General features: G+C 37.2%; 1 protein-coding gene across 1 annotated transcript; it reads right to left on the reverse strand.

Annotated features, from left to right (window-relative positions):
* Positions 1-8114: 8114 nt before the first annotated feature.
* LOC131063952 (DCC family protein At1g52590, chloroplastic) lies at positions 8115-154247 on the reverse strand. The gene is made up of 6 exons (XM_059214098.1): positions 153846-154247; positions 135833-135890; positions 101247-101334; positions 96334-96353; positions 8532-8624; positions 8115-8441 (listed from the first exon to the last, which is right to left on the reverse strand). Exons 1-6 carry the CDS (start codon positions 154120-154122, stop codon positions 8345-8347), a joined length of 633 nt encoding a protein of 210 aa, XP_059070081.1. The 5' UTR covers positions 154123-154247; the 3' UTR covers positions 8115-8344.
* Positions 154248-288358: the final 134111 nt, after the last annotated feature.

Raw genomic sequence — 288358 nt, forward strand, 5'->3', positions numbered from 1 at the left:
CATCTAGGTTTACATATAGTCGAGGATCATCCCTTGGAGGATTAATCCAGCCTTCCTAGGATTCGCATGATACGTGGGCTATGGGGTTCTTTCGCTTTGCCAGACAGCCACATTGGTCATAACTCCCCTCGTCATCAATTACAACCAGACCCAACTACACCAATTTTGAAGTAAGCACCCCTTCTGCATGGAGTCTCTTTTCTAGGATGTTAGGTCCTATGATCTTATGGTTATGAGTGATAGAGACATCATGCTTACCCAAGCCTATAGATGTTTCAATTACCACCAATTGCCTGATCATTTCTAAAGCTAGCATGCGATCAATCACACAAATGGGGAGCTAGAAGGGGTCCTCCAAAAAACCATGCATTTTGATGAAAGAGAAATCTTCGCCCAAAAACCAGTCACAACAGGGACTAAATGTGGACATCCAGCCAATCTGTTGCTTTGTGAAGCGAGTAAAAGGTTCTAGGGATTTATCTATCATATCTTGCATAGTCAGGGCTAAGAAGCAATTGGAAAAAGCATACGCATCATGCGTAGAAGATAGTATAGGAGTCCAAGTGGTGATAGGCTTTCTTCTATTATACTCGTCCACAACTGATAATTCCACATAAGGGCTGGAGAACTCCCTATTTTGGTGCAAGAATATGTGAACTAGAAAATATGTGTACTTGAACTTGAAATGCGTTTGGAAATCAGTTAGTTGCTCCACTATACCTCTAGAAATGACTTCCACAAAGTCATATAAGAAATCCTCCTTCTGCTTCCAAAGCTTAAAAAGCATATCCATTTGGAAGGTATTTACATTTAGATCATTATCAAGACCACAAACATAAGCCAACATTGAGATGACCTCCTTCAAATCATCCCGCTTCACATCACTAAGGGATAATGGGAATCTTGGCAACTGGGTGAGTTGATTTTCCATTACACCACAACAGTAACTTAGATCATCCTTCCTATATTGCCAGTATCCTTCTAACACCTCCATGTGGAAAATCTCTGTTTGACTGGTGAGCAAAGGAATGCACAACATGTCTCGAATTGCATCTATGCTTATATCTACCCTCACCGAAGCGCTCTGAATGGTAGGGGAATCAGGATTGAAAAAACATGAGCATGCCTTAATGAATTTAGGGCAATGAGGAACCATGGGAACGATATATTGCAGGAGACCACAATTCCAAAGCTTGACTATAGTATGCTTCAAATTACCTTTATGGTTGAGCATCCTAGTGTAGGTAGTTTCTCGAAGGCCCGTTGGTTGCTTCCGTAATTCGGAGTCGATGACCTCTTCGTATCTATCTGTGACCAAGGTAGGATTTTTAGTCATGGTCTTCGCCTTTGGTTTGGTTCTCGAGTACTCAAGCCTAAGCGACATAAGATGAGAAGCATAAGAAAAATCCTCAAAAACATCAACCCAAGATTCAATCTTTAATGAATCAGACGTCTTAGCCAAAACATCCATCTTTGCAAGATAATTCCTTCTGCTTTCTTCTTTTCAAACTTTCTCTGCCACTGAGATATAAATATTTTGGAGAACAAAACACTGCATGCTACTTTAAAAGCTTTTCTTCTTGAACTCACTCTATGCCTCAATTTTTGCACTCAACAATAGTTAATTATGTACTTTGCTTCGTGCATGTGCCACCTGTGCCTTTTGTGTAGAATTAATTTTGTAGGACATTGTATTAATTGCCACCTTGATTGTACTCAGAAGCCATTCTATGAAGGAACACAATGGACCACTGAGAGGGGGGTGAATCAGTGGTAATAAAAAATGTTAACTTATCAAAATGATTTAAACTCTAATATCATAAATCAATGAGCTATGAGCAGAGATATTAAACTAATCAACACACACACCTGAGAGGCAAACCCATAACACAAGATATATGAGGAAAACCCACGGTGGGGAAAAACCTTGGTGAGAAATGTTGCTGGAGTCTACTGCTCCAATCCAACCTCACAAATAAAAACTGATTACAAATTTTAGGGCACCAAATCAAGGAGCACCAACCCCTGAAGTTTATGGGAACCAACCCAAAGGAGTACGAACCCCTAGCTTTATGGGCACCAACCCAAAGGAAAACCAACCCCTAGCTTTATGGGCACCAACCCCTAGCTTTGAGCACCCACTTAGAGATTTACGATGAACAAATATTAAATACAGTTTGAGTACCTTGTTGCAAATGAGGGTTTGCAACTCACAAATATCCTACTCTTGAGATCGACCTGACTATTTTCTGCTCTCAGACTTTAGGCTTCAATCTCAACTCTCTACTCTCTATCTTCTGCCTTTTGTGCTCTTCTCTTTTTTGCAACCATCTCTCTGCTTTTTTATTGGCTCAATCCTCTTTCTTTGCCTCTCACAGTGTGTATAACCCACTGTTTTATCTACCTCAACTCTTCACACTTCTAGTCACTGGTCTCTGCTTCTCTCCTCTATTCTTCAAGCTCTTCACTGCCTGCTCTCTGCTCTGACTCTTAGCTGCTTTTTGTCTCCTCCACACATCTGAACATTCTACATGCAGTTTCTTTTGTAGTGTTATTCATGCACTGACATCATGTTATTGACACCTGCGTGAGATGCTTCTCTACAATCCTCTTCTCTCTATTTTCTATAATCTCTATTTTGTAGAGCTTCTACTCTCACCTTCAACAACCACAAACTTACTGAATGCACTACTCTCTTTTGATCGACATCCCCTAGCTTGCATCTGCCAACTCAACAATCACATCCGCAGCTGCCAAATCTCATCACCTGTACAGTGTTCTTGGTCATCTTTGTACCTACAGGATTTCCCTCCAAAAATGGATTCTCAATCTGATCTTGACGCAGTCAAGATAGGGAGATCCAATGAAGGACAACCCAACCTTGCAGCTTAACACATAAACCATGCAAGATATACCGATAACCAGTAACAAGATGCCAGAAACAATAGAAAGAACAACCGATAACATAACATAACACATAATCGGTAAACAGTTTGAACAAATCTTAGAAGAGTTTGAAGAATTACACATGCCACATGTTGGATCGCAGTCCAGGATACAAATAATGTTTACAACACAATTACAAGATCCGCAGATCTTCCTCATATCAAATTGGCTTTCGAGAACAGTCTGTTCATTCTACCCTATTCCGGACCTCAACCTTCTGACCTCAGTCTAACCGGATCAGAATCTCGCCGAATCTACATCTTCGCTTGATCTCAAAACTCTGTCTTCTATCTTCTAACTTCTCTATCTTCTCAAATGATTCACCAACTTCCATATATACAATCCGCAAATAATTACAACTCAATCAAGTCGGCCCAAAGACCAATCGGTTCATGAAATGTGCAATGGTAACATGTCGGCTCAAATCACTAAGAACAAATAAAAAACATAAAATGATGCGCGAACCTCCAGGAATACCAGCCAAGGCCCAAAGAAACATCCCTAACGATCCGCAAGTCACTGAGGTCAACCGCAACCCGATTTCATTTTGCTCAACATACTGTCAAACTAATCAGTAAGAACATATCAACTGGGCCAAAACCGAAATCCACATCTCACTGGAAACAAAACCAAATGCTATGAAACTCGAACACAACAAAGACCACGAATACAAGGGAATAAACCCAAAACCACAATGCTAAACACTCAAACAAGAAGAAATGCCACGATCTCAAGCGATTCCATTGAAAACTGCCCAACTGGTAAGAATAGACCCGTGCTCTTGCATCAGACTCTCGGGGTTAATTGAAAAGTGAGTCCCATCACTTGATGTGGTTCGACGATCGGTTAGTAGGTACTTGCAACTCCCTCATGGGGTTCGACAATCTGACTACAACTTGGGGTTGCCTCTACACAACAATCTACCGGTCCAAACTGCGACCTCTCTCAATCAACGATATGTTCAAGTCTCTACCCTCTAATTGCCTCAAGCTCAAGCTCTAGGATTGGCGATCTACCTACAAACCTTGCCCTGCCTCATGCTCGGCAATCTGAACAAGTCCACAAGTTGCCTCAATTCTCTCTCCAACCAACCGGTGCACAAACAACACTTTGTCCAACAACAGGTTCACAAACCAACTCCGATACCACTTGATGCATTCAAGGCAGGGAGATCCAATGAAGAACAACCCAACCTTGCAACTTAACACATAAACCATGCAAGATATACTGGTAACTGGTAACAAGATGCCAAAAACAATAGAAAGAACAACCGGTAACATAACAAAACACATAATCGGTAAACAATTTGAATAAATCTTATAACAATTTGAAGAATTACACATGCCACATGTTGGATTGCAATCCAAGATACAAATAACGTTTACAACACAATTACAAGATCCACAGATCTTCCTCATATCAAATCGGCTTCCAAGAACAGTCTATCGGTTCTACCCTAGTCTGGACCTCAGCGTTCCGGCCTTAGTCCAATCGGATCCGAATATCACCGGATCTACATCTTCGCTCGATCTCAAAACTTTGTCTTTTATCTTCTAACTTCTTTATCTTCTCAAATGATTCACCAACTTCCATATATAGCGTTTGCAAATAATTACAACTCAATCAATTCGGCCCAAAGACCAACCGGTTCATGAAACGTGCAATGGTAACAAGTCGGCTCAAATCACTAAGAACAAATACAAAACATAAAACGATGCGAGGACCTCCAGGAATACTGACCAAGGCCCAAAGCAACATCTCCAACGATCCACAAGTCACGGAGGTCAACTGCAACCCGATTCCATTTTGCTCAACACATTGTCAGACTAACTGGTAAGAACATATCAACCGGGCCAAAACCAAAATCCACATTTCACCGAAAATAAAGCCAAATGCTATGAAAATAACACAACAAAGACCACAAATACAAGGGAATAAACCCAAAACCACAACACTAAACACTCAAACAAGAAGAAATGCCACGATCTCAAGCAATTCCACTGAAGACTGCCCAACCGGTAAGAACTAGACTGATGCTTCTGCATCAAATCTCCTCGACCTCTGAGAGATCATGTCTACATATCAATCAGATTCTCTGTACACATCGTTCATATAGATAACTGCTCATAATAAATGCCTTCTCTTTGGAAAACATTTGCATTCAAATCATGCTTCCGATATTGGATTACTATACTTGGTAATCTTTAGCCTGGCAGATTTCCTTGAGCCTCAAAAAGCTCAACAACTCTCTCTACAAATGGATCATCATTAAATGTTGCTTCATTCTTCTCAGTGAACTGATTACTATCTTTAGTAATCTTCATATGTCCAATGAGATCGAATATCCTTCTATGTTGATCATCTCGAGTCGCACACCAGTCTGCTAGCCTGGTCGCCATTAATGCATTCTTTATCAACCTATCAACCTGCTCTAATTGGATCGACAACCACCTCATTTATGTGTACCAATTCTGCATTCACTGAATTCTTTAAATATAATTCCCTTTCAACCACTTGGGAGCCACATGTCTTCATTTTCAGCATCCGAAACATCTAGTCAAGCTCGGTCAATCACCATGAAGATCATTTTGCCTATCGACATGCAGTCATGTGGCTAAAATCATCTCTTTCAGTGTCCAAGTCACTTGGTCAATCCTGGTCAACGTCTTTTGGACCATCAAGTCTATTGGCAGACATCTGTGGCATCAAAAGTCTTCTTAATCGTCATCTAGGTCATCTGGTCAACCAGGCTCAATCGCCACGTGGACTATTAATCTAGCTAGGCTATCTCTTTCTTTCCTTTCATTGTCCCGTATCATCATTTTGCAAGCACTCTTTACCCATGCGGGCTGGTGGGATGTACAAATATTTAGTTTATCTTGCACCATAAGAGTTCTAACTTATGGTCTTTGACATCGCGAGATAGTAGGGAACTTGTCTCCCTTTACTTTTTTTTAGCCCGCACGGCTCTCATCATGAACTCTTAACCCATGTGGGATAAGAGACTTCGTCGTTCTCTTTGTCTTCATTTACCCCGCAGGGTCCTCTGTTCATCCCTCAGCGTGCTGCGGGATAGCGGGGACCATCTCTCGCTTCACTATCTTATCCCACATGACCATTGCTTGCTCATCTTGAATGATGCAAGATAGAGGGATACATATCTCGCTCCTCCTTGTTTTGCCCCGCATGACCATCGCTTCTCACGTTTTGATGACACGGGATAGCAGGAAGCCCAATTGTTGTCTTTGTTCTTTTAACCCCTCATTGTCACCTTTCACACATCCATCATGCCACGGGATAGTGGGGGGTTGCTATGTCCTGCGTGTTATTGACTTCCTAATAGACCAACTCCATCATTGCCAAGACTTGAAGACAATCACACCAAAACAAAAATATTTCGGTATAGTCCAAAGGGGTAGCCAAAGGGAGAAAGGGTCTTGCCGAAAGGCAAGCTTACATCAAAATCAAGACATGTCAGCCAAACATCCACTCCGTCTCACCAAAAAAAAAGACTCTGTTGATATAGCTTATAAATGATTGCATATCTTGAAATGGATCACAACAATAGACCAAGTCACATCGAAATAGATGATGTCAACGAGACAGAAACACAGTCATGCCGAAAAAATGCCAAATAAAGGATCTTTAACATTTCTTGGCTTGTAACTTCATAGCAATAACCTACGTGTTATTGACAACTGTGACTGATACTCCTTGTAACTGCATGAGACTAACACAGCATTTTATACACAACTGCAGATAAATTTGTCTGAGTCAGACCAGATTTCACAATACATTTCCAACACAATTCCTCCTATATATCCTTGTGCGTATAACACAGTGTGTTATATGATGCTGCAACAACACTTATGCTCTTGGTCAATCATGTTTGCCCCATGACATCACAACTTTATGGCCTTGGTCCACTAATCACCTGTAGGACCAATACTAGACTCCATTGTACTCTCAATCTTATTTGAGGCCATTAACTCCATGCAACCTCGAGTTGAGTCGCAAACCCTAGTGTGTATCGATCCCTATGGACTGCATGCAAACTCTAAAATGTAGGTGACATTGTCTTGTCAATAAATTAAATGGAAATTGTAAAAGCATCTATTTAGGAATAACTAGAGTAGTTTTGAACCACAAAAATACATAAGCCAAAGGGGATGAAAAAGGATAATGTTTCCCAATTGTCCAAGTCCAAAAGCAGAAAATCTTTGTATTTTTATTTTATATACCTAAACATTATGGCAGATTATTATCTATTCATGGGTGAAATAAATATCTATGTAAAGAGTGATGGTCAAACATTTTTTAGCTATAGCTATGTGGTGATAGGCGGAATAACATGATGAACTATCTCCTAACAATAAATGTCATGACCCTTCAATCCTAACCATCATGACTGGCCACCTCGGCAGTTCTAGTTGTCCATATAATTTTTCTTAAAAATGTGGATCAGATTATGTAACATTCTTTGCATAATCATCACATCCCTTTATATACTATGCATGTTTTCTGCCTATCCTAAGCAAATAACTCAACTTTTCTGTCTATATATTTGATAAAGAGCAGGGAGTGACATGTTCGCACTGCACTTTGCTTGTCTCCTTCTGGAAAGAAATGGCTTAAAATTTCTTGGTCTCAGATTTAGGGTTGTCTTGACTCTTACCTTTTGAAATATACCTCTTTTTGACTATACCCATGTAAGCTAGCCTTGGATTTCTGTTGTACATGAAAGTGGTATTTTTCAAAATGATAGCTCCCTAGCCAACTTGTATTCTATGCAAGTGCAAAATATTTATTGTTTCAGCTTAAGTTTTTATTATATAGAACATAAAAACCATGTGATTTGAGTTCACACTTACCCTAGTACTGATGCGAATGACCATAAGATTCAGGGAACCACAAGCTGTTCCAAGTAGCTGGCTTCTTGACCACATTTGTTTTGAACGCATATGTACACATGCAAGATCTATCCTTTGATTCTAACAATGAAGTCTAAGTTTGACATTATTTACTAAATTTGGCTTTTTAAATCAAAGTCAAAACTTGCACTTCATATAAGATTTTTGTACAAAATTAGCTTTTACTCAAACCAGCACGATCAAAGGATTTATATTCCAAAGCAATCCATCTCATCAGTAAAATTAGCAATTCTTGAATAGAAATGAATAGCACATACTTCCAAGCTGAGATGATATTTTCAAATTGAAGTCGATGAAGTGTTATGAAATGTATCAAGAAAAAGTATATTACAGTTAAGTATTTGTACCAATAGAATAATTCCTAAGAAAACTAACCCATAAAAAATATGGAAGGAATACATATCATGGATAATTTTCCATATCCTAACCGGCATAAAGCTAACCTAAATGTTTTAATCAGATTGTGGTTAAGAGGGTAAATCACTTATTTCACATTCAGTAGCTTTTCCAAAAAGGTCATAACGATTGTTGGCAACACTATCATATACTACATCTCTCAGTAGCCTGCCACACCCCACTTTGTGTTAAGATATGTAAGAAAATAATAGTTTGTATGTCTGCAACTTGTAAATAATAAAGACGGACAAAACTTACAATGGAAAAAGATACAAAAACGTTGCTAGCTGAGGATAAGGTAAATCCAGGTAAGCAAAAATTCGCAGTACTGCTTCTGACTTGATAAATGATCTGCATGCAAGAAAACAATCAACTTTCTTTTATTCCAAATTTATGCAAATTTGCATTATATATACTCCTGAACATACTGACAAAAAATAAGGACATGATGGAAGTTGGTTCTCATGAAAAATATCTTATGAAAGAAATATTTGAAGCAAATGGCTCAAAAAGTGATAAGCATGGCTAACTACAATGCTGATATCTCTAAAGTGATAAGCAAAACTGTTTTTGTTCCATACATAGTGATGAATGGTGATGTGCTAATGGCCCTCTTCAGAGTAATCATATCTTCCCAAAAGGCAACATATAGATTCTTATGCCAAGTATGTTGATTGGCAGTTATCAATTTTCAAATGATTGTGACAAGGATCTTATTGGAAGACTTATTCAATACAAAATTCTAGGATCTCTTTGAAAGAGAAACTCAAAGAATTATCTATCAAAATCTTATGAGGCACTCCAAAATGTGAAAGAATATTCTCTTTCAAGAAATCTCACACAACCTCTAAAGTAACGTCTATGTAGGTATGGCCTTGACCCACTATGTGAAATAATTTGTATCGATAAGAACATACATATGCCCATTGCTAGACTTCAGGTTGAAAGGCCCAATGAAATCCAACCCCCGTTTCTGAAAGGGGGCTTTAATGATAATTGGTTTGAATGGAATAGCTGACAGCGCTTTCCAAAAAATTGTTGACAAACCTGACATTTTTATACCCACTTGTATACATCACGAAACATGGTTGGTCAATAATATTGTGCCCTCAATATCTTGAAAGCTATAACCCGTGATGGAAAGTGGCCTCCAAAGGCTTTGTCATGAAAGCTTTCCATCAACTTTTATTGTTGCTCTTTACTCGTGCACCTCAAGAAAGTACCATCAAGACTTCATTTGTACAACACCTTTCCATAGAAAATGTTTGAATGCTCTTAACTTCAAAGTTCTTTGTTGCTTATCCATGTGGCTTGGAAAGTCTCCATATGTTAAGAAATATGTTACATATACATACCATTCATCTATAGAAGTGACAAAAAACATTAAAGAGGGTTCATCATCTATGGAAATAATAGTCTCTTTATTTTTCTTACCTCCATCCTCAGCTATTAGTTGACACAATCCTTCCAGTGTATCAACTTTGTAGGCTTGATTTCAAGATCATATCCCCGAACCTTTGCAATCCACTTTCCTCATTTGGAGCCCATCTCTTGTTGAGTAAGAATGTTCTTCATTAATGAATTTGGCATGAAAACTTTGGTCTAATAATTCAAGACAGAATTTAAAGTACTTGATTTCTCTAACTACAACATAGGCATGTTTTTCTATTTGTAAATATCGCATCGCATGATCTTCACCAATGAATTTGGCATGAAAACTTTGGTCTAAGAATTCAATATAAAGAACTCAAAGTTCTAGATTGCTCTGATCACAATATAGGCATGTTTTTCTATTTATAAATATCGTATCTCATGGCGCTTCAAATTGCTACTCATGAAAGTGATGAGGGATTTTGTATCTTCTTGTAACTTTTGCATGGGAATGGCCAACATGATATGTTTCGAAGCATAACAACAGAGTATAATTTATTTATCAAAATTTGGATGTACTAACATTGGAACTTTGCTAATAGCTTCTTTGATCTTTACAAAAGGCGGTTTCCCCCTTCTTCTATCGACTTGAAAACCATGGTTCTCTTCATCATTGCTGATATGGCCTTTGTAAGTGTTGAAAAATCTGATACAAACTTTTGCTAGAAATTGACTTTAATGAAATAGGAATTCACACTAGTTTTGCTAGTTGCCCGAGAGAGATTATGACTAACATCTATGTTACCGGGTCCTTCCCTTGCACCCCTCGGATCTTGGTCTGGTTCTTATTGGATTTTGCTCCTGGTCCGGTCCTCTGTGGGTTTGGCTAAGGTCCTGCCTACAGCCTATGGGTTCTACCGTGAACCCAAGCCAAATTTTACCTCCAGATGTGTCCAGTCAGTGAATTTGAATGTTCTTTAGATTGTTTTTGTTTTTTTTCTCTCTTTGTATTGTAAGGTATCCATCTACAGCAATGATAAAAATATTGTTAAAACCATGGCATCAAGGAATAATCACTGGGTTTCTATGCTTGAAACAAAATGGAAGCTCTAATATAAATCATAAACCCTTGCATATTCAATTCTCAATCTGTAATGTTATCAAATTTATAACTATGCATAAATCATGTTTATCATTGTTAATAACAATGGATTGTGTTTGCAAGAGTATCAAATAACTGCCTTCAATACTCTATCAAGTGTGTAGGGGCAGTGATCTATAGATAATAGTGAGAAAGGATTAGAACCATGTTAAAATCTTAGGGCCAGTTCATTACTTTAAGAATACCTTAAGTCTTATTCAAATTCTTGACACTTCAAGGTCCTATAAACTCAAAAAGAAGCAATATTAATATGTGTAAATACCTTGTGATCAGCACCAAACAAAGACAATGTACAGATAAGCCATCAAGAGAGTCATAGTAAACTTCAAATGATAGTGGTATCAAAAGAGAGATCATAGTGTTCTATGAAGAGTATCCTATGTATCACAGTGTTAGAAGAGCCATGGATATGACAGTCATCAAGTTGTTATCTATGAAATGTCATTCATAGTCTATTGAGACTACAGTCTGTAGAGCTTATAATCACAAATGATTGTCATGTCAAATGACCTACAAGAAGATAAGTCATCTAATATGGATGATGATGATATTTGATCAAATGATAAACGATGGCTGACTGTTGACACCTGACATTATTATTTTTGAACTTTAAAGTTTAATATCATGACATTAGAGTTTGACTAATACTTGACTATTAATATGGTGGTATATTTTGTTATGTTATTTGACTATAAATATGGTGGTGTATTTTGAACATAATTACTGCTGCATATATGTATGTATTTCTGATTTTATATTCTTTTGTATGGATGAACCCAAAACAAACCCAAACCCCCAAAACATTTTGCCCAAACCCGCAAACCAAACCCTCAACCCCAAACCCGAGCCTAAACTGGATCCGGCATCTTAGATTAACATCAATCTTACTAGGATTGACCTTATTACCTTAGATACTTTCCTTCAGTAATTGCAGAAATAGATTTCTTTGGATTCAAGGAAATACCATGAAAACTACATCTCTCAAATATGCTTGCTAGGTGTTAGAAATGATCGTTATGTCTCTTTGAGAAAACTATAAGATCTTCCAAATAAACTACAATTATCTTACATTTGAAGTCATCAAATGCCAAATTCATTGCTTGTTAAAAGATAGCACGTGTTGATGAGACTCAACAAAAGCCGCTTGTAAGCAAACCTATCCCATGGAGTAGTGAATGCTATCTAGTATTGATTTTCAGTTGCAACTGCAATCTGATTGTATCTTGAATATATATCCAATAATGACATCTTTAAACTTATCACTGTTTGAAGAGTATGATCCATGAATGGAAAAGGATAATTATCCTTAGGGAAGCTTGAGTCAAATTTTGGAAATCAACAGAAATATTATTTTTAAGTTGGGCCCAATAATGTTTTTCAAAAGGGCAACTTTATTATTATTGAGCTTATGTAATATTTTATTTTAGAAGTATTTTTTAAACATTTGATGTAATATTTCATTTAAAAAACATTTTTAAATATTTGGAAGGAAAAGTGAATTCAATATGTTATTAAAAAAGTGTTTTTTAACAATTGGAAGGAAAGTAAATTCAAATGGAGGGACCAAAAAGGTAATTGTAAAAGAAAGTAATTTTCTCAAATCAAATCATCCATTTTGTCATTTTGTCATTTTGTTATTTTGTCATTCCTTCCATTTTAGAAATTGAAGTATTCAAAAGACACAAAATCCATTATGTAGGAGATCCGACGGACAAAAACCCTCTTGGCTTCCAAATTTGTATTTGAGGGAAAAAATTGTCCCTGAGGGATCACATTTGTGTTGATTTGTCAAAGATTGAGGATTTAACTCTCAAGGATTGGATCAATTAAGTATTTTCAAGAAAATCTAGAAGATATCATCCTAGTTGAAAAACTCGAACTCGGCAATGACTAGGCCAGCCCCAAATTTTTAAAAACTAGGGACTCCCAAAAAACTTGGAAAAAATTGGCAACAACTCGGCAAATATATCGAACATTTGAAAATATATAATTTCTTAAAATATTCTTGAAAAACACAATGTATGCCAAATTGTTATATTATTGTTATATTAAAATTATATAACGTCTCAATATTAATACATACTCTTGTTATATTAATTTCTATAACAATTTAACATTATAATAATTGATGCGTGCCCTTAATATTAATTGTAATCGATTAACTCGTTGTTACATATATATAACACATTAATATTAAGGGTTAAGGCGATTGTTAAGTCTAAATGTTGTACTAATCGCCTTATATTAATACGCGATTAATACAACAGTGTGCCTTACATGGTATTATAAAACCCTTGATCGCTCGACCTGTGCTCTTACTCAATCGCTTGTCATGTGCCAAACAAAGGCCGGAATGAATCTGAATCAATGTTATTTTTAAACTACAACACTAAAATCGTCGATTTACCGGAAATGTAGAAAATTTGGTGTTTGCTCACGAGCCCTTTTACTGTGCGTCGAGCCCTTTTTTTCATTTTCACGTCAACACATAATGTCTCTGTTGTGGCTTGAAACGCCCAAAAATGGGTAAAAAAAATTAGGCTTTTTGGATAGGTAATAGCTTTTCCTTTTAGGTGGCGATTTTACGCTGTTTTTCTGCGATTTTCCACGATTTTAACCTCAAAGGATCGCCGTAAGTTTTAGAATAACTCTGCCGCGAGTTATTTGGCAAGTGACTCGCGCTCAAAAATAACGCGCGAATACTCGCGAGTTATTTGGCAAGTGACTCGCGCTCAAAAATGACGCGCGAATACTCGCGAGTCTACAAAAGAATCGCAGAGTTTTTCAAAATTGTTGTTGATCATGAGTCATATCATCATATTATCAATATTTTCCAAGCTTTGGAGGTATCTAATGCTGCACACAAATTTAAGACTGTTGTCATCATCATTTCCAACCACTACATTTCACCATTTGCAGTTGTACAAATGGTTTAAGTCATAGGGTTGATGAATTTTAAGTGTTTCAGGAATCATGTGCTATTGGTTGCTACTACTTAAGCATTTTTTGTCATTGTATTGTTGCTTCCAGCCACCATACTAATCCTCCTTGCTCTTGTACAAGTCATTTAAGTCATATAAATTGCTTATTTTTGGGAGTTTCAGGTGTTAATCTGTTGTACAAACATTTGTTGATTATTGGAGGGTTTCAAGCTTTCAAGCATTACTCATTGTTTCAAGGGTTGTAGTACCACTTGCATTATAGCCACCAGCTATCACCACAAGTGCTTGCACCATTTCAATCATTTTTTTATTACATGTTTTCCAACCTTATTTGAGCTAAACAACATTTTTTGCATTGTGAATCAATCACAATCAAAAGTTGTAAGGTGAATATTTCATGATTTTCACTGGAAATAAATAAATAAACTGGGGTGCAAAGTCATAGATCTGATTTGGATGATTTTAGGAGGTTTTGGGGTCACTGTAATTTGTATATTTGCTTAAAAAATTATTAAATTAGGTGCCATAATTGCTGAACCAGTTATCGCTACTGTTTGTGATTTAAATGATGTTTATATTGGCTGAAGCCTAAAACCATTGGCCATTGGCATTAATTTATTGTATCTGTCCATGACCAATTGTGAAGCATGTATGAGCATTTCATAATTTTCCTCAGTTGCTATATGTCAAATCTGCTATAATATTTGTCATATTTTCATCATGTAAGGTTTCTAGGTTCGTACCAGCCATAAATAATTCAGAACTGCTGTATAATTGATTATTTTGGGATTTGGAGAGTTTCTAAATTCAAATCAGCATTAAAGATTGTTGATCAACATTTCTTCATTTGGGTTTGGCATCTATATTTTGCATTCTTCAGCATTTCAGCTTGCACACAAATAGGAAAATTGCATATTTCCTAAGGTTGTCTAACTAGGGACATTATCACAAATCTTAATACCTCCATTCTTCTTGCAAATAGGAATAGTATTAGATAACCATGTGGAATGGTGTATTGGATATATGATCTTCACTGCCAACATCTTAGGAATCTATACACAAATAGTTCCTTATACACACAATTGTAGTGTTGTCACTTCTGCTCGAAAGGGTTGACTTTTGTTTTAAGAGGAATTATTTTAGACAACTAATTTGGAATGAAAATTTTTAAATCTTCATAGGACCATGCAAACACATCTTTTTATTGTTGAAAAAGAGTTCTGAACTTTTTTCTTTTTAAAAGATACAACACTTGCCCAAATTGACCAGTCAGGGCTCCTCATCAGCAATGACTTGATCCTATTTGATGTCTTTGATTGAGAACTAATTTGGTCTTCAATATAGGTCGTTTCTATAAAAAGTGTTCTTAAATGACATTTGGAATTTTATTGCATTTCAACTAAATAATTCCAAATTCAGCATTTAACCTAATCTTCCTAAACTGATTCTCGGTAAGGAGAGGAACGAACTTCAAAGAATAAGCTGGTCAAGTGATTGTTAGCTTCTACGGAATTAACAACATGAAAATCATCATTGAAAACTTCCTGATTCTCTAAATTTTATGGTACTATTGGCCAATAGATCAACTCAATTGTGAATGTGTTCTAGGAAAAAATATGAATGTGGCATGAGAGAAGAAGCTATAATAGCAAGAGCATCAACTTTTTGTTCCCTGTACATTGAATGTATTCAATAGAAAAGGCATCAAACCATTCTATTGCATCCCAAACTTGACATTTTAAATGCTAAAGGCGATCCATCTTCACTTGACATTGCTCCTTTATTTGCTTGATAATCAATTCTGCATCTCTGTTGACTTTCAACAAATGGATTTTCATGTCGTGAGTGTTCTTAAGTCCTAACAGAAACACCTCATAGTCTGAAGTTTTATTGGTACAATCAAATTGTAAACAGTAAGCAAAAGGCCATAACTTACCTTTCTGTGATATCAGAACAACTCTAACTCCATGACTTGTTATAGACAACTCTGTCAAACTACATACTCCATAACCTTTATTCTTCTTCTTGATTTTCTTCAAAACAAACAATAGTTTTTTAACTAACTACTTCTTCAGCTACTATCATATAAGTGCTAGGACCCATTTTTCAACAATAATTTCAGCTTTAGGATCCTTTGACTTCATGATTATGAAGTGACTTTTGTTCTATCTCCAACTTGATTTTTTCTGTCTTTGACCAAAATGGTTATCGATGACCAATCCAACTGGATTCTTAACCTAAATCTTTGCAAAATTTGGGGCTTGGCAGCATTTCATAACAAGGTGGTATATCTGCTACTAATACAGTCATCATGTTGTACTTATCTATAGTAACTTAGTAACGAATCAACTGAACTCTTGACAAGAGGCATGATAGAATCTTTTCGCATTTTCTTAGAATTGGTCATGTTATAACTCAATAGCATGCTATCGGGCCTCTTCTAATTCAATGCCACATTCACCTTTTTTCATTTTCCCAAAAGTGATCATGTTATCCTCTAACTTAATAGCATGCTGCTAGGCCTCTTCTAATTCAGTGCCATGTCTTAATTTGAGAAAGAAAACAATTCGGGATGGAAATGCATTTATAAAGCTGCTCAAAAGGATTTTAGGAAATGGATTTAGAGAGACAAGTATTTCTGTTACAAGACAATTAAATATAGAAAAATATTCTCTCATAGGTTCATTATCCTCCATCTTCGAATTTGAGAGTTGGGAAAACAAAATATAGCTACCTTCTGCTGGCTTGAATCTTGCAACAAACTTTTTTCTCATAGCCACCCAACTAGGAATAAATGAGATTCAAGATGTAGGAACCAATCTGTTGCATTTCCTACTAATTATGATGGATGGACATTGTTCCTTTTGGAGGAGGTTGATACTATTGTGTGGGTTGAGCTTGTTGTGGCATCTAATTTTTCATGATTATAACATCATTCACCACCGTAGTTGAACTCTTGACAAAAGCCCTAATGGAATATTTTTTTCATTTTCCCAAAAGTGATCATGTTATCCTCTAACTTAATAGCATGCTGCTAGGCCTCTTCTAATTCAGTGCCATGTCTTAATTTGAGAAAGAAAACAATTCGGGTTGGAAATGCATTTATAAAGCTGCTCAAAAGGATTTTAGGAAATGGATTTAGAGAGACAAGTATTTCTGTTACAAGACGATTAAATATAGAAAAAAATTCTCTCATAGGTTCATTATCCTCTATCTTCGAATTTGAGAGTTGAGCAAACAAAATATAGCTACCTTCTGCTGGCTTGAATCTTGCAATGAACTTTTTTCTCATAGCCACCCAACTAGGAATAAATGAGATTCAAGATGTAGGAACCAATCTGTTGCATTTCCTACTAATTATTCCAAAACAAATGCATTGCAACATCTCCATGTGCTACACCCAATAACACACACCATTGTGAAAGTTGATATACGCTCATCTAGGTGTTGATTTCCATTACCATGTAACTTCAGAAAATGTTTCTTTGATCTTGTAGGAAGAGCTTCATTTCCTTCAACAAGCATAAGAAGGCCAATATTGTTTCCCCATGGGAGTGGAGGAGCATGCCTATCGTTCCAATTTCCACCATTTCTACCATTGTTGTTGCCATCATTATCATCATTATCATTATTATCATCCATTGTTTGAAGTGGTTCTTTTCTAGCTTTGAGAAAATCTAAACTAGATCAGGACTTCTTGTACAAGTAGACCCTTCACCATCAAAAGAAGGATGGAGCATCTAGAAAACAAGATCTATGAGACCCGCTGTTTGTCTTAATCTTGTGTAGACGTAAAAGATAGAGTTCTTAAAAACAAGCCAAAGGAGGTAACATTGATCTTCTCACAACAAGGTTTGTTTTTCTTCCTTCTTCATCAAGGATAGTAGCTATGACTCTCTAGAATATTAGGATTTTTTCTTTGATAGAAAGTGAAGAACCTTACACTATCCAAAATATCTTCTTGGTCTTGTTGAATCCAATTCAAATTAAGCTGCAAAACAAGTGCAACATGATGCCAAATTGTTATTCATCATGAAATAAAAGCTTTGTTGAATTTTTTTGCCTTGTGCCCCATGACCACAAGGTTAAGAGCAATGGGCCGAAGTTGTGTAGGCAAGAGAATTAACGTGCTCATACAAAGAAGGCGCATGCATAGGAGCTATTAGGAACACCTGTACAAGTCAAATGGAAGCAAATGCATGTAAAGGAGATGCACACCACAATAAAACAACAAATTTCAAAGTTTATCTAGGCAAATCAGAAGTTCACACCTTAGGGAAAGCACATGCCTCAAACAAGGTAATAGAATTTTGAAATGTCTAAATTTAATGTTTGAGCACACACCTAAGAATATCAATATGCCTGAGAATGGATGCAGAAGTGCATGCCAAACAAGTAAAATGTGTACCAAATATTTAGGGGCATGCCTATGATGAAGGAAATTGCCTACGCAAGATAATAGATGCCTTTTAGAGGCTAGCCATGGACCAGCATAAAGTGAACCAACATTTTTCAATCTTGAAACCCCAAACGATGTGTTGTAGAATAATTATAAGAAAACGTGACATAGTGTTCAGGTGTGCACCAAGACTCGAGTGCATATCAATAAAAAGGAATGGAAGTTCATTTTTTAAGATTAAAATCTTCCTCTAATGGTTTGATGTGCACCTTAGAGGATGGATTTGCCACCTCAAAGGATCCCAACTGCAGAATGACATACCTCTCCAAAAGGTTAATATTTCTCCATGTATGAAAGCGCATGGAAAAATAGTTCACGTGCATCTATAGACAAAAGCGTGTGCCAATATAAAGTGCTTCACAATTGAACATTTCAAGCCCCTATCTCAGGTATGTGTAAAGGTAGAAAGAGGCCCCATGAACAAACATTTTATAGTATAAAAGCTTAGATGCATGACTTGTTTTGGAGGGAAAATGTTTTTATAAAAGTGTGTTTTGAAATGTTAGACATAAGCCAATATAAAGGTGCACAAGTTGGTTTAAAAATTAAAATTGTCCTGCTGTTAAGGCACATATCTAATGGGACATGCCTATAAAAAGAGGTGCATGTTTTTAGCTAGTCACTAAAAATATAATGACTGCTATTTTAGGCTGACTATTCTTAATGAAAGTTGGTGTAGCTATTAAAAATGTCCTATTTGAGGATTCAAACACTTATTTATATCCCCAAGAAAAAGTGTTTAGAAAAGAAAAGTCAATTCTAAATTGAGAGAAGCCATAAATAAAAATAATCCACAACATAAATTGGAAGATGTTTTCCCTTAAAAAGAGTTTTTTAATTCATATTTTCCAAATAGGAGCAGCATGGATTTTTGTAGCAGGGCTTTTTGGAGCAGCAACAACATTTGAAGGCGAGGACTTTTGTAGAATCCTATTCATGTTCAAGGTTTAATATTAGAAAATTGTGTTTTTGTAGGCCTATATAAGCACATTTAACAGCTATAAAAGATCTTTTTGAGCAGAAATTTTCATAACAGCAGCAGCAGCAGAGGCATTTATACTTCTAATTCTTCCAATTCCACTCAAAATTTGTAAAATTCAAGTGGAGAAAGGCAGAGAAAGTATTTTAAATCAGAGGCATCAAGCATCCAAAGAGGAGACTAAATTGATTAATTTTCATTCACAAGATGCAATACTTGGCACTTTCTTTGAAGGTTCCCTCAGTCCTTGCTCATGTAGACTTTAAATTGTCAAAACTGATTTATGTCATGTTTGTCCAGAGAGATCCAACATTGAAGAGAAAATAAAAAAAAGTAGTAAAGTGGCAAAGAAATTAATGGTTTGTGGCCTTGTAGAAGTGGGTTCCTTTCCAATTGCCACACAAAGCTTAGACTTTGTTCTAACTTGTGTAAAGTATTATGATCTTGAAAAGGGGGAGATAACATCCACAGATGGACATGTTTGGTTCAATCTCAAATCAGATGACATCAAGCTAAGCTTCTCCATATCCCCGTATATGGAATCACTTGAAGTGGATTTAGACGATTGCAAAAAGTCTTGGCAGAATCGGTTGATAGAATGTCAAAAGCAAGTCGGCAAGCATTGGTTAAAGGAGAAGAAACCAGTTTTTCCCAAGAATTTGGGGCAAGGCAAGTTCAAAGACAATTTTGCAATTGTGATCACACTTTCAATTGAATCACAAGCCTAGAAGAAGCTTGTACTTTCAAGTGATGGATCTTCTATCTTATAAATATTAGATGCAAAGGAAACTAATATTTTGATTTGGAAACAGTTGGCCAAATTTCAATAGGATCGTGTGTTTCAAGTGACATCTTACCTTGTGTATTTGATGGCTCATTATTACATGTTCACATGATTGAACATCATAGGGTCACACCAACACACTCACATATATAGACACTTCTCTCAATTGGAATATTTCAAGTCTTTTAAACAATATAAAAGGGTGAATGATGCTTTCCTTATACACATGGTATGAGAGATGGAGAACCAAAGGCCCATAAAGATTTTTGACAAAGCAAGAGTTGTCATATCTGAATGTGTGGATTGGTTTATTCAATTCTTGACATTCACCTACATTTATATATTTGGATTCACACCCTACCTTTACATGTTGCCAAGGTACCCAAGTGAGTTTTCATGGAGTATCTTCATCAAATTTATGAGATACACTTTCTCTTTAAAGAGAGGCATAGGCCTAGAGTTGGTTTTATGATTTAATTGGGAATATATAAGGGCAAAGCAGTAGCACATTCTAAGTTTATCATAGAAAATGGCTAGGTTCAAATTCAAGTTCCTCTATGAAAAACACACTTCAATAGTAAGGGGATCATGCAATCAAGGTTGGGGAACAAGTATATGCATATTCCTATGATTGAAGACTATTGGGCCAATTGTGTAGATGATGTCAAGGTTCCAAGAAGGGATTTCAAACATTCGGCAATTTTCTAGTTTGTTGATATTTTGGTGGAGGATGTGGAGGACATTTCAGATGATGTCTTATCACCACAATTTGCAAAAATAAGATACAGCAGCAACCTTTGCCCTTGGTCGATTGGTTGAACAAATAAAATTCTTCCAATCAAGAACAAGCCAATATTGTTCTTAAACACAATATGTTCTTCATGAGTTCAAAGATGACGAGAAAAACAGCAGATCCAAAGGAGAAGACCCCCATCGCAAATTCACCACAAAAAAAAAACACTTCTTGTTATTCAAAACTAGTGATTTAAAAGAAGAGAATCAGTATAGCCATGCCAATTCAACATGAGCAACCTATATTGACTCTTACATAGAACATTCTCCCAAAGAGGTTGTATTCACATCAATGCAATCATAACTTCAAACGCTTTTGGTTGTGACTGTTTGCCCTCTCGGGTAAACGATTAAATGCAGAAAGTAAATGCACAGAACATAATGGAAATATATTAAATAACCAGCCTATATATTAATTCCACAGTCCATGTACAATAAGTTCTTATAACATTACATCTGACACTACTAACATGATTCTACTTCGAAGAAAAGGTACACAATATATAATACCCGAAGGGGTACGACACAACCGTTGCGACTCCAACTACCTACCCGTCGGCTAACTAACTGACCGCCGTAACTCATTATTACCGACGACAACATAAACATAATATGACAACATAACATAATGATTATTCCCGTCAACATCATCCCCCCCAAGAAAAGAAGTCGACTCCGACGACTTAATACAAAATAGAGATGAACGGCAAAAACTACTGACACCAGTCGGGCCCGGATCTTATACACTTGCTATGTCCTCGCCTGAAAACCCTTTTCTGCTACCATCCGATGCTCAAGTGCAGATTTCACCAATATTGCTTCCTTTGCCATCACAGTCCGCCTGTGCCTAACCCAAACTTGTCTACAAAACACGTTTTTCAGTCTCAGCTTCCACCAACTGCTACTCAATTGATACTATCTCCCTAGCCACTTTGTCCTCAATAGCCACCCGTGCTGCTCTCCCGGCATCCAACTCCTGGGTACGCTGAACTAAGTCTCACGCGACTATTGCCTCCAACCTGGTGGTCAGCTCCTCCCGAGCCCTCTGTGCATCCACCAAGGCAACCTCACGTTCAGCCGAGACATACTCCGAGTTCCTCAAAGCGTACCAGTCATGCCTGGAGGTGGGCACAATCCGCTGGCACAAATGCTAGGAGACACCTCAAATCCTCCATCACACTCCCCAAAGGCTAAAAACTGAACTGAATAACTCCCTGATGTCATACAACTGCGCAGACCTGCAATGCCTTCCCTCAAACTCTGTTTGTTCCCAACCTCCAAATCCGTCTCCTTCTATGGCTTATGGCTTCCCCGCCAATGCTTAGCTGCAGGCTTCTGTCTCACAATACGGACAACCACAACACTTCCCGTGGTCTTCTGTAGCTCAAAATAAACTGGGGGTCTGGGGGCAGCGCCCCTCACGGGGTTTGGGGCAGCGCCCCTCGCGAGGTCCAGGGGCAGCGCCCCCACCGCCAACACCAATTTACAACCTTCAGAACCATACGAAAGTCCATGGCGCACTGCATTTCTGTGATATTTTAAGATGCCAAAAACCCTTCTTTTCCACTCTAAATTTCCAGTGTCCTGGCTTCAAACTCCAACAAATCATTTGAAATCTGGCCATCGTTTTTTTTTTGTTTTTTTTTAGCACTGTAATGTCCCCGATGGCACCCCGGCCATACAACCTCCCTATACGGTCAACAAAAACACTGGCATCTCCAATCGTGCGGGCTTGGTCTCTTTTTTTCTTTTTCCTTTTGCGGCTGCTGTGCGTTGGTGTGCGTAACCCTTGCTGTGCATGTTGATCGAGCCGTGCGGTGCGTCTTCCTCCTCCTTTATCCCTTGCTGTGCGGCGGTGTTCGGTGTTGTGCGGTGGTCGAGCTGTGCGGTGTGTGGTGGTGGGTTCATGTCTCGGCAACAACCTTTGGTGGCTCCCACCGCACGGTGGTGTCACCGTCGGTGGTTCCACTGCACGGTGGTGCCACCGTCGGTGGTTCCACCGCACGATGGTGTCACCTTGGTCCCACCATACGGTGGCCATTTTCCCTTTCTTTTCTTTCTTTTCTTTTTTTTTTTTTCTTTTTTTTGACCGTACGGTCGCTGTCATACGACCATGCGATTTTTTTTTTAAAATTGTCTAGAGAGTCTTCGGCTCGGGTCCCCTGTCTCTGGGATCGCCCTTCATCCTTCTCGGTTTTTCTCGCCCAAAAGTCTCCTGCTTTTGTCCCGTGCCTCTCGAGTTGCTTGCCCGGCCTCTTAGGTCCCCTTCCATCCTCTCGGGTCCCCCTCCGGGCTCTCGAGTGTCTGTCTGGCCTCTCGGGTCCCCTGCGCACTTCGCGTGGTAAGGTTTTAATTTGTACCCGTTGGTGGCCAATCTATTTTCAATGGCCATCGAAAGACCTGGAACCACAAATTCTACAGGGACCACGACCTCCTTCCCGTACATAAGAAGAAGGATAATAAAGATTTTGAAGGCTGCGGCCTTCCACACAGGGTTCCAATCGTTGCCGACACTCTTCGGATTATTTACGTCGCCAGGGTTTGGGGCGTCTCACTTCCAATATTCTCTGTATTCTGACAGGTACACCTCTGTTGGTTGCTCTGGTTCCTCTACTTCGAGCCTGTAGCTTTGGAACATTTCGTAATCCTCCATTTGCCAGTTGAAGAGCCCGTTAAGTGAGCATACCTCATCTTCAGAACATCCCTCCAATTCGAGCACCCCTTCACTGTTCGGCTCCATCGCGTTCTTGCCCTTGCTTTCATTGGGACCCCCTTCCCCTTTATTAGAATCCTCTGAGTCCGAGTCTGAAGAGGCGAGCTCTTCGTTGACATCTTGGGTGTGTAGGTCAATGGTATATTTCCGCCCTCCCTTCTCCATGGAAAGGGTATTTTTCTTCCAGTTGTGGTTTACCCTCGCGTTGATCAACCACGCTCTCCCCAGGATGGCATTATAGCCTTTCTTCTTCGAGGGAATAACCACGAAATCTAACAAGAATGGTTGCGTACCAATCGTCACTTGCTGGGCCATCAACAGGCCGAGTGGCTTAATGCCGTGTTGGTCCGCTCCCACCAGGTTGAATGTGGGTGGCCACAAGGTGGGCTTCCCCAGCCGCTTCCATGTTTCTTCTGGTAGTACATTCACCCCAGATCCATCGTCCACAATGGTGTCCTTCAGAATGGTCCCACGGATACCCATTTCTACCACAGCTGGGTGTCTACCACTGCTCAAGGCTAGTAACATCGGGTCAGTCGAAGGGCTGACGGAAACCTCCACCTGTGGTGTACTCTTCGTAGCGGTGGCGGGAACCCCTACATGTGGTGCACTCGACGATGCGGTGGCGGGAACCCCTACCTGTGGTGCACTCGACGATGCGGTGGCGGGAACCTCTACCTGTGGTGTACTCGATAATGCGATGCTTTGCACATTGGTGAGGATGGCAGTCCTCAATTGTGGCATAGAGTCTAGAAGGTCTTTTACCTTTATCGGCACCTCCATCTGCAATATTTGCCCAATGATGTTATTTTCCGCTTCCGTACGGAATGATGTACTCGCCACCTCGTTGTCCCGTCGTTCGGTCGTCATCTCACGTTCAATATTGGCCTTTGCCTCCCGTAATCTCTCCTTCTCCGTACGGGGGTCGGGATAAGTGGCTTTTTTCGTCTGGGTGTGGGTGATCGCCAGTACTTCTTTCTCACCAGTCTTCTCAGCCTTCTCAATGTTGAGGAGATTAACCCCTACCTGCGGGCAATTTGCGTCCTCATGGTCGCCTGGCCCACACCAACGGCAGAGGTGCTGAGGGGTGGCTTCCTTCGTGCAATCACGAGCGAAGTGCCCCCACTGATTACAGGCCCTACATTGGATAATTGGCCGGCCCTTGGCGTCATACTGGATATGGCTTCCGTTATTGGTATTGTTGCTATTCCTTCCGCCGTCTGTTGTCTCGGTATCCTCCAGATGATGCCGTTGTGTTGGTATGTTGGCCGGTACCCGCTAGTGCGGATGTTGTGGCCTGCTCCGTGAATAGCACCTGGTTCATTTGCGTACCTCGGGTTTTCATGTTGTATGGGCACTCCTTGGTGGAGTGTCCCATCACTTGGCAAATCTCGCAGAATGCCTTCTTTTGGCAAGTACCCTTTGTGTGCCCTTCCTCTTTGCACTCAGTGCACCATATGTCCCCTTCATTCCGACCAGTGCTTTTCATTATTTTGAATTCCTTTCTCATTCGCTCCATGTCTTTCTGGAGCGCTTGTACCCGTTTGCCAGCCTCGTCATCGCTGCTGCTTTCCTGTGAAGAGTCATTGTCCTCGGATGAGGATTTATTACTTTTCTTCTTCTTTGATGTTTTGTGTTCGCTCTCCAGGTCCATCGCCCTATTATAAGCATCGTCATATGACGTCGGGGGTACAATTTTCATCTTCCTCCGTAGGGAGGATTTCAACCCTTCAACGAACCATCGTTTCTTCAATCCATCTGCGGGTTGGCTTTCCATTTTACCCAAGAGTTCTTTCAGCCTCCGACTGTATGCCCGTACTGTCTCCCTAGTACCTTGTTTGGTACTGTATATCTCCGTTACAATTTCATTGTCATCACGGAGCAACCGAAACTCCCCCGTGAATTCCTTCTGTAGATTGGCCCACGTGGCCACTTTTTGCTTGTCCACATCGGAGTACCAATCTATGGCAACTCCTCGTAACGTGGCTGGGAACTGCTGTACCCAGTCATCCTGGTCTGTTACTCCGTTGGCGGACCAAATGGTTTCACATGTACGGCAGTGCCGTAAGGGGTCTTCCTTGCCCTCCCCTGTGAACTTTGGCAATTTTTGTTTACTTGCCATCCCACCGCTAGGTCTTGCTCCTCTAGTTCCTTGTGTGCTTGTACCTGGTGATCCTCCGCCTCCTGCAACTGAACCTCCACTCGTGGGTCCTTCGGAAAAAGTTGCTAACACCGAACCAAACAAATTGCCTCCCGTACGGTACCCTTGTGCTCCCTCGGCACCTTCGGCCGTACCGTCACCTTCCGGTGTCTCCCTCCGGTTGGTTGTCTCCCTCCGGTTGTCCTCTGAAATGGACAAATTCTTTAGCAAGTCTCTGGTAGCGTCGATCAGGTTTAGACTTCGCCTTGTTTGTTCCACCAACTCTTCGCGGCTTCTTACCCTACGGTGGTATTCTGGCGAACTGTAGAGTTCTCCTTCAGCACCCTCCGTGACTCCTTCTGGCAACCCTACAACAGTGTAGACAGTGTAGTTCTCTCCGTCTATCTCTGCCTCCGCAACCTCCGTGACACCTCCTGGGTTCCCTTCGGGCAACCCCTCGGCCGATCGTCCCTCGGCAAGCTGCTTTAGCCTACGCCTTCGTTCTATCTGCTGTCTGAGATTCAATGCGGTTTGTGCCACTTCCCATTCGTCACTCTGTATCTTTTTATTTTTGTCCTTATTTAGTCTATTGGGCATAAGTCAAAGGTTCAATTTCCTCCTGGCCTGGCGCCATCTCGTTCTGTTTCCCGTCGGCTGTTCTCTTCGTAGCGTTGCAGGATTTGTTGTCGTCGCTCTTCCTGGGCAATCTCCTCCAGGTGGGCCTGTTGTGCCAGCGATGCCTGTGCAAGCAACCGGGGGAGGTGGTTCATCAACCGGTTTACTGTCGGGCTAACCTCCAGCGCTGTCCACACGACACTTGGTGGGATTTCTACCTCCGCCGCTCCTCGTCGAACGTATGTCTGAATGGCTACCTAGAGCAAAATTGAAAATTCTCGCGTTGCCGTGTCTTCTCCTATGTAAAGTTCGGTCCGCGTGTCGTCGGCCTCCGGGTTTACTTCACCAATGGGTGGGCCCATTGTGTCTGTGCACCATCCGTGTCTTCCGTTCCTGAGTTCGTCTAGGCAACGGCGCCAAATGTTTGCCCTCTCGGGTAAACGGTTAAATGCAGAAAGTAAATGCACAGAACATAATGGAAATATATTAAATAACCAGCCTATATATTAATTCCACAGTCCATGTACAATAAGTGCTTATAACATTACATCTGACACTACTAACATGATTCTACTTCGAAGAAAAGGTACACAATATATAATACCTGAAGGGGTACGACACAACCGTTGCACCTACCCGTCGGCTAACTAACTGACCACCGTAACTCATTATTACCGACGACAACATAAACATAATATGACAACATAACATAATGATTATTCCCGTCAACAGTGACGGTATCACACATCACCCCATTGCAAATGGGGACCCCCACTTTTTTCTTTCTGTCTTGGGTGTTTTAAGTCTAGTTTGGAGGCAATTTTAACCTCTTGCTTATGAGGAGGATAGATCTTCTCAACCCAATATGATGTAGTCCTAAGTCAAATGGGTAAGATCAAGTCAGGAATTCATTGTTTCAAGTCTGGATTCCTTGATTGGGTGATGAAATTAGGATTGAAAGATCAAGATCAAGTGATGAAATTGTCAAAGTTGTTAGAAAGTTGTCAATATTGCAAAAAGTTGTCAAAATTGTCAAGTACAACAAATGTTGTCCAGAATGTTGACAAGAATGTTGTTAGGAGATTGATGATTGAAATGACGAGTGTGAACATTTGGAAAATGATGTTGGGTGTGGAAAATAATGGGAATTCAATATCTAGGAAAGGAAGATTCCTCGTCAAGGTAGGATTTTCCAACCTTGACTATTTTGTCTAATTTCCTTGACAATAGTGCAAACACACCTCACAATTTCCTCTCTTTAGGGAAAATCCAATCCATTTTTCTTGAGTGGCATTCAATAGCCTTCAAAATTTCCTATGCAAGGTGAATTAGTGCCCTCAATTGTTCCTTCATAAAGAGCAAGGTACCAAAATTTCTTGCCTTAGGAGCAAATGCACTCCACCTCATTCCTCCTCCCCTACATTTTTTCGCCCAAGGTTTGCAATATTGATTTAAGTTAATGATTGGAGGAGGGCAGAATTCTCTCATTTCCTTGCGAAAGCACTCAAATTCAAGTATGATTTCCTCTTCACATCTCACATGCCCCTAGGTTAGTCCTTGAGGGTATAGGATTTGCCCCCAACACTTGATGATTGTCCTCGAGACACAAGGATTTGCACCCTATGCTAGTTCCTTGTCCTTTTAGGGTCCCTAAGTGCACTCAACCTGATTTGTCCCTGCCACGTAGGATTTCCACCTTGGAATCAATCCTTCCATGCTTCAAAATCCAATTCAATGCATGTGTTCTTGTCCCTTGCACCCTTTCATTCGCGCCCTTGCACTTCAACCTTGTCCTTGAGCATGTGGAAATAGTGCCCAACATTTAGATGCATTCCTTTTCCTTGGATGCCTTGTATTTGCGCCCTTTGTTAATTGTCCTTGACCACATAGGAATCCTGCCCTTTCTTTGTTGCTTTGTCCATGGACCACCTTAAAATGCGCTCTTATCAATCCTCAGGTGAGGTGAAATTTCGCTTAGGTCGAGTCCTTCACCATCTTGCAAATAGTCCTTGTCCATGGATTCATCTCCACAATCCCGCCCTTGGTGTAGTCCTTGGAGTCATCCTTAATGCATCCAGTGAAAATCAGATCAAAAAACATGAGATTAAACCTGCAAAATCAGATGAAAATCAAACCAATAAGGATGAAAGTCAAGTGCAGACCTATAATCAAACCAGATCTAGAAGAAAATCAGTCCTATAGGCATCTCAAAAGACTTGTTCAGACCTTGGAAATCAAACCTGAAAAAGAGAAGACCTAATTTGCAAAGTAGGGCTAAAACTTGCTCATATTAGTTCCCTTAACACCTTGATTTTGCGCCTTTCATTCATCCTTCATACCTTCAAAATCCCACCTAAGCAGGCATAAGTGCAGAGCAGAGTAGATATTGTTGCAAGTTCGAATTGTGTGGTGTTGAGGATCACTGCAGGAGCTCTTATTTATACCAACTAAAAGGTGCATCAATATGCCAACCAACTAGAAGAAATGAAAAAATATCCTTTCTTAAAATACAATCATGTAAGGGAATGCGTTAGGACAACTTGTATTAGTCCTTGTAAGGTTTGAAATCCCGCCATTACATTGTGTTGTGACCATTTCACACATCGCCCCATTAGAATGGGGACCCCCTTTTTTTTGCTTTAGGTTTTGCTTTCCTTTTGCTTGTTTTTCTCTCTGCTTTCTAGGTTTTTTTGAGTGAGTGAGTGGTTTGCCTGGGCTGGCTAGATTAGGGTTAATCTTGGAAGCTCGTTTTAGGGTTTCTTTCAAGCTGAGTCTAGCCTAATTTTGGGGAGTTGTTAGCCGTTTGCCTGAAACCTCAAGTTTACCAGAATGAAGCATGCCTTTTCAGGAGAGTCAAGTTGGTTAGATCAAGGGACAGGGTGAATAGATCTCATGTCAGGTTAGGTCTAGTTTGAGGGTTTTCTTGTCGGAGTCATGTTTGTTTCCCGGTCTGAGTCAGTTGAGTAGAGTCAGTAATCAAAGGAAGGTCGAAATGGTGAATGATAAACGAATGCACCTGATGATGACTGGAGGCGTTTTAGAAGGGTATGACCAAAATTGTTGACTTTTGAGACATGATGGAGAAAGTTGTCATCTTTTGCATTAAATGAGAGTTTGAAGCTTTGATGTGATGAAAGCCAGTCAAGGACAAGATTTTCGCTCCTGACCCTTCCAAAGGGTCCAAAGCGAAATCTCTCCTTCTTGGCTTCTCTTGGCCTTGAAAACCTAGTAAAACCCTGCCTGGACCCAGTTGAGTGATAGATTTGTCCTGATTATGAAGCAAGGGAGTTAGTTCGATCAAGTTTGATGGAAAATGAAGTGAACCAAGGTAAGATCTGGCCTGAGATGCCAATTTCGCTCCTGACCCTTCCAAAGGGTCTAGAGAGAAATTTTGAAAAGCTCTCATTTTTGCCTAGTGAAAAGCAGGATTTTGATGGGGATGCGTGAAGGAAGGTCTTTGATTACCTCTCAAGGAGATTTGGAGTTCAAAGTGTCCAGAATCAAGCCTAAAATAGGATAATCGCTCCTGACCCTTCCAAAGGGTCTAGAGTGAATTTCATCCTAAACCCTATTTCCTGCCTTGGATAGACTTGCAACCTTGTTCCCAGCTTGGAAAATGATCTAACTTTGCCTTGTGAGGTGGTCTGAAACTTCAAGACTGAGCAATTTGGCCTGGAATGGAGATTTTCGCTCCTGACCCTTCCAAAGGGTCCAGAGCGAAAATCTTATCAGAGCTTATTTCTTTCTAACTTTGGCCAACTTTTGATGTGCAGGGTATCTTGGAGGAAGGATTGGACATTATTGTTACCTTTGAAGATTTGGAAGCATCAAAAATGAAGGACTTTGGACAAAATGGTGAATTTCACTCCTGACCCTTCCAAAGGGTCCAGAGCGAAATTCCCAAAAGCTCTCATTATGCAGTGAAGAAGGTCAAGTTTTTGGCATGAATGAAACAAGAACAACTTGCTTTTGCCTCTTGAAGATGTTTTAACTTGGAAAAATGAAGGATTTTGCCCAAAAGGAGAATTTTCGCTCTTGACCCTTCCAGAGGGTCTAGGGCGAAAATTCCTCAATCACCTATTTTTCTTGCAAAATCAAGTCAAGTTTTGGTTTTTATGGCTTGGATGAGAGAGGAGTAGTGTTTTCTCCCTTTGAGAGGTGAATTCAACTTGAAATGATGATGAAATATGCCTAAAATGAGAAATTCGCTCCTGACCCTTCCAAAGGGTCCAGAGCGAAAATTTCTATAGGAGGCATTTCTTGTCTTGTTTGGTCAAATTGAAGTGTCAAAGGCATGAAAAAGGGAAGAAAGAGCATGTTTAGAAGTCATGAAAATGAAGGATTCTAGCCAGGAAAGGAAATTTCGCTCCTGACCCTTCCAAAGGGTCCAGAGCGAAATTCCTTATAAACCTATTTTTTAGCCTTTCTTGGACATGAAATCCTATTCCTAGCATGATAAAACATGAAATACCACTTAGCAAAGAAGTTTCAAGGTAAAAAATGAAGATTTTTGGTCAAGATTGAGAATTTCGCTCCTGACCCTTCCAAAGGGTCAAGAGCGAATTTTCTCAAAATCACTCTTTGCTATCAAGTTTTGCTAAGTCAAGTGTGGAATAAGGTGAAATATAGAAGGAATTGCCCCTGGGAATGACTTGAAGTGCTAAGAAATCATTAAAAGGTGAAGGAATTGAGCCAAATAGTGAATTTCGCTCCTGACCCTTCCAAAGGGTCCAGAGCGAAATTCCTAAAAACACCTATTTTCCTTGCAAGGTCAAGACAACTTTTTGGTTTTTATGGCTTGAATGGGTGTGAGGAGGTGTGTTTTTGCCTTTTGAAGATGATTGAGGTTGAAAAGGTGAAAGAATTGAGCCTAAGAGAGATTTTCGCTCCTAACCCTTCCAAAGGGTCCAGAGCAAAATTTCCAAATTCTCCCTTTTTCTTGCAAATTTAAGACAAGATTTTGCTTTTTATGACTTGGAGAGGAGTGAGGCAAGATGTTTTATGCCTTGGAAGTGATTTGAAGATGAAACGATTTGAAAATTGCCCTAAAGCCTAATTTTCGCTCCTAACCCTTCCAAAGGGTCCGGGGCGAAAATCCTAAAACCAACATGTTCCTTTCAAGTTTGTAATAAGACAAGACTAGACCAAGGTAGAAAAAGCCCTTGAGACCACCTTTGAGTGGATGTTTGTTTCAAAAAATGATGATTCTAAGTCAGAGAAGGATTTTTGCTCTTGACCCTTCCAAAGGGTCTAGGGCGAAATCATCAAAAATCCTATCATTCAACCTTGCTAGAGTGAGTCAAGGGTAAATTGCAAGATTGTGAAGACAAGAGCATGAGAATTTACAAATCTAAGTTGTGAAAATTTCAATTTATGAAATGAACAAGCCTCGAAGTGGTTTAGACCTTCATCATCTTGAATATTTCAATGCCCAAGGGAGGAAGGAAATTTCATTAAGCCTCAATCAAACCTCAATATCCCTCAATTTTCTCTAAATTTGCCAAAATTAAGACATTTGGGGAAGCTAGATCAAATTCGCATGAATTAAGGCCTTTACCATTTAATTAATTAATTTTTAAGCCTTAATATAAATATAAAATCCACCTTGGAAGCCTTGAAATTAATTTTAAAATTTTAAAAATGAAGGGGAGCGCTCAAAATCCATTTCTTTGCTTTTATAAGCAAGTCGGCCTCCTTCTAAAGGGGATTTTATTTGTTTTATTGCTAAAAACTTAGGTCGGCTTCATGGTTAATTAGGGTGAGCGCCCTATATAAGAGAGGAGTGTTGTAGCATTTCCAAATCATTCATTCATTATTCTTCTCATGCAAATTTCAAGAGCAGATTGAAGGAGCGAATTATACTAGATTGGAGGCGAATTTCTTGCTAAATTGGAGGCTAATTTCCAGAATTTGCTAAGTGGTTGGAGGCTAGTGGAAGGCGAACTTCTTTTGAAGGTTAATTGAGACATAATTCATCCAAAGGGAGATCAAAATTCAATCCTTATCCAACAAAATCTGATCTTCTTTCTTCCATTTTCCAAGGTTCATAGTTAAGCTTTCAAAGAAGGAGGTATGAAGAATCATTTTTTTGAAGTTCTTATTCAAGACTTATTTTGATTTCATAGTAATCTTTTTAAATTTAAGTCTTGTAAAATCTAATTTTCATTCATAATTAATTTGAGAATTTATAATTCTTGATTTATCATGTCATTTTCAAATTAATGTTTTTGAAAGGTCTTAGATCCTATATTTTAAGATATTATACTCAAAGACTAATTTTAAGTTTTGTTGTAGGCATCAAGTGACGACCCCCAAAGCCAGAGGATCAACTACTTGGCAGACTCTCATCAAACAGGATCAAGCCAGGACAAGGACGATCTCCTCCAATCCAGCATCATTGAGGACGACCTCCTTCAATCCAGTTTCATTAAGGACGACCTTCTCCATCTATCTTCTAGTCCAGCATTTGAAGGAAAGCATCACCAAATTGAGCATCAACCAAGTGTTAGACAAGGTGGCATCCCAGTCATCACTCCTCCAGTCGGGTTGGTCCACCTCAGCATGTTCAGATTCAATGTACCGGACTCATTAAAGAGGGCACAACCTTCGATGTACCTACCCCGGCTATCCATTGGTTGAATATTCCAGAGAAGACATGTGTCCAAATAATGCAATTATTTCATTGGTCAAAATTAAGTTTGTTGTAACAAACCCTAATTAGGGCTTCATTGTAAAATCTTGGCCATTGATCTCGAATTGATCCAAGCCATTCATTTTATTTGAGGATGCTATATATGCCCTCACTCATTTCATTTTAAGGGGTTAGAAAAGAGAGAGAGAGCTTAGAAAAAAAAAAGTTAGAAAGTTAGAGAGAAATTAGTCATTGTTTGTAGCAAGATTGAGTAGTGAAGAAAGAATTTTGAACAATTGTTGTCCATTTGGCTATGAGATCAATAAAATATTGAAGTTATGGTGTTTTATTGCAATACTTGTGGCTATCTTCATGATTGTTTATCTTCTTGAATCACTCTCAGTTGAAATAGCATTTAAATTTTAAGTTTGAAGCACGAAGTGTTGTGCCTGATCTTTGATAAGATTCACATTCCAAACCACTAGCTTCTTACTGATTGTGAGGACGCCTTGTGTGGTCAACTGGAAACATTGAGATTGATTAAGAATTCAATCATTATTGGAAGTATTGATATGTATCTCTATGATAGTATCTATATCCTCGATGATTTGAAAGTTATTGAATCCCCTTAGAAGATCACATCAATTCCAATAGAGTTGTAATCTCTTGGCGATACTAAAATTGGTAGAATCTTATCAAGTCTAGTCTTCATTGAGTCATTCTTAGGATTAGTTCAAGTATTCCTTCCTTGAAACCCTTATCTTTTGACATTTTTTGAAATCTGTTAGTGTTAAGAAAATCCTGTTCCTTCATTTGGAAAGAGAGTAACACGAACAAGCTTTCTCTGAAAGTGTGTAAGGCCCCTTGAAGAAACAACCAACACAACAGCCACTGGTGCTTATCCACACGTAGAGATCCTACAAAAAGAACCTTGAAGTCATCCCGATTGATCTTTTCGCGACATCTTCAGCATTCGGAGACTTTATTCAAGAGAGGATAAGATACCTCTCGGTAATTTATTCTGTGTTTGGTTGTGTACAAAATACACATCAACAGAATTGGCGCTAGAAGGAGGGCACTTTCTTATACAAAAGTTTGATTATCAAAAGGAACAGTACTATCCAGAAAATTCAAATTTTTTTTTTTTTTTTTCAACATGAACATGTATCACGATGGTGTTGCCACATGAAGGATTGAATGAGGTAGCGCAACCTAATTTGGAAATAGGCAACATTCAAGAGGACATTATTTCAGGATTGAATGACCTAGCATGGAACTTAAGGAGAAGTGAAGCTGAATATACCAGAGTTAGAATTATCTTGGAACAAGAAGCAGACAGAGCTGAAGAACGCCAAAGAGCCGCCGCCAGAGAGCTCCGTAACCAAAGGAACCTGCAGTAATCTCCATAAAACAGATCTTCACGCTGGATCGTATTGGTTCTTTCTCGCCCGAAAAACACCAAAGAATATTGAGGTCTACACCAGGCACCAAAAATCTGACTGAACTTCAGTTCACTTCAAGGTCGAAGCGGGCCAAAAGAGAAGATACTCTAAGGGAATCTAAATCAAGATTAGAAGGCACTTCTAAGTCGTTACAAGCTCCATCTCTTCAAGAACAAGTACAAGCAGCAATTCACACAAGTATCCAGGCAATTTCTCAACCAGCAAGCCAGGTCGGATCATCAAGTTTTCAATCAAGTTTCCAACCTTCGGGAAGCACGATGGCTCACAATGCTCCTCCTCCTCCTCCTGCTCATGTACTCAACGGCACTACATGGATGATCAATAATCCATCACCATTAGAATTTGCAATCTATCATGACATGCCAAAGAACCTGAGAATTTCTGTCCCAAATTCAATGCCAGTGATTTCAATCGCACAGCGGAGGATCATATCAAAATGTTCGAAGATCTTCTTCGTAACAAGCGAGTTGAATATGGAGATGTAGCATGTAGGCTCTTTCCCTACTCATTAGGAGAAGAAGCATACTTCTGGTTCATTCACTTACCAACAGGGTCAATCAAGACTTGGGATGCAATGAAGGATACATTTATTGCAAAGTTTGGTATCCCAACCACACCAGCTGAGCTGTATAGACAGTTTGTTGAGATTCGAAGAAGAGAACATGAGCCGATTACTTCTTTCAATAACAGGTTCCATTATGGAGCCTTAGATCATCTCACTGCCATGTTCGTAAGAACTTATCCTATCCCGAATGATCTAAACGCAGCATATGCAAAAGCTATTGAGGTTAGTAAGCACATGGGGTAGAATATTACTGGGCTGCTACTTCATATGGGACCTACTGCAGCACCGAACCAAATCCAAGCAGTTAGTCTAGCCTTGGCCAATCAGATCCCAGTCATGAATCCTATTCCGCAAGCAACATATCCTAATATGCAGCCGTCAAACTAGTTGGTGCTTCATCCTGGAGTTGCACTTTCACAAGCCCCACCAGCACAACCTGTGTACCTGCAAAATGCAACAAACTCTTCAAGAACACAGGAAGAAAAGGACGAAATGAAAGAATTGATTGAACAAGTCAAGAAGTTGTCAACTGAGGTAACTCATTTGAGGAATCAAAATAACCAACTTCAAAGCATGCAAAGGATCAACCAAGGCCAACAAGCTAATAATCATAACTTCCAAGGAAATAATAATCAAGGTTTCAGAAACAACTATCAAGGAAACAACAATCAAGGCCTTCAAAGGAGAACATGGAATACAGCTCCTAATAATAGAAACGTGGTAACGCCATTAGACAACCCATCAAGTTCACAGAATCAAGAAAATCATCCTACCAATAAAGTATTTCTAGCAGAGGCGGCCTTATCCAGCTGGTGTAGACTCCACAATACAAACCAACATTCTGAGTTGCAGTGTCCTGAATTCAAAATTGCAGCTGACATATTCCAGCAGGAGATGCGTAGCAATGATCCACCTGAAAATCCTCCTACAACAGGATATGAAATGGTCCCGACTACCCGGTATGATCAAGCCATGATTGTGGAAAGCTACAAACATTTACCAAAAGGAGAAAATAACCAAGCTCAAAATGGAAGATTTCCGCCAAAATTGGCTAATGGACCAATGGTACCTCCTAGTTCCCAGTTTCCACTTGCATCAGCAAATGAACCTGTTGAAGACTCAGAGTATTATTTCCCGCCTTTGAATAATAGCGTCCTAGTTGAAGGGATAAAAGAAGTATTCCACCAGTCCTCAGGAGGCGTAGGTCCAAGAGTATACCAAAGAAATCAGAGAAATCAGGAACCTCTGACAACATCAATCCCTCCAAACAATTTCTCTACTCCTCCAGATCCAAAGGCTAGCAATAATCCGGATTATCCACAAGATGCCTGAGAATATAGGCAAAGGAATGTTCCTCCTCCCCCAAGAGATGAAATGAGAAGGCTGGCTATGTTGGTGTTGGAAGAACTCAAGAAGGTTAAAATTAGCCTGCCGCTTTATGAGTTATTGAAGGTGTCGGATTAAAGATGCTGTGATTAATAGCCTGAATGATTCAAACACAATAAGGCCAAGTGTTCAGAATACGTCCAAAGAAGTCGCCAACAATGTTCAAGCCACCATCAATGTAATTCAAGATGAAGCTGATAGCAAGCAACAATCTGAACAGGACGAATGTATGGTCCATATCGTAGCCTTCCCAACCAAAAAGGAAGATATGTTAGAAGGAAAGGTGTTACTCAAAAGAGGCGAGGTTAAGAAAACTCAACCCACCATCAAAGAAAGTCTCACTACAAGTCAGATTCTTCTAGAAAAAGGGGTTGCGGCTAAGAAAGATCTGATCAAGAAAGGAAAGCCTCTAAAGAAGATGGATAATTCAAAAGAGGAAACATCAGAAAAGAGTGACAATCCAAAGATCAATGAAGTGAAGAATCAAGAACACGATGAGGATTCCTCAATCCTTTGCCAAGGAAAAGATGAGCCAGCCCCTTTCTTGCTGTCAGTCAGAATCTTTGGAAAATTATTGCACAACTGTCTGTATGATTCAGGAGCTTCTAGTAATGTGATGCCCCTGGCCGTCTGTCAGAAACTAGGTATAACTCCTGCACCCACCAGAAGGAAAGTCACTCAATTAGACAAGACAGAAGTTCCAGTCATGGGGGAATTGAACAATATCCACATGCAATTAGCGGCAGACCCGAGGGTCCAAAATTTCATAGACATATCAGTCGTGGATATACCTGACACATATGGTATGCTTCTGAGTAGAGATTGGTCACGAAAGTTGAATGGGTATGTGTCAACAGACTTTGCACATATGTGGCTACCCTGGAGAGGAGTTCCAAACCAAATCAAAATCGACAGTACTCCAAGATTGAGACTTATGATCACCGAATATGGAGAAGATAATGAAGTCCTGTTCTTAGAAACTGATTTAGGGACATACAAACCTAAAGTAGAAGAAGTCTTGATGATACAGAACCTGCAAGACAATGATAGTCAACAAGAGGTGATGGAATCTACAGAAATTGTCGTGGAAAGTGACCAAGGATCCGACCAGGATGATGATGGAATGTTTGAAAATTTTAGAAAATTTGTCCACAAGAATGTGCAACAAAGTATGCAACTTGGCAACTTGGCGTCTGTCCGAGATCTACTCCTCCCCAACTGGTGTAGGATACATAATGCCGCCCATTCAGAATTATCCTGTGCTATGTGCCAGACTGCATTAGAACAAGTATACAATAGGGTCCCACAGACATTGATTGTAGAAGAAATTGAAGACCCAGAAGTTGAAAGTTCTTCAGAAGATGAAACTCTATCCGACACATCAGTGGAAAGCCAAGAGGTCCAAGAGTCAGAAGACCAAGGGAATTCAATATGGACATTAAGGTTCGATGGATCTAAATCCAAGCAAGGATCTGGAGCTGGCTTCGAATTTATTAGTTCATCAGGAGAAACTTACCTTGCCGCCCATAGGCTACAGTTCCCTTGCACCAACAATGTGGCTGAATATGAATCCTTGATTCATGGGTTATTGCTAGCTATCAGAAAGAAAGCTAAAATACTGCAGGTATATGGAGATTCAGAAATAGTGATAAGACAAATCAGAAGGCAGTATGTGTGCCATGACAAAAGGCTGACTAGATACCGGAATCAAGTTTGGGATCTCATTGAAAGTTTTGAGGCCTTTAATATCAAGTCCATATACAGACATCAAAATCAAGTGGCAAATTCTCTTGCACAAGTCGCTAGCTCTTTGATACCATTAGCTATGGAAGGATTGAAGAAGTTCACAATAGAGCTGACCTCGGTACCTTCAGTCCCAGACAACATCACCAACTTTCAAGTCTTTGAAGATGACAAGCATATATTGGATTTCTTGACCAACACAGATGTCTTCCTAGCCCAAATCATTGATGAAGAAGAAATTGAGGGAGCAGAATTGGATGCAGAAGGAGTTTTGAATTTGAAAACAAACACTATTCCAAAAGGAATGGTGGAGTTAGAAAGAATCTTTGATCCCGACAAATTGAGGGAGATGAAAAGCCATAGCATGGAAGGAAATGCATGTGACACAATCAATGTTGGTGATGACGGGCAGGTTAAGAATGTGTTCATTGGGAAGGCTTGCACTTCGCAAGAAAGAAATGGTATCTTAAAAAATGTAAGAGATTTCCCAGATGTCATCGCTTGGAGCTATGAAGATCTCAAGACTTACGATACTGCAATCATCACTCACACAATCCCTTTGAAGCCAGGAAGCAAACCTTTTAGACAAAGACAAAGGCCGGTCAATCCTTTACTGGAACCTTTAATATATCAAGAGGTTAAGAAGTTGCTCTCAGCCAAAATCATCTTTCCAGTAAGACATTTGACGTGGGTCGCCAACCTGGTTCCTGTCAGGAAAAAGAATGGAGAGATCAGATTGTGTGTCGATTTCAGAAATCTCAACCGAGCTTCAGAAAAGGACAATTATCCACTGCCATCGTTGGATGAAGTATTGCAAATTGTCAACAGGTCACAAATGATGTCTTTTTTGGATGGATATTCAGGTTATAATCAAGTATTGGTTGAACCTGAAGATCGACTAAAGACCGCTTTCACTACCAAGTGGGGAACATTTGCATACAAAAGGATGCCTTTTGGACTTATCAATGCCGGGGCCACCTTTCAGAGAGCCATGGATATCGCTTTCAGAGACTTGATTGGGAAATGCATCATCATATACATGGACGATGTCATAGTTTTCTCCAGGAAAAGGGAAGACCATGTGGATGATCTAAGAAAAGTCTTCCAAAGGTGCAAAAGATATGGTGTTTCTCTCAATCCTAAGAAATGCATATTTAGGGTGAGCGCCAATTCTGTTGATGTGTATTTTGTACACGACCAAACACAGGATAAGATACCTCTGGGTATTTTATTCTGTGTTTGGTCGTGTACAAAATACACATCAACACATTGTCCTTGGCTTTACCAAAAATGTGCTCATCAATGTGTCCTAAATACACTTTTAAACCTGCCAATGTGGATCCATGTTCAAGTCCACCCTTTTACTGAGAGATAAAACCTTTTTAAGAAAAATAAATTGATTGCTTAGGTCGGTTTGATCAGAAGATTGTAAACTTGAGTTAAGGGGCTTGAGTTAAGGGGTGATATAAAATAAAGATCAAATGTTCATTTCCAACAACAAACAAGTCTAAATCAAAGTGAAATTGCAACCAGCAGGCCTAAGTGAACTTAAGAAGCAGTTCTATGAGCAGATCTTAGGCGAATTCCAGAATCCCTAGGTGCGAGTTGGGCAGACCAAGTTCTGATCAGACCTGATCGAAGGCAATAGGCATCACTTTCCTAGTCAAAATCATCATTTCCAGCATTAGAAATTTCATTTCCACATTTGAGAGGGGTGTAGGAAGCATAATTTTGTGGAATTTTGTTTTCATTTCTGGTGTTTTTATTTGAATCATGTTCTCTTTCAGGTTTAGGGCAAGAGATGAAGTGAATGGAGCACAGAGATGGAGGAGAGGCAACAAGGGCATGTTCCACACATTCAGCTGTGACAAATTTCCAATGCTGAGATCAAGGAGGTAGAACATCCTAGTTTCAAGGTGCAGCTTGGAAAGAGAACTTCACAATAATGTACAAAGTGGTGAAGGATGAAGGAATTCAACTTCAAAAGTGCAACATCAAGCATCGGCGGAATTCCTTGTCTCTTTTGCAATCCCGCCCATCAACTTGTAGATTTCCTCCTCACCTAAGGATGTGCTCAATAATATGCAAAGTGAAGAACAAAATCAAGGCAACATAAGGACTTAAATGGAATCAAGGTCAAGAAGTCAAGTATTGACAAGCAAAGGAAGGAACAAATCAGAGCAACATCAAGATTTCAAGGAAAGCAACACCTACACCCCACATTTTCAACATTGCAATACAAAGAACAACATCAAAAATTCAAGAAATGAAGGAGATCAACGTATATATTTCACAACTTTAACATTGCAAAAGGTGATCTTGCAATTATCTTGAATTTCCTTCGGAAATCCAAGATCCTAAGCTAGTACAACAAGGAAATACTCTCACGTTAGGAAGAATTTCAACATGTCGAGAAAGTGTTACAAGTCCAAGAATTAATGCAAGAATGTAATGTCCCCTTCTCACTGATGTTCTTTCAGAGGTCCATTAGCCTATTCCTGAGACCCGTAGGCTAGGTGGAATGAGTAATCAGGGTCTAGCATCGATGAAACGAAGACTTACTATTTTTAGTAAGTCAGGGGATGACCGTTCTGGTGCCATTGTCCGACCGAACACTCCTTGCTTTGCCTCTGGACGCGATGATCATATTTTTCTGAGCATTAATTCTTGACTTACTATTTTTAGTAAGTGGCTGGGTGGCACATTTCTAATTTTGGCAGTAGTCAGGGGTTTGAATTCTGCAGCAGTTTGTGGTCGTCCGGGTTCAGTTTCATCTTGGAGGTGATAATAATCAGTGCGGGAGATATTTGCAACATAATTAAATATTATTTCCTTTCCTAAGGTTAATATTTAATTAATCTATTTATTGGATGCTGGTTTATTAAATTTGGGATTAATGCCTGTTTAATCCTAAGTTGGGCGAAATTCAATTATTTTATGGGATGTGAAATGTTTTTTTTTAAAAGGGATATTATTTCACTTTACATCGCCATTTTTGTGCCTAAGTGTCCAACGTGGGTCCTCCCCTCTCTTGGGCGTGACTTTTGACTTTGGGAGTTGGGCGCTACTCTTGGGTCCACATGAAAGTGGAATGAAATTCAAATGCAAGCGTGGAATTTGGAGGGATGTCATTTGGATTTGAAGAATGAAGTTATAAATATGAGGCTTGGGTTCCCATTTGGACCATCTTGAAAATCTGTAATGTTATGCTGCCGGATTGGCGACAGAACTTGAGGCTTCGGAGTGCGTCTCCCTAGTGCTACCCGGTTTCGTACTTGAAATACAGTACCTAGCTGTGCCTTGTATTCTCCTATCGCTTTCAGAGCTTTGCCATAGACATCTTGGTGTTGCAACGATTCTGGACTTGCTGGTTTTGCCTGTGGCTGAAACACATTTTTGCTCACATCTCTCTGTTGGAGCGTCTGATAGTTATGGGTATTATTCCTATCTTCCTTCCCAGCACTGGCGAATAAGTTTGTAAGTTTTTAGCCCATTTGTTTGAGTATTGATTTAATTATGCAAAATCGAAATTCCTAGTCTAGGCGTGGTTTTTTTGGGGTTGCATTGGGATGCGTGCAAAATAAAAAGAGGGTTGTTTGGGGTGTGGCTGTGATTGGTTGTCATTGTATTGGATGTATGGTGGGATTGGGCTTGATTTGAGTCAATTCGGGTAAGAATTGAGTGAGTTATGAGTATTTTCATGTTTTCATGGGCTGCTGGAACTGTACTTTCAGCCTGCAGAGCAGTGTAACAGAAAATTACAGTATTGTGTAGAAATCTGCAGTTAATCTTCTCATCTCATCTCCTTATTGTAAGGATTGTTTCAGTAGTACTGAGCATCCCATTCTATCTGCTTATTTTTGTACTTCCCACTGCATAAGTGGAAGAGGCTGGCTTGCCGCCTTCTCAGTTTTGTAATTCAGTTTTCTTTGATAAATAGTCCTCCCGCTGAAATATGCGGTAGAGTGATGTTTTAATGTAATGTCCTCCCACTGAATAAGTGGTCGAGTGATAAAGTTCAATGTTTTGGTCCTCCTGCTGAAATATGCGGTAGAGTGATTGTTAATGTAATGTCCTCCCGCTGAAATACGCGGTAGAGTGATTGAACTTCTATTTCTTGTAATAGTTCCCTTGGTCGGTTTACCGCCAAGAAGTTTAGTTTCTATCCTGCTGGATAAGCAGAAGGGGATGGCTTGCCGCCCATGCAGTTGTAATGTTCAGTTTGTTTATTGATGCTGACGATCCTCGAAACACCGTATGCTCTCACCCTCCCAGTCTGGGCTCTCGGTGAACAAAAGGTGTAAGGGTTCCCTTTAGTTGTTTTGCTTATTACTCTAACCTTAACGGGTAATTGTTGTGGATGAATTGCTATTGGCCTGAAAAAACAAAAAAAAAATTTAGTGGGATATTACAGTGGTATCAGAGCTGGTTTTCCTGCCAGCCTGTGAGAGTCAGTGGGTTCAGAAGTCTCCATGAGTGACAGAGACGTCAGACACTACAACAGAGAACAGAAGAGACAACAGTTTCAGGTTCCTATAGTGCTCGAAGAGGACACATTTTCAGAAGTACTGAGGAACAGAGGGAAGAATTTAGATACCTCAGATTCAGTGGATTCAATGGCAGATAAGACTGCAGAAACAAATGAGGCACCCGACAAGAAGGCAGAGAGGCAATTCAATGCCATGATGGACATGATGTCATTACTGCTGTCAAAGCTCAACCAGAACGTTGTTGGGACCCCTAATCAGCCCAACAATGGACCGGAAGCCAGCACTTCTAACATTCCTGTAAGCAATGGGAATGGGAGCAATAACGGGAGTAACAATGGAGGTTCAGCCCCAAGGCCTTTACAACCTGTCTTTTTGCCCAAAGAAGTACAACAAGCTGAAACAGAGATACCCACAGCTGATGAGATAAGAAATAGCTACATGGAGTATGCTTCCCTTCCTGGTGAGATCCGAGATATCCTAACTCTGGATCAATTCATGAATCAGAAAATGAAAAGAGGACGGAGGAATGACTACAAGTCTGCTGCCCCAAGAGATTTCCAGCAAGCTCTTGGAAGAGTGACCTTAGCACACTTTGATGGGAGCGCTAAGGGTACTGCTAGAGCATGGGTACAGAAGTTGGACAATTACTTGTCCTTGAGACCGATGCCGGAGGAGGATGCCATCAAGTTTGCTACCTTGCACTTGGATGGAGTGGCCCACGAATGGTGGTACCATGGGTTGGTCACCCTTGGTCACAACTTAGTCACCACCTACGCTGATTTCACCAACAAGCTAATTGAGAGATTTGACACCAGGGATCCAGAGGTGAAGTTTAGAGAACTTGCACAACTGAGGCAGCAAGGTTCCTTGGACACTTACGTGACTGAATTCCAAAACCTGTCAGTCATGGTGAGTAGCATCTCAGAGAAGCGACTGGTTGTCCTTTTCACTGAAGGACTTGAAGAACCATTGAGAGGATGGGTCAAAGCTTTTGATCCGCCCACACTGGCAGAAGCTATAAAAAAATCCAGAAGTATGGAGTTGGCTGCCCCTAAGAGTAAAATTCAGTCCAAGCCTTTCCCTTTCAGAAAGGATAAAAAGAAGTTCACTAATCAGACCAAGAGGTTCCCTCCGCGAATAGATGATGGGCTCCGTCAAGAGCTCCGGAGAAAGAATCTATGCTATTCTTGCAGAGAACCGTGGGTTCCCGGGCATAGGTGCCATGGAAAGGGGAATTTACATCAAATGGAAGGCTATTCTGGAGATGGATCAGATTCTGAAATTTCAGAACAGCAGACTGAAGTTGAGGACAGCGAGTATGAAGAGGCTCTTGAAGGGCCCGAATTTGGGTCAGAAGATAGAGGAGTAGTTGCTCAACTCTCGAGCATTCACAAGAATGAGTCTTTCAGAGTTCGGGGTGTGATTGGAGAGCATCGTGTCATAGCTCTCATTGACACGGGTGCAACACACAACTTCATTGATGAAAGAATTGTTGCAAAAAAGGGACTAGTGGCAGAGGAAGTTGAGGGCTTCAAAGTCATGGTAGCAGATGGCTCCACTATATCCTGTAATAGAATGATTTCCAACATGTCTCTGAAGTTGGGAAATCATGAAATCAGAGATGATTTCTTTGTGGTAAGCATTGGAGGGACTGATGATGCAGTCCTCAGGATTCAATGGTTGAGATCTCTTGGTGAGATCACACTAAACCTACAAACCATGGAGCTAAAATTCATGTCCGAAGGGAAAAAGGTGGTTTTGAGAGGAATGTCGCATGGGGGACTTAAGGTTGTATCCTTGAAAAGAATGGAGAGGCTGATCCGCCATAATCAGGTGGAGTGGGCAGCGGAGTGTTTGATAATGCCTTCCAATCCATTGGTGGATAAGGGCAATTATTCCTCAGACATTTCAGCAATGGTCAAAAATAAGAGCAATATTGTGGTAATACCTTCAGAACCACAACAAGAGCACAGAAAGTATCCTGAAGACATTCAAGCTTTGATAACTAAGAGAAGCAAGGTGTTCGAAAAGCCACCTCCTGGTAGACCTCCTGAAAGAGGTGCTGAACACATTATTGAGCTTGAGGAAGGAGCTAAGCCAGTCATGACTACTCCTTACCGATACCCCAAAAAGCAGAAAGATGAGGTCGAGAAAGCAATTCAGGAATTGCTTGACATGGGTTACATTCGGCCTAGCAAAAGTCCCTTTGCTTCGGCTGTTGTTCTGGTGAGAAAGAAGGATGGGACCATGCGCATGTGTGTGGATTATAGATCGCTGAATCAGAAGACCATCAAGAATCGGTATCCTATTCCGAGGATTGATGAGCTCATTGATGAGCTACATGGGGCAGTGTTCTTTTCCAAAATTGACCTCAGATCGGGGTACCATCAGATTAGGATGAGAGCTTCAGATGTGGAGAAGACTGCTTTCAGGTGCCACTTTGGGCACTTTGAGTTCTTAGTCATGCCCTTTGGGTTGACGAATGCTCCTGCTACATTCCAGTCATGCATGAACAGGATCTTCCACGAACAGTTGAGGAAGTTTGTGTTGATATTTTTTGATGACATCCTGATTTTCAGCAGATCATGGAAAGAGCATCTTCAGCAGTTGGATGAAGTGTTGGGCATACTAGAATCTGAATCCCTGTTCGCCAAGGAATCCAAGTGTGAATTTGGGATGGAAGAGTTGCTCTACCTGGGTCACATCATCAGTGCAGGTGGTGTGAAGGTAGACCCTGAAAAGATTAGGGCTATCATCGATTGGCCTACTCCCGAAAACATAACACATCTGAGAGGATTTTTGGGATTGTGTGGATTCTATCGGAGATTTGTAAAGGGATATTCTCAGTTGGCTGCCCCCCTTACAGATCTTACCAAGAAAGGGGCCTTTGAGTGGTCTGAGAAGGCACAGACAACATTTGAGCAGTTTAAGAGGATCATGAGCTCCTGCCCGGTTTTAGCATTACCCGATTTTACCAGGCCATTTGAACTACAATGTGATGCGTCTGGAGAAGGTGTTGGTGCGGTCCTCATGCAGGATAAGCACCCTATAGTTTTTGAGAGCAGAAAGTTGAGAGGTCCTGAGAGACTATACTCCATTTATGACAAGGAAATGCTTGCCATAATGCATGCACTTGCAAAATTCAGACAATATTTGGTGGGAAGTAAGTTCATTGTCAAGACTGACCACAACAGTCTTAAGCACTTCATGCACCAGAAGGATCTGAATGAGAGACAGCAGAAATGGGTGAGTAAGCTACAAGCTTACGACTTCGATATTGAGTATGTAAAGGGGAAAAACAATGTGGTAGCAGATGCCTTATCACGGAGGCCCCATTTGAGCTCACTCTGCGAGCTTACTGCTGGTTGGAAAGAGTTGTTGCTTGCTGATTATGCCAAAAATCAGTTTGCAATCAGTCTTGTAGAGGGTACTTTTCATGATGAAAGGTACAAATTGGTTGAAGGATTGATACTGTACAAGGGAAGAATCTTCATAGTACCTGAATCTAAGTTAAAAGAGAAGATTTTGCAGACCTTCCATGACATTCCCCTTGCTGGTCACCAAGGTTATTTCAAGACATACAGGCAGATCCGGGAGAGATTCTCTTGGAAGGGGCTTAAAAATGATGTTTTGAAGTACATTAAAGAGTGTCATACATGTCAGAAGAACAAGGATGAGCACACTCTACCTGCTGGTTTGTTACAACCCTTGCCTATTCCCGGTCAAAAATGGGAAAGTATTTCCATGGATTTCATCACGGGGTTGCCTCGGGCTCAAGGAAAAGATAGTATTTATGTAGTGGTGGACAGACTTACAAAGTTTGCTCATTTTTTCGCCATTACCAGCTCTTTTACAGCAGCACAAGTTGCTGAAGTGTTCTTCCGAGAGGTATTCAAACTGCATGGTTTACCGAAGAACATTGTGAGTGATAGGGACAGCAAGTTCCTAAGTGCCTTTTGGCAGGAAATTTTCAGATTGTGCGGGACTGTGCTCACTCCAAGCACCAGTTATCACCCCCAAACTGATGGACAGACCGAGATAGTAAATAAGTGGGTGGAAGGTTATCTCAGAAACTATGTCTCGGAACGGCAGAATACTTGGGTGAGGTGGCTTCACCTAGGGGAGTATTGTTACAATTCTTCCTATCACATGTCCATCCGGATGTCACCATTCATGGCACTATATGGTTATGAAGCTCCTAGCTTCGCAGACTTGGTATTTGGTGATAGCAGAACCCCTCAGGCGAAAGATATGATACAGCAAAGTCAGGATATTCTGAGAATCTTGAGGGACAATCTACAACATGCACAGAATCAGCAGAAGTTGTATGCTGATCAACAGCGTATTGAGCGCACCTTTGAGGTGGGCGACATGGTTTATTTGAGGCTCCAGCCTTACAGGCAGTCTACTCTCAAGAAGAGTGGGGTTGAGAAATTGAAACCTCGATTCTATGGGCCTTTCAGAGTCAGTAGAAGGGTTGGAGAAGTGGCTTATGAGTTGGAATTATCGGCAAGCAGCAGGATCCATAATGTGTTTCATGTGTCTCGCCTTAAGAAGGCTTTGGGACATAATGTAGTTGCTTCAGCTGACCTACCTCCACTTGATGAGGAGGGAGAGTTGGTTTTGGTTCCAGAAGCTGTCCTTGAATTCAGGGAGCGAACTTTGAGGAGAAGAGTGATCAGGGAATACTTGATCAAATGGAAGAATCTACCAGCAGAGGATGCTACGTGGGAGAATGAGGAGATTCTATTGCATCCAGCCTTACAGTTGCTTGAGGACAAGCAATTTTGGGGAGGGCGGACTGTAATGTCCCCTTCTCACTGATGTTCTTTCAGAGGTCCATTAGCCTATTCCTGAGACCCGTAGGCTAGGTGGAATGAGTAATCAGGGTCTAGCATCGATGAAACGAAGACTTACTATTTTTAGTAAGTCAGGGGATGACCGTTCTGGTGCCATTGTCCGACCGAACACTCCTTGCTTTGCCTCTGGACGCGATGATCATATTTTTCTGAGCATTAATTCTTGACTTACTATTTTTAGTAAGTGGCTGGGTGGCACATTTCTAATTTTGGCAGTAGTCAGGGGTTTGAATTCTGCAGCAGTTTGTGGTCGTCCGGGTTCAGTTTCATCTTGGAGGTGATAATAATCAGTGCGGGAGATATTTGCAACATAATTAAATATTATTTCCTTTCCTAAGGTTAATATTTAATTAATCTATTTATTGGATGCTGGTTTATTAAATTTGGGATTAATGCCTGTTTAATCCTAAGTTGGGCGAAATTCAATTATTTTATGGGATGTGAAATGTTTTTTTTTAAAAGGGATATTATTTCACTTTACATCGCCATTTTTGTGCCTAAGTGTCCAACGTGGGTCCTCCCCTCTCTTGGGCGTGACTTTTGACTTTGGGAGTTGGGCGCTACTCTTGGGTCCACATGAAAGTGGAATGAAATTCAAATGCAAGCGTGGAATTTGGAGGGATGTCATTTGGATTTGAAGAATGAAGTTATAAATATGAGGCTTGGGTTCCCATTTGGACCATCTTGAAAATCTGTAATGTTATGCTGTCGGATTGGCGACAGAACTTGAGGCTTCGGAGTGCGTCTCCCTAGTGCTACCCGGTTTCGTACTTGAAATACAGTACCTAGCTGTGCCTTGTATTCTCCTATCGCTTTCAGAGCTTTGCCATAGACATCTTGGTGTTGCAACGATTCTGGACTTGCTGGTTTTGCCTGTGGCTGAAACACATTTTTGCTCACATCTCTCTGTTGGAGCGTCTGATAGTTATGGGTATTATTCCTATCTTCCTTCCCAGCACTGGCGAATAAGTTTGTAAGTTTTTAGCCCATTTGTTTGAGTATTGATTTAATTATGCAAAATCGAAATTCCTAGTCTAGGCGTGGTTTTTTTGGGGTTGCATTGGGATGCGTGCAAAATAAAAAGAGGTTTGTTTGGGGTGTGGCTGTGATTGGTTGTCATTGTATTGGATGTATGGTGGGATTGGGCTTGATTTGAGTCAATTCGGGTAAGAATTGAGTGAGTTATGAGTATTTTCATGTTTTCATGGGCTGCTGGAACTGTACTTTCAGCCTGCAGAGCAGTGTAACAGAAAATTACAGTATTGTGTAGAAATCTGCAGTTAATCTTCTCATCTCATCTCCTTATTGTAAGGATTGTTTCAGTAGTACTGAGCATCCCATTCTATCTGCTTATTTTTGTACTTCCCACTGCATAAGTGGAAGAGGCTGGCTTGCCGCCTTCTCAGTTTTGTAATTCAGTTTTCTTTGATAAATAGTCCTCCCGCTGAAATATGCGGTAGAGTGATGTTTTAATGTAATGTCCTCCCGCTGAATAAGTGGTCGAGTGATAAAGTTCAATGTTTTGGTCCTCCCGCTGAAATATGCGGTAGAGTGATTGTTAATGTAATGTCCTCCCGCTGAAATACGCGGTAGAGTGATTGAACTTCTATTTCTTGTAATAGTTCCCTTGGTCGGTTTACCGCCAAGAAGTTTAGTTTCTATCCTGCTGGATAAGCAGAAGGGGATGGCTTGCCGCCCATGCAGTTGTAATGTTCAGTTTGTTTATTGATGCTGACGATCCTCGAAACACCGTATGCTCTCACCCTCCCAGTCTGGGCTCTCGGTGAACAAAAGGTGTAAGGGTTCCCTTTAGTTGTTTTGCTTATTACTCTAACCTTAACGGGTAATTGTTGTGGATGAATTGCTATTGGCCTGAAAAAACAAAAAAAAAATTTAGTGGGATATTACAAAGAATCAAGGTCAATACAATGAGTTCAATCATATCAAGGACGTGTTCCACATTTAAAGACAAAGGATTGTCAGAAGGAGGTTGGAAGAGGAATTTTAATGATGAATTGGACATTGCAACAAGAAGTCGAGAACTCCACCAAGGAATTCAAGTCCAAGGTAAGGAATTCCAAGATCAAAGAGCGCCAAGGAAGGAAGTATTTCAAGATTCCAAGGTTGACATTGGGAATGCATCACAACAAGGACGAAATTACCGAACAAGAAGGAAAGGTGAAATGTGATCAAGGAAGCAAATAGTTTCAAAAGAGTCAATCAAAGTTAGAAAATTTAGGAATTTGTCCCACCATCTTCATCGCATTGAGCAACTAGATAATGTTGAGCATCAAGAGATATTTCTCAATCAAAAACACTTCTTCATGGTGATCCATAAGGTGTAAGATGAGGTGGCATCCTAGTCATCATTCAACCACTCAAGTTGTGCCACATCAGTGCATCAAGATACATTGAACTTGACTCATCCAAAGTTGGAGCAAGTGACACATGGCATTGAATCAAAGTTTGTCCATTGTACCTAACCTCATTTCATATTGATGCCAATTAAAAGATGGAAATGTGTCTTGTTAGCACCCTCAAATTCAGTATAAATTTTTGGTGCATATGTGAAAATCGGGATTAGGCACATTGATATGCCCCTACAAAAGCTTTTGCAAAATGCCTTAGGGTTTGGTTTTAAAATTTGCCTTGGTTTTAAGGTGCTTTCGAATATTCCTTTGGTGGGTTTTTATGTTTGCTCAGTGACCTCCTTTTCCGGTCACCCTTGTCTTAAGTTGTTCTTTCATGGGTTTTTAATCGTTCACCACTGGCCCCATGTCCTAGTGCTTGCACTTCAGTCGGTAATTATAGCATATGATTTATCCTAGATCTTTTGCAACTCTCATAATGTTTAAATATCATGTTCCTAGTATTTGGCCCCTTTCCACAATGTCCTAGGTACATGACTTATCTACACGTGCTTCAAGTTGTTTTCAAGTCGACCTCAGTTTTAATGAGCCCCGACACGCGTCAAGACATTTTACATGCCTTGCCAAGTTTTTGAGTTCTATCTAATGTGGCAGCGGGGCAATATTCCAAGGGGTAGCTCAGGACTCGATAAGATAAAGGAAAGTGTCTCATTGAGCTCTGAGCAATGTTTTCTTTCACAGAAGCAGTGTCAACTCGGATACTCGGTGAGGTGTTTCAAATCTCTCACCGAGTCCCAAGTCCTACTAATGAGCACAGGAGTCAAAACACTCAGAGCGCGGTAAGGTTGTTCTTGTGCTCAAGCAATCATCCAAGGTGATCGCAGGATGACACATGGAAGGCTCGACACTCATTAAGAGGTCCTCCCTCTCTTGAGCGAGTTCCTGAGTATATGACCAAAGGCTGTTCTATCTGTAGATGAAAGGTCCAGCGTCTCAACTCGGGACTCGTTGAGACTTCTCATGGGATTTCAACAAGTGTTTGAGAGAGGAAGAAGGCGTTGTTGAAATTGAAACAGAGAGTCATTAGATATACTTGGTAAAGCTCTAGATGACTCTCATCAAGCTCAAATGATAAAGTCAAGAAGATTCAAATCCTGTCAATGGTCGTCAGTGCTTTTTGATCAACGGATAAAATTTAGAAGAGTAGCATGCAGAAGCGTCGACAAAGTGATAGGATGGGAACGTGATTTTTTATGGCCGCAAAACAAGAAGATCCCAACAAATTGCCAGCATAAGATCATCACCAGTCTGGATAATCAAAAGACCTTATATGTGATAAGCCCGAGAAAGAGTTTCAGTGGCATGAAAAGTTGCAAGGGTATGGATGATGGCTTGTTCTTGAAGGAAGAGTAGAATTGGCGGTTAAGTAATCATAGCAAATAAGTTTTAATCCTTTGAAAGGACAAAAAGTAGAAAAGATGTTTTACATGCATGGTGCAGTATGCTTGGCTATATTTAGAGCTTATTTAGAGCTTCTAAATTTAGAAGTGTCAATCTTTTTCTTAAGTTGGCGACCGATGAGTTGGTCAAGCAACATTATAAATATTTTCCCCTGCACTTGTTCAAGAATAGTTTCAGAAATGGAGTATTCATGTGTAGAAATAGATTATGTATTCATAAGGTAGAGGTTCAATGACACCGAGTGGAGAATACTACAGTAAACTGCCTTGTAGCTAAAGGGATATTGAAAATACAGAAGGTAGCTAAAAGGGATATTGAAAGGTAGCTTCAGTTGCAAAAGACCTTTCAAAAGCTACCTACCTTCATCCCTTCATTGTCTGATGAGTAGGAGGCAAAGGAAACAAAGAAGAGAACAATGAGGATAAGCGAGAGTCGGCTCTAGCAAAGAGCCTATTTAGTTAAAATTGATAGCTAAAGTTGGACCCCCTGTTTTGATTAGAACATTGCTTTTCTAGCTTCTCTTCTAGCTCTATGAGCTCTAGTTCGTATACTGAGAATCTTGTATCCCCAAAGTCATCAACAATGCGATGGTGGTGCGACTAAAGCAGTTGGATTTCAACAAGTATTCTATTCTTCACTGCAACGGTTTCTTAACGGTTTTGGTGTACGCAAACTGTTTTATTTGTCCTTTTTTGTTTTAGGTTTCGTATTGGGAATATTTCTTTATCATGCATGTAAAACAAATATATTGTTGAATAAAAAGATGCTAGTTGTAAGCATCTTGAAGCTTGTTGCATTCCTTACTCTTGTAAAAGGAATTCCAGGGCTATAAAAAAGGATTCTAGTCGATGGATAATTTGGGGGATTCTACTGAAAAGGGTAGTAACAGTACCTAGATTAGGGGAATGAGCCTAAAACAATGAAGGATGTAAATATTTTTATCAGCAATGTAAATTAGTTCATCATCTGTAATGAAAATTTTCCAAAAACTGTCTCCACATTTTATTTCTCCATTTTACATGAATAATAATATCAAGGATTTTGTTATTCATCTTTGCAAAAATCTTGTGAATGTGTAATTTTGTTTGTGGGTTATTTTCAAGGAAGAGATTAAATTCCTGCACGTGAGTTACAGTAGGTTTAGGAATATGGTATGGATTTGTAATAATGATTTTTATAATAACCATAGGGGCTGCATTAGTGTTAGGCATTAATGCCATAGAAGCTCACTAATTAAGATAAATTGCTATTTGATGTTTGCATCCAAATATGAGTTTGACTCTGCACCCTGAGTTAGGCACTAGTCTATGAAACCTCCAATATTCGACTAAGAAACATTCAAGAAATTCAAAATCACATTTCCTTTATGTTCTTTATTTTCTTGCTTAAGTTATTTCAGTTCTATGTCTCCAAGGTGTTCAAAGGATAAAGGAACAGAGTATGAGGGTGTCATCATTTGTCCTCTTATATGATAGAAATGGAGATGCTAATTTAATTATTCTCAATGATTGTCTAAAAGAAATGAGATTAATACTGGATAATGGTGAATTAAGACCACCCACTATTTGAGAACTGAGAATTATCCACCCATTACAACCTGCAGTTGCTGTTTAAGGACAAGTCAATGATATTGTATGAACTTGTGAATTGGGAATACCCTCCCAAGTTTGGTGGAGCTCAAAGTGAAGAAGGCTTCTATAGCCTTGTTGTGTTGTGTTTTCTTGTCCTCAATCTATGGATAAGTTTGATAAATTACCCTAAGTTTTCAATCCCATGGTTTTGGTTTTATGATTTCTCTTAGGATTGAGGGTGGCAAGAAAAATCATCAACATGTCCCATATATTGTAATGATCTCATTGGTCAAACAGAGTTAGTTGTAACTAACCCTAATTAGGGTTTTATTGTTAAATCTCAGCCAGTGATCTAGAATCAATTTGAGCCATTGAAATTTAATGAGACCTTTATATAAGGCTCGTGATTCTCATTTGTAAAGGTTAATAGTTCAGTAATAGACAGTTAGTAGTTAGAAGTAGAAGTAGAGTAGGAGGAAGCTTGAAATTGTTGCCAAGTTATGTTGAAATCAATTTAATACTTTCATTGAAGTTATGGTGGCTATATGTGTTGTGTTTCTACATTTTGCATGTTTCTTATTGCTTCTCAAAATTAATTAGAGTTCATTGGTTATGGTGGATGCTTCTGAAGATATTGTGATGAATTGCTTGGTTTGTAGTTTTTGTTGTTTGTTGATTGTAAGCTACAATGTAAAGTTACTCTGAGCCTTATCATTGTGTTAAGTTTGATTTTGGATACTTGTTCAAGTTTCTCCAACATTGGGTATTTGGATGATGTGTTCGCAATGTGAAAATCTTCCATAGAAGATTGCATTAGTCTTGTGTAGTTATTGTCATTGTGACGAAGCAATGCTTGATTTGAGGGAATTTGTCTATCTAAGTATCATCCATTGTCATCATTGTTCTTAGGATTAGATAAAATCTCTAAACCCTTATCTCTTTATCTTTATTTTTCCAAGCAATTAGTTTAGTTTCCACGTTCCAATTGTGTTCATAAATGTAAGTCCCCTTGTGATTCAAGAAAAATCACATCATACATCACTGAGTCTATCCCAAGCATTAAGTCGATTGTTCATATTGTAAACCTTGGAGTATTTCATTTGATCACATCATATAGCATATGAGATTTCTTTGTTCAAGAGAGGATAGAATACCTGGTATTTTATTTTCTGTTCGAAGTGTCCTAAAAAAACACATCGACACTATCTCCAATACAAGCTTCTTCATCCCAAGGTCCTAAAATTGGTGATGCAGAGGTTTAAGTGGAGGTTCTTACATGGGTACAAGAGGCTATCATGAGAAAGAGAAAAGCACCTTCATATCAAATTGATTTTGACACTCTTGATAACATGGTTGGAGAACCAATTGTGAAGAAACCCAAGTACCATTCTAGGATGATCAATACCACAAAGGGAAGTTTGATTGTTGAAATCATAGTTTGTTATTAAAATCATAGTTCATAGCTTGAACTTAAGAAACTCAGCAAGCCCAAAATTTCTAACTTGGTGAAAATCTGAAACTTTAAAGTACTTAAATTTCTAAAAAAACACATTTTTTTGCATATTTCAATTACCAAATGTATCAAACGAGTCTAAAAAACCATGATGAAGTGTTTTATATTATATTTGATTTTTGAATACTTATAGATTACAAAATTTCATCATCATGCAAACCCAAATACAAAAGCTAGCTACTAACTACTAACTAATATGAATTTATGACAAGTGTCCTTGAAAAGCACCATCATACATTGCATATCTAGGAAAGTAACATATTACAAGTTTTTACAATTTCCTCTTCCCCATTCTAGTGAAAATTTGGGTAGTAGAGGGTATGGTCCTCACGCTCAATTGTGACTCCCTTCTTGGACTAGAAGACTACGCACGTGCCTTCACCCTACTACTAGATGGCAATCACTCCTCGTTTGCTATATGTATGAACTATGACTCTAAGCTAACTCAAGAAAAAATTCAAAAGTTTAATTGAGGTAACTCGTGGTGGGGAAAAACTCATGAGTACTTGGTGACTCGCTAAGTGCTTGCTAAGTTTGTGAACTACGATTGAAATGCCATTAAGCCAAGATGGAGAAAAATTGCATCTATATGACACATGTTTTGGCATGTTTGTACAATACAGCATGCTTGCTTACTATTGTGTGTGGTGTGGAAGAGGGAATGAAGGTTTTATAGAGAAAAAACTACATTTTATCTATGTCAAAATTGCATCTAACTTGTGTCTCACTCATGGCCTTACCTTGCACTAAGTTTTTCGCATGGACTTGCGAAGTCTCAACAAGTACTTGCAAAAAAAATTAGCAAGATTTTTCCAAAAAACAGGATAAACTTCAATGAGTTTCCTCTAAGATAACTCATGGCAAGGAAAAACTTGCAAGTACTCGACAACTCACTAATTTTGTGAATTAAGATTGAAATGCCATTAATCAAGTCAAAGAAAAAATTGTGACTATCAACATGTGTTTTGGCAAGTTCATAGCGTGCTTTCTTTCCATTGTGTGTGGTGTGGAAGGAAAAATGTAGGTTTTATAGAGAAAAAACCACATTTTTTAAATTTTAAACTCACATCTAACCCATGTTTAACCCCCAAACTTAGGTTGTTGAAAGTTTTTTGTGCAGATTTGGTGAGTTTGGCAAGCATTGAACAAAAAAAAAATTGTGATCTTTTGTATAAAATTTGACAAATTGTTTGGAAAGTTTCCTTTGAGATAACTTGTGAGTATTTGGTAACTTGTCAAGTTTGCGAAATATGATTGAAATGCCATTAGTTTGAGTGAAAGAAAAATTGCATCCATATGACTCGGTAGGTCCATACAGTACAACATGCTTGCTATTGTGTGTTGTGTGGAAGGGCGAATGGAGGTTTTATAGGACATAAGCCACATTTTCTTCATGTCAAAATTGCGTTTAACCTATCTTTCAACCATAACCTTATCTTGCACCAATTTTTTCATGTAGACTTGCAAAGTTTCAACAGATTTTCTTCAAAAAATGGAGAATTTTTGTCATGAGTTTACTTTTAGATAGCTTAAAGCACAAAAATACTTGCAAGTACTTAGTGACTTGCCAAGTCTATAAACTACGGTCATTAGGTTAAGTCAAAGAAAAATTGCATTCATACAACACTTGTTTTGGTGCATCTATAATGGCATGCTTGCTTGCTATTTTATGTTGTGTGGAAGGGAAAATGGAGGTTTTATAGACCACAAATGACATTTTTTTCATGTCAAAATCACATCTAATAGATGTTTGTCCTGTGGCCATACCCTATGCCAAGTTTTTCACATGGACTCACCAAGTTTCAACAAGTTAGCAAATTTTCATCAAAAAATTGGGAAAAACTTCAACATGTTTACTTTGAGATAATTTGCAGTAGGGAAGAACTCACCAAGTCTATTTGCTATAAACTATGATTGAAATGTCCATGCCTCCTAAAGATAAGTCCATTCAACTTGCATTGCCTACTAATTTTTCGATCACTGAATCTATGAACAATCATTGAAATGACCATTCCTCCTAAAGATAAGTCCATTCAAGTTGTACAACCTACTTATTTATAGATTGTTAGGGATTGATTTGGGGCAAGTCCTTAGCATGGTGATGTTAACATGTTGAAAATATACTCCCCAAGTGCTTGTCTTATCAATCCACTTCATCACAATCCAAGTATTACTTGTGCAAATATTATCAATATTGGTGAGTAAAATCATCACAAGTACTTGAAAATATTGAAAGGCAATATTAAAGGCTTTAAGCAACTTGGGGGAGTATATTTCTCATCTTCTACAATCCACTTCAGATCTCACAACGTTTATGCCTTAGGTTTTGGACTCTAGAAAGGAGAAAAAAAGGCTGGATTAGCTGGTCATATACGGGAAAAATTTGGAGAATTGGCTTGAGAACATTTGTGATTGAGGTACCAAAGTGATTGAGGTACAATTTATAGGCTACATACTAAAGGAGCTACAACCCCTACACTAAGCACCTACTTAGTGAAAACAATATCAAGATTCAAATACAAAAATAAATTCCCTGTTGCAAATTGTTGTGACGTTTTCACACATCGCCCCATTGCAAATGGGGACCCTTGCTTTTTTGCTTTTTAGGGTTTTTTTTTTTGGTCTTTTAGGGTTTTGTTAGTTAGCCTTTGCATTTTGAGTGCCGCCCAGGTGATCACATGGATAAGCAAGTCCGGCTTGAGTGATGTCCTAATCCTGAAATTTGGCTAAGTCTGGAATATCCTGAAATTTGGCTAAGTCTGGAATGTCCTGATCCTGAATTTGACTAAGTCTGGAAACTGAAAAACCTCCAAAAACTAGATTTTGCAATATAACTCCTGGAGGTCTGAAACCATTCTCAAACATCCTGAAAGTATATATGGAATATAACTTAAAGTATTTCACTTATACTTAAATGTTATATTCCATAAAAGTTATCCTGATAGAGAGTTCGAAAAGTCAAATTTCGCTCCTGTCCTTCACTGAGGATCCAGAGCGAATTTCGCTCCTGTCCCTCTCAGGAGGACCAAGGCGAAGCGCTCCTGTCCCTCACCAAGGGACCAGGGCGATAATACTTATTTGAGCCATTCCTGACCGTGTTTGGACGAATTGAGACATCAAAGGCATGGTGAAGGACGAAATGAGCATGATAGAGCATCCAGACTTGATCAAAAACAATGAAATGATGAAGTTTTTGCCTAGAAGGTCAAATTCGCTCCTGCCCCTCACTGAAGGACCAGAGCGATTTTCTTTATATGCACAATTTTAGACCTTTTTTGGACATTAACTTTTATTCATAGCATGAGGCAGGATGATATCTTCCCTAGCAAAGACATTTCATGGTGAAAAGTGAAGCATTTGGGCCTGGAGGGCAAAAATCGCTCCTGTCCCTCACTGAAGGACCGGAGCTTGAAATCCAAAATTTCCTTGTCCTTGAAAGATTTGAACGATTTGACGACTTGAGGAGAACCAAGGAAGTGCTTTTTACCAGTTGAATATAATTTGAAGGCACAAACATGAGGAAAAATAGACCAAAATGCAAAATCGCTCCTGTCCCTTAGTCAGGGACCAGGGCGAAATCCATTATAGCTCCCGTCCCTCTCCCAGGGACCAGAGCGAAATTCCTTATAAGGCATGTTTTAGGCAAAGATCAAGCAAGTTTAGGGTTTGAGGCAAGCAAAGATGGTGTTACGGATTCGTTGAAGACAAAATTGAAGATTGCAAGACACCAAATGGGACCTATATTAGCCTGGGCGCTCCTGTCCCTCAGTCAGGGACTAGAGCGATTTTTACCTTAGACAAATTTCTTGCCAAGTTACAATGAATTCCAAACCATGGATGAATGAAAAGATACATTACGAATCCGTTGAAGATAAATTTTGAAGTTGGCAAAATGTGATGGAGCCTACAAGTACAAATTCGCTCCTGTCCCTCAGCCAGGGACCAGGGCGAAATGTTAGTTAATTTGCCTTTCTTCAAAGTTTAAGATCACTCCAAGTCAAGAAGTAAGGTGGCAAGGACGTTTGGAGGTGTCTCGACGAAGAACAAAGTTACAAAGACCGCCAAAGTTGAACAATTTGCACCAAATGCCCAAATTCGCTCCTGTCCCTCAGTCAGGGACCAGAGCGAAATTTCTATGAAGGCTTGGGTTTTGAAGGTTTATCAAGTTTCAAGTGTCCAAGAGGGATCAAAGGACCTCATTCTACATGGTGAAAGCGATTGCAAGTTGATACAAACAAGGTTGAGCCCAAGATGCCCAAATTCGCTCCTGTCCCTTAGTCAGGGACCAGGGCGATATTTACCATATTGGCCAGTTCATCCAAAAATCATGACAAAGTCAAGGTTCGCAAGATCAAGGATATCATTTGCAAGGTGATGAACAAGGAGTAAAGCTTGAGAGATAGCAAATGTTGGCCAGAGCATGAAGTTCGCTCCTGTCCCTCACCAAGGGACCAGGGCGATATCCACCTTAGAGGGCATTCATCCACCAAATCAAGACGATCAAGCTCGAGTTTTTTGGCAAACATGCCAGTCTCAACGTGAGGATGGAGATTTTGAACATAAAAGGCAAGAGAATCAAGACTAAACATCAAATTCGCTCCTGTCCCTTAGTCAGGGACCAGAGCGATAGGTTTGTGTCCTTACCTCTTCCAAATTTGGCGCTAAAACATTCTTTAGATTTTATTAAATGCTAGGAAAAAATCGATAAATTTGAAATCCAATTAAAGTTAGCATTTGACATTAGCGCATGGGTCTTTATTAATTAATTTTTGCCTTTTAAAAATAGAGTTTATTTAAAATTATAGGCATTAAATTAATTAATTATAAATTAAATGGGGCGCTTGATTTAAAATTTGTTTCATTTTACAAAGGTCGGCCTTTAAGTTTATTTTAAATTTGCCTTATTCACCAAAGTCGGCCTAGGGTCAATGTGAAGGTGAGCGCCTATAAAGGGAGGTGTTTATTTCATTTTCAAATCATCATTTTATCCTCTTTCATATGCGATTTTGGAGAAGACAAGGTGCGAAATTATCATCAAAGAGGAGTGCGTGTTTGTTTCAAGTAAGGCGAATTTGTTATCTTCAAGACATTGAAGACTCCTCCCCCAAGGTGGCGAATTGCTAAAGTGGACGTTCATTTGGAGAGAGATCACGTTGAGCCATCAAATTTTGATTTGTGCCTAGGCGAATTCCTTTGTTTTGCATTTTAGAGTTAAACTCTCAAGTAAGGTATGACAAGATCCCTTGTTTTAATTTCGAATTTTGATCGTCATAGCCTTAAATTTTGAAATTTTGAATTCTAATAGCCCAATCGTTTTTTAGGAAATGATAATTCAAGGACTTATCATGAGGTTTCCTAAAATTAATTTAATCTATGCTATTCATTGCAAAATCATGTTACTAATTTTGAAATGTTGTGTAGGCGTCAAATGGAGATCTCATCAAGGAAAATCAAGCCGGATCAAGGACGGTCTTCGCCGGGACGATCAAGCAAGGACAAGGGCGACCTTCTCCAATCCAGTATTACAAGGCGAGGTACATCATCATCTTGCAAATCAAGGACAAAAGGAGTTAGGACAAGAGTTAATTAAAGATAGCCTCTCAACGACATCAAATTGAATATCTAGCAAGCTACAAGTGTCAGATGAGGTGGCATCCTAGTCATCACGTCTCCAATCAGTGAGGTCCACCTCAGCATGTCCAGATTCAATGTACTTAACTCATGGAAGGTGGCACAAACTCCGATGTACCTACCCCGGCTATCCATTGGTGGAATTTTCCAGAGAGGACATGTGTCCAAGCAATACAATTATTTCATTGGTCAAGCATTAAATGTTATGTAATGGTTGTAACAAACCCTAATTAGGGTTTTCATTGTAAAATCTTGGCCATTGATCTCGAATTGATCTAAGCCATCGAATTGTATTGTAGGCACTATATAAGCCCTGGCATTTCATTTGTAAAGGCTAATTAGCAATAATTAGAGAGAGTTGTAAATAGTAGAAAGCAGTTAGTAGATAGAGAGTAGTTAGAAATTGATAGAATAGTAATTAGAGTAGAATAGGAGGACAGGGCAAGAAATTGTTGCCATTGATTGTAAACAAACTCCATTTTCATTGAAGTAATGGTGAAGTGTGTCGTTTCTTGCAATTTGCATGGTTTCTTGTTGAGTCTTCAATCCTAGATGGTAGATGATTAGATGAATGGAGGAAATGCGATTGATTAATGGTGGAATTCGTATATCCATACTACTAGCAGTTTGTTGATTGCAGACTTGCCTTGTGTAGTCAACTGGAATCATTCAGCTTAAGCTCAATTTCAATTTGTCGCTTCTTCATTGATATGCATCAACTTGATGGTGTCTATGCCTGCGGTGATGATTTGAACATCATAAAGCTTCCCTTAGAAGATCGCACTAGCCTTGTGGAGATGGTCCATTGATGTCAAAACAAGACCTAGTTAGAGTTTCATCAAAAATTAAATCATTGCTCCTACATTCTTAGTATTAGGATTAGATCTTCTCTTCGCCCTCATCCTTTTTCCATTTTTTCAAATCTAAGCCAGTAAGAGCCTGTGTTCCAGCAAAGCAGATCGGAAGTTCAATCATCAGATGTAAGTCCCCTTGTGATTCCAGCAAATCACATCATACCACTGGAGTTTATCCACACGTAGAGACCCTACTAACCAGAACATTGGAGTCATCCTAACTGATCCTTCATGCGAATCTTCAGCAGTTAGAGACTTTATTCAAGAGAGGATAAGATGCCTTTGGGTATTTTATTCTGTGTATGATTGTGTACAAAATACACGTCAACACAAATGAAGTTTTGCAACCCTTCAATACTCTGCTCTACCGGTTTCAATCTTACCAGTATGTGAAATCTTCACACACACTGCAACACTGCCTTTATGCTCATCCTTACTCTGTTGAAACTTCTCTTCCTCTGTTTGTTGGATTCACTTCACACCTGCTCACACTTTTCAAGTTTTGTCTCTGCCGGTTCACATACCTTACCAGTTTCTCCTTCTACACACAATTACTTAAGATTACGTGTTTTTCACTTGAACAATCTTTTCTATCTCTCTTTCATTCACAAGAATAATCACAAATCATTCCACAGCAACAATCTCATCGATTTATACTTGTATATTTAAAAACAAGTTTTCCTGCCAAAAACAAATTCAAACTTCAGGCGGTTAGGGTTTCTTTCCTTCGACCAAATCTGATTCGATCTGTCTTGGATCGTTCACCTGCTATGGGGAGATGCATTTGTACACGTTTTTATTCATCCAATGCATGTTTTCTAAAAATATTAAACTTTACCCTGCTTTACGGCCTTGATCTTTGTCGACCTCATTTCATCTAGCGGTTTCTAACTGAAAGTCAATCTGCAATCGGATTTTGTGCCCTGATCACCATGCTAACAACTACCTGATCATTCTCTGTCATCCATTCTTCCTCGAGCTGCAACAGTCAGATAATATCCCATGATTTGTGGATTTATCATTTAATGACCATCAATTACACGGACAGCCATGTCAATGAACATTTTATCAACCTCTGCATGTTTGCCACCTCAGCTCCCCATGGCACACATCGGCATACTTTCAACTCACTGACAAAGGGTCGGTTCAACCCTGAACAGCCTTGTCGGTACAAACCCTTCTACTGGTACAAACCTTTACTGGTATGCCTAATACATAGGTCAACTACTGTTATCGACATCACATCATACTGACAGTTCATCTTGCCTTCCGGTATGTCTTCATGCCATTCGTTCAGTTCAGCTCATCGGGTGTTGTTGTGATTCATCTAACATTTCGCCTCTTCATCACAAACAAACAACCAACCATTATACCAGTTTAAGCCTTACTAGTTAATATTCAGGCATGCCAACTCACTCCTACATCTCACCTCATACCGGTGATCTCATCTGTCAACACATAATCTTACTTCTCTTCTTTATGTTGGTTCAATCTTCTTCATACCGAGTTGACACACACTACCGGTAGCATGCAATACCGGTTGACATCAATGACAACTCAATCTCAACAATCTCCCCCTTTGGCATTGATGTCAACAATTTTTGTTCTGGTTTCTCTCCCTCTTTGACAACAATGGCAAAGGGAACCTTAGTCTGACACCAAACATACTACCAGAGTCTAACCATAATCTCTCCCTTGTCTCCAACTAGTAGGACACATTCTCCCCCTGTGTCCATGCTTCATGATTCAAGAGTCATAAGATAGTAACATTTGTTGACTCCCTCTGAACCATACACCTCCCTACACATTTAAGTGCTTCCGAATGGTGGGACAACTCCCATCTTTTGTCTCAAATACTCAAATGGGCCCAAAGGAAGTGGCTTGGTAAATATGTTAGCAATCCGCTCACCAGTTGGAACATATTCTACTATGACCTCCTTGTCTGCTACCTTCTCCCTCAAGAAGTGATACTTGATTGCAATGTGTTTTGTTCTTGAGTGCATAACTGGATTCTTGGAGATGTTGATTGCACTTGAGTTATCACACCGGATAGGAATAGGTTCAGGTATCTCCACCTGCATGTCCTTCAGTGTCTACTTTATCCACAATACCTATGAACAACATGTAACAACTATTATATACTCTGCCTCAATAGTAGTTAATGACACTGAATCTTGCTTCTTGTTGTGCCATGATACTAACCGGTATCCTAAGTAGAAGGCACCTTCACTTGTACTCTTCTAGTCATCAATACTTCCTGCCCAATTTGCATCAGTATAAGCCTGCAAAGAGAAGTCTCCTTTCTTTGGATACCACATACCATAACTGATAGTTCCTTGCAGATACCTGAAGATTCTCCTGACTACATTTAAGTGAGACTGTTTAGGAGCAGCTAGTTTGCTCAACTTACAACCGGTAACCATGGAAATACTTACCAATTTGTTGTCCTCCATTTGAAATTTCTTCAACATGTCTTTAGCATACTTGGTTTGTGAGATGAAAATTCCTTTCTCCTGTTGTGAGATCTGCAAACCAAGAAAATAGGACAACTCACCCAGCATGGACATCTCATATTTGTCTTCATCTGATCTGCAAATTCTTTGCACATGATGTCTTTGTCTCCACCAAAGATAATATCATCCACATATACAACAACTATAATCATGTAATCTCCATTTACCTTGACATACAAGTTGTTGTCTGCATTCCCTTTCTGAAATCCTTGCTTCTTCAAGTATTTGTCTAACTGGAATACCATGCTCTCGGAGCCTGCTTCAAACCATACAAGGCTTTCTTCAACCGGCATACAAAACTCTCATCATGATGTAAAAGATAACCCTCTGGTTGTTCCATATACACCTCTTCTTCAAGGTTACCATTCAAAAATGCCGATTTGACGTCCATTTGGTACACCTTGTAACCTTTATAGGCAAAGAAAGCTAAAAACATTCTTATTGCCTCTAACCTAGCAACCGGTGCAAAGGTTTTTGTTAACACAAAAGATCGCACCCTTGCTGAGCTATCAACTCAGTAACCTTGTGAAACATGGAGACAACCCCGAAGTGTGGGACCTTGCGCAAGGGGGTTAAATCTCCGGAGAAGGCCAGCTTCCTTCTCAATCCAGGTGCAAGTGTTGAACCAACTCAACACTTCAAAACTAACTCCTAAGCCCATCCTAACAAATTGCAGAGGTAAAGGGAAGAGAGAATGCTTGAAATAAAAGAAGCTGATGCACCAAGACAAGATTGTTCCTCTTCCCACCCGAAATGGCACAAGGAATCAACTGAAATACCCAAGAGATGCACAAACTTCAGTTGCATGAGTGACCCAAACGCATGTGTGGAGGTTAGAATTTGCTAAGTGTCAAGAGGGGAGAAGGATTCCCACAAGCCACACTTAGAAAAAACAAGTTAACACAGCATATATGGAGAGAAGAGCCACAAAACATACACCTATGATGAAGGTAAGGAAATATACACAACATGCATAAGTTGAAGGAAGGCAAGAATGTAATTCCAATTCATTCAAAGGCCAAAGGCCAAATTTATAGTTGCATAAATGCAAGATAAATACAAGAGAAGTGGGAGAGAATAGAATAGCTCAAGCCAGCAGGGAGAGAACCCTTTACAATGAGGCTTAACAACCTTTATATAGAAAAAATGGTTACAAGGGTGATCATGACCCCTGCATGTCAATCTGGAAGTGCAGGGAAGTGCATGCACTTGACTTGTACATGCAAGCAACCTAGCCATACCCATAAAGGGCAATTTTGAGAAGGTGGATTGACTAAACTTCCAAAGTCAAACATGATATAAGTCACCAAGCATGGCCCCGTACCTCCCTTGATGGAAATCGTGCCAAAACTGTCGGAGCATTAAAAGCCTTGAGTGTTGATCACGCCATCCGGGAGTGTCGCTAGTTGGAAAGAAGCCCGGAGACTTCGGAAGCTCGGACTCCTGAAGTGAGGAAGACAAGGGAAGGAGCAAGGAACTTCGGAACCTCGGGGTTCCGGAGTTCTAGGGAAGAAACGAAAGGGCTAAAGAGAGAAGGGGAACTTCGAAACCTCGGGGTTCCGGAGTTCTGGGATAGGAGAAGCTTAAGAGGTGAAGGAAGGGAGGCTAGGAACTTCGGAACCTTGGGGTTCCAGAGTTTCGAAGGAGGAGGGAGAAAGGCTAAGGAGAGGAGGGGCTAAGCTAGGGAAGGAACTTCGGAACCTCGGGGTTCCGGAGTTCCGAAGAAACTAGAAAAAAAAGCTGAGGGAAGCAAGGGAACTTCGGAACCTCGGGGTTCCGGAGTTCCGAAGAAACTGGAAAAAAAAGCTGAGGGAAGCAAGGGAACTTCGGAACCTCGGGGTTCCGGAGTTCTGGAGCAGGAAAGAAAGTGGCTAACGCAAAGAACTTTGGAACCTTGGGGTTCCGGAGTTCCGGAAAAGGAAGAAGGAAGGAGACAAGGGCAAAGAACTTCGGAACCTCGGAGTTCCGAAGTTTCGGGGGAAGAGAAAAAGAGGGCTTAGGAACTTCCAACAAGGCAACACTTCAAACCTCATGATTCCATCGTCTTCTCTTGATCAATTTTGAAGCAACGCTGGTCCATAGAACGTATCTCTAATCAGTTCTGGCCAATGGACCAAGGTGTCACAAAATGACAACATTTTTGGCGATTTCTGCGGGATGCTTGCCTGCTAAGCATGAAGTCCAGAAAAGCCTTAAGCGTCCATTGGGCACTGAGTCATCGAAAGACCCAAACATGTGTGTGCCATCACTTGGAGGAAAACTAGAAACTAAAGTGCACACTCTCTTAAGGAGAACGTGGCATGTGCATAAGCACTTATGAAAGCAAAACAACTTCTAGTCTAATATTTACATAGTCATCAACACCCTCTTTAGAAGCAGGGCTTGAGATGAATCCCATTCACTGGGATTGGAAGAACTTCGCCATCAAGCTTGGAGAGATGAAATGCATTGGCCTCCTTGCAACTAGTGATGACATATAGACCACTCCAGATAGCATCAAATTTGGAGTGTCGCCCAACTTTGGCTCTATCTGCATCCCACTTGAGAACTAGCTCTCCTTCTTTGAAGACCCTATGAGTTGCCTTTTTGTCAAAAACCTTCTTGATCTGCTCTTGATGAGTCTCAAGTGTATGCATAGCCTTACTTTTAACCTCCTCCAGCTCCATCAGCTCAACTAGCCTTACTGTCATGGCATCATTCTCTGTCAATTCCAGCTGATGTGCTAGTTCAAGAGAGGGTAACTCCACGGAAGTTGGGAGTCTTGCTTCCTTCCCATATACTAGCATGAAAGGGGAGTTACCAATCACCCTCTTGGGTGTGATCCTGTCAGCCCATAAGGCTGTCTTCAACTTAATATGAAATGCCGTCTGATTGTCTTCAATTGTCCTTTTAACTATCCCAATGAGGTTCTTTTTGGAAGATTCAGCTAAGCCATTACCCTGAGGGTAATAGTTGGATGATGTCTTCAAGTATACACCATTCTTAACTACCCAAGAACTGATTTGGGCTCCAGCAAATGCCCTGGCATTGTCTGATATGATGGTGGGGGGGACACCGAATCTTATCACAATTCCCTCAAGGAATTCCAACACTGAGGCCTCAGTGGCATCCCTCAATGCACCTGCCTCTGTCCACCTAGTGAAGTAATCTGTTGCGGCCAAGATCCACTTATGGCCAGCACTAGAAGGTGGGTTTATCATGCCAATGAAGTCTAAACCCCATTGGGCGAACGGTTGATCTGCTTGGATGGGATGAAGAGGTAGGGAAGCTAGTCTTTGCTTCCGAGAGAACAGAGCACATTTCTTGCAATTATTCACCCATCTATGTGAGTCACTGAATAAGGATGGCCAGTAATAACCAGCCCTCATTATTTTGATAGTCGTAGTCCTTGCAGAGAGGTGGCTCCTTGAAGAGCCATCATGAAATTCCTCTAACAGTCTGCTGACTTGGTTTTGCTCAATGCATCTTAGTAAGACTCCATTAGAGTCTTTTCAGAAAAGAGTTCCATTCACTAAGACATAGGGAATGGACTGCAACCTGAAGAGTCTTCTTTTGGTCTGGTCCAGACCTTGAGGGTATCTACCTTCCATTAAGAAGGTGGTCATGTCACCTACCCAATTGAATTGAGTGTTGTTGTCAATTGGTTGATCCTCTTGTAACACAAGGGCGACCTCTGAAGTACTCTTAGAAGATGAGACAAGTTGTTCACATAGGCCCCTGCCTCTTACAAGCTTGGTGATCTTGATGTTGATGTCATACTCCATGACCATGGTTATCCACTCAGCCCTCTTCTCATTGATGTCCTTGTTTAGAAGGAAATCTTTGACACTTGCATGTGGAACTAAGAGCTGGATCTTGTTGTTGGACAACACGTGTCTGAAATTTTTTAATGCCCTTACAACATTGAGGACTTGCTTCTCTACATAGCTATACTTAAGCTCATAGTCCTTTAGCCCCTCACTAAAGAAAGCAATAGGTTGCTCCAAATTGTCATCATTCGGCTGTGTTACGACAGCTGAGATGTTAGATTCTCCTCCGAAGGTATAGAGGATAAAATCCCTTTCGTAATTAGGATTGACAAGGGTAGGGGCCTAAGCAATTGCTTTTTTGATCTCTTCAAAACCGACCCTTCCCTCCTTGGTCCAACTGAAAGCCAAGTTTTTCTTCAACATGGAAGTGAGGGGTTTTACCATGGTGGCAAGGTTGGGAATGAACCTCCTCACAAAGTTGATCCTACCAAGGAGACTTTCCAATCCTTTCTTGTGACTAGGGAGTGGAAGAGAAAGAATAGCCTCCACTCACTCTGGATGAATGGTCAAACCCTCTTTGGATACGATGTGTCCTAGCAATTTTCCTTGATTAGTAGCAAATACACACTTGCTAGGGTTCAAGGACACACCATACTCCCTGCATTTCATGAACACCTACTCAAGATGACCAAGATGGTCAGCTGCATGCTTCGAAAAAATAGTTATGTCATCAAGGTATACAAGCACAAACTTTGCTAATACACCCTTGAAAGCCATGTCCATTGCTCTTTGGAACGTAGCACCTACATTGGTTAGCCCAAAGGGCATTTTACAATAAGCATAGGTACCCCACTTAGTAGTAAATGCAGTCTTGTATTGGTCTGATTCTTGGACCAAGATCTGATTGTAGCCTGAATACCCATCCAAGAATGAAAATCTTTCTGAGCCAATGACCTTTTGGAGAATCTGCTCCATAGAGGGAAGGGGATAATGATCCTTGAGGGAGGCTCTATTGAGATCCCTGAAGTCTACACATAACCTGATTTCCCCATTCTTCTTCCTTACAGGGACAAGGTTGGCCACCCAGGAGGAGTGCTTGATAGGGAAGATGATATTGGCTTCTATGAGCTTGGTCAACTCCTTCCTCATTAGTGACTAAATTTTGGGGTTTATTGGCCTTTTCTTTTGTCTAATTGGCTTTGCATCTAGGTCTAGCTCTATGGTATGTTGGGCTTAGCTAGGGTCAAAACCCTTCAAGTCTTCATAGGTCCAAGCAACTATGTCATCATATTGTTGGCAAAGCTCAACAAAGGCCTCTTGCTCAGTTGAGGAACACACCTTGCCCAAGTTCAAGGACCTACCCTCAGCAACAACAGGCTTGTAATCACCCCTCTTTGCAGCCAAGTTCATTTTCTTCTTCAACTGATCATCTGAGTTGAAAATGCCTTCCAAGGTAACTAGACCTTTAGGCAACTTATTGGAGTTGAGCTGCATGATTTGATCTCCATACTGGTCTTGCAGCTTAGGCTGATTTTTGGCAGAAAAATCTGCTTCATTTTGCAAGAAGTTGACGATCTGTTGATCGCTTTCGAATACTTGTCAATTTACTTGATTGTCTGGGACAGCAGGCCTTACAACAAGCTTGATGTGTTGCTCCTTCTCACTTGCAACATGCGTTGGTATGTCGAACTGAGCACCAACCACTGCAAGCCTATCAACATGCTTGTTCTGACCTCTAGGAATGCTCTGGATATTGAAGGCCTCGAATCCTTCAATCAAATCCCAAACCCCGTGTTTGTATGATTTGAGTAGGTTATTTTTGGCTACACTTTGGGCTTGGATGTGGTTAACAACCAACTCACTATCTCCAAATACTTGCAAAGATCTAATCTTTCTACTTAGTTCAAGTTGGAGACCTTGGATCAAGGCTTCATACTCAACGACATTGTTGGTGCAACCAAATTGAAGCCTAAAAGAGAAGAAATATTTCTCCTATTTAGGAGAAACAAGCATCACACCGGCACCTGCACCATTCTTGTTTCTTGAACCATCAAAAATCATGTTCCATAACCCCTCTGAGTCTCCTTGTGTCTTGATAAGGTTAGGGATAGGAGTATCCTCTTCATGGATACAATAGGTGTCAAGCCCAGTCTCTTGAGTCTCAGCTAATGGATCAAATTGAAAAGCATTGGCTCATTCGTCCAGCAAGCAATCAGGAACATCTTGCAAAAGAGTAGCAGGCTCACAGATGGCACACTCCTCCCCCTCTTCATGCAAAGTGCAATTCATGTTTATAGGGCTAGGGGTGTAGGGATCTATGTGGTTTTGGGCAATGGGTTCTTCCCTTATGGTGACCTTGGTACCATACCTTGATCGAAATAGCATATAGGACCAGTCAGAAGACAGGTACCCACCTATCTTGGTTGTGAAGTCTCTAGACAGGCAGATGGCAAAGAAGGCAGGGAGGTCGATGATTGATATGTCTTGCAAGACAATGCAACTAGGGCATGCATGCAAGGTTAACTTCCAGCAATGCAAGTGTGACCTCTAGGTATGCTTTGGTGACAGGTTCGTATTCTATGCCAAGAAAATCAGCTACCTTCTTAGGCATGACTAAGCTACTAGCTCCTGAATCTATCATGCAATTGTGAACCAAATTATCTCCTATAATTAAGGAGAGATAGAAGGGGGGAGGCTTGCTGATCTTTCTTGAATCTTCCTCCTCCTTGGGTTGCACCAAACTGGTGGAGACTGCCTTTCCACTGACTGCTGCCTCATCTCATGACTGATTGACATCCTTTAGTGCCTCTTTAAACAAATCCCTTTGAGATGGGATTGAAAGGGCCTCCCATATAGTGACGTTGAGGTTGGCCTTTGTAATGTCCCTACTAGTTAGGGATCATTGTCCTGCAAAACAGATTGTTAGAACACAACAAAAATATATATACATAACTAATCTAATTTGCAATTAAAGTTCAATTACTTAATTAACACTACTTTCAATTCTTTAAAATAAAAAGGATACGAATGCCATACGAAGATGTCCTTAGGCAGCTGTGAAGCTCGCCTTCTTGGAACCCATCTTGGTTCCAAGTCATCCAGGAAATCGAAGGTGAATTCGATTCCTGTCTTGGATATAACTTCTTACACCCAAGCCATCCAGGAAATCAAAGGTTAATTCGATTCCTGTCTTGGATGTAACTTCTTACACCCAAGCCATCCAAGAAATCGAAGGTTAATTCGATTCCTGTCTTGGATGTAACTTCTTACACCCAAGCCATCCAGGAAATCGAAGGTTAATTCGATTCTTGTCTTGGGTGTAATTTCTTACACCCAAGCCATCCAAGGAAGACCATATGTCAATTCCTTGCCTTGGATGATGCATCTCATCATCCAAGTCCATCAAAGGGAACCGGCCAGATCCGTCTCTTCTTGGATGAACTTAGTCAACCAAGCCATATATATGCATATAGATATTCAGTATATACTGCCTACCAGGGATTATCATAATCCCTCCATTAGGCTAAAGGAATTTCTTACATATAGCCTCCATCATATAATCACATTAATATTACATTTTATAATTCATTATTGTTTTCCATTCCATGATTTACGTCTTCATTTACATATTCTTTAATCTTTCTAATGATCCTAACTATACATACATATTCTACATAGATTCCTATCTTTATTGCTACATTCATATAAGTAATCATTAGAGATATATGTATTCATAAAAATGCATTAATATATATGTGTGTGTGTGGCACACATGTCCACACACATATATACCTTAAGACTTCTTAACCCCTCTTACCTGTACGCAGATTGTAGCCTACGGTTGGAGTTCGCACTGTAGATGTCGCCTGCAGATTGGGAGGCATACCACAAAGAACACAAATGTTACTTCCCGTAACTTGATAACGATTCTGATCTGATCTTATCAATGCTGATCTCACTAGATGCTTTTGATTCCTTCCCTTTATATCTCTCAATTTGAGGGAGAGGTCACGCCTCTTCATCATGTATGCCCTTTGGCAAGAGACACACCCTTTCACCATTATCACCCTTTGAAAGAGTGCAACTCTTCATTATTTCTACCATTTGAAAGGGACACAACCTTTCATAATCAAATCTGCACTTATTATTTAAATCAGATCTGCACTTCTCATTACCAAATTATCCCCCCCTCAAATGAGGTTTTCTTCTCCCTTTTATATATCATTGTTGAGGGAGTCACAACTTTTCCTTTCATGTCTTTTGACTTTTCATTAACTTAATTAATTTTTAATTAATCATATTTAATTATATCATTTTATATTTTAATTTTATTATTATCATTTATTATTAAATTCTACTTCAAAGTGGGGATATTATTATAATTTATTATTAAATTCTATTTCAAAGTGGGGATATTATTATCATTTATTATTAAATTCTATTTCAAAGTGGGGATATTGCCTTTCCACTGACTGCTGCCTCATCTCATGACTGATTGACATCCTTTAGTGCCTCTTTAAACAAATCCCTTTGAGATGGGATTGAAAGGGCCTCCCATATAGTGACGTTGAGGTTGGCCTTCTTCATCTGATCAGCTATGTTGAAAGGAACACCAACTGACATTAGAGGCGCCTTTGAGGCTACAAGGTCTGCCTTTTCTCTTTGGATGACTTACACCTCCTCCTGCCTCTTGTTCCCTTGCATGGTACTTTGGCTTGTATCATGGACGGCTACATTGGGTGTAGGAGCTTGGGCTGATGTTGAAGGTGACGTAGCCTCCATGGCTCTCTTCTTTGACCTTGCATACTCCAGCATGGACTCACCATTTTGTTTGGTTCAAACCACATAATTCTACCTCCTGCCAATTGACTAAGGTAGAATCTCCTTGTAGGTGAGCCTGAGTGCCAACACTAGGCTGATTTGGGTCATATTGTTGGTCAGAAGTGGTTGGCTCATCCTGCACTACTAAAGTTTGGACAAACCCTACATTTTGGCATGCACCTTGGTTGTGTGGCCGATTGCATGGTTGACACCAATCTTACTCTTGGGCGAGCTTATTTTGCATTTGAACTATCACCTTCGAGTTGCTTGCGGTTGTGGGGTTCACACTATTCAATGGCTTGACATTGCTCCATTGGTTTTGCCCTTGAAAGGGTGGCCTATTCTGCTGATAGTTCTGATTTTGTGCCTGATAAGGTCTGCTATACTGAGTTTGCTGCCTCTTCCGTGCCACCAATTCATTGCCAAAGTTTTGCAATAGAGCCTTGACCTCATGGAGCTCATTGGAGGATGTAGAGGGTGTGGATGATTGCCCTGCGGGAGCCATGGGGATAGGAGCCAAGGTGGGTTGTTGAGTAGGAGCTTCTAAGAAAAGAGGCATTGGAAGCTTTGGAGCTATCTTCCTGTTGTGACGTTTTCACACATCGCACCATTGCAAATGGGGACCCCTGTTTTTTTTTGCTTTTTAGGGTTTGTTTTTTTTAGGTCTTTTAGGGTTTTGTCAGTTGGCTTTTGCATTTTTGAGTGCTGTCGGGGAGATCAATAGGATAGCAAGTCCGGCTTGAGTGATGTCTTGATCTTGAAATTTGGCTAAGTCTGAAAGCCTTGATCCTGAAATTTGGCTAAGTCTGGAATGTCCTGATCCTAAAATTTGGCTAAGTCTGGAATGTCCTGATCCTGAAATTTGACTGAGTCTGGAAACTGAAAAACCTCAAAAAACTAGATTTTGCAATATAACTCCCGGAGGTCTGAAACCACTCTCAAACATCCTGAAAGTATATATGGAATATAACTTAAAGTATAAGAAGGAAGAAAGATAGAAGGAAATGTCACTTATACTTTCGCTCCTGTCCTTCACTGAGGATCCAGAGCGAATTTCGCTCCTGTCCCTCTCCAAGGGACCAAGGCGAAGCGCTCCTGTCCCTCACCAAGGGACCAGGGCGAAAATACTTATTTGGGCCATTCCTGGCCTTGTTTGGTTAAATTGAGACATCAAAAGCATGGTGAAGGACGAAATGAGCATGATAGAGCATCCAGACTTGATCAAAGACAATGAAATGATGGAGTTTTTGTCTACAAAGGTAAAAGCGCTCCTGTCCCTCACCAAGGGACCAGAGCGATTTTCTTTATATACACATTTTTATACCTTTCTTAGACTTGAACTCTTATTCATGGCGTGTAACAAGATGATATCTTCCTTAGCCAAGACATTTCAGGGTGAAAAGTGAAGCATTTTGGCCTTGAGGACAAAAGGCGCTCCTGTCCCTCACTGAAGGACCGGAGCTTGAATTCCAAATTTGCATTATCCTTGCAAGATTTAAGTGATTTCGCGATTTGAAGAGGTCAAGGGAAGTATGTTTTGCCCGTTGAATATAACTTGAGTAGGCTACAAAGAAGAGAATCAACCCAAATGGCAATAGGTGCTCCTGTCCCTCTCCAGGGGACCAGAGCAATTTTCTCACAAGACAAACTTCGGGCAAAGGCAAAGCAAGTTTTATGTTTGAAATGAATGAAAAGGGGCGTGATTGGTACAATGAAGATAATTTCGAAGGCTAGCAAAACACAAGTAAGCTCATAGTTGCAAAATCGCTCCTGTCCCTCTCCAAGGGACCAGAGCGAAATCTTCAAAATGCCTAAGTGCCTAACAATTTGAAATGCTATTTCTTGTTGCCAGGACTCAAGATGAAGTGGGGAGTGATGTTCTACGTCTAGAAAGTAATTCGAGGTTGATATGATCAAGAATTTGTGCAATGAACCAAAAGTTGCTCCTGTCCCTCACCAAGGGACCAGGGTGAAAATGCCTTAAGGCAAGCTCCTTCCAAAGATCACATGAATTGAACTTAAAGTTCCAGATAAAATGCCATTTTGAACATCAAAGATGAGGTTTTGAACATAAAAAATGAAGGATGGAGGACAAAAATGTAGGAGCGCTCCTGTCCCTCTCCAAGGGACCAGAGCGAAGTTATCAAAATTCATTATTTTTTGCCTTATTTTAGCAAATCGCACTAGATGCCAAGTTCGCCAAAAAACTTCGAAATTTTTTTAAAAAAATTCTAATTAAATTGGCATTTAATGAAAAATCGCATAGCATTTAATAATTAATTTTGAGCCTTGGAAAATCGTTTTTTTTATTAATTGAGGCATTTCGAAATTAATTATTATTAATTTAAAATTTAAAAGAAGAGCGCTTGAGGTATCATTTTTTATTGCTTAATTAAGTCGGCCTCTTCCTTTTTAGTTTTATTTATTTTTTTGGCCTATTTTCATCAAGTCGGCCTATGGGGAGGTGAAATGGTGAGCGCTCTATATATTTGGGGTGTGTTTTTCATTATTCAAATCATTCACTCATTGTTTCAAGTGCGATTTGGAGAAGCAAGGAAGGAGGTGCGAAATCTAGCTTGTGTGGAGCGAATTTCTACCAAGTGTGGAGACTAAGGAAGGCGAAATTCATCTTGAAGGCTATTGGAGAGGCGTATTTCTTGCTAGATTGGAGGATAAATTCCAGATGTTTTGGAGGTGTTGAAGGCTAGAGGTGGTGGAGTTGATGCTTGTGAAGACTAAAGGGGGCGCATTTTGCTAAAGGGAGTCTTGATCTACATTTTGCCTAGCGAATTCTCCTATTTTTGCATCATTTTTTAGAATTAATTCCCAAGTGGAGGTATGGCGTAATCACCTTGGCACCATTTTTGAAGATTTAAATTTTGCTTTGAAAATCCTAAATTAGGAAATGATAACTCAAGATTTATCATGAGGTATCCTAATTAAAATCTTGAATCTTCCTTTTAAAGTTTAATTTTTAGATTTCAAGATATATTACTAATTTTGAAATGTTGTGTAGGTATCAAGATGGCGACTCCAAAGCCCGGAGGATCTACAAGTCGGCAGGTTCTCATCAAGGACGATCAAGCAAGGACAAGGGCGACCTCCTCCAGCCTAGCATCGACAAGGACGGCCTTCTTTGGACTAACGTCATCAAGGGCGACCTTCTCCAATCCAGTATTCCAAGGCAGGGTACATCAATCATCCTGCACATCAAGGACACAAGAAGTTAGAACAAGGGTTCGTTGAAGAAGCAGATAGTTCCAGATGAATTAATTAAAGCTAGCTTCTCAACAACATCAAGTTGAATATTTACCAAGTTACAAGTGTCAGACGAGGTGGCATCCTAGTCATCACTTCTCCAGTCAATGTGGTCCACCTCAGCATGTCCAGATTCAATGTACCTAACTCATGGAAGGTGGCACAAACTCCGATGTACCTACCCCAGCTATCCATTGGTCGATTTTTCCAGAGAGGACATGTGTCCAAGCAATACAATTTTATCATTGGTCAAGCATTAAATGATATGTAATGGTTGTAACAAACCCTAATTAGGGTTTTCATTGTAAAATCTTGGCCATTGATCTTGAATTGATCTAAGCCATCGAATTGTATTGAGGGCACTATATAAGCCCTGGCATTTCATTTTGTAAAGGAGATATAATAGAATAAGAGTTGGAAGCAGTTAGAAAGGAGTTAGTGAATAGAGAGTAGTTAGCTAGTTGATAGAATAGCAATTAGAGTAGAGAGAGAAGGCAAAGATTGTTGCCAAGATGTTGTTGTAAAAGACTTGTAACTTCATTGAAGAAATGGTGAAATCTATGGGTCGATTCGACAATTTGCATGGTCTTTATACTTCTCATGTTTGATTTCATGTTATTAGATGAGTGGAAGAAATGTGTTTGATTGATGGTGAAATTCGTATATCCATACTACTAGCAGTTTGTTGATTGCAGACTTGCCTTGTTTAGTCAACTGGAATCATTCAGCTTAAGCTTAACTTCAGTTGTCGCTTCTTTATTGATATGCATCAACCTGATGGTGTCTATGCCTGCAGTGATGATTTGAACATCATAAAGCTTTCCTTCGAAGATCGCACTAACCTTGTGGAGATGGTCCTGGGATGTCAAAACAAGACTTAGTTAGAATTCCATCAAAGATCATTCATTGCTCTTACATTCTTAGTGTTAGGATTAGATCCTTTCCTCGCCCTCATCTTTTTTCCTTTTTTTTAATCAAAGCTAGTAAGATCCCGTGTTCCAGCAATATTCAAAGCAGATCAGACATTCAATCATCAAATGTAAGTCCCCTTGTGATTCCAGCAAATCACATCATACCACAGAGAGCTTCTCCACACGTAGAGACCCTACATACAAGAACCTTGAAGTCATCCTGATTGATCCTTTTCCGCGATATCTTCAGCAATCAAAGGCTTTATTCAAGAGAGGATAAGGTACCTTTAGGTATTTTATTCTGTGTTTGATAGTGTACAAAATACACGTCAACACTTCCCAGCCTGAATCAAACAATTTTCTGCTCTTATGCCTATGTCATATGCACCCGGTAGAGAGGCTCCACCCACTGATTGTACCATGACAACTATATCGTTGTTGAGAGCTCTAAGATAATACAAGAAGGCATGATTTGGAGATGGCTTCACTAGAGCAGGAATTCTATTCCATGTCTTATGGAATCTGAAATTGAAATCTCCCATGAACTCGTGGGGTGCCCTCTTGATCGTAGTCAACTGCTCCACAAGTGATAGGTGATCATTTTTGTCTTCAAAATGGTTGCACAACCTCTCCCCCAATTCATCCCAATTGTGAATGGAGTTGGACGACAACCATCTATACCACTGCAAAGCTTTGCCTTTCAAAGATGTGGCAAAGAGTCTGACAACAACATCATCCTGAGTGATATTATGGACGGAACAGATGTTTGCAATGTCTTGAATGTGCTCAATGGGCGTAGTAGTTGTCTCACCAGTGAAGTATGGTATACTCTTCAAATGCAGCCACTGGTATGTCACTCCATTGAGTCAAAATAAGAGGACTCCCCCCATTGAAGGTAACGAAAACCTGATTTCTAGCCATGCAAAACAATGGTCTATTGATATGAGTGGTGGGAGCCCTTGATAGTAATGGTCTTGTAAATGGAGGAGTAGAACGAGACCTGGGAGATGGAGTGTTTACAACCTTAACACCCTTGACTGGTGACAATGAAGGTTTACCTCTCCGCCTTCTAGAATCTGTAGATGGGAGCTCTATGAATTTGAAACTGCCTCTAGAAGACGCCCTTGTATGAATTCTGGGCATGAAATCAATAACCTGCCTGAGTGAGAGACTGGACTGGCAAGCAAAGACCTTGGAACCTGGGGGTTCCGGATGTCTGGTCCTAAGCACCTCGGAACCTGGGGGTTCTAGACTTCCGAAGTAGCGGTCCTAGGAATTTCGAAACCTGGGGGTTTCGGGGTCCCAGGGTTGAGATGGTTCCACTGACTTTGGAACCTGGAGACCTCGGGGTTCCGAAGTAAGGAACAAATCATGTGCAAAAGACCAGTCTTGTGAGCAAAGTCGCCAAGTGCTTGAAGATGACTACCTCCAAAGGCTAAGATGCCAAGAAGAACACTGCATCCTTAGCATGTATGTCGAAATTAAGTCCCACAGGGCATGCCAAAAATTGTTAACACAAGCTCGCACCCTTGCTGAGCTATCAACTCAGCAACCTTGTGCAACATGGAGACAACCCCGAAGTGTGGGACCTTGTGCAAGGGGGTTGAATCTCCAGAGAAGGTCGACTTCCTTCTCAATCCAAGTGCAGGTGTTGAACCAACTCAACACTTCAAAACTAATTCCTAAGCCTATCCTAACAAATTGCATAGGTAAAGGGAAGAGAGAATGCTTGAAATAGAATAAGGTGATGCACCAAGAAGAGATTGTTCCTCTCCCCGCCTGAAATGGCACAAGGAATCAACTGAAATACCCAAGAGATGCACAAACTTCAATTGCATGAGTGACCCAAATGCATGTGTGGAGGTTAGAATTTTCTAAGTGTCAAGAGGGGAGAAGGATTCCCACAAGCCACACTCAGAAAAAACAAGTTAACACAACATATATGGAGAGAAGAGCCACAAAACATACACCTATGATGAAGGTAAGAAAATATACACAGCATGCATAAGTTGAAGGAAGGCAAGAATGTAATTCCAATTCATTCAAAGGCCAAAGGCCAAACTTATAATTGCATAAATGCAAGATAAATACAAGAGAAGTGGGAAAGCATAGAAGAGCTCAAGCTAGCAGGGAGAGAACCCTTTACAACTATGTTACCCCAAGTTTCCGGGACGGGGACGGCAAGGGACGACAGGACGAGTTTCCGGGACGACAAATTTTATTGCCAATTTTGGGGACGGCGGGGGCCATCAAAGGGGACAGCTATATAAAATATAGGAAAAATTTAAAATATATAGTGAAATTTTAAATGTTCATATGAAAAATAGATAAAGCATGTATATATACATTATATTCATATGAAAACATGGATAAAGCAAGTATATGTACATTATAGAACCTTAACATACCACATTTGTGTTCAGAATTGATTGTCAATACTCAATATGCATTCATAATTGAAAATACATTGTCAATATGCCAACACTTGTTTGCATGTAGTTCATTGTTTATTTCTGGTTGAAGGATATTTTGATAGTCTTCCATTTCTATTATGACCTACAACCGCTTCTTTATGCACTACAAAGTTTTGGATGTTTGTGAAATTCTATACCAAGCTGTTATTCATATTTTTGAGTGCTTTTGGCTATGATTCAAACTTGTTTACCTTTCATAATTGTGAAAAGTCCAATATTGCAGACCTACAACCACTTTTTTACGCACTACCGCGTTCTAAGTGTTTGTGAAATTTATTACCCGATTGTTGTTCATTATTTCTAAGTGCTTTTGGAAGTGATTCAAACATGTTTACCCATCATATTAATGAAAATCCAATTTTATAGACCTATAATAAAATAAAAAAATGATTTTTTGAGCATTTGAGTCTTTTTTGGTTTTTTAATTGTGTTGGGAAAAGGGGAACGGCTGGCCGTCCCCGGGACAATTAGGGGACGGGGGGACGTCCCCAAACCATATTGGGGATGGGGGGACGTTCCCTTTGAGAGTCACTGTCGTCCCCAAGTTTCCAAGACGTTTCCCACAAATTTTGCAATTTTGGGGACGACGGGGGACGTCCCCAAGTCCCCGAAACGTCCCCAGTACAGGGACAAGGGATTTTAACCCGGGGGACGCGTCCCTAGGTTACAATGAGGCTTAACAACCTTTATATAGAAAAAATGGTTACAAGGGTGATCATGACCCCTGCTTGTCAGTCTGGAAGTGCAAGGAAGTGCATGCACTTGACTTGTACATGCAAGCAACCTAGCCATACCCACAAAGGGCACTCCTGAGAAGGTGGATTGACTAAACTTCCAAAGTCAGACATGACATAAGTCACCAAGCATGGCCCCGTACCTCCCTTGATGGAAATCCGGCCAAAACATTTAATGCACCCTTGTGGCTCCACAAAACAAAGTGCACAAGTCACCAAAACTGTCGGAGCATTAAAATCCTTGAGTGTCGATCATGCCATCCGGAAGTGTTGCCAGTCGGAAGGAAGCTCGGACTCCCGAAGTGAGGAAGACAAGGGAAGGAACAAGGAACTTCGGAACCTTGGGGTTCCAGAGTTCCGGGATAGGAGAAGCTTAAGAGGTGAAAGAAAGGGAGGCTAGGAATGCTGGTCCATAGAACGTATCTCCGATCGGTTCTTGCCGATGGACCAAGGTGTCACAAAATGACAACAGTTTCTTCGAAGTCAATACCTTCCACTTGAGCATACCCTTTGCAAACTAACCTTGCTTTATGTCGGATTATTTTGCCTTCTTCATTCATCTTGTTCCGGTAGACCCACTTGGTACCTGACATTATTGTCTATCGGTCTAGGAACAAGTTCCCAAGTTTGATTTTTCTCAATTTGTTTCCGCTCTTCATCCATGGCATCTATCCACTTTTCATTTTTGCTAGCTTCATCAAAATTTTTGGGCTCAAGTTCTGTCATGAGGCTGAAATTTACCTGCTCTTCATTCCGGGCCAGTCTCCTTCTGGTCTGCACACCTTCATTTTTATCTCCTATGATCTGTTCTTCCGGATGGTTCTTCTGCACATACCGGTTGGAGTTCCTACTTGGTGCTTCTTCCACTGGTCCATTGTCAAATTGATTTTCATGCTCATCATTTGAAAAATAAATATAGGGTGTCGGTGCAGATTCTTTCTTATGTAGGTCTTCATCTATTCTCACATTTATACTATTAACCATTTTTCTCAATTTCTTGTTGTAGCATTTGTAGGCTTTGCTATTGGTTGAGTAACCCAAGAGGATTCCTTCATCACTCTGGGAATCAAAGCTTCCTAATCTATGAGCATCTCTCTTGATGAAACACTTACTTCCAAACACTCTAAAATGCTTGAGTGATGGTTTCCGATCATACCATAACTCATAAGGGGTCATTCTACTGTTCACTCTTAGCCGTACCCAGTTTAATGTATAGACAGCAGTATGAGCTGCTTCCTTCCAATATGTATCCAGTATGCTGGCCTCATTCAACATTGTTCTATCCATTTCCTTCACTATCCTATTCTTCCTTTCTACCACACCATTCTGTCATGGTGTTCTTGTTGCTGAATACTGTCTCCGGATTCCATGTTTCTCATAGTAGTCAATAAACTCATTTGAAGAATATTCTCCACCCCAGTCTGATCTTAAACACTTTAACCAGTGTGCACTATCATTTTCAATCATCCTTCTAAAAATCTTGAATCTTTCAAATGCATGTGATTTTTCATGCAAAAATGTCACCCAAGTCATCCTTGAGTAGTCATCAATGAATAACATGAAGTATCTCTCACCGGTCAGAGCCCTTGTCCTTGTTGGTCCACACAAATCTATATGTACTAACTCTAGAGGTCTTGAGGTATTATACTCTTTTGTTTTGCAACTCACTTTGATTTGCTTGCCTCTGATGCATTCATCACAAAAAGTACTTGCCGGTTTAGTTATTTGTGGAATATTTCTCACATACCGGTTTTTACTTATCTTCACTAGATTATCAAAATTCACATGACCTAATCTTCGGTGCCACAACCAACTTTCATCAACCTATCCCATCATGCATTGGGGCTCATAGCATTCCTTCAGATTGTAGACATTTCCATCTGTCCTCTTTCCTTCGGCTACAACCTGACGAGTACTCTGCTTGCTTATCTGACAACCGGTGGAGTGAAATGTGAACTTGTACCCTTTGTCACACATCTGACTTACACTTAGCAGATTATGCTTTAGTCCTTCCACAGTACACATCATGAGCCTTGAGATAGAGGAGTTTCACCAAACCGAACAGAACCACCATTCCAATCATCAAGCTTGATAAACTTTTTCTTATCTCCGGTCATGTGATTTGAGAAGGCACTATCTACTACCCATAGATTCCTTCTTTCAGCATGTAGAGCAGTCTGCACAATCAAGCTGGACTCTGTCTTGTTCTTCTCCTTCTCTATCCAAACCTGTTTCTCTTCTTTCTTCTCCTCTTCTGTCATCTTGTGTTCCGGTTTAGTCTCTATCTTCTGATTTGGTACTGTTTTCTTTTGCTTGTCAGTTCTCAGCTTACAATGCCTTGCTATATGAACAAAATTTTAACACTTGTAACATTTTACATTAGCATTGAAAGATGTATCCAAAGCATTCTTGTAGGACATCTCCACATTTCTCCTACACTCATAACTCTCATGACCAAACTCATTGCAATTACAACATGTGACATTTGTACTTTGTAATGCAGCAAATGAGTTTCTACTCTCAAAGCTGGGGTTTACATTCATTTTCCTACAATCTACCATTATATGATCGAACTTATTACACCGGTGACAATAACCATGAAAGTTTGGAACATACCGGTTATATTGTCTTGAACCTACAAACGACTGCCTCACCGAGGGTCTTCCTTTCATGTTGCTAACTCTGGTGAATCTTTCATGGTCAACTCTTGCATTTCTCCTTGGATCTGCATGTCGGTGCATTGAGTATGGCCTCCGGTTCATTGATTTTGTATACCGGTTTGTGTGGCAGTTCTCAACCACATCTGCATATGTCTTCTTGCCGGTATCCTTGCTTACCGTGAATCTCTTCTTCACTTCACCTTCATTTGAAGAAGTAAACTGTATCTCCTTACCGGATGTGTCTTTGTTGTTTGAACTTTGACCCTCTTCAAATCCTAAGCCACCGGTATCTTTAGATTGCTTCTGTTTGCTCAACATCTTGTCTAAAGCTTCGGTGATGCCTTCATATTTGCTTCTCACTTTCATTTCTTCCTTGCTTTTCTCCAATTCCTTCTGGAGCTTGACAATTTCTTCTTCCAAGTTCTGATGCTCCTCCTTTTTACTCAAGCTGGTACTAGTAACTTCACAGATCCTTTTGGCCTCTTCCAATTGGTTTTAGATCTGCAATTGTTTTCTTGGATTCTTCAAGAGATTTCTCCAACATCTCTTGTTCTTCAGCTGCAGCCTTTTTCACCTTCTTCAGATCTCTTCTTGTTTTCTTCAGTTCTTCCAAGGCACTGATGAGCTCTGCTTCAAGGTCTACTTCTCCTTCTTTCTCTTCTTCTTCTCCTTCTTCAGGTATCGGAACCTCTTGGGCCATAAAAAGGTTTTCTCTGACTTCCTCTTCACTACAAAAGTCATCTGAGACACTTTCCTCATCTGTGGTATCATTTTCATGTGTAAAGACCGCTCTGCTTCCGGTTGCCCCTTTTACCATGCTGGTAGACATTATTCTTCTTGTCCATACCATATGATCTGCTACCACTTGATTGATCATCTTCATTCTTATCACTATAGGGACATTTGGCAGCAAAATGTCTAATCTTTCCACAATTGAAACATTTCAGGGGCAGCTTGCCTTTGTATTTGCCTGAACCTGTCTTGAGTCTTCTGACAAAGTTTGCCATGATATCATCAGAGTCTTCACCAGTTCCATCTTGAGCAGACTCTTCTTTTCCTTTCCTTGATGTTTTGGATGTAGCTTCTTTCTTCACAGCCTCAGTACCGACAGTCCTCATCTCATAAGCAGTTAGGGAACCATACAACTCATCCATTGTAAACATTTTCAGATCTTTTGCTTCTTCTATTGTTGAAACCCTTGTATCATACTTAGATGTGAGAGATCTAAGTACTTTCTTTACTACCACCTCATCTTTTATTTCTTCTCCAAGCCCTCTAATGGTGTTTGTTGTTTCATCAACCCTTCATCAACCCTTCGGAGATAGTCAGCAATCTTCTCTTCATCTCTCATCTTCAAACCCTCAAGTTGTGCTCTCAATGTCTGTAACTTGGCTTCCTTAACTTTAGCATCGCCTTCAAATATTTTCTACAACTTATCCCAAGTTGCTTTGGCAGATGAGCAGTGCATGAGCTTAACAAACTCATTATCAGATAACCCACTAAGAATAGCATTTTTAGCTTTAGCATTGTTCTCATATTCCTTCTTAGCATCTGGATCAGTAGGGGGATTATTAGGGACTGTATACTCATTCACTACCGACATCCATACATCACAACCTAGAGAGGACAAATAGGTTTCCATTCTTCTACTCCAAAAGGCATAGTTGACATCATCAAACATAAGGGCTTTTGAAGAGGTTGATTCATTTCTTGCCATTGTGAACACTTGACAGGACTACCCAAGCTAGAGAACGCTTTAACAAAATAGGGTACCTACGCTCTGATACCAATTGTTGGACACAATGGATCATTGAGAGGAGAGTGATTTAACACTTTTTCTTCAAACAAGGATATACCAGTACTCTATGAAACAAATAGAGTGCTGACCGGTAAGCCAAACTATGTAAACTAAGTGTGTGAAAGGATTTGCTATATCATCAAAATAACTCATACACAAGAATGCATCACATAACAACAAATATACGAGGAAAACTCACTGTGGGAAAAACCTCAGTGAGAATAGTTTTTGGAGATCTTCTGCTCCAATTCAGCCTCACAATATAACTGATCTGATTACAATTTTAGGGCACCAACCCAAGGAGCACCAACCCTTGAACAATTTATAGGCTACAACCTAAAGGAGCTACAACCCTTGCACTAAGCACCTACTTAGTGAAAACAATATCAAGATTCAAATACAAAAATAAATTCCCTGTTGCAAATGAAGTTTTGCAACCCTTCAATACTCTTCTCTACCGGTTTCAATCTTACTAATCTGTGAAATCTTCACACACACTGCAACACTGCCTTTATGCTCGTCCTTACTCTATTGAAACTTCTCTTCCTCTGTCTGCTAGATTCACTTCACACCTGCTCACACTTTTTAGGTTTTGTCTCTGTCGGTTTGTTCTCTATCGGTTCACACACCTTACCGGTTTCTCCTTCTACACACAGTTACTTAAGATTTCTTGTTTTTCACTTGAACAATATTTTCTATCTCTCTTTCATTCACAAGCATAATCACAAATCATTCCGCAGCAACAGACTTATCGATTTAGACTTGTGTATTTAAAAACAAGTTTTCTCGCCAAAAACAAATTCAAACTTCAAGCAGTTAGGGTTTCTTTCCTTCGACCAAATCTATATCAAATCTGATTCGATCGGTCTTGGATCGTTCACCTGCTATAGGGAGATGCATTTGTACACGTTTTTATTCATCCAATGCATGTTTTCTAAAAATAGTAAACTTTACCCTGCTTTACGGCCTTGATCTTTGTCGACCTCATTTCATCCAATTGTTTCTAACTGAAACTCAATGTGCAATCGGATTTCGTGTCCTGATCACCATGCCAACAACTACCTGATCATTCTTTGTCGTCCATTCTTCCTCGAGCCGCAACAGTCAAATAACATCCCGTGACTTGTGGATTTATCATTTAATGACCATCAACTGCACAGACATCTATGTCAATGAACATTTTATCAACCTCTGCATGTTTTCCACCTCAGCTCCCCATGGCACACATCGGCATACTTTCAACTCACCGACAAAGAGTCGGTTCAACCCTGAACATCCCTGCCAGTACAAACCTTTACCGATATGCATAATACACAAAACAACTACTGTTATCGGCATCACATCATACTGGCAGTTCATCTTGCCTTCCGGTATGTCTTCATGCCATTCGTTTAGTTCAGCTCACCGGGTGTTGTTGTGATTCATCTAACATTTCGCCTCTTCATCACAAACAAACAACCAGCCATCATACCGGTTTAAGCCTTACCGATTAATACTCAGGCATGCCAACTCACTCCTGCATCTCACCTCATACCAGTGATGTCATCTGTTAACACATAATCTTTCTTCTCTTCTTTATGCTAGTTGAATCTTCTTCATACCGGGTTGACACACACTGCCTGCAATACCGATTGACATCAATGACAACTCAATGCCAACAATTTTATTAATAATGCAATAAACTCAATTATTAGTTTAGCTAAGATGTTGCCATTAAATAATGTAATGTTTCTTTAATGGTCATCTTAGTTAGTTTAGGTAGTTTCTAATTCTAGCTTTTGTTTACGATTGTTTCATTTAGAAATATCATCTTTGTAAATCTATTTAAGGAGCCTTCGTCTCCTTTGTTTAATACATCGATTTACCATAACATGGTATCAGAGCGGGTCAATGGGATTTCATAAAAATTTGGCGAATTTTTCTAGCCTCTTCTGATCTAGAATTTTTTCCAAAAGTTTGTTCTTTGATATTTTATGAAAATAAAAAATTTGTTGGAGGTATTTTTCTAAAACTGTTGGAGCTTTCTTCTGATTTTCGTGGGTTTTTGTCTTCTACAAAATTGTGTTTCTGCATGTTCAAGGGTTTGTGCGCATTCTATGTTTTTCAGCCCTCACGAGGCCCACGCATCTTTGTGCCTGCAATTCATCCTGTTTTCAAAGCATCATTTTGTGTGTGCCCATGTTTCTCAAATTTATGGGGTTTCGCAGTTCGATAGGGCTCTCTGTTTTTTTTGGGTTTTCTAATTTTTTTCCTAAAAAAATTAGTGTTTAGTTTTTTTAATTTTTCTCCTTAAAATTTTTTTGGAAGGGTTTTAACTTTTTTTTCCCTCAAAAACGAGGTTTTGTATATTGATCCATGACTTGGATTATGTGCCAGCTACTCGCCGATGTTTTAGTGTCTAGGTTTTCATGATTTTTTTCCTAAAAAATTGTCTGTGGGTTTTGATCGATTTTTTTCCTCAAAAATCATGTCTGGTTTTGATTGATTTTTCTCCTCAAAAATCATATCTGGTTTCTTGCAGCCGTTTTGGATCGCACCTAGAGTTGCTAGGGCAACGGTCTGCACAAGTGTTTGTCGATTTTTCCTAAAAAAATTGTGGTTTCAGTTTGAGAAGTTGTTCTCAGTGTCTTTGGATACAGGGAGGGATAGTTTTTGTTTTCCCAACATTAGGTTGGATGGTTTCTAGTTATCTTGATCATTAACATTCTACAAATCCAGGGGGGCCTCAGTAGCTACAGAGTGTTTTGAAAAGAAGGGGAAGCCTTCTTTGTGTTTGTGATCAAAAGACCTGCAAATTGCCTTTTGCAGGGTTGTTAGGACAACGATCATTAAGGGAGGGTATTAAATAATGTAATATTTCTTTAATGGTCATCTTAGTTAGTTTAGGTAGTTTCTAATTCTGGCTTTTGTTTACGATTGTTTCATTTAGAAATATCGTCTTTATAAATCTATTTAAGGAGCCTTCGTCGCCTTTGTTTAATACATCGATTTACCATAACAGATGCATGTTTTAGAATTGTTTTTAGTGGCTAGGGTTATCCTACCATAAAGCTTGATTTCATGCAAAGCTATTCCTAGGATAGAAGTAGCAATTAAATTGTTTTATTTATTTTCATATAATTCTTATAAATAATATGAGAGCCTTTACACTTGGATTTTTCTAATGGTAATTTCCAAGTCTAATTATTGCTGAAATTGTTGTTCACAGAGTTCTTATTCCTACAATTGTTTGTGTGTGAGTTGAGTGTATTGAATGACCTTAGCAAGATTTGTATTGTTAAGATTATTGGAATAAGTATTTTGGCTTTGCATACAATTCTTTATAATTAATTCATAAGTTTTGTTTATGTCTTTGTATTTTTTCATTGAATCTTACTTTGTCTAATAAATGATTTTCACTCTCCAAATTTAATTGAAAATCATAAACATCTTTTAGTCATGTTACTTGCTGGAACAGATAGATTTATATCAGAAACTTCTCATCTAGGGCAGATACATTGAAGTTTGAAAATGCTATGTGCTCTACATTGAAAAACAAAAAGATACATCTTAAATTCAGTTTGTTCATCTTGTATACTTGAAAAGTCTTCTAAATTCCAAGCTAAAGGGAGCTTCACCTTCTACTTTGAAGAGCAGTTTATTGTACATGTTCTACTTTGTGTCACATTGAGAAGTGTGAATTAAAATACTAACACAGGACAAAATACAAGAGCCTCTCCTTCCTCAAGCTCTCTAGCTTCCACTTCATCCTCTATGAGGATTTCTTATTCATCTAAATATTGTCCACAATCCTCCTCCTATGCATCCTCACACCTATTAGTTTCCAACTTTGAAGCCACTATAACTACTCCCTTGGTTGCACCATTGCCTCCATAAACTTTGAGAACATATGGTCCCAATTTTGCCCCTATGCCTTGTCTTTGTGTTTCCTCCATTTCTACATACCTTTTGCCATGTTGTCGAACAACCTCTTCTCTACAAACTAAACCCATTTGGGGTCTCTGAGTCTGTTGAAATATTTGATGTTATTAAACAATAGAGCGAGAGCTATATATACAGAATTTACAAGAGATGATGTTTCTAAAAGAAATATTCGTAAACTAAAGCTGAAAATAGAAACTAACTAAATAAACTCAAGACGACTAAGATGACAAAAACTAACTAAATAAATTAAAGATGACTAAGATGACAAAAACTAACTAAATAAACTAAAGACGACTAAAATGACCATTAAAGAAACATTACAATATTCTATTACCCTCCCTTAATGGTCATGTCATCGTTCTAACTACCCAGAGAAAAACAGAGAAGGTTGCCCCCTTCTTCTCAGAATGTTCTACAACATGAGCCTGCCACTAACCCTGTCAAAATCTGGAGAACTTCTGGATAACATAAATTGTCCACAAACTTTTGCAGATGAGCATGATGACCCAAAACAGACTGCAAAAAAGCCACGATTTTTGAGGAAAAAATTGCCAAACCCAGAAACTAAAGATTACAAAGCATCGTTTTTTTTCAAAAAAATTATTAAAACCCACCAATAAATTTTTAAGGGAAAAAAAATTATAAACCCATAAGAAATTTTTTAAGGAAAAAATTATGAAAACCCATCAAAACATCTCCAGGCGACCAAACAAAGAGGCAGATTGCGTGCCCTAGTCGCATTTTTGCAGGGAGATGAAGACATCGAACAAAACCCAACTCCACGAAGCCCTAGACTGCACATACACAGGATCTGAAACCCTAGGTCACAAAATGCAGAATACAAATGCGGGTTGCAGATCTGAAACACCATAGTTGCGAATAGAAACCAAAAATTTGTGTGCACGAAAAAACATAAGAAAACCTCCACGATCTTCAAATGCAGCACCCAAATTGCCCACGAACACAGATCTACGAACTCACAAAAAATTCAAATTATAGCTCCAAAAGAGCCCACAAAATTCTGCATGCAAAAATCCTACACGATCTTTGCCTAGAAGACTGGTTGCAAATCCGTACCAAAACAGAGAACCGGAAAAGCCTTCCCATAATCCCAAGCCCTCCCATGAGGGAGATAGGCTTAGAACAGCTCTAATACCATGTTAAAATATTCGATGTTATTAAACAATAGAGTGAGAGCTCTATATAAAGAATTTACAAGAGACAATGTTTCTAAAAGAAACAATTGTAAACTAAAGCTGAAAATAGAAACTAACTAAATAAACTAAAGACGACTAAGATGACAAAAACTAACTAAATAAACTAAAGACAACTAAGATGACCATTAAAGAAACATAACAATATTCTATTAGAGTCCTCTTCATGGAAACTCATGCTCCATTGCCAACACACACTCAACTATATCATCAAAGTCTTGATTACATGAGAGTGTGGGTTTCTCTACACCATCCTCCTCTCAGCACTACCATTGCTATAACAAGCATCTATCTTACAGTTTGAAATCAAACTAAATAAAAAAACTTTCAAACATATTATCATGAAATGAAAGCAAATTAACATCATAGATAACATGATTCCATTGTACAGTATTAATAACTTAAACAACAATTTTTTTGAAAGTAATTACATCACATATTCTACTTATAATCTAGAACATACTATTCATAATGATAAAACTGAAATAGGAAGAGATAAGATATTACTTGTATTATTGACTAATGCTGAAGTTCTAATGTCTTTTCTTTTTGAGTTGATCATTTAAAATTGGGGAGGGAAAACATCATCAGGGCACCTTTCTACCCAACCACAGACTTTTCAGCCCCTCATGTCTACCAACTGGTAGACCCGACCCTTCACAGGGAATCCAAGAATTGGAGTCAAGATGCCATCTAAGACTGGTGTATCAACCCTATGCAACCCTAGTCGGCCACATACTTAGGCTACTCCTACTTTGCATGACCTCTGACTGAGTTGGATATCTGGGCTAAACAAACTGACTGATGCTACACACAAGCGACACCTTGACCAAAGGATTTGATTTATGCAAACACATAGTAAGTGTAGTCATGTTCATCACCCTTCTCGGCTGATTATAACCATTAGTCAATTACTTTAGCCTTCACACTAGTCCTTAGCATATGACTACCTCACTCCTGTGACTTATAAGTAATTTATGGTTTAAATAATAGGACAAAGACATTCTCAAGTTCGAACTCTAATTCAGTTATGAAATTAAATAAGAATGCACTGATCAAGTTATGATCTATTAATTTAATGTTCTAAAATTGAACATTCTCAAGGCCAGGGTTACAATCCTAACAAAAGAATGAATTGCTTGTCATAGAAGATTTCACATTGCTTCACATTGTTAGACCATCTCACTTATTTGTATATTCATTTTCATTTGTTATATAGATTGTGGAGATATTCCTAAGCTCTTGAGCTAGCTTCTAGCTCCTCTCAGGAGTTCAGAAATATTTCTTTCTAATGGCAATACTTCATGAGCAGTAATTTTCTAAGTTGAAAACTATTCGTTGTAGTTTACTTGTCAAAATTGCTGGACAATTCTCAAAATTTAAAACTATTTTGTTTAGTTTTTCCAGCTAGAACTTGTTGACGTGGCTAAAATCATATTACTACAACTCTCTCTGGTCAACGCAGAATAGAATTTTGTTGAGTATCCTATCCTCTCTTATATAAGGAATACCTAATGTTGTTTTAGTTGATGAAAGGGGACAACCTCAAGGTTCGAAATGTAAGGTTATGATGGGATAACTCATCGGTTTGATGTGTTTTGTTGGAAACACAAGGGGCCTTACGTTTGCAACAAGGTGGTCTGCATCTAACAATGTTGCGATTCTCAAACTAGGAAATAAAATCAAAAGGGAAGGGTTTAGGGATCCTAAGTGCAATGATAGGAATGACTAGTGCTACGGGTAGACAGATTTCCATAAACCGATTCTTGTTTCTCCAAAGACACCTTCACAACTCGAAAAGAATAGTGCAATCTCCAAGGGGATGACAGATTTTCAAACTGGAGATACTCATCTAGGCGCCCAACTCTAGCACAACCAAAAACGAATACATACGATTGAATTAAGCATAGGTAAGGTTCAGACTAACCATGCACGGTGACCTACAATCAGTAGGTTTCCAATGGTACGAACCTAAAATGCATCAAATATCCCCCACATTTTGCCATTGAAATCATCGTACTTTACCTCTAACTAGCTGGAGGGAAACCATGCAAACAAAATAAAACCAAAAATAACAAACACCAGATTCAATGTTCATATATTGATTTTAGCTATCATTATAACAATTTCTTACAACATTCTACTTTATTTCTAATCTGAAAACTACATCTAACTGCTAACTCCTAAAAATCTAACTAATTCTAACCCCTAAAAAATCTAACCCTTTACAAGGAGAGGCATCCTGCCTTTTATAGATTTTACAATTTTGAATCAAGGGTCAAGATTAACTGCATCCAAGGGCCTTGATCTGCCTTCTAGAAACTTGGCAGCTTTAACCCATGCCTAATAACTACCATAACTCTCAACTGCCCTCTTCAACCATTTTCCCAGCCACCTACAACTATTTGTCATTAATTCAGTCAATTTGGTAGTTGGAAATAACTGAAGCATGACTGACTTGTGTCCCTTTGTTTTGAATATATTGGATGGGGCCCACAAATGGTTATTTACATTAAAACAATTCAGTTTTACAACTGATTTTCTGGAATCAATTCCTGCTGTGCATTTCTGAGTATGCATACACTTGTTGCATTCTGAGTGTTCTTTTATCTTCGGTCTTGCTGGGGGCTTCAACTTGTCGCTCCATGGTGGCGCGTTTCTTTGTGCTTCGTTTTATGCTCGGCGATGCGCTTCGCATTAGCAGTGCTCTAGGATCGTCGTTTTGATCTTGCGCTTTGCATTTTCGCTTCCCAGTGTCAATCGCGATCCTATCTTCTCGACGTCGTCGATCTACAAACAATCAATTTCAACCTGGATTAATCATTTTGAAAAATTAAATAAATTAATTTAACAAATATTAAAGTTTTAGGCAATGTTGGGTTTTGTTTTGACGAAGATGAAATATTTTTTCTTTTAAAACAATATAACTTCCCTTTATAAAATTAGGGTTTTAAAATGTGACTTTTCAAACAAATAGGCCAAGATTTGTTTTAAATGCCCCCTTTGTCTAAATTCAGCCAAATGATGAAGGATGTGCGATTTTCTCTTCAAGTTAAAATGTCTTGCCTTTGACTTGCTATGAAATTCTGCCATTTGGTTAGAAATGAGAGGTTTCTATTTAGCAACTTTGAAGGCTTAATTCGCAAAATATGAATTTGGGCCAATTTAGCCTTTTCACACGATTTTGGTTAGACACATTCTCACTCAATTACAAAGTTCACCCTTTTTACTTGACTCTTTGTTTATCCTAAGGGGGAAATTCGGGCTTTTGTAGAAAAATGTGAGCTTTATTTCCTTAGTTGAAATTCAGCATTTTCACCTGATTTGTGCAATTTTGAGTTTTAGCTTAAAAAATGACCTCTCTTGCAATAAAAAAAAATCGGGTATTTTGATCCATTTGGGAGAATTTTAGCATTTAAATTTTAAACGCCCTTCTCCTTTGAATGAAACTTGGCAATTTTGGCCTAAAAGAGCGAATTTTTTCTCTCTGCGATTTGTGGTTTGGTTTGCCTTTCTTGCAAAATACGAGTAAAGGCTGAATTTCATAATTTCATCTTTGTACCCTTATAAACTTGGCACTTTGGCAAAAAATGCGATTTTGTTGAGCTTCAAATGCCCATTCACTTAAACATGAAATTGCAAATTCGGTTATTTGGATTGAAATGTGCGACTTGTGTATTTCTTAACAAAATCGCCGACCTTTTGTAAAGTAAAACCGGGCCTTTTGGTTGAAGTGAGCAATTTAAATTTTCATTTTAATAAAACCCAAACCTTAATACTTCTACGAAATTGGGGGCAAATGTCGAGGCCTTTCTCGGCATTGTGAAGGCATTTGCGAGGGCATATTTTTTTTCAAGCATTGAACGCCTCCCCCATTTCTCTGTGAAACTTGGCAATTTTGGTGAAAGAGTGCGACTTTACCTTTGAAATAATTCCTCTGCACTAAGAAACTCGCATGATTTGAGACGACTTCACCTAAGGGATGTGATGTCGGGTTTATTTCTACGCCTTTCACTTTACTAATATTTGGGTTTTTTGAGGATTCGTGCGAAGTTTAGGGTATGGTTTTCTTTGCAACTTTGGGTATTCAGTTTGGGATGAGCGATTTCAAGTTTCTTATAATGCTCCTCAAAAAGCCGACCTTCTCTGATTCGATTTTTGCTTGAGAGAGTTCGGTGTGTTTTAGAAAGCCATGTACTTTAGACAAAGTTCGGCTATCTTTACAATATTGTGAACTTTACAGTAAGTTCGGCATTTTCCTCCTGGTTGAGAGGGTCGGGGTTTCACTAGCAAATGCAGAAGGGATGGCGACTTCACTTTGGTTACCCTTCGAACACCTAAAACTTGGCCTGAGATACTTTCGGCTTTCTTTCTCTTCGTAACAAGTAGACTCAAGGCACGGGGGTCCCCTATCCGGGATAGGGGTGTGTGTGCGAAATGCACAACAGAACTACTGCTAACTTTTTCACTGTTTGGTAAATTTTCTAGAATAATAATTTTATAAACAGAAATATAATTATTTCCTTAGCAGTCATAATGGTATATGATTGAGAAAATCTTAGTTGGAATGTTGTTTAAATTTGGTTTCCTCTTTGAACCCTAACTCTTTTTTTTAACTTTAAAAACAAAACTTACAAAAGAACAATATCGTTCCATTAAGATAGAATGCAATCCTTCTCATATTAATTCGAACAATTACATGCCAATGCTAAATACATAACAGGCAGTTCTTTTATTCTTCCTCAATTATATATACCAATTCCTACTTCCATTTCCTTTTCTTTTATTCAAGAAAATTAAACTCAAAATTGCCAAGTATCTACTACAAATTATTCATTACATGACCTATTTCTACTAAATATATGTGGCTGGAAATGATAGCTTTTCACCCGCCAACCCTTCTCTGAATTTCTTCCAACTAGAACCAGTATCGTGGAGAGCTATCCTCTACCTTCTTTGTTCTGTTTTCTTCCTTCCTATTTCCACCGTATTTTTCCTTCTTAACCAAGAATAGAATGAAAATATATGAATGGCATAACTATGTTTTTCCTGTATTTATCAAAATGGAATTGAAAGTTTATTATTCTTTTTCACATTCTACCCCACCGCCTCTCCAAAGTTTCCACATTTCTTGCAATTGTACGGTGAGGTGGCCAGAATGGTATCCAAAGCCCACCAAATATCTACCGCAAACTTAAAAATATTTTCCTTTCCATAGTCTTGCAATATCATAAAAGATCGAATTCCATGCTTGATATATTAATAAGTTCTTATACATGTTAATTATTTTCCCCACAATTTAAAATTGGTATAAATACCAACCAATTCCATCCTCTTTGTTCCTTAGCTTGGACATGCGTTGATTAATACTTAACGTATAAACATGGCCCACTCTATAATCATTTAGAATTTTATAACTTATAAATATAATATATATATTTATTTATATATAAAACCATATATATATATATATACACACACCTACTTTTCTACGTATTTTATATTCCCAACCATACATACATACATACATACATATATATATACATATATATATATATATATATATATATATATATATATATTTATTTATTTGTATATATATATATTTATTTGTATATATATATATATATATTATATTTACATTTTCATTATTAAATATTTTTAAAAAGGAACATATGCTCTTATATTTTGTTCTTAATACCATTATCCACAATAAGCATCTACTTCTGAAATTAAGAGATTAAATACCAAGGTGATTAAAGACGGACAAAACCAGACCAAACTTACCTAATAGGCTGACCTTACTGGCTAAGATTGGCTCACACAAGACTGGCTGACATCTTCCGACTTACCTTACCAGATCATAACCTACTAGGTTCAGATGGCATTTTGATTCACAACTCTTTAGTTTCCCATACCTGATGATGCTTTACCTCCTTCTCAGAGGACGACGGTCCTACATCCACTAGCCAGATACAAATAGTTAGCCAAAAATCCTATATACATGACATTCACTCAAACATACATATATTTTAACCTTACATATGCATCACAATTACTTATTCAATATCCAAAACGACATGTGCATAATATGAAAGCATCATTAACATAGTTAGGGCACAAGTGGGATGTGACAATTGCCTACTCCCACAATGATTCCCTTGGCAGCGCACCCATCATAGCCTTTATCTCTGCAATCTTGTCTAGCCACTGCAACTCTCAATCACTCTCCTTTAACCTGACATTTTTTCAGCCATCTTGCTTCCTCCACTTCATTCTCTACCCATCTTTCCTTGATGGAGAAGAAGATGGCACCTTTACCACACCTCTTGGCAACTCCCTTTAGGTCTCTACCCAAACCTGGTCTCTACTCCCAACCATTTGCAATTCACAATAACCACAATCAATTTGCATTTTGCACTTGTCATAATGAAATTTTAATTTTTTCACTTCTGCTAAATTTTTATGTAACTTTAGCTGTACATGACATCAAATTTTTCAAGTTTAGATATTCAAATAATGCTTCAAATTCAAGATTCACTGTTCAACATTCATTGATTCAAGTAAAGTAAAAAACTTGCCACCTAGACTTCTGTCCCAAAACACATTCCACCATCCCTTGCCATCCCCATCCCAGAAATGCCATAGAACATATTGTTTATTGAAGATAGGATGGAAAAATTTATTATCTTAAAGTTTTTTTATCAAAATTCAATTAAATGAAAGGATGTTAGGGATATTGTGCAACATATTTGTTTGTTTGAATAGAAAAAAGAATACAAAATTCTTACAAATTAAAGATTTCACTAACAGATATTGAAAAAATCAATCTGCCATGTGATTTTTATTCATAGAAGCCTGCCTTAGTGGAAATCAACTCAAAAAAAATCTATACATACACAACAATAAGGTTGATATTTGGACACCAGATATCTCATATACAGTTACAACTTTCCTGAAATATCAGTTTATCTATGTGAAGTATTCTCACAATAAAAGAGAACATACAACACATGCAACCTATTGGTCTCAGATGCTTCTTTTGTTCAGTGTGCATTGCAAATATTTTCAAATCTCTTGGATTGAAGAAATTTTGAATTCTAAAAGGAACTAGGATATGCATCACCTTTGACACTTTCAGGTCCTTTCATGCAAGGATAGCATCAAATGCATGAAGTAAATATCTTTACTCTAGGATAAGCAGTAACTCATGATTCTTGATATTTAATTGCCAAAGTTGGTGGAGAATAAGCTGAGAACATTAGTACATCCCATTTACATGAAAGTTTCCCTAAGACAGTTTGTTATGATACAGTTTTAGTGTTATATCTTTCATTTTTCTGATAATTGGGGATGCACTGGAAAATGTTTCAGCTGTATATTTTTCAAATTGTTATAATATTTTTTGTAGTTACATCTTCAGTACCTTGTATAGGTTAGGAACAGAGTGAAACAGTAATCAGAATAGTACTGCATATTAGTTGGCATTTGGAATGCTATGGTATACTCACTTATCTTTTTCAACAAGTACCTGTTGACGTGTATTTTGTACACAATCATACACAGAATAAAATACCTAAAGGCATCTTATCCTCTCTTGAGAAAATAGTCTCTAACTGCTGAAGATTCGCGTAAAGGATCAGTTAGGTAGACTCCAAGGTTCTTTTAGTGGGGTCTCCACGTGTGGACAAGCTCCAGTGGTATGATGTGATTTGCTGGAATCACAAGGGGACTTACATTGAACTTCCGATCTGCTTTGCTGGACACAGGCTCTTACTAACTTAGATTAAAAAAAATAGAAAAAGGATAAGGGCGAAGAGAGGATCTAATCCTAATACTAAGAATGTAGGAGCAATGACTTGACCTTTTGATGAAACTCTAACTAGGTCTTGTTTTGACATCAATGGAACATCTACACAAGACTAGTGCAATCTTCTAAGGGGAGCTTTATGATGTTCAAGTTATCACCGCAGGCATAGATACCATCCAAGTTGATGCATATCAATGAAGAGGCAACAAATTGAAATTGAGCTTAGGCTGAATGATTCCAGTTGACTACGCAAGGCAAGTCTGCAATCAACAAACTGCTAGTAGTATGGATGTACGAATTCCACCATCAATCAATCACATTTCCTCCATTCATCTAATTATCTACCATCTAAGATTGAAGACTCAACAAGAAACCATGCAAATTGCAAGAAAAACGACATATTTCACCATTACTTCAATGAAAATGGAGTTTGTTTACAATCAATGGCAACAATTTCTTGCCTTGTCCTCCTATTCTACTCTCTAACTACTTTCAACTATTTACAAATCTCTCTAATTCTATCTAAAAATCTCTTTCACTCTAATTCTCCTTTTACAAATGAAATGTTTGGGCTTATATAGTGCCCACAATACAATTTGATGGCTTAGATCAATTCAAGATCAATGGCCAAGATTTTACAATGAAAACCCTAATTAGGGTTTGTTACAACCATTACATAACATTTAATGCTTGACCAATGATAAAATTGTATTGCTTGGACACATGTCCCTTCTAGAAAAATCGACCAATGGATAGCCGGGGTAGGTACATCGGAGTTTGTGCCACCTTCCATGAGTTAAGTACATTGAATCTGGACATGCTGAGATGGACTTCTCTGATTGGAGAAATGATGACTAGGACGCCACCTCATCTGACACTTGAAGCTTGCTAGATATTTAATTTGATGTCGTTGAGAGGCTATCTTTGATTAACTCTTGTTCTAACTCCTTTTGTCCTTGATGTGCAGGATGATGTACCTCGCCTTGGAACGCTGGATTGGAAGAGGTCGCCCATGTCTTGGCTTGATCGTCCTGGCGAAGACCGTCCTTGATCCGGCTTGATTTTCCTTGAAGAGACCTCCATTTGACGCCTACACAACATTTCAAAATTAGTAACATGATTTTGCAATACATAACATAAATTAGAGAGCAAATTTTAGGAAACTTAATGATAAGTCCTTTATTAATCATTTCCTAAAAACAACTGAGCTAAGGCAAAACAAAATTTCAAAATTCAAAATTAAGGCAATGACGATCAAAATTTGAAATTAAAACAAGAGATCTTGCCATACCTTACTTGAGAGCTTAACTCTAAAATGCAAAATAAAGGAATTCGCCTAGGCAAAATTTGAAATTCGATAGTCTTGATGTGATCTTCAAAAGAACGTTCCTCTTATCAACTTCGCCACCCTTCAAGCCTTGGACGTGATCTTTTCTTCAAGTTAGCAATTTCGCCATCTTTGATATGTCTTTGACGTCCTAGGCAACTTCGCTCAAATAGAAACTTCAAGTTCGCCTCTCCTTTGGATAGTTACTAGTGCCTTCTAGCTTGAAATGAAATTCGTTCCTCCTTTGCCTTCTCCAAGTCGCATATGAGAGATGATAAATGATGATGTGAAAATGAAATAAACTACCCCTCCCTTTATAGCGCTCACACCTCTCACCACCATTTAGGCCGACTTTGTAAAAATAAAGCAATTTAAATGATTTTTAAATGAATAACAAGGGCCGACCTCCATAAAACAAATAAATACCAAGCGCTCCATTTAATTTTTTAATGAATTAATAATCAATTATTAAATGCCTTCATTTTTAATTAATAAATTCGATTTTCTTACAAGGCAAAAATAATCAATTAATACCAAGCGCTAAATTTAAATGCCATTAATTAAATATCGATTTTCCTAGCATTTAAATAAATTCAAAAATGCGTTTGAGCGCCAAAATTTTTAAAAAACATGGAAAATATGTACCTCATCGCCCTGGTCCCTGACTAAGGGACAGGAGCGATCCATCACTTGGTCTTGATTTTTTGCACTTTTGACGTTCAAAGCCTTTAACCTCACGTTGGAATTGGCATTTTCGCTAGGATTTTCAAACTTGAGTGACTTGTCTTGCAAATAAATGTCCCTTAGATGTGATATCGCCCTGGTCCCTTGAAGAGGGACAGGAGCGATCCTGAAGCTCTAGCCAAAACGTGTCATCTTTCATCCTTGGTTCCTCGTTCATTGCCTCTTAAAGGACGTCCTTGACCTTAGCTATCCTTGCATTGTCTTGATTTTGTCGGAACATGAGTGTTTTAGTAAAAATCGCCTTGGTCCTTGTCCAAAGGACAGGAGCGATATGAGTCCTTTAACTTAATTGATAACACTTTTACGTTCAAAACTCTTGCATATCATCTTCAAAAGACACCTTGTACCTTTTACCCCTTTGCAAAACCTTGACTTAACGTGATTTTTGAAGGAATTAGCAACTATAATCAATATCGCTCTGGTCCCTTCCTGAGGGACAGGAGCGAACTTCAAGTCTTTGGGTTCATGCTTGCGTTCTCCAACTTGCAATCACCATCATCGTGCAAAATAAAGTTCCTTGATCCTTCGTGATCACTTGATGCTTGATAAACTTTCAAATTTTAAGCCTTCATAAGAATTTCGCTCTGGTCCCTTGGAGAGGGACAGGAGCGATTTTAGCTCTATGGGCCTTATTTCACTTTGTCACCTTCAAAACTTATATTCAACGGGTTCGTAATGTGCTCTTCTATTCATCCATGCCTTGAGATCGGTTCAAACTGTGCAAGAAAGTCATCCACAACAAAAATCGCTCTGGTCCCTTCCTGAGGGACAGGAGCGAACTTAAGCATTTTGGTCCTTTGTTGACGTTTGATAATCTTCAATTTGTCTTCAACGGGTTCGATTGACCTCCTTTCTTGCCTTCGAACATAAAATTTGCTTGATCTTTGCCTAGATCGTACCTTATGAAGAATTTCGCTCTGGTCCTTCAGTGAGGGACAGGAGCGAATTTGACCCTCTAGGCAAAACTTCATCATCTCATTGTTTTTGATCAAGTCTGGATGCTCTATCATGCTCATTTCGTCCTTCACCATGCCTTTGATGTCTCGATTCGTCCAAACAAGGTCAGGAATGGCTCAACTAAGCATTTTCGCTCTGGTCCCTTGGTGAGGGACACGAGCGAAATTTGACTTGTCGCACTCTCGATCAGGACAATTTTAATGGAATATAACATTTAAGTATAAGTGACATTTCCTTCTATGTTTCTTCTTTCTTATACTTTAAGTTATATTCCATATATACTTTCAGGATGTTTGAGAGTGGTTTCAGACCTCCAGGAGTTATATTGCAAAATCTAGTTTTTGGAGGTTTTTTCAGTTTCCAGACTTAGTCAAATTCAGGATCAGGGCATTCCAGACTTAGCCAAATTTCAGGATCAGGACCTCACTCAAGCCGGACTTGCTACCCTGTTGATCTCCCCGACAGCACTTCAAGTTATATTCATTTGATAAAATGTACCTCTTTGGACCTTCTCACATCGTCAAGACGTTAAAATCTTGCAAGGACAAAGCAAAATTGGATTTGTAGCTCCGGTCCTTCACTGAGGGACAGGAGCGATTTAGGCAATTAGCACTGTTATGGACGTCCCAAAAATCTTCAATTTATATTCAACGCATTTATCTCATGTTTTTCCTTGTTTTTGAACGTAAACTTGCCTTGACCTTTGTCTGGATTTTGCATAATGAAGGAAATCGCTCTGGTCCCTGGGAGAGGGACGAGAGCTACAAGGTACCTCGCCCTGGTCCCTTGGAGAGGGACAGGAGCGATATGGTCAATATAGGTCATTCTCCTTCGTTTTTGCATATCAAATTATATTCATTTGGCAAAGTATCTTCCTTCGGACGTCCTCAAATCATTAAACTTTCAAAATCTTGCAAGGACAAGGCGAAATTGAATTTGTAGCTCCGGTCCTTCACTGAGGGACAGGAGCGATCTTCCCCCTGGAGGCATTTCTGTGCTCATGAAAATCTTCAATTTATATTCAATGGAAAGATCTCGCCGTTCTCCATCACTTCAAACGTAAAATTTGTCTGGACTCTGCAAGAATGATGAGATATTTGAAAACGAGCTCCCGTCCTTCACTGAGGGACAGGAGCGATTTTGCTCCTACAGGCCAAAATATCATGATTTTACACATTTTATCACTTCACAAGGCGAAAACAAATCATTTGAAATGCCTAGGATCAAAAATCAAAAAAGTCAAAATTTGGTCAAAATTACTCAATTGGACAAAATTCATGTTTCATCATCAACACTTAGACGAATTTAGACTCTGCGTCAACATTCCAATTGAAAATTAGACCATTCTGGCGAATTCATTTCATTCAAAATTTGCATTCTAGAAAAGGAAACTCAAAAGCTCTCAAAAGCGACTGGATTCTGGTCCGAAAAGACGGTAATTAAAACCCTAAGGCTTGACCCTAAATCCAGACAACTAACAAACTAACAAAACCCTAAAAAAAAGCAAAGCGAAAACGAACAAAACGAGCAAAAAACATGGGTCCCCATTTGCAATGGGGCGATGTGTGAAAACGTCACAACAGTACCACACTAGAAATGTCATCTGGTGATCTTCCAGATCTTACCAACAGCTTCCTGCCAGATTCACTCTGAAGTGATACATATCTGATATTCCTGCAATGTAAATGAATCAAATGTAGAGTCAGTAATAAGATACAATTCTAACATAGAATTAAGGAAAAGAATTCTTGCTAGTTTTAGGTTAGAACAGTCTAAAGTGATATTTTGTATGTGGAATTCACAATGAGGCTATTTTATATCTTAATGGTGGATACTATTATGAGAATCTGAATGATACATGAAAAACCCACCATCACCCATACTTTATCATCCACTAATTTCTTTGGTATGGTAGTTTATAAAGATTTTCTACAAATACTTTATAGCTAATGGAGACTACTTACTTGAATTTCAAGCACCAAACGGTATGACAAAGAATAGATACACTAATGAACTGAAAGTTATGGCATGCAGATGTCTATTGTTTTTTTCATAAAATATGGTGGAAAGCAAAAAAATAATGTCAATAGTAGAACAAAAAATAGTATTCATAAGTCATAAGATGTAAGAAAATGCCAATATAGGTGCCTAGTGACTTGCATGCATTTTTGTGGAGGTGAATGAAGATTGGAGTTTACTAGCATTTTAATTCACAACTTTTAGTGTGACACAAAACAAAACGGATATGTTGTAAAACCACTCTTCGAATTAGAGGGGGGATCTCCCTATAATTTACAATTTTTACAATGGTTTTTCAGGTGGTTCAAGTTTATGCCAAATAAAAGACAAATACATTAATTTGGTTTTATCTAGGGTCAAAGGCTAAGGTACTCTTTCATAACTATGTAAAGGATTTGATATATTTTCACTAAACGAAAATCCTACAATTAGACATTATTATTGTTAATTCTTGTAACGTCGATTGTACCGTTTTTGATACATGAATTAATTATATGTTAACATAGTAGTATATACGTTAACTATAAACTATAAATAAATATCAAATTAGTGTGTTTGCCACCGGTCACACCCCTTCTTGTCATTGGGCTGAGATCAAACGATTTATCATAAATCGCGATCAGTCAAGCAAATAATTTGTTTTGTTAATGTGCGGTGATATTATGAGTGGTACGTAGGAAGAGATGTGTCTTCCCACGTGGGAAGACATATCTCTTCTCTACGTACCCTCTCATTCACTTAGATATATAACATGCATCCAATGGGGAGGAGGACAATACCGAAATTAATAAGTGTTGTGCTTCCTTCATTCGCACTACTGTAGTTCGAAGTAAATTCCAGTCTATACCTTTCATTTGTTCTAACCTCTTGATCACAGAATTTAATTAAACTTAACATGGTATCAGAGCTAAGTTAAGGAAGATCAAATTAAATTCTGTAACGATCATATAGACATTCACCCGGCTCTTAGTAGATCACATTCCTATAGTCCTAATGGCAACCAGAGTTAGGTTTGAAGATCGACTAGATGGAGCATCAAATTTTGTATCTTGGAAATTCAGGATCATGCTTGTTTTTTTGAAAGAAAATAAAATTGACTCCCACGTCAAAAGTGAAATTCTTGAACCCTCTGATGATACGGAGAAAATTCAATGGAGCAAGGACAATGAGAAGGCTCTTAAGATAATTGTGGATTCAATGAGAGACCACATTGTGCCAGTTATTTCTAAATATGAGACGGCCTTTCAGATGTTCAAAGCCCTAGCTGACATTTATGAAATCAACAACACTAGCAGGGCTCTCACCTTGAAGAATCAACTACACCATATAAAGATGAATAAAGGAGAGACAGTTACATCCTATTTCTTGAGGATCACTGAGCTTAGGGATCAACTATCAACTATTGGACATCTAGTAGACAACAAAGAACTTGCTATGATGGCCCTAAATGGACTTCCTACCTCATGGGAATCATTCATTCAAGGAATCGGTGCTCGTTCTAAATTTTCTAAGTTTGATAGATTGAAAACCGATTGCATTCAAGAGGAATCTTGTGTCACAAGAGGAATAAAACAAAACAATGGCAATGAGGACATTCAAGTTCTAAACTCAAATTCCCACAAGAAAGGAAAGAAGAACTTTAAGAGAAAAAGGGGCAACGGCTCAAATGGAAAGAGGTCTTCAAAGAAGAAGAGAGACATTTATGAAGTACAATGTTTCGGATGTGACCATTATGGGCACTATGCAATGAAGTGTCCAGACAGGATCAAGCAACAGGCTTCAATGGTAGAAGTTAAGAAAGGGAGTGATTCCGAGAGACTGGTCTTCTACTCAGCCCTCTCTAGTCAAGTCACCTACAGTTCCAACACATGGGTGATTGACAGTAGAGCATCTCGACACATCACTGGATTTCGTGAGCATCTAGATACACTTGTGGAAAATTCAAATGAAGAAGTGACAATTGGTGATGACTCAAATTATCCAGTTATGGGAATAGGAACCTGCAATATTAACCTAAAGTCAAGCATATCCCTACAGCTGAATGGAGTTCTATTTGTACCTGGTATAAAGAGAAACCTTGTCTCAGTTTCTGCACTTGAAGATAAGGGTTACAGATTAACCTTTATGGAAGGAAAGGTACTTTCTTGGCCAAAGAACTCCACCATCAAGAAATCCCACACCATTGGAGTAAGACAAGAGAGCCTCTACAGACTTTGCACCACTCCACCTCAAGCCTTGATTCATGAGACTCCAGATTCAAATGAACTTTGGCACAGAAGATTAGGGCACCTTCATTTCCATGCCCTACCTAAAATAGAGAAGATGGTTATTGGCTTACCCAAGCTAAGTCACAGTTCTGAAGGAGCATGCAAGGGGTGTGCCTTGGGAAAGAATACAAAAGGGTCTTTCAATTCTAGCAACAGTAAATCCAAAAATGTATTCGAATTAGTCCATTCTGATCTATGTGGACCCATGTCTATACCCTCCTTAGGAGGATTTTTATATTATGTAATATTTGTAGATGATTATTCTAGGAACACCTGGATATATTTTCTGAGGTACAAAGAGTCCAAAGAAATCCTTTTCTATATTTAAGGAATTCAAAGCTCTTGCAGAAAACATGACAGGTAAGAAAATCATAACCTTAAGAACAAACAATGGGTGGAAATACACTTATGATATGTTTAAAGATTATTGTATAAATGTTGGGATTAAGAGGGAGTTAATTGTACCTTATAACCCACAACAAAATGGGGTAGCTGAAAGAAAGAATAGGACTATAGTAGAAGCTGTTAGGGCTATGTTGTTTGACCAAAATATAGAAACCTCATTTTGGGTTGAAACATCTAGGACAGTTGTGTACATTCAAAAATAGATGTCCTCATTCTCTTCTTGATAACAAAACTCCTGAAGAAGCCTTTAATGGTAACAAACCTGACATAAGCCATCTCCGGATCTTTGGGTGTCCAGTCTATATTCATGTTCCCAAAGAAAAGAGATCAAAATTAGAACCTTCTGGAAAGAAAGGGGTATTTGTTGGGTACAGTGAAACCTCTAAAGCTTACAGAGTATACATACCTGGACAAAGGAAAATTGAACTAAGCTGAGATGTAATCTTTGAAGAAGACAAAGCATTTAGGAGGTCCAAAAGCTCTAATGAATTAGAACACCAAGATCCTCCTACAAGCATGAATGAGGATCCCACCCCTGAGATTCAGAGGGAGACCCCTGAAAACGCTGAGCATGAAGTTCAAGACTTACCTTTAGAAAAACATTATCCCGAAACTAGGAAGAGACCACTTTGGGCTAAAAAGATGCTTCAAGAAGCTGAAAATTATGCTGCTCCAAAGGGGACCTTCAGAGAAAGTAAGAGACCTAACCTATTTTCTAGTTATGCTGCCTTGATGAGTGAGACCATTGATGCAAAACCTTCCTGTGTTGGAGATGCTCTCAAGCATCAAGTTTGGAAAGATGCTATGTCAGAAGAGTATCAATCAATTCTGAAAAATGATGTCTGGGATATTGTGCTTAGGCCTAAAGGCAAATCTGTAGTATCTTCTAAATGGCTCTTCAAAATCAAACATGTAGCAGATGGCAGCATTGAGAAGCACAAAGCAAGGTTTGTTGCCAGAGGTTTCTCACAGAAAGAAGGTATTGACTATGAAGAGACATTCGCTCCTATTGCCTGATACGCTTATGTCCAAGCAGTTTTGGCTATTGCAGCATCTAAAGGATGGAAAATCCATCAAATGGATGTTAAGACTGCTTTTCTAAATGGTAAGATTGAAGAAGTTTATTTGGAGCAACCTGAAGGTTTTGTGATTCATAAGGCTGAATCACATGTCTGCAAATTAAAGAAAGCCCTATATGGACTGAAACAGGCCCCCAGAGCATGGTATGAAAGAATTGATCACTATCTCTTGGAATTAGGGTTTTTCAAGAATGAAGCAGATCCAAATCTCTTCTAAAAAGTAATCAATGGTGAATTATTAATTCTTATTTTTTATGTTGATGATTTACTAATCACAGGAGAGGATAATCGTATTTCTCGATGTAAGAAAGAATTAGCCTTTGAGTTTGATATGAAGGATTTAGGAATTCCTCACTACTTCCTTGGATTGGAAGTTTGGCAACAAGCAGATGATATAATCCTTAATCAAGGAAAATACACCATTGATATACTCAAGAGATTTGGAATGATGGGTTGTAGATCCATGACCACACCTATGGAGACAAATCTGCACAAGTTAAAGGAAGCAGCTGTAGAATCAGAGTTTGCAGATCCTACCCTCTACAGACAAATTATTGGATCTCTGATGTATTTGGTAAACACAAGACCTGATATATGTTATGTTGTTAATACACTAAGTCATTTCATGTGTGAACCTAGGGAAATACATCTTGTCTAAGTTACCGATTCGAATACGGATTCGCGAGTTCGACAAAAAAAAAAATTCTTCTTGGGTATGGGTACGGGTACAGGTACGTCTGTACACACACACACACACACATATATATATATATATATATTTTTTAATTTTATATATATATATATATATGTATACATATATTATATATATGTTCAAACATCAAAATTATATATATGTTTTGATGCATTTCATGCATCATAAGGGGCAAAATTAGGGTTTAGATGTTAAAAAATATTAAAAAGGGTGTTTTGTTATTGTTTTTTGTGTTTTTATGACCCGTGGGCCCCATTTTTGGGAACCCACGGGCCTTGGTTCTCCTAGGTCCGCCCAGGTTCTCCCTGGGTTCCTCCCGAGTCCTACTGTGGGTCCTTCGTGGCAGGACCCACAGAGAACCCGGCCACCTGGGCAGGACTCGGGAGGAACCCAGGGAGAACCCGGGGAGAACTAGAACCAGGCAAGAACCAGGACCCGGACCTAGCCCATTTTGCCAAGAACCGGTATCTTAGCATCTTGTTGCTGCAAAACATATTCTGAGATATCTTCAAGGAACTATTGGTTTTGGTCTGAAATATGAACATGTAGACCTTGACCTACATGGATTCACTGATTCTGATTGGGCTGGAAGCGTAGTTGACAGGAAAAGCACATCAGGATGTTGCTTCAGTTTAGGATCGGGAATGATCTCATGGATATGTAGAAACCAGTCTTCAGTTGCTCAGAGTTGTACAGAAGCTGAATACATTGCAGCCTCCATGGGAGCAAGAGAAGCAATATGGCTCCGAAAATTGCTTGTACGACTGTTTGGTCAGCCCTTAAATCCTACTGTCATCTATTGTGACAATCAAAGTTGCATCAAGCTTTCAATGAATCTAGTATTTCATGATATGTCTAAACACACTGAGATTCCTTATCACTATGTTCGAGATATGGTGGAAAGGAATGTGATCCGACTGAATTATATTAGTACAGGTGATCAAATTGTAGACATTCTTACCAAGCCTCTCTCCAGGATCAAGATTGAACACTTTAGAGATAAACTTGGTATGGTTGAAAATGTTATTTAATTTTGAGAGATAGTCTCATTTATTCCGATATACTAATATATTTAAGATGTTTAATGTGTAAACTCTTTTATTTGTCATGTGTGTGACTCCATGACTTCATGGGCCCTCCTGTGAACATTATTGAGGGGTGACAACTTTTCAATAAATGAACACTTGTTTCAAATTGATATTGTAAGGTGGCGATTTTACAATTATCAATTTATCTATCTCGATGGATATCATGTGACCTTATATCTGTGGACATGTCATGATAGTATATATCTCTGAGACATTATGGTAGATATCAATTGGTTGGTATCATTAAATAAACCATAATTATGATAGAGATCTTCATGGTGAATATTATGGACATAATATTCGCGGACATTCCATGAATCATTATTAGTATGGTAGGCATCATGTGACTTGATGCCAATGCACATACCTTACTTGATAACTATGAGTTATGGTGAGTATCATGAGACTTGATATTCATTGTTGAACCATATCTCTGGATATCACTATGGTGTGATATCTCTTCCCTTCACAATCAATGGATGAATTGTGATTTTTCTCTAACATGAAATGTGTCCTCCCTAGTTAAGAGGGAGTGTTAATTCTTGTAACGTCGGTCGTACCATTTCCGATACATGAATTAATTATACGTTAACATAGTAGTATATACGTTACCTATAAACTATAAATAAATATCGAATTAGTGTGTTTGCCACCGGTCACACCCCTTCTTGTCATCGGGCTGAGATCAAACGATTTATCAAGCAAATAATTTGTTTTGTTAATGTGCAGTGATATTATGAGTGGTACGTAGGAAGAGATGTGTCTTCCCACGTGGGAAGACATATCTCTTCTCTACGTACCCTCTCATTCACTTAGATATATAACATGCATCCAATGGGGAGGAGGACAATACCAAAATTAATAAGTGTTGTGCTTCCTTCATTCGCACTACTGCAGTTTGAGGTAAATTCTAGACTATACCTTTCATCTGTTCTAGCCTCTTGATCACAAAATTTAATTAAACTTAACAATTATGTCCCCTTCTTCGATAATCTATGTTCTAGTCCAAAATGCGCATGGAATAATGACTTCTAAGTATGGAGTCATGGCCAATTTTCTAAGTTAGCATATGCCTGTAATGTTCCCTTCCTAAGCACTATCATCTTGGTGACCATAAGCCTATTCAATAGGTTCTCAAAGGCCAATGAGTTAGGGTTAGGGGATTCAAGTTGACTATTCAATCCAATTTTTTTGGCGATGATAAGTGTTGCATTGAGCTCAATCAGTTGAGATTTTCATTTTGGCTTTTTAAGATTTTCTATTGTAGATTCAGGCAATTTGTTCATATTTACTATTTTTAGTAAGTGAAAGGCTAGACACCAACTTGGTCAATTGGCAATATTTCTATTTTGGAAATGTCAGTAAATACATTTGATATTGATATCTTGGAAGTTAATACAGTCCAGAGCAGTTAATTTAAATAGCATAAAAAAATTTAAGTTAAATTAAAGATTTAACTTTAGCATTATTTAATTTAACATATATTGACTAAGTGGGCGCTCAAGGTGGTATAAGGTGTCTTTCAAATATTAAATAAGTGCTCTTTTTGAAGTGGGTGCCTAAGTTGGGGAGTCATAAGGAAATCCTAAAATAAAATTAAAAGTTGCAAATCCCTAAGTGGGTGTAGGGTTTTGGAGGCCTTTATAAAGGCATTTTGGAGCTCATTTTGCATCATGTTGGATTGATATTTTGAGAACAAAACTTGTTGGATTGAACTTGTTCATTCCTTTGCTTTGTGAGGACAAAAATCCTTGCAAAGAACATTCTCTTCATTAGTGAAAGATCTAATGTGAATGATTTGTTGGTGGTTTGTGAATGATTTGTTGGTGGTTTCAACCAAAGATCACATTTGGCCTTCATTTTTTAAGATTTCAGTTTGCAGTCTCCATTTCTAGAGCACATAAGACCAGAGATTGTTTGTGGAGGCAAGAAGTAAAGTAGTGAAGGTTTTAATTATTGTTTATATCTCATATTTTCTGATCGTGCTATCTCATTTGTTGGTTGTACCTGTTAGAGGGACGTGGGGGTTTATTCGTTCACCTCGTTTTGTTAGGGTTGTTGTAATGTCCCTAAATGAAATATTTTTATAATTTATTTAAAATGTAGGAATAATCAGTAAATTTGATCCAAAATAATATATTTACCAACCCTCAAACCACTTTGCTGATTTTCTTGCAAACCAACAAACATATAACAAATTTATCACAATCTATATGCATCCGATTGCACAAATTTAATATCAAACTTCAGGAAACTTCTTCAATATTGATACAAAATGATTATTTCAGATTTATTGCAACAAAATACATTAATTTTCTGTCATAAACAACATATAACATCTTCTGCAAATCTGATACAAATCTGGAAGCAATATTGAAAGCAAACTCACTACAAATTTCACCCAAGTTTAGGAATAACTCACCAAACTTCAAACAAAGTTTATTAATGACAAAATATCATGAAAAATACACAAAATAACAGCAAACTCACAGCCTCAAGGCTGCCATGAACTTATGAAACCCTCAACACACTCATAACCAAACTGCAGCTTCTAAACCCTTGCCTGCAACCTATCAACTTCAAGAGAACTCTCTAAAATTGCAAAGCATGACCTTGCTAACTGGGAAAAGGGTACAAACAGCCCCAAACAGAAAAACCACTTCCAAGAGCTTCATAATATCATTATAGAACTGAAATATCAATCAAATCTTGTATACTACAAAAAATCACCTTCAAACCCAAAATACTAAGAGCTATCATCATTGCCAAATCTTTCAGCATAATGATAATCTCTGAATGAGATTATTCTATGGTAATCTTTGACTCCCGTCTGAGATCACCTGGCAATCCTCTAGCTTCCACCATTAGATTGCCTGGAAACCTTCAAACTCTCGTTCTTCAATCTCCTTCTCCACTGGTTTATCAAAAGCTTAGAAAAATCTGCAACAAGAATGATGAGAAATGAAGCCAAAATCATGTATAAATGAAAGCACTTTCAAAACCCAAGTTTGGGTGCCAAAATACCACTCCTAAGGAAAGGAAACTTTTCTTTATCCAAGTTTCTCCAAACTTGTACAAATTCCAAAGAAACTTTCCATTTCTCAAAATTGCCAAAAAAAACCACTAATTTCCAAAAAGGCAAGTCATGTGAAGTTTCCCAAATCCCCATGTCAAAAGATGGGAAATATATAAATTTAAATATATTTGGTATTTGAATAATATTCAAATTTCAACCAAATTACCAAATTTATGATTATTTCCCAAAAAGTCAACTAATCTTGATTTTCTATTTTGGGATTGACTTACTATTTTTAGTCAGTTGTTATTTTTAGAAAAATTTGAAAAAAGGACATGACAGTTTTCTTGGCCTTGGGGGTTGCCTAGCATAGAGGATAACAAAGGAATCTTGGTAGAGGCAAAGGGAGTAGAGTATCAAGTGTGGTGTCCAAGATAAGGGTTTCCAATTTCCTGGTTATAAGTGCAAAATCAATATTGCATACTCCTGGTTTAATGGGTATATCTGAAATGGCATTTTAATGTGTTTTGTTGATCTGGGTACCTCTTATATTAAGGAAATACTGTAAAACCAGTTCTGAAAATAAATCTGAACATATTGTTGGTTGTAGGCATTTCTAAAATATTGTGTTTGAAGAGTTATTTTCTATTTTTTCATTGCTGCAAATAAGATTATTGCAATATCTATTTTTGCATCTCCATCTACTTCTCCAAACAACTCAGTTACCAAGTTCTTTGCCTCAGCCTCTTGTCTGGTCATGATCCTTTATGGGTATGGTTCGGTTCTGGTATGCCCCTAGGTTTGCTCAAGGTACCGCCTGGGTGCCCAGGCAGTACCCTAGGCGAACCCAGAGGCATACCCAAGCTTTGAATTTTATCAATTGCTTATTTTCATTGCAAAGACTAGATATACCCACCTTGAAGTTCACTTTGTTGCACATATGAGTCTTTGTTATCAATGATCTCAAACTTGTTAGTGGTTCTTGGTGGTCTCTATTGGTGGTACTTGTTGGTAATCTGGATGTTGGTCCAAAAGTAATATAATGTGGAAATGTATGGAGTATATCTTTGATCCGGTTGTTGGCTTGTTGGTGGTTCAGATGTTGGTCAGAAAGTGACATGATGCAAATGTGTATGGTCTGACAGTATTCTGGTTGAGTCTTTGATATTGGTTGAACCTGGATGTTTACTTGTCAATGATAGGTTGCAGAGTTATATGCAGATTATGTGTAGTACGATGAGTTGATATCAAAAATATGTGGATATGATGTTTTATATATGGAAATTAACTGTAAGTGTTCTAGATGGTATATATTGATGGGATGTTGTGTTTCCAAAGGATTGATGTCTTTTTGCTTGGTTCAGAAATTGTGCGACTATCTCTGGCTATTTTGGTGAATGGTATCTTTTTTTTCTGGTTGTACCAGATATGTATTAGATGGATTTGTAAGTTGGAGTAGAATGGTTAGGATAGACCTATCCTCTTATAATTCAGTTTTTAGATCGACGGATGTTTTACTATGAGAGCTATCTATGTTTGTATTCAGAGATTGTGCGGTTTTAGGATGTTGCGAAGGAAGGCGTTGCATTCCTCGTCTTGCTAATACTAAGGATATTTTGGATCATTGGATTATGTCCCTAGCACGTTGTGCTTCTTTTGTGGTGGTCCACATATCTTATTTTTGGGTCCGGATTAAATGTTTGGGTGAGATAGATTGATATGAGCCGACTTATGTGTCTTTGATTCGTGCGGTTGCATGTAGAACCTTTTTGGAGATAATTGGAAGGTGTGCCGACATGGTGTGAATATTCACACGTCTCTTTTGCCTTCCACATGTAATGTTTTAGGTCAATGATGCATATACATGCTACGTCTTTATGCCAGCCTAATAGAGATTATTGATGATCCGGTTGGTATATAAAGGACAAATCAATTGAGTTAAGAGGTGTGTGTGTGTGTGTGTGGTGTGTGAATAAGAAATGTATGTAAGAAAGTATAGATGGTGTGTGCGAATATGATGCAAGCTTGAGGTGATACCGAGGTTCGGATGTGTTACAATGTAGAGATGAAAGTTGGATCAAATGAGTATTAAGTTGTGAACTGTTATCTGCATATTGATAGATGCTATTCTCATTTGTATTTCAATCCATTATTCTTATTGTATCTAGACAAATGTTTTGTATCTTGCCCTGACGAAGTGATCTTCAGTTGAGCAAGTCTCTCTTTTGTATCTTGCCCTAAGGTTGTACGTCTTAGCCTACAAGTCCGAAGCAATGAGCTCCTTGGCCTACGGCTTAAATCATTGTAAACACTTATTACATATATTGTGAGTTTGATTCTCACCATGGTTTTTCCCAGTCTGGGTTTTCCACGTAAAAATCTTGGTGTTCTTTTGTGGATGTTTTTTTCTGTTTCAATTATTCTCCTTGATGCATATGTGATGAATGAATGTTTGGAGTAAATGTTCTTAATCTAATCAAATTTTATTATATGCTGATTTACCCCCCCTCTTAGCATCCGGTAGTGTTCAACATTATTTTCTTTTCTGACAACATTAATTATTTAACTAAAACACAAATTCATATTCATGGTTCTAATGAGTTAATTGTTGATGCCTTATGTTACTAGTTCCCTCTTGGAAACTTTCTTCTTTCACATGTCTATTTATGCAAAGGGATTTTCATCCCAAAACATAGTTTATAGTTTAAGGTTACTTCGAGTAGGATGGTTAAAAATTCAAGGTTGTCATTTTCCTTAAGTAGATGGAATAAAGTACAATTGTAAAAACTAATATTTTCCATTTGGCTATTTCTTTTCCAATGATATTTAGAAAATTGTAGTTAAAGGCAAGGTTTCTATCATTTTAAATTTATTACTTATAATTTAAAAGATATATATATAATATATATATGGGCATACCCATACCTGCATCCAAGAAAAAAAATGCCTTACTTGTACCCCTACCCAAATCGGTAATGTATCCAAACAAATTCAAATAGAAAACAAAACAAACAAACAAGACAAGGGTGCATATTACAACGCTATTGGAGTTTTGGAGTTTTGTTTCTTCTGTACTTTCCTTAGGGTTTTGGACTTCCTCATTCAAGCATACCTCACAACCATCCCCCACCTTCCTACCCTTCTCCTGTTAAGCTATCAATCTTTCCATCCCATCATATCTCTCCCCCAAACCTTGCTCCTTCACAAGCCTTTTTTAGAGAGTCCAAATTCCTCTTACCAACATGCCTACCTTTGGAACCTTGATCCTTGACTTGTGGTACAAGTCATAGGGTATCCCCAATGTCCCAACTCCAACCACTCCTACCATTTCTTGTTGGTCATCTCACCTATAGCTTGAAACGTCAATGCTCAAATGCTTATTCTTGACACATGGCTCCAATTGTAGTATTGTATCACTAACAATATTATTTACTTGTGGCTCCACATGCATTTCTCACCATGGGAGCTAGATATTCTGCCATAGCCACCATTAATGTGGCGATTAGGGTTTGTGACTATAGATCTTCACATCATTAATGCTAGGAGTTGTTACTATTGGATGTTGCTGAGAGTTTTCTGGAATGATGTGTTGTCATTGATGTCAACATATTCTTCTGTGTATTCCAGTGTTGTAGTTTGGTTGAATGAGTTGGTATTGCAGATGAGCTAATGCAGATTAAAAGGGTTTTGAGATAAGTATCTCTAGTTGATTTAGCAGAAGTTTCAGTGGTCTGCATGATGTTTTGATCAAGTTATGAGATCTAGTATTGAAGTTGATATCCAGTTGTTCCTGTTATTCGATATTTTGGTTTGTGCTCCAAATTGCTTCAAAATTGCTATATCTTCAGTTGTGGATGTACGGGATGTGTTCTGGACATTGATGTGTGTCCTCAATTCGATTGGTTCATGATTTGGATATCTACAAGCGAATCTTTCGTGATTGAAAGTTAGTTTTGATGGTGTTCTTGAGCTCCGGTGATGATATGGTGATGATTCTAATAATTCTGGTTATTGCAGTTGTTGTGGTGCAATTCACGTTGCTTGTGAATGTTTCTAGAGCATGTTCTATGTGTATTTATGGTCCGCATTGATTATTGGGCACATTATTGAAGATTTTCTTTGTCTGGTGATGTTCTTCATGTTATGCAACATTCTTGATGGTTGTAGCATGTTGCGGATGATCAAGGCGTAATTGTTGGAGGTGTTGCATGTTTGTGGTGTTGATTTGGGTCCAGACTATGTCTTAGCCAACATTATTTTGGTCTACATATGTTGTTGTAGTGTGTGAGGATATTATTTTGTATTTTGTATTGAGGGTTTAGCTGACCTTGAAATATAGGTTGATGACTTGTATAAATAAATGTAATAATCATGGAAGATGTATGTCTGTGATCTTTGAAAGTGTGTATGATCGAGTTGTATGTGCAAACAAATGATTTGATCTTTCAAAAGTGAGAAGGAGAAAAGAGAAGTGTTGCAGAGCAGACTGTGTACTTAACCAGAACTGTATCCAGGCATATGGAGATGCTATTTTCACAGTTCATGTAATCCGGATTGTTGTCTAAATGCTTTTGTAAGGTAGTGAGCCTTCCCTTAAGGTTGTAGCCTTTCTGGGTTTCTTGTTTAAGCAATGAGCTCTAGGCAGTGTGCCTAAATGCATGTGCATTTCCCATTGTAATATTTCATTTACTCCTAACAGGGTATTATCTCATTGTGGGTAGGTTCCCATCGTGGTTTTTCCCTTAACCAGGTTTTCCACGTCAAAAATCTTGGTGTTATGTGTGATATTGATGTGGTGTTGTTTCATGCTTTAATTGTTAATTATCATATCTAATTTGTGGTTTAAGTTGCAAAAAGTTTTTGTGCAAACTAATTCAACCCCCCCCCCCCCCCCTCTTAGTTTGCTGCCTATTGCCAACAGTTACAGATTTTGAGAATCTTCCTCAATACCTCCCCAATACCTTTCAATGCATGTGCATAAATTTTGGGTGCAATTCAAAGGAAAAAGGCACCAATAGGCATGGGTGTTATCTATTGCTTACCAATCAAGAGATATTGGCATTTAATTCATGTTCCAACACTTTTTTGTGTATTAAGGATTCAAAGTTGGTGTTATTAAGGCATTTTACCTTGGTTTATTCTTTCCTAGGTCCTTAATTACACTTTACTTAAGCTTACTTAGGGAATTGCATAGGAGTAGTTAGAGCATCTCCACTTTAGGTGGACATATCACTTTATCACATTATCATATCTAGGTTTCGCGGTTGCACTTTTCCACCTTTGGTGGGTGATCCACCTTTAGTGGTGTTGTCATGTGATTACTTTTCCACTTTAGGTGGGATGATAGCTTTTCGCTCTACTTATTATGTCATGAGACAACGATACTTGTCATTGTCTCATTCACTCACCTTAGCTATATGATCAAGGGGACTCCTATGTATTTTTGTTTAGCTTATTGCATCATTAATAGGAATGCAGTTTATTCTTGTCACGTTATTTCTCGCTTGTTATTGTGCTTTCGATTAGGCCTCTATATCTTGGGTGGATACCCTCATAGCCAATTCTTACATGGTATCAAAGCCATTAGGGCGCCTTTGGATAGTCATTGGAGAGATCTTGGTGCAATTTGAGGCTGATTGGGCATCGCCATTGCGTTCGAGAAGTCATTTACATGAAATTTGACTACAAATTTGCCTATCTTCGGGTAAGATTGTTTTTGTAGCAGAATAATTTTTAGTTGGAGGGTCATTGGCCCCTCCCATGCAACATATTGTAGCAAAAATTAGTTTTTGTTATTAATTTATTTTTTGCAAAATTTTCTCTAGCAAAATATTATATTTTGGGCAAAAATTAGTATTTGGCAATAGTTTTTGTTTTAGCCTATACCATTGTCAAATCGAGCACACCTACAAGCCTATTTTGTCAAATCTGATATTCATATATCGGTCCTTCTACCATTGATCACTATGTAATGTCCCCTTCCTTGTGATGTTGCATTCAATGGTCCATTGGCCTATTCCGAAGACCCGTAGGCTGTGGAAAGGTGAATTAAGGGTTCCCATGTTCCTTGGAATTCCAACCAAACTTGTCAGGGGTGGAATGTGAACTTACTATTTTTAGTAAGTTAGGGTTTGGCCGTCGGGATGGTACAGAGTTGCTAAGCTCGCCAAGCTCTTTCTCTGGTTGCGAAGATAACGATTTTCGGAGCATTATTTCATGACTTACTATTTTTAGTAAATGGCAGTTTGGGACATTCTATTTTTGGCAGTCCTGGATTTGGTCCTGTTCCAGCACAATTCAGTGATCCTCATTGCTCAACCTCATCCGGATTCTGTTGATAATCAGTACTGGAGTTATAAGAGATTTAATTAAATATTATTCCTTATCCTAAGGTTATTATTTAATTATTTTATTACTGATTGATGTTATGGGGAATTGTGCAGAAATTGATGTTTTTCCCAAGACTTGCCTAGGCGAATTATTTAATGGATATAAGGAGACTTTATTTTCGATATACTCCAAAGTTATATCATGCCAAAATTGTGGTCTTCTTCCTAGGCACGATTTTTGGACTTGGGAAGTGGGCGCCACTTTGGGTCCACCACATGAAATGAAACGCAGTTTGAATGAGGAGAATTTGGAGGCAGTTTCATTTGAATTTCAGACTTGAAAGCTATATAAACAGGTGTTTGGCTCCTCATTTGTTTATCCATAGAAAATATATTGTTATGCTGTCGAAATGACTCCAGACTTCTTCGAGGGTGAATACCTCCTAGATCTTTCCTTCCGGTTTCGAGTGTGAGGCATCACTCCTAGTTGTGGTTCGAAGTTGTGAGCTATTTGGTGATTTTTGGGTGTATTGGTTAAGAGTTGTGTGCTGCTGGTATTTTTGGTGTTGCTGGTGTGTGTTGGCTGGAAGTGTATTTTGCTCGTAGCTATCTGCGTGTTGAGTGCATCATTATGGGTGAGGGATTGTTGGAAGCATATCGGAGAGACAATAATTCTCCTACATTGGTGTGGCATTTGGAGAACTCTCCAGTTTAGAAATTGCAAATCGAACTATTCAGCCAAAATGCCATTTCCAAAATTGCCTTGGGTTGCGTGCATCACAATTGTTGCTCTCCAGTCGCAGTTTTAAGGTATTGATTTGTTTGTTTATGTCATACGCTTCATTTGCTTTTGGTTTGGCATGATTCCATTCAGTTTTGAGAGAGTTACAAGCATTTTAGTGGGTTTTGGGATGGCTGGTTCTGCGTTTTCATTGTATCTGATTTCAGAACAGCAAGTAGTGTTTATGGTGAGAGTGTGTTAGTGAATTCTTGAGATATGTACTTCATTCTATCTTCTTTCACATATCTATCTTTGTAAGAATTGCTTCAGTAGTACTGACCAATTCATTCTATGCTGCATTTCCCGCTGAACAAGTGAAAGAGGATGGCTTAGCTGCCTGTATGTTTTGTAATTCAGTTTTGTCCTCCCACTGAGCAAGTGGTTGAGTGATATTGTCCTCCCGCTGAGATATGCAGTTGAGTGATAGTTTTATGTAAAAGTCCTCCCGCTGCATAAGCGGTAGAATGATTTGGTTTTGTTATGCTCTTGTTACCTTGGCTGGTTTACCGCCAAGTTCTTGTTCTTCATCCCGCTGAAAAGAGTAAGGGGCTAGCTTGCTGCCCAGTATTGTATTTGCATTCTAATTTCCAACGGATTAGTGAGCTAACGAACCCCTTATCACCATATGCTCTCACCTTCCCACATTGGGCTCTTGGTGATCAGAAAGTGGAAGGGTTACTCTTCAGTAGCATTGGGATTATATTTCCTAACTTTAACGAGTGCATTGTACTATTTGTTGTGCTTGAAAACCGAAAAAATAAGTGGGAATATTCCACACTAATAGTTGATCATGGTTGCTTGCTTGCTTGCTTATTTTGTTGTCTAATCTAGTTGGCATAGACAATATTTGTTGTGGTATAAGTTGAATCCACAGACGCCCGTTGCTCAAACAATTCATTTCTTCTGGCGAGCTCAATATACTAATAGGCGTTTAAGGTTTTCGTTGTTTCTTATTTTGCAGATTGGATTGGGACGGCTCCATTAGTATCTTTGTAGGTTCTTCCTAATCACATTGGACTTCATTGTTTTGAGTAGCCCATTTCCTATTGTTCTCGATTCAAAGCTTTTCTCTACAACGTTCAATGTGTTTGTAGGCTGAATTCCTTTATTCGCGTGATTAATTGCAATCTCAGGCCTGCGACATATCAAGATCTGGTCGTTCATCACTCTACGGACTACTCATTGGATGTTTGGAGCTTATTAGCTGGTAGCTAGTAGTTACCTGCAATAGGAAGACTTACATCAAAGCTCAAAATAACTATCAAAAACACATTTTTTGGGGTATCTTGCATTTGTGGCTTGTCTTTGACCAATAGAACTGTGGGGTCTTCACAGCAAGGCGCATTCATACCATTGTTTTGATTCTATATAATGACATATCCATAGCCTTTGTATCAAGGATCGAGGTGTGTGATCTCCATGTTTTATCGATTGCCTTGGGTGATTTTCATTCTTTTTTGGTGCTCACGGTTGTAATTCCCAGCAGTTTTTGGTTTCCACATATGGTTTTACCACCTCATGGTCAAGTTAGCAGATGCTTTGGGGATTCATTCATGGATTTTGCATGGAAATCATTAGAGATTGTTTAATGGATGTGTTAGCCATGGTGCCTTACATTTTTTTTGGTGTGTTTATTTCCACACATTTCTATCTTTGTCAGTTCATGGTTTAGGTTAGCAACTTGTGGTGCATAGTGTATCGGAGGTTTTAATCTCACATTTCCCATGGAGCACTTCATTTTTGCCTTTATATACACTGGTCGTCTATAATATATATTACTATGCTACATCAGCATAGTGACAACAAACCAAGTCATCGTTTGTACAGTGTACAGTCCCCTGCCAACTTAGCTCCACGTCAACAGAATGTCCTATTAGATCTGACGTTAGCAAATACAGTTGGATACCAATTCAACAAATGTGTTAGTAAGTGATTCGACTGAATTTTGCTATGTCAGCAAACATATCTTTTCATGAGCCCCATCTGTGCCAAAATATTGTTCGAATGCCACTACTGTGTGCCTTTCCACATTAACTTGTTATACATATTATGCACTATATTATTTAAAGAGCCAAAAGTGTTGACACACAACCAATGTGGGATTTTGTTTTTTCACCCACCCTCCACGGTTAACTGTTTTGAGTTTGATAGGCGAACTTCAAATGGTAATATCTTGGGCATATGACCTCCCTTTTTAGTGTAATTTTTCTTTTTATTTGAGCTAATTTTTTGTTCTCTCTGCAATGGTGTGTTAATTTTTTTATTTTGGTAGACAGATGTTTTTAGAATTTTCAGTTTTTCATAGCTGTACCTGTCTAATCCTCGTTTTTGCAACTTCTGGGACTCCATTTAAGTTCATACAAACTCCTTTTTTTGGTGTCGTTTTATTTTAAGTGCATAATTTTCATTTACTTTTCTTTGGTGCTATCAATTTTTCATCATTCTAAATAGAAATATCACTTTCAAAACTTGGTCTTTTTGGGCCTATTTTGACATATTTAATGCAAGATCTCAGTCAAGTCTTTTGCATTAGTAATTTGAGTCTGCTATAGCCTACTTTGGGCAATTGAAAACATTGAAATCAAAAGTCCACTTTTACCTTTGTTTGCAAGTGGCCTCTTGTACATGCACTAAGTATAAAGTGTCGAATCATCTTTTTGGGGGGGATTCTTTGATTGAGTGAATAAGGAGGGTGTCTTGTATGATTGTTCCTCTCTTGGTCTCCTTGTGCTCTTTCATTTTCAGTTATGGGTTGTCTTAAGTTTCCACTTCTAACTCCACATAACTATGCATCTTGGAAAATACATGCTTGGAGTAAATTAATGGAAAAAGGACTAACTCATTACATTGATGAAACGATTGAAGCACCATTAGATCCTAAGGCTAATCCAAATGCTCAAATGGAATGGCTCCCTAAAACTACAATGGATCTTGGAACTTTGAGGAATTATGTATCAGATGATCTTATCTTTCACATCAATAAGTGTAAGACAGTTAAAGATGCTTGGGAAAAGCTTGGTCAATTGTATGGCCAAGTTGATGAGATTAGGGGTTACAAGCTTGACAATGATCTCACAAATTTGGATCCTAAGAATTTTGATACAATCCAAGACTATGTAACTAAAGCAAATGAGCTAAGAGAAAAACTCAAGGATTGTGGCATTGACATGAAGGATGCACAGTTGGTCTACAATTTGTTTGACAAGCTTCCATCAGAGTATGCGGCCTTTGTTTCTAGTTTCCAAACCCATCAATTGACTGTGGGTATTTCAATCACTACACCATCATATGATGCATTCACAAAAATGTTGATGCTTGAGCAATCAAAGTTGACTAACAAGGGGATTCTCTAAACTTCCAAGTCAAAAACTTTGGTGTCTAATCAAGGGAATCAGAGGAATCAAGGAAAAGGCAAGAACCAAAAGCAATCTAAGCCAAAGCCACAACATGATAGAGCACAATCATCCTCTCCACAACAAGGCAATTCTTCATCTTCTTTCATGAAGGGAAATTCAAATGAGAAGGAGAAGCCAACTTGTTCATATTGCAAGAAAGTTGGTCATGATGAGCATCATTGCCACACTAAGAAAAATTGATGAGTTAACAAACATCATCAAAAAGAACAACATCAAATTGCCATCCACTTACAGGAAGAAGGATTCATCTCCTTCCAGTTCCTCACAATCAAAAGGAAAAGGACAAGTTCCTTGTGCTGGTACAAGTCATGATTTAGGGAGATGACTTCTAGATTTATGAGCTTCTCATCATATGGCATCTTTGCAATCTATGTTCTCTTCATTTGAGCCTTGCAATATGCCAACAATTTTGATGGAGAATCAAACATATATGAATGTAATTGGGGAGGGATCTATTGATATTGTGGATGGCACCTTCAATGATGTGTTGTGTGTCCCTCACTTGACAAACAATTTTCTTTCCATGTATCAAATCCCTCATGGTGCAGCAAGGAAGATTGTGTAGTTCACTCCTAATTCAATTATCATTATAGACTTGGAAACTAGAGCTATCATTGCTACTAGGGTGGTGGATAATGCATCTCGGTTGTACTCCTTTTTAGACTTTGTTCCTATTGATGACTTTGAATCTTTTGATGATGATCACACTTCTAGTGTGGATTCCGATATTGAGTCCAGAACTTTGGTTACTTGAACTTGGGTGTTCTCACATGTGATCCAGTTCTTGAGCCTTACATTTCATCTCCTCCTATTGATATCACATCTACTATTGCCCTTGATGATGCTTGTGTTGTTACAGTTTTAGCTTCTTGTGATTCAGTGCAACAGGACATACATTGTCTTCCAGATACAGTTCCTTGGGATGATTACTTGACAGACATTGTAGGTTTGTTTGTGGAGTCCTACAGTGAAGATTTGGGAGACATCATTGATGATATTCATCTTCTCTTTGATGGAGATGATCCTTCTTTAGTTGTTGCAAGGGAAAACTCTGACCCTCTTTTTCATTCTCTACATGATCATTCTTTCGAGTTTGATGTGATTGTGGACACTTATGTGCAACCTTTGGAGGTCTCCTTGTCTTTAGAGGAGCCGCTCGAGTCTTTGAAACATGTTCTACATTCATCTTCACTAGATCTCGGTTTGTATTTTTCAACAATGTGGCCTAGTACACTTGATTTGGAAGAGGCAACTTTCAGCGTCAACACGGGGACATTTGAGCAACTTTCAAAGACTCCATACATTTTGAGATTTCTTCCTACATCTTCCTTTCCGGATTGGGCAGACTTCATACATACACCGTTGGTTTTGTTTCTTTCTAAGGGGAGGAACGTTGTTCGATGATTGTGGAGTATCTTCTACATCTAGCTTGGAGCATCTACCATTGGTGCACATTCTATATTGAGGGGGGGCTACTTGGTCTCTCTTCTTCTCTCTTATGGGGAGGACTTTTTCCTCACATGGGGTTTTGTCCTTCACGTTCTTCTTTGAGTGTTCTTTTGTGTTTTCATCTCTCTTTTGGGGGAAGTTTTTTCCCACTAGGTTTTTTCTCCCTTTCTCTATTTGTGAGAGATTGTGCATTGCATTTGTTCATGGGTACCTAACATGGCCTAGTATCCGGACCCATCTTGCATTGTTAGCTTGAGTTTACATTCCCCTAAGTCGCACTTAAGAGGGGATGTTGGTGTAATTAAAGCATTTTACCTTGGTTTAATCTTTCCTAGGTCCTAATTACACTTTACTTAAGCTTACTTAGGGAATTGCATAGGAGTAGTTAGAGCATCTCCACTTAAGGTGGACATATCAATTTAGCACGTTATCATATCCACCTATCGTGTTTTCACTTTTCCACTTTTAGTCATGTGATTACTTTTCCACTTTAGGTGGTATGATATCTTTTTTCTCTACTTATCATGTCATGAGACAATGACACTTGTCATTGTCTCATTCACTCACCTTGGCTATATAACCAAGGGGATCTCCTATGTATTGCATCATTGATAGGAATGCAATTTATTCTTGTCACGTTATTTCTCTCTTGTTATTATGCTTTCCATTAGGCCTCTAGATCTTGGGTGGTGTTGTGACCATTTCACACATCGCCCCATTGCAAATGGGGACCCTTGCTTTTTTGCTTTTTAGGGTTCGTTTTCTAGGTCTTTTAGGGTTTTGTCAATTGGCCTTTGCATTTTGAGTGTCGCCAAGGGGATCACATGGATAGCAAGTCCAGCTTGAGTGAAGTCCTGATCCTGAAATTTGGCTACGTCTGAAAGTCCTGATCCTGAAATTTGGCTAAGTCTGAAAGTCCTGATCCTGAAATTTGGCTAAGTCTGGAATGTCCTGATCCTGAAATTTGACTAAGTCTAGAAACTGAAAAACCTCCAAAAACTAGATTTTGCAATATAACTCCTGGAGGTCTGAAACCACTCTCAAACATCCTGAAAGTATATATGGAATATAACTTAAAGTATAAGAAAGAAGAAAGATAGAAGGAAATGTCACTTATAAATGTTATATTCCATAAAATTATCCTGTCAGAGAGTTCAAAAAGTCAAATTTCGCTCCTGACCCTCTCAGGAGGTCTAAAGCGAATCTCGCTCCTGACCCTTCCTGAGGGTCCAGGGCGAAAATCAACCTAGGACTCATTCCTGGCCTTATTCGACCAAATTTTGATTTGCAAAGCATCTTGTTTGGACTTTGGGATTGATTGAACACCTTGAAGAAAATGATGAATTTTGGCCAAGATTAGAAATTTCGCTCCTGACCCTTGCTGAGGGTCCAGAGCGAAATTCATTGTAGATTTCGTTTGCCAACTCGCTTGAATTTGAAACTTTGTTCTTGGCCTTGAAAATGATCTTACCTTGCCCTGTGAAGTGGTTTGAAACTAAAAGATTAAGCAATTTAGCCTAGATTGTAAATTTCACTCCTGTCCCTTGCTGAAGGTCCAGGGCGAAAATGTTGTTCAAGTTTATTTCTCGCTAATTTTGGCTAACTTGTTTTGTGCAGGGTTTCCCGGAGAGAAGATTGGACGTTACTGGATGCGTTTGAAAGTTTGAAAGTTTGAAAATTGTTGAATTTTGGGCAACAAAGATAATTTCGCCCCTGACCCTCACTGAAGGTCTAGAGCGATTTTCTAAAAGTGCAATTTTCTTGCAAAGACAAGGCAAGTTTTGTGATTGAAATGAATGGAAGAAGGTGTGTTTTGCCCATTGAAGATAATTTGGAGGGCTAACGAAGGACGGATAAAACTTGAATTTGCAAAATCGTTCCTGTCCCTCTCTGAGGGACCAGGGCGAAAAACCTAATATCCATCCTTTCTCTCCAAGCTTGGACAAATCTAAGCCAAGGCGCAAGTTTGAAGCAATGTTTGAAACGCCTTGAAGTGGAATTAAGATGCTATGATTACAAATTTTGATGACAATTTGCAAATTCGCTCCTGTCCCTCACCAAGGATCCAGGGCGAAATTTCTAAGTGTGCCCACTTTCCTTGCATTTCAAGATAACTTTTTTGTTTCCAAGACTCAAGAGGCAGTGAAATGTGATATTCTACGCCTTGAGGGTAATTTGAAGATTGAAGTGATTAGGAATTTGTACAAAGGACTCAAAAGCGCTCCTGTCCCTCACTGAAGGACCAGGGCGATTTTTACAAAGCCAATAACTTCCCTCCAAGATTACGCTAAGGCAAGGTTGTGCAAGGATGGAAAATGTCTTCTAAAGCATGGTGAACAAAGATTTGACTTCAAAACTTGATAATCCTAGGCTAAAATGCAAAAGTCGCCCCTGTCCCTCACTAGAGGCCCAAGGCGAAAATCTTTAAAACACCTATTTTGCCTTGCAAAAAGCAAAGTAAACATGTATGGAATGGATGAAAGAGATCATTACTTACCCCACAATGAGAGTTGGCAATTAAAAGGTGAAGGATTGAGACCAAAAGTGAAAAATCGCTCCTGTCCCTCTCCAAGGGTCCAGGGCGAAAAAGTCCTAAAGGCACTTTCCTCCTAGAGATCAAGTGAAATTAAACTCAAAGCTCCAATTAAAAAATGCCATTTTAAATGCCTAGATGAAGTTTTGAACGTGAAAATGAGGAATGCAAGGCCAAAATTGAAAGTTCACTCCTGTCCCTCTCCAAGGGTCCAGGACGAAGTTAGTGGTGTTCTTTATTCTTACCATATTTGAGCGTTGATATCCTCCAAATTGCATTAGATGCCAAATTGCTAACTTCGAAATATTTGGAAAAATTAAATTAAATTGGCATTTAATAGAAGACACATTGGCATTTAATAAATTAATTTTGAGCCTCAAAAAATCGAATTCTTATTATAAAGGCATTTAAAATTAATTTCTGTGAAATTAGAATTAAAAATGGAGCGCTTGAAGGCTTATTTTTATTATTTTATCAAGTCGGCCTCTCCTTTTTGCAATTTTATTTATTTTTTAGGCCTATTTTGACAAGTCGGCCTAGGGGGAACAAGGTGGTGAGCACTCTATATATTGGAGGTGTGTTTTTTCATTATCCAAATCATTCACTCATTGCTTCAAGTGCGAATTTGGAGAGCTAATTGAAGGTGCGAAATCTAGCTGGAGTGGAGCGAATTTCTACTAAGTGTGGAGACTAAGGAGGGCGAAATTCATCTTGAAGGCTATTGGAGAGGCGAATTTCTTGCTAGATTGGAGGATAATTTCCAGATTTTTTTGAAGGTATTTGAAGGCGAATTTCTAGATTTTGGAGAAGCTAGTGGAAGGTGAAGCTCTTTTGAAGGCTAAAGGAGGCGTACTTCATCCAAGGGATGGCTATAAATCTTGCCCAACAAAATCCGGTCTTCTTCCTTCATTTTTCAAGGTTTTGTACTTAAGTACTCAAGGGGAGGTATGAAGAATTACTTTTTTGAAGATCTCATTCAAGACTTATTGTGATCCCATTGCAATTTTGTAAAGTCTAAGTCTTGAAGATCCAAATTCCATTCATGATTAATTTGAAAATGTATAGTTCTTGATTTATCATGACTTTTTCAAATTAATATCTTAAGTTTTACCTTTGAAAGGTCTTAAATTTCATGCTTTGAGGTTTGATGCTCAAAAGACTAACTTTAATATTTTGTGTAGGCATCAAATGGAGATCCCGGAGTTGGAAGACCAAGCAAGGACAAGGGCGACCTCTTCCAATCCAGCATTACAAGGCGAGGTACATCATCATCCTGCAAATCAAGGACACAAGAAGTCAGAGCAAAGGGTTTATTGAAGAAGCAGATAGTTCCAGATGAATTAATTAAAGCTAGCTTCTCAACAACATCAAGTTGAATATCTACCAAGTTACAAGTGTCAGACGAGGTGGCATCCTAGTCATCACTTCTCCAATCAGTGTGGTCCACCTCAGCATGTCCAAATTCAATGTACCTAACTCATGGAAGGTGGCACAAACTCTGATGTACCTACCCCAGCTATCCATTGGTCGATTTTTCTAGAGAAGACATGTGTCCAATTAATACAATTATTTCATTGGTCGAGCATTAAATGTTATGTAATGGTTGTAACAAACCCTAATTAGGGTTTTCATTGTTGAATCTTGGCCATTGATCTCAAATTGATCTCAGCCATCGAATTGTATTAAGGGCACTATATAAGCCCCGGCTCTTCATTTGTAAAGGATAATAGGAAGCAGTTAGAAAGGAGTTAGTGAATAGAGAGTAGTTAGAAGTTGATAGAATAGCAATTAGAATAGAGTAGAGAGAGAAGGCAAAGATTGTTGCCAAGAGGTTGTTGTAAAAGACTTGTGAAACTTCATTGAAGAAATGGTGAAATTTATGGGTTCATTCAACAATTTGCATGGTCTCTATACTTCTTATGTTTGATTTTATGTTATTAGATGAGTGGAAGAAATGTGTTTGATTGATGGTGAAATTCGTACATCCATACTACTAGTAGTTTGTTGATTGCAGACTTGCCTTGCGTAGTCAACTGGAATCATTCAACTTAAGCTTAACTTCAATTGTCGCTTCTTCATTGATATGCATCAGCCTGATGGTGTCTATGCCTGCAGTGATGATTTGAACATCATAAAGCTTTCCTTCGAAGATCCCACTAACCTTGTGGAGGTGGTCCTGGGATGTCAAAACAAGACCTAGTTAGAATTTCATCAAAGATCAATCATTGCTCCTATATTCTTAGTATTAGAATTAGATCCTTTCCTCGCCCTCATCTTTTTCCTTTTTTTCAAATCGAAGCTAGTAAAAACTTGTGTTCCAGCAATATTCAAAGCAAATCAGACATTCAGTCATTAAGTGTAAGTCCCCTTGTGATTCCAGCAAATCACATCATACCACAGAGAGCTTATCCACACGTAGAGATCCTACAGCAAAGAACCTTGAAGTCATCCCGATTGATCCTTTTCGCGACATCTTCAGCATTCGGAGACTTTACTCAAGAGAGGATAAGGTACCCTTTAGGTATTTTATTCTGTGTTTGATAGTGTACAAAATACACATCAACAGGTGGCTACCTTCATAGCCAATTCTTACAAAAGATAGAAGATCATTATGAAAAATATTCAAAATCCTAAATCGAAGTTGTTCTAAACCCTAGCATTTTAGCACATAGATCTAAGGATGAAAACCCTATTGGCCAAAGGAGCGATTCTCATCCAAAGGTTGCATTTGAACTTTAGTGATGACTGATTTTGGCATTTATAATTGTCATAGATGTAAGCATTTATGTTTCACAGGAGGTTAGAAGACGAAAAACCTATTAGCCTAAGGAGTGATTCTCATCCAAAGGTCACGTTTAAGTTTTAATTGTAGTACACTTATAATTGTCCTGGATGTACGCATTTGTATTTCAATTTGCCATAATTGCTATAGCAGAGTATTATAACATTTTACTGTCCTGTTTAATATAATAGATGGTCTATAACATGGATTCTCTATAAGCATTGTATCCTCAACTTATTGTTCTAGTTGTGCAACTGTGGGTTTGCTACTATTGTAACTATCATATATTTGTCCATTATTGATGTGGTAGTAGCATTTTGTAAAGCATTTTGATCTGTTTAATATAAATAAAATATGCAATTTATCTTTCATTGTGGGTCTAACTATTGGTATGAGTTATCTATGTAAATGCAAGAATGAAACAATAATTTTGTGGGTTTGCTAGATTTGGGTAGAACTTATTAGATTTTCCCTTTTAGAGCTTGATAATGAATTCTAAAGAGCAATAGTAGGATATTAATTTTCTCTGTAAACGTCAATATAATCTAAGGCCTTGTAAGGTCTAGTTTTGCATGTTTACGAGTTGCTATTGTTGCAAGTAAAAATTGATATAAATTTAGGATTCCAATTTTTAAAAACTTCAAGTCCGTTAAAATTATTTACCCTAAATTCAGTATGGGATATTAAAGTGGTATTAAAGTTGGTTTTCCTACTATCCTATAGTAGTGTTGCAAATTGCATCCTGTGCCAATTTCACAATGCATTGTGCCCAATGCATTTATGACAAAATTCATGATTGGGATATCACGATTCTAATTCACAAATTGCAAAGATGAAGCATTAGCAGCCTATGGTTTGAATTTGGGAGGAATTAGCCTAGAAGGGAGCGCAGTGTGCAAATTTCCCAAAAAGATTTTGAGATTCAAATAGATACATTCCACATTAGAGCTTTTCTATCGCATGTCCCTTGGCACAAGCAAATCCAAAACAGCTATTCCCACCCATTCCAAGAAACAAAACTGAGATTTCATTCCTCACTTTGTCTCTTTGGCCATTCAAATTCTCAATCTCCCTCTCTCACACACACACAACGAAGCTCTGACGAATTTTCTCCACATTCTTGCAGCAACCAAGACTTCTCTCGATCTACAATCACGTCTATTGTCTCAAGAGAGAAGCCATAGCTGCGTAATTCTCTCTTGTTTATCTTTGATCTCATGCGTTGATCTTGTATATATCTAGTTGTCTTTATATTTCATTTATTGTCATTTGATCTCTAGTAATAGGGGTTTTCCCCCACAACAGGAACTATTTCTATTATGCATCAATTCAATCTTTTATTTGGCTATCTGTGGTGGTGGAAACACTGAAACGTGGGTTTGACTGAGGCAAAGCCCTATAGATCCCCAACATTGTTCTTCGTCTTGGTGTTTGCAAGTGGCGAATAGGTTCGAGGAGTGGAAGGATGCATTTTGGTATCTTTTTGAATTATTGACCATACAAACGACAGTGTGGTGCACAAACGTCCCCATGGTGCGCTGGTGTCCGAGACCGAGACTTCCTCCTAGGTAGTTTTATCTTCTTGTTTTATGCTTTTTGTTTCTATAGTCTAAATATTTTTATCTCAGTACTTCCTAGTTATTTGATATTTTCAGTTCATATGAGTAGTTTAGTGCAATTTTGATTTCCCTTTAGCATTGTCTTTTCCTAGCTCACCAAAGTAGTAGTTTACAGAAGTAGTTGAGGGCCTATTGTTCCCCAAGACCTCATTGTCTTGGGTGTAGCGAATTCCCTCTACATTTTGGTGAACCCAATGTGAATGCCTTATGTTGGATCTCTTCCTTCAGAGCATCGATGCATTTGATAAGGCATTCTCGTAGACGACTTCAATATGTTGGAAGATGCCTTGGATGATTTCCTATAGGTATCTCCTTCTACACTTGAGTCCATTAAAAAAACCCATATTCAAATTCTTCTTCCTTGTAAGATGAGAAGTTTGTGAATTTTATTGTCGTCTTCGCTACCCCTAAAAGGTGGTATCTATGCAATCGACAGAATGCTTGTTATATTTGATAGCCAAACACTTTTCATAATTAACAAAATGGTCATTTTATTGGCTGCATAGACATTTCACCCTTGAAAGGCCTAAGAGACCAATCATTTATGTGGCTACACCTAATCCTTCTCTAAAGAAAGTTTAAGTCTATTTGTGGTATACAATTTGAAAGTAATTCTCTTGATTTATTAATGAAGTTTACTCAATCTAGAAACTCTTCTTATAACTCAATTTGAACACACCACAGGACTAAGACGGGGGTGGGGGTGAATCAATTCTGACCTTAAAACAACTTATTTATAATCCTCTAAACTTCAAATCACAATTCACTTATCTTTGCAATTATGAAACATGAAACCATAAAACACAATACACACATGAACACCAGATTTACATGGAAAACCCAAGAAGGGAAAAACCATGGTGAGAATCACACTCACATTATGAATAACTGATTACAATGTTTTAGGCTCAAGGCCAAGGTAGCTCACAACACCTGATTGGACTTGTAGGACTAAGGTGCACAACCTTAAGACAAGATACAGAGATTACACAAGCTACCAAAAAGGACTCACTGTCTTCCTGCAGTTACAAGGAAATGATGAATTGAAATGAACAAGATCTGCTGATCGTGAAACTGTCCTTGAACCACTATGTCAACTAAATAATATTATGGCAAACATATCTCACTTCATTCATTCTCTCAAAACACTATCACACTGAAGATATCATCATCAAAGCTCCTCACAAACTAAAATTTGCACTTCTACTTCTTCACATACACTTGCATATCATTCACATCCAATTCACAACAATCCACACATTGATTCACACGTCCGCACTTCCAATTATACTAGGTTATTCATCGAAACCCTCACAATTTAGTTGTGAGGGAAATGAGTAACAATTTTTAAAGGGACATCACACACAAGGGGCATGAAAATTACTTATCAAGATTGTTATACATTTGCTTGGATTAATAAAGCATTAAGTAGAGGAAAGAAAAGAACATCAATTACATATCTAGCCAACCATACTTGAAGACATATTAACATTGCAACGTTAGGGAGTCGACTTTATTAAGACAATGATTCATAATAATTAATATCTAGCTGACAGGGGTCATCTTAAGACATCAACTTCATTAAGAAGAAGAGTACTGAGTGATTATCATAAGAGCAATAAAGATGTTATTTCAGCGATGAAGATAGGCACTGAAAGAGCAGTGATATAACATGTACATCAAAGAATGAAAGGTGGTGCAAATGACTAGTTTGGATGATAAAAATTTTACATTATTAGCAGTGACTTCTGTAATAATGCAGTTGACTTCATTAATGAGCAATGACCGAATAAGATTTATGGGCAACAAATATGGATAAAGAGCAGTGACTGTATGTAAAAAGAAAACGAATTAAATTAGAGACAATAACATTACCATGTTAAAATTGTTATTGATATCTAGCAATCAATATCTTCAAATACAAGCATAAAGTTATCATCCAAGAAATGTTGTGAATAAAAGGAGTTGAAACTATGGTGCCATCAAATACTCCACACAGTTTATAATGAATTAACACAAAGGCTATCGGTCGATGGGCTTAGTACGGTGATATGAAGGAAGGCGATAACAAGAAAAGAGTAAAAGGTTATGCTTGACAGCGATTTATCATCCAATGGCAATATTAAGAGCATCGTCCTATTGAAAGACTATCACTGTTATTGTACCTACAAGCAATAGCCATCAGTCATAATAACAGCATCAACTTGATAATATCGATTACAATATCATAAGCATGTTAAACGATTGATTGATATCTTCCTAAAGAGGCATGAGTTGTGGTGATCAGTAGCCGCAATAACAAGTTAAGAAGCGTTAACATTAATACCATCGACCATTATTAAGAACTATTTATATTAGCGACTAGACATATGACTAATTAGATAACGATCCTAATAGAAGAGTTATTGGGTGGTTATGATGAGGTGCATCTATAATAAGAAGAGAGGACTTGTCAAAGAAGTGTGACTTTTGAGAGATGGAAGTATAAAGGAAGTCTCCAACACTTCAGCAATGATTATCAATTTTGGGAATTTATCAAAAACAACAATGATTGGATCATCACCACTTAACAAGACACTCATCAAATAAGAATCAAATCGATTAATAGCAGATAATTCGCATATATACATAAAGAAGAGATATCAAGAACAGTGCATCATCATCTTACTTTCAGATCAATATAAAGTTTATATTTAAATAATAGCATATAGCGATAATATTCACTACTTGTCCATAATTATCACCACTTGAAGTTATTACAGTAATTGAATATCAAGTCAATATCATATTATCACATCAATTACTTATTTACATCAGCATTTCGATTAAGTCAGATATCACAATAGTGCCTCCATAAATCTATAGGATTGATATCTATCTATACTTGCAGATTGATATCTAATACATTACGGTGTAGATGCATTATTCCCTATAGACGATATTGTATATCTAAGATAATATCCATTTTATATCCGAATTATTGTTTGGTAATATAATCCTTATAGAATTGCCATCACTAATCACCAAAATAGAAAGAAGTCTCTTGAAATTTAAGAATTTAGGAAAAAATCCTAGGAACCCATACAAGGGACATTACAATGGTATCAGAGCTATGATCCTGCCATCATCAAGGGTAAAGATGAATCAATGAATCATTCCAGTTAGTAACAAGGAATCTAACAATATGAGTATTTGAGTGTATGCTTCGTGCCTACATATATCCATGTGTATGCTTTGTGTTTTCAAGTCTATCCTTTGTGTCTTCAAGCATTCAAGTGTCTGTTTTGTGTATGCTCTATGTTTGATCTAGAATATGAGAACAAGAATTGGACAAAACTATGGTTAAGTTAATGTTCCTAACCCTAGTATAAGATTTATGCTTAATTATTATGATGTGCTTAGGAGAGATTATATTTGTCATATTATAATAAGCCATGATAAATAGGGGAGGTAGATAAGAGGGTATACGGTTGCCATCTAAGTAGGATACCTCAGGTGGATGTCAAAGTCTTGCCACTGAGGCCGAGAGGGTCAAAGTCCCACTCTTGGGCTTAGATTGGACAAGCCGAGACCCCCACTACGATCTCCATACCATTCCCCCACAAGACATGATAAAAAGGAGAGGTAGGTAAGAGGGTATAAGGTTGCCATCTAAGTATTATACCTTGGGTGGATGCCAAAGTCCTGCCACTGAGGCCAAGAGGGTCAAAATACCACTCTTGGGCTTAGATTGGACATTCCGAGAGCCCCACTACGGTCTCCATACCATTTCTCCCAACAGACATGATAAATAGGAGAAGTAAGTAAGAAGGTACAAGGCTGCCATCTAAGTAGTATACCTTGGGTGGATGTCAAAGTCCTGCCACTGAGGCCAAGAGGGTCAAAGTCTCACTCTTGGGCTTAGATTGGACAAACTGTAATGTCCCCATTTTTTCAGGGTTCTCTCGTAGTGCAGTTGGTGTTGGCTTTTAGGGGTTTTTTGATGCACCAGTGAGTTCAGATGGATTAATGGAGATGAATGACACCTTCTAGAGTGATTTCGAACAACTTGTCCAAGACTTTCTATTTTTAGTTGTGGCCATTTTTAGCACTTACTATTTATAGTAAGTTTTAGTGAATCCCAGATTGGGCCAGTTTAGTGTTTGGATACACTTACTATTTTCAATAAGTGTCTAATTTTAGCAATGAGTCGGCCTCTATTTTCCCAATGGTAAATTATGTCATTCTTGGATGTTGGATGAAGTTTAATTGTGTTAAAAGAAATATATTTTGATTTTTAGTTACTCAAGTCTATTATATTGTCACTTTACGACTTGAGTAAATTGTACCCTTTGGCCTAGTTGCACAACGTTATTTTAAAAGGGGGCCCTTTTATGTCTTTATGTGAGACTTATTTATGAAAAAAAGTTTTATCCCACATGGATTGGTAAAAAGAGTGGAGCCTCTTGAGAATGTTATAAAAGCAACTTCATGGAGTTCATTTCTCATGCTTGGTTTATTATTATTCTCTTGGAGAACTGGAGAGCTTCTGGCTTTCAGTTTTGTGCCCTAGGACGGAAACACTTGGGTTCTTTTGTCGGAGAATTTGGAGACATTGTGATCTCTTTGGAGAGTTCGTTTCAAGGGATTTTGAGGATGAAAACCCTCATAGCTAAAAATCTCTACATTGTTGCAAGATACAGTCTGGAGATTTAGTTTGGTGCCTACATGACTGGTATGATCTTTGTGCACATTATAATTATATACTACATTCTAGCTTATTATCAGCATATGATTGCAAGTTGAAGGGATGATTCGAGGAATAGGAGCTGGTGACTGAGACATACGCCTTAGTAGAGCTTATTATCAGAAATTCTGGAAGTAATTATTTGTGGAAGATGAAGCACGTAATGGTTCATAACATTGAGAGGGGTTTAAAGTCGCTTCTAGGTACTTTGCCCTTGCATTCCTCTTAGCTAGGTGCATTTCTTAGAGCTATTACTTGTGAGATTTAGATATGAACTGAATTTATTAAGCCAAATCGCCCCTTAGACAGGCAGCGGCCCTCCCCTCTAGCACGTGGTTATTGGAGAAGTAGTTTATCTTTATTAAAGTGGTTCGTTCCTGTATTTCTTGCACACAGTTTTCTGTAGCAGACTTCTATGCCTTATTTTATGAGCATTGAGTGCTGGGTTTGTGGATCGTAGTCCTTTTTGTACGCACAGGCTGCTGTAGCAGAGTTGCTGTTGTAAAATCACCATCAGAACTGCAATTTCCCAGGTCTGCAATGAAGTTTAATTCAGATTTGTAATATCTTGAATGAGTTTGATGATGGTTGAATGAAGACTAGTTGTTATCAGTTCATTGTTCATACATTATGTTGCAAATATACTATGCGTGTGTATGTTCTTCATCATGAGTGAAATCTGATAGTAAACAATCAGCAAACTACCTGTTTGGTTCACATTTGCAAACACATATTCTCAAAAAAAACAGGGGTGCCTATTACACAAACTGAGGACCCCACTACAAAATCCATGCCATTCCTACCATGATGAGGGATGAGGCATGGATTGGGAAGCAAGACAAGTACCCACTAAGTAGTACACCTTGGGTGGATGTCAAAGTCCTGCCACCGGGGCCAAGAGGGCCAATGTTCTGCTATTGGGCTTAGTATGGGTTGGCTTAGTCAAACCTATCCTATCCAAATATCTATGCTCAAAATATGTTTGATAGTAGTAGTAATATAGGAGATATATTATTATATTTATGCTCAAAATATGCTTGATAGTAATAGTAATAGAGGAAAAATATTTATATTTATATAGGAGAGCTCCCCTTTGCTGCTTTTTGTTGGTCATGGCACCAATGCTTCTTTGAAAGATTGATGACTATGGAGTCCAGTTAATGGAGGAGGCCATGGCCTCCATGGTTGTTGATAGGAGAGAATGTAAGATAATTTGTTTGCATGAGAGAGTAAAAGTATCTTGTTCGTCTCCTTTACAGATATATATCTAATGAATTATGTGATTATTACCATAATGTATGATGTTTCAAGTTTGACGAAGACAATTTGGTTGTCAGTTGGAAGCCAAAATGAGATGCCTTCAGAGTAATGAACCTCAAAGGATGCCTATCTTCAAACTTTGTTTGGTGATGGTCTTCATTCACCCCATATCTATTTGATTTTGGTTGCTAATAGTGTGTTATTTGTCATGTGCATCTACTAAGCATAATCAAGAGTTATTCTGTTGTATTTTCGCATTCTGTTGCAGATATATAGTTGCAACAATGGATAACAGTGGTTTCTAATAATGAATTCTCACTGTCATGTCTGATGAGATGAGAAGCACTAGGATGGAATTGCTTGAGATTTTGTTCTCAAAAAATTGCAAACTTGTCTTTATAAAATATTAAGCACTCAAAGTTGGCTCTTTCTTACATTTCCATCAATTTCTCTTCAAAACTTTCACATATGAAGTATCACATCAACTAATTAAAAGTACAAAGAAAGCCTTTTCTAAATATTTGTAGCTGTAGTATTTGTGGTTCAAATTTAAAAATATACTCCTATTTTACTTTTCAAAAAACATGAAATAAAGCACAAGATATATATAGTTCTAAAAATAACTTTCCCACAATAAAAGAATAAAAGATCATAAATTAGGTATCACAAGGAGAAAAAAAAGGGTAACTACTTTTTCGGATCATTGTCACGGATAAACTTGACACCTCCATTGCACAAATTACATACACCTGAAATAAGAAAAGCTTTGTTAGAAAATACAAACGATAGTTACAGATTTAAAACTCAAATTATGATGAAATCCATTCCTATTAAGTAGCGCATAGACGTAAATTGGTTATTCATAAGCCTTAACTGCTGACTTATGGTTGTTAAAAAAATATAAAAGTTTGCATAAAAAGAAGAAAAGTATTATATTTTTGGTTATATAACCAAATGGGATCTTAGAATAACAAAATGTTATATATGTTCAAAGGCACAATGCTCACTTAAGATTTTGCAAATGGGAATTGATAGTGGAGGAGACTTCATGGTAAAGTATGCTTACACTAAAGTTTACTGGGATGGGTGATGGTCACAAGAAGTATGTGCTTCACCCATAAGAACAGCACCAAGGTACAATTAGTGTCAAGAGGACCATTACTATTTATGAGAGATGGGTTATCGTGAATCCCTACTTATGAAATATTAACAGTAGACTTGGTACTTAACCAAAAGCTCAAAGTTGTTTTCACTTATTCTTCCACAAATAAGAGTAAAACTTGGGACTATTTGTTCAGTTGAGAAGAGTATCGTTAGCATTCTTTGTAACTTGGAGCTTATTTAATGTCCTTTGAATGGAAAGGAACATGGCTGTGATGAGAATAGCATTTATCTTGGACAACGGTGATTGCTGCAGAATGCCAAAAATAAAATAAACAGTAATCATTAACAAATCAATTGGCATTGTTGTTCCACTTGTAGAGTTCCTAGGGAAATCTCAAATTACCTTACAGTTGAATAAATTGGTATCCTTTTATTTAAGGATTCACAAGCCTCCAAGGGCCACACAAAGTAATGTTGTTTGAAGCAACAATTATATTCTAGGTTAAAGTATCCACTGTCTTCAGAAACTAGATCGATGTTTAAAAATGTCTTCTCAATTTCAAGATGGATTGGATCATCTTATTAGATTGCACTATTGTACCAGATCGCCAGATCTGACAAAGGGAATCATCCACAAAAGTGATAAAAGATGTTTGTTGTTTTTAATAAGTGAAAAAAGGTTAGATGAACTAAGAAAACTGCAACAAGAAGAATGAAATAGTCGATTACCACAACTGTAACTGCAACAAGAAGAATGAAATAGTCGATTACCACAACTGTACCTGTTGCATGCTCATTAATGTTCCTTTTTTTGCTGAGAAAAGTTCAAAAAGTTATATTGATGTAAAAACCCATTTTCAAAAAATCAGCTGGCTAATACAAAACACAAACACAAACAGCAACAATTATCACAACTTTGAAAGCTGACATTAACATCAGCCATGAATCATATTTAACAAGCCACAGTTTCACCCAACATAAGCCCAATAAACTAATTAGATGGCGTACAATGTCAGCAATATCAATAGACTTGGAAATATTAATCTTAAGAAACTCCTATAGAGCTACAAGGAAGACTTCTTAGCATTTTTAGAAAATTGAAGCTGATCATAGATAATTTGTTTTGGGGTAATTGAAATCAGGGTAGACATTGATATTGCATTTTGGAGAAATCACTAGAAAGAGTTGCTTCAAATTACATATCTCCATGAACAAGGGCCCTCTTCTTAAATATGGTTCCTCGCACATCTTCATTGAATCCAAAGGCATTTGTGGATTGCGATGGTGAATTGCAAAATTCCTATTGGTGGCCAATGTTAGGATAAGCCATAAGGTGACATTAACCTTGCAATCCTAAGCCATTCATATGTCTCCATGTTCTTTGGAAAGTGTTCCCTATGACATGTGAGCAAAATATTAAATATTTGTACTATATGGCTATTTGTAATTGCATTTTCAAGAGGTGATAAATATAAATCAAAATGGATAAAATACGTTCCTTCCTGTTGACGTGTTTTTTATGACAGCGTCGAACACAGAATAAAGTTGCCTAACGGTCACTTCACTCTCTCTTGATCAAAGTATGATTGCATGCTAAGATTGCAAGAAGTTCAAACAATCGACTCCAAGGTTCCTTTATGCTACGGACGTGACTCAGTCGGCTGATGTGTTTGCTGAGGGGCCTTACGTTTGCATTATTCTTTCGGTTCTTTGTTGTGGCTGGAACTCCATCATCAGATATGGCAATTCTGCGATGTTGTTGCTTCGAACGGACTAAAATGAACTGAAAGAAAAGGGAAAGGGTTCAGAAGGATCTAAATCTACTCCTAAGGGCAGTGATAACAATGAATAGTGCTCTGGTGGACAAATTCCAAATAAACCAAGCTCTGCTTCGCCAAGATCAACTACAACTCTGCAAGAACCGGTGCAATCTTCTGGGGATGGTAGAGGATTTTCAAATCGAGAAAGTACATTTGAATACCCAAAAACAACGCAATCCAAACGACTATCCACAATTGAACTCAGCACAAATTTAGGGGGCTCAGACTAACTTTACACTACGACTTACAATCAGCAAGATGCAAAAAGTATGAACCATGGAAATTCATCAAACACCATTACATTCTCTATTGAAATCAAAGCACTTTACTATTTCTACTCTAAGTGAGGAAGGTGAAACCATGCAAACTTTGAAAAAATAACTTAAGTGGACACCATCAAAGAACAATGTTTCACTATTATTTTCTCAAAAACTTATCGCAACAATTTCATGCAAAGCTCCGTCCTTTACAAATGAGGGGGGTCACCCCTTTATATAGGCCTCAGGACATGATTACATGCAAACCCTAATTAGGGTTTTCCCTAAAAGATTATCCACTCAAGATGCAACAAGGTGGGAATCTCCAATTAATAACCCATCATGCCCATATACAATTGATTCAGAAGTACCCAAAATAGCATCCATTGCGCATTAAATGCACCCCTCCTTCAAATTCGCCCAACATGTGTTGAACATTCATCCATGCAAAAATCACCCCATTATGTCATAAATGATCCATCATTTCCACATGCAGAGGCTACATGCAAAAGGAATCTGCCATAAATTCAACATGCGATGACCGGGTCGCCATTTGGTCAAATATTCCGGTAATGAATGCACCACTCTACTGCCATGTGTTCAATAGATCCTCACCATGCAAGTGGACCCCACTGTCGTATATCCGCTCCTGCACATCTGGAATTGTTGGAGAGGGAAAATTCAATTAAGGAAGAATATTCTTGAAGTCTCTTCAACTTTCCTTGCCTTAGAAATTTTATCTTCAATTCATCCTTGGATTTGATTTCTTGTTGTGGAGAAATTCTCCTTTGGAAAGAAATTTGTTCCTTACCCTGAGGAAGGAAATTTTTCATACCTTAGCCAATTTTCATGATTTCCAAGAACTATGTCCTGAAGGAAGAAATTTCAAACACTTAGTCAATTTTTCACCTTTCCTGGAATTTCTTCTTCTTGGGTGCAATTCTTCCCCGATGAAGAAATTCATCTATTTGTGCACTATCCATGAGAAGATCATTTTAGCGCACTCTTGTGTTCCTAGGCTGCATTTTACACTTGGTGGGGAATTCTTTCAATTCCATGGATTCCTTGCATCCCTCTATCTAGGGCTCCTTCTCTCACTTGGGCGCTAAAATGCCTTGGTCAAGAACTCTTGCAATTTGCCTATTTCTCCATGCACTCTTCATTCTGGCACCCTCCACAAGACTGGGGCGGAAATTCCTCCTGAGGAAGGAATTCATTGTTTTGTGAATTGTCCATGTCTTCTTTTCAACATCCCTATTTTTTAGGGATCCTCCTAAAATTTAGGAGCCAGGTTTGTTGGATGGAGAATTCTACCACGATTCTGAATCTATAACAATTTCCTCATCCCGGCAAGATTCGGTGTCTAAAAATAGCAAATTCAAAAATTTGCCCAAGGGGAATTTTATTTTCTATTCCTCCTTGACCCCTCGGATTCCATGCCTTAGGCAAAATTTCAACTTTTTAGCTTGGGCGTTGAATTCACTATGCCTTGGAATTTTCACTTTTTTACACCTTCCATGGAATGTCCAGTTTGGCGCCCAAGTCCACATTTGGGCGGATTTTTTATCTGGCCAAGGATTCATGGAATTTTCCTTCTATCCATGGGAATCCCATTTTGGCGCCCTTCCTCATGTCCTAGCACAAATCACACTTAGCCAAGGATTCATGGATTTTTCCGTTTGTCCTTGCCTAACCCATTTTGGCGCCCAACTACATACTTGGGCGGAATTTTGCTTATGCCATGGATTCATGGAATTTTCCATCTGTCCTTGCCTGGCCCATTTTGGCGCCCAACTGCATACTTGGGCGGAATTTTGCTTATGCCATGGATTCATGGAATTTTCCATCTGTCCTTGCCTGCCTCAGTTTGGCGCCCAATCTTTTCCTTGGGCGGAATTCTTCATGCATGGAGGATTTTGATGCTTTTCACAAGTTCCAGGCTCTTCGTCAGGATATATATATGAAATATAACATTTAAGTATAAGTGATACTTTAAGTTATATTTCATATATATTGTCAGGATGTTTGAGAGTGGTTTCAGGTCCATAGGATTCATAATGCAAATTCTGGATTTTGGAAGATCTTTCAAGTTTTCAGACTTAGTCAAATTTCAGGCCATTTTCGGATCAGGATGATATTGGTGGATTGATGCGAATTTCTGGACTTGGATGATTTTGCATGCTCTCCTCCTCTGGAATAGGACTTCCAAACTTAACCATTTTTTGATCCAACTTGTCTGCCTTCTGACTCTTACAGATTTAGAAATGGTCTTCAAGAACGTTCAGTCTTCAGCGTCTTCGGAGATATTCAGCTTTCAGTGTTTTCCTGTGAAGATCCTGCCAAAAGTAGATTTTCCCACATAGTAAGTGTTTCAAAATGTCAAGGTTTGGGCAAAATAGTTCAGAAAAGCACTTACTAAAAATAGAAACTTACTAAAAATAGTAAGTTTGATTTTTGGCAAAATGACGACATCCTGGGACTCAGAAAAATCCCTAAAAAATAGGGACTTTCTAAAAATAGAAAGTTGCTTCGTTTGGGCTCAAATTTTACTAGGAGGTTCCTTGAAAGGTCCCGATTCCAGTTGTATGTTCAGTTTTCCCAAAACCCTAATAGAAACCCCTAAACTCTAGGACAAAAGGCAAAAACCCTAAAATTCACAAAACGAGTCCTAGACAGCCGAATTTGCTCAAACGAAAGGCAGACTAAATCGAAATGACCCTCGAACACCTGCAAAGCAGAGAGACTGACGAGACTACTGCGAAAAGACCCCAAAAATGCAAGCCAAAAGACCGGGAGGGCCTAAAAAGTAGGGGGTCCCCATTTGCAATGGGGCGATGTGTGAAAACGTCACAACACTTCCCACATCCATAATGAAATATGAAGGGTCATGCATAAGGAGATAAAGCTTGGGAGGAGAAAAGGTGTCCATTTGGGGTTCTAAACAGTCACCGCAAACTTCGGTTGCAAGCTTTGGAGCACTCAAAATGTGTAAAGACTAAGTGGCTTTGGGTTTGGCATCCGTGAGGAGTCACTTGAATAGTTATTTATTATTTTATTATGTCTATTGGTTATTAATTATCCAAGGCATGTGTTTCTGCAAGTGGTTTTGGCCGCTAGTTTTGGGAAAACAGCAATGGGTTTTCCTCTCCCATTTGGCTATAAAAGGGAGCCAAGGCATAGTTGTTTAATCATTAGTTGGTCATTGTTTCCAAGTAGTTCCAGAATCGTTTGGAGAAGTGTAGTGAAGTGTATTATTGTGGTGTTTTCTCTTTTGAAGAATAATAATATACTTTGCCTCGTTCTTTGGTGGAGTTTTTTCCTAAAAGGGTTTCTCCACGTAAATCTGGTGTCTCTTTTGGTATGGTTGTTTTTTTATTTATGTTGAATGGTGAAATCACATGTTCATTTCAGATTTGGTTTCAAATTTGCAATCACATAAGAAAGTTAATATTGCAAGCTTTCTTCACCTTGTTTCTCAACATTTGGTATCAAAGCTACAGTTCTACTAAAAGGGGAATGCTTTCTCTTTAAGTGTTGAAGGTTTTTTGCTATAGTGGGAGCTTTTGTTGTGCGGTTTTGCAGATTTGAGAACAAGATTGAAAGCAATGTCTTGTACTTCTTGCACAGATATTGAGAATCTAAAAGTTCATCCAATAAGTTATGCCTCAAAAAAAAGTTATATTCTTTCAAAATGAAAGAGGGTGAATCTATTATAAATCATTTGAATTCTTTTAATCTAATTATAAGTCAACTTGCATCGATAGATGTTAAATTAGAAGATGAAGATAAATGTATCGTATTTCTTTACTCTTTGCTCGAATCTTGGGAAAATTTGATTGTTGCTATTAGCAGTGGTAGTGCAGAGGCAAAGATGGACAACTTGATTGCCATACTTCTTTCAGAGGAGGTGAGAAGAAAGTCTATGAATGTTGGCTCCCAAGATTTCTTGCATGTGCGAAGAAAGTCCAAAGAAAAAGGACCTAAAGGGGATAAAAAGAGGGAGAAGTCTAAAAGACAATCGAAGACCCCCAAAAAGAGAAAAATGTTGGAATTGTGGGAAAAGAGGGCATGTGAACTTTGAAGAAGGAATTTAGAATTAAGAAAAAGAATGTTGATTCCTCCATAGAAAAATCACCAAATGATGATTTTGATGCTTCGTTTATTTCTACTAACATTGTTAGTGATGATGCTTGGCCTATTGATTTAGGTGCCTCCTACCACATGACTGCTCACAAGGAGTGGTTTTCCTCTTACAAAGCATATGATGGGGGAGAGGTTTTCCTTGGTAACAACAGTACAAAGAAGGTTGTTGGTAAAGGAAAGGTAAAATTATTTTTCAATGATGGAAGAGTAAAAACCATTGCTAAAGTTTTGCATATTTCAAGACTTGCTGGAAATCTCCCTTCTGTATCCAAGTTGAATGATTTTGGAATGCATGTGATATTTGACAAGTCTAGTTGCAGGTTGGTAAGAGGGAGTTTGGTAATAGCTAAAGGATCTCGAATAGGGACTTTGTTTAGGCTTAATGCCTCTACTTTTTGTAACTCTGCCATGTAACTAGCAATGGAAATACATACATATTGTGGCACCAAAGATTGGGTCATAGTGGTGAAAAAGTTCCATTCTAAGTAAACGATTTCTTGATGGTCTTTTCGATTATTCTGTTGGCAAAAATGATTTTGTGAGCATTGTGTATTTGGTAAATAGAATAGATCATCATTTCCTAAAGGAATCTATAAGTCCAAGAGATCATTAGAGATTACTCATTCAAATGTGTGTGGTCCAGTGGATGTTGTTTCTTTGGGAAAATCTCGGTATTATGTTTCCTTCATTTATTATTTCTTGAGATACACTTGGATTTATTTTAAAAATTCTAAATCTAAAGTTTTCACTAAGTTTGAGGAATTTAAGGCCTTAGTCGAAAAGCAATCAGATAATAAGATAAAAAGTGTTGAGGACTGACAATGGGGGTGAATATTGTTCAAGGGAATTTGATGAGTTCTATAACCATGCAAGTAATGTTCAGCATAATACTACTCCTTACGCTCCCCAACAAAATGGGGTAGAAGAAAGAATGAACCAAACCATAATGGAGAGCTAGGAGCATGTTGAGTGGTGCTGAGCTTGATAGATGATGCAGAAGATGTCAGTACGACTTGTTATTTCATTAACAGATCTCCTTGTTCAGCTTTTACTGACAAAACTCCTTATGAAGTGTGGATAGGTATAAAGCCATCGGTTGCACAGCTAAGGGTCTTTGGTTGTGAGGCTTTCGTTCATGTGCCTCAGCAAAAGCAACCTAAACTGGATCCAAAACCTCAAAAATTCATTTTTGTTGGTTACAATGAGAATGTAAAAGGTTATAAGCTTCGGAATCCTTTAACCCAAAAAATGATTCTTTCTAGAGATGTTATTTTCAAGGAGTTTAGAACTTACTCGAGTGAAGAACAACCAAAGGAGAAGACAAAGATAGTGCACTTTGAAACAGATTGAGAAGCAGGAAGATGCACATGTGGAAGAACAAATAGATGAATCTGAGGATGGAGAAGAAGAAGAAGAGGGCTCCGAGAGTTTAGATGATGTGTAGGATGAGCATACAAAGGAAGATGAACAGGTGGATCCCATTACTCCTACCTCGAAGAGGTCCACAAGGCCACGAAATCCAATTGATAAGTATAGCCCACCAGATTTCCATTGTATATTTGCTTTGTTAAGCATTGACAATGAACCTAGATCCTTCAGGGGGGCTCTCTCTTTGAAGGAAAGTGAGTCTTGGATGTAGGCCATGAAGGAGGAGATGATGGCCTTAGACAGTTGTGACACCTGGGATCTTCTAAGTTTGCCCAAAGGAAGGAAGCCCATTAGATGTTTGTGGGTATTTGAAAAGAAGGTTGAAGAAGACGGACAATTAGAATAGTACAAGGCCAAACTGGTGGCCAAGGGCTACTCCCAAAGAGAGGGAATTGCTTTCAGTGAAATTTTCTCTCCTGTTGCAAAATTGAATTCTATTAGATTCCTATTGTCTATTGCTACTGCTTGTGATTTTGAAATAGAGAAAATGGATGTTAAAACTGTTTTCTTGCATGGGGATCTTGAGGAGGAGATTTATATGCAACAGCCTAAGGATTTTGTTGTGAAAGGGAAAGAACAATTGATTTGAAAGTTAAAGAGATCTTTGTATGGTTTGAAACAGTCACCCAGGATGTGGTACCAAAAGTTCAATACTTTGTTATTGAATTTGGGTTATAAGGGGAGTGAGGAAGATCATTGTGTTTATATTAAGGTTATTGATGATCAAATACTTATCATTGTCTTGTATGTTGAGAACATGTTGTTTATGGGTAACATCAAGGTGATGACTAGAGAACTCAAGGCTCATCTTTTTGGCACATTTGATATGAAAGACTTGGGGGCTGCAAAATATATTCTTGAGATGGAGATTAGCAAAGATTGGGTTCACAGAAGGCTTTGGTTAAGCCAAAGTAAGTATGTTGATACTATTTTGCAAAGGTAGTATTCCTTTTCCAGTTGGTACTGTTGATGTGTTTTTCATGCACATGCGAACACAGAATAAAATACCCAAAAGTATCTTATCCTCTCTTGAACAAAGCTTCTCAAATGCTAAAGATTGGCTTAAGGATCACTTGAGACAACTCCAAGGTTTATAAATGTCAGGTCTTGACATGTGGATAAGCACGAGTGGTCAATTGCTGGTATCACAAGGGGACTTACATTGAATTGTTAAATGCTTGAATCGTTGGAACTTGATCATCTGATGTAGCAATCTTGTGATATTTTTCTGTCCTAAACTAGCTTGGATTGAAAAAAAGGGCAAAAGATGAAGGGTTGAGGAACTCTATCTTAAGCCTAAAATGCAAGAATATGGGTGAATGATTAGATGGAATCCTATTGGGCCAAGTCTCACCATCAACTTGAACAATTTGATGAAGCTCAGTGCAATCTTCTAAGGACATTTCAAAGATGTTCAAATTATCATCAAACATTGATCACCACTCAAGTTAATGCATAAACAATGGACACATAACAATTTGAAGTTAAGTTCATATCATTCCAGTTAACAATTTGAAGTTAAGTTCATATCATTCCAGTTAACAATTTGAAGTTAAGTTCATATCATTCCAGTTGACCACGCAAGGCACACTTACAATCAGCAAGAGGCTAGTGGTATAGACTAAACGGATTCCACGCAAACACAGTCAACAATTTCTTCCACTCAATCTAATCAACATAAAAGTAAATTGAGAAGTAGAAACCATGAGACTTGTTGAAATAATACATTTCACCATAACTTCAATGAAAAGAGTATCTCATTTACAAGTCTTTAACAACAATTTATTCTCCTCCTAATCTATTCTATCTTCTATTATATTCTTCTCCTCTTCCTATTCACTAACTATTCTCTCTATTTCTCCATTAACCTTTACAAATGAAGAGCTTGAGCCTTATATAGAGAGCTCTTTACAATGAACGGCCAAGATCAAATCTCCATCAACAACCAAGATTTTACAATGAAAACCCTAATTAGGGTTTGTTACAACAAACTCTATTCTAGCCAATAAAATAATTACAACATTTTGACACGTGTCTTCTCTGGAATATTCAACCAATGGATAACGGGGGTAGGTGCCTCGAGGTTTGTGCCTTCATAGACGAGTCAGGTACATTGCATCTAGACATGTTGATGTGGAACTCCTTCGATTGGTGGAGATAGTAATTGGGATGCCACCTTAATTCGCTTGAAGACTTGGGAGATTTGATACCCAGCATTACAAGCTTGCTCGATGCTTGGTGTGATGATGGGAAGCATCATTCATCCATCCTTGCTTGCTTATCCTACCTTGAGATAGTTATGTGATATCTCTTTATACTTCAAGATCTTGACCTTTTCATGTCATCTTGATGTGGTGAAAGTTCTTGAGATTCTTCCTCCCTTGATACCCTTGTGCTTTCTAATGAGTTTTTCTTCTTGAAGTTGCATGGTGGCAGAGTCTTGCAATCTTCCTCCTTTTGCTTTGCAATCACCATCCTCTCCCATCTGCAAAACAACACAAACATGATATCAAATACCCAATATATAACCTTGATAGTTCTTCTTACTTGATATATTCTTGATTTTATGTGTTTTGCAGGTTTAATAAGAGGATTTGGAGAGAGCTCACTCTCATGAAGGAGCACTTGAAGTTCGCTCCAACCTTGATGCTCATGAAGTTACCCTTAAACTTGTCTTTAAATTTGCTTTGACTTGTTCCCTACATTCTATGGAGTCTTTAACCATCTATTGCTGCAAACATGACAAACTGTCCTTAGGGAAAGTCTCTAGAGGAAATTCACTCCAAATGGTGTGCACATGAAGTTCGCCCCACAAGGTGAGCACATGAAGTAACCCTCTAACTTACCCTTCATCATCTCAAATTGAAAATTGTTCTCTCTTAAGCATGTTAAGACATCAAATTAGCTCAAGAAAATGATCTATTAGTAGTTTTGCATCTTATTTTGGACAAATGAGGCAAATTCGCTCCAAGGCTTATGCATATGAAGTTCACTCCAATCACCTTGCTCATGAAGTTCGCTCCAATCATCTTGCTCATGAAGTTCGCTCCAATCATCTTGCTCATGAAGTTCGCTCCAATATGGGAGCACAAGAAGTAACCTTTTATCTTGCCTATTCATCTTCTTAACTCAAAATCACTCCTTCCAAGCATTAAATCGGTTCAAAGCAATGTTCTCATAAACAATCTTGCAAATTCTTGATCACATGTACATGAGGTTCGCTCTACTTGGCTTCTACATGAAGTTCGGTCCCCTAGGCTTGAACATGAAGTTTGCTCCCCTACCTCAATTCATGAATTTTACTCCCCTAGGCTTGGAAATGAAGTTCGCTCCCCTTTTCTTAGACATGAAGTTCGCTCTCCCTGCCTAGAACATGAAGTTCACTCTCCTTGCCTTGAACATGAAGTTCGCTTCAAACCAACTTTTCTTCAATCACTTCATCATTTCATCACTCAATCATTAGGTTTTTCAAGTCTTCATCTACAAAAACATGTCAAACTTACCTCATGGCGGCCTAAAATAAAAAAATTCGCTCCTATTAAAGAATACATGAAGTAAACTTTCCTCTAAAGGAGTACTTGAAGTTACTTTCAAAATCAATCATTCTAACCCCCTTTTCTCACTTACACTCATTTTCCCAACTTCACTTCGTCATAGCATGCTCAACATGAGGTCTTAGGATGAATTTCACTTTGAGGGAGAGGCACATGAAGTTCGCTTCACAAGGCTAAGCACATGAAGTGAATTTCAAATCAAAACTCTGACTTACCTTTGCTCACTTCATCTCAACTAAGGGCGTTCAAAACGAATTCCGCTCCTCATTAGGAGCACTTGAATCTTTCGCCCTCGACCTCGAATACTCTAACTAGCAGTCTTTCACACTCTTTGGTTGAGCTCATGATAGACTTGACTCTCATGATATCTTGACGTTACAAACTCACTCATTTCACACCTCACACAAGGCTATCCACCTGACTCTTGGCTTCTTGACCATCTATACCTCTTTAATGCAAAGGCTAATAGCTAAGGACTCTAACACTACCCTAGAAAGGAAAAAGTGGGGGTCCCCATTTGCAATGGGGTGATGTGTGAATACCTCACAATGGATACTAAGTTGACTTTAGACATGTGTCTAAGCTTTGATGATGATTATGAGGATATGCCTAAGGTTCCTTATGCTAGTGCCATTGGGATCTTGATGTATGCAATGGTTTGCACTATACCAAATATAGCCCAAGCAATGGGAGTTTTGAGCAGGTTTATGTCTAATCCTAGTAAAGAGCATTATACTTTTGTTAAGCGGGTGTTTAGATATTGTGAGGTAATTTGATTACTATTTGGTTTATCATGGTACCAATGATATGCCTAAGTCATTGGACATATAGGGATTTGTTGATGCAGATTGGACAACTGACTACGATAGTCAAAGGTCCACTAGTGATTATGTATTTATTTTGATTGAAGGAGCAGTGAATTGGATGAGTAAGAGGCAGCCCACAATTGCTTTGTCCACCACTGAAGCAGAGTATATGGCTGCTACTCATGCCTCTAAGGAAGTGGCATGGTTACAAAGACTTGGTATTGGCATTGGTTTTGATTGCAGGACTATGAGGATCGCATGTGACAGTTAGAGTGTTATATGTTTGGCCAAGAATCCTATGTATCATGTTTGTACTAAGCATGTTGATGTTCAATATCACCTTGTGCAAGAAATGGTTGATAATGGTAAGGTATTGATAGAAAATGTTGACACTTAAGATAATGTTGCAGATTCTCTTACGAAACCAGTGACCACAAAAAAGATATCTTGGTGTAGGAAGGCCATGGGCCTTAATCATTGTACTTGATTTTATTTTGTGTATCTCTTGGATGTAATTGAAATGTATAATTTCAAGTGGGAGAATGTTAAAATAAGGTGAGATTAACCTTGCAATCCTAAGCCATTCATATGTCTCCATGTTCTTTGGAAAGTGTTCCCTATAACATGTGAGAAATATATTAAATATTTGTACTTTATGGCTATTTGTAATTGCATTTTCAAGAGCTGATAAATATAAATCAAAATGGATAAAATAAAATCATTCCCACGTCCATAATGAGACATGAAGGGTCATGCATAAGGAGATAAATTTTGGGAGGAGGAAAAGTGTCTAATTGGGGTTTTGAACAATCACCGCAAACTTTGGCCACAAGCTTTGGAGTATTCGAAATGTGTAAAGACTAAGTGGCTTTGGGTTTGGTGCCCATGAGGAGTCACTTGAAAAGTTATTTATTATTTTATTATGTCTATTGGCTACTCATTCTCCAAGGCATGGGTTTTTGCAAGTGGTTTTGACCCATTGTTTTGGGAAAACAGTTGTGGTTTTTCCTCTCCTATTTGGCTAAAAAAGGGAGCCGAGGGATAGTTGTTTAATCATCAACTGGTCATTGTTTCCAAGTAGTTCTAGGATCCTTTGGATAAGTGTAGTGAAGTGTATAATTTTGGTGTTCTCTCTTTTGAAAAATAATAATATACTTACCCTCGTTCTCTAGTGGAGTTTTTTCCTGAAAGAGTTTCTCCACGTAAATCTAGTGTCTCTTTTGGTATGATTGTTTTTATATTTATGTTATCACATGTTCATTTCAGATTTGTAATCACATTTGAAAGTTAATATTGCAAGCTTTCTTCACCTTGTTTCTCAACAGCCAAGACTTGAGTAGAACCAAAACTAACTACTTGATGATGCTAATGCTTGTTGGGCTTGTTCCAAGTAGTCTATTCTTGTATACCCTCATAATACAAACACCTAATGAGATCACAAAGAAAAACATTCTTAAGTTTTTGAAGATGGAGCTACTACAAATCATTGTTACACATCAATTGTTGAACACACTCCTCTTGCTTCTTTTGAAATTGGACATGCTAGAGCAGATTCTATTATAGTGACTTTGAGTAGGCTATCCATTTCTGAGAGATTGCAATGGAGATAGAACAAAATATGAATTGACCAATGGGATGAAATTCGAAAAGTCATTTCTGACTATGATGGGAAGAGTACAAGACAGCACATGTATTTATGTTGGCAGGAAGTGCAACCATACTAGAGGCACCTAAACCATACTTAGAAGAAGGAGGTAGACAGAATATTAGCACTATCAATAGGCTAAGTAAGAGTATACCAATTTTGAAGGAACATAATTTCTTAAGATTGTTGAATCAAATAGTCATTTATTTGGAGGAGAAAGAGGAAGAAGAGTCATTTGAAGAGTCAGAAAAAGACAAGGCAAGTGAAGGCACTCCTGTCTGTAATGTCCCATAATGGGAGCCTCTTATATTCTGACCTTGAATCACAACTTTAGTGCATAGTGATTACAATTGAGGGACACTATTGTCAACTAAGCTTGGTCTGGAACCTGCACAACAGATTAGTCAACATTTCCATTATGCCTTGATAGATTATACATTCAGCATTCTTTATATATTGCATAATTAAATAAAGGATTCAACAACCCTTTCTCTACCTACACCAATTCCCATTATGGAGCTCAAGGAGAATCACCCAAGGCACTTCAAATCTATCCTTCTCCAACAACCCCAAGGACCTCATAAACTTGGCCTCTTGGCCCACACTCGGGGTTGGCGTACATGCTGGAGCATAGTGCTCTTGCTTCCTTGTATTCTCCCTCCATAATTGGATGGTGAGATCGAAAGGTATTATAGATTCCATCTTATAATTTACTTAATCATCATATGAACAGTAAGTGATAGAAAGCCATTATTAAACTGTCATAGATATTGCTGTCTCTATTAATATTACTATTAAATTCTGCATAAGAACATTATCAGGCTTCATATATTAATCATACATATTCAGCTCATCCCCATGCATACCACCAAGAACAAAGTTCTTACAGCCTGTAACTTAATAACAGTTCTATTCTGATCTGATCCATGGTGATGATATTGGATGCATTTGATTCCTTTCCTTTATATCTCTCCGTGTAAGGGAGAGGTCACACCTCTTCATCATGCATGCACTTTGGTAAGAGAAACATCTTTTCACCATTAGCACCCTTTGAAAGAGTGCAACTCTTCATTATTTCTACCCTTTGAAAGGGACACAACCTTTCATGATCAGATCAGATCTTCTTATTTGAATCAGATCTGCACTTCTGATTCTCAAATTATCCCCCCTTCTCAAATGAGGCTCTCTTCTCCCTTTTATATTCCATGTTTGAGGGAGTCACAACTTTTCTTTCTATGTCTTTTGACCATTCATAACTTAATTAAATTTTAATTATATTTAACTATATTATTTTGTATTTTAATTTTAATTTTATTTTTATTCTTTTGTATTTTAATATTATTATTATTATTTATTATTAAATTCTATTTCAAAGTGGGGACATTACACTACCCAACTTCATAGTTTAGAGAAAAATGAGTCTTTCAGAGTTTGTGGAGTCCTTTGTGGACAGTGAGTAGTGGCATTGACTGATACAAGAGCTACACATGACTATATTGATGGAGTGGTTGCTTGTAGAGGACTCAAGACTGAAGAGGTTGAAGGATTAAAGGTTGTGGTAGCTGATGGCTTCACTATTTATGCACCGGAATGATACCCCAATTAAGTCTACAGTTGAGAAATTATGAAGTCAAGGATGACCTCTATGTAGTGAGCATACAACTGCAGTATTTGGCATTTAGTGGACGCGATCACTAGGGGATATCACTTTGAATTTCCAGAACATGGATCTAAAATTCCAAGCAGAGGGTAAGAAAGTTGTGTCTAATGGAGGGCCACAAGTTGTCACATTCAAACATGCGGAAAGGTTGATTAGACATGATCAGATTGAGTGGGCAGCAGAAAGGAAGATGAAACGGTTGAAATAGTTGCAACATAAACAGCTGCAGTAACTATCAGTTCTTAATTTCTTCATAAACTGATTGTAACTGTATATTCTTGATCTCCGTGCATGTATACATACAAAAAGTTAGCTTAGGTGTAGCTAGGAAGATAGACAGCCATAGATCTCCCTTGAGAGTATGCCATGTAGAGAATTCATGGATTTATATTGTTTTTTGTTTCAACTCTATCTTTCATGTGCAGCATTCTCTACATGCTATTTTGTCATCTCCAAATCTTTAAGTTTGATTTCCACATCTAACGCATGTAAATTTGAGAAGTTAGTGTTGTCCGCTAAACAGCTATTAAGATCCAAATCAGATATTTTAACCAATTTCAAAAATCAATTAGTATATTCTCAAGCAACTATGGTGTATTTTATGGATCTGAAAAGAAGATCCTCAAATGTTGGAAAAGGAATGAGATGGGAACAGAAATTCAAACTTTGGAAGAGAGAATGTCATTCTATGATTGGTTCTAGTCACTGTTGGCCTCATAAATGCTGTTATGTTCCAGGGACAAAAATAATGCTTAGGTGGAATCAAAAGTGAAATATGTTTGCATAATTAGATTCCTACATTTCAATAAAAGGCTCCTCACTTTGAGGCTGTACGAAAAAGTTATGGCTCTTGGAAGAATTAGGTCAAAGAAGGCTAACAAAGCAGCAAAAATGCATTTGCCTCTCTGCAGAAAGAGGCAAACTCATTACAGACGAGGAAAAATCTGGGATTCGAAGTGTCTTGTCTTCATGTCTTGAACTTTTGGGCTTCCAATTGCACCCAAAACTATTTATAGTGATTAAACGAATATTCCTAATCATCAAGGGGGGAACCTAATGATGGATTCTGGTCCTCTTCATAAGAACATAACAGTTGTGAGCCTATTATGAGTGCATCTTTTCGCTGCAACACTCGTTGTTGCAGAGTTAAAGGTTTTGAGGGTTGGAGAAACACTTGGAGGGACTATTTTGTCTTGTTATACATGCGTGGAAGCCATTCCTAGCTGTTGTACTTGGAAAAGCAGGGTTTATAACAGTGTCAGGGTAGTTTGCAGGTGTAGGGAGCTCATAGATACCATGAAGATGCTCTGTAATAGACCAAGGGGGAAAAAGAACACTTCTCATGACTGCGATTTAGTGGCATGTGCGTTGTTCATTTTTACTGGAGTTTTCTCCCTCATTTAGGCTTTCTCCAATTATATGCTGTGTTGCATTTGTGTGCATATGCTTTACTCGCATTGTGATGTTATAATTGCTCTCTTATTGATGTATAGACATTTGTGAACATCTAAGTTGCTGTCATGACCATTGGAGATGGAGAAAGAGTAGTTTCGTATATGTTCGTAGTGTTTTGTTTAGTAATATCCATTGATAATACATGTGTGAACAATGTCCTCCCTGTTTATGCATACTTATCGAGCACCCAGCAAATTTCATGCAGAATTTACCCGATTTCAACAACCTACGAGCGTTTTCGAGAACCCAACAAGTTGAATGCCTTGTTTTACACCATTTTTTCAATAATTGAGCAGTAACATTTCGAGCAGCTAAGAGGTATGACATTGATCACCCAGCAAGATGGATGTGATATTATACCCATTTTAATAATCTGGGTCTATCTCTCCGCGCACCCAGCAAGTTGGATGCAGTATTTTACTCAATTTCAAAAATCAAGTGGTATCTTTCTGAGCATCCAGCAAATTAGATGTGGTAGTTTGCCCAATTTCAGTAGCCGAACAGTACTTTTTTGAGCGTACAGCAGGTCAGATGCAGTATTTTAACCATTTTTAATAGATTTCATATCTCCTAATTATGCCATTATGCCCAATTTCAACCTTTTGCCATGCTTTTGGGACCTGGTGCTCTCTAATAAAATTCTGGATACTTGACCACAATAGCACACACCATTTAAATATCTTAAATTACTTTAAAGTCACAACGTATGTTTCTCTCTTAACTTTACTATTATGTTTTAATAAGTTTTAAGAAGCGTGCCAATTACATTGAATTAATCATTTTTTTAGCAGACAAATCAACTAAACTACCAGGGCAGAGAAGTAGTAATTACCATCAAATAACATGATGGGTCTGGAGTCAGTGGTGAAAAAAGAATCCGATTCTTTCATAACTTCCAGTTTGGAGGAAGGCAAGCATCTGGTACTAATATCACAGAGTTTCAATCTACTTGTGTTTTTTCTGGTACCAATCGAGATTTGAGCAGGTAAAAATCGACTGGAGATTTGGGTAGCTTTGAAAACATTTTTTATGGAATTCGCGATATAATTTGCACGAGGCATAGAAGACAGGGCTGGCGATAGTTTGTGAATCTGCACACACATGTCCATGACGATGCCAATAATCACATATGCTCCAACAAAATTTAATATTGTATTTGAATATCAAATATGCTGAATGTACTCGTGGTGCACCTCAAAACACCACTTTGTTCACATCTTTGAATTAATTTGTGGCTGATCATTATCTGGTTTATAGTACTTGTCTGGGTATTTATTAATCATCATATCAGACGATGCCTTATTAAAAAGGAAAAGAAAAAATTAAAAGTAGGACTAATATACCCTCGTATAATTAATGGGAAATAATATTACTATTTTTCAAAAAAAAAAATACAATAATAAAATATTTAATACAGTTTAAAGTTCTGAAAAAAAAAATTAATCATAGATAAATAAATTATAATTATAAATAAACAATTAATAAATATCTAATAATTATATAAAATAAATTTATGAAATTTAAATAAATAAAATAATAGGATTTAGTTTTTAATTTGAGTGTAATAGATGTTATCAATTGATTATTCTAATATCCTTTTTGTAGTTGTTCACTTTCATGATTATAGATTTAATTTGTATAATTATGGATTTGAATCTAGCGTATATGATTTTTATGCAAGTACAAGCAATGCTTTGCTTAAGTATCTAGACCTATAATAACATAACTTAGTGTTGTTGGAAAACACTTTTTAGAAGTTTACTAGGCTACGATAATTATCCTTTGTAGAGTCCATAATTCCAATTTAATGGTTTATTGAAGACAACAAGCAATTATATAGTATGCCTAGAATGTTGATGGCATTATGCAATGCTATTATAATTATGGTTAGTAATGGAGTTTTTTATGCAAAGTCTTAAGCGTATGCAAGTCGAGCACTAGGTAAATGAAACGAATTAGGATATGTCCTTTTATACAACAACCTAAGATGAAATACAAATATTTTTTAGTTTCAATTCAACTCATAACAAGTAATAAAGAAAACCATTTAGGCTAAAATTATTTATTTTGATTTTGATAATATCTCTAGGCATTTCCATGATTGTGGATCTAAACTAGGGTGGTAGATGGATAAAGTGAGGGATAAGTTCAACCCCTTGGGATGAGTATAGGAGTCAAGCTACAATCAAGTTATTTGTCAATGTACATATAGAAATGCATGCTCTATTCAATGTACTAGTGACAACCAAGTCAAATTGATTTCAAAACAAAGGGGGGAATTGCAAGGTACATAATTTTCACCATTACAATTTGACCCCCTAAATTGACTTGCATATGAGCAACTATGAAGATGTTTGTCAAATTAAAGCAAACAAACAAAATGTAAATAAATATTCAAATAGTCACATAAAGGATAGATAAGGATGTTGGTTTTGCACAATGCCTCCTAATGAGTTTTCCACCTAGAAAGCCACAAATACAAAAGGAAAAGTTGTAATGAGCAGCATTCGTTAAGCATTTTTTAAAATAAGCACAACACAAGTACTAAAATTGTATACAAACAAAAATGTAAGAGAAAAATTCTACCCATGACAAAGGTAAGATACTACCAAGGGTTGTAGATTGTGTACTATCATGGGGTAGATGTAAGCTAACTCTTGAAGCAACCATAAAATTTGTCTTTGATGGATGTAGGATACTAGTATGGGGCAATGTAATGTCCCTTTCTAGAATTTTTTATAAATATAATTTTTTTAAACAAAATCAACAACATTCATTGAATAATATGAACCACTCTTTGCTAACTATATCCACCAATAAAATCAATTACTTTCAACAACACACATAAACTTGCACAGATTATTCAAAACCCTAGTAGTAATTTTATTTATTATAATATGATCTCTATAAAAAGGGACTATTATGACAGTCATCACACGGCAACACACAACAATAAAAAAACAATGTTCACATTGACTCATTGAACCCTCTTGCAAATCCTTAAGGCTCTACTACACTCTATGAGAGAATTTCCTCCAAGAACCAAAGGTTTTTCGTCCTTTGATCTTAGCAACCAATGGGTTTTTGTCCACTTATTGCAATCTCCTAAGGGTTTTTATCCATAGAAAGACTTGAACACAAAGTGTTCAATAGACAAAATAACATAACATGGATCCCCATAATTTAAACATTTTTTTAATTTCAAATGCTCCCTACACACAAGACCAAATAATTTGTCCTAAGAACAAAGTGGTGTCAAGTCCCAAATTTGACTCCTACACATCACATTACTTGTTGCCCTTATAGGTCTTACAAGCTTTTCTCGACAAAATTTCAAACTTTTTCTTCCCCTCTGACTTAGCATTCATTAAGTCGTAATCCCCATCCTTGGCATCTAATTCTTTCTTGGAATGTGTCAAGAGGTACCCTCAATCCCCAACATCCAACAATTTCTTGGTATAAAGCAAGTGAAATGACTAATCGTTGACCTCTTACAATGCATCAAGACATATCTCTAATTCCCAACCCCCAATGATCTCCAAGCATGTATCGAGAAACATCCTTGATCCTTTTTCTTTAACCCCCCTTTAGCATGCATCAAGTGATGCCCCAACCCTTAAACTTGGACATCATCCTAGGAAAACAATCCTTTGCCGATTTTTTATAAAGGGACATGGTCATTCGTCCCCCCCTCCCAAAGATTTCTTTTTCTCAAGCAATGCAAATTAGGATGCTTGAGAATCTTAGGCCCATCCCATGTGGAATCTTCAACTAGTAAGTTTCTCCACTTAGCTAGATACTACATCTTGCTCTTAATCCTCAAGTGTTTGGCAGAAGTATCCATCAATTCTTCTCAGATCAAGATCAATTTTCCCTCACCGTCTTAGGGTAGAAAATCCTATGAGGTTGTGATTTGTTGACCAAGGACCTTCTTCAAACATTACATGTGAAAAACATTATAAATGATGTTGTTTGGCGGTAACTCCAACTTATAGACCACTTCATCAATTTGCTTCATAATTATGTACAACCCATATTATTAGGTTTTTGAGATTTTAACCTCCCTTCTTCTTGATATAAATATTCTTATATGGCTACAATCTTGGGAAAACCAAGTCTCCTACCTCAAGGACCTCTTTTTTTCTAATCTACATAGGTCTTCTATTGATTCTATGCTCGTTGAAAATTATCATTTAGTGTTCTCAAATTTCTTGATTGTGGGTTATTAAATTACCTATTGTGAGCACCTTGCTATCTAAAAGCAATATATTAGTGAAAGATAGTGGATTGTAACCATACAAATATTTATAAGGTGTCATCCCAAATGACATATGGTGTGAGGTATTGTAAGAGTATTCATCCAAGTGCAATCATTTAATTTAAGTGGCATGTTGGTTTGAAATATAGTTTCTCAAGTACCCCGCAATACATTTATTCACTATCTTTGTTTGTCAATAATTCTAGTCATGATAGTTGGTACTTGGTGTGAGCTTCATTCTTATTAAATGAAATAACTCTTGCCCAAAGGAACGAAAAAATCTTCTATGCTTGTCATTGATAATGCTATTGGACAAGCAATGGAGTTTGACTATCTTCTTAAATCTAATATGTTTTCACTTGGGGTGCCTTGAAATCTAAAGCAATAATAATAAAATGTGCATACTTTGTCAATATATCAACCACAACATAAATTAAGTCTTTACCTTGCACCTTGGGAAAATCTATGGTGAAGTCCATAGATAAGCTCTTGGGAATTTCTATTCAAAAAATTGACCTAGTGGGTGAAAAAGACCTATTGGAAAGAGTTATTCTCCTTTGTTCCATTGAAAAATCATGCATTCTTTAATACTCTTATGAATATCCTCCTTCAATATTTTCCATGAAAATCTCTCATGGATCTGCATGTATGTCTTATAATACCCTTGATGCCTTATTGTTGGAGTATCATGAAAGGATCTCAAACTCTTCTCCTTGATCATAGACTCATGCACCAAGAAGATCTTCTTTTATAGAGGATTAACTCATCCCTCACAACACACATGTCATATTTCACAACCTTATCAATGATGCCCAATAACAAATGTATTATTAACATACACAACAATAATGGAAACCCTCCAATTAGCAGAAAGGGTAGATAAGGAGCATAGAGTAGGTCTTCTAGCAAGTGCATCAACTACCACATTCCTCTTTCCATTCATGTATTACATTTAAAAATCATAAGCTTGCAACTTGCTTACCCATTTTTGGTGATCATTCAAATTTTTTCATCCAAAAGAACTTCAAACAATTATGATCAGTCTTATGTTACCTTGTCATTCATCTCTCATAACAAGAGTGAGTCGCCTTGCAAAATTTTATTTGAGTCTTTATCTTGTTAAAAATTTGTTGGTTCAATCCTTAATCCGCTTGTAAATCGTCTCTTAATCTTTAGTGTTAAGTTTCAATGGTCTGTTTGAACCTCATGAACCCCTCGAACCATCTTGAAAAGAGTTCATAATGTTCATTTAGGTACCGCAGGTTCTAAGTTATGTCTAAGATGTTTTCAGGCTAACGTTCACTCAAGTGTTTTGCAGCAGCTCTATTTCATAGTCGCGGATTATGTTTCATATCCTCTTTCTCCGGTTTGTGAACCGTTTGAACCTAGTTCAAACAGTTCACTGATGTTCAAAATGTTCGATGAAGTTCAAAGACCGGCCAACGGCAATCAACAAGTTAATCTTTTCCAAAGGAAATCTCCTTGGCGTAGCATATGCTTTGAACTACGTGAACCATCGTGAAGTCAGTTCAAAAGGTTCATGGATGTTCAAATTAGGTGGGTCCCATAGAAAAGACTAAATGACGTGATGGTGCATTTATTGCTAAGTGTGATGAAGATCTAACCATATCTCGGGTGACGTCAACTAGCTGATTTTTGAAGGCAAGTAATCATTTTTGGGAATTGGCAGTTATCCCGAAAGCGTCGCCATGCATTCAATACACATGCATGATGTCAAATCCCAATGCTCAGCACATTTGAGTTGACGGCTAAAATTAATGCACTAGATGAGCTTTGGTACTTCATTTGTTATAAGGTATGAAGTGATTTATTTTTGAAATCCGTTCTTCATTGTTGTGGATTGTCTGGTCGAAGGTTTTTCTGCTGGTAGTCATCTGATTGGTTTCAGCTGTGAAGGTGAGTTTTGATTCTTATATACTTCAATGATTTTTAGTTGTTTTTCTCTCTTGTAATAGAATTGCCTGGAGAGATAAGGTTTTTTGGTTATGAGTTATGAAGTACACTCTGCATCTTTTCGGAAACATTTTTAGTCTTGCTTGCACATAACCCATTGTCAGTGACACAGACTTGAAAGGAGAGAATTTGGAAGTCTTGAAGGAAAGGGTGTTTAAAGGTATTGACGGTTCTTTTGGTTTAGAAATTCTAAGTAGTGGCCTCGTAGAGGCGACAACCTTTCCTCCTGCTATTCCTTGCCCAAAGTTAGTTAGAGAGTGCATTGCGAGATATGACCCTATTTCTGAAACTATCAAAAGGGATAATGGTGAAACCCTCCTCGTGATTAACAGGGAAGTCATTTCTTCTATTTTCAAATTGCCTGATTATAAGTTCTCAAATTTTTCCCCCACCCAATCAGTCACTGAGTTCAATGCCGATAAACTGGACACCGGAACAATATAGTGAAGCATTGGTTGAGAGTTCCTCAGAGAGGTGGCTCCAGGTTACCTAAATATCCCAACAAAAATCACATGCTTCCCCATAGTCATGATGTTATGTTATTGTTACACCAAGTTAGAGGTTCAGCTGAGGCCTACATCTTTGATGACTGGATTTACTGTTATGTGCAACTGGTGTTGGAAGGAAAGCAGTTCCTTGACTAGGCGGAGCTTATTGCTAACTCCATGAGGGAACAGTTGAGCATGGCGAAGAAGTTCAAGCAAAAAAAAATTATGTCTTCATATTTGATATATTGTTTGGCATGTGTCAAAGAAGTAATGGGAATTCCTAGGCAACTTGTTGAAGGGGATGTTTCTGTATACGACTTTTACCCCATGTTGCAAAAAGATAATGCATTGCAATATTTTAGGAGAGTGCATAATGCTTTCCTGGGAGACTTATGTTATGAATTAAAGAACATGAAATCTAAAAGGATGTCTGAAGATGCCCAAGCCTTAGTGAAAAGATATGGTAGTTTCTTTGTTCAGTTTCCTCATTTCTGTTATATAAGGGTAGATGGTTTTGAAGAAGAGCCTTTCATACTTCCTCATTTTTGTCCAGATTGTTTTGTCCTTGCTGAGATTTGTAGGCAATTGTCTACTATAATTAAGAAAGCTCGACCCAGAGATAAATGGGAGGATAATTTCCCTGTTCAATTGGAAATTTTATCTTGTAGTTCAATGTCAGATGCATTGAGCATAGGAGATGACTTGAAGAATTTTAATTTTCAATTGTATCATGAAAGGAAGGGTTTTGATAATAAAGGTTTCTCATGGAGTCTTGGTTTGATGCCGCACCTTCCAATCCCACACTTGGAGGACTTTTGGGAAGATTGTTGTGATGAGCTTGAAGTGTTCAAAAGAGAAAATATGAGAATGGTTCTGGAACAGGTAGTTTCACTGCAGGTGAAACTTGATATAAGTAGGATTGAAGAGGATTATCTGGAGCTTTTTGAACCTGGATATCTAGACCAAACTGAACCTGAAACGTCCTGCATTAATTGGGATGTGGAAGAAGAGGATGATATACAACTCATAACAAAAAGAGTCTTGGAGAGAACCACAGATTGGGTTAATAAGAAAAGAGCAATGAAATCAGGCATCAAGATTGGTCCCTGCAAGAGATAATGTGGTTTCTCTACGTTCCCTAAAACACTTTTCTAACCCCACTTCTATACCTATTCATGCAGGTAAAAATAAGAAGTCATCTCACACCAAGCACGAGCCTAATCCTGCTTTGAACTTTCGTGCTCCTCAATATGCAAGTTCATGGAGTGTTGCATAGAAGAAAATGGACCAGGTCAAAGACACAGAGGTAAAAGACAAGATCCTTGATACTCAGATTTTTGAGGTCAAGGACCTTGATAGTGACACTGTCAACACCATGGATTCCCATGCAATTACTGTAGCCATGACACCGCCACCTAAAGTAACCGGAGGAACAACTAGTTCAAGTACAACTCCCAAATGGTTAACTACTTCAGTAAGAAAGAAACGAAGCTCAATCCCAGTGTCCATCCCAATTCAAGACATGGTGGTCAAATACATGGAGAAAGGTCCTAAACAGAAGAAGTTCAAAACAACTACCAAATTGGATGCTGATGAAAAGACCGGGAGGTGGCTTGCTGAAATTGCTTCCTATAAGCCCAAGGATGAAAATAAAGAAATAAATGCAGAGGATTTTGAGGTCACCAAAGTGGATCTTAGAAACATGAGCAGGGACTCTGATAACCACCTTTTCAATGTGATGGCTAAGAAGATGCTCACCAAGTCAAAAAAGGATGGACAAGAGAAAAGAGAACTGAAACGACATATCAAGATTCTAGCTCAATTCATTGATAGCATAGGCTATTTTGGACCACTTCCCATATCGCATGCTTCAGAAAGTTTCGACCCTACTTCACCAAAGAACAAGAAACTGATGAATCAAGTTCAGTGAGCCAAGAGCATCGCAAGGGCCGTAGAGAAATGGATTGAAGGAGTGATCAAAGATGGCAAAAAATATATTACAGACTCCAAGAAGTTATGTGATGAAATGCAAAACCTCACTACAGAGATCCAGAATCAGATTGTGCCATGGGAAAAGGAAGAGCATAAAAGGGAAAATGTATTACCCATGTTCACCAAGATAGAAAAATATGGAGCCACAAAGTTTTTAGCAGAAAATTCAATTAAATTGGCAACTGATGAGTGCCAACTCTTCGTATTGAAGAAAACTATAGCGTGGCGGGTAATTACATTCAAGTCTATGATTTTTGATGCCAGGGCCTCTTTTTACGAGCTTCAGGAACTTCAGTATAGCTTGGTCAATGACAATAAAGTGGTTAACCCAGACCATGATTGGCAACTAGGACTTTGTGGGTTGAATACACAGGACGCGGTAAAGGCATTTAAGCTGCACATGGAGAAAGTTAAAGCCAAAGGCAACTTTACTTCTGAAGATATAACACAAATCGCCTGAATTGAGTCCATGATGTTCATTGGTAATGATCAGTTACCTAAGCATGCTGAGAAAATGGTGAAACACAGGTGGGAAAAGGAAGCCACAAAAGCAAATATCAATGCCATGAAGAATCCGAGTCAGTCTATAATTTAGGAGCTTGCAACCGCCCACGATGCTCGGAAAAGTGGAGGAGAGGATGACACTGGAGATGAGGCATAACATGATTCTTATGTTTTGTTTTGTTTTTATATGCTTTTCAAAACCTTGCAATGACTTCGGGACATCTGTCTCTTGAATACTCTGTTGGTTTTATAACTGTTTTAGAGGAGGTCGAGTTTTCAGGGAGACCTCCTCTGTTCTTCGAAGGACTTCTATAAATTAGATAAGAAACATTGAGAAAGGGTTAGAACGGAAGACTTAGATTTTTAGAAATTTTTGGTTTGTCTGAAGGAAGTGATCAGTTTTTCTAGAATCTGAAATTGGAAGGAACTTATGTGTGTATCTTTATGTCTTTGTTGCATGGAATATACATATAAAGATCATATGCTTTTTGAGGTTTTGAATCTTTGAGTTTGAATCCATGGAGTAATGTTTCTTTGCAAAATATTGATCTAGACAAATTGTCCATGATTATCTTTTTGATATTGAAGGCTATTATTAATCTGGAGCTTCTTTCAATGTTGTTTAGAAAGATATTTGGTTGAAAAGAGACTTTGTTTCTCTTGTTTATTTTTATATGAAGTGTTGAAATCAGTGTTATTGAACTTTGCTTTGATTACTTTTGATTTTCGTGGTGAAGCATCTTGAAGAGAGTTCTTTCAGAAATATCTGAAAAAATTGCATTATACCGGCCTTTCATCTAAGAATGAAGTAGGCAGCCTTATGTGCTTTCAGGTTAAAAGCATATCAGTTTTATAAAGTTAGATTTTCTTTTTGAATAACTAATGGAGGGCGTTGTACCTATCTAAAATTCAAAGGGAAGTGATGTATGTCACACTTATGCAACTATTTAGTTGAAATTTTGTTTTTCAAAGAGGGTAATAGAGCTTCGAATCAATTCAATTAAAAGAAAGACAAAATTTGTTCACTAACATCTTCATAACAAATTTTCCACAAACTAAATATTGTATGAACTTCTTCAGCGCATACATGATGGCCAAAATATCCTAAAATTTAAATGGAATGTCCCTTCTCTAAAATTGTCAATTTATTTCTCTGAAAAGCTATTAGATGCCCTCTTTGACATGGGATAGCTTCAATGCCTTCTCCAAAAGAATCACATTCAACAACAAAGAGCAATGAAAAATGAAGAATGGCAAGTACAAGGCACAAACCCATTACCTCCTTCAACTTGTGAAAAATCTTTTGAGCATATTCTAACTATCCAAAAGCCCATTTATTTGTCAAGGGTATAGCTGATTGAGAGAAACCTTTCACAAATCTCCTATAATAATTGTTATTGTGAGGATCCGGTTATAACTAAGAGGGGGGGATGTGAATCAGTGATAACAATAAACTGCAATCTTTCACCAATCTGAAAACACTTCTCAAAAGCAGTTCATAACCAGTACTGGTAACTACTCAATCAATCAATTAAAGAAGATTTACCAAACTACTCATTCATGTGTTCATCAACATGTATACAATGTAAAGATATCAAATCCACACATTAAGAAATCAACCACCATATGAACACAAAGATTTTTCATGTGGAAACCCAAATGGGAAAAACCACGATGGCAATTGGTACCCACAGAATATTTGCACTCTTTTGGAATGCGCCCTAAGACCTGGCCCGGTTAGGAGCTTTACAATAATTTCCGATTAAGAGAAGACCTTGTTAGGAATCACTTGGTGAAGTGAAGCAGTCACGGGCGAGGAGGGACCTCAAAGAGATCAATTTGGACCATTCAGCAAGAGTAAACACAAAGATATGATGGAGGCAATGTAGAACAGATTGATTTATTGCATGAAATTTGATTACATTCAACCAGTAACAATCGTGTTACAACATACCGACTAATAGGCCTGGTAGAATAGGTCACAAATGGGACCTTGAATCAAAAGATCTATCTTCTATGCCCAGTCTAGCTATCTAATTCTCTGATTGATTACATTCTAAAGCATAATTACAAATATATATCGATCCAAAGGATCTAGTCAGCCCAAAAAGGATCAAAACCCGCAGAACAAGACCTAATGTGCAAAATAACAAGGTCGGCCTCTGCTAAGAGACTCCTCCAAAAAATCCAAAGGATGAAACATAGATCATGGGAAAAGGTAGGCCACATGCCAAGGAACATCGAGATCAATGCCCAAGGCTCCGCAAGATTTGCAATGGTTTTCGATAGATAACCAGAATAGGTCTCAGGAAACTGGTAACAAAGGAACAACCGATAACAAGGAACCATAATGGAAACCGGAAGTGATATCTTGTTAGAAAGTGATCCAAATGAAATGTGGTCTAAAAATAGAAAAGATGATCAAGTCTTCAAGTAGAATCCAACTCCATAGGACCTGGTGATCCAAAATCAGGACACACAGAAAGGAAAATTGAATCTGCAAACAGAAAGGAAAATGTTTTTGATTGATGCAAGATTGTTGTGAACTGGGGACGCTCCTGCATCTTGAAGGGATTTTAACCTCATCTCTATTATGATCTCTACCATGTTAGGAGTAACCTTGCAAAAGGATTTAAACTTAAGTTAATGAGCCACCTGGTGAAAGGATTTACAAGATCGGGCCTGTTAGGACCTACCCGATTAAGGGATTTTAATACTACTGTAACTGTTAGGAAACAAAAGATAAATGATTTGATCAATGCACTCTCTATTTGCTAGTACAAATCCATTTCATCTCCAATCTGCTTCACACATGCAGACATCTCAATCTGGTTTGATACACTCTCCTTCTCTGATCATCAACACACTAAAGTCTGTGAAATAAGACTTTAACCGGTAAAGAAGAGATGTTTTGATTTAATCAGGTTATCGACGATGATTGGTGATTTGCGGTTTGGATTGTGAACTTGTATCATGGAAAGGAGTATCTAACCAGAACTGGAACTTATGATGATTACCAGAAGGCATGTTTCAAATTTCTAATGAAGTTTTGCTAAGGTTTTAGTAGTGTTTAAGACCAGTGAAGATATCATCAAACCGGTAATTATTTTTGTTATGGCGGTGATCGATGACTAGTCTACATGAAGGTGGTAACACAACACAACCCGCGTGAATGATTTGATTGTTGTTTTGGTGCGATTCAAGGAAAAATTTCTTGAGAATCAGTGAAACGCTTAGTGGAGTGTTTTGAGGTTTTGACTTTGGTACAGATCAGATTTTCGTGATGGGTTACGATCAACCAACAATTGATATTGCATTGTAATTTGATGTAATGAATTATATATCGATCTGAGATGATCTCTTATGATTTGTATTGTAAATTCATGATGTAATTAGGGTTTAGTGGTCGACCTAGTTGAGGTGGCTATTTAGGATGGTACAGTTGATGTTTATGATGTCAATGGTCTTGAGAGAATGTGTTGAGCCGTGCAAGTGAAGTGTGAGATTTTCCTGAGAGTTGCAGAGTGTTGAGCATAACTAGATCTGATCAAGCAAGCTGAGAAGTGCATTTAATAGATCATTTTTCAGTGTTGTTCCCTAATAGTTGCAGCAGGTTAAATCCCTTAACCGGGTAGTTCCTAACATGCCTTAAAAATTTAAGTTCCCTAATAGGGCATCTCTCAAAAGAGTGTTAAATCCTCTCACGGGGTTGATCCTAACAAATCATCAAGCTCCTAACCAGGCTGCTAGGCAAATCCCTTAACCGGTTGACTCCTAACAGGATCTTCTCCTAACAGGGCGTATTGTAAGCTCCTAACAGGGATAAACTCCTAACATGGCGTACTTCAAAAGTGTACAAATATTTGTGGGTGCCAACTCCCACTGTGTTTTTTCCCTATTTGGGTTTCCATGTCAAAAATTATGGTGCTCATGTGTGGAATTCTTTTCATGTGATGTTCTTGTTTATATTTCATTACATGCATTATTTTTGAGACATTGGTTATGATGTTTTATCAAAGGTTTATCAAAGGTTATTTTTCTTACCGATAAGAGTTGTTATAGAAAGTGTTTGATCTGATTGATGAGGATAATGAGTTGGTAAATGACCAAGTTTATATGATTGCTTAAGTGGTGAAATAATTGATAGATGTGGTAAATGATATGATTAATGTGTTAAGAAAATATGATAAAGAGGTTGTTAGATATGATAAAAGAAGTTGAGACATTCTGATAAATGATTTCAGATTTGATATAAGTTTGATTTTGGGTTAAAGTTTCAATTGGTCTTAATACTGATTCACCCCCCCTCTCAGTATTAACTAGATCCTCATAGGATTAACAATTGGTATTAGAGATTTGGTCCTCTGTGTGTAGAAAGCCTAACCGCTTGAGGGAAAGATAATGAGGAAGTCAAGATGATGAAGAAAGAGGGTCTTAAGTTCAACAAGGATAACTACAAGATCTGGAAAGACGAAATGAAGATCTAGATCAAAGTTCTTGGTGCACAATATTGGAAGCAAGTTGAAACAACATATGTTGCTCCTACCACTACTCCCTTGACACTAGATGAACTCAGAGAGAAGCAAGATAACATGCAAGCCCTAGAAGCTATTATAAGTACTTTATCTGATTCAAAATATATTGATGTTCAAGGATTGGAAACTACAAGTGAGGTTTGGGAAAAGTTAGATACAACTTATGGAGGAGATGAGCATGTTCAAAGAGCCAAAGGGGAAATCTTGAGAGGAAAGTTCGATGACATGAGACTTCTTGAAGGAGAAAATATTGCACAGTATGGTCAGAGAATCAAAGAAGTTGTCGGTGGCATAAAGAGTGTTGGAGATAAAACAGAAGATGATGCAATAGTAAGTAAAATGCTTAGAACTCTTCAACCTCAGTATGATATAAGAGTATCTGCAATCCAAGAACTTAGATCTATTTCAAAGGATAAGGTAACTGTTGATTCATTGATTGGTAAGCTTACAACTTTTGAGTTAAATAGTTTTGACAATAGTGTGACAAAATCTACTGAGTCAGCCTTTAAAGCTTCTGTTACCAATTCATTTGCTAGAAAAGGAAAAGATATATGTCAAAATAATGAGTGTAGGTCAAGTCATGGAAGTAACCGGGGAAATGAAGAAAATGAAGATCAAGTGATGGAACTTGAGGCAGTGTTAGCAAAAATATTTCCAAGATGCACTGGTAAGTATAAAGGAAAGCTACCTTTGAAGTGTTTCTCTTGTAGTAAAATTGGTCATATTGTTGCTAACTTCCTTAACACTGATAAGAAAGAGAAGTTTAGAAGATTCAAAGGAAAGGGAAAGAAACATTGTTATGTTGTAGTAGATGAAGGTGTGACCGATGAAGAGTCTGAAGATAAAGATAACAATGAGGAAATTGTGTTTGTAACCGTGAAGGAGGAATTGTTAGATGAAAAGACACTAATATCTCATATGGAGAATAGTGATGAATGGATTATAGACAATGGTTGCTCACACCACATGACTGGAGATAAAAGTAAGTTCATAAGCCTTAATGAATTTCATGGAGGATTTGTTAGATTCATAAATAAATCTCCTTGCATGGTGAAAGGTAAAGGTTCAATCTCTATAAATGGGAAGAGTAATGTTGATGATGTGTTTTGGGTTGACGGTCTTAAGAATAATCTTTTAAGTATTGGTCATCTCAATGATAAAGGTTATTTGCTTGAGTTTAAGAGTGGAGTTTGAAGAATTCTTGGAGGTAATGGTGAACTGATTGCTACCGGGAAGAAAACTAGAGGTAAATTATTCCATTTGAATAATAACATTAATAATTGTCTGGTTGCAAGAATGGAAGACAGTTTGTTATGATATAAAAGATGGTATCATGTTAATTTGGTTAAGATAAGCAAGTCAAGTGTTGTAAGAGGATTACCCCAACTTGTCAAACCAGATAGTGTGATAAACAAAGATTGTCAAATCGGTAAGATGACCTCTATTTCTTTCAAGAGCAAGAATTGTATTTTGAATTTATTTTAGATTTGGTACATATTGATCTTTGTGGCCCTATGAGAACAAAGAGTTATTATGATGATAGGTATTTCATGATCTTCATCAACGACTATTCTAAAATGATGTGGGTGACATTTTTGAAGGAGAAATTAGAAGCATTTAGTAAATATAAATCATTTAAAGCTCTGGTTGATAATGAAACTGATAAGAACCTGAAGTTTTTAAGATCAAACTGAGGAGGTGAATTCACATCTAATGAATTTGTTAAGTATTGTGATGAACATGGTATCAAGAGATAGATGTTTGCTCCAAGGACACCACAACAGAATGGCATAGCAGAAAGTATGAGCAAAACAATAGTTGAAGCTGCAAGAACCATGTTATTACAGGGTGATGTATCCAAATGTTTTGGAGAGAAGTGGTTAGTACTATTGTACACACTTTAAACTGGGTACAAGTAAAAATATTTAACAATAAGACACCTTATGAACTATGCTTTGGAAAAACTCCTTGTGTAAGTGATTTAAAAATTTTTGGAAGTCAATGTTTTATTAAGAGAGATAACTACACTGATAAATTTGATGCAAAATCTGATGAGGGAATTTTTCTTGGTTACTCTTCTAAGAGTAAGGCATATGAGTGTTACAATAAGAGAACTAAGAAACTTGTTGAAAGTGCTAATGAAAAATTTGATGATATATATGATAAGTCTGAAGGTACAAACTGATCAAAACCTAAAAAGGATGATAATGAAGAAAAGTTTGTGATCATTGAACCAGAGGCAAAGAATAATGAAGAACTAGCAAATGCAGAATTAGATGCTAAACTGATAAGCGATGACAGTGAAGAAGAAAATGAAGAACCTGATGCAGAAGATGTAGAACCAGCACATACAATACCTGGATATGTCAGATTGAACAATTCACAAGAACAAATAATTAGTGATAAGAGTGCAGGTGTGCAAACCAGGAGAAAGATCTGAGAGAACTTATGTTTGATATCTACAATAGAACCCAAGATAGTTAAGGAAACACTAAAGGATGATGATTGGGTGAATGCAATGAATGAAGAATTAGATAAAATTGAGAAGAATCAGACATGGTCACTTGTTCCTAGACTGGAGGATAAGAATGTAATTGGAACAAAATGGGTCTTTAGGAATAAATTGGATGAAGGAGGAAAAATTATAAGAAATGAGGCGAGGTTAGTCTGCAAAGGGTATGCTCAAGAAGAAGGTGGGGATTAAGGTGAAACATTTGTACCTATTGCTAGATTAGAAAGAGTAAGGATTATGTTGGCATTTACTGCATATAAGTGATTCAAAGTTTATCAAATGGATGTCAAATCAACATTTCTAAATGGGATTCTAGAAGAAGAAGTATACATTGAACAACCAGGTGGATTTTCCTTGATTGATGATAAGGACATGGTGTGTAAATTGCACAAAGCACTATATGGTCTAAAGCAAACACTGAGAGCATGGTATGAGAGATTACATGCACATTTGATCAAAATTGGATTCCAATGTACCAGTGAGGACAACAACATTTATTTGAAGACTGATGGAGAAAAGATGTTGATAGAAGAAGTGTTTGTAGATGACATATTTTTTGGTGGAAATGATGATATGTGTATGGATTTTGCTAATATAATGAAAAAGGAATTTGAAATGTCTCTAATCGGTGAAATAAAGTTCTTTATTGGCTTATAGGTCCAACAACTAGATGGTGGTATGTTTATTTATCAGACCAAGTATAGCAAAGAGGTCTTGAAGACATTTGGTATGGAAGACTACAAACTAGTGGGAACACCGATGGTGATAGGCTGCAAGTTGTCCAAGCAAGATGCTTCCCCTGTTGTTAGTGAAAAAGAGTACAAATTTATGATTGGCAAGATACACTATGTTGTTCATAGCAGACCAGATATTGCTCATGATGTTGGATTAGTGGCTAGATTTCAAAAAGAGCCTAAGGAGAGTCACATGGTGGCTATGAAGAGAATTTTTTGGTATCTAAAAATCACAGTAGACTATGGTTTATGGTATCCCTATAAAGGAGATTTTACTTTGGATGTCTTTACTAATGTTGATTGGGCAAGTAATGTGGATGATTGGAAAGCATAACCAATGGAGCTTTTCTACTTGGTGGAAGATTAGTGGCATGGACAAGCAAGAAAAAAACTTGTGTTTCTCAATCTACAACTAAAGCTAAGTATGTAACTCCATCCATGAATTTCACGTATGCAATATGGATGAGACATGTGCTAGAAGGATTCAAGATAGACATGTCTAAACCGGTGACTATCTATTGTGATAATACAAGTGCAATAAATATTTCTAAGAATCCTATACTTCATGCTAGAACCAAGCACATTGAATTGAAGTATCATTTCCTAAGGGAAAGAGTTCAAGAAAAACAGGTGAAGATGGAATATGTGAAGAGTAAAGATCAGTTAGTTGATATCTTTACTAATCCCTTACCAAAGGGTACCTTTGAGTTTCTTAGAGATAAACTAGGGGTTAAACCCCTACACCGGAAGAACTAGAATGTTGGAGATGCATCAATCTTGTGGATTTCATGTTTAGCTTTGACTAAGGATTGATGAAGGTGCAAACTACTCCTTTGGGGGAGCAAGTCTTATGTGAAGTTCTGATTTAATGCTCTGATATAATTTTTCAGATTTGATTAGCTGAGAGGATGGAAGAGGCAACAACAGAATTGAAGAAAAGTAATGCATTTACACCTTTGGCATTGCTGTCAAAGGGGGAGAAGAAAAGAAATTAGATACGGGAGAAGAAAAGATATGAGAGAAGTTTAAGATCAGAAGATCAGATTGAGAGAAGCATTGGTTAAGGGGGAGAAGACAAAAGAAGGAGAACTAATAGATGATGTGAGACCAGCAAGAAAGTTGCAGATGATGATGTTATTCTGATTATATATCCGATTAGTTTTTCCATCAATACCAAAGGGGGCGATTGTTGGCATTTGTCATAACTGATGCAGATGAGGTGATGCAGTTGAAGATGGATGACTACACCGATAAAGGATAGAAGTCTATTTGTGATGAAGAGATTGAGATTTTGTGATTAGATAACTTGATCAATTATTTGTGTTGTCATTGATGGAAACTAATGTCAAATGATGATATTAATGTTCTTGATGTTTTGTTTTGTCATCTAAGTGATTTGTTTTACCAGAAGATAGGGTTTATTGACAGAGAACTGAAGTCTGTGAAATAGGACTTTAATCGATAGAGCAGAGATGTTTTGATTGAATCGGGCGGTCGGTAATAATTGGTGATTTGTGGTTTGGATTGCGAACTTGTTTCATGTAAAAGAGTATCTGACCAAAATCAGAACTTGTGATGATTACCAAAAGGCGTGTTTCAAATTTCTGATGAAGTTTTGATAAGGTTTTAGTAGGGTTTAAGATCGGTGAAGATATCATCAAACTGGTAATGATGTGTGTTATGGCGGTGATCGATGACGAGTCTACATGATGGTGGTAACACGGCACAACCCATGTAAATGATTTGATTGTTGTTTTGGCGCGATTCAAGGAAGAATTTCTTGGGAATTAGCAAAATTCTTAGTGGAGTGTTTTGAGGTTTTGACTTTGGTACATATTGGATTTTCCTGATGGGTTATGATCAACCAACGGTTGATATTGAATTGTAATTTAATGTAATGATCTATATATCAATCTGAGATGATCTCTTATGATTTGTATTGTAAATTCATGATGTAATTAGGGTTTAGTGGCCAACCTAGTTGAGATGCCTATTTAGGATGGCACAGTTGGTGTTTATTATGTTAGTGGTCTTGAGAGAACGTGTTGATCCATCCAAGTTAAGTATGAGATATGCCTAAGAGTTGCAGAGTGTTGAGAATAACTGGAACTGATCAAGCAAGCTGAGAAGTGCATTTAACAGATCATTTTTCACTATTGTTCCCTAATAGTTGCAACAGGTTAAATCCCTTAATCAGGTAGGTCCTAACAAGCCTTAAACATTTAAGTACCCTAATAGGGAAGCTCTCAAAATAGTTTTAAATCCTCTAACGAGTTTGATCCTAACGGATCATTAAGCTCCTAACCGGGTGACTCCTAACATGGTTTTCTCCTAACAGGGTGTATTGTAAGCTCCTAACATGGCTAAGTTGCTAACAAGGCATAATTCAAAAGAGTAGAAATATTTGTGGGTGCCAAATCCCAATATGGTTTTTCCCTATTTGGGTTTCCATGTCAAACATTATGGTGCTCATGTGTGGAATGCTTTTCATGTGATGTTCTTGTTTATGTTTCATTACATGCATTATTTCCGAGACACCAGTTATGATGTTTTATCAGAGGTTTATCAAAGGTTATCGATGTTGATAAGAGTTGTTATAGAAAGTGTTTGATATGATTGATGAGGATAATGAGTTGGTAAATGATCAAGTTTATATGATTGCTTAAGTGGTGAAAGAATTGATAGATGTGGTAAATGATTTGATTAATGTGTTAAGCAAATCTGATAAAGAGGTTGTTAGATCTGATAAAAGAAGTTGAGACATTCTAATAAATGATTTCACATCTTATGTAAGTTTGATTTTGGGTTTAAAGTTTCAATTGGTCTTAACACTGATTCACCCCTCTCTCAGTATTAATTGGATCCTCATAGGATTAACAAACTCATTACAATGTCATAAGCATACATTCCAAACTACAACATCTAACTTAACACGGATCTCTATCGCAACCATCTCCTTCACTTTTCCTACTTACCGGTTGACTGCAACTTAGAAAACATTCCATTACCAGTTAGGCTTAGATAGCTTAGATAACTTAGATGATATACCAAACATAAACAAACATGGTTGCCACCAATGACAACACAAATAACCGATCATAAATAATCATATCATAATTATATCATCACCAATAGTCCTTTACTATCCTCATATCAACATCATCCTTTACTGGTACATCATCATCTCCATCAGTTATGCCAATATCCCAAATTTTCCCCCTTTGGCATTGATGGTAACACTAAAAGAATGCAGAAAGAAAATAATCGACTGATGACAAATACCAGGAACTCATGCCATGTTGTACTGATCTGTGCTTCACTTGATCTTCTCCTGCTTTGCATTACTTGTCCTTGCCATATTTCTTCTCCCCCTTTGACAACAATGCCAAAGGTGCAAAGGCATATTTTATCTTCATTTCTACTACTCCCCCTGAGGACTAGCCCACTTCTCATCAATCCATAGTGAAAGATATTCAATGAGTCCACTAGATTGATGCTTCCGCATCTTCTTATTTGACCTTGGGTAGGGGTATAACCCCTAACTTATTTCTGAGATGTTCAAAGGTAGCCTTAGGTAATGGCTTAGTGAATATATCTATCAACTTCTCCTTACTTGACACATGCTCCAATCTCACTTTCTTTTCCTATAATATTTCTCTCAGAAATTGATACTTCAATTCAACATGTTTAGTCCTAGCATGCATTATCGGGTTCTTTGAAATGTTTATAGCACTAGTGTTATCACAATGTATGAGAATTGGTTCTGTCATATCCTTCTTGTATCCTTCCAAGACATGTCTCATCCATATAGCTTGTGTACAATTCATGGATGCAACCACATACTTTTCTTTTGTTGTAGACTGAGAAATACAAGTTTGTTTCTTACTGGTCCAAGATACCAGACTTCCTCCTAGAAACAATGCACCAGTGGTTGTGCTCTTTCGGTCATCTACATTTCTTGCCCAATTAGCATTGGTGAATACCTACAAAGAAAAATTGCCTTTATATGGATACCACAATCCATAATCAACTACCCCTCTAAGATATCTTAATATTCTCTTCACTGTTGTCATATGTGTCTCCTTAGAGCTCTACTAAAATCTTCTACTAAACCAACTGCATGGGCAATATCCGGTCTACTATGAACAACATAATTAAGTTTCCCAATCATAGATCTATATTCATTCTCATCTACTGAGGGTGAATCATGTTCTTTTAACAATCTGCAACCTGTAACCATAGGTGTTCCAACCAGTTTAGAGTCTTCCATTCGAAAGGTCTTTAACACTTCCTTCACATACTTAGACTGACTGGTAAAAATACCACCTTTCATCTTGTTGTACCTACAAACCAATGAAAAATTTAATCTCACCTATTAGAGACATCTCAAACTTTCCCTTCAACTCATCTACAAAAGTCATATACTCATATCATCATTTTCTCCAAATATGATGTCATCAACAAACACTTCTGCAATCAACATCTTGTCTCGTTCACTCTTCAAATAAAAATTGTTGTCCTCATTGGTTCTCTGAAATCCTATCTTTATCAGATGTGCATGAAGTCTCTCAAACCATTCCCTTGGTGCTTGCTTTAATCCATATAAAGCTTTATGCAGTTTTCATACCATATCCTTATCTTCAGTCAATGCAAACCCATCTGGTTGTTCAATATACACCTCTTCTTCAAGAATATCATTCAGAAATTGTTGAGTTTACATCTATTTAAAAGACTTTTAAACCTTTAAATGTTGCAAATGCAAGCAACATTCTAACACCTTCAATCCTAGCAACCGGTACAAAGGTCTCTCCATAATCTTCACCTTCTTCTTGTTTATACCCTTTGCAAACTAGTCTTTTCTTGTTTCTAACAACTTCTCCATCTTCATTCAGATTGTTTCTAAATACCCACTTTGTACCAATCACATTTTTATCATTAGGTCTAGGAACAAGTGACCAAGTGTTGTTTTTCTCAATCTGATCAAGCTCTTCATTCATTGCCTTTATCCAATCATCGTCCTTAAGAGCTTCTCTCATTGTCTTCGGTTCAACTGTGGAAATCAGACATGCACTTTCTCTGATTTTTCTTCTAGTTTGCACTCTAGTATTCTTGTCACCTATTATTTGGTCTTCAGAATGATTTAACCTTACATACCTAGGTATAACCTGTTCCGGTGCAATAAACTCTTCTTGTTCTTCATGTTCTTCATCTTCTACCGGTTGAGCATATGCACTGTTTTGCTCAACATCTTTCTACACTTGTAGTTCAATAAACACAAGCTTTTGTTCATCATTTGCTAGATTAGATTTGTAGGTATCATCAGGTTCATCAGAGTATTCATCAACTTTTACATTGATTCTTTCCACAATATTCTTTATTCTTTTATTAAAACACTTGAAATCTTTTCTCTTATTAGAGTAGCCAAGGAATGTTCCTTCATCACTTTTAGGGTCAAATTTACCAGTATAATCATCTCTCTTTATAAAACACATTCTGCCAAAAAATTTGAAGTAACTGACATTAGGAGTTTTACCATACCATAACTCATAGGGTGTCTTGTCATTACCTTTCTTCACTAGTACCTGGTTCAATGTGTATACTACAGTGACAACTGCTTCTCTCCAAAATATCTTAGGTACATCTCCCTATATCAACATAGTCCTTTCTACTTCAACAATGGTTTTGTTTCTCCTTTCTGCAATTTCATTATGTTGTGGTGTCCTTGGAGCAGATAACCGCCTCTTTATTCCATTTTCATCACAACATCTCACAAACTCATCTGATGTAAACTCTCCACCCCGGTCAGATCTCAGGCACTTAAGATTCTTACCGGTTTCATTTTCTACTAAGGCCTTGAATGCCTTGAACTTGTTGAAAGCTTCTGAATTTTCCTTTAGAAAAGTAACCCACATCATCCTTGAAAAATCATTAGTAAATAACATGAAATACTTGTCACCATAAAAACTTCTAGTCCTCATAGGACCACATAAGTCGGTGTGTACCAAATCCAGATTATGCTCAAAAGAAAAATATTTACTCTTAAAAGTAGATGTAGTCATCTTACCCAACTCACATTATTTACACATCACATTGTCTGGTCTAACAAGTTGTGGCATACATCTCACCAAATTTGACTTGCTGACCTTAACCACAATATCAAAGTTCACATGGAAAAACCTTTGATGCCATAACCAACTATCTTCAACCTTAGCAACCAAACAATTGTTTACACTAAAATTCAGATGGAATAAGTTACCTTTAGTTTATTTATCGGGGGCAATCAGTTCTCCTTTGCATCCAAAGATCCTGCACACTCCATTCTTAAACTCAAGATAATAACCTTTGTCATTCAACTGACCAACATTCAACAAGTTATGTTTCAAACCTTCAACCCAATATACATCCTCAACATTACTTTTACCATTCAAAGAGATATAACCTTTACATTTTACCATACAAGGTGAATTGTTCCCAAATCTTACTACACTACCATCAAATTATTCAAGAGAAATAAACTTGTTCTTATCACCAGTCATGTGGTGTGAGCAACCACTGTCAATAATCCATTCATCACTATTATCAATGTGAGATTCGAAAGCCTTCTTATTAGACAAATCTTCCTTAACAAGAACAAAAACAATCTCCTCATTGTCTTCATCCTCGGATTCCTCATCAGTAGCAGCTTCATCAATTGCAACATACCGTTGTTTCTTTCCTTTACCCTTATATTTTCTAAAGTTTTTCCTTTTGATCACTATTAGGACAGTTTGCAGCTATATGTCCTATCTTGTTACAAGAGAAACACTTAAGAGGGAGCTTACCTTTGTACTTACCAGTGCCTCTAGGAAGTCTTTTTGCTAATAGAGCTTCAAATTCCATGTAATTATTTTCATCATCCACATCAGCTTCTATACCGCCATGATGACTTGACCTGCTTTCATGACTATGAAAAACATCTTTCCCTTTTCTCACCGGTATACTAGATATAGATGATTAGAAAGAAGATTTTGTCTTAGGTACACTGTTATCAAAACTATTCAACTCAAAAGCAGCGAGCTTACCAATCAAAGAATCAACAGTAACCTTATCATTACTAACTGACCTCAACTCTTGAATAGCAGACACTCTAATGGCATAGGTAGACAATAGGGTTCTAAGCATTTTACTCACCACAGTTTCTTCATCTATAGTACAACCAACATTTTTGATTGCACCGACAACTTCTTTTATCCTCTGTCCATACCGATTGATATTTTCTCCTTCCATCATTATAATATCACCAAACTTTCCTTTCAGGCTCTCTTCTTTATCCTTTTGAACATGCTTATCACCACCATAGATTAATTCTAACTTCTCCCAAACTTCAAAGGCAGTTTCTAAACCATGGACATCAATATATTTAGTATCAAAAAGTGTACTTATAATGGCTTCCAATGCTTGAATTCTTTCCTATTGCTCCTTGAGCTGATGTTTTGTCAGAAGGCCGATAGGAGGTACATACTTAGTAATAACATGCTACCAGAACTGAGAACCCATACTTTTGATGTAAATCTTAATTCTATCACTCCATATTCTGTATTTGTCCTTAGTGAATTTGGGACCCTCCTTCTTCATCATCTTCAGATCTTTTCCTCAAGTGGTTAAGCTTTTGCATAGAGAAGACCTAATGCTCTGATACTAATTATTATTGTGAGGATCTGGTTATAACTGAGAGGGGGGGGGGTGGTTGAATCAGTGATAACAATAAACCACAATCTTTCACCAATCTGAAAACACTTCTCAAAAATAGTTCATAACTAGTACCGGTAACTACTCAATCAATCACTTAAAGCAGATTTACCAAACTACTCATTCATGTGTTCATCAACATGTATGCAATGTAAAGATATCAAATCCACACATAAAGAAATCAACCACCATATGAACACAAATATTTTTCATGTGGAAACACAAATGGGAAAAACCATGGTGGGAATTGGTACCCACAAAATATTTGCACTCTTTTGGAATGCACCATGTTAAAGGCCTAGCTCGGTTAGGAGCTTTACAATAATGCCCGGTTAAGAGCAGACCCTGTTAGGAGTCATCCAGTGAAGGGATTTTAACCTCGGCTCTATTAGGAGATCTACCATGTTAGGAGTAACCTTTCAAAAAGATTTAAACTCAAGTTAATGAGCCACCCAGTGAAGGGATTTACAAGATTAGGCATGTTAGGACCTACCCAGTTAAGGGATTTTAATATTGTTGCAATTGTTAGGAAACAACAGATAAATGATCTGATCAATGCACTCTCTTCTTGCTAGTACAAATCCATTTCAGCTCCAATCTACTTCACACATGAAGACATCTCAATTTGGTTTGGTACACTCTCCTTCTCTGATCATCGACACACTAAACCTTCTCAAACTTGACCTAAATACACTTTACAATTAGGCCGGTTACAAAACCCTACCCAAATTAAAAATACATTGAATTTACAAAATAGATCATATCAAATCATTACAAATCATCATATAGATCATTACAATAAATTTCAAGACTATTACAATTGTTGAATGATCATAACACATCATCGCACATCGATCTGATAAGTTGTCAAACCCTTAACACACTCTATTAAGCACTTCGTTGTTTCCCAAGAAATTCACTCCTTGTATGCGCTTAAATGCAATCTTATCATCACACATGGTTTTTGACACATCACCACTAACGTATGAACATGATAAGATTCACTGCCAAACCATAAAATATCACCGGTCAAATATCTTGATACCTGTTCTCAAACCCTGCACTAAATAAAAAGCAATCAATTACAAACATGACTTTCGGTTCTCCAAACATGATGTGGTTCATGTCATAGACTCATTACAATGTCATAAGCATACATTCCAAACCGCAACATCTAACTCAACACGGATCTCTACCTCAACCATCTCCTTGACCGTTCCTGCTTACCAGTTGACTGCAACTTAGCAAACATTCCATTACCGATTAGGCTTAGATAACTTAGATGATATACCAAACATAAACAAACATGGTTTTCATCAATGCCAACCTAAATAACTGATCATAAAGCATCATATCATAATTATATCATCACCAACAGTCCATCAATATATCATCAACAACAATCCTTTACTATCCTCATATCAACATCATCATTTACTGGTACATCATCATCTCCATCAATTATGCCAATATGCCAACATTAACTTAATCCCAAAAACCCTTTCAACTAAGCTAGATTAGTAGGTGGAGGCCAATCAAGGATCATCTAAATATTATGTTAATCTATCTAAACACGCATGGAACTTATGACATGAACCAGGTATAGAATCTTAGATAATCCAAACTTGCATTTTGACAACTTAGCATAGTTCACTTTTGCTACTCCAAAATACCCATAATTGTGCCTATTTTTTTCTTCCAAGTCTTGTTGTAGATCAATATGTTATCAAAGAAAACCAAAATAAAAAGTTTAAGCGTATTAATGAATACATAATCCATGCATGATTAGAATGTAGTTGGGGTGTTGGTGATCCTAAAAGGCATGACCAAAAAATCAAACTAAAATATTGTCTTCTCAACATCTTTGTCCCTCATATGGATTGGATCAATCTTGGAGAAGTACACAACTCCATGCAATTCATCTATGATCTCATGCAATACTTGGAATAGGATATCTATTTTTGATGTTCTTATTTTTCAATGCTCTATAATTGATGCACATCCTCATAGTGTCATCCTTCTTCTTCATAAGAACTACTAAAGATGCAAAGGTCTTGAAGGTAGGTATTATAAATCCCAACTAAATAACACATTTTATATCCTTCTCTATCTCCTCTTTATGCCCTCTTGGATGGATTTATGGTTTAGTGATAACAAGTTTATCCTCTTCTAATTCTATAGCATGTTGAAGCTCTCTATCTAGTGGTAGTCCCAGAAGCACGTCACTGAAAATTACACAATGGATATCTAATTTTTTTATAATATCAATGTGATGCATACCTTCCTTTCTTGATGGAGACTACATGGGAATAATCAATAAATTGGTTGCCCATGCCACCTGGCCTCTAAAAAATATTCTCTCCATCTTTGTTGTTGTCACTACTCATGGAGATCCATTTGAGATCCACCTAAGGATAATATTATTTCTCTTTTTGGTCAAATTAAGCTCCATAGTCTAGTAGCTATGAGAGTACTCCCCTAGAGAGTGGAACCATTATGCTCCCAAAGCCATATCAATACATGCCAATCCAATCACATAAAATTCCTCACATACCTTATGGTCTCCCAATGTGATATTAAGTTGCTTGATTACTTAATTGCATGACATGGTGGATCCATCAACTACTACTACATTGAAAGCATTTTTTTTCCTTCAATCCTCTTCATCACCAAACCTTTATCAATAAATTTGTGTGTGGCCCCATTGTTTATGAAAAAAACCATCCCCTGTCCAACAAGCACTACATGAACCTTGATGAAAATATATTTTGGGGCTCCAAAGAGGGCAACAAGAGTACTCTCCTTTTTGGTTGTGTGTTCTTTATCAATATCACCAACAAAGTCTTCATATACCCGTAGTTCATCCTCTACCTAAATATTTATCTTAGACCATTGCTATATAGTGTATTTTTCCATTACACAAGTATATGTCTCATATGTAGGAAATGAGATCATAGCCTAGTAGTGCAAACTAAGATCCCAAATATTCATGGCATGTCATTAAAAGCATAAAATAGGTTCAACATAGTCCTAACGAGATAATCGGATGCTAAGGATTTATGACTCCCATTTTGTAATGGATATGAGATTGAAAGTGTGTAAATGAAATAGGTTAAATTATAGGAAATTGATAACTCTTAGCATAAACAGTAAAATACAAAACAATAAACTAACATAGAAGCTCACATCTAGAATTGAGATATAGAGAGTGATATATAGCTACAATCTATAGTAGAAAGTGTTGGACTATGGAGAAAGGTACCCTAGTAATGGAGATGTCCAAACTAACAAAAAGGTTCAAAAATGCACTCGGGAGGTCCTATAAGTTTATTTTCTAGAGTCTCAACCAAAAAAGTGTCAGACACTAGAGCAATTTGCCATAGTCTAGGGGTTTTAGCTAGTTCTAATTTTGACACTATCTTCCACTATCTGCCATGCACGCAATTTGGTAACTCTTAGTTGTCAGATGTATACCAAGAAACATAAAAGAAAGAGGAAAAAAATGGTTGTGTTTTATGGAGGTGTACCTAAGTCAAACCCTATGTTGGTGTTCCCACCTCCACAACAAGAATGATGATTTAAAAAGCTTACCCCTTGATGAAGGAACAACCCGAGAAATAGAAAAAACACAACAATTGAGAAACAAAAGAGAAATTTAATTATTATTTGCAATCAACATGCACTACATGCATTACAATTTCAGAGGATTAAAATCTCACAGGCTGCCACACATGCAACTTATAGATTCTGGAAAGTACCCTTCCCACAATACAATCTCCCAACTCTAAAGCTCTCAAAAACTCAACTCCAAAAACTAAACTATTTTCCTCAAAGATGAATCTTAAATAGACTTTCTTTCTTTAGGATCTAAGATTACATTTGCAAAAGAAACTTGGTGGACTAGCGCCAAAATAAGAAATTGCATAATTTCATTGAAGCCAAATTCGATAATTGGAAACTTTTCGAAAAATAATTGTCCAACTTTCGGCAGGCATAACTTTTGATCTAACTGTTGGATTTTCAATGATAATACCTTTTCGGAAAGCTCTTCAAAAGATGAAGTGATGCAAAGTTGGGCCTAAAGGCCAACAACTTTGGATTTCCACCAATTTATGGGCTCATCTGGAGCCTCTAAGGGCTTCAAATTTGACTATGAATAAACTGAAAAAATAAGAAAGGGAAAATCCAGAAACTACAACAAAAAATAAAAATCTTTTTGGGTGATGCAGGATTGCCCTTACACCATCGGATGCTCTTGCATCACCCCTAGTAGGGCCAAGGCTAAATCATAATTGAAATTCTGAATTGGCAATATTATACCTTAGGATTGATAATGGTGGTGATACACTACTCTTTAGAAAAACTCTCCAAGTTTTGATGTAATAACATGAAAAAACATAACACAATCCATCATGAAATTATACTTCAAGATGGGTTATTGTATCTTGTGGCCCCTTTTGCTCAAATATGCTCTTGAATGAATAAGGAATACTTGTTATTGAATCATAAGTTATTCTTTATGAATGACAAATGATTTCTTTATATAGGGTTGTAAAGGTATTTACAATTTTATGCTGACTTCCAATAGTCAAATGAAAATATTGGGATCAAATCACAAATGGCAATAACCAACACTCGCACACATTTGAATTTGGGCCCTTTTAGAGGTAATAAGGTGTTGGGCGCCCTAGTCCACTCAAAAAGGGACTAGAAAGAACAATGGAAAAGAATTAAGGTCCAGGATATAGGATCTGGTCTCAATCTTAACATATGACGATAGTAGGATAAGATAAGGCCAAAATAGGCTCGAGATGGCCCAAGAGACGATACAATAAATCAAGGGACCAAATGGAGTGTGAAATTGTAAAATGGTTACAATTTACTATAGTGTAGTGTCATATAGTCCATGACTATATACAACAGAAACATAGTTTGTTCCTCCTGAGTTCACTCTTCATCTCATCCATCTTACTCAGTTTTGAGGGTAATGCCTTAGATTGAGGGGTGTTCTTATAAGGAGACTTTTGTTGTGGCATTGGTGGTGCACTCTTAGAGAAGGATTTTATTTTGTCACCGATTCCTCCAAACTCAAACCTCTATGATGACTTCTTGTAGGAAATAACTATGAGTATGCTCTCTATCACATCTAAAACCATCAATGATAGCATGTAAAACACTAACACATAATTCACAACTATAACATATTGCCTCAATTGTACTAGATCTCAATTCTCAACTATAACCTATGGCCTCAATTGTACTAGATATCTAAAGTAGATCTCTCAAATCCTTCTAGTTGAATCTCTCCATCAACCTTTGGCTAAACTCTTCTATGCTAGTGATTGAGCTATGTCCCTATGTCATCATGTCATGGTAGCACCATTCATGGTGTAAGGTCCGACAAGAAACCCCGAAGGGATTAAGCTAAAACACATGAATAGAGTGCAATGATTTTTTTTTTAAAGATAAACACAACATTAAGATACGATGAGATATCAAAATTCAGATTACATAGCGGAAGACATCAACTAACACCTACAGGGTTCCCCGACGTGATTACTTAATTCCACAATTCACTTAACTCACACTAATAAATCCAATAATCTGATTATCTTATAACAAGATAATTCTTAAACAAGGATAATTTCTTTCAGAAGACGAAAATATAAATCACAAAATAAGGTTCATCCATTAAGATTTATCTATACCTTTCGTTCATACTTTTCATTAAAATATAAGCCATGCATCTAATTTAATAACACACTTTAATTTCATCATAAACTAATGAGTTCTTTCCATGCATACTTAATTTATTTAATAATAACTGAATGTATTCCATTATACTAAGCTACATTCATTCATGATCCAATTTATTGCATCTAAGAGAGGACTGCATACATGCATTTAAAATTACTTTCATCTTATCCACTTATACATTCTATCAAAATGTCATTCATACATGCTAACACTAAACATGAAACATAAGAACAAAAGCATCACATAACACCAAGATGATCTCGGAGTTCACCCCTAAAGGGCTACATCTTCGGGTCTGCTCAACTGCAAGGCCCCTCTGATAATTAATAAAGTTAAGAATACATAAGGTTCTCATTATTTACAATCCTGCCATCAAGGCGAAACATAACCAATATACAAACGACCACATCGGTCAATAAATACATAATTGATCCGTGAAAAGGAAAGGATCCATCTAAAACATAAACGAAGCAAATACAAAGGTCCACTGGAGCATCCGCAAAACTAAAACATCGTAACCCAAGGTCTAGCATGAAATCAGGTTCTCACAAGGGCATAAGCAACAAGATGACTCCACAAATGCGCTCCTATCAAGACAATACAACCACACACTAGTGAATGTAGGGACAAGTGTCATCACACAACTTGGTATGGTTACCATGGCAGGTCTTCATAGGTTCCGGCCCATACACTGGGTTACCCTGGCAACCTAATCCGAACCTCTGGCTCGTCCAAGCCTCATGTGGACCCACACATCCTTTCGCGAAGACAAGGATGATGGTTTTCCATTTCAGGCCTTCTCACATCATGTCGAGTCTGTGTTAGCACTCGTCCCATGTGCGAGGCACAATTATCTTACTTAGAGATTAACATTCTAATCTATTGTTAGGTTATCACTTATTAGACTCACTTTCGATGGGTTACCCAGCAGCCACTTTGGGCGTGGCCCCCAATCGAAAGTGACTTTCCCATACGACACTAGACTATACTCTAATGAACTCAAAAAACCAAGGAATACACATGGTCAAGTAAACAGAGTTCAAAATGGAGGGAACAACCATTTGGTCAAACACGACTGAATAGAGGTACACTTATTGATGGTACTCTAACCAGAGACCTGACCAACTATGGTCAACCACGAATCATCATTTGACACCTGCATAAAGGATATGACCAATTACGACACCACCACAAATCAACAGACAAATTCGAGCCCGAAGAATGAAATAGGTACCCCAAATCAATCCATACGACAGGGTCCAATCAAACAAAGCACGACTTGCCATTACTTAAGAAAAAGCGAATACATAAATTAAACTTGCATAGGCAACAATTGGTAAATACAATCTTTTCCCATATTGATTTAAACATTAAATGTCGATCAAATTTTCTAAATGGTCTAGGTTATATTGCAGTTATCTACCTCATCTAGGTACATATCGTTTTTGGTTTTCTAACTCTCTAAGGTTCATTTGCATCAAACATACATAAATGTGTCAATATGAGTTTTTAAATCAAGTTCACATGAATATAATTAAATAAACGTTAACCAACTAAATATGATATTACTCTACAAATAAAACATCATTGTCATGTTGGTTCGAAAATAATTGCCCAAGTTCATCTTTCCAGAACCAAGTTAAACTTTTTCGATTAAGGAAATATACATTTAAAAGAACCAAAAATAGGCAAGCTTTTCCCAAATCCACAAAATTACTTCCTTACGTATATAAAGGAAAATACCAAAATTAACTATTAATTAATGTATATATTTATTAATTTGTAATTAATTAAATATAACAAATTAATAATTAATAACAAAATTAATGAATCAATATATATATATATATATATATAAATTATATATATATATAAATTATCACGGTTAACGTATATTTAAAATATACATTAATTAATAATTAATAATTAATATATATATATATATAATAAAATATATTAATTAAAACTTAATAAAATTAAAACATTTTAAAAACCCACATTAATTAAATAACTTATAAATTTTTTTATTTTTTTAATTAAAAAAAAGAGTGAAATAAAATTTCACATAACCCAAGGGCAGACCCATGTGGGGACCACGTGGGCCTCCCTTTCCCCCAAGGGAAGGCTGGGGAGACCATGGCGTGGTCTCCACCCAGCCTTGGTTGCATGGAGACCACGACATGGCCTCACCGTAGGCCTCTCCCCATGGTTTGGGGAAGCATTGGCTCTCCCCAACCATGGGTCGAGGGCCTCGGCTCCACGTTGCCCTTTCCCCAATCAACAAAACCCACGTTGATTACAAAAAAATGATTTATGCTCTATTTTTATTTTATTTTTATTTATTTGTTTTGTTTTTATACAAAAACAAAAGATAACCAAAATCCTGTTGCTGGGTACTCTCAATCAGCAAGAAATTTTTATTTGTTTTAAACAAAACTCAGAATTTTTTTGAGAGCAAACTGGGAATATTTCCAGAATCAATAAAAGATTAACATATACATATTTTTGAAATGAAAACACCAAAAAGCTCCAATACTGAGACTGGTAAAATTTATATCATTCTCCCATCTCCATATAACCAAGCACAAACAGATTTCTCTGATTAAAGCCAAAATTTGAAAACAATTGTTTGGAATTTTAACAAATTTTCATTGTAAACAACCAATCTCAAGTTTATTTGATTTTAAAACAAACAGAGCATCCAAAATCTAAACCTGGAATGGAAATAGATCAAGAGGGGATCAGATTGGAATTAAAATTACAATTGTTTCATTTTTCCCCAAATAGATGAGATTTTTAATCTTCACAAACAAATTTCTTCAAAATCCAAAACAATTTCTTTAAAAAAACAAGAAGCCAATGAAATAAACCAGAGGCCTACCTGGCTCAGCAATCCTGGCAAGATTGAAGGAGAGCCCAATTCTCCAGCTCAAGAAATTCCCCCTCTTCCCAAAACCCCCAAATTTTCCATCAAAAAATATTTTCCAAAAATATCCATCTCCCATATTTTTCCAAAAGTCTAGGTTAAATGGGAAAGGTTTGACCAAAATTTTATTTTTTTGGAATTAAAATATTTTATTTACAATAATTCCTCAAAATCATTCTTTTAAACTATATCAATAATTTAAACTTGCTCTTCAATTTAAAATTGATTTTCTTAAGTAACTGAAATTAACCTTTCTATTTCAAAAAGCCAACAAGATTAAATTAACTCTATTTCAATTAAATTTAAATCTTTCTTTTCCAACAGCATAAACATATTAAATTTAACATTAAAATTAACCATTTAATTGAACTTGCTCCTAATTTAAATCGAGCAATTCAAATTAATGATAATCGCATAAAGAAACCCTGTTTAATTTAGTCCATTAATCTTTAATGCACAAACACATATTTAATCAAATTAAATACTAAGGACTAATTACTCAATTTAACCATACACACAAAACACGCAACCCAAGAAGCCAAATAGACAGACGACCCGCATACCCAACCAAAGGGAATACCGATGACGACTGACAATGCTCACTTGAGCACGACTATGGTCAAATGAGGACCTTACGACCACCTAATCCAACTCTAAGGATTAAAGAGGTACACTCAAACCTGCAAAATTAGGCGAAGATGAACCTTGCACCCATGTGACACTGTACCTGAAATCTCCTACAACCAAGAGTCATACATGCATACATATATAAACTTAATGAAAGTGTTAGCCTGAGATTAATAACACGAAATAGGAAAACTAATCAACTTGCATACCAACTGGTGCGAAAAGCACATTAACAGATATGTACTAAATCAACATCTGACTATAATCATTATATTATGATAAACTAACCAAGGTCAAACCAAGATTAGAAATTGATTAGGGCAGGGGTACTACACATGGGCACATCATCAAGGTGTAAGGTAGAACAATTAATAGATTCTTCTTCATATATGGGGTTCAAGTAGGGATCAGTATGTAACTTCTACAACCATACCCTAGTCAAACAACTACTTGATCCATCATATATGGGTACATTAATCTTTCCCAAGTGATGTTGGATGTATTTATGGGGTTGATCTTCATACCATCATCTCTCTCTTGTTTCTCATTTATTGTCATCATCTCACAATACTCAGAAAATAATGTCTTGATAGATGGTCTAATTCATAGAATTATATTTAGCATGACACTTTGTCATTTTCTCCTATGGGGGTATATGTCGTTCTCCTTTTGAGAGAGTTATCTCATTTCTCTATAGAAATTTTGCTCTAAATATCTTCAAAGCTAGGTTAATTGAGGATGTTGAACTACTTCCTTCCACTCCACTGAGTGTAGGTTTCCTAACAGTTCCTTTTATTATGCTTCTATTTCAAGGTCTTTACCATTTATGCCATAGTTTTCTTCAGGGATGATTGAAATTCTCTAGCCAACTCTTTGTTTTCAATTATGAGGATTTCTCTAAAGTGGCCTTCTTCAACCAATAGAAGTCGCTTTTCTCTTGTCACTTTATGAATTATTGATTTCCCTATCACTTGTGTTGCATGAACACACATCACCACACTCTCATAGGATAGTAGGAAAGATTCTCTGATACCATTGCAACATTCCTTTATAAAATAATCAATAAATAGCATTTTTGAAATAAAAACAATATTCATTGAATAACATGAACCACTCTTTGCAAACTATATCCAACAAAAAAATCAATTACATCAAGCAACATACATAAATTTGCACAAATAATTTGAAACTCCAATAGTAAGTTTATTGATTATAATCTGATCTCTACGACAAGGGACTTTTATGAAAGTCATCATGAAAAATACTCAATAATAAAAAAATAATGTTCACACTAGCTCACAGAACTCTCTTACAGATCCTTGAAGCTCCAATGCACTCCCTAAGTGAGAATGCTCTATAAGAACCAAAGAGTATTTATCCTCTAATCTTAGCAACCAATTAGTTTTTTAACATTGATCGAAGTCTCTTATGGTTTTTGTCCATATAAATACTTACACTCAAAGTGTTTGATAGATAGAATAACATAACATAGATCCCCACAATTGAAATATTTTCCTAATTTAATATGCTCCCTACACACCTGATTGAATAAGGATAACCCAAATGGTTCCAAGGCCCAAATTTGAACCCTACATGTCAAATTACAAGCTTTTCCCATCAAAGTTTTAGATATTTCCTTCCCCAACCTAGCATTTATTTTTTTGCAACCTCAATCCTTGTTACCTGATTTATCTATGGCATGTGTTGAGAGGTACCCTCAATCCCTAACACCTAATAAGTTTTTGGCATGAGGTAAGTGGCATGCCCAATCCTCAACCTCCAACAACTTTTAGTACATGTTAGTAAGTAGCTTTGATGTTCGACCCTCAATGACCTTCAGGTATATGCCATGTTGCACCCTCAATCACCACTGTCCAACCACCCTTTGACATGTGTTGATTAGTACCTCCAACCCTCAAATTTTGACATCATCGTAAGTGAACTATCCTTTTTCTATTTCCAAAATAAGGGAAATGACAAGAAGCTAAATGGTACTACTTGGAGTAGCTATCATCATCATGGTCATGAGCTAATAATTGAAAACATAATTATCAAAAGAGTGTTGATTATAATGTACTCCCTCTCCAAATTGATTGCAAGCTTAGAACGTAATTAATTTAGAAGAACGAAGAATGGGTTTGTAAAATGTGATATTGCAAAGGTTAGTATGTAAGAATATAAAGATGCCACCATGTGAAAAAAAAGAAGAGTAAAATGATAGGAAGTAAGATGCCTTGATATTACATGAACCATTGGCAATAGTAATAAATGTAAGATAAGAGAGCCTATAAGTATTAAGAAGTGTAAGATGTCAATAGAATAAGCATCAATATGTGTAATCATCATGATGATGTTATCATAAGACATAATAATGGTTAGTATAAATATTTGCGTCATAAGATGTAAATGCAATAATTATTAAAAAACCATAACCATCATAAAATAATTTAAGCACACGATTGTAAAAATACAATCATACTGATAGTCACCTTATATCCATTCATACTAGTAGTCACCTTCTATCTTCCCATTCTAGTCTAGCCAAAATGTTACAAGAGAGTGTTATAGCATGTGCTATCTACACCCCCCATCACTAACAAGCTTCCATTCCACTAGAATATACCAAAAAATCAGCCTAATTACAAGACCTACTTACCTCGCTAACTATCAAAAAAAAGGAAAAAATGGAGAGATGTCTACTCCTTTTGCAACTTGACTTGATTGCAAACCTCACCTCCATCGGCCGACCTTAAACCACACACACTAAGCAACATATTAAGCCTAGGGAATGTTAGTCAACTCTAAGTATTTAACACTTTTAAGTCTAGTAGTGTATTCTTAGTGTGACCACATACCTTAAGCAACACATTAAGCCTAAAAAATGTTAGTCAACTCTAACTGTTTAACACTTTTAAGCCTAATAGTGTAAGCTTAATGAGTGATTTAAGTTGTTCAACCTCCACCAGACATAAAGGACCGCAGTCATCATGCAACTCCTGCTCCACCAAACCATCTGGAGGTCCCTCATTCCTCAACACAGAGGAAACCACTCCACCACCTTCACTCACCACTCTTCCTTCCTGCAACTCTTCATCTAGAAGATATATGTGAAACCACCTATTTTCCTCCTCTAGCACTAGGTCCAATAACTTCTTAAAAAACATAATGCTCCTTTCAACCGCCAATTTCCTACGAGAGAGAGAAGCAGGATTCACCATAGAGATGAAAGAATACTTCTTGACCTCCTTGCCCCGCCTCTGAATCAAGTAGTAATCCCTCAGAAGAGGAACACTGACCCCCATCACCACATTCTTTAGCACATCCCCAATTCCACCATGATATTTCTTCTTTTATCACTCCCTGGAAAATTGAGTTTGCCATCTCTGGGGATTCACCCGCATTGAGTAGGGTATCCAAACACATTAAAGATATATCAATGTTGACATAGTAGCAGTGATCTATCGAGAGAAATTCATCCCTTAAAACCATTTTAACTACATGGGCCACCAAGTCATGCTTCGACTGGATCACCCCTTTCAATTTATTCTCAATCACATCCTCAAGGAAGGTCTATCATTTTTTGCACAACAGTCGTATTGGGGTGTCCATTTCTCAGACACAACTACCACCTCACTTTGTTGGGTAATGTAAATCTTTAGATTGTGAATGAAAAGGAGCCAAAAATTCCATATAAAGCTAGGGGAATGTAATGTGATGATAGCACTCTTTCATTGGCAATAATGACAAATTCATCCCTCAAGGATGCCATGAGGTGGTATCATTCCCAATGCTCACCAATTCCATTTATTGTCATCATTTTAGTATCTCACTCCAACTATCCCTACCATCACCCAAGCCCAAACACAATTCAACATCATTAAGAGTGCATGGAGTATCAACCATATCCTTCCTTGTAAATATGTGATAGATTGAAGTTTTTGAAGCTTCCTATAACATCCCATTTCAACCATATCCATTTTTTAACTTCCAGTTTGGTGTATATTTATGCCTAATGGCATTTGGCTTCAATCAAGGAATCACCCTCCAAGTGCACATTGAGAGATTTAAGGTCTCGACCACATTCTAGTCTAATTAGGGTTGCCTTGAATTCTACTTCATTATTTGTTGCTAACCCTAGACTCACTAACTTCTCTATCAAAGTCCTACCCAAATGATCCCTAACAATACATGTAGTTCCACTCAAATTGGGTTTGCCTTTAGAGGTACCATCAAAGTTTATTTTGATCCAACTTGGGGCAGAAGTAGACCATTTAACACCAACCCAAGAATTTGAGAGAAGGTCAACCTTCTCGACCCCATTAACTGGGGGAAGCCACAAATATGTATTAATTTCCAATAGAAGGGCACATATGTAACACACTCTTTCCCGTCAATCTAATAATATTCTAGTAGCCCCTATGTAGTGATAAAATATCTATAAACTCACCACTCAAACCCCTCAGGTAGTTTTCCAATACCATCAATACCAAACTATGAACCAAACACCCAAAATGACCAAAAAAAAGTTGAGGGTGTTTTCCTTGAACCCTAATTAGGAAAGCTCCATTCCCTAGCTCACTAGTGCATCCTTTAATTGCACTTGTTGAAGCCTTCAAATCCATCTAGAGGGGACAAGGGAGTCTTTTAAGCCTACAAACATTACACATAAGATTACAATTAAATATCACACTATCCTAACAAAAATTCTATGTCACCTCAATTTTTTAGGTGCTTTAAGGTCCTAGATTAACATCTCTAATAGAGTATGAAATGTTCCAAGATCTATCCTATGACCAATCGTTGATCACAATCCTATAAAAATCTTGATATGTATAAATTAAGATGTCAACCTCCCATGCACATCTCCTCCCCTCCTCCATCTCCTCATAATTTTTAACCAACTAAATAATATCCTATAAAAACCCCTTTCCACTAACATGATAACATCAATCCCACTGATGATCACTACCACTAAGCCCAAGTCTACCCCCATCAAACCTACATCTAATTGAATGTCCTCAAAGTGCATCTCATCTCTTTAGCCCCTGTTTTAGAATTGCCGTGGGTGTTTCTAGCCCCCAAGATCATAATCCAAAGTATCATAAAGAGTGGCAATCCACTCCTCACCGATCTACACGAATCAAAAGGTGTTCCAATATGTGTAATAGTAAGTGTGTATCACAAAGAATCTGGTTGCATGGTCAAACTAGAAAGATACGTGTGACCTATAACAATTCAAATCTCTGTAATAAGTCTATTTCCGTAGCTAACAAAGATTCTAGAACTCATGCAAGCCACTCCTATTCCTAGGTGCCCATCGTTCCATCAAAGATAATTTTCTTGCAAGCATCCACAAACAAAGGCTAAGTTAATACGATCTCAACAAACTGAAAAACTACGCAATCAAAGCTGGTCTTTGACACTCCAAAGCATGTTGTTGCTTTCGATAAGCGGTGAACACGTCTTCGCCATAGCGTTTTCATGGTCACCATGGCAAACCTGAATTCGCCAAAGTGAGAAATAGCTATCGAAAGCAACAATACACCTCTCGTGGCTCTAAAATTTTAAAACTTCCTAAGGAAAAAAAATAGCAATCTAAAATTCAAAGCATTTCTTATTACCCACCTATACACAAAAGTTTTGACTTCACACACTAAAATTCTCCACACCTAGCTGACTAATCTTAAAAAAAAAAAAAAGGGTTCTTATCATTGTGTACCTACCATGGTTGTGATCCTCATCTTGCACTCATGACTTCTTCCTCACTCAAAATGGTTGCTAGTCATTTATAGCTTAACTTTATTCAACTTCACATTGTGCACCTACCATGGTTGTGATCCTCATCTTGCACTCATGACTTCTTCCTCACTCAAAATGATTGCTAGTCGCCTATAGCTTAACTTTACTCAATCTCACATTTGCAAATGATTTCTTTGAAGAGATTGTTGGCCTAACCCTCCTTTTGCTAAGTGTTCTTTGTGTAGGTACTTTGCATTTGGTGATCTAGCTATATGTCTAAACCCTACTTCAAAGGTGCATTCTCTTGTTCTTCCTTTGTAATTTTTTAGTTGTTAAAGTTATTAAAATGTAATTGTATGTGTTACTTTTTGCCTTGTAAGTCTTGTACAAATGCAAGAGAGCATATACATTACATGATATTCATAATCTTGTCGATGGAGAATGTGTGCTCTTGAAAGAGAGGTCACAAGTTTAAATCCCACAAAAGATAAGGTATTTAGGCCTCATTTGTAGCACGTTAGGTCCTCTCGTAAGGAGTACGGGGTAGTCCCATATTGCTATAAGTTATCTATAGACCTGTATATAGACCACCCGACATCGTCAACTATAAAAGAATCTTTCTTTCTTTCTCTCCCTTAACTTTATTATGATGTAAATGATTACATGTCTTATGTTTATAAGCATACATGAGGAAAAACAAACTTCCTTACCTACACCTTATCTTAGGAAGCAACACTCATCAAGGAATGCAATGTGTTTTTCCTTAGTGAGGTATTATTTATGCATGATAAAAAAATGAAGGATTGATATGGCCAGTCCAATGATGACCAATATCTCAAAAATGGACTTACAAGGTATGAAAACATAGTTTTTTATTTGGAATAGGTTTCTCTAAAGATTTTATACATTAACCACCGAGAGCTACCAAAGTATTTCCTTTGTTTGCATTTGTCATTTGTTGATTGTTCATGTTTTTGTTTTGCCCCATAATTGAGTTTTTTACATTAAGACATAAGTTCACTACTTAGTTTAATTGGTGAGCACATGTTCACCCTAGTGAACTCACATCCATCATGGCAAAGTCTTCTCCATTTATAGTGACAAACTTACCATGTATATTCAAATGCATGACTAACTTAAAATTGAGTTTCCCTTATTTTGATCATGAGTATTGTTTTAATGATTCACAATCATTGTATGATTTACAAATTAACCAATTCTACTCATTTCAAGGGTCCAATCAAACAACCTATCGTGAAGCTTTACTAAAATATTTATTAATCAAATATGTATGTTAGCCAATACTAATATATTATTAGTATTGTCCTAACACCTATATCTTATATTGTTAGTATGCCCTTACTATAGAGACACACCCTCTATTAGGTTGTCACAATGGTAGGAAACCAAATAGAATATTGAGCTCTAAGGACACCATTAAATTAGCTCTATACTTACAACATTAGCTCTACGTACATGGACTTCGTTATTGATGTTTAGTTTAGATTTTATTTGATGTATTAGAAAAGTTTGTTTGTAAAATATTATGAGTTTATATAGACTTCTTCATTAGTTTAGGATCTCTTATTATAAAAAAGTTTAGAGTAGAATAAATTGTTTTGCTTAAATTGTTTCCTCTATTTTTATTGTTTAGAATTTTTCATTTATTTTGATGTCTCGAATCACAAAAGTGAATTTTTAAAAACAACATAGGACCACTTTAAAAAAACTCTAGATTCTAAGAAGTTTTATTGTATAGTATCTTCTTGGAAACCCTTTAAGATCTCTCAAAGACAAGTTATTAAAAATATTGATATTTTTTCAAGTGGATAGTAATTTCCTTGAGAATAATATACAATTTTTTTTAATTTATTTTTAATTCAAAGTAAAAAAAAATTGTTGTCTATATTTGAAAAGAAGCAATTTATTTTCTATTAAAATATTGACCCTTGAAAGATTCTTTTATTTATTGCTTATTTTACTTCTCTAATAAATATTGAATTTTTTTAGCTTTGTACTTTTACTTTTATAAAAATTCTAAAAAGAATAAATTAGAGTTAACTTTATAACTTATATAAAGGTTATTAATTGCATTCACATAATTTATTATTTTAGTTAACTAATTGTAACAACAACCTAAAAATACATAAGTTTTTAAACATATATTTTTTTAAATCCATCAATACATGACATGCATGATAACAAGTGACATGCAGTCAGGGACAACAATCAATCAAATTGTCATAACTTATCACTTTAACTTCATCATAATTACTAGTGGAGGTAAACAATTGACAATACCTGGAAGCATACCTTATGAATTCTATGAGGTCATGTATGCTTCTCATCTGTAACTCGCTCTGGATTGCTTGAGGTGCAATTTAAACCCTCCATAGTCGATTTCATCCCTATCCACCTCTCTAATGGGATTCTTTGGCCCATGGTGAGGGAGAGACATTGATTTGGTCTAGCACTCATATGGTAATCCTCCTAATGACCAAACACTGGAATGGTATTGACTTCCTCAAATAAATAAGACATTTCATACCACACTATGAGGTTTGTTTTGGTTTTTATCCACCCATTCCCATTAGAAATTATCTTTCCCTACAATCCATCGAACGACTAAGAAATGAGGACATCCATCATTGGCATGTAGTTGGCCCCTAGGACCACATGCTCCTAGAAAAATCAATCCAATACCCTAAATCAACACAGGGTATCCTTGCCTGCATGCAACTGGCAATATCCATCTAATAACTAGGTGGTACGGTTGATTGTCTACCGATATCATATGCTCCTTGACCATGGTCAATCTAAAGTGGATAATCTAATCTAAAGTGGATAATCTTATCTTAAGTAGGTCATAGGATTTATCCTTTGTGTTAACATCAGATAGAGAGGACTAGTCTACATGTTAGAGGAATACAATCATCTACCTATTGCCTCATAGGGTCCTAACTCCATCCATTATTATAAATATCAACACCTGTAGTTATCTTAGCACTATAATTGAAAAGATAATCTTAATGTGGATGTAGGTAGTTTCCCAACTTGGTCTCTTTAATGGCTCAATTAATAATTTTGGTGTTGTTACAATATGGAAGTTTAAATGTAACACCCTGCCAAGGAATCCTGAAGGATCTAACCTAACTAACTCAACTCAGAAGAGAATATATATTTTTTAAACATCTTAATGAGAATCCTAATGCAATTATCAATAAGAGTTAACTTAATAAACTCAAATGCACAAGTGAAAAGAAATAAAAACCAAACCATCCTCTAAGGTTCGTTAACATTGTTACTAAACAACTCGCAAAAACATGAAATGAACTATATCTAACATAATTACCAAATTAGTAAACACAAATCACAGTAACTCACATTTTCAAGCATAACAACACCTTTTAACATCTATATAAACACAAGTAAGAAAACAAATATACACCACACTTTACCACAAACACTCCCCTATATTACTGAAGAAGTCACACCATACACCTATTACAAGTAAAAAAAGTTTCTCAAAACAAGTTTCCTCAAAGTCAAATATAATCAAGATATCACCCATTAAGAAAATTCTATAGTCCATACCCATAATATAAAACAAGATTCATTGCAAGCAAACCTCCCAATCTCCCCACTAAAAGTACCAACATGAAGCACAACACAACCTTGACTAAATAGGAGCATTGAATCTTACTACTTGATACAAACACTCAATGCACTCTTCACTCAGAAGATCATTCATAGGCATCCTTATGAACTAGTTAAACATGAAACATACATGCATAAGCACTTATTAAAACAATAAATCTGCAACTCATTAACTCTTAACCATACCATATAATTCCAATTTCTATAAGCCAAACACACTTCTAACCAACATTACATGTAATCTAGAAATTTACTAATGCATTTCATACAAACAATATGTTGGCAATTGGAACTCATCTAGTAAGGGTTAATGGCATTTTGGGTTGTCATTGATGGCAACTCATCCCTAGGTGTAAATATTATATATTGGGATTCATTGATTTATCACTTTGCTTTGTTTGGGTTAATTGACATTCACTACACTCAACCGGTATTCACTTTGCTTCACAACCAGTTAAGTCCTAATCCCGGTAACGTGTATTTGGAACCCGGCTATGGATAGGACCCAGCTAAGAGATCTTGTGGCCCTGATTATTTCCTTCAAGGAATTTATGGTAACGTGTGAAAGCTGATATGGTCATTGGGATTATATATGAAATACCTTGTGATCCGACAGCTAATAGGATTAATTTTTTCATTGAAGCCAACATGGTGAAAAGTTAGAAGGGTATTTAAGGAGATCCTTTCGGCGATGGAGTAAACATGTTATGGTATGTGATTTTGGTTGCAAATATTTTAGAGATTAATGATATGCTCTTTGGTCAGCGAAAGGAAGCGCTTGTGTGCAGTTTCACGTGCACAGTGTAAACTGGTAGCAGAACAGAGCAGAACAGAGCATCAACAAAACCGGTACATAGTGAGGATTAAAAGAGCTTAAACTGGAACTTATCTAGAATGGTTAGATGCATATTATGAGTTCATTTTTGTTTGTAATCATCTTGTAGTGTTGTGTAAGTTAGTTAGACTTCTATTTGAGCAGTGAGCTCTAGGTGGTTGGCCTGATTGCATGTGCAATCCCCTCAATGTAATATTTGTATAACTTGATCAAGTATATAGATATTGTGGGTATCAACTCCATCGTGGTTTTTCCCCTTGCAAGGTTTTCCAGGTATAAATATTGGTGTTATGGTGTTCCTTCTTTATGTGTTATTTGGTATATGCACTTTAATTTTATTTACTGTTAATCCGTTTATAAGCAATAAGTTCAAATCTATCATTACTGGTAGAACACTGATTCACCCACCCCCCCCCCCCCCCCCCCCGCCCTCCTTCTCAGTGTTCTTGGATTCCAACACAATATATACATACATACTCATCCACATCATCAGGAAGTACACATCACAAGGCTACAAAAGTGGGCAAATATCTTCGGACACAAACTCACACTCGGTCACCAAGAGCATACAAAACCATCACCTAAAGTGTGAGATCCATAATCTATAACTCTCACTCAATGGCTTCATGGTGTTAGACCACACACATATATCGTGAAACTGTTCATACAAGGCCACAATGCGTACCTCTTGTTTATGTAAGGTGGTTAGCCTCCAAGAGATAGTCACCACACATAGGTGCGTAGTGAACCCTAGCTGCACAACAGCCTCACATACCCCTATTCTCAAAGTTCCTTGTGTTCGCTTCCTCATATATGTTGGCTTGATGATGATATGATGTAATAAGTTGACTGATGACTTGTTTTGTGTTTTCATTGATGGAAACTATGCTTTGTTAGTCATCTAAGTCATTTAGTCCAACCGGTAAAGCCTAATCGATAGTGGAAGTAGTTAAACAGTGAACTAGCAAACAAGACAACACATTGGCAAATAAGGAAAATGCAATGTTCAAGTGACCAGAACGGAAGATCAGTGAAGAGTTAAGTGTTGCGGTTTGGATTGTATGTTCATGACATTGACAATAGTCTATGATTGGAACTACATCAATAGATTCGATGGAATGAGCGAGTTATGATGTATTGAATGGTCAGTCAGGAAGAATGGTTAACTGGTAGAGTAGAGTTACTTAGATCGGTAAACCGGTAGACATAATGTTATATTTTTTAGTTATGAATTATGTGGCCGACATGAGTAAAGCGTAATGTGCAAGATTGTCTAGATACATTGAACCTAGGAAATTGTTCCAAGGGTTTTAGCCGACTTAACAAAGTTGTCTATAAAAAGATGAATATTGTGTGATGAGGTATCAGATGAAGGATGAAGAATGAGAATTTGATTGTGCGGTGGAAGGTGAAACTTTGTATTGATGTTTAGTTAGTGTTAGAAGCATAACTGAAGTGGATCTAATCAGGCACAGAGGTGCTAATAGCAGATCAGTTAAACTTGTTGTTCCCTAACAATTGCGGCAAGATAAAATCCTCTAACAAGGTCACTCCTAACAGGGTGTGGTAGGATCCTCACAGGTCCGAAGGTTTAAATCCTCTAACAAGGTCACTCCTAACAGGGTGCGGTAGGATCCTCACAAGTCCAAAGGTTTAAATCCTCTAACCAGGTGACACATTAGCTTGTGTTTTGAAATCCCATAGCTAGGTAGCTCCTAATAGGGCTGGTCCTAACAGGCCTTATTGTAATACTCTTAACCGGTCTAAGACACTCTTAACCAGGTGTACCCCTAACAGGGTGATTGTAAGACTTTAACCAGTCAGATCACTATACTGCATATGGTTGATCTTTGTGGGTACTAATTCCCACTGTGGTTTTTCCCATTTGGGTTTCCACGTGAAAATCATTGTGTTATGAGTTGCATCCTTTATTGTGTGTTTATTTATGTGGTTATATTTCTTGTATGCATATTGATTTTCAAGTTGATTAAAGTGGTGATCAGATTTATATTGTTTTCTCTTGCACTGATTCATCCCCCCCTCTCAGTGCCTTATTAGTTTATCAGTATACACTCAACCAAGTCCGCCTCATACATTCTTGGAGAGGAATCACATTACATTAAATGAGTTGTTTAAACCCAAGATGTTACACCAACTTCCAACCAATAGTAGATTCCAAGCTTGTCTAACAAAGATAATAAGGTCAAGAACTTGTTGGACATAGACCGTTTGCTACTACTCTACACTTGGATAAAATAAATACAGTTATTCTAAGTCTATTTTCAACATTGTTTAGTCAACTAGAATGGTAGGCATGAGTTGAAGAGAGGACTTACTTGTCCTCAAAGACAATTGAATCCACTTTATATACATACTTTTCACTACCGATAGTTTGTCTATCATCACCATATCACAAAATTCACTTTACTCTGCACCTCAGGTACCTGCAACTATCTGCGATTCTCACGCAACTCCACAAATTTTTGAATTTGGGTTAGTTATAAAATAAATAATGCATTAGATTAATTAAAATCATGATAATATTAATAACATTAAAGAGCATTAATTAATAATGGTAGTGTCATTTCATAACCATTGCACACAAATGGGTTCACTTAACATAGTTTAATCATGAAGTCCAACCCTAGTCCAATTACCACTATACTAGTGGTGAGGAAACAATATTAATGAGGTTTCTAGGGGATATGAAATACTCCCCCCCCCCCCTCTTAGGGTTAAGTTGGATCGACTTAATTAAACAATTAAGTATATTTGAAATTAATTACATTTTCATCTTCCCAAGTGGATCCATGTTCCCCTTATTGGTTCAAAAGGACCTTAACTTGATGGATGTTTCAATTGTACAACTACAGGCTACACCCATATATGATTGTGAGTGGTTTGAGGTGGATCTTTATGGCCTCTTCTACCTATATTTCCTACAAATCAATTACATGATTGGGTCAACAATATATTTCTTAAGAAATGATACATTTTGAATGCAAGAGAGTGAATGGTGGAAGGGCCAATTGATAAGCCACATGACTAATCTTTTATAGTATCTCAAAAGCTCCTATGAATTATAAATCTAGTTTGGCAGATTTACCAAACTTTGTTGAGCTTTTGTGAGGTCTAACACAAAGAAAAACCTTGTCACCAATTATAAACTCCCTCGGAGCTTTCTTGGCATTTGCATCTCTTTTGACAATATAAATCTTATTCCAATCTTTCCCTTGAAATTTTCACTTGATTTTTATATTCTTTGAGTATCTCTAGCCCAATAGTTACATTCTTTTCTAAACCTTCTCATCCTCTAGGCATTTTGCTCTTCCCACAATACAATTCTTCAATTGGCACCATTTCAATAGAAGAATGGTATGGGTTGTTATAGCCAAATTCAACTAGAGACAAATATTCATCCCACTTAGTGGGATGCTCCATGACATATATCCACAACATATATTCCATAATTTTATCAATTCTTTTTATTTGGCTCTTTGTTTCAAGGTAGTAAGCTGTTCTAAAATTGAGTTTTGTACCTAAGGTGGTCATAAGAGAGGTCCAAAACCTGGACATAAATAACTTATCTCAATTAGAAATAATTACCTTAGGCATCCCATGCAGTCTAATGACTTCCTTTATGAATCTTTTAGCCAAAAATGAGGCACCATCCTTCATGTTTCCTATCATTAAGTGTGCCACTTTGGTTAATTTATCAACCACTTCTATAATATTGTCATGTCGGTTTCGAATTATGGGCAAACCTGTCACAAAATCCATGGAAATTACTGATCGTTTGTGCCAAGGTAACTCATGGAGATCGAGAGTTCCTATAGGATGGCAATGTTTTCCTTTAACACATTGACATTTAAGACATTTTTCAACATAATTATCTATCTCCTTATTCATTCTTGGACAAAAATAATTTGTTTTCAAATCTGCATACATTTTAGTCACCCTGGGATTTGCTTCATAAGGCACATTATGGCCTTTTGCAAGATTTTCCAATCTTAAACCTCCTTCATGTACCGAAATTTGATGTAGATAACGGAGGATGTTGTCATTCCCTTCATGGTACTTGACTAGATTAATCCCTTATTTCATTTCCAACCTTGTTGAAAAAATGGATCATGAGCTTGCATTTTCTTTATCTTTTATGATAATTCAAACCTTAACTAAGTAATTGCAACCAATTTAACCCTTTTCCTTAAGGCATCTACAACCCGATTTTATTTTCCCTTAACATTTTAAATATCTATTTCATAGTTAGGAATTCCAACCACCTTCTTTGTCATGCATTCAAGTCAGGTTGTGTGAAAAAACATTGGAGTCCTGTATGCTCGATGTTTAACTTGAAGGGTCTCCCTACCAAATAGTGTTACATGCCTTTAAGGCATGCACAATCGTAGCTAACTCTAAGTCATGGGTGGGTTAGTTGAGTTCATGATTCTTTAATTTCCTAGACTGAAAGGCAATCACATGTCCATTTTGCATTAGAACTCCTCCTATCCCATCCAAAGAAGTTGTTGGAGACTTGTTGATCTGATTAAGAGAATATTGGCAATGTATATTGCCATTGATCTCAACACTAATGTCTAGCAATATGTGTATATTATATGTTGAAGTCGTATTTTATATAACAATATATTGTAGATGTTGTGATAAGATGTTCATTGGTGTAGAAGTCAATTCAAAGCCTTATCAATTTACAACATTTATGTTTGGCACTCATGGTATGTGTAGACTCTCATGATATATCGTATGATCATAAAGGAGTCACTTTTGTTGATTTTACATGCTTGGGGATGTCTTGGTTCAATCTCACATCTGGTGGTTGAAGGAAAATTGTCTAAGTGTTGAGTTAGTGAATTTTCATGTGCCTATGGTTCAGTATTTTTCTCTACATTCCTCCGTTGTATATCATTTTGTTGGGTACATCTGGAGTTAGCTTTGGTGTGAGTTTTTGTGCATGCTATCAAGTTTTCATTTTACTTTATTTTCTATAGAATAAGTTATATATGATTGATTATTTAGTCTTAGTTTGATAGAAGAATAGTCTTAGGTCATATGGAAGAATGCTCCGCATTATCCCACATTGACAGTCTTGATAGTGTGGTTTTGGGGACATGATAAAGATAATGTCTTGGGCCTATGACAAGAATTTTAGGTCTATTGGTGAAATTTTGAATGACTTAATGCTTACTATTGGTACACAGTCTATCAGCTCTATAGTGTACTTTACAGATCAAATCTACTTCTTGTGCATCAATTATTATTGATCAGTTACTTAGGGAGATGAATCCAGAGAATGATTGTCTTTGGGCCACATTTCTTCCTTGTTGGTTTGCATTATGTTTTTGAGGTTATTTTGTGTTGGGATCAATATTTGAGATACAATTTTGATTTATATGACCAACCTAGTATGTTTCATTGATTGTGGTTGATCTTGACATTTTTTATTCGGGATAAAGCATATTTTTGGAGGTGTGTTATCATCTTGTTGAGGCCAACTATGTTTTGGATTGATCTGCATCCGATCTTGTTGATGATGCATCATGTTTAGGATTGACATATGCCTTGTCACATGTTTCTCATATTTAGTCCTATTATACTGACCTAAATTGATGTTTTTGGAAGTTGCAAAGGATATATAAGGAACAAATCATTTGTAAATGATGTTGTGTTGTTGATGATAGTGATGTGTGAATATCTATTTTTAATACGGGTAAAAGTACAAAGCTATGTCACACTTTAGGCCTAGTTACAGACACAAGTGAATTTAAGTATTTCTAAATAAAAATTAATTTTGGTCAACCATATGGTCTACCTAAATTCATTCTATCTATTAGGGTTTCAAGCAGATCTAAAGCAAACATGAACTAACAATTATATGCAGATTTAAATACAAAAGATAAAGGAATAAAACAGGACATAGATAACACAAAGATTTAACGTGGTTCACCCAGAATGGGTTATGTCCACCATACACAACCATCCAATCTTTCTTATTATCTAGCAAAAATAGTACATCAACCTTACAATGCCTTAAGCATCCCAGCCACTTATAACATGCATTTTTAGGGCAACAATCAAAGTCGACCTTTTTAGGGTTTTATTACAATGTCGGTTTTCATCAACAAAAAATACCCCCAAAAAAAAATTTCTCGGGGGCTCCCGCCCCCGAACCCTCACTTTTCTCGGGGGTTGCCGCCCCCGAACCCCTACCCGAGGCTCGCCCCAGCCCCAGACCCCGACAAGGATACATGCTGAGTGTACAGTACTTTTCTGATCAGTCGCCACATTTCAACACTATCTAGTTTAGATATAGGCCACACATTTTCCAATTAAAGTGTATACTAACTGCATATTTAATATCACTCTGGGTCCAACTACCAAAAAAAAAAATTATGTGAAAAACTTGATGTTCCAACAACTCCTACTATTATAAATAATATTTTGTAAAAACATAAAAACACTCTTTTGTAGATCTATAAGTGAAGCTTTCTATATCTTTTAGCATTTTAATTAGTTTTATATTTTGTATTTTATTTAAATTGAAACTAGGTCATCAACATTAAAATATAAGGTTGAATATCTTATTACAAAAAAATAGTAAAAAAATATATTTTTTTTGAAAAAATTATGATGCAATAGAGAAAAGAATGTATGTCAAGAAAATATAACTCTCTTCTTCTTTACAGTAAATAATTAAGACAAGAGGTTGCATCAAATGGAAAGAGCTATATTTCAGTACACAGAGATATTCAAATTTATTTTAAAATATATATATATTTATAAAAATAGTAAAAAAATACATGCACTAAAGTTTTAAGTTATCAATACACAAAAAAAGTTGAAGAAAAAATGATAAAATTTACTATATAAAAAGTGATGCTTCGTGTAACATCAATTTCAAAATTTTATCAACAACTGAATTTTAGTGTTTGTTTAATAAAAAATCATGTTCTAATAACTTTCTATTTTTTTAAAAAATTACAAACATAAAATATAATAAAAAAATATACATTTAATTAGTTTACATCATTTAAAATTTCAAAACATGTATACCACTTTGTATTGATTCAATTTAAATAGTTGAATCAACATTGGTCATTTCCTTTATAAAAGTGTCACACAACTTTGTACTTTTACCCATATAAGAAATAATGTTGAAGTTTATGAAGTGTGCAAAGTCAATGTGACAGAATCATATTTGAGCTTCAAAGAAGTCTGCATTACCAACATTTGAGATGCTTCTTCTACAACAATTCAATTGAGGTTGTTCATTTAAAGTTGTGATCATTATGATATTGTATCTTGCCCTAAAGAAGTGATCTTTATTATACAAGTCATTGTATCTTGCCCTAAGGTAGTGCACCTTAGCCTTCAAGTCTAGGTGGTAGTGAGTTTTCTCGATAATGTGGCTAAAACAATACATTGTAATTTCATTTCATATAGTTTTAATTGATCCTCGTCATGTTTTTTCCCTTTTTGGGATTCTCGTGTAAAAATATTGGTGTGTTTGTGTGACACATGCTCTAATTTATTCTTTACTTCTGCAAATCTGGATTTAATATTTTAAGGGTTAATGAATGAATGAATTTTAGTAAATGTTGATTCACACCCCTCTCAACATCCAAGTGTTTTCAACATAAGCATCTACCTAAAATATAAATTCTTTTTTGGGTTAGGAACTTGCAAGATGGGTGCAGTGGTAAGAGCTTCCTTCAATTGTTGAAGTGTTGTTACATTTACTATCCATTCAAAATTCTTACCCTTTCATTGAAGAGAGGTTGTGGGGTTGGCTACCTTGGAGAAGTTCTCTACTAACCTTCAATAATACCCTAACAAACCCATAAACCTTCTTACTTGGACCACATCCTTAGGAATAGGCCAATCTAAAATTTCTTGTATTTTTGTTAAATCCACGACTATCTCTTGGGTCGATATTATATGTCCCAAATAGTGCACCTTAGGCCAAAAGAAGGAACACTTAGACAATTTCCCATATAATTTATGCTCCCTTAAACTTTGCAATATTGTTCTTAAATGCTCATCTAGAAATACTAAAATAAATTGTCTAGGTAGTCATGGAAAAATGATTCATGAGGCTCATCTAGGTGGTGGGGGAATTTTTAGACCAAAAGGCACCAAAATTTTATAATGTCCATACATGGTCCGAAAAATCATTTTTGGGATATCCACTTCCCTGATTCTCAATTGGTTATATCCCAGCCTTAAATCTATTTTAGAGAAAATAGTTGTTGCCTTTATTTGATCAAACATCATAAATTTGAGGTAGGGGATACTATTGGCATATGATGAACTGATATGATGATAATGTATGTTTTCATTAATGTCAATAACTGCAAGTGAATCGGTATGAAGATTGGAAGAAGTTGTTATTTCAAGTAGGAGAACCAGTATGAAGGGATGAAGTGAACTGGTGTCAGGGTTTCACTAAGTGTGACTACCAGTTGGTAGTCTCAGCTCTAGGGTTTTCGGTTTGGCAATCTAGCTTGTGCGATGCAACCAGTGACATTTTGTGATGAGTTGGCTAAGAGATAAGGATGAGATCGAGATGCCACATTAGTTTTGTGCACGTGAAGGATTTCCTTGAGGATCTTGCATGTGAAGATCAATTGCATTAAATGTCTACCTCGGGAATGAACATTCTTCTTAGTAGTATGTGAAGAGAGCATGATGGGTTACTGATTTCCATATGTGGTGAAGAATGGATGATGCAGAATGACTTGTGATTTGTTTGAGATTGTTTTATTCTATGCTAAGTGTTTGAATGGTCAGGATTGGACCGCTTGTAATTGTAAACCTAAATATTTGGGGTTTAGGGTTTATGCTACCGACCTAATTGTTGTCTATAAGGTTGACCATGTTTGTTATTGTTTGTGTTGGAAAATGTTGTGTTTGTATCCGAATGATGAGATACTTGCCAGACCAGTGAGTGGAAAACTGCAGAGTGTAATTGCAAAGTAGAGGAGCTGAAAAGGATCTGCCTTAGCATGTAGTACTGTTATCAGATCAGAGCTTTACTTGTTGTCTTCTAACCATTTCAACAGTAGGAAAATCCCTTTATCGGGTAGCTTTAACAGGCTTATTGCAAATCCTCTAACCAGGTGACTCAAGATCATTGATTTCTTCAAATCCTCTAGCGAGGTAACCTTTAATAGGGTTTCAACCTTTAACGGGGTATATAGCCATCTCTTAATCAGGTGATCTTTAACAGGATCGGTTCCTAACAGAACCTTATTGTAAAGTCTTTAACCAGACTAGGCTCCTAACAGAGCGAGCTTCAAAAGAGTTCAAAAACAATCTTGTGGGTATTCATCCCCACGATGGTTTTGCCCATTTGGGTTTCCATGTGAAAAATCTGTGTGTCATGAGTTGTGCATTTTTCATGTGATGATTGAACAGTCTTTGTTTAGATGAATATGCATGCAAAGCTAATGGTTATGGTATTACTGATACAACACATGCATGAGTATATTGATGAAGTAATTATCAAGTGTTGAATGTTATTTGAAGTATTCAGTTTTACTGGTTTAGCTGTCTGAAGTCTTACTGTGTTTAACCGGTATTGCCATGGTTAAGTTCAGTGATGAAGACAACCGGTTAGCATTGTTTTAACTTGATAAGTTCTTGAGAATTTTTTGTATGTACTGATTCACCCCCCCCTCTCAGTACTGATTAGGGTATTTGTTGTTCATTATTATTCATCAGATACCTATTTCAAATGGTCACCTTGTTCAACATCTGATAATGTATGCACAACCTCAAGTTTTTCTCCTTCTTCTTGATGAATTTTACTGGAGCTCCCTAAGGAGACACACTGGTACAAATCAATCCCTTCTCCATTATATCTTGTAGTTGCAAATTTGAGATATTGCAATTTCACATTTTTCATTCTATAGGGGGATTTTGAGATATGCTCAACCCCTAGAACTAGGTCTATGGTGAAATTTATTTTTCACTTAGGTGGAAATCCTTGCAACTCCTCGAGAAAGACATCTTGTAATTCTTGAAGGATTGGATGATATTCAATACTAGGAGTTGGGTCTTCTCTACTTTCACCAAATAGATTTTTCTTGCCTTCCTTACTGCTCTCTTAACTTGCCTAGGTAAGATCATTCTCACCACTAAGAATCTCTAGATTCCTTGGAGAACAAATTATCTCCCTTGGTTATTTAAACATTCAATTTTATTATTCTGGTAATCTAATTTGGTGTGGTGCTCCTGAAACCAATCCATTTCTAAGATTATGTCATAGGATCCTAATTGTGTGACCCATACATTTAACTTAAATTTCATAATTCCTAGGTCAATTTCAACTCTCTATAGATAGAATTTGATCTTTCGAGTCTTACCTGACCCAGACTCTACCTAAATCTCCTCTCAACTTCGTCTTTTGTGATAAATTTAACTTTTTTGTATAATTCTAGGAGAGAGAAAAACTGCATGTGGCCCTTAAACCTACTAAAATATAAATAGGCTGGTCATATAGTGTACCTTTAGTTCTATGAGTGAGGCTTGATGATTTTCTTGTTGATTATCAACTACAACATAAATTCATGTGGTGGGTTTGGTGGTGTTATTTTGATTCTCAGGGAATGCACTTCTATAGTGATCATCCCCACACATCCAACATACATCCACCAATCCTCTTTTGACTTTCTTCACTCCCATGGAATCCAATAGTGTCGCTTGTCTAGATGAATTCTATATTTTCTCTTCCAATAGTGACACAATGAATATATATATATATATATATATATATATATATCATGTCTTCACTCACATAGTTTTTCAATTACACCGCTAGAGTTTTATCCTCTTCAAACTCCTCTGTGGACTCTTCCCCATCTATTTCACTTGTAGATACACTCATTACCGGTACAAATACAATTATATTCTACAATAGCTTCCTTGGAGAGAGTAGAAGCATTGTTTCCACAACTAATAGGACAATCTCTAATGTCTAAGGGCTTTGTCTTAGGGTCGAGAGTTGGATTTCATTTGATGGCTCTAGGTTCTTGGAAGATTTAGTTGATTTCTTTCCTTTATAAATTTTAAGTCATTTAATGTTTTTTGACAACAAGTCGAAGTTGGATATTATTTCTAGTCGAGGTACAATGTGAACCCTCTATAGTGGATTTAGTCCCTATCCACCCCTCCAGGCCTGTATTAGATAAATATTGATTCGATCTACCACTCATATGGTAATCCTTCTAATGAACAAACACTTAAGGTGTTGACTACCTCCAATAAATAAGACATGTCATACCACACTATAAGGACGATTTTGGTTGTTATCTACCAATTCCTACTAGAAATTCTCCTTCTTTGGAATCCATTATATGATTAATCAAAGAGGAAATCAATCATCGATATGTAGTTGGCTATAGGCCCACATGCTCTTAGCAGAATCCATCCAATACCATAGATCAATGCGGGGTATTTCTCACCTACATGCAACTGGTGGTACCCATCTGCTAACTAGGTGATATGTCTAACAATCTACTAGCATAGTATGCCCCTTGACTATGGTCAATCTCAAGCAGATAAACTTATCTTAAGTGGATCATAGGATTTATCCTTTGGTGATCACCTTGGATAAAAAAGACTAGTGTACATGTTAGAGGAATACGATTTTCCACCTATACCCTCGTAGGATCCTAACTCCATTTGTTGTCATAAAAGTAAGTGCATGTACCTAGCTTAGCACTATAGACACCTAAAATTAATATTTAATTAATTTAAGCCTATCAACATAATTAATTAACTTAATTATGTTATCCTTATTCTTCTCATTGTTAATTAAATCTAATTTAATTAACACTATCACTGTTGTCTAATAATTAATTTATCAAATAAATTAATTATTCCCCTATTCTTCTAAAGTCCCCTCCAATAATTATTTCCTCTAAACCCCACTTAGTTAATTAATTCTAATTAATTAACCTAGTCATGTGATTCCTCCAAATCACTTTTCCTAATCCCACTCAGCCTAATAATCCTTCTAGAATCTCTCATAATCATGCTTATCATTATCCCTTAATTTTTAATTCCCATTAATGTCACATCAACATTGAGTCTCTCAAAGAAATTCAAATTTCTTTGAATCCGTCAATGCATCCTTATTTTGGAATTTTTAAATTCCTCATATTTGAAATTCAAATTTCTCCCCCCTTTTCCCAAGGAATTTTATATTCCTGTTTATTTTCCCAAGGCACCCTTGATCCATGCCTTCTATCTAAAATCACTCTCAAACCTTCATGATCAAATCAATCTTGGCCCTCCATTGGCCTTCTCCAATCTATAAATTGAAGCTTATTCTCCTCACAAATCATCCACTTCTCATGCATTGTCATGCTGCTCTTTTCTCCTCTCTTCTTTCTTCAATCTTTCAATTCAAATCCATCCAAAATCCATCCAATAATCATATCAAATCCATCAATCTATCTTGTTGAGCACAAAGGAGATCAATCCACATCCAAATCAAGCAAGAAGCACATCAAGTGGAGCATCAAGGGCGCATCCTCATCATCCACTTCACCAAGCTCAATCCAAAGGAGAAGGTAAAATAGCAAGGTAAAAATGGTCTCTTGATGTTTTAGTGTTTTTATGCTTATTTCATTGTGTTTTTGATCATTTGACCTTCTAATCCATTTTCTCGTCTTAATTTTGGCATGCCCGGTGGGACCCACGTCCCTAAAAACTAATGTTTTTTGAGTTTTTGTGAGTTTGCAAGTTGCAAGTATCGGAACAGCGTGAGAGACTGCAAATCAGCATGAGCGATTCGGGTTCGGCGCGACAGACATACCTCTTTGGCGCGTGCGCAGGCGTATCAGCGCGAGCGCAAGTGCATCAGAGCGACCATTTTCAAAATTCAAAAATTATCCCGCTTTCTATTTTGTTTAAAAAAAATTACTTTGTTTTGTCTGTTTGACACATGCACAAGTGCGTCAGCGCAGGCAGACGCGTTTCAACGTGAGAGAAAATTAACCAGCACGACCATTTTCAAAAATTTTTGCCCTCGGCTAAAATTTTGTTTTTGAAATTTGAATTTCAAAATTTAAACCGCTAACCATTTTTCTTTGTATTCGAGTTTTCAACATGGGCGCAAGCGTTTGAGCATGACCGATCTAGACCAAAGCAACAAACAGGTATAAAATCACAATTTTATCTAATTTCTTTTTTTCTTATTATTTTGGTTTCTGTCATCTACAACACGTACGTAGGTGTTTTGGTGCCTACACAGGCGCTTCAGCGCGACTGGCTGCATTTCAGCATGTGCGTTGTATGTGTAGGCCAGTGACTACTGATTTCTTTCTTTGAGTGTTGTAGCTTTTCTAGACCGTCCAAGACCTAGAAAACACAAAAAATTACTAATCCAAACTGTTTTGCAATTTGCCTAGGAGTCCCAACCAAATATTGTGTTTTTTTTTTTTAAATAGGCACCTAGATTTAATTAAAGGATAAATGAACCATTGTCTTGTGTGTTTTGTGAAAAGCGTAAAGGTAGGAGAGTATGCTCTCGTCTAGCTAGACGATCAGAAATCCAAACCCTCCAAGTTTTTCATGTTTATTGCATGCTTACCTTTAGCGGGCCTGCCCTCCCAACTTTCTCTTTGAGAAGGTAAGAGGGGAACAAACCCAAGTGAGTACACCTGGACCTGGGGTTCCCAACTCACTATAATAAATAGGCCATTGATGATGAAAGAGTCAATAGTTGGGGCTATGTGAGAGTTCACTCTCACATTGGGTGCTTAGTAGGATCCTAGAGATCTCAAACACGCTTGTGTGACTACTAAGTTCTTGGTGCTTTGTTGGTCTATAGGCCTCAATTTCACTTGCGCAACTGCGAAGGGTAGCTCCTAACATGAAGACATATTAAACACCTTGTGCATAGTGGCCAAAAACCTTCTAGTCATTTGTGCAGGAGGTCGGACCTCCGAAGCTGCCCATATTTTTATGGCCCTTAGTAGAGACACAAAGTTTACCATGAGAAATTTTTATGGGAATTGATGCTTGGCTGCCTCGGAGAAGTGAGTGTCATGGAGAGGAGCCAGTGGGGTCAAGCATCTAAGTGTCCACTTTGGGTAAGCATAGCTGGGAAACCAATTGGGATCCATTGACTATTGTCCTTACTCGCCATAGACTATGTTGTTAAGGAGCATGAGTGTCTTTTGAGTCTAACTTCTTTTAACCATTGTGTTTTCTTTACTTGACATCTCTTGCCAAGTCCATCCCCCACAACCAATCAATCCTCCCTCTTTCCAAATTCCATCTTGTCATGATCAAATCTTTAATCCATTTCTATCTATCCAAGAAACTCTCCAATCCCCAATCCACTTTCATCCGCTCAAACAATCATCCTCCCTCAACCAATATTTTGTCCAAATCATTCATCCGACTTTGGCTAGCCTCCCCCTTTATTCTTCCTATTATCTATCAGTTCTTCCATAATCATTCTCCCTCTAATCCAATCAAATCTCCAAAATTCCAATCAATCAAATCCACCACCTTCCTAATCCGGCTATCCAATCCTCCATCAAGCAATCATCCAATCCTTTAATCCAATCAAATCCAATTCATCATGAATTCCAATCAAGTCCTAATCCAAGGACTAATCCAATCAAATCAAGTCCTAATCCAAGAACCAATCCAATCAAATCAAATCAAGTCCTAATCCAAGGACTAATCCAACTAAATCAATTTCAATCCAATCCAATCCAATCCAATTCAATCCAAATCCAATCAAACCAAGTCCTAATCCAAGGACTAATTCAATCAAATCCAATTCATCCTCCAAATCTAATCAAGTCCTAATCCAAGGACCAATCCAATCAAATCCAATCAAATCAAATCCAACCCAAATCTAATCTAATCTAATCCATCATCATTCCAAGCCAAGTCCTAATCCTCATCTTCATTTAACATCATCTTCATAATCTTTCATCCAATTCCAATCTAATTCTTCACTCTCAACATGACTACCCAAAATTTCAAAGCTTGGTATGAGAAGATGCTCATGGAAGTTCACGAGCTTTCCTACCAAGTCAACCCCATAATCTATCATCTACCTATAATACCTTCATCCATTGTACCTAATCCCAATCTATGCCATATCTCTTATCCTTCCTCTACCTTTGACAAGGGAAATCCATCTTATTCCCCATCTGTATCTCCATATTATCCCTCACCCACATATACACCTTCATCTCCCCCCCCCCCCTTGTCTATATCTCAATCCTCATCCTTTCACAACACATTCATATTACCTCTACTCCCCATCCAAATCCTTTACTCCATATTCCTCTAATCATTAATCCTAATTCCCCAATCCATTAGCCCACTCCTCCATCCAATCCCAATCCCAATCCCCCATCTAATCCCAATTCTCCATCTATTCCTAATCCTCCAAAATCCACATTGTCCACGTCCTCCAAATCCATTATCTATAATCTTATCTAATACATGCTAGCAAAAGAGATAAAATCCTCATCTCAAAGCAAAGTGGCCAAGTCTCCTCAAGTCCTCCATCCACCCCAATCACCTCTACCTCAAAACAAATCCCAATCCTCTACACTTCATGATCCCCCCATTTCCCAATCTACTCACATCAAATCTTCCATATCTTCCTCCATCACACAATGTCCACAACTCCAAACATGCAAAAATATTGTTCCAAAGCATGCTAGCATAGAATCCTATCCATCTCATGATGCATCTCCCTCTACTCCATCTAATGATGCCATTCCCTCCACTTCCTCTCATAATCATATGACTCCTCTATCCAAACCTCTCCCTTCATCACATGATCCTCTTCCATCTCATGATCCAATCAGCCCTCCCACTCCATCTCATGATACCCTCCCTAGTCAAGATCAAAGTATCCCTTCATCTCTGTGTCATGATCTCAATCCATCTAAAGATCCTAATCTTCCTTCCACATCTCATTACCCTCAAAATGGACTCGTATCTTGTTTCCCAAATAATAAGGGTCCTCAAGCTAATGTTCAAGATGTTGGTACATCCTCTATTCCTCCTAAATGCAAAAGTCCTTCATGCAAATCAAAATCCCGTTATCCCCTGTCATCCACATCCATTTTGGGACCTTATATTCCAAAGCTAAATCCTTCATTCCTTCCATCCATTTTGAGTGCTTACATCCCTCCATCCACTATCCCTAAGCAAGATCAACAAAGGCACACATCATTGAATGTCTCCCAACACTCTCCTTTCATCATCCCACCATCCATAAAATCCTTAAGTCATTCATCTTCATGCACCTATCCCATCGCTATTGGTAGCAATTTGGATGCCGAATCTAAAAATCATAAAGCTCAAAATCCACAAAAATCAAAGGATCAACATGTCCCCTCAAAACAACATGCTCAAAATAAAAATATGATCCAAAAGAAAGAAAAATCAAAAAGGCCACAAAGGCCCCAAAAGAAAAAATCAAAAACTATGTGGATTCCCAAAGAGGCAATGCATCCCAAAGAAAAATCAAAATTGGCATCCAAACTTGCTAATCCAAAAGCTCCATCTATTCATAAGTCCTTCAATCCTCCATCTAGCACTCCTCCATCTTCAAAATTCATTTTGGGTCCTTATGTCCTAAAATCCACCATCCCAACCCATCATCCCCTTCTTCTATTTTGGGTCATCATCTCCCAAAATCCACACTTTATCCCCCATCTAATTAAAAACACTCTCCCCCACTACTCCACCACCCTTCAAGGTGTGTGCCAATGTTGATCTTCCACAAAATCTTCAAAACCCCATCCATTATCCACCATTCATTTTTCACAATCCCATTCTGTTAGTCCAATCCTTTCAAAATCCTTATCTTCCATCCCCTAGCCATTTCATCTCCCTAATTATTATTACCAACATCTATGAGCATACCTCTACTTCAAAGAAATACTAAGGGATACCATGTATGGAACTATATGCTCGAGTCCTTCCTTCCTCTTTCATACATCCACTATCTTCCACATCTCCTCATCTCTGTCCATCCAAACTATTTTAAAAATTCAAAAATAAAAAAAATAAAAAAATCAAGAAAAAAAAAATCAGAAATAAGTAAAGAAAAATCATTTCATCCAATGGTGAAAACCACTTCTTGTAGCGCCTTGGGTAAGTACCATGATGAAAACTTGGCAAACAAGCATCACGTGTAATCCCCTCATCCCCTTGCACTCTACACTTGGGGGCAAGCTTCATCCATGCAATCCTCCCATCCATCTACATCATATCTAAGTCTATTCTCCTTCCCTATCTTTACTCTTGACTATCCCATCCATATCCTCCATCTCATATCCCTCATCCTATCAAAATGAATCCTCCATTCCTATCTTTCATCTTGACCATATAGAGCCAAAATAAAGTATATGCATGCATGCTTTGGAGCACACAAGCCTTAAATTCACTACCATCCAAATCCATTACACATTATCCTTCCACCTCATACATCTTTATACACCATCCTTGCATCCTTAATTCCACTACCTCTAGTGTGGGTCATTGCACTCATTTGCAGCATAGTCCTTGGGTCTCCATCACCCTACCCTCCATCCTATATCAAAGAGGGGCAAAATGTAGACACCTAAAATTAATGTTTAATTAATTTAAGCCTATCAACATAATTAATTAACTTAATTATGTTTTTGATTAAGGAAAAAGCAGGTTTTAAAGGGACCCCGAAACCCTTTACAAGCAAAACTTAAACATTATCCTTATTTTTCTCATTGTTAATTAAATCTAATTTAATTAATACTATCATTATTGTCTAATAATTAATTTATTAAATAAATTAATTATTCCCCTATTCTTCTAAAGTCCCCTCCAATAATTATTTCCTCTAAACCCCACTCAGTTAATTAATTCTAATTAATTAACCTACTCATGTGATTCCTACAAATCACTTTTCCTAATCCCACTCAACCTAATTAATCCTTCTAAAATCTCCCATAATCATGCTTATCATTATCCCTCAATTTTTAATTCCCACTCATGTCACATCAACATTAAGCCTCTCAAAGAAATTCAAATTTATTTGAATCTCTCAATGCATCCTTATTTTGGATTTTTTAAATTCCTCATATTTGAAATTCAAATTTCTCCCCCCTTTTCCCAAGGAATTTTATATTCCTGTTTATTTTCCCAAGGCACCCTTGATCCATGCCTTCTATCTAAAATCAATCTTAACACTTCATGATCAAATCAATCTTGGCCCTCCATTGGCCTTCTCCAATCTATAAATTGAATCTTATTCTCCTCACAAATCATCCACTTCTCATGCATTGTCATGCTACTCTTTTCTCCTCTCTTCTTTCTTCAATCTTTCAATTCAAATCCATCCAAAATCCATCCAATAATCATATCAAATCCATCAATCTATCTTGTTGAGCACAAAGGAGATCAATCCACATCTAAATCAAGCAAGAAGCATATCAAGTGGAGCATCAAGGGCACATCCTCATCATCCACTTCACCAAGCTCAATTCAAAGGAGAAGGTAAAATAGCAAGGTAAAAAATAATCTCTCAATGTTTTAGTGTTTTTATGCTTATTTCATTGTGTTTTTTATCATTTGACCTTCTAATCCATTTTCTCGTCTTCAAGCACTATAACCAAAAAGTGAATCCTATTTTGGAAGTAGGTAGTTTCCCAAACCAGCCTCTTTTATGGCTTAATTAATAATTATTTTGTTGTTACAATGTAATTTTTAAGGATTTTCTATACCAAAGATGTTACACCAATTTTCAACCGATAGTAGGGTCCAAGCTTGCCTAAAAAAAGTTGATAAGGTCAAGAACTCATTGAATACCCATTGATTGTTTGCTACTACCCTACACTTGGATAAAATTAATGCAATTGTTCTAAGTCTAATTTTAGTGTTGGTTGGTCAACTAGAATATATCATAATTGGAAACAAATATATCATTATAATTAAATATATCAACTTTATTATAAATAAATAATTGGAAATAAATATATCATTATAATTAAATAAATGGCTAGAGGTCTAGGGTTAGATAACCTTAGGTGGAAAAAACTTACTGACAAGGTAAAGATGATAGCATTTCATTATAAGTAGTCTATCTCTCATCACCGAATCACAAAGTCCACTTCACTTTCACACCTTAGATACCTACAACCAACCACCATTCTCACACAACTCCACAAATTTGTGATTTTAGGTTAGTCATAAAATATAATCAATGAATAAGATTTAGAAAATAGTATAATATTAATAACATTCATTAATAATGGCATTAAAATTTCATAGCCCTTGCACACACATACATGGGTTGAAACATCCTGCTAAGAAACCCCAAAGGACAACAACTAACCAACAAAAATAACATAGTAATTTTTTATTTTTTTAAACAAAACACATTACATTCATGAACTCATCAAGGATTTAGCTATAACAAATGCACAAGTGGAATATAAACATAAACTAAGTCATTTATGGGTTCCCTAACATTGCTACTTATGCAAGGGTCCTAAATAAGATCTAAGAACCTTAATTATAATGGAATAAATATAATAACATTACATAATATAAACATCCACATCCATCACTAGGTTCATTTTAAGAACTAAACAAAGTGTTCCTATCACAACCTTTCACATAAGATATTGTAAAACATACGTCCACATAAGAGTAGCCAGTACCAACACCAAACCACTTAAACACTACTCTAGGGTTAAAATGCTTTTCAATTCCATTTAAATACATTATATCAATCTCCCTGAGGAGTGTCCAACCCACTTTAATAAAGATATGATTACAATGATTTCTAATAACACATATCAGATCTACTAAAACAATAACTAAATGATCTACACCATTAATAAAGAGATACAAGAAAGCAAATATCAAGATCCATCTAGAATGCACATGAACAATTCCATCGATCCCCAATGGAGGTTGGAAACAACTACCCGACCATGTGGAACCCTTAGGTCCACCCCGCCATGCTCAAGAGATAGAAACACAATGTTGGCATTTGCATCAAGATTGCATTAATGATATGTTGTTGTCATTGATGTCAATTAACCGGTAATGATATTGTTGATATTGTTGTAATATTGTTTTGTAACTGGTAAGAAGAATTTGTGGAGTGAACCGGTATTGCTATGTATTAGAGAGTTGAACTGGTAAACCCTACCTGTTGATTTGATAAACCTTAACCGATTAAGCTTGGTGAATTGGTTATATTGGTTTATTATCTGATAATGAGCGGTAATGATTATGACACGTATGATTACTGTATGGAGAGAGTTTCAAAGTGATTTTGGTATGTTGATGAAATGGTTTTTGTCTAGGGAATGAGAAAGTATATTGCATGTAATGCAAAGCACGTGATGAAATACTAAGTTCGATGAAGCAGTGATAAAGGAGCGATTGAGGTTTTCTTGATTGATGTGCAAATATTTCTATGTAATCCAACGGCCATACTTGAACTGACTTGTTTGTAATCTCTATGAGAGAATTAGGTTTTTGTTGTGTTACCGACCTAATTGATTTGTTTATAATGTTGATGAGTTTTTTAGTTTCAAAGTTTGCAAAGTTTTAGTTGAGTGTGTGATTGCCGAACCGGATGATGTATCTACAGTTTGAGTAAAGGCAGATAGGAGCATGAAAAGGATTTGAACAAGCAAGTGTAGTTCTATTCAAATAGATCAGCAAACTCTTGTTGTTTTCTAACAATTACAACAAATTGAAATCCCCTAACCGGGTAAGCTCTAACAAGCTTGGTGCTATTCAAATCCTCTAACAAGGTGATCCATTAGCTTGGATTTCAAAACCTCTACCGAGGTTACTCCTTATAGGGTATTGCTTCTAACAAGGCATTATAGTCAATCCCTTAACCGGGTGGTCCCTAACAAGATCTATTCTTAATAGGACTTTTGTAAAACTTTAACAGGCTAGGCTCCTAACAGGTCGAACCTCAGAAGAGTTTAGATAGTTATCTTGTGAGTCTCATCTCACCATGGTTTTTCCCATTTCGGTTTCCACGTCAAAAATATTGTGTCAAGTGGTGAATGTTTTTGTGGTTATGTTCTTATGGTTGATTTTCTTAACTGCATAATCCACTTTGATAAGTCATGATAACCAGAAGCATTGTGAAATGAATTTTTACTTATGTTAGTAAAAGCATTTGGATGTTTATGAGTTTGAAGTTGTTTACTGTTAGTTTGTTGTAAAAACTAACTAGTTTATCTTAAGAGTTTTTATCTTGACAGTGATATTGCATTGATAGTTCTAAGTTTACTTTGAGAGATTGATTTTGAGATTGGTGAAGTTAGTATTAGTTTTTCTATCTATTGATTTATCCCCCTCTCATTAGTTGACCGAATTCTTATTCTTTCACCATACCATCAATTGGTATCAGAGCATATCAGGTCCTCCTTTGTCTAAGCCTAACAACTTGAGGTAAAGATCTTGTAAAACATGATGAAGAAGGAAGGTCTGAAGTTTAATAAAGAGAACTATAGGATATGGAGTGATAGAATGAAAATTTATATCAAGAGTCTTGGAAATCAATACTGGGAACATGTTGTTGTTCAATATGTTGCACCTAGTGGGACTATGACTGATGATCGGAAGAAAGAGCAACAAGAAAACTATCAAGCATTAGAGGCTATTATCAGTTCCTTGTCTGATGTAGAGTATGTAGATGTTCATGGTCTACAGACTGCATATGATGTATGGAAAAAACTTGAAGAGATTTATAACAGTGATGAACATGTTAATATTGCTAAAGAAGAGAGTCTAAGAGGAAAGTTTGATGACATGCAAATGGCTGAAGGTGAGAATATCCAGCAGTATGGTCAAAGGATAAAAGAGATAGTCGGTGAAATTAAGAGTCCAGGAGGTAAAGTGGAAGATTCCATAATGATCAGTAAGGTGTTGAGAACCCTGCTACCGGTCTACACTATCCGAGTTGCAGCCATTTAGGAGTGAAAGTCTATTGACAAAACCAAGGTAACCCTTGACTCCATCATTGGCAAGCTTACTGCTTTTGAATTAAATGGTTATGATGGTAGTGTACAAAAATCTGAATCTGCATTTAGAGCTTTTGTTTCTAACCCATCTATGAGAAAAAGTAGAGATGCCAGTCACAATTATGAATCTAGATCCAGCAGAGAAGTTTAGTTGAGCTTGAAACATTGTTGGCCAAGCGGTTGCCCAGAGGTACTGGTAAATATAGAGGTAAATTACCTTTTAAATTTCTTGCATGCAACAAGATTGGACACATAGCTACTAACTGTCCTAATGGTGATAATGAGCACAAACGAGAGAAATTCAAGAAGTATAAGGATAAAGGCAAAAGAGATTGTCTTATTTTTGTTGACGGTGGTATCACTGATGATGAATCTGATGGTGATGCTAATGAAGACATTGTGTTTGTAGCCATTAAAGAGGATATATATGATCAGAAGGCATTAGTATCTTGAATGGATAGCTTGGATGATTGGATCATTGATAGTGGTTGTTCACATCACATGACCAGTGATCGGAGAAAATTTCTTTCTTTGAAGGAATTTGATGGCGGAGTTGTAAGATTTGGTAATGACTCACCCTACATGGTTAAAGGTAAGGGAACTATTTCTCTTAATGGAAAGAGAAGTGCAGATGATGTCTATTGGGTTGAAGTTTTAAAGAACAATCTTTTGAGTGTGGCACAACTCAATGACAGAGGATACCCATTGAAGTTTAAGAACGGTATGTGCAAAATCTATTAGAGCAAAGGTGAACTGATTGCAACCAGGAAGCAAACTAAAGATAACCTGTTTCACCTTAATCCTAAAGTTAGCAACTATTTCCTTATAAAGATAGATGATAGTTGGCTTTGGCATATGAGATTTTGTCATATAAACTTTGATAACATTGTTAAAGTATTTTGTCATATAAACTTTGATAACATTGTTAAAGTAATTCCAAGTCAGTGAGAGGTTTGCCTCTGCTGGACAAATCAGTTAATGCTCTATGTAAGGAATGTCAGTTGGGAAAGCTGACATCCTCAACTTTCAAGAGCAAATCTTTTTCAGCGGAACATTTGTTAGATTTGGTTCATACAGATCTTTGTGGATCAATAAGGACAAAAAGTATTCAAGGTGACAGATATTTTATGATCTTTACTCATGATTGCTCAAGGATGATGTGGGTCACATTCTTGAAGGATTAGACTGAAGCTTTTAGTAAGTTCAAGGCATTCAAGGCCTTAGCTAAGAAAGACTGATCAAGGCAGTGAATTTACTTCTGAGGAATTCACTAGATATTGTGAAGAAAATGGTATGAAATGACATATTTTTGCACCGAGGACACCATAGCAGAATGGTATCACAGAGAGAAACAACCGGTCAGTTGTTGAAGCTGCTACGATGATGTTGATACAAGGAGGTGTAACAAAAAAATTTTGGAGAGAAGTTGTTAGCATAGCTATCTGCACTATGAACTAGATTCTGGTAAAGAGAGGTAAGGACAAAACTCCTTATGAATACTGGTATGGTAGAACACCTATTGTTAGTTATTTCAAGATATTTGGTAGCAAATGTTTTATTAAGAGAGGTGATTATGTTAGTAAATTTGAGGCTAAAAGTGATGAAGGTATATTTCTTGGTTATTCCACCAAGAGTAAGGCCTACAAGTGTTTTAACAACCGGTCACAGAGAATTATTGAGAGTGTTTTAACAAAAGGAAACTAGTTTGGAGAAAAAGGATGAATAACTTTGCATTTTGTTTTTGTAACCATAAAATGTGAAACCTGAAACCGGTAAAACAAATACTGATGTAATAGTTCAACCGAAACAGAAAAATTCAGAATAAGATGATAATAATGAAGAAGATGAACCTGAAGGTAACAATCATGTTATTCCAAGATATGTGAGACACAATCACAATCTTGAGCAGATTATTGGAGATAAGGATGTTGGAGTACTTACCAGAAGAAGAATCAGGGAGAATTCTTGCATGATCTCCACTATTGAACCAAGAACTGCTAAGGAAGAATTTGGTGATGATCATTGGGTTAAAACTATGGAGGAGGAACTAGATCAAATTGAGAAAAACAACACTTGGACCCTAGTACCTCGACTGGTAAATAAAAATGTGATAGGTACTAAGTGGGTATTTAGGAACAAGTTAAATGAAGATGGTGTTGTAGTTCACAACAAAGCTAGGCTAGTTTGTAAAGGTTATGCACAAGAGGAAGGAGAAGAATATGGTGAGACTTTTGCACCGGTGGCAAAGACTGGAAGGTGTTAGAACTTTACTTGCATTTGCAACACATAAGAAATTCAAGGTATACCAGATGGATATTAAGTCAACATTTTTGAATGGGATACTAGAAGAAGAAGTATACATTGAGAAGACAGATGATTATGCTCTAACTGATGAAAAAGACATGGTATGTAGATTGCATAAGTCTTTATGTGGATTAAAGCAGGAACCAAGAGCATGGTATGAAAGGATTCATACACATTTGATGAAGATAGGTTTTCTGAGAACCAGTGAAGATAGCAACATATATCTCAAATCTAAAGGAGATAAAATATTGGTCAACGAAGTTTTTGTAGATGATATCATATTTGGAGGTAATGATGACATGAGAAATGATTTTGCAGATGAAATGAAAAATGAGTTTAAAATGTCTCTAGTGGGAGAAATAAAAAATTTCATAGGCTTGCAAATACAGCAAATGAAGAATGGTATTTTTATCACATGGTCTAAGTATGTGAAAGAGGTTTTGAAGACATTTGGTATGATTGACTGTAAACTAGTTGGGACACCAATGCTTATATGTTGTAAGTTGTCTAAGGAAGATGAATCCACATTTGTTGATGATAAGGAATACAAGTCAATGATTGGAAAATTGCACTATGTTATTCACAGTAGACCGTATATAGCTCATGCATTTGGCCTAGTTGCTAGATTCTAGAAGAATCCTAAGGAAACACATTTGATAGCAACCAAGAGTATTTTTAGATATTTGAAAGATACTATTGACTATGGATTATGGTATCCATATGGAGGAAACTTTGACTTGAAGGTGTACACAGATGCAGATTGGGTAGGAAATGTTGAAGACAAGAAAAGCACAACCGGTGGAGCATTTTTTCTTGGAGGAAGACTTGTTTCGTGGATTAGTAAGAAGTAGAGTTGTACATCACAATCTACTGATGAAGCTGAGTATGTTGCAGCTTACATGAATTATACCCAGGCTATCTGGATGAGGCACATTTTGGAAGGTTTTAAGATGAATATTTCAGAACCTATAAAGATCTTATGTGATAATACAAGTGCCATAAATATTTCCAAGAACCTTGTTTTGCATGCATGAACCAAGCATATTGAATTGAAGTATCATTTCTTAAGGGAAAACGTGCAAAGTAAAGATGTGATCTTGGAGCATGTTTCTACGAAGGAGCAGCTTACAGATATCTTTACCAAACCTCTACCTAAGACTACTTTTGAGAATATTAGAATTTAACTAGGGGTTGTACCCCCTTCATGAGGTCAGTTGAGCATGATGTAGATTACATCAGTCTCGAAGCTACTTATAGAATTTTATAGCAGGATTGTTGTAGAAGTGGTCCACAGGGGGAGCATCAAGTTGTAGGTTGTTGATGTTGAATAGTTAAATTTGACATTACATGTTTTACTTTCAATTTGGCATTGTTGTCAAAGGGGGAGAAGAACTATGTGATTTGTATGATTGAGAGAGAGAAGGAAGACAAGCAGAAGACAAGGTGGATACTTGGTAATGTAAACTAAGATTCCTATTCACAATCATAGCAATCAATGGTATTTGTATTTTCATCAATGCCAAAGGGGGAGATTGTTGCCATTTGCATGAAGATTACATTAATGATATGTTGTTGTCATTGATGTCAATTAACCGGTAATGATATTGTTGATATTGTTGTAATATTGTTTTGTAACTGGTAGGAAGAATTTGTGTAGTGAATCGGTATTGCTATGTATTAAAGAGTTGAACCAACAAACCCTACATGTTGATTTGTGTAGTCACATAAATCTGTCCACTTAATTAAATGAATACTTAGTATTTATTTGATTATTTAACCATCAATTAATAATTAATTAAATTAATATTTAATTAATTCATCTTAACCCTCTTCTCCTATTAATTAAATAAATTATTCAATTTATTTGATTTAATTCACTTAACCAAATTCAGACCATTAATTAAATAAATAAATCATATTTATTTAATTAAATATTCTCTCACATTTAAATAAATTAATATTTATTTAAATCCCCCAAAATCCCACCTCTCACATTTAAATAAATTAACATTTATTTAAATCACCTTTATCCTCTACCCACTTGTATTTTCCTACAAATACAAGTTGCACAATTATTTTAAATAAATAATTTATTTAAATCACCTTTATCCTCCACCCACTTGTATTTTCCTACAAAAGCAAGTTGCACAACTATTTTAAATAAATTATTTATTTAAAATCCTATTTATCCTCACCCACTTGAAACCTTTAATGGTTTCCCTTAAAGTAGTCAAACTTGATGGCTTTAAAGTCTTCAAACTTGATGGCTTCCTTCTATAGTCTTCTTAAAGACTTTAATGGTTTTCCTTAAAGTCTTCAAGCCTTTAATGGTTTCCCTCAAAGTCTTCAAGCATTTTAAATGCTTTATCTTCTTTTTCTCATTTAAATAAATTAATATTTATTTAAATATTTATCCAAATTCAACTTACACCATTTAATTGAAATAAATGATTTTATTTTAATTGAAAATACCAAAATTTCTCCCACTTGCATTTTCCTACAAAATCCACTTGTATGCCTAAACCCCTTCTAGATTCTTCTAAACCCTTCCTAATTAGCCTAATCCATCCCTTAAATATTGTCACATTCCTAAGCAAATTGGAGTCACTTCTCAAAGACTCCAAAGTCTTTGAAAAACAATTAATGCTTTGTGTGTTCAACAAATTAACCCTCAAAGTCTTGGATAACCTTTGAAAGCTTCCAACCTTCAACCACTAAATGGCTCAAAGTCTTGGATAACCTTTGAAAGCTTTCAACCTTCAACCACTTAATCCCCAAAGTCTCCAATAACCATTAATGGTTACCTCAAACCCTCCCACATGGTTAAAACATTTGTTTTGACTCAACCTCTACCCAACCCAAAGGTTTCATCAAGCCTTTAATGCTTTGACCATGATTATCTCTTAATCATTTGCACAAAGGTTTATCCTTGGATTAACTCTTAATCCAATGGGTAATCTTAATTTAGACTTGACCCTTACCTTCTAGATAACCATGAGGTCTTCTCAGGCCTTTAATGCCTCCAACCTCTTCTCTCAACCCAATCCTATGTTGAAACTTGTCACCATTTTATTGGTGCCAATTGTGCACATGGATCCCCAACTTTCAATCCTAACCCTTGTTAAGATTGCTCAATCTTAACCCTTCATTTCCCTATTTCTTCTATAAATAGAACCCTTCTCCTCAAGCAAAAGGAGAAGCATTTTAGAGTATTGTTGTTATACTGGCATTAGCATAGAGCTTTTTCATAGCATCACTATCTACTCTTGCATAGTATTTGCTTATCATATTCAACCATCTTGAATCTCCATATGGAATCCATGGCTAGTGCTAAAAGCTGAGAGCTACACTCATTTGGGACTTGGAGAGGAGAGGAACAAGGGAGGAGCAACTATGAGCATCTTGATTAGCTATTTCATTCTATGTTTATATGCTTTCTATTTCATGCTTAATATCTCTCTTGATATGCCTGTTTAGGATAATCTTTTGTTGCTAACACTAACGTTTGTTTCTTGTGCTCTTGTGTGTGTTGCCATCAAACAGATTTTCTAATCCTTTTTGCAGAGCATCATTTGGTGAACCCGACGTGAATCAAAGAGCAATCATTTTGAAGACTACTAACTTTTGAATGTTTTAATTGACACACGGTCATTCTCTTGCATTTTTCTTCTCAATTTAGCACCTTCGCAAATTGATACTTTAACGCTATTGTCTATAATGTTGCTCTTTCATGTTAAATAGCACTTCTGTTTTCACACAGAGTAGAGCTATTGTAACAAAGAGTTGTAAGAAAATTCCTTGTAACCGAAAACCAAAAATTTTAGGCTTGTAGAAGCCCACCAAAATATGCAGATTTTTCTAACTAATTATCTTTTGTGCAGGTTTTAACTAACCCCTACAATAGCATTATTTTTAGCAATTTTAGCTTAGGAAATAAATTTGTTCATATTGCTAACTTTGTCTTTCAAGTTAGGATAAAATAAATTCATTTTCCTTTTGGGTTAAAATCAACTACACTTTCATTTGGAGTTTTTAAAAAGAACCATATCTTTCGTTTGGAGCTCTAAAAAAAGAATCACACTTGTTCAAAGTTAAAAAGAATCACAAAAACAAACACGCAAATTTTTTTGTTGCAAAGTTAGGAACAAATTCTTTTGGTGCTTAAAATCAACAAGGCAAATTTTATTTCTTGCATCAAGATAAAACTTACAATCCACACTTCCATTTTTGGTGCAAATAAAATTCACAATCAACTTGTCTCATTTTTAAAGCAATTTTACTTCATGCAAACGTGTTTTTCATTAAGTTGACCAGGATTTTCAAATTCTAGTTTACTCCAACAATTGCCTTTGAAAATTAAAAAGAACACCATGATTGTTGGAGCAACATCTCCAAATAGATAGAAAATCATTGCGATGACAAATTAAAAGGAACAAGTGAATTTTGTGTTTGGCACACTTGTGCAAAAGAGTTGGTCGAGTGGTCCTACCTCTAACACACACTATCCTCTCCCTTGGCTCTCGTGGTCCTAGGTGCAAGAGAAAAGTGTTAGTAACGCTCAAATTTTATCTTTTTAAGAGAGGCCTGCCAAGGGATCGATACTCTTGGGAACGACCTCGAGCGGTAAATCCTTCGAGCCGCTATAGAAATCAGGTGAGAGCGAAAGCTGTAGCCTTGGGTATAGCTGTTCCTACAGTGTAACTGGCCGAAAGGACAAATGGGCCCCACCACTAGTTACAAGGCTCTTAAGTGAGTCACTGCAGAATGAACTTATGTCCAAAAATATCGAACATGACTAAACACCTTTAAGTAGTAGCCCACCCGTTCTATTGATTGAGGATATTTGAGATATAATTTAGTGCAAGAGCATAGATGGTTTTGCTCCCAAGATACTCACCATACATATTTCCTTGAGTAGAAACATAGCTTTTTTGAAAAGTCACTTGTGGCTTGATAAAAGCGGTGACTCCCCCATCATAGGGATCATCTATTTGTTATGCTCGTGCAAGACTTAGTATATCACATCCTTACCTACCACGGCGGGATTCATAAGGTATGTAGTACCAAAGTCGAAGAAATATCAAGATGTGGGCTAAATTTATCACAACTGGCCATTTGACCTTAGGGATAAAAAGTGTTTGAAGTGTGTTCGTTTTACAGACCTAGTGCAAATTGAGCCGACTTCAGGCTTTGGAAATACACTTTAAAATAAATCTAAAGGAAGGGTCATATACAAGTCCAAAGATTGGGTTGATCTAGACCCATACTCATTTGTGCCTTTGAGGCAACATTCTTGTGTTTGTGTGCTTGCTTTGTTTCCTTGTCAAAGAAAAATCAGAAAATCAATCCCAAAAACACAGTATTCATCCAACATTTCTCAAAAATAAACAAAAATACCAAAAACAAAGTACAAACAACAAAGAGACAAAATTTATGACCATTCTTCACATCTTGCGAAAGAAGAAGTGTCATCAGAATATTACCTTGAAAAGAAGACCATTAAGCTCAAAGGCTTTGATCAAAAGGAGGAAATTCTTCTATCTCAATAGACAAATCTTTGTCTCACATAGAGTCTTTCTACATTGCATGCGTCTCTATCTTCAAGGTAAAACAAACGAGTTTGATTCCGAATCATTGAACCGCAGAGCTTTTATGCAATATAGAGCTCTGAGTTATCACAAAAATCAAGGAGGAAAGATTAATCCCAACTTCTTCCCAAACATCTGTATCACCTACAACACAGCTCGAGAAATGCCACCAACGCCTGAAAGGGAAGAAGTAGAGTTTGTTCCATTTGTGACACAAAGTTTTTATTGAAAGTTGAAAACATTTTCATCCATCATCCCACTCATACATCATCACTTCATCATCAATCCATCCCAACTCTCAAAACATTAAGAGGTTCTTGTCCCACGATTCCTTTTTAGATATTGCTTGAAATCAAACACATCACATCACTTTTAGATTGTTTCTACATCTAGGATAAGCTCATCCTAAGAGACACATCTACGCAGGTTAAAACTAGTTCATGAGTGAATCCTCTCATTACTAGGTAGTCAAAATCTGTAACACATCTCAGATTTCTCTACACCTTATCACATCCAAAATCATCAAAACAAACAAGCAATTCAAAGAAAGAATTCTGGTTACATCTTTAGAGTGCTAGAGATCTACAATCCACCAACCATCAATCTTTCATTTCATCACCAATTCATCATCATCTTCAATCAACTTCAAAAACAAACTTGCAAACAAAATGGCTCAAACCCGATCACGATCAAGGCAACGAGAAATAGAAATTGAGGAAGAAGAGGACAACCTCAATGAATTTCAAGAAGCACTTGGAGGAAATGGGAATGATGAAAGCCCAGGTACACCCACTCCTTCAACAATCGAAAGGGTTCAGCCTAACCCTCATTTTAACAGATTATTTGATGAAATACTAAGGAGCAACGCAGATGCTCACTTCTTAAAACTCGCTCAAGAAGGAGCCAAACTCCCCTCAGACTTTGATCTTGCCCAATTAAGACAAGCATCAGAAAGACAAAGTCGCCATGAGGAGGAAAGACGTAGAGATCCCATCAGATATAACATCCCTCGAGGTAACCCACCACCTCCTCCTCCAAATGAAATGGAGATGTTGTGGCAACAAGTCGCAAATCTCGCCCAACAACTTCATAGTGGTGTTAAGACCAATCAATTTTCACTTAACGACATCTGTCCCTATCCATTTGATAGGAATCTTTATATGCCACCCTTTCCACGCGGGTTTGAAACACCCAAATTTGAAAAATATAGAGGAAAGGGGGATCCCCGTGATCATGTCCGAGAATTTCATTCCGCTTGTCTTGAAGTGGCTTATGAGGACACATACCTAATGCGCCTTTTTCCCCAAAGCTTGGGAGGAACCACCACATCATGGTTTTCCCGACTACCAGGTGGCATTAGAACATTTGAGGAACTCATCCAGAAGTTCCTATCTCATTACTCTCATAACATTGAACGCGACATCACCATGGCTGATCTATGCAACACCAAACAAAAACCAGGTGAATTATTCTCAGTATTCCTGCAACGATGGCGCCAAATGTCTAGCAGATGTTCTCTTCAGTTACCTGAACAAGAACTAGTGGAAATTTTCATTTCCAACTTAAACGAAGAAATGGAATTTCACCTGGATGTCAAAGACACAGACTCCTTTAACGATATGATCACCAAGGGTATAAAATGTGAAAGGGCACTCATCAAAAAAGGACTCATCAAAATCTTTAATGAACCCAAAGATGGTCCTCGCCCGCGCTTCAATAGTGATAAACCGAACTTCTGGAACAAGAATAAGAATATCGTCAACGATGGAGTTGTGGATGCTCGAACTATCCAAAATGCACAACCTGTGGTTCGATTTGCAGGACAAAATCCTCCACCTCAAAATAACACAAATGTTCTTCCTAATCAAGGTCGCATCACATCTCAGGATGAACCAAGACCTCGTCCACAAAAAAAAAAACGCACATACACTCCCTTAGGGGAACCCATTGAAACAGTGATGCGACAACTCATTTCTCAGAATTTGATCACTCTACCTAAGTTATCAAATTATGAGCCTCAGGTCAAACCGGCATGGTGGAGAGATACTGAACATTGTGAATTCCATCAAGGAAGAGGACACAAAACAAGTAATTGTCACCGATTGAAAGATCTCATTCAGGATCTTATTGACCGAGGAGAAATTGAAATTGAAGGGAATGACCCAAAAACAACCAATAATGATCATCAGATGTTCAAGAATCCACTTCCATCACAAGATCAAAGGGGTCCTTCCACTTCCAGACGAGGTCCTGATACCACTGATTATACGCAAGCTGCGTATAACTACACTGTCAATCACCTGTATGATGCCAGTGAACAAATTGCAACTATCACCTTCAAAAATCCCACCTCAAATTGCAATGTTGTTACGCGTCGTGGCAAAGTTACCATCAAGGCAGCTCCACAAGGCACCACCTCCATCCCAAAGCAGTACAATCTTGTGGAACAATTAGACAAAACCCCTGCGCTTATATCCATCTTGGAGCTTTTGCGTCTATCACCCTCTCATAAAACAATCTTGGATCAAGCACTCCAAGAGGCGTCAGTCCCTGCAAACCTGAACACGGACCAATTTCAAGCCATGGTTGGAAGTCTAAAGTCATCACCTTGTCTCACTTTTTCCGAAAGTGATAACTCTTCCTTCCAGCAACCTCATAACGCCTCACTCCACATTGAAGGCTTTGTCAACCAACACAGGATCAAGCGAGTCTTGATTGATAATGGAGCAGGCCTAAACATTTGCACACTACAGTTGGTCACAGCATTGGGCTATGCAGTAGAATCAGTGGATCCTCGCAAGAAGATCACCATCAAGGCCTATGATGATGCAGAGCGTTCATCCAAAGGAGCTGTGGTACTACCAATCCGAGTAGGCCCTGTGGTAAAGCACATCATCTGTCAGGTTCTGGACCTTCCTCTGCCATATAATCTATTATTAGGGAGACCTTAGATACATGCCATGCAAGCCGTTCCATCTACCTACCATCAATGTATCAAGTTCCCACATAACGGTGTAGAGATCACAATCCTGGGCGATGCAAATCCCTTTGCATTTTGCCATAATATCAGCCATCAACCAGAAATTACTGTTCCTAATAATAGGGAAGCCATTTCCTCCACATCATATGTAAATCCAGCCTCTCTTGCTAGTTCAAACACCCCTATACCCAAGCAAGAAAAGCTTAAGATGAAAATCGCAGAGGAAGGTCCTGGAGAATACAACTTGAGTCAGCTCTTTTGTGTGGGACAAATGCCCACTTCTCCTAGAACACATGGTAAACCACAGCAGTTGCTCCAGCAACCACTAATCACGCCTCCATGTGCCTTAACGCCTTTCATTCTTGGAAAGAGTCAAGAGGAAGAGACACAAGATGAGGACCTGGCGGACTGGATCTATAAAGATCCCATCACCACTGACAAACCGCAAGTTACACTTCCTACGGAACAATATGGCAAAGGCCTCCTCATTATGCAAAGAATGGGATATGATGGTCAGAGTGCTTTGGGATACTGCAAACAAGGACGACACGAACCTCTACTACCAGAATTCAAGCCCAAAGGTAATACAGGCCTTGGCTTTGAAAAAGAGATCCTTCCTAAACTCAGATTCAAAGGAAAACCCAGCAAACCATTTTGCCCACCTACTGCAAAGAGGATACCTTTCATAATCAAAGCACCATCAAGCACTATCCCCACTGCCCCCTCAAGGCTCACAACTCCACCATCACCAATGTCACTCATCCCATCAAACGAACCAGTAATCCTATCAGCAACACCATTTGTAGCAGCAACTATATTGGAACCCGCAGCAGCATCTATGGCACCAGTAGTTCCAGCAGAAGCCACTGAGTCACCATTACCGATACTTCCAGTGACAAATCCATTAAACCCCATCACAATTCCTGCAGCACCGATCACTACAAGGATACATAAACCAATCACACCTGCCGTGTTTAACTCCAAAGACATCCCAGTATGGTATAGCAATCGGATGCTAGAGAGTGATTTAGAGACCGACTCACATGAGTGGGAATTCGATTCAGTGCAACTTAACACTTCAGATGAGGAAGACACATCACCACCTCCACCCCGCAAAGACATCCCTGTTTACGGAGAAGCACAGATAAAGACCACTTGGGTACCTGAGCTGGAAACATCTTCCACAGACCCTACGTCTCATCCTACGCCTGATTCTGACAGGGAAAGTACCATCAACTACCTTCACCACACTGTCTTAACCCTCACTGATACATCTCCCGCACTTAACCTAATCGATGACGTAATGCCCATTGTCCACCCTGAACTCATTGAATGGAACCAACCAAATCCCCCATGTCTTGACCTCTTCCAAAACGATGAGGCTATCATTGACTTTTTGGAATTAAGGGATAATCTACCAAGCGGGGATCACAAAGCTGGATTCGCCATTGAACTTAATAGCGCAGCATACTTCGGGGCAGATGCCAAACCCTTCAGCTGCAAAAATATAACATTAAAACATGGATCTTCCAGTGAAAACCACACTGTGGCACTGTTTGATCCAACAAAAGTAAAAAGAAAGAGCGTATCCAACGGTGAAAACCTCTCTGAGGCGCCTGAGGATGAAGGGTTTGACATTCTCCCTGCTAATACACAACATGAACGATCAACGATCCTCATTGAGGAGACCAAAGAATACAATGTGGGGACTCCTGAAAACCCTCATATCATACATCTGGCATCTCTTCTCACTCCAGAGGAACAACCTCAATTTATAGAGTTCTTCCAACAGCGTCAGATCAACTTTGCATGGTCATATGCAGACATGCCTGGGCTTGATCCTGATTTAGTCATGCATCATCTCACAGTAGCAAAAGGAGCCAAACCTGTCAAGCAGAAGCTTCGTAAGATGCATCCTCAGATTGTCGTGCTAGTCAAAACAAAACTCAAGAAACTCCTGGATGTTGGTTTCATTAGACCAATTGATTATGCAGAATGGATCTCCAACATTGTACCAGTTGGCAAACCAAAAGGGGGCATCCGCATTTGTACAGACTTCAGAGATCTGAATAAGGCATGTCCTAAGGATGACTTCCCTCTACCAAATATCGACATCATAGTAGATTTGACAGCAGGACATGCCATGCTTTCACTCATGGATGGCTTTTCAGGATACAATCAAATAAAGATCGCACCAGAGGACCAACATAAGACAGCCTTCACATGTCCATGGGGCACATACTGCTGGAATGTAATGCCTTTTGGTCTAAAGAATGCAGGAGCGACCTATCAAAGAGCAATGACCACCATCTTCCATGACATGATGCATACTATAATGGAAGATTATGTGGATGATTTACTAGCAAAATCACTTACTAGAGAAGGACATCTTCACATCTTAGATAAAATCTTTGATAGACTGGAACAATACCATGTTCGACTCAACCCAAAGAAATGTGTCTTCGGAGTGACCTCCGGGAAGCTTCTAGGATACATTGTCTCAAGCAAAGGCATTGAGGTTGATCCAGCAAAGGTTAAAGCAATCATGGACATGCCACCTCCAAAGAATATCAGTCAGCTAAGGACACTACAAGGACGGCTTCAATCCATCCGTAGATTCATTGCACAATTGGCTGATAAGTGTCACCCCTTCACACACCTGCTACACAAGAACATCCGCTTTCAGTGGGATGACAGATGCCAGCAAGCATTTCAGGCGCTTAAAGACTATCTCATGAATCCACCATTGCTGATGCCACCAGATCCAAGTAGACCATTATTGCTCTATATCTCAGCAACAAGTACAGCATTGGGTGTACTACTGGCACAACATAATGCAGAAGGAAAAGAGTGTGCTATTTACTACATCTCTCGCACACTTGTGGGCTATGAACTCAATTACACACCTATTGAGCGAGCTTGCCTAGCAGTAATCTTGGCAGCCACTAAACTGCGGCACTATCTGTTAACACACAAGGTACAACTCATCGCAAAAATTGATCCACTCAAGTACTTACTCAACAAAGCAGCATTGACAGGTCGTTTGGCCAAATGGGTGATGATTCTAAGTGAATTTGACATTGAGTATGTAGATCGTAAATCTATCAAAGGTCAGGTTATTGCAGATCAGTTGGCCGATGCACCACTCACAGGCAATCATCCTCTTATTTCCAATTTTCCAGATGAAGAGATATTCATGATCACAATAGCACAACCATGGAAACTATATTTTGATGGTTCATACACTAGGCACGGCTCGGGGGCAGGCATTCTGTTTATCACACCTCAAGGTGATAGCATCCCGAAGTCTTACAGGCTCACATTTCCATGCACAAACAACATAGCAGAGTATGAGGCCTTGATCACAGGACTCAGGTTAGCCGTACAATGGAAATTACAAGAACTACAAGTATATGGCGACTCACAATTGGTCATTCGACAAGCAACTAATGAATATCAGACCAAAGATGATAAACTCATGCCATACAAGCAAATGGTGGACAGTCTAAAGACATCATTTACTACTATCACTTTTGAGCAGATACCAAGAGATCAGAATCGAGCTGCTGACGCCATGGCTACCATCGCATCTCTACTAGATCTTCCACAGAATTCAACACGCTACGAGTTCTTGGTAGAACAACTTTGGATCCCCGCTTATGATATCCCCGAATCTGAAATGATATGTTGCCTTGTTGGTTCTGAATCCCCATGGTACGGTGAGTTCTACACCTATCTCCGCGATCACACCCTTCCTCCCAACCAATCAAATAACCAACGTAAAACCTTCATTCGCCAAACTGCTCGATATACCATTATTGCCGAAACCCTATACCGACGCAGTCTTGATGGTACTCTCCTTCGATGTCTAGAACAAGGTGAGATAACAAAGGCTTTGGAAGAGGTACATGAAGGAATTTGCGGGACTCACTCAAGTGGTCCATCACTAGCCAAGAAGATCATGCGAGCTGGATACTATTGGCCATCTATGGAAAAGGATTCCTACTACTTTGTTAGGAAGTGCAAAAAATGTCAAGTTCATGGCGACCTAATACATGCACCAGCTCAAGAACTGCAACCAATCACAACACCATGGCCTTTTTGTCAATGGGGCCTTGATCTTGTGGGTAAAATCCATCCATCTTCATCCAATGGCCATAAATTCATTATTACCGCCACCGAATATTTCACCAAGTGGATCGAAGCTGTTCCACTTACCCAAGTCACCGGCAAGCAGATTGCCTCATTCATCCTCAATTACATCATCTGCCGGTATGGTGTGCCCATGTCCATTGTCACAGATAACGGTCTTCCTTTCAAAAATCAGGATGTTCGTGAGCTTTGTGAGAAATTTCATATCCAACACCGCTTTTCCACTCCCTATTACCCACAAGGCAATGGTCAGGCCGAAGCATCCAATAAAAACATATTGAGGATCCTAAAGAAGACAGTCAATGATGTCGGCCGTGATTGGCATGTTCAATTGAATCCAGCATTATGGGCATATCGAACTAGCATTCGAACCCCTACAGGTGCAACTCCTTATTCATTGGTCTATGGTGCAGAAGCTATCTTACCTATTGAGGTTGAGATACCATCATTACGAGTTTCATTGCATAATCTCATCGATGATGAAACTTACAGAGTATCCCGTCTTCAGGACTTAGAGTTACTTGATGAGAAACGACAAGCTGCATACAATCACCTCAAAGCCTATCAGCAGCGCATGAGTAGAAGCTACAATCACCGAGTTAGACCTCGTACATTTGAGGTAGGTGATCTTGTTCTACGAGAGAATCCTCGCAACCAACCAAACAGAGAACATCAGGGTAAGTTTGAATCAAACTGGCTGGGCCCATATGTTGTCACTGCTGTGTTCGGGTCCGGGGCATATCAGTTGGCTACTTCAGAAGGAGAACCGCTCGCAGATCCAATCAATAGCATGCACCTCAAACGGTTTTATACCTAAGGTATACAGAGCATCAGGCTCCCCTACATATCAGAAAATATCAAAAACATTCAGAAAATGTCCTAAAGAAAATACAAAAACGTTCAAAAAAAAAAAAAAAAAAAAAAAAAAGTAAAGAAAAATCATGCATCCAAACGGTGAACAACCACTCCGGTGGCACCTTGGGTAAGTACGATGGCGAAAACCTGGTAAACAGGCGCCACTCGTAAAGGCAATGGCTCCAGTATCTTTCAGGCTCGTTGCGATCACATTCATGCACACACACATCCATCCATTCCAACCATGGCTCGTTATTTGATCTACAATTAAGAAAGTATTCCATGCGTCTAGCATCCCACCTTTTCATAGTCAGGTCTACAAACTGGGGGCAATACCCTTACCCTCGTGATGGAAGTGGATTCTACATTACTGGTGATTCATTGGCAAAAACATTCAAAAATGACTCACAAAATCCAAAAAACATTCAAAAACTATTACACAAAATCCAAAAACATTTAAAACTATCTCACAAAATCCAAAAAACATTCAAAACACTTCAAAAAACCAAAAAATTCAAAAACAATACAAAATCCAAAAAACATCAAAAAACATCACAAATAAAACAAAAACATGGCAACACATTGTACATACTCATCCGCACAGATACCAAACAAACATTGTGATATACTTCACAAAATGACCACTTACTAATCAACCACACAATCAACATCAACAATCAAACTGTCTTCAACAAGGATGCATCCTTCCTTACCAAAACAAAGACAAAAGTGACATTTTCTTTGACAAGAATATTATGTTAAGCTATCAAATACTTGGTTGATTTGTGAGTACAATCGTTCGTTTATCTGTATCAGGATCTTGCAACATTGTTTTGTATCATTTGCACATTATTTCCGATGAAGTTCTGGGGCATGTACTAATGGTGTCTACGTGGGAAGTTCACCAAGCTACGTGATCTTATGCCAAATGCAGTCATAGATCACTACGGCTTGCTGACTACAGCATATATCTCGACCATATGAGCATGAACCATTACCAAGGATCCATATTCTTTATTCTTTATGTATATATTGTTTGTTTACAGGTACAATGCTCATTCTTTGGTTCCTCCTCATCCAATTTGGATAAAGGTTTTATCTCTTATTACGGTATGCACTTGTCTCAGGATATGATCAGCCTAAGATCAAGGAGGACGTTCCAAGTCATGCATGAAAGGAGATAATCCTTATCTGTTCCGCAAGCAATACTCAGGTCAACTTGATCCATTATATCAAGTTGCTTGTATTAACTTGCTATATCAAAATCCATGTAAGAAATACTCTGGTCATCTTGAATCTTTATGTCAAGTTGCTTGTATTTTCTTACAACATTTTAAAGCTCAATGATGAAAAATAATGCACCATGGATCGTCATTCCATCTCATTTGTATATATTGCATTCCGTTGCATTCCATCCATCCATACATTCATAAATAGCTGCATATCATTCATACATAGTAATGACAATGGATACTCTATTTTTCCTCTTCTTCCATAGGAATGAGTCATAGGTCCTCCATTTCTATCTAACATCAAATCCCCCCTCACCCTCCCTATCTTGATCATCAACATCATCCTAATCCCTTCATCGCTTCCCATCCTCACTCATCCACAAAATTAAGCCAGTTACTCTGTCTACACAGATACATCAACTCCCACACACCTAGACTATCAACAGATACTCTGATCAAGTATCTTCGGGTCTCAACAGGTAATCGATTATGGTAATCCTAGACTGCATCAGACATTTATCATAATGACCTAGTCTCAACGGGGCTGCCATGATTCCCCACAACCATCCATCACACGCACATACTATCAATTGATTAGCCAATCAAACACAATCCAACGGACAATTACATCAATTGTCTACGTCTCAACGAGTATTTTGCTTCATATACCTTGACTTCATCGGGCAATTACATCAATTGTCTAAGTCACATCAGGTCACTTTGATTCACTTACTCAGACTTTATCATGTCCAAGCGACCAACTGACATCAACTGTCACGCTTTGACTTGACCGGGGCAATTAAACCGATTGCACCAGATTGTCCAAACAATTTTGATCAATTGTATAGCATCAATCCAAACCCCACACTACATCTGCTATGTATCTCTTGCATGACCTCAGGGTACTCGCTGGCTTGTTGTTTCTTCATATTCACTCCATTTTCTCCCATTCTTTCATCATTAGTTCTAATTTCTTCTATTCTACCTCCCCTCCACTTTTCATTCTTTTTCGAGAGATCGCCCGATTTTTCAAAAAAATTCGGCCCATCTCTCGAGGGGGCATACCACCCATTAAATTTACATTTTATGGGGCATTTCTTCACACCTATTTTTCTTTCTTTGAAACGACGCGATAAACTGCACCGTCTCAAAGAGGGGCAAATGTAGTCACATAAATCTGTCCACTTAATTAAATGAATACTTAGTATTTATTTGATTATTTAACCATCAATTAATAATTAATTAAATTAATATTTAATTAATTCATCTTAACCCTCTTCTCCTATTAATTAAATAAATTATTCAATTTATTTGATTTAATTCACTTAACCAAATTCAGACCATTAATTAAATAAATAAATCATATTTATTTAATTAAATATTCTCTCACATTTAAATAAATTAATATTTATTTAAATCCCCCAAAATCCCACCTCTCACATTTAAATAAATTAACATTTATTTAAATCACCTTTATCCTCTACCCACTTGTATTTTCCTACAAATACAAGTTGCACAATTATTTTAAATAAATAATTTATTTAAATCACCTTTATCCTCCACCCACTTGTATTTTCCTACAAAAGCAAGTTGCACAGCTATTTTAAATAAATTATTTATTTAAAATCCTATTTATCCTCACCCACTTGAAACCTTTAATGGTTTCCCTTAAAGTAGTCAAACTTGATGGCTTTAAAGTCTTCAAACTTGATGGCTTCCTTCTATAGTCTTCTTAAAGACTTTAATGGTTTTCCTTAAAGTCTTCAAGCCTTTAATGGTTTCCCTCAAAGTCTTCAAGCATTTTAAATGCTTTATCTTCTTTTTCTCATTTAAATAAATTAATATTTATTTAAATATTTATCCAAATTCAACTTACACCATTTAATTGAAATAAATGATTTTATTTTAATTGAAAATACCAAAATTTCTCCCACTTGCATTTTCCTACAAAATCCACTTGTATGCCTAAACCCCTTCTAGATTCTTCTAAACCCTTCCTAATTAGCCTAATCCATCCCTTAAATATTGTCACATTCCTAAGCAAATTGGAGTCACTTCTCAAAGACTCCAAAGTCTTTGAAAAACAATTAATGCTTTGTGTGTTCAACAAATTAACCCTCAAAGTCTTGGATAACCTTTGAAAGCTTCCAACCTTCAACCACTAAATGGCTCAAAGTCTTGGATAACCTTTGAAAGCTTTCAACCTTCAACCACTTAATCCCCAAAGTCTCCAATAACCATTAATGGTTACCTCAAACCCTCCCACATGGTTAAAACATTTGTTTTGACTCAACCTCTACCCAACCCAAAGGTTTCATCAAGCCTTTAATGCTTTGACCATGATTATCTCTTAATCATTTGCACAAAGGTTTATCCTTGGATTAACTCTTAATCCAATGGGTAATCTTAATTTAGACTTGACCCTTACCTTCTAGATAACCATGAGGTCTTCTCAGGCCTTTAATGCCTCCAACCTCTTCTCTCAACCCAATCCTATGTTGAAACTTGTCACCATTTTATTGGTGCCAATTGTGCACATGGATCCCCAACTTTCAATCCTAACCCTTGTTAAGATTGCTCAATCTTAACCCTTCATTTCCCTATTTCTTCTATAAATAGAACCCTTCTCCTCAAGCAAAAGGAGAAGCATTTTAGAGTATTGTTGTTATACTGGCATTAGCATAGAGCTTTTTCATAGCATCACTATCTACTCTTGCATAGTATTTGCTTATCATATTCAACCATCTTGAATCTCCATATGGAATCCATGGCTAGTGCTAAAAGCTGAGAGCTACACTCATTTGGGACTTGGAGAGGAGAGGAACAAGGGAGGAGCAACTATGAGCATCTTGATTAGCTATTTCATTCTATGTTTATATGCTTTCTATTTCATGCTTAATATCTCTCTTGATATGCCTGTTTAGGATAATCTTTTGTTGCTAACACTAACGTTTGTTTCTTGTGCTCTTGTGTGTGTTGCCATCAAACAGATTTTCTAATCCTTTTTGCAGAGCATCAATTTGATAAACCCTAACTGATTAAGTTTGGTAAATTGGTTATATTGGTTTATCACCTGATAATGATCGGTAATGATTATGACACGTATTATTACTGTATGGAGAGAGTTTCAAAGTGATTTTTGTGTGTTGATGAAATGGTTTTTGTCTAGGGAATGAGAAAGTATATTGCATGTAATGCAAAGCGCGTGATGAGTTACTAAGTTTGATAAAGCGGTGATCAAGGAGCGATTGATGTGTAGAGATTGCTATCTAATCCAACGGTCATCCTTGAACCGACTTGTTTGTAATCTCTATGAGAGAATTAGGTTTTTGTTGTGTTACTGACCTAATTGATTTTTTAATAAGATCGATGAGTTGTTTAGTTTCAGAGTTGGCAAAGTTTTAGTTGAGTGTGTGGTTGCCAAACCGAATGATGTATATGTAGTTTGAGTAAAGGCAGATAGGAGCATGAAAAGGATCTGAACAAGCAAGTGTAGTGCTATTCAAATACATCAGCAAACTCTTGTTATTTTATAACAATTACAATAGATTGAAATCCCCTAACCGGGTAAGCTCTAACAAGCTTGGTGCTATTCAAATCCTCTAACCAAGTGATCCATTACCTTGGATATAAAATCCTCTACCGAGGTTACTCCTTACAGGGTATTGCTTCTAACAAGGCATTATAGTCAATCCCTTAACCAAGTGGTCCCTAATAGGATCTATTCTTAACAGGACTTTTGTAAAGATTTAACAGGCTAGGCTCCTAACAGGGTGAACTTCAGAAGAGTTAAAATAGTTATCATGTGAGTCTCATCTCACAGTGGTTTTTCCCATTTAGGTTTCCACGTCAAAAATATTATGTCAAGTGGTGAATGTTTTTGTGGTTATGTTCTTATGGTTGATTTGCTTAACTACTTAATCCACTTTGATAAGTCATGTTAACCAGAAGCATTGTGAAATGAAGTTTTATTTATGTTAGTAAAAGCATTTGGATGTTTATGATTTTGAATTTGTTTACTATTAGTTTGTTGTAAGAGTCAACCAGATTATCTTGAGAGTTTTTATCTTGATAGTGATATTGCATTGATAGTTCTAAGTTTACTTTGAGAGATTGATTTTGAGATTGTTGAAGTTAGTATCAGTTTTTCTATCTACTAATTCACCCCCCAACCCCCCCCACCCCCCCTCTCAGTAGTTGACCATATTCTTATTCTTTCATTATACCATCACACAAGGCCATTATCACCAACATCCAAAGAAAACATAAATGATACATATGGATAGGGTTCTAGCACAACCAAATAGGATACGATTCTAGGGTACTTATAGGGAAGAGTGTCATCACATAGCCTCAAAATAGGTTACCCTAGCAGTCTCTCTAGACCCTGACCCCTATTTGACAACTGATGTGGAACAAAACAATCCTTTCATGAGGACAAGGAAGTTTAATTATGTTATATCAATGCTACTGGGATGACTAGGCCTTCCCAATCCCATCCTTAGTCTAAACAAGAACTCAAATCCATGGGTGGGGCACCTTAATCATCTTGTTTAATGTGTATTTTCCCCTTGGTTAATTTACTATATTATCACTTGCTTAAGCAACTCTCAATGAGTTACCCTAGCAGCCACTTTAGGGTCCCAACCCCCATTGAGATCCACTCTCCCTAACTTGCACCTAGACACCTCTAACCAAGGGTAAAATTTAAAGGAATCATAAGAATCCATATCATAGATATCTCAAATTAATTATACATGAATCCATAATCAATAATCAGAATCATAAATCATACACAGGGCCTCTTTAGGCCCTATCCATCAAGATACATCAATGAATCCACTTCCAAAAGCAATAACCACTAGATTTATTTACACCCAAGCATAGAGAAACATACAAAAAATGAATCAACACAAATCAAGCGTTACAAACCTCGAAACACAAAAAAAACAAGGCACAATCTCATCCCAAGCCTCTAGAACTTACCTGGGAAACCCACAGACCAAAAATGGGCCAAATGAGAGCTAAACCCAAAAACTATGCAATTGACACCTAAAGTTGTGCATTTGAAATAATTTTTCATTCTTTTTGACATAATTTTATATACATTTGACACACATTGTTTCTCATTTGACACTTGAACCTGGGCATTTGATATAGACCTTGCGCAACTAGAAAGGGGCTACTTGGGGCTCAAAATTGGGCATCAATTAGGACCTAGAAGAAAAATCAGGTGAATAACCATTTAATGGATTCCTATTTCCCTTCTATAAATCCCTTCAATTTGACTCCAAGACATAGTAGTTGAAATCAAGACTCAAAACTCTAAGAATAGCCCCTTAAAAACTCAATCTTGAGAGGGCATACCAACTCAAAACAACATAAGCATTACCAGAAATCAAAATCTCATTTAGATATCATTTAAAGACATCAAATACATAATTTTCCATTTCAAAAATCAAAGAAGAAAGGTTTAATCACAAGGAGGTTATAAACCTTAAAAATAATCCATTTTAAGTCATAGAGAAAGAGTGCATTTCAATGCCAATGTTTAAATGTGTATGACCAAAATTTAAAACACTTTCATATACCAACAAATAAAATTGAATACATCCTTTTTTCATTTCCAAATCAAGGAAACAAGTTCATACAAGAAGGATTATAAACTTGTTATTCTCAATTTTGCCTTGCTCAAAATTTTGGGAGATCTCTTGCAAATTTTGTCCAATTTGTAGCCCATGTGTTCTAAGCACGTTGATTGATATAAAACTCCATTATCTCCTTTCATGATTTAGTCCTCAAAAAATCATCTTGATTTGAAGTCTCGGGTTGTCAATTTGAAAGATTGAACAAAATACCTTTTAGGAATTAGTTTTATTTCACCTTTGTCGATTTTGGTGTCAAATCGGGTCCTAAACCCGATTTTACACTTGTTTAGGGGTTTCTAGTGTCAAATTGGGTCTTAAACCTGACTCTTCACTTGTGCAATTAGTCTTGGTGCAGTTTGGACCTGTATACCCAAACTACACTTATTTTGGTGCAGTTCGGATCCATAGACCCGAACTACACTTGTGTTGGTGCAATTCAAATCAATAGACCCGAACTACACCTATCTTGGTGTATTTCAAATCCGTAGACCCAAAATATACATGTCTTGGTGTAGTTTGGATTCATAGACCTGAATTGCACCTTTTTTGGTGTAGTTCAGATCCATAGACCCAAAGTGCACCTAACTTGCAATTTTTAGTGTAGTTTCGACCTATAGGTCCAATCTACACCTGACCTTTGTTTTTTCTAAGTGTAGTTCGGGTCTACGAACCCGAACTTTACCTTTTAGCCATACTTAGCCTTAAGTGTAATTCGGGCCTACGAGCCCAAATTATAGCAAATATACACACATAAATAGGGTTCGTAGGCCCGATTGACACTTGTTCTACCATGTAATAGCACCAAATTCATCACATACATGATCCTATTTAGTTCAAATGATCAAGATAGTTGGGAATTGTTCTTTACAATTGTTGATGTGTTCCCAATGCTACAATGCTATTTAAATGTCAGCACCATCTCCAGGGAAAAGACAATGAAGTTCAAGAAGCAAGACTCCTATCTGCTATTCCTCCCATCCTCAATGGTATCAAACATCATGAGCACCAGATGATTTTGAAATTCATTCTACATGGAAACAATATGAAGATTTTATGAAGAAGGGTGATCATAACAAAGATGTCTCTTTGGACACTAAGTCATTTTTATGCATCTCTAGTGCAGTGGCATTTTGTAATTCCAATCGACACCTCAAGTGTCATTCTATGTATGTAATAGTACACATATAGGACTGCATGTGTCCTAAGTCAATTTGAACTCCACTTTTGACTTAGTCATAGTTAGTTGAGTTTTTCCTATTTTTGTTCATTGCACCTCCTCTATATATATGACGGTGCTCATTGTAATAATCTATCTTTTGGAAATGCAACAAAACTTTGTCAATTTGGGAAGCACTCTAAAACTTTGTTTTTAGATGTAAATCAAATTGCAATCAATAAAAGAGACAAGTTGCTTTCAATCTTTTTGTTGGAACAAGTTGTAATGTGGACACTATTTGGAGTTGATTGTGAGTATTGTGGTATTATTTGGAAGAGATTTAAACCCAATCTTGTAGACTTTGAGTTGCTTATTGTGTTTATAATTAATGATATATTGCCAAACTTTATCTTGTAGTCTTTGAGCTACTTATCACGTTTGAAGCTAATGTTTCATGCTCAAGCAAATATATAACTTGCAGTCTTTGTACTATTTTTACCTTCTACGTTTGTGCATTTAAGGTGAAGTGTATGTTGAAATCTTTGAACTACACAGATTTCATCTTTCTTCTTGAAGCCTTATAGGAAGTCATGGAAAGTCTTTGAGCTTCTATGAGCTTCTTGGTTAATTTTGTTTGGTTGTGTATACACTAAAATTTGTTCTGGAGATAATTAATTAAATACAAAGTTATTTAATTAATTAAAGCTTTTTATTCTTCTACTATGTAAATGAATTTAATAAATTGTTTATATAGTTCATTATTCCTAATTCATCCTTCCTTAATTCATTTCTTTTATTTTCCTAATTAAATAAGAAAATTTAATTAATTTGTTTGTTTAATTATTCTTCCCCATTAAATTTGAATTTTTTATTCAAATTTGGACACGTGTCCTAACCCTTAACCACCTTTTAACCTAACCTCTTTCTAAGCCCTACCCCTAATTTGACCATGGGTTAACCAACCCTATCTTCTCAAACCTCCCTATCTTAACCTCTTGTGGGTTGTTCACCCTCTCTTGAGGACACATGACACCTTTTCCACTTGTCCCTCCTCTCCTTACCACTTGCCTCTTTGTTGGCACTTGTTGGAGATTCCTTGACACTTGTCCCTCTAGGGATGACAAGTGTCCTTCCCTTCAACCGCCTTCCTAACTTCTTCACTTTCGATCATTGATCTCCAAATCGAATCTCCATCATTGATTCATGCCACCTTAGCCTTGGCCTTGAAAAATCTATAAATAGCTCTCTTTTCAGCCATGAGAGCCCCCCCCCTTATCACTTTTTTAGCAATCGTATCCTCATTATCGAAAACATTCTCATTAGCTTTATCATCATAATTAGCATATCAATTAGATCATTTTGCATAATGTATTTCCTTGCATTTTTCATGATAATTTAGGATTTGCATATCATTAGATCTTAAAATTTCATTGTACCACTCTCCTTTCTTGAGTTGTCATCTTGTGATCATGCATTTGAGAGCCAACCCATAAATACACAAGGTCCTCAAAAATAGAGAACAATGGAGCGATTTGAGGGAGTTGTTTAAATTTGTTTACTTGTTTTTACTCTTTCATATAATGCTTCATTGAATGCTGTGTATTTGATGATTAAGGGATTGACACAAGTTTTACACTATAGGTTGTACTTGAAATTTTATTGTAAGAAAGAGTCATCTATTTGTAAAGGTAGATAAGATAGTAATAAAAGGAAGACTTTGAATTTTATGATTACTTTCCCCTCCCAAAGTTATTTTCAAAAAAACTAAGCAACAGGAGGCTTTGTACTCTTATGGACACTTTGCTTCCATTTAGCATAGATTTTTAAGATTACTGCAAGTTAGAAACATTTTGTTACTTTGTTCTAAATAGAGAATTGGAGAGATACTTATTCTGAAAAAAAAGAGAATTAAATTGTTATACCATCTGAGATTAGTGTAAAGTTAGCAAGTAAAATAAGAATAGATAGAAATTGTAGTAGAATAAACCTTCCCTAGTTTACAAAATTTTCACCCAACAAAACCCTATCTTGGGTCCTACAAAGACAAAGGAAAGAATGGAAGAAATAAAGAAGAAGAATTCTCAAATCCACTCCTTCAAATAGAAAAAAGACTAAAATCATCAAGCAAGAGAAGAGTAGAAACAAAACCTCCAGCCAATCCTCAAATCCAACAATGCAACTATCTCCAAAAACTCCCCTCAAAACTTGCTCAAGAAAGAATGAAAATTCTCTTCCTAATTCCCCCAAAATTGCACCCAAATCAAACTCTTAAAAAAGGCTTTCAAAATTTCTAGCAACTCTCCCAGCCGTTCCCCCAAAGAACAATGAAAAACAATAATATTTTTTTTCTAAAACTTGTATGGGAATCTCCCAACCACCTCTCCACAAAAACTTTAAAAAATAATACAAAATCCTATAATTAAACTCATAATTGAGCAACCAACTCCCACCAAAAAAAAATAATCAAATAAATATCATAAGCTTCCTCCCAAAATAAATTATAAGTAAAAACATAAATAATGATTTACTCCACCCAAAATATAATTGCACCCACCAAATGCTCATAAGTCACAAATGAACCAAATATATAATATTAATATATACAATTTATGTCACATAATTATTTTTCTATTAAATATAATGAAAACACAATACAAAAAGATATAGTATCAGTTTGACTCCTCGATCAACACATGCATGGTACCCCACCCTAGAGGAAGGGCATACCCTATCATCGCTACCCCAGAAAACCTATCAAGATATAGTTACAAAACATAACCAATGTAGTATCAGTAATGATTATAGTTTATACAAAATATTCAAGACCATGCTACTGACTACTCAAATAAGATTTCTCCATCAAGAGAACTGGTGTCCCCAATTACATCTACAAAAGTTGTCCATCCATGTGTTCCATCTTTCCATGTCAGCACCTTGCCCCACATAATAGGGTTTATATATGGGTGAATGAGAGCATCTGCCACATGTATATTGTGTACTTGCTCTTGTGTATCCTTCTTCCTCTATTCATTCAGGTCTCTAATGAAATTTTCCATCTTGATCTCAAAAGGGGACCTTTCCTCAAATTGCTTGGACCATGAGAAGTCATGTGATATCTCCCTCATGAACACTCTTGTAGAAACCTCTCAAACTTCCTTCTAGACAACTTCATAGTCACTGTGACTTGCATATCAATGCTATGAAAGATGAGTCTCCTCAAAGACTGAGTAAGAGATCTATCCCTGCCACTGAACACATTATCATTCCTGAACTTCCAAATTAGCCAAAGTATTTCAATAGAAAAGACATACCAAAAAAGATTAACATTTTTCCTAAGGCTCTAAACATAACCAGTTAAAAATTCAAATAAGATTTCTCCATCAAGAGAATTGGTGTCCCCAATTGTGGGGTCAACAATATGTTTCTTAAGTAATGATAAATGAAATACATTATGAATGTGTGTGTGTGTGTGTGTGTGTGTGTGTGTGTGTGTGTGAGAGAGAGAGAGAGAGAGAGAGAGAGAGAGATGGTAGAAGAGACAATTGGTAAGCTACATAGCTAATCTTTTCTAGTATCTCAAAAGGTCCTATAAATAATGGAGCTAGTTTGGAAACCTTGCCAAACTTTATTGAGATTTTATGAGGTCTAACATGAAGAAACATTTTTTCATCAACTATAAACTCCCTCGAAGTCTACTGACATTCGTATAACTCTTTTGACAATCTGAATCTTTCTTCAACCTTTCCCTTATTATTTTCACTTGATTTTCATATTCTTGGAGTAACTTCGGCCCAATAGTTACACAATTGTCTAAATCATCCCATCCTATAGGAAATATACAATTCTTGTCATGCAATGCTTCAAATGGTGACATTTGAATAGAAGAATGGCATGAGTTTTTTTAGGATGAAAGTATCATTCATGGTATTATTGATGCTATTGGTTAGTTCATTTTCATTGATGATATCATGAAATCTAGAAAAAGGTTTCTTTTTTTAAGATTTTATGTTTGTTTTGAAATTGGTTTGAAGTTACCCAACAAACTTAAGTTTTGCTCAAGATTGGGTGTTTGGGAGCATGAATTTTTATTTAAGACCTATTGATAGTACTAATTCTACAATGATGAACATTTCTCTTGGTTATGTCAATATTTTTATGAAAATGTGCACTCCAATGAGGTCATCAGGTCTAAAGAGGTACTTCATTAGCCTCACTATAATGAGAAGGTTCTATATTCTACTAGAAGAGACCACATTGTAAGACTAATGGTTCTTATAAGGGTAAATGGAAGCTTGACTTTGGTTTTCTTTCTCTTTTAATAAATGATAGGACATTCTATTCATGTCCTATTCCTTCTCTAAGGTCTTTGATGAATTTTGGTTTCAAATTGCCTTCACAATATTATTTACTTTGTTGTTGGTTTTGGTTTCTTTACAAAACGAGCCTTGGTTTTGTGATCTAATAAAAAGTATTAGCTAGTCTTTGGCATGCCCTTGTTTTATTTATTTGTCTTTCTTCTTGTGATACATGTGTTGTTTTCCTTAGTGGTTGATTTATAATTGGGATTGGGCCCTTCCCTTGTTTTTTGGTTCATATCTTAATAAAAAGTGTTTACTTTAATCAAAATTGCATTTAACAAAATTCATTTGACTTTGTTTGATTAAATTAAAGTAATTAGATTAGATTAATTTATTTTATCCATTTAAATAGATTATTTTACTTTCTCATTCAAAACATAAAAATATAATAGATAAACCCCCCAAAAAATTTAAAGCAAAAACATTAATTTCATTACAAACTATTCAAAAAGCAAAACACCACTCAAGCAAATTAAATCGAGGCGTCCAATCATTCAAACAAGTAAGAAAACAAATAAACAAAAGTGCAATAAAGATCTCTACAATTAAACTTAAATTTAATAAACATAGGATTATAAGCAGATTTAGTGAGAGATCTATTGGAAGAGGTACACCAAAACAATCAAACCAAAATATTTAATAGAGACAATCAGTAATGCTTTCATAACTATTTTTTATTAGATAACCATGAGAAGGGATTGGACCTATTATAGAGAAATTGTCAAGGCAAAGGAAGCAAATCTCACAAGTAGTGAGATTGAAAAAGAAAAATATTTTGAGTGGAGCAAGAAGCAATGGGTTACAAGGGACTCGACCTTGAATAATATTTCACCAACCTTGATCAAGTAAGGGGTGAAGGAGAAGAACCCTTCCTCCTATGAACTACATTCCAAGAAATACTATCATCCAAGGCCCCATTACAATGAGAAATAGGAGGTGACTCCCTCCCCCCTCCCCCCATAGGAGGATCAACAATAACAATAGTAGGGAAGAAAAGTTACATGTCAAAAGACAATTAGTGATATCAAGAGAAGATAAAAATTGTGAGGAAATACTTAAAGAAAGTTGAGTTACACACGAAGAAAGATGAATCTCAGTAGAGACTAGACACAAAACTAGAGGGACCTTGGAAGTGGCCTCCAAGCATGGCAAATCCATGTCCCGAGTGAGAGACTCATCACGATCCTGGGAGAAGTAGACCTCAAAAGAAGGAGGAACCTCAACATGCAAATGATCCTCATTAGCATTCTTCCACCATGTAGTAGTCCTTTTTGACACGATAATCAAAAATCTAAAGCCAAGTGACCTGTCATGAATCAACAACAAAAATGAAATGGGATCCCCTCATAGTCTAGTGGTTGAGTCCAAGGCTATTCCCCAACCATCAAAACTACATCCCCAAAAATTGGTTTAGAGATGTCAATGTTAGCTAAAACGTGAGAAAATGTGGAATGACCCATACGAGAATTGGATTCATCAACCTTCAAAAAATGCCCAAGTCAGTTGTCGATGACCTCATAGCAAGACCCTTCCCAAAACTAGAGAGGAACATTTGATAATCTAACCCAAATTAGATGAACATGAAGTGGTTCATTGAGGGGATTGAATGAAGTAGACCAGGTTTTAATGGAAATTGAGTGCTTTTCTCAAGCCAAAATTTGACCCAAGACCAAATTGTGATCTTTAGAAGAAGCAAAGGAAGCAATGAAAAACCTTTTGTGCAAGGAAAAAGGTTAATCCTACCATACACAATGGGTTTCCAAGATGCTAGGACCCAGCTATGTAGATCAAGAAGAGAAGGCCAAAGGCTAGAGAAATGGTACACCAAACCTCTCTATTGGAGAAGTCCCCATTCTTAGCAACATCACCTTCACAAATTATCATGGGGGAATATTTAGCACATGGAAGAGATTGAATCCCATGTGAAGGTTGAGTAGGGCCAAACTAGGCAGCTTAGGAAAAATATCTAAGTTTCGAGAGGGGGGATGGAACCATGGGGAACAATAGCTTGAGCACTAGGAGGAACCTTGGGTTTGTACCCAAAATCAAAGACACCTTGCACAGGAGTTGGAACCACAAGCACATTAGAGCCAACAAAAACAAAAACTCCCTATATAGATAGAGAGCATCCAATGGTAGGAAACAAAGAGATTCATAAAGTAGCAACATCCTCAAGAAGGGTTGTGATAGACAGAAGAACCACGCCAAACCTCAAGGATGTAAGAGGAGTCATGGTAGACTAAAGGGTTGTAGAAGGCAATAGAACCCCAAGAGAAAATGTGGAGTCCACATTTGCATGCGTATAAACGAAATCCATGTGAGCAACTACAAAGTGGGTGGGAGCTGCAACACTTGAAAACATTGTGTCTTCTTCAAATAATAATTTGCTTTCATAATTAGTTAAGTGTTAATTAATGAAGTCACTATTTTTATTTTTATTTTTAAATATATGATTTCATTTGAATTCTATCATAATTAAATGATATTATTTAACTTTAATTTAAAATTACACACATATGATAAAGTGGATTCCTTTTTTTAATTTGAATTATTAAAAAAATTGTAGATTTGTATATAATCTATAACGTAAGGTGACTTTGTTTGTGTCTAATGGTGGCTTATAATGATATTGAATCAAGAGAAACCTTATTGTGCTTCAAACCTACTAGGCATACATACTATATCTCTAAATTTGTTCTTTTAGAAACTAACTCAAAATCTTTTTTTTTAAATACTTTCTTAAATTCAATGGATACATTGATGAACATTCAACGGTTAGAACAATATTTTAGAAAAAATAAAGCAAGAAAAATTTCTATACGTTAGCCTTTCATTAAAACTCTACAATTTGGGATCGTGAAGCACATATCAGAAATAATTTGTTTAATGCAAAGGTTGTCATTTTTTAGACCTCCTTTTGTGATGGATACTATTTTGTATTATAAGTTCATTTTTTAATAAAATAGTTGTTGCTTTCTTTGACAATAGGAAGTAAAAAATTTATAAAAATCTTTGAAAAGAGTTTAAAAATTTATAATATTATTATATGGATTTTCAAAATTATTTTTCATAAAATTTTATGATAAATATATGTTAAATTTTAAAAGATGTAGCAAATATTCTATTAAATGTTCAATTTATTGAAATAGTGTTCGTTGATATGAAAAAAATAAAATTGGAGGATTATTATCTACAAAGTGTTTGTCCAAGTCTAAAATTTAGTAGGCGAGGTTGAGATATATCATTGAGGAGTTAGATGCCAAAAAAATTGACCAACCTATTAATTTGTATGGAAATAAAAATTATTTCTCCAAAGCTATATTATTTTCTTTGGCTACTTTACATAAGAAAATCTTAACAATTGAGACACTCAAAAAATTAGGCCTCATGATCCCATCCATATGTGTCCTATAAACAAGAGGAGGAGAATTTATAATCACCTTTTATTGAATTGAAAGTTTATTTTTGAATGTTGATGAAGAATTCAATTGAAGGTGGAGTGGAATGGGTGTTAGGCCTAATATATGATTGAATTCTTCAATTCATGTCTAACTCTCATAAGAAGGCCACATTCTTATGCATATAGATGGTGTATCCATCAATTGCTATTTGTGAAGTTTGGAAAGAAAGAAATGGGACTCAACATACAATAAAAATTAACTAAAACCAAAAAAGTAACCACACAACACCAAGATTTTTATGTGAAAAAAACCATGATGAGAACTATCTCACTACTTGATAACTGATTACAATGTTTATGCTAGAGGTTAAGGAGTTCATTTCCCTTGAGATTACTTGCAAAGCTAAGTCGCACTACCTTAGGGAAAGATACAAAAAGGGACTTGCAAACACTGAATATCACATCTTTAGGGAAAGATACAATACATTTGATAATAATACATCAATAGAGAACTATAAGTGTAATGTGGTGAATAAATTAGGGTTTCAAAAGCTATGTTTTGTAAACTAGGAAACCACTTAATTTTTACCTCCAAAACATTAAAAGGAGGATAAATACAATAGATGCAACCTCATGTATATTAGGAAGAGGTTTGAATGTTGATTGCATTCCTTATTCACCTTTTGTTTGAGTTGAAAATGTAATTGCATTTGTATTGTTTGAATTGAGGGTAAATACTTGAGAATTTGAAGTAAATTAATGAAAACAGACTACTATAGATATACACTTTGATAGAGCCACAATCAAATATCTGGGAAAAAGAATAAAATTAGGACCTGTTCTTAGAATTTTGGGTTGATTTTTCAAGACCCAGTACCACAGATTTTCCCTGGTCCTCTGAATTTTGCTTCATCAAAAGTTAAAACTATTTGTCATTGTCAACTCTATCAAAGTCCTTGAGGATAACTCTTGAGCCAATTTCCTTCATATAGAAAGAAGGGGAAAATGTTGTGGATAGGGGTTTGCCTTGGGTGAAACTCTGGTTTAGGAATTAGCCTTGAAATTGAAATTGAAATAGAAATAAAAATTACTGCAAGATGATTTCCTTTTGAGGGAAAGGTTGGATCTAAAATGAAACGCTTGTAATTGAAATGTATACCTTGATGAAGTTTTGTTTAGATCCTCGTGCAAGGGTTTTAGGATGTCTTGTAGAATGTCTTCATAAAAAATCAATCATGGATGCCATCTTGAATGCTTGAACTTGACTTCACTTCTTCTCCAATGCTTGATGAATGCTTAATTGCTTACTCACTTGAATTTTCTAAAGTGTAATTAGGATTATTAGATGGCTTAGGTTTTAAATGAGAAGGGTAGACCTCCTTTATACTTGACTACCCAAAAATTAGTTGAATTTCCAGAGTAGGGTGACATGGGCTCCAATTTCCTACTCATATGAAGTGACAGTTGTGAGGACCAAATTTGGATCTTGATTAAGAGGACTAGGGAAATGGGTGCCTTGGTACTAACAATCATGACTTATACTTGGAAGGATGGTTCATGATTTGGAATTACGCAAGTGAATCTTTCAGTTTGATAGTCAGTCTAGTCTTTGTTCTTGAGGTTCAGTATAATGATGATGGAGATTCTAGTAAAAGGTGATGCTATGGTTGTTTCTATGGTGATTTATGTTTCTTGTGGATGCTTCTAGATTGTTCTATATTCGTGTCGATGGTCTGCATTGATCGTTGTGGGTGTTATTGATCATTTTATTGATTTGGTGGTGTTCTTCATGTTATGCAACATTCATGATGATTTTAGCATGTTGCAGATGTTCAAAGTGTAATTCTTGAATGTGTTTCTTATGTGCAGTGTTGGTTTAGGTCTAGACTGTCTTATTTTGGCCTGCATGTATTGTTATAGCGTATAAGGTTATTGTTTTGTAATTTGTATTGAGGGTTGAGCATGCCTTGAAATATAGATTGATGATTTGTATAAATATATGAAATATTCATGTGAGAGATGTATCTGCATGTGCGAACATTGATTTGATCTTTCAATAGTAGAAGAGAAGTTCGAAGAAGTGTGAAAGAGCAGAGTTTGAGTATATGTGCTTAACCAGAACTGTAACTAGGCATGAGAAGATCTTATTTTATCATTTCATGATACTCCAAATGTAATCCGAGTCTTTTTGTATAGAAGTAAGCCTTTCCAAGGGTTGTAGCCCTTCTTGTTTTGTGATTTGAGCAGTGATCTCTAGGCAGTGTGCCTGAATGCATGTGCATTCCCCATTGTAATACTTTCATTTACTCTTAATAGGGTATTATATCATTGTGGGTAGGTTCCCACTATGGTTTTTCCTTTAACCAGGTTTTCCACGTCAAAAATATTTTTGTTATACTTGTTATTGATGTGGTGTTGTTTTATGCTTTCATTATTTATTATCATATCTAAATTTGTGTTTGAGTTGTGTAGACTTTGAGAGAAAATTGATCCCCCCCCCACTCTCATTTTGTTGTATTGTTGCCAACAATTGGTATCAGAGCTAGATCCTCTGGAAGAAGATTGATTGCTTGAGGTGATCTAGGATGGCATCCTTTTCTTTTAAGAAGGATAGTCCAATATTTGATGGAACGAATTACAATTTCTAGAAGAACCAGATTGAATGTCATTTGAGATGTATCAGTGAAAACTTTTGAAAGATTACTAAGAATGTGTATAATACTCCTCAGAAGGGTCCTACAACTCTAGATGAGATAAAGGAATCTTAATTCAATATTAGAGCTAAGGAAGCATTGTTGAGTGCCTTGTCTGATTTTGAGATGACTAATTTGATGGATTTGCATATTGCTCGTGAGATCTAGAAGAAGCTGGAAACTTTGTATGAAGGTGACAACCATGTGAAAGTTGCTAAGTTGGAGAGTTTGAAAGGAAAGAATGAGATGCTAAATATGGGTGAAGATGAGAACATTACCTCCTTTATGTAGAAAGTGAATGAGCTGGTACTGAACATCAGATGTGTCGGTGGAGTGTTGGAAGAATTTGAGATTGTTGCTAAGGTGTTGAGATCCTTGCCTCTTTCTTACAAGCACAAGGTTGTTGCTATTGAGGAGATCTGGATTGTGACACATGTCACTAGAGATAGGTTGATTGGTAAGCTTGTTTCTTTTGAGTTGAGGGACTTTGGTGAAGCCCCTCCTAAGTCTGAATCTACATTCAAAGTTACTGTATCCAAGAGAAAGTTCTACAAGGGTATCTAGATATGAGAATGAGATTAGAGATCTTGAAGAAGAAGAAAGAGAGCTTGAAGAGATTGAAGACCTAATTGCTAGAAGATTTCCTAAAGGTGTCGATAAGTTTGAAGGAAAGTTACCTCTTAAATGTTTTTCATGCAATAAGATGGGACCTTTTACATCAAGGTGTCTGGAAAGAGTTTCTAAGAAGACATTAAATCCATACAAGCCTAAATATTAGAATAAGTGTTATTTTGTTGTTGATGAAGGTGTGGTAGATGATGAGTCTGAGAAAGGAAATTCGGGAGATGAGTGGGTGTTCATTGCTATCAAGGAAGATGATCTGGTGACGTTTGATTCTACTAGTTGCATTATTGAGGAGAAAGCTTTAGCTGCTAAAGTTGAAGAGAAAGATGAATGGGTTATTGATAGTGGTTTCTCTCATCATATGATAGGTGATAAGAGTAATTTTGTGAGTATAGAAAATTATGATGATGATGTATTAATATTTGGAGAAGACAAAGCTGGTATAATCCATGGTAGATGTTTTATTTCTCTTGATGGCAAGAATAACACCGTCTTGGCTTGATGATAATTGTAATGAATGACTTCATATGTTATCATTAATGGACCATGTACACACACATATGATCACATTATCTACAGGGGTTACTTCAAAGTTATTTGTATTATATTGCTACCGGTATTATAAGTTTTGCTTAAGATAATATCAAATCGGTATATGGAGACAACTGGTATATATGTATATACAAGAATAACCCGACACCAACCTGAAGATCCAGTGGAGATTATCAAAGGAGAAATGAAGGACAATCTGTTTACATGTTGATATGTTAACTCCAACCAGTATTGATGCTCCAACCGGTAGCCATTGATTATGTGATGAGTCACCCTAACCGATAATCTTTGGCAGTAATTTGTGATGAGTTATGTTTGATTGTCTAGATACACTACACCTAGGAAATTGTGATATAATTTCTAAGGTTGACATAAAATCTAAATGTCTATATAATGACATATGATGAGATATGAGTTATGATGATGTGATGCAAAGATAGAAGTGTTAAGGTTTTGAGAGCATTCCAGAGTATGTTGGTAATGAAGTTTTGAATGTGCGGAAAAGGATCTATTCAAGCAAGTTGTGCTACTTCTAGATCACACCACCTATTGTTTTCTAATCACTACAACAGTCAAATCCCTTAATCGGGTAAGCTCTAACAAGATTCATTGTACAAATCCTCTAACCAGGTGATCCATTAGTTTAGATTCAAAAATCCTCTACCAAGGTTACTCCTAACAGGGTACTACCTTTAACAGGTTATAGCTTTTAATAGAGCTTTGGGATCTTTTACAGGATTTTCTCCTAGCAGAGCACTTTTGTAGACCTTAATCGGTCAGTTACCTATTACTGCAGATAATTAACTTGTGAGTCCCATCTCACTGTGGTTTTTCCCATTCGGATTTTCCATGTACAAACAATTGTGTTATGGTGGATGTTTTACTTATTGTGGATGCTTTAATAGCATTTTGGATAGCATGCATAGTGATTAACAAACTTGTTAAGTATATCTACCAGTTAGTGCTTAAAGTATTATTGTATTTGGTATCACTGATTCACCCACCACCCCCCCCCCCCCCCCCCCCCTCAGTGCTTTATAAGTCTATCACACTGATGATGTCCTATATGTTGAAGGTTTAAAGCATAGTCTTTTGAGTGTTGGATAGATGGTTGATGAGGGTTATTATTTTCAATTCAAAAATTGAAAATGTAAGATCTTGAGTAGCTCCGAAATAGAGATTGCATCAGGTACAAAGACTAGAGGTAATATATTTCACTTGAATGTTGATGGTAAAAGTTGTTTGATTTCTCAAATTGATGAAAGTTGGTTATGACATAGAAGGATGTGTCATGTGAATTTTCATTGCATGGTTAAGATAAGTTCCACTCAATTAATGAGATATCTTCCTAAGATTGTAAAGCCTTCTAATCTAGTATGTAAGCAATGTCAGTTAGGGAAGAAGACAAGAGTTTCTTTCAAAAGAAAACAATATACTTCTAATGGGATATTTGATCTTGTGCATACTGATCTATGTGGTCCTTCTAGAGTGAGAATCTTGCAGGGTGATAGGTATTTCATGTTGTTGATTGATGACTATTCAAGGATGATGTGGGTTACTTTCTTAAGAGAGAAGTCTGAAGCATTGGAGAAGTTCAATATTTTTAAAGCTGTCATTGAGATAGAGACTAGTCTGAAGATAAAGTGTTTAAGATCTAACAGTGGTGGTGAATTTACTTCTAGTTAGTTCAATTCTTTTTGTGAAGAGCGTGGGGTGAAGAGATAGTTATCTGCTCCACAGACCCCTCAACAAAATGGTGTTGTGGAGAGGAAGAATAGGACAATTTAGGAAGGTGCTAGAACCATGATGATTGAAGTAAATGTTTCGCATATCTATTGGAGAGAAGTTGTGAGTACTATAGTATATACCTTTAACTGAGTGCATATCAAATGTGATATCAATAATACTCCTTATGAGTTATGGTCTGGTCATGTTCTTACAGTTAGATATTTTAGAATTTTTGGTAGTAAATTCTCTTGATGAACACAAATGGACCACTGAGAGGGGGGGTCAATCAATGATAACTAAAAAATTGAACTATTTGTATGATAAAAATATTAATAATATAAATCAAGAAACTATGAGAAGAGATATTTAACTAATATGCACACACACAAAGGGAAACACATAACACCAAAAATATATGAGGAAAACCCACGGTGGGAAAAAAACCTTGGTGAGAAATGTGGTTGGAGTCTACTACTCCAATTCAACCTCATAATGAAAAACGGATTACAACTTTTATGGGCACCAACCCAAAGGAGTACCAACCCCTGACATTTATGGGCACCAACCCAAAGGAACACCAACCCCTAGCTTTATGAGCACCTACTCAAAGGAGCACCTACCCCAGCTAAGAGCACCCACTCAGAGATTTACAATAAATAGAACATTCAATTAAAAATTAGTTCCTTGTTACAAATGAGGTTTTGTAACTCACAAGTGTTCTACCCTTGAGATTGACTTGACTCTTTTTACTCTTAGGCTTAAATCTCATCTCTCTGCCCTCTATTTTTGCTCTTGTTCTTTGATCACTGCACTCTATCTTCTGCAGTGGTCATATTTCTTCTCTACCTCTTACAGTGTATATAGCACACTATATTATTTGCCTCGGCTCTACACTCTCTCTTCAACTAACTGTTCTCATACCTACACTTCTACACCCTTCTATATATTTGTTTTTGTTCACCTTATAATTCTATCTCTACAAACATGGTTCACTACCCAACAATGACTACTTTCAAAAAACATTAACCAAATCACATGCAGGCAATATAATTTTCCCTTCAAAAATTCAATTTAAAAATACTCTAAAAGGATCATAACTGCATGTTTATCAAATCTTCCTGAAAATCCTCTCGATTTGCACACCTAACTTCAACAGATCCACCATTAATGCATTTTCCAACATCCTCTACTAATTGGATCGACAACTGCTTCGTTTGAACTCACAATAACAATAATATATGACTTATGCATGTCAATCATTCATATTCAACCACTTGGAAGCCACATGTCTTTATTATCAACATCCAAATCACTTGGTTACCTCTGGTCAACTGTTAGGTGGTTTATCTTCCTTATTTGCATGTAGACGTGGCTAACAAACCATCTCATTTAGCATTCAAAATAAGCTAGTCAACATTCGTCAAATGCCCACGTGGACAAGTCAATTATCAAGGTGCATAAAATTGTGAAACTCTGCAATGCAACTAACACGAGGGTTATAATCCCTTCATTGCATTTCTAGAAGCTAAAAACCCTTTGGCAATGGGCTCCATGAAATGATGAAAACCTCAAGCCTTTTGTGGTTTTGTTGGCGATATCCAACCCTTGGCAATCATTTTCACGAAATGGCAAAGTCACAGTCTCTCATCTAGCGGTTATATTTTCTTCTCGTGGTTTTCATGACAACATACAACACCTATGCAGTCTCTTTGCAAATTGGAAACAACCATTCCTCATGGTCCCCACTTGTCATGATGTGGTATTGTTACATTGACTTCAACCCTTATGGGCCCTAGTCATGACTCAACCACCTTTCCATGTGGATAACCGAATGTTTATTTCAATTCAAGCCTTGTTGCTATTTCATCGAGTGTCTAGGTCAACAACAATGTTTGAGCATGAAATAGTGATTTGACTTTACCTTCCTCATGCCACACAAACATGTTGGAATAACTGATAGAGATGATGATATACTGGTAAAGGATGATGTTGATATGAGGAGATTGATGGATTGTTGTTGATGATATATTGATGGATTGTTGGTGATGATATATTGATGGACTATTGGTGATGATATAATTGTGATATGATGATTTATAATCAATTATTTTTGTTGTCATTGATAGAAACCATATTTTTTTATATTTAGTATATTATCTAAGTTATCTAGGTATAGCCAAACCAGTAATGGATTGATTTGGATAGCAAAACAGCTAAGTTGTAGTCACCCAGTAAGCAGGAACAGAGAAGGAGATGGTTGCAGTAGAGATCAGTGTTGAGTTAGGTGTTGTAGTTTGGAATATATGCTTATGAAATTTTAATGAGCCTATGATAGGATTTGTATCATGTCTGTAGAACCAGAGGTCATGTTTGTAATTGATTGTTGTATATTCAGTGTAGGGTTTAAGAGTTGGTGCCAAGATCTTAAACCGGTGATGTTTTATGATTTGGCGGTGAATCTTGAAGAATCCTTCCCTATATTAGTGGTGATGTGTCAAAATCCATGTGAAGTGATAAGATTCTATTTGAGAATGATGAAGGAGTGAATTTATTTGGAAACAACAAAGTGCTTAGCAGAATGTGATAAGGGTTTGACAACTTATCAAATCGATTTGTGGTGATGTGTTATGGTCATTCAACTGTTGTAATTATCTTGAAATTTGTTGTAATGGTCTGAAATGATTTTGTAATGATTTTTAATGATATGATATGATCTATGATGTAAATTCATTGTAATTTAGGGTTATGTAACCGACTTATTTGAAAAGTGTATTTAGGTCGAGTTTGAGAAGAGATTTTGTGTCGGTGATAAGAGAAGGAGAGTGTGTCAAACCAGATTGAGATGTCTGCATGTGTGAAGTAGATTGGAGCTGAAGTGGATATGTACTAGAAAGTAGAGAGTGTTGTGATCAGGTTATTTACCTTTTGTTCCCTAACAGTTACATCAGTATTAAAATCCCTTAACCGGGTAGGTCCTAACAGGCTTGATAATTAAATCCCTTCACTGGTCGGCTCATTAACTTGAGTTTAAATCCTTTAGCAAGGTTACTCCTGATAGGGTAGAGCTCCTAACAAAGATGAGGTTAAAATCCATTCACCAAGTGACTCCTAACAAGGTCTTCTCTCAACCAAGCATTATTGTAAAGCTCCTAACCGGGCTAGGCCTTTGACAAGGCGCATTCTGAAAGAGTGCAAATTTTGTGTGTACCAATTCCCACCGTGATTTTTCCCATTGGGGTTTCCACGTGAAAAATATTTGTGTTCATATGGTGGTTGATTTTTTTATGTGTGGATTTGATATCATTACATTTCTTACATGTTGATGAACACATGAATGAGTAGTTTGGTAAATCTACTTTAAGTGATTGATTGAGTAGGTACCAGTACTGGTTATGAATTGATAAAAATATTTCAGATTATTGTTATTACTGATTCACCCCCCCCCCCTCTCAGTAATAACTAGATCCTCTCAATAACAATTGGTATCAGAGCATTAGGTCCTCTTTGTGGAGAAGCTTAACCACTTGAGGTAAAGATCTGAGAAGATGATGAAGAAGGAGAGTCCCAGATTCACTAAGGACAACTATAGAATATGGAGAGATAGAATGAATATTTGCATTAAAGGTATGGGTGCTCAGTTCTGGTAGCATGTTGTTACTAAGTATGTACCTCCTACCGGTCCTCTAACAATAGATCAGCTTAAGGAGAAGTGGGAAAACATTCAAGCATTGGAAGCCATTGTAAGTACACTTTTTGATACTAAATATATTGATGTCCATGGTTTAGAAACTACTTTTAAAGTTTGGGAGAAGGTAGAATTAATATATGGTGGTGATAAGCATGTTCAAAAGGCTAAAGAAGAGAGCCTTAGAGGAAAGTTTGATGATATGAGAATGATGGAAGGAGAAAATATCAATCAATATGGACAAAGGATAAAATAAGTTGTTAGTGGAATTAAAAGTGCTGGTGGTACTATAGAAGAAGATATTGTGGTGAGTAAAATTCTTAGAACCCTATTGCCTACCTATGTCATTAGAGTGTCTTCTATTCAAGAGTTGAGGTCAGTCAGTAATGATAAGGTTACTATTGATTCTTTGATTGGTAAGCTCACTGCTTTTGAGTTGAATAGTTTGATAATAGTGTAACTAAGACAGAATTTGCTTTCAAAGCATTTGTATCTAGTGTACCAGTGAGAAAAGGGAAAGATGTTTGTCATAGTCATGAATGTAGGTCGTCAAGTCATCATAGCGGTAAAAAATCTAATGTGGGTGATGAAGATAATCTGATGGAATTTGAAGCTCTATTAGCAAAAAGACTTCCTATAGGCACTGGTAATTATGAAGGAAAGATTCCTCTTAAGTGTTTCTCTTGTAACAAGATAGGACATATAGTTGCAAACTGTCCTAATAGTGATCAAAAGGAAAAGTTTAGAAAATGTAAGGGAAAAGGAAAGAAACAGTGCTATGTTGCAGTTGATGAAGGTGTCATTGATGAGGAATCTAAGGATGAAGATAATGAGGAGATTGTTTTTGTTGTTGTTAAGGAATATTTGTCTGATAAGAAGGCTTTAGTATCTCACATTGACAACAGTGATGAATGGATTATTGATAGTGGTTGCTCATACCACATGGCTGGTGATAAGAATGAGTTTATTTCTCTTGTAGAATTTGATGGTGGTGTAGTAATATTTGGGAACAATTCACCTTATATGGTAAAAGGTAAAGGTTCTATCTCTTTGAATGGTAAAAGTAATGTTGATGATGTATATTGTATTGAAGGTTTGAAACATAACTTGTTGAGTGTTGGTTAGTTGAATGATAAAGGTTATCATCTTGAGTTTAAGAATGGAGTGTGCAGGATCTTAGGATGCAAAGGAGAGTTAATTTCTACTGGTAAACAAACTAAAATTAAGTTATTCCATCTAAATGCTAGTGTAAATAGTTGTTTGGTTGCTAAGGTTGAAGATTGTTGGTTTTGGTATACAAGGTTTTGTCATGTGAACTTTGATATTGTGGTTAAGCTCAACAATTCTAGTATGGTGAGAGGTATGTCATATCTTGTTAAACCAGACAATGTGATGTGTAAACAATGTCAATTGGGTAAGATGACTACTTCTTAATTTAAGAGTAAATATTTTTATTCTGAGCATATTATAAATTTGGTGTGCACTGACTTATGTGGTCCTATGAGGACTAGAAGTTTTTATGGTGACAAATATTTCATATTATTTAATGATAATTTTTCAAGGATGATGTGGGTTACGTTTCTGAAGGAAAAGTCAGAAGCTTTCAACAAGTTCAAGGCATTCAAGGCCTTAGTAGAAAAGGAAACTGTTAAGAATCTTAAGTGCTTAAGATATGACCAGGTTTGAGAGTTTACATCATATGAGTTTGTGAGATATTGTGATGAAAATAGAATAAGGAGGTAGTCATTTTCTCCAAGGACATCGTAGGAGAATTGAATTACAGAAAGGAGAAACATAACCATTGTTGAAGTAGCAAGGACTATGTTGATACAGGAAGAAGTACCTAAGATGTTTTGGAGAGAAGAAGTCAGCACTGTAGTATACACATTGAACTAGGTACTAGTGAAGAACGGTCATGACAAGAAACCCTATGAGTTATGGTATGGTAAAACTCCTAATGTTAGTTATTTCAAAGTCTTTGGTAGCAGGTGTTTTATAAAAAGAGATGAATATACTGGTAAATTTGACCCTAAAAGTGATGAATGAACATTCCTTGGCTACTCTACTAAGAGCAAAGCTTTCAAGTGTTTTAAAAAAATGACAAAGAAGATTGTGGAGTTTGTGAATGTAAAATTTGATGAGTTCTTTGATAAACCTGATGATACCAACAAATCTGATCCAGTAGATGATGAACAAAAACTTGTGATTATTGAACCAGAAGTGCAGAAAGATGCTGAGCAGAACAGTGCAGAGGAAGATGCCCAACCGGTATAAGATGAAGAAGATGAAGAACAAGAAGAGGTTATTGCACCGGATCAGGTTATACCTAGGTATGTAAGGTTAAATCATTTTGAAGACCAGATAATAGGTGACAATAATGGTGGAGTGTAGACTAGAAGAAAGAATCAGAGAAATCTCTTGTCTGATTTCCATAGTTGAATCAAAGACAGTGAGAGAAGCTATTAAGGATGATGATTGGTTAAAGGAAATGAATGAAGAGCTTTATCATATTTAGAAAAACAACACTTGGTCCTCTGTTCCTAGACCTGTTGATAAAAAAGTGATTGGTACAAAGTGGGTATTTAGAAACAAGTTGAATGAAAAGGATAAGTTGTTAGAAACAAGGCAAGACTAGTTTGCAAAGGGTGTGCACAAGAAGAAGGTGAAGATTATGGAGAGACCTTTGCACCAGTTTCTAGGCTTGAAGGAGTTAGGATACTGCTTGCATTTGCAGCATTTAAAGGCTTCAAAGTTTACCAAATGGATGTAAAGTCAGCATTTTTAATGGTATTTTTGAAGAAGAGGTGTATATTGAACAATCATATGGGTTTCCATTGTCAGAAGATAAGGATATGGTATGCAAATTGCATAAAGCATTATATGGATTAAAGGAAGCACCAAGGGCATGGTATGAAAGACTTCATGCACATCTAGTAAAGATAGGATTTCAGAGAACCAATGAGGACAACAATATTTATTTGAAGATTGAAAGAGACAAGATGTTGACTGTAAAAGTATTTGTTGATGACAATATATTTGGAGGAAATGATGATATGTGTATGACTTTTGTAGATGAGATGAAGGAAGAGCTTGAGATGTCTCTAAAAGGTGAGATAAAAAAATTCATTCGTTTGCAGGTCCAACAGCTGGAAGGTGGAATTTTTATCAGTCAGTCTAAGTATATGAAGGAAGTGTTAAAGACCTTTGGAATGGAAGACTTTAAATTGGTTGGAACACCTATAGTTATAGGTTGCAGATTGTCAAAATAAGATGATTCACCCTCAGTGGATGAGAAGGAATACAAATCTATGATTGGGAAACTTCATTATGTTATTCATAGTAGACCGGATATTGCCCGTGCAGATGGTTTAGTAGCAAGATTTCATAAAAGCCTTAAGGAGACACATATGATAGTAGTGAAGAGAATATTCAGATACCTTAGAGGGACAGTTGACTATGGATTATGGTATCCATACAGAAGAAGTTTTTCTTTGCAAGTATTCACTAATGCAAATTGGGCAAGAAATGGGGATAACTGGAAAAGAACAACAGGTGGAGCATTCTTTCTAGGTGATAGACTGGTATCTTGGACCAGTAAGAAACAAATTTGTAGTTCTCAGTCTACAACAGAAGTAGAGTATTTGGTTGCATCCATGAATTGTACACAAACAATATGGATGAGACATGTCTTGGAAGGATTCAAGGAGGATATGGCAGAATCGGTAGTCATACATTGTGATAACACTAGTGCTATAAACATTTCAAATATCCTGGTACTGCACGTTAGGACTAAACATATTGAATTGAAGTATCATTTTCTAAGAGAAAGAGTGCAGGAAAATAAAGTGAGATTGGAGCATGTGTCAAGTAAGGAGTAGTTGGTAGATATATTCACTAATCCATTACCTAAGGAAACATTTGAATATCTCAGAGGCAAGCTAGGCATTATACCCCTACACAAGATCAACTAGGATGATAGTGATGCATCAATCTAGTGGACTTATTGAATATCTTTCACTATAAATTGATGAGAAGTGGGCTACTCCTCAGGGAGAATACCAAAGATGAAGCAGTAGAAATGAAGTCATAAGATACCTTTGCACCTTTGGAAATGTTGTCAAAGGGGGAGAAGAACAATAACGCATAGAAGAACAATGATAGGGAGAAGTAATGCTAAGGAGGAGAAGATCAAGTGAAGCACAAATCAGTACAGCATGGCATGATGAGTTCCTAGTATTTTCAATCAGTTGATTGTTTTGGTGTTTCATTATTTTAGTGTTGCCATCGATTCCAAAGGGGGATAATGTTGGCATGTTGTCATAACTAATAGAGATTATGGTGTACCAGTAAAGGATTATGTTTATATGAGGAGATTGATGGACTATTGGTGATGATATAATTGTGATATGATGCTTTATGATCAGTTATTTCTATTGTCATTGATGGCAACCATGTTTGTTTATGTTTGGTATATCATCTAAGTTATCTAAGTATAGCCTAACCGATAATGGATTGAGTTGGATAGCAAAATTGCTAAGTTGCAGTCAACCAGTAAGCAGGAACAAAGAAGGAGATGGTTGTGGTAGAGATCCGTGTTGAGTTAGGTGTTGCGGTTTGGAATATATGCTTATGACATTATAATGAGTCTATGATAGGAACGGTTACTACTTACTAAGATTGCCATTAGTCTTATGTTCAAAAGTTATTCTACATATTCTAGTTTGTTACTACTACCGAATCTTTCAGTCGATAAGCACAGAACAGTCGGTAAGCACAGTGCAGTCGGTTATAGAAGAAAGTAGTATCAGAGCATAGTATACACTGAACACTCTACCGAGTAACACTCTATGTCTACCAAGTAGCAAGAATGAGATACCGAGTGAACACACACCGAGTGAAACATGTTACCAGATTCACTGAACCTGGACATATATGGGAAACGTGTTACAAAGATCGAGGAACAAGTAACCATTATCACATTGGAAATTGCACTTAAAGATTGTGTATGATTTTGAGGTCATCTAACCAATGAAATATTTGCATGGTTATTCATTCAAGAAATCATGTTTGTAAGATCGAAGCATGGACCAGATCACTGACACAAGAGATCTATTTATACAACATGAATTCAGGATTAGATATATGTGCAAGTATATATGTGCATGTGTGTGTGAAGCAAGACATATAGAAAAAGGAAAATCATGAGATATCATAGAGTGTTATGACTGTTACATTTGACAGAGAAACACAAAGGTCACCAAGCAGGATTTCAGAGAACAGTCAAGGAACAGAGTAAACAGAAGGGTTTACCGAGTTAATATATGGATTACTGAGGTATGCTATAAGCAAGGTAATATCATTTTGAGCACATAGAATCTACTATAACATTTCAGATGTAAAGTTGCAGATAATTTGTAAAGATTTGATTGTAATGTTTTGAGTTGTAAGAAAAACCTCTAACAAAGTAAAAGACTCTAACTAAGTCTATAAATCGTAAAGCCTCTAACCAGGTGCAACATTTAGAATAAGTGTTGTAAAATCCTTTAGCAAGGTAGATGTAATAGATCTTGATACTCCTAATAGGGTAAGCTATCAGAAATAGCTAAACATGTAGCTCTAACTGAGCAACCTTTATTATTGCAGTAGTGAAGTTGTGGGTGTCATCCCCACCACAGTTTTTCTCTCTAACCAAGAGTTTCTGCGTAGCCAAAATATATGTTTTATGGAGTGAATTGTGTATGATTGTTATTTTTTTGTTTTAGCATTATATTATGTTACTGCACTATTCAGTTTATGCTTAACAGTAAAGTTATTGTTGAAGAAAAGTTTTGAAGTATTGATTCACCCCTCCCCTCTCAGTACATTAGCTTTCCATATTGGGCCTAATAATTGGTATCAGAGCTTCAATCTTGGAAAAGGGTTTAACTGCCTGAAGAGAAAGATCTTATCAATGGAAGGCTATAAACAATCTCAAAGAATTGTATATCTGCAAGAAGAGTTGGATCATGCTAATCAAGTGATTGCAGACATGCAAAGACAAATGCAAAAGTCTCTGAAAGTTAGAAGAAGGTTATTTGATGATTTGTAGGACTCTCAAGAGCTAGTGGAAAAAATTGAGACATCATCTGAGAATAGTATGTCTGAAGAGACTAAAGAAATGATTGAAGTGTTGAAAGAAAATAACAAAGCACTGACTGATCAGCTAAAAGCAATGAAAAGAGAACATGAGCATTTCAGCACACAGATGATTGAAAATCTTGATGCATTAAGGACAGTCGAGGACAAAGTAAGAGATCTAGAAAGAGAGAAACAACAACTTGAAGCATTAGTATCTTAAAAGAATGATGAAATCATAAGATTGACTGGGACTCAATAAAATCTGTCAGATCAACTAGGTTATGCACATCATGAAGCAAATCTAAAAGATGATGAGAATCAAACATTGCAACTTGAAGTATCAAGGTTGACCGATGAACTTGAAATAGAGAAGAAATCCAAAGAAACACTGAAGAAGAGTTATGAAGCATCAAAGATGGTGGATGAGCAACTGAATACAAGAAGACCCAACAAAGATGTCGGACTCGGTTACAAAGGAAAAGACTCTACTGAGAAGGGAATTCATACTACGGAGAGAGGAGAATCATCAAAGCAAGCTGGAATCAAAAAGAACATCAAAAGAAAGAAACCTATTTGCAATTACTATAGAAATCAAGGTCATACTGCCAACATGTGCCAAATTAGAAAAGGTAAGCAACCGAATGTCACTAAGTCCAACGATTATTGTTACAATTGCAATAAATATGATCACACATTTAACCAATGTAGGACAAAGTCTGCTAGCAATTATAAGAATGCAAAATTCAAAGGGTTTTGTAAAAACTGCAATAGATATGGACACAGTACCAAGAAGTGTTGGTTTAAACAAAATAACTATATGTGGTCTGCACACCGAGCAAATACTGGAAGCTACCGAACTCACAGAGAACTTAACCAACCATATGTTGCAGTACCATGGGATTACAATACAAGGATATGGTGTGAATATTGTGGAAGATATGGACATATAAGTGTCAACTGCTTTATAAGGTTTGGAATGAACAACCGAAGATCATGGAGAAATCCTAGTATGGCATATTTTCATTGTCACAAAGTTGGACACTTGGCTAGAGATTGCAGAGATCAACCTAGAGGAGACACTGAAGAAATAATAATAAAATTACAGATGATTTGGAAAAAGAAGGAAATTGTGTCAAATGAAGAAAGCACCTTACCTACCGAGTTAAGTGCACCTATTCCAAATTAATCGGTAAAGGTATGAAGGGACTGCACTCTCTCAAAGGTCAAATCTTAACAGTTCCTACTTTATTATGTACTTAAGTCAAAATCCGCATAGTTAAAGATGTATTATTAAGTTTGAAATTCTATCAAAGTCTTTTGAAAGTGCTATAAAGGAAACCTGTCAAGTCAGTAACTACAGGAAGCATGTCTAGTCGGTAAATGAAGGAAATCTGGCTACTCGGTTAAAGCAGAAAAAGGAGAGTAAATCGGTTTAGTGGAACTGAGTGCATTTAATGTTTTAACCTAACCTGCACGGAGCCTGATAAGGTATATTGTGTACTTAAAGCATTTACACGGTCATTTTTCACTTACCAAGTTTTCAAGAGAGTAGAGCAAAGTGATTCCAAGGCGATCAAACCTCCTCCGAAGCAAAATTCAAGGTATTTACATCAATCTCACTGCATTGTTAAGCTGGTTTACCGATCATATCTGTTGAAGATTTATGTTTCATATTTGTTAAGAGGAAAAGCGTCTATCATTTGAAAGTTTTCAAACCCTAAGGATATTTTGATAATTTCTATCTAAAATCTACAATGGCACCAAAGATCCAAGAACCCATTGTTGTTAAGAATGTTGAAAAGCCCTCACTAAAATACTCTCTAACTCCCAAAGTAGCATCAGAACCAGATGACAAAACTGCATTTTCACTCATCCCAGACAGAGTTTTACTAGTTGAGGATGTCAGATTCTTCACCAAATGTCGAGTTGAAGAACTAGGTCATGTTGAAATCAAAAACATCTATGATGAATTGTGCACCGATGGGAAATTGGATAGCAAGTATGAGCACATTAAGATCAAGGGATTGACTGAAGCCCTAACCTATCCCCGTGTCTTCAAACCCCAATGAGTCAAGTTTGTTCTGAGCAGAGTTCACAATTATTTCATGTGGTTAGAGGAGAAAGCATTCAAAATCACCAAGGAAATCATTCATCTGATCACCGATTACCCTATTTATGATCATGCTCGAGCTCATAAGATGATATCACAAAAGGAATTGATCACCTTAACTGGAGTGGAATCCGATTGTAGAGGATTGAAACTAAATAATGTAACTGATGCAGAGCTAAAGTTTTCTATTAGAGTGATAGGTTATTGTTTCTTCCAATCGGCAAGGGAAAACAGTGTACCCTGTGCAGCAGTCGACTTAGCATACAAATTGTGAAAAAGGGAATGAAAATTGATCTTTGTGAAGTATTGCTAAAAAACCTATTTGAGAATCTAAACACCATCAGGAAGCCGAAGAAGAACAACTCGGCCAATACACTAAAGTTTGGATCATTGTTAGTATGCATGTTTTTCTATTTTGAAAAATTCTTTCCAACAGTCGGTAAAGTAGTTTGGGAGCTACACCGACCAGTCACTCATCAAATCAATGACTTTATCAAATGTCTAGGTGACAACTTCAATGATATTATGGATGATTATTTCAGTAAGTTTCAAGAGAAGATGCATAACAAGTATATAATTCCACCCCAGCTAGTGGAAAAATACAAAGATGACATATGTTTTGAAGTAGACACCGACTACTGCTACGTGAATGTTGTGGAACCAAGAACTCAATCTTTGCCACCTATGGGTTATGAGATTGACTTTGACATCACACAACAACAGATAGATGCCTTTCTTACACTACCAAGGCATGCTACCGAGCTGAGGTATGGAACATATGAAGAAGTGAAAGAGAAAGTAAAGATGAGCATTGTAGTACCAAAAGCTACAAGAAAAGCAACAAAGATGATCAAGGCACTATCAGAGAAATTTGGAGAAGGTTCTTCCTCCACACCTGTCAAGGGCACACTTGTAATCAGCGAGGAGGAATCAGAAGCCCAAGAGGCTGCTATTACACTAAGCACCGAGTTGCCTAAAGGGAAAGTTTTGAAGAGGAAGAAACATGACACATCAAAGGCATCACCGACTCCCTCAGTAAAGCGCCCAAACACATGATCATCTACAGTGTCACCGAGTAAGAAACCAAAGACTGTTGATGTTCCTAAGGTAACAAAGACCTATAAGAAATCTACTCGGAGACTCATTTTGACTAAAGAGTCCAGTGACACAGAGTCTAAAGATGCTAACAAATTTCAGATTGTTAAGAGGACAAAGGAAAATGTACATAGTGTTGCTAATTTTTGTACTAACTTGAAAGAATATGGTGGATTTGGAGGATTCAGATATGTTAAGTATGAAACCAGATCTGATGATGAGAAGAGACAAATAGAAGAAGCTATCATCTGCACACTTCTCAAATTTTGATTGGTCTCATTGGAAGTATCTAACTCTCTTCCAAAAGAATTATATTTGCATATTGATAACAGGTGGAAATATGCAATGGACTCGGAGAAACAAATTAGAGAAAGAAGTCTGGTACATCTCTTTCGAGACATGTCGGTAGTTGAAATAAAAGAACATCTGACAACCTACCACACAAGTTCCTTGTCAAACAAAGAGCCTTAAAACTGATGAATGGTCTATATATTGAAGTGGAAAATGAGACAAAAGAAAAGTGTGGGAAATCTTTCGACTCAAGGCTGCTGGTGAGCAAGGTGAAGTAGAAATAGTTGATATCACCGAGCAAGATCCTGATGTCACCAAGCAAGACCCTGCTGACACCATACAAATTGATGAAGACATCATGGACACCGAGGCACCTGATCAGGAAATGATAGAAGGCAATGCCTATGCAAAACTGGTATCTAGTGAGTCAGTTTTGGAACAAGTTCAGCCTTATCCTCCGGTCACTCATTCTGCTACAACTGAGGCCCCTCAAGATACTGAACAAGGTGCAGAGGTTCACAAGTCTATAGAAGGAGAAGCTACTCCTTAGGCCACTGGGGAACAGACCTCTCAGGATCCTCCTAACACTAAAAATGTTGCAACTGAGACCCCGAGCACCAAACCACCGAAGGACTCAGCAAAGGCTAAAGAAACTGACAAAAGTGTTGCCTCCACCGAGCAACCTACCGAGGATCCACAAGCCTCCCAAGCTATTGTATTGGTTCAACTGGCCAAATCTAAAGAAAAGAAGATGAAAAAGCATAGTTTCAAGGTTGATATATCGAAACCAATAGTGTTGCCCAATGTAGACATATCAAAATTAAAAGGTCAAGCACTCATTGAATTCGGTACTATGCAAAGCAAAGGCCGAACAGGAAAAAAAAATGGCCATACAAAAGAAAAATAAAGTACTTCAGAAGGTAAAGACACTATTATCAGATATGCTACCCATAGCTACAATGTCAACAGATGCAGCCATCCATATTCAACTGGATGAACTCCTCAATCAGATAGAGACATCTGGAGTAGATGCATCTGAATATTTAATCAAGTTAAAGGACAAAGAGCTCACTGCAAAAATGATTGAAGAGGTACAAAAAGCTATTGCTATTGGCAAAGTTAAACTTGTCAAATTTATTGCTGAGTTGTCCCCTCAACTCAAGCAGGTTCTTTATTTATTTCAGAAACTCTGTACATTCTCTTTATTCATTAAAGATATCAAAAATAAAACAAAATAAATTGAGAAAGAGATCACTGATCTCTCAAATAAGTTGACCACCGAGCCCAATTCTATTCAGAATTTTTATACAAAGTTACAACAGCTCATGGCTCAATAATTGGAACTCAAGAATGAAGAGCACAAAATAAGGATGGACATTATGACTCTTCAAACCTTATTCATTCCCCACTTATCCTCCGTTCAAGAATAGAGCAACTGAGCCACTTACCTATCTACTACACAAGAGGGAAGCACATTAGATGGCTTAATTTCTCTATCGGCTAACATTCAAGCATAGAATTCTTTAATGGACAGTGTCAAGGATGCACTCTTTGTCGCCCTCACCGAAGCAAGGACAAAGTATAAATCCATTTTTGACTAGTTGCCTCCACCAAATGGTAACTAAATTTTGATGTTTGTCAAAAAAGGGGGAGTATAGTATCAAAGTATATAGGGGGAGTGTAGTATACAGGGGGAGTATACCGAGCAGTGAACAGAGCAGTAAGCAAAGAACAAGAGCAGCACACAGAACATTGATCACCGAGCATGCAAAGTTAGAGTTATGAACAGTATATTGATAAGGGGAGTATATCTGAATATACTATTTCATTGACAAATGTATATATTGTCAATTTAGTCAAAATTTGCAAGTATATAGATTTTTGAGTTATAACTTTGAAAGTAATTTTTGTCAAACATCTCAACTAATGTCAAAAGGGGAGATTGTTACTACTTACTAAGATTGCCATTAGTCTTATGTTCAAAAGTTATTCTATATATTCTAGTCGGTTACTACTACCAAATCTTTCAGTCGATAAGCACAGAACAGTCGGTAAGCACAGTGCAGTCGGCTATAGAAGAAAGTAGTATCAGAGCGTAGTATACACCGAACACTCTACCGAGTAACACTCTATGTCTACCGAGCAGCAAGAACAATATACCAAGTGAACATACACCAAGTGAAACGTGTTACAAAGATCGAGGAACAAGTAACCGTTATCACATTGGAAATTGCACTTAAAGATTGTGTATGATTTTGACGTCATCTAACCAATGAAATATTTTGCATGGTTATTCATTCGAGAAATCATGTTTGTAAGATCGAAGCATGGACCAGATCACTGACACAAGAGATCTATTTATACAGCATGAATTCAGGATTAGATATATGTGCAAGTATATATATGCATGTGTGTGTGAAGTAAGACATATACAAAAAGGAAAATCATGAGATATCACAGAGTGTTATGACTGTTACAGTTGATAGAGAAACACAAAGGTCACCAAAAAGGATTTCAGAGAATGGTCAAGGAATAGAGTAAACATAAGGGTTTACCGAGTTAATATATGGATTACCAAGGTATGCTATAAGCAAGGTAATATCATTTTGAGCACATAAAATCTGCTATAACATTTCAAATGTAAAGTTGCAGATAATTTGTAAAGATTTGATTGTAATATTTTGAGTTGTAAGAAAAACCTCTAACAAGGTAAAAGACTCTGACTAAGTCTATAAATTGTAAAGCCTCTAACTAGGTGTAGCATTTAGAATAAGTGTTGTAAAATCCTTTAGCAAGGTAGATCTAATAGATCTTGATACTCCTAACAGGGTAAGCTATCAGAAATAGCTAAACATGTAGCTCTAACCAAGCAACCTTTATTATTGTAGTAGTGAAGTTGTGGGTGTCATCCCCACCATAGTTTTTCTCTCTAACCAAGAGTTTCTGCGTAACCAAAATATATGTGTTATGGAGTGAATCATGTATGATTGTTATTTATTTGTTTTAGCATTATATTATGTTACTGCACTATTCAGTTTATGTTTAACAGTAAAGTTATTGTTGAAGAAAAGTTTTGAAGTACTGATTCACCCCTCCCCTCTCAGTACATTAGCTTTCCATATTGGGCCTAACAGGAACCACATCATGTTTGTAATTGACTATTGTATATTCAATGTAGGGTTTGAGAACCGGTGACAAGATCTGTAACCGATGATGTTTTATGGTTTGGTGGTGAATCTTATCATGATCTTATCTTAGTGGTGACATTTTGTAATCCATGTGAAGTGATAAGATTCTATTTTAGCACAATCAAGGAATGAATTTTTTGGGAAACAACGAAGTGCTTAGCAGAATATGATAAGGGTTTGACAGCTTATTAGATCGATGTGTGGTGATGTGTTATGATCATTCAACTGTTGTAATTGTCTTGAAATTTGTTGTAATGGTATGAAATGATTATCTATAATTATTTGTAATGATATGATATGATCTATGATATAAATTCTTTGTAAGATGGGGTTATGTAACCGACTTAGTTGAAAAGTGTATTTAGGTCAAGTTTGAGAAGAGATTTTGTGTTGGTGATCAAAGAAGGAGAGTGTGTCAAACCAGATTGAGATGTCTACATGTGTGAAGAAAATTGGAGTTGAAATAGATTTGTACTAGCAAGAAGAGAGTGTTGTGATGAGTTCATTTACCATTTGTTACCTAAGAGTTACAATAGTATTAAAATCCCTTAACCAGGTAGGTCCTAAGAGGCCTGATCTTGTAAATCCCTTCACTGGGTGGCTCATTAACTTGAGTTTAAATCCTTTGGCAAGGTTACTCCTAATAGGGTAGATCTCCTAACAGAGATGAGGTTAAAATACCTTCATCGGGTGACTCCTAACAAGGTCTCCCTTAACCAACATTATTGTAAAGCTCCTAACCGGGCTAGGCCTTTGATAGGGTGCATCCCAAAAGAGTGCAAATTTTGTGGGTACCAATTCCCACCATGTTTTTTCCCATTGGGTTTCCACGTGAAAAATATTTGTGTTCATATGGTGGTTGATTTTTTTATGTGTGGATTTGATAGCATTACATTGCTTACATGTTGATGAACACATGAATGAGTAGTTTGGTAAATATTCTTTAAGTGATTGGTTGAGTAGGTACCGGTACTAGTTATGAATTATTTTTGAGAAGTATTTTCAAATTGATAAAAGATTTCAGATTATTGTTATTATTGATTCACCCCAGTAATAACCATATCCTCTCAATAACAAAATAGTCATCCCATGCACCAATCACAATACGCCAACTGGACATAGATACAAACGTGAACTAAGTGGGCTCCACACTTTTGCTACTTTGCAGAGGGTAGAAGTCAACAAAAAATGTTGACTATGAAATGGCAAAAGATGAGTTGTCAATAACATGCGTTTTATATGCATTTCGTAGTTTCACAGATGGTTAGAACACTTAGGCAGTCTTCTCATCAAAATAGCGATAGACCACAATGGTAGTCAATAACATGCGCATTGTGAACATTTCAGTGTTTCGTAGGGCACGTTAGTAGACACTTAAACCATTTTGTGAAATGGCAAAGATTAGTAACCTTTGTGTTATGCATTCTTTACAATTTTGCTGCCCCTGTTAGTTTGTGCATTAGTCTCAATGTGAAGTAGTGATGCAACTAACTTGGTGTATTATGCACATTCGTTGTTTCACGCCTGACTTGATCTTCTTGAAGTCCTTCCCTATGATATAGATGAAGAGGATAAAATTGTGCAAGGTGAGACTAGATGGTTAGAAATCCAAAGAAACATTCAAAATGCAAATAAAACCATTTTATACCTTGCAAGCTATCATCTCCTTCAGATTGAGCTTGATGAAGTGAAGGCAACCCTTGATGATGCTCCACTTGATGTGCTCCTTTGATTGATTTGGATGTGGATTGATCTCCTTTGTGCTCAACAAGATAGATTGATGGATTGGATTTGGATTGAAAGATTAAGGATGGATGGATTTGATAGAGGATTATGAAGAGAGTGTGATAGGAGGCGAATTTGACAGCATAAGGATAGAAGAATGGAAGACCCTTTGTGAGGAAATGATCATCCAACTTATAGATTAGAGGAGGCCAAGGAAGGGCCAAGATTGATTTCCTTATGGAAGGTTGAGATTGATTTGAGATAGAAGGCATGGATCAAGGGTGCCTTGGGAAAATAAACAGGAATATAAAATCCCTTGGGAAAAGGGGGGATAAATTTGAATTTCAAACATGAGGAATTAAAAATTTTAAAATAAGGATGCATTGAGGGATTCAAAAAAAATTAAATTTGTTTGAGAGACTCAATGTTGATGTGACATGAGTGGGAATTAAAAATTGGAGAATAATGATAAGTATGATAATGAGAGATTCTAGAAGGATTAATTAGGTTGAGTGGGATTAGGAAAAAGTGATTTGTAGGAAATCCATGAATAGGTTAATTAATTAAAATTAATTAATTGAGTGGGTTTTAGAAGAATTAATGATTGAGATGACTTTGGAGGAATTAGGAAATAATTAATCAATTTGATAAATTAATTATGGAATGTAGTGACGGGATTAATTAAATTGAATTTAGTTCATTCTAAGAGGAATAAGGATAACACAATTAAATAAATTAATCATGTGCAGAGGCTTAAATTAAAATTAAATATTGTTTTTAAGTGTCTACAATAGCAATAGTGATAACATTGTGTTATGCGCATATCGACTGCAACAGAGTGCGACTAATACGACTCAAACAACAACCATACTTTTTTTGAGTCAAATCAAACCACCCAATGCATTCACCACACTTTGACCTATATCTCCTTTGTTCATTTTCACGTACTACATGCTTTCGTTGTTTATCCCCTTGTGTGACTAACACGGTGTGTTATATGATGTTGCAACAACACTTTTTCTCATGATCAAACATGTTTACCCCATGCCATCATAGCACTATGGCCTTGGTCCTCTAACCACTTGCAAGAACCATAGAAGAATCCTACAAACTCTCTATCTTATTTGAGGCCATTGACTTCATCCAACCTTCATGCAAATTGATTCAACCTGCACAACTCTACTAATATGATGCAACACCATGTCATCCAATCTGATCTTCCTCTGAGACACTCATCATCCAACATCTTTGTAATTTTCTAACCTGAGACCATACCATCTATATCGATCCTGAGATCTTAATCTAAGGCAATCATCATGTTGCACCTTTGTCTAGTGAATGTGAAGTTGTCACTCTGCACACTCTCTATCAAGATGCACCTGTTCTTTGGGACATTCATTGTATGACCAAACAAAATTTTAATTGTCATCTTTGTCATATCTATGTCCCTTATCATCTCTACATTATTGTCCACTACAACATCTTATATGCAACCTGCAACATGACCTCATTGATATCAAAGGCAACACAGTGATATCTTCTGCAACTTCATTAGATCAGCCCTGCACACACACATGTTGATATCAATGATGAATTCAATGCCAACAATTATTTTGGACTAGACACTGCCTTCATTATGCCAAAATATTGATCTATCAGTGAACGAGAGAGCGGCTAGAGACAAGGATCCATGGGAGGCCGGAGGAAGAACATGTCATGAATCCCAAAGGAGGTACTGAACAATTCAAAAATCTCTCCCTTAGAATTGAGTGAGGGTTCCACACCGACGGAAGGATGGAGGCCTCCTGGGATTCAAACCTGTAACCCAGCGCTCTGATACCAGTTTTGGACCAAACACCACTACCGTTATGCCAAAAGCTCAAGCTATTAGAGAATGGGAGAGCGGCTAGAGACAAGGATCCATGGGAGGCAAGAGGAAGCATATGTCATGAATACCGAAGGAGTTGTTTACCAAGTCAAAAGCTATATCAAAAGAGATGAAGATCTAGGGAAGTTTGATGCTAGAAATGATGAAGGAATATTTCTTGGTTATTCTACTAAGAGTAAGGCCTACTGGTGTTATAATAAGAGATTGAGAAAGATAGTTCAAAGTAGTAATGTGAAGGTTGATGAAGGAAATGACAGACAAATTAGATCTTGCAGATATGATTCAGATGATCATGATGTTAGTGTAGATAAAGGAAAGCAAGTGTAGACCCAAAATCAAGTGCAGATTGCTCCAGAAAAGCCTAAGAATGAAAAAGTTGCAAGTGCTAGTGCAGAAGAAAGAGGTCAAGAGTCTGAAAATCGGGAAAATTCTAAGACTCCAAGGTATGTAAGGTTAAATCATTTAGAGAATTATATCATAGATGATAATAATAGATGTGTGATGAATAGGAAAAGAATTGTTGAAGAGTATTTCTTGAATGCTAAGATTGAACCTAAAGATGTTGATCAAGCTTGTAAAGATGAATATTGGGTTAAAGCAATGGAAGAAGAGTTGAACCAGATTGAAAAGAATAATACATGGATTCTTGTTCCCAGACCTAAGGATAGGAATGTAATTGGAACTAAATGGGTGTTTCAGAATAAATTGAATGAGCAAGGTGAAGTTTTTAGGAATAAAGCAAGAGTTCTTTGTAAGGGTTATTCTCAGATGGAAGGTATTGATTTTGAGGAGACTTTTGCTCTAATAGCTAGAATTGAAGTTGATAGATTATTTCTTGGTTATGTTGTTTACAAAGATTTCAAAGTTTATCAGATGGATATCAAGTCATCCTTTCTTAATGGTGAGCTGGAAGAAGAGGTTTACACTAAGCAACTGGATGGTTTTCAGATGACAGATCAAAAAGTTATGGTTTGTAGGTTGAAGAAAGCATTGTATGGATTGAAGCAAGCTCCAAGAGCTTGGTATGCCAGATTGGATAAGTATTTGATGAATCTTGAATTCAATAAGCTATTGTTGATAGTAATTTCTCTTCAAGATTGATAATGATAACATATTGATTGTTGAAGTTTTTGTCAATGACATTAATTTTGGTGGAAATGAAAGTTTGTGCAAGAAGTTTGTTGATGATATGAAGAATGATTTTGAGATGTCTATGATTGGTGAGATGAAATTCTTTTTGGTATTGAAAATTACTTAGTTGAATAAAGGTATTTTCTTATCTCAGTCTAAGTATGTGAAGGAATTGTTGAAAAATTTTGGTTTAGATGATGCAAAGCCTGTTGGTACACCTATGGTGACCAGATGTAAGTTGACAAAGGATGGTGATTCTCCTCAAGAAAATTAGACTAGATACAGATCTATGATTGGTGGTTTGTTGTATTTGACTCAAACTAGACCAAATATTATGAATGTTGTTTATCTTGTTGTTGTATTTCAAACTGATCCTAAAGAATCTCATGTAGTTGCTATGAAAATAATTTTCAAATATTTGAAAGGGGCAGTTGATTTTCATTTAGAGTATCCTAGAGATGATGACTTTGAGTGATTTTACTGATTTTGATTGGCCAGGTGATGTTGATGATAGAATGAGTACTAGTGGTGGTGATTTTTTCTTGCGTAAGAGATTGGTTTCATGGATGAGTAAGAAGCAGAACTATATATCTTTTTCTACTATAGAAGCTAAATATATTGTTATGGCTAGCAATCATACTCAAGTGATTTGGATGAAGAATATGTTGAAGGATATCAGAGTTATTTTTTATGAGCCTACTGCTATATATTGTGACAATTCAAGTCCTCTAAATATTTCTAAGAATCTGGTAATGCATTCTAAGAATAAGCATATATCAATCAAGTTTCATTTCTTGAGAGAGAAGGTGAATGAGAAGGAAGTTAGATTGGAGTATGTATCTACAAAGAAATAGATTCACTAGTACATTCGGGTCAAAATTTTGACAGTAAATCATCGGAATTTTGAAAAAATTTCGTCGCACTACCAACAAAAAAAGTCATCAAAAACTTTTTATCGAAAGTTCTGACTATCCTTGTGGTCATTGCAATTCCGACATCACCTCCAACCTTTTCGATGGCCGCCATGGATTCTCATACCCAGAAAGAATACCGTCCCGATCTCGACCTATCATCGGAATTCTGACTCCAAAGGGTAAAATTCTGATAGAGGAGTGTCGTCGGATGCACAGCATCCTCGTCGGAACTCTGCTAGAGGCTGTCGTTAATATGACAGCCTCCAGGAGAGTTTCAAAGAGGATGTTGTGCATCTGACGGCACTCCTCTGTCAGAATTTTACCCTTTGGAGTCAGAATTCTGACGATAGGCCGAGTTCTAGAAAAAAAAAATTATATAGAAAAAGATTGACATTGGTATCTCTCTTCTAGCTCTCTTCTCTATCCCTCTCTACTATCTCTCTTCTCTCTCCCCTCTCTAGGTCTCTTTCTCCATCCCTCTCTTCTTCTCTCCCTCTCTACTTCTCTTTCTCTACCCTCTCCAGGTCATTATCTCTTCCTCTCACCCTCTCTCTCTCTCACCTCTATAGGTCTCACCTTCCATTCCTCCATCATTACCCATGTTGTCAAGTTGCAAAATATTTCCCAAAGTACTTGGTTGCTAGGGTTGATTTGCTTAAGTGTTGGAGTCGGAGTTAGATGAGACCTGCATGATTAAGTTGTATTAAGTGATCAAGTCACCAAGATCTCAATTGTAAACATGACTAGGTTCTAGGGTTTTAGTGTAGCATAGGTCAAGATTGAGGTATGGTGGTCAATAATTACCTTCCAATGACAAAAGACATCCAAATGATGAAGAATGAAGCCGATGAACTCATAGAGGTTTGGAGGAGATAATTTGACTAAGTTAAAATTTTGTTTAAGTCATGGTCATGATAATAGCTTGCTCATCAAGAGCAATTTGTGCGAATGAAACCTAGAAATGTGCCCATGCTAGAGAAGCAAGAATTCCAATAAAACCTAAGGTAATGCTAGTAAGGGGTCAAAATTAAAGAATTAGGGTACAAAAAACAAATTCTGGCTAAGTCGAGATGTTGCTCAAGGATGACCTAAATCATGGAGTGTAAATCAATCATGAAACATGAGAATGGATAGGTCTTGACCCAAGCAATGTAAGTCCCCCTTGTGATTCTAGAAGATATCACATCACAATCATTGAGTCTATCTACAATATAAAGTCAAGACCTGACTATTGGAATCTTGGAGTCATCCCATTTGATCACGTAGTTTAGCACTTGGGAGGATTTTGTTCAAGAGAGGATAGAATACTTAGTATTTTATTTTGTGTTGCATAGTGCATAAAAAACACATCAATAGAAACCATTGAAAGGTTTGGTTAAAGCCTTCGAATCACAATCTCTATGAGAAGCTATCAAGAGTGCCTAGAATTTGGAAACTTTAGTATCCAAGAACATAATTCATAAGGCACCACTTTTAGAGCAACCAAAGAAGCCTATCAATGTAATATTTTATTTACCTTGGATATGTTTTATCCTAAGTGTGATATTCCACTATTAAAAAGCTTAATTAGGTAATATTTTTACTTAGGTAGAATAAGTTAATGAGTTTCACATTCTCCTTCTTTGATTGAGATTCTACTTTTTCCTTGTCACAAATTTGGAAACTTGGATAAGCAATTTCTTTTTTTGGTTTTCTACCTCTTCATGATCCTCATGGGTTTGGAATCTTGGAAGCTATATATTGTAGTTTTTTCCTCGATTAACATATAAAATGAAACTATTGTGAGCTTTCATATCTTAACATACCAAGGGCTTAAGTTTGGGGACGACAGGGGGATGACGAAGGGGGTGGGGTGGGATGCAAATATATATACAACTTAAAAAATTAATTATCAAAGGATGTGTGTAGAATAAGTATAACAACTGTAAATAAAACTTTGCCACACTATGTAAATTTTACAATAAACATTAAAAATATGTCAATGGTTGCATTGAAATTTTAACATTAACAATGGTGGTAGAGTTTTGGAACTTTGGGAACAAACTAAGAATAAGTATAAGAATTGTAGATGAAACTTTGGCATACTAAGTGTTTAAACTAGCCAACATAAAAAAAATGGAAATGATTGCATTAACAATAATAATGGTGGGTAGAAGTTTGGGGTCAATGTGTGGTGCCCCTTGTGGGGGGTTTGGGGCAGAGCCCCCATCAAGGTTAGGGGGCATTGCCAAACCTTTAATATGGATGACATTTTCACAATAATTTCACCATTTTTGTTTAGAATTGGAGTTTCTAATTGGGGGCCATGGGAGACTCATAGGCATCCTCAAGATGGTCAAGAGACTCCTTGGAGTCCCTAGGACATCCCTAAGTGGTGCGGCAAGGGAATGTTTCCCCTAAGTATTGCACCTGAAAAAATAGGGATTTTGGAGGGGGGAAGGGGTCCCCGTGTTTCAATGGTTTCAAAAGATTCTAAGTTTTTTTTTTATCTTCTCATAACAAAATATACTCCTCTTACATCCTTGGATGATTTGAAAATTGAAAACAATTTGACAAGAAAAAACTAACTTCTAAAGTTTAGACTTAGTTTTCTTTTTTTATCCAAGTCACTACAACATTTCAATGATCAAAGTAGCTTTTTTTTGGTGGTTTCGAAGCATCCAAAAGGCTTGAGAAATTCAATATTATCTTTCATTCCACCAAAATTGGAGATCAAGAAGCATGCTCACAAACAAGGATTTGTTTGTAACTTAAGGCAATTGACTAGTTTTGGGGGCATTTTCAGGTCTAAAGAACCTACCATTGTGTCAAAAAGGCCCATAAGACCCCATTTTCATCTAAAACTTGTCTCTTTTGGTCGTAGAAGCATTTAAGGAAAAAAAAAATCACACAACCAATGATATGCCTATACCATACATATTTGAGTTAAAATAAAAATAAAAAATTGACAAGGTTTGGAGACCATTGAACAATTTGGGAGATTGCTAATACATACACTCAATTTATAAAGTCTCAATTTGATGTACTTAATATTTGAGAGGCCTATCCCAAAGCATTTTGTAATTGCGAACTAAGATAAATTTCCATTTTTGGTAGTTTTCATCATGGATTATGGTATTAAATTTTGACATTCTATTGTCAAGATAAATTCAAATAAATTCCAACATTCTATTGTCAAGATAAATCACATCACCTCAGTAATTGAACTATAACAATAAGATTGCATACAAAGAGCAGGTTTGCTATGAAACATGTTAAAAGGGTTAAACTGTTTCAATTAATACAAACACTGGAACTATTAAACAACAATAGCTTGTTGGTAATCAAGATTTTGGACTATACCCACATTTTACACCTTTTCATACAGTTACAAAGAACATAGAAAACATGTATGTGGAACTATAGATTCCAACATATGTAAAAATACAACAATCTAAATAAGAATGGGAAGCATGTGGAGAATGGTTAAGACATGCATAAATAAAAGGAAAACAAAAATCTCTCAATGTGTATCACAAACAAATCAAGGAAAAAAGCTTTTAGGTAGGGGACCGATATGATCATAAAAATTTCAAAACTTCCAAAGTATAGAGCATTTGAGATTTTATAGAGAATGCGCTAATTCAACTTTATTCATGATGAGGCATATTCACAACTTTTGCAGTTGCACCATGGTGTTGTTCGTGTTGGCTCTGTTGGACCCTGCAATTAAGATTCAATATACGTACATTATTCAATAAGATTAATTGTGCAACATAATGAAATATTGAAAAGTGTGTTATCTTATTGAGCTTCACTTTGTTTTGAGAATAGTTTAATATTCTCTAAATTCCCCGTTAACATCTAACATTCATTCATTCTTTCATTCATTCTTTCATCCATTATTAAAATATAACATTCATTCATTATCACATAACGTTCATTAACACATAAAATTCATTAACTTTCATTAAAATGCAACATTCATCAATAATCATGAACACATATCATTCATGAACATTCATTAGCACATAATTACATTCATTAACACATAAAAATCAGTCATTATCAAATAAGGTAGATTACAATCATTTCTTTCTTTGTTTTTTCTTTGAAGCTATGAAAAGACTAAGTGGAACATCGGATTCTTCATCATTTCCCCCATCTTCGGATGTTCTGCCCTCTTCTCGTGCTCTTGATGTATGCCTAGTCCTATACAAAGGACGGGGATGCTGAACCAAAGGGGAGTCCTCTGCAATAACAAAGAATTGGGTTAAATTCAAAACATTTTTTTATTATTGTTACAAGTATTTCATTAATTTAAAGAACACAACCGTTACACTATTTACCTGATGGGGCCACATCATCTTCCACATCATTTTGTCAAGCCTCAACCTCGACATGTTGAACACCCTCTAGATCCTCTGGAGTTGAAATACTAAACGTTACATTAATCAATACACCAATTGCAATTAAATTTGTTTAAAGGAATAATAGTGGTCCTCTTTACATGATTGGGGAACATCACGTTCCCGATGTTGTCTACCCGGATCATGCTCCACTTGGTCACCACCGACTACATGCTCTAAAATATTAACAATAAAGGTTACATTAATTACTACACTAATTTTCAATTTAAGATGTTTAATTGTATTAATAATTACATAAAAAAATTTGAATAGCAAATGAATACCTCCACTACTAGGATGCACATCCGGACCTTCATGTACAGGTTCTGTTCCATGATTATCATGCTGCTTGCTTATTTAAAAAAAATATAGTCACTTTATGTTGAAACTTAACATCAAATAGATTATTGGTTAAGTATTCAATTTGAAATAATTTTCATTTAGCTTATTTACCATTGTGACAGATGCATCAGAATCTCGTGTTTGCCCACTCAATTCTCGTAGCCGTTCAGCCACAGCTATATAGCCTTGTTGGTAGCCAATTCTCTTGTCATCTTCTGTGGGCACTCTATTGAATTCAGAGCCCTGCATTTTTTATTAGTATTGTGAATTTTGCTTGTATTGTTTGATCAAAAAAAAATTGTTTACAATTTATAAATATTTTGATGTGATACTTAATTTACTGATTCTTACAATTCGTGCAGCAAGTTTCATATAACCACTAGAGCCGAGTTTGTGTTGCCCATGCTTTTCTTGTCTTGCCTTGGTTGCCTTTGACGTGTCACTCAATCTATGAAAAGTTTGAAATATGTTAGATTATATAAATATAATGAATAATTAGTACATATTCATATTCTTAATAGTATCACATACCTTCTTCTGGCATCTGGTGGTGTATTTCCTTTTTTCCTTTCAATTCTCTCCTTTGCATCCAAAATTAGGTCCTTCCACTCCCTCTCTGGAATCATGGGGGGATGCTCATACTTTACGTTCTTCTCTAAATGTGTCTTGTATTGGTCCCTCACATACTTTAGATATGTGCCAGCTTTTTCCAGGAGCTTAGTCTTGTCGAATGTGTCATTTCCAAACAACCCTACTATACGGTTTGTGAGTTCATCTTTTAACTTTTTTTCTTGGTCATTCCACCTTTAAAGCAAAAACAAACCTATTAAATTTAGAAAGAAACTGAAACTACCTTTGATATAGTTCAAGAAATGGATAAAAGGACAACTATTCTAGCAATAATATGAAATCAAAATAGTGGATAAGGGTTAGTTCACGTATGATGTTCCACCTTTTATGTATGGTGGGCCCAAATATCTGCAATGTAATGTCATTAAGATTTTTATAAAAAATATCATTTCCTGCAAAAAAAACATGGGATCATTAGTCCAAAATGAGTGATCAGTAAGTAAATTACAATTAGACTATATATAATAATAATTTTAAAGTACCTGGAACCTTCTGTATCTTCAAGGGAATCAATTCTTCGTCGCTCACCACCAATGTGGCCTGCAACGTTCCCGTACTAGCAATACGGGAAGATCCAGGAAATGATGGTATGTTATCACTAGTACTCGCCTCTGGCGCATCCTCATATGCATCTCCTGCCATAGTAAATGAATCCACTATGAAATGCCTCCAAGAAAGAACACTTCAAGGGTAATAAACACATAATGAAAGAGAGAGAAAAAGGGGGATCTACCACCAGTGGGCGGGTCAACATGAGCCGATGCAACAGATGATGTCTGCATGCTATGTGTTGCTGATATTGCAGTCAGCAATACAGTTGGGGTCGACCTCGGACCCATGTCAGCACCTGAAGAGTAATACATTAAATATGTAAAACATTAAAAAAGCAAGTTCACAAGTCCAAAGGAGTGGTTTTAATATATAGAACATGGTCATCGCCTGAACTACCCGTAATACCTTGATCATCGCCACCAAGATGATGAGGCCCTCTAAATTTATGTAAAAACAACACATACATATTTTAGTTAATGACATAAAAGAGAACAAAATATAAACCATTATTGAACTTTTGTTATGATTAAAGCTTTCATTACTGCTTACTTGCAAGTCTTCCATTGTCCGCAACAATAGTTGCACCCTCTCTATTATCTCATCAGTCTGAGGGCTTATGGTTGCCAAATCAATAATCTCTTGTCTAATTTTTTTAATATTCTTTTGTACAAATTGTATAGGGTTTGCGCTAAGTGCGATGTCATTAGCGCATAACACTGTCGAGCGCCCCACATCCCTATGGAGGTGCTAAGGTACTGCAGGTTCCTTTCCCTTATCCCGAACATCCGTCTGTGACAAGAATATAATTAACACTATCAAAATTACTTCAAAACACTCAAGAAAAGATCATAATGTAACAGTTTGCTTCTATCTAATTTATACAATTACAATGAGGTTTACCTGCTCCGTAGAAGTGTCGGGACCTACACCCCTATCTGTGCTATGTGGTGGATCCATGTGGCCCTATGACAAAGAAAAAATATAAAAACATTAGCGAAATGAAACCAATAGACTTAGCAAAAAAACTTAATAATACAATGGTTTATTGGATTCATTAATTGGAAGTTGCCTTAAATGGTATATATATAGTACGTACCACCCCGATGATAGTAACTTTGTTTGTATCTATATGATTCAAATTGTAATCGATTAGCAGCTCTTCCCCTGCACTTATTGATTTTATCGCACATACAAACACAATTTCCCTCACGTGCCTCAAATATGCAATTGGGTTGCTTATTAGTTGACCCAGGTCGTGTACTATTTATAAAACCTGCAATATTCCATGTTGCTTTTGGCCTTCCATCAATGTATATAGCCACTCATTTACTTTGATCATTATCTTTTTGTTGTATATAATTGGTTGACAATGCATACCTATGCATACTTTTTTTATACCGAACAATCTACATCCAATCATTATAATTGTAACAAGGTCCAACAAACTCCATCAATTCAACAACTTTGTTGTAACAGACCTTTATGTTGTCCATGGAAAATAGGCCCAAACCATGTAACGATGAAGGTGCTATGTGATATATCCTCTCATTAACACAAAAATCAGTGTTTATTGGAGGAATTTCCTTCGGTACACATTGTTTCAGTAGATGTTTGTACCTCAAGGGCACCTCAATGTCACCTTTGGTCTCATCATCATAAGAACATGACCCCCCTTGAGCAAGAAAAAATTTCATGCGTTTATTGAATTTTCTTCTAATTTTTTGACCTTGATTTGATCTCCCTATTTGAGATCTACTACATGTCTCACTTTCCTCTTCTATTCCTGCATTTCCCTCACTTGAGGAAGACACATCTGACAAATACCTATTTGGTGATACCTGTGCACCATCAAATGAGAGAGTTAGTTGGTAACAAGAGAGATATTTTGCAAATGAGGGTAATATTGATGAAGAAGTCAGCCATAAAGTTGATGTTGAGATTAAAATTTGAGTAAGTCCAACTGGGGCCTCAAGTGTTGATAACTGTATTAGATTTGCTGCTAATGTTGAGGTTTGAAAAACTGAGGAAGTTTGTTTTTCTTGTAATTTTTAAAAAATATATTATTTCTATAAGGTGTATTGACTTATACCTGTCGATCCATGAGACTGTGCAAGATCCTCATCAAAGGGGTTCAAGTTCTTGCACCAACAATTGAGCATCATAAGCATTACATTTGTAATTTGATAAACAATAAATACTACAGTATCATAAGCATCATAAGCATCACATATGTATCATCATATATGTAATTGAGCATCATAAGAATCACATATGTATCATCATAAACATGTAATCCATCACATACGTATCATAAATCACCATCCATCACATAGCTAATAAGTAGTCCACATTCCATAAATAAACACAAAGTTCAAAAAATGTCACATGTATCATCATAAGCATGTAATCCATCACATATGTATTTTAAATCACCATCTATCACATAGCTAGAGGTGCATCATGAATTAATTAAGTAATGGCATTAGAATTCAAAACATATTAATTATTTATGTAACCATATAAGTCAAATCAATTTCTATCAAGATATCAATATTAAATAGATAATATAATAATCGCATCTCATACATTTCATTCATGTCATTGATCTTCTTCTTCATCCAACTCATCATCATGACCATCATGATCATCATCATCATCATCATCATCGTCGTCGTCGTCGTCGTCGTCATCATCATTGTGTTTGTCATCGTCATCGTCATCACCATCACCATAACCATCACCATCACTATCACCCTCACCATCATCATCAACAGCAGCAGCAACATCATCATCAGCTTCTTCTTTGTGTACATTTCTGTCAGGAACATCATCGAGTAACTGTCGCTCATGATCATCATCTATATCATCTTCTACTTCTTTGGTGTCTTCTTCTTCCATCACATTATACATTATCGACCTTCCTCTTGGATCATGTCTAACAACAAATGACCAACCCAGTTTATGTGGAACCTTCGAGTAAAATACCTACTCACATTGACTTGGAAGAACATAGGGCTCATCCCCAACTCGTTCAAATGACCTTGTATTAACCATTGTAAATCCATTATCATGTTCGATAACAGTTCTATCAGGATCATTTTTATTCAGTCGTAGCCTATACCATTTGACGACAAACAGAACTAATTTGAAGGAATTAAAGTCACACTCAAGTATATCATCCAAAATGCCATAGTATTGATTTTGAGACTCTTGAGGATGTATGTCGTTTCTAGATGAAATATTGGTCACCTCAAAGATTGCAGTTATCCTAGAATCACAAGTTTTCTTCGTGTCATCCAACTGTTTGATGCAAAATTTATGACCATTGCAGCACATAGCCTTGTGGTGTTTGACCTGCAATATGTCTAACATATTAAAATTATTGCATCATGAGTTGATAAACATACAGGTGATTAATAAAATTATACATACCTGTTGATCTCTTAAACCATATGCTAAATCAATTTCCCTTTGTGTAACATTGGAATCTCCATTACGATGAGCTTCTTTAACCAATGAAGCGACACCATCTCATGCTAATGTGCAACTAGAATGTTGACATCATTCAATCCACACCATCATCCAATCAAGATTGTTTGCAATATACAAATGTAGCGCATCCCACTCCCGACCAACTGTACAAATAATTAATAGACCACTTACAACTGATTTATTTAGAAGATGAAGAATTAATTTACTACAATAAC

The sequence above is a fragment of the Cryptomeria japonica genome, chromosome 11 (genome assembly GCF_030272615.1).
Source record: "Cryptomeria japonica chromosome 11, Sugi_1.0, whole genome shotgun sequence".
Lineage (NCBI taxonomy): Eukaryota > Viridiplantae > Streptophyta > Pinopsida > Cupressales > Cupressaceae > Cryptomeria > Cryptomeria japonica.

Bases quoted from the DNA above. Each gene is read 5' to 3' on its own strand.
- LOC131063952 (XM_059214098.1), bottom strand. From the start codon at position 154,122: ATGGACATGTGTGTGCAGATTCACAAACTATCGCCAGCCCTGTCTTCT. The intron at 101,335-135,832 runs GTAGTTACCCTT...TTTACATTGCAG, and splicing joins CGTGACAATGATCCGAAAAA to GAATATCAGATATGTATCAC. The intron at 96,354-101,246 runs GTACTGTTGTGA...ACACGTCAACAG, and splicing joins CAGATGACATTTCTAGTGTG to GTACTTGTTGAAAAAGATAA.